This window comes from Nomascus leucogenys, chromosome 22a (genome assembly GCF_006542625.1).
Source record: "Nomascus leucogenys isolate Asia chromosome 22a, Asia_NLE_v1, whole genome shotgun sequence".
NCBI classification, from domain to species: domain Eukaryota; kingdom Metazoa; phylum Chordata; class Mammalia; order Primates; family Hylobatidae; genus Nomascus; species Nomascus leucogenys.
The window spans coordinates 2,097,226-2,369,244 of NC_044402.1; the positions used below are offsets into that span (position 1 = coordinate 2,097,226).

The 272,019-nt window shown below is 48.3% G+C and overlaps 5 protein-coding genes and 1 non-coding gene across 36 annotated transcripts; 3 read left to right on the forward strand and 3 right to left on the reverse strand.

The window, feature by feature from the left end:
- Positions 1-10,072: 10,072 nt before the first annotated feature.
- LOC100582782 (40S ribosomal protein S20) lies at positions 10,073-10,653 on the reverse strand. Its single transcript, XM_012497968.2, has one exon. It carries the CDS (start codon positions 10,472-10,474, stop codon positions 10,115-10,117), a length of 360 nt encoding a protein of 119 aa, XP_012353422.1. The 5' UTR covers positions 10,475-10,653; the 3' UTR covers positions 10,073-10,114.
- A 9,263-nt stretch (positions 10,654-19,916) lies between these two features.
- On the forward strand, positions 19,917-143,080 carry PPP1R13B (protein phosphatase 1 regulatory subunit 13B). Of its 2 annotated transcripts, none has more exons than XM_030803748.1 (17): positions 19,917-20,201; positions 74,862-75,009; positions 92,483-92,602; positions 98,574-98,650; positions 120,175-120,276; positions 123,645-123,819; positions 124,691-124,887; positions 127,965-128,105; positions 131,408-131,588; positions 135,157-135,326; positions 135,690-136,191; positions 137,393-138,162; positions 138,963-139,100; positions 139,174-139,307; positions 140,120-140,286; positions 141,783-141,982; positions 142,775-143,080. In XM_030803748.1, exons 1-17 carry the CDS (start codon positions 19,989-19,991, stop codon positions 142,814-142,816), a joined length of 3,477 nt encoding a protein of 1,158 aa, XP_030659608.1. In that variant the 5' UTR covers positions 19,917-19,988; the 3' UTR covers positions 142,817-143,080. The 2 variants fall into 2 exon arrangements, with proteins under 2 accessions (XP_030659608.1, XP_030659609.1); XM_030803749.1 differs by lacking the exon at positions 19,917-20,201 and adding an exon at positions 20,845-21,165.
- LOC115832659 lies at positions 75,029-75,108 on the forward strand. Its single transcript, XR_004028177.1, has one exon. It is a non-coding gene; the product is annotated as a small nucleolar RNA SNORD51 (small nucleolar RNA).
- A 1,125-nt stretch (positions 143,081-144,205) lies between the features above and the next one.
- On the reverse strand, positions 144,206-162,522 carry ZFYVE21 (zinc finger FYVE-type containing 21). Of its 4 annotated transcripts, XM_003276143.4 has the most exons (8): positions 162,267-162,522; positions 151,345-151,395; positions 150,271-150,439; positions 149,194-149,269; positions 148,995-149,086; positions 148,331-148,384; positions 145,421-145,563; positions 144,206-145,201 (listed from the first exon to the last, which is right to left on the reverse strand). In XM_003276143.4, exons 1-8 carry the CDS (start codon positions 162,402-162,404, stop codon positions 145,166-145,168), a joined length of 759 nt encoding a protein of 252 aa, XP_003276191.3. In that variant the 5' UTR covers positions 162,405-162,522; the 3' UTR covers positions 144,206-145,165. The 4 variants fall into 4 exon arrangements, with proteins under 4 accessions (XP_003276191.3, XP_030659641.1, XP_030659640.1 ...); XM_030803781.1 differs by lacking the exon at positions 148,331-148,384; XM_030803780.1 differs by lacking the exon at positions 145,421-145,563.
- A 239-nt stretch (positions 162,523-162,761) lies between these two features.
- On the forward strand, positions 162,762-180,547 carry XRCC3 (X-ray repair cross complementing 3). Of its 12 annotated transcripts, none has more exons than XM_030803769.1 (10): positions 162,813-162,833; positions 164,063-164,199; positions 166,700-166,801; positions 167,147-167,233; positions 169,567-169,704; positions 171,000-171,212; positions 174,864-175,018; positions 178,638-178,850; positions 179,001-179,047; positions 179,165-180,547. In XM_030803769.1, the coding sequence occupies exons 2-10, from the start codon at positions 164,112-164,114 to the stop codon at positions 179,382-179,384; spliced, it is 1,263 nt and encodes a 420-aa protein (XP_030659629.1). In that variant the 5' UTR covers positions 162,813-162,833; positions 164,063-164,111; the 3' UTR covers positions 179,385-180,547. The 12 variants fall into 12 exon arrangements, with proteins under 12 accessions (XP_030659630.1, XP_030659636.1, XP_030659629.1 ...); XM_030803766.1 differs by lacking the exon at positions 162,813-162,833 and adding an exon at positions 162,871-162,909; XM_030803767.1 differs by lacking the exon at positions 162,813-162,833 and adding an exon at positions 163,156-163,214.
- Positions 176,641-241,193, reverse strand: KLC1 (kinesin light chain 1). 16 transcript variants are annotated; one of them, XR_004027997.1, is made up of 18 exons: positions 240,871-241,193; positions 223,190-223,451; positions 220,230-220,460; positions 215,540-215,618; positions 214,798-215,023; positions 208,941-209,028; positions 208,249-208,350; positions 205,329-205,502; positions 205,084-205,183; positions 202,895-202,944; positions 202,740-202,807; positions 200,972-201,080; positions 198,978-199,112; positions 191,145-191,275; positions 185,708-185,774; positions 184,430-184,511; positions 177,472-177,544; positions 176,648-176,991 (listed from the first exon to the last, which is right to left on the reverse strand). XR_004027997.1 is itself a non-coding variant. In XM_030803752.1 (17 exons), exons 2-16 carry the CDS (start codon positions 223,448-223,450, stop codon positions 177,473-177,475), a joined length of 1,896 nt encoding a protein of 631 aa, XP_030659612.1. In that variant the 5' UTR covers position 223,451; positions 240,871-241,193; the 3' UTR covers positions 176,648-176,991; position 177,472. The 16 variants fall into 16 exon arrangements, 14 of the variants coding, with proteins under 14 accessions (XP_030659615.1, XP_030659617.1, XP_030659612.1 ...); XR_004027996.1 differs by having other exon boundaries at positions 198,951-199,112; XM_030803752.1 differs by lacking the exon at positions 184,430-184,511 and having other exon boundaries at positions 198,951-199,088.
- Positions 241,194-272,019: the final 30,826 nt, after the last annotated feature.

Below are 272,019 nucleotides of genomic sequence, written 5' to 3' on the forward strand. Positions count from 1 at the left end.
GACCTGTAACTGCAGCTCTCGGAGCCTTCCGGAACCCAGATCCCCACCTGAGATCAAACCAAAGACCTGGTTTAAGGTCCCTGGTTTGGCTTGTTGCCTCCCAATGCTGCCCCAGTTCGCTGTCTTTTTTTTTTTTTTTTTTTTGAGACGGAGTCTCACTCTGTTGCCCAGTCTGCAGTGGCGCAATCTCGGCTCACTGCAAGCTCCACCTCCCGGGTTCACGCCATTCTCCTGCCTCAGCCTCCAGAGTAGCTGGGACTACAGGCACCTGCCACCACACCTGGCTAATTGTTCTGTATTTTTAGTAGAGATGGGGTTTCATCATATTAGCCAGGATGGTCTCGATCTCCTGACCTCGTGATCCACCCGCCTCGGCCTCCCAGAGTGCTGGGATTACAGGCACGAGCCACCACACCTGGCCAACTTCGCTATGTCTTTAGGCCAACCCTGACTGCCCTGAGCCTCAGCTTGCCCAGGCCCTTGCAGAGTGATGGGGTCACAGAGAGGTACAGACACACAGTAGAACAATAGACATGTACATGGGGGGTGGCACATGTGACCATGGGAGAAGAGGGAGAGGGAGGAGGTCAGGGTAGGGACATCACAGTTGGTGCTTGAAGGTGGGATGAGGCAGAGCCAGGGGTTACCGTCACCTCCCTCTCCCCCAGGCACCAGTACCCAGCACTGGCTCTTGCCCATGGGCAGGAATGAGGAACGGATGTCATTAGTAGCAGCTCCCAGTGACTACCAATAGGTGTGAAGCCCGGCAGCGTTACAGAGGGTCTGACATGCTGCAACCTGCACTTTGGCAGCACATACCTGGCTTTGAAGTAAGTTTCATCATCTCCAATTCACAAATGAAGAGACTGAGGGCCAGGATGGTGTAAGTCACTATCGGTGAGTAGCCATCCTTGTGGGGTGGGAGTGCAGGCCCTGGGGGCCCAGAGTGGGCAGGGTGCTGACGTCCCCTCCCTGTATCCCTGCGCAGCCAGGTGTGCCCTGCCAGAGCCTTGGAGCATCTCCAGTCTTGGGGCAGGAGATCCCTTAAAGTGAAGCCAAGGGTGAGCCCCTAGGAGAGGGGGTCCGAGGGCCCAGGTCCAAGGGCCCAGCCTATCTCCTTCCCTCCGGTCTGCCCTGAGTTTCTGAGCTGGGTGATGGGGGCCCAGGAGAGCAGGAATTGTGGGCGAGGCTGGCCTCCCTGAGCCTAGGTAGATCAGGGACAGTTTCTTGGAGGAGGAAGTGCCTGAGCTGAACCTTGAAGGCCATGTCCAATTTTCACTAGCGAGGATGGAAGCAGGGACGTGTTGGGATCAACCAACAGCACAAGCAAGGATGGGGCCGGAGGGCAGGCATGGGAGTGATGAACGGGAGGTGAAGCCAGAGGAGCTAGAATGGAGGGCCGAGGGGAGCAGGAGCCAGGGCAGGCCTCCTTCAGCATTTGGGGCCCTGCAGACACCAGCAGGTCACTTCTGTGTCAAGCTCTGAAGCAGCACCAGGGAGGCCTGGGGAACCACCTCGCAGACACACACCCTACACTGTTTGCCTGCAAGATCAGCCCTCCTGGGGCAGCACCACTGCCCAGTTACAGTCAGGTCTGGTCAGTGCCCAAGACCAGGAGGGCACAGGGGCACGGAAGTCAGGGGATTGGAGACCAGGGGCCCTGCTCCAAGAGAGGCCTCAGAGGAGCCAGCTCCACTGAGCTCTCCCCACGGCCAGCCAGTGGCACGCGCCCCTCTGAGGAGGTAAGAAATCTGAGCCTGACAACGAGCCAGATGGATTGTTTCTCCTGGGACAGCAGGCCCGGAGCCAGTGCCTGCAGGCCCAGGCGTGACTGCCAGCCCCCAGCCCCACCTCCCTCCTGGCACTGCCTGGCACTCTACTCAGCTGGGCCCGGCGCAAGGCTGCTTTGATGGTGGAAATGCACAGTCACGGCCGCCCATAGGTCTGGGAGCACCTGGAGCTGAGTCTGAGGTTGCAGGGGCTCCAGGCCCCATCTCGCCCGTGTGACCTAAGGTCTGGTTCATTCACCTCTCTGGGCCTTGGTTTCCTCATCTGTCAAGTAGGAATGACAGCAGTGCTTACTTCCTGGAGGCTGTTCGAGGATGAAAGGACAGTGTGTGTGAAAGGCCCCAGGGAGCTCCAGCCAGGGCGCAGGGGAGGAAGGATTAGGCAGCACCCCACAAAGCAAAGTCAGAGCTACCTGACAAGTCCACACACCTTCGAGGGGGTCAGGAGGTGGCGGAAGGTGCCCGGGAAGGCTTCCAGCAGGAAGGTTCTGGAACATCCGCCCATGTTTGAACCCCTCTCAGCGTCCTTCCAGCAATGGAGCGCCTCGCTGCTCCTCCAGGCTTAGCTGCAGGTCTTCCTCTCTTCTACGGAACATCCTGTGAGTCCCCTGCCCCCCTCACCTCCCCCAGCCCTGTAGTGTGTCCCTGGGCTTTCAAGTGGCTCACGCCTGTAATCCCAGCATTTTGGGAGGCCGAGGCAGGCGGATCAGGAGTTTGAGAGCAGACCAACCTGGCCAACATGGGGTAATGCTGTCTCTACTAAAATACAAAAATTGGCTGGACATGGTGGTGGGCGTCTGTAGTCCCAGCTACTCAGGAGGCTGAGGCAGAAGAATTGCTTGAACCCGGGAGACAGAGGTTGCAATGAGCCGAGATCCTGGGTGACAGAGAGACACTCTGTCTAAAAAAAAAAAAAAAGGCTGGCCTCAGTGACTCACACCTGTAATCCCAGCACTTTGGGAGGCCGGGGCGGGCGGCGGATCACGAGGCCAATAGATTGAGACCATCCTGGCCAACATGGTGAAACCCCATCTGTACTAAAAATACAAAAATCAGCTGGGCATGGTGGCATGGGCCTGTAATCCCAGCTACTTGGGAGGCTGAGGCAGGAGAATCACTTGAACCCAGGAGACAGAGGTTGCAGTGAGCAAAGATGGTGCCACCGCCCTCCAGCCTGGGCAACAGAGCGAGACTCCATCTCAACAAAAAAAAAAAAGCGGGGGCGGGGGGCGGGCGTAGTGGCTCATGCCTGTAATCCCAGCACTTTGGGAGGCTGAGGCGGGCAGATCACGAGGTCAAGAGATCGAGACCATCCTGGCCAACATGTTGAAACCCCGTATCTACTAAAAAAATACAAAAAATTAGCTGGGTGTGGTGGTGTGTGCCTGTAGTCCTAGCTACTCAGGAGGATGAGGCTGGAGAATGGCTTGAACCCGGGAGGCGGAGCTTGCAGTGAGCCGAGATCGCGCCACTGCACTCCAGCCTGGGTGACAGAGTGAGACTCTATCTCAAAAAAAAAAAAATCTGTACACAGATGGCCATGGCAGCTTTGTTCATAATTGCCAAACTTGGAAGCAACCAAGATGTCCTTCAGTAGGTCAATGGATAAATAAACTGTGGTACATCCAGAGAATGAAATATTTTTCAGTACTAAAAATAAATGAGCTATCAAACATAAAAAGACATGGCTGGGCACAGTGGCTCATGGCCTGTAATCCCAGCAATTTGGGAAGCTGAGGCAGAAGGATCACTTGAACCCAGGAGTTTAAGACCAGCCTGGGCAACATAGGAAGACCCCCATCTCTACAAAAAATAAACAGAATTAGCCAGTGTGATGGTGTGCACCTTGTGGTCCCAGTTGCTTGGGAGGCTGAGGTGGGAGGATGGCCTGAGCACAGGAGGTTGAGGCTGTAGTAAGTCAAGACTGCACCATTGCCCTCCAGCCCGGGTGACAGAGTGAGACCCTATTTGTGTTTTTTTTTGTTTTTTTTTTTCTGAGATGGAGTCTCGCTCTGTCGCCCAGGCTGGAGTGCAGTGGCGTGATCTTGGCTCACTGCAAGCTCCACCTCCCAGGTTCACGCCATTCTCCTGCCTCAGCCTCTCAAGTAGCCCGGACCACAGGCGCCCACCCTCACGCCCGGCTAATTTTTTTTTGTATTTTTAGTAGAGACAGGGTTTCACCGTGTTAGCCAGGATGGTCTCAATCTCCTGACTTCGTGATCCTCCCGACCTCGTGATCCTCCCACTTTGACCTCCCAAAGTGCTGGGATTACAGGCGTGAGCCACTGCGCCCGGCCGAGTGAAACCTTATTTGAAAAAAAAAAAAAAAAACCAAAATACGAAAAAATGAAAAGCCTACATACTGTATGATTTCAGTACAGGACATTCTGTAACAAGCAAAACTACGGAGACAGCAGAAGATCAGTGGTTGCCCGAAGATGGGGAGGGAGGGGTGAATAGTGGAGCACAGGGGAATTTTAGGACAGAGAAACTACTCTGCATGACACTAGAGTGGCAGATACATATGGTTATGCATTTGTCCAAACCCATAGAATGTATGAGAGCAAGCGTGGGCCCAAACATAAACTATGGACTCTGGAGATCATGATGTGTCAATGCAGGTTCATTGATTGTAAACAAACATGCCGCTGTCGGGGTAGATGTTGGCAGTGGAGGAGGCTGCGTGGGGTGGAGGGACAGCGGTCTATGGGAGAGCTCTGTGTCTTCCACTCCATTTGGCTGTGAACCTAAAACTTCTCTAAAAAATAAAGCCTATCATAATATTTTTAAAAAATCAAGCCAGGCAGGAGAGCAGGGTCTGGAGGCAGGGAATCTAAGGCCATTTCACACCAACTTCCTAGAACTAAATTGAAAAGAAAACCCTGACTTTCCAAGCCCAAGTAACAAAATGACCTGAGGCTACTCCTTTTGCAAACCTCCACTTTTTTTATTTTTATTTTTTTTGGAGACAGGGTCTCTGTTGCCGAGGCTGGAGTGCCAGTGGCACGATCTTGGCTCACTGCAACCTCTGGCTCCCAAGTCCAAGCGATTCTCCTGCCGCAGCCTCCTGAGTAGCTGGGACCACAGGCACGTGCCACCACCACGCCCAACTAATTTTTTTGTATTTTTAGTAGAGACGGGGTTTCGCCATGTTGGCCAGGCTGGTCCTGAACTTCTGACCTCAAGTGATCCGCTCTCCTCAGTTTCCTAAAGTGCTGGGATTACAGGCGTGAGCCACTGCACCTGGCTCAAACCCACACCTTTTCTTCATGGCAGATGGGAAATTGGCTGTTGGCAACCAATCAGACTGAATGGTGGCCGAGTCTTCATTTGCACAGGAGTATAACTTTGTAACTTTAGCCTCTGATTCGTCACTTTCTATAGCCAATCACACAGGAGTGTGACCTCTGTAACTTCACTTCAGCCTCTGATTGACTGCTTTCTGCAACCGACTGTGGGCCACCACTTCATTTACATAAGGTGACTACCAAGTGGCAATGGGAAACCCGTAGTGGATATTTGAACCCAAGAAGATTCCATATCCGGGATCTTGAGCCGCTGCTCGGGCCACTCCCACACTGTGGAGTGTACTTTCATTTTCAGTAAATCCCTGCTTTCATTCTTTCGTTGCTTCATTCTTTCTTTGCTTTGCTGGGCATTTTGTCCAATTCTTTGTTCAAAACGCCAAGAACCTGGAAAACTTGCAGTCAAGACCCTCTACTGGTGACACAAGTACATGGATTATTATGATGACGATTTTTTTTGGAGACAGAGTCTCGTTCTGTTGCCCAGGCTGGAGTGCAGTGGCATGATCTAGGCTCACTTCAACCTCCACCTCCCAGGTTCAAGCAATTCTTGTGCCCCAGCCTCCCGAGTAGCTGGGATTACAGGTGTGTGCCACCGCTAATTTTTCTATTTTTAGCAGGGATGGGGTTTCACCATGTTGGCCAGCGTGATCTCAAACTACTGGCCTCAAGACATCCGCTGGTATGTGCATGTATGTGGGTGCGTGTGTATGTAAATTCCCCCCGGCCCCAAATGGACCCGTCTTTCAAGACCAACATCCTCCAGCAAAGCCTCTCCTGGCCTCGCCTGTGCTCTTCAGACCTCGCTCAGCTGAGCAGCCCCCTGACTCCGGGCAGACTGAAGGGCCAGCAACTTCCTTTCAGCGTCTCTGGGAGGTATGTACCATGTCCTCCTACTTCACTTCAGAGGTGTTTCCTGAACTTTTCAGAACCATCTCAGGCACCCCAGCACCAATTGCAGCAGTCAGCCGCCTTATCTCCAAATACCACTGCCAGCTGCCTTCTCTGGTGTTGGCAAAAAAGGACAGATCACCCTGTTCCCCTTTGTACTCATGTCTATGTGGGGGAGGCTGGTGTGGGTGAGCCAGTGAGAGCAGATGCCGCTGTTGGGCTGGTGGGGGCGTTTCAAGGTCAGGTAGGCAGCCTTCGCACTCAAGGCAGATCAGCAGATGAGCTGGCTGGCCGTGAGATGGGGGCCCTCCCCAGCAGGCAGCAGCGTCTCACCCAGTGCAGGGACACAGCAAATACCTATGTGGTGTTCACCATGTGACGCACGCATTGTTTTATGTAACTGACAGAAATCCTTGAAGGAGGCTGGGCACTGTGGCTCATGCTTGTAATCTCAGCACTTTGGGAGGCCAAGGCAGGCGCATCACCTAAGGTCAGGTGTTTGAGACCAGCCTGGCCAACACGGTGAAACCTCGTCTCTACTAAAAATACAAAAATTAGCCGGGCATGGTGGTGCACGCTTGTAGTCCCAGCTACTCGGGAGGCTGAAGCAGGAGAATTGCTTGAACTCGAGAGGTGGAGGTTGCAGTGAGCCGAGATCTTACCACTGCACTCCAGCCTAGGTGACAGAGCAAGACTCTATCTCAAAAAAAATAATAATAATAGTAATAATAATCCTTGAGGGAGGCACTGTTATTATCCCCATCTACGGGTGAGCAAACTAAGGCACAGAAACTAGCCCAAAATTACACAGCCAAAACTAAGTGGCAGATGTTCTCTAGTTCCACAGTCCAAGCTCATAGGTACTGTGTGAAAGAAAGCACATTTTGGGCCGGGCGTGGTGGCTCACGCCTGTAATCCCAGCACTTTGGGAGGCCGAGGCGGGCGGATCACGAGGTCAGGAGATTGAGACCATCCTGGCTAACATGGTGAAACCCCATCTCTACTAAAAATACAAAAAATTAGCTGGGCGAGGTGGCGGGCGCCTGTACTCCCAGCTGCTCAGGAGGCTGAGGCAGGAGAATGGCGTGAACCCTGGAGAGCAGAGCCTGCAGTGAGCTGAGATCCAGCCGAGATTGCGCCACTGCACTCCAGCCTGGGCGGCAGCGAGACTCCATCTCCAAAAAAGAAAAGAAAAGAAAAAAAAAGAAAAGAAAAGAAAAGAAAAGAAAAGAAAAGAAAAGAAAAGAGAGCACATTTTGCTAACTTCTTGCTACAAAATATCCAAGTAGTTACTGCCAAATGGATCCTGAGCTCATAAAACAATGCAAAGTGTATACATTGTAGAGAGTGTAGGATTTAGAGTCAGAAGAACTGGATTTGAATCTTGGCTCTCCCACTCAGTGGCTGAAAGACCCGGAAAGCCTCTATATCCTCATCTGTAATGAAGGGGAAATGGTATTTCCTTCACAGGATTATAGCGACGGCAAGTGAGATAAAATCCTTTGAAACACTTGGGAATGATGCAATGACAATTTTGAAAATCAAGATTAAATTTCAACATAAAAATAATTTATTAAGGAGCACTCAGAAGTGGCCTTGATTCGGCCCTCTAGAAAGACCACAGCAGATGGACTAGGGGAGAAACCCCAGGCCAGGAAAGGCAGGTGCATCTGAGAAGCTTCAAGAAGGGGTTTTTGTACATGACAGATGATGGAATCAGTGCTCCTGCTTGGGACAGTGAAGGGACATTGTCCTCAGGAGTGGGACCCAAGGTTGACCTGGAAGCAGCTGGCCGGCGGGAAGGACAGGGCAGGGCTGGAAGCCAGCGTGCCAGCCGAGTCGCTTCTCCCCAGGTTCAACTTCCTCCCACCAGGAGCCCCTGTGACAGGGAGCACAGATGGTCAGAGAGTTCCAGGTGGGCCAGGGAACAGGGAATTCGGACCGAGAGTTGGACGGAGGCAGGCCGTTGGGTGCCCACCCAGTGGACTGCAGGGAGGTGGGTGCCGAGGGAGCACAGAGCCTAGAAACTGGCAAGGGAGCGAGCAGGGATGGCCTGAGCTGGGAACGGTTTGCCAGCAGCTTCACTGGGCAGAGCTGGCAACACTCTCCACCCCTTAGTTACCTGTGAGGGAGCCAAAGAGTGGTCCTCCAAGGAGGTGGTCAGCCAATTTCAGAGGTCAACCAAGAAGAGGCACCCCTTCTTCTCGGGCCTCCTTCCCTTTCCCTTCCCCACCCTCAACATTCACTAAACACCTGCAGAGGTTTATGGGACCAGGTGCTAGGAAGGCCCCCCATCTGTCCCTACCCGGCCAGTTCATGTGGGCCTTCCTTTCCTTCCTTCCCTCCCTCCCTCCCTGGCTCCTTCCCTCCACTCCCTCCCTCCCTCCCCCCTTCCTTCCTTAGTGGTTACTTACTGAGTGTCAGGCACTGTTCTAAGTGCTTGGGACACATATACAGATCCCTGCCCTCCTGGAACTTACATTTTACTAGGAGCAAGACAATAAACAATAAATATAATAAGACCAGGCGCGGTGGCTCATGCCTGTAATCCCAGCACTTTGGGAGGCCGAGGCAGGCGGATCACCTGAGGTCGGGGGTTCGAGACCAGCCTGACCAACATGGAGAAACCCTGTCTCTACTAAAAATACAAAATTAGCCAGGCGTGGTGGCACATGCCTGTAATCCCAGCTACTGGGGAGGCCGAGGCAGGAGAATCGCTTGAACCCGGGAGGCGGAGGTTGCGGTGAGCCAAGATCACGCCATTGCACTCCAGCCTGGGTGACAAGAGTGAAACTCCATCTCAAAAAAATATATATATATTTATATATATATATAAAATAAATATGTGAATAAAATGTTATATTAGAAGGCAATATATGTTAGGGGAAAGAGAAAAAGTAGAACAGAGTGTCCTGGGTTGGGTGTCCAGAGGGCAAGCCCAGAAACTGGGATTCCAGGGCCAGCTGTGGGTCTGGAAAGTGATCCTAGGAAGCGAGATGAGGAGGGAAGGAGAGACGACAGGGTGCATACCTAAACAGGGTACCCCGTGCTTGGCTGGGCTCAGTGGCCTCTGGGCAGCTGTGTGGAATGTGCATCCAAGCGGGGCCGGCCTGTCAGGGGAGGGGGCCAGGGACCCCCCCAGCCCCGCAGTCTTTGTGAGGACTGCTCCTGTGCAACAGCCAGGATGGTGGAGTGGCCTCCCACAGCCTCAGGGGCTGCCAGATGGGTCCGGTGGTGACAGCCTGGGGCAGTGGCTCTCAAAGTGTGGTCCCTGGACCAGCAGCATCAGCACCACAGGGGAACTTGTTAGAAATGCGAATACTTGGGCCCATCCCAGACCTACTGGAGCAGTCGCTCTGGGGATGGACCCAGCCCTCCAGGCGATTCTCAGGTGCTGAAGGTGGAGAAGCATCGGCTTTAGCGATGTGGCTAGGCACCACCAAGGTCTGCACAGGGTTTGGGGACTCGGGAGTGAGTGGGGTAGTGTAGGGGTGGTGTCTTAGTTCCGGCTGCTGTAACAAAGTATCATTAACTGGGTGCTTGTCAACAACAAAAATGTATTTCTCACAGTTCTGGAGACTGGAAAGTCCAAAGTCAGGGCAGCAGCAGGTGCAGGGTCTAAGGAGGGCCTGCTTTCTGCTTCATAGACAGCACTTCTTTTTTTGAGATGCAGTCTTGCTCTGTCGCTAGGCTGGAGTGCAGCAGCACGACCTTGGCTCACTGCAACCTTCGCTTCCGGGTTCAAGTCATTCTCCTGCCTCAGCCTCCCGAGTAGCTGGGATTATAGGTGCCCACCACGTCCAGCTAATTTTTGTGTTTTTAGTAGAGATGGGGTTTTGTCATGTTGGCCAGGCTGGTCTTGAACTCCTGACCTCAGGTGATCCGCCCACCTCAGCCTCCCAAAGTGCTGCGATTACAGGCGTGAGCCACCGCGCCCAGTCGACAGCACCTTTTGACAGTGTCCACACACGCCAGAAGGGGTGAGGGGTCTCTCCAAGGTCCCTTTTATAAGGGCATTAGTCCCATTCACGAGGCTCTGCTTGTTATGGACTGAATGTGCCCTCCCCAAATTCATGTGTTGAAATTCTATTTTTTTTTAACAACTGGTAATCAATTTATTAAAATAGTGACTTAAGCATCTGCAATGGTGACTTCCACCTCAACTCCTGGCTCAATACTGATGGACGTAATCTGCTTAACAATCTCAGAAGGACTGTGCAAGTCAATGAGTCGCTTGTGAATTCTCATCTGGAAACGATCCCACGTCTTAGAACCTTCACCACAAGGAGTTTTTCTTGTAGTGATTCTCAAGGTCTTGGTAGGCATTCGAACTGGTCCTTTCACTTTGAGATTCTTTTCTTTTGCGCCTCTGATCAAGTCAGCACACACCTTTTCCAGGGATTTTACGTTGCGGCTTGTTAGGGTGATTCGAATTCGGTGAATTGCCACTTCCGGCTCCACGGGTGTTTTTCCGGTATCCTTAAAAGCCATGGCTGCTGTGCGGCTTCCTGACCGACTTGTTCCTCTGCGAGAGCGAACAGCGGTGAGTCAGGAGCAGGAGCGTGCGGACCAGATATCCTCAGCACCTACGACCCCGTCTTCCTCAAAAAAAAAAAAGCCATGTGTTGAAATTCTAACCCTTAAGGTGGTGGTATTTGGAAATACATTTGCACTATCGGAGGAGGCCTTGAAGGATAGACCAAGTGTCAGCAGATCCACCTAGAATGGAAGAGAGGGACCTTGGAGAGCCACAGCCCGGACCACAGGGGCTGTGGAGAACACGGCAGTCTGGCTTGCTGGGAGCAGAGTTGGGGCACTGCAGGCGAGGCCACCAGGTGTGGCTGTTACATGACAGCCATTGATGGTGCTACGGAAGGGCCTTCAGTGGGGGTAGTGACATATGTATTTTGGGGTCCTGTTAAAATGCAGTTGTTCTTACAAACCAGGAAGGCTCTGGCTCAGGAATTCACTTGATGTCTCATACTACAGAAAACCCCTACAAAGAAGAAAGGTGTTTGCGCAGAAGTTTCCTGCACACCTGTGCTGGGTGTCCGGCTTTCGTCCTCCCAGATCGACGCTCCATCCTTCACCCTGCTTTTGCATTTTTGGGCCACCTCCATGGGCTGCAGCCACATGTGGAGGTGCCCCATGGGAGGTCAAAGGCAGGAGCGGGAGCGATGCGGGAATGGTTCCCCTCCCTCTTTGGGCCTGCCTCTGACCAATGCCACTGCCCTCCAGGCCGGCCTCCTCTGGACTTTCTTCTTTGCTGGAGAGCTCCCCTTTCTCTTCCTTCCAGCCCTGAGGGTGGAAAGAGCCCCCCAATGCTGGTCCCAGAGTCCTGCCCTCCCCTAGTGGTCCCCCCTCCCTTCTGTAAGCATCCCCCTTTGTAAATCGCCCTCCTGGAATTTCCCTAATTTGCGGAAGCCATCTGTTTCCCCATGGGACCCTGACTGATGTGACAGTGTTGTGAGTAATGGCGGGAACTGGAAGCAGCCAAGAGGCAGAGAGCTGGGGACAAGCAGTGGGTTAGGTGGAAGAATGTCAGGGAAAACCCGAAATAAAGGCAGGAGTGAGTGGGCGCTTAGGGTAGGATACTTGGTGAAGAAGAAAAGACGGAAGACTAAAGCGTGTGGCCTCACATGATCTCCAGAGGGAAAGCTGTGTGCAGGGACCAAGACTCCTACCCTCCTTCGGGCCTAGCACGGAGGAAGGAAGAAAGGTCAGGAATGAATGAATGAATGAATGAATGAAGTGTCCTGGCCCAGCAGCCTTTTCTTCCTCACAGGGGCCCCAGACAGATTCCAGAAGGAGGGGAGAAAGAGAGGTTTAGACCCTGAAAGACCAGTACTGTGTGCGTAGGACACCAGGCAAACCCTGCCAAGGCAGAGGGCGGGACTTGCGGAGCCGGGAGTTTTTGGAGGCAGCGGCCACCAGGCAGAGGCCATACACTTGGTTCCAGGTTCCAGTCACAGACTCTGTAGCTCTGTGGCCCTGGGCAAGTGGCAAAGCCTCTCTGGGCTTCAGAGAACGCCTGCCCCGCTCTGATTCCTTGCAGGAAGATGAGGCTGCAGTCAGCTGAACACTTGCTGAGTTTTGGGCATGGCGACCCCTACCCTGGACAGTGACCCTGTGACAGAGGCCTGTTGCAGGAATGAAAACAGGTGGGTTGGCTCCAGAGACCCCGTCCCTAAGTTCCAAGACTCCTGGGTGGGAACTCCTGGCAGGGACACTCTTTTCTGTGGCCTGGGGTGGATGTCGCTGGGTTTCCAGCTGTATTTTCTTTGGTGGAGGCAGCAGTGGAGTCTGCCCTCCATGCACATTTATTAGGTGTCTACTGTGTGCTGGGGACTGGGGATCTGGTGGGGGACACAAGTGTGGCCTCACAGGCCACGGGGGCCACCTGCGGCCAAACAAAAGACCAAAAACAAGCAGATAGCTGGGTGTTTTCCCACCAACTTATTTTCTAACCTGGATAACAAAAAATATTACTTAATGCCCCAGAGGAGCGAATGGAACCACAACTGGTTCACAGCCAACACTTGCGAAAACAGGTTTCCCCGGGCAGCTGTGGGGGCGGAACAGGAGCTGCACGTCCCATTGTCCCAGAGTCCCCACCCCCACACTGGGGAGGGGCTGCCAGCGGGGCCTAGGGTGGGGTGGGAGTCGGCCTGAGGCGGGGGATGGTGAGGGCAGGAGGCTGGAGAGCCACAGACCCAAGCCCTCAGGGGTTTAACTACCCTTGACCGTCAGGGCAGAGGGGAGGCCCCGAGGGGTCCCAGTGGGGAGTGGTTGGGTTGGATTTTCCAGCGGGAGGGAGGCTAACTTGGAGTAGAGGTGAGGGCAGCTCAGGTTGGGGTGGGGCCAGAGAAGAAACGAGGTGTGTGTGTTGTGGGGGAAGGACTGAGGGGGTGAGGGGCACGGGTAACACCTGGCATTTGGCTGCAGTGCCAGATGGATCCTAGAGTGGGCCGCAGGCCCAGGCTGGACAGGAAGGGGAGTCATGAAATGTGGCCTTCCTGGGAACACTGTGGCCAAGCAGATGTCAGCACAGAGCCTACGGCACCCTCTCTTAGGCCTGGATAAGGCATTGTGGGCACCAGGTCGCAGGCCTTCAAATCCTACCCCAGATAGAAGCCCTTCCCCACATCCACTTCCTCTACCTTCCTCATCCTAAGGGCCCGCCCTCCTCCACTGCTGCGGAAGGCCAGCCAGCTTCCACCGGAAGCTTAAGACTGTAAATCAGCTGTCAGAGTTTCCCCTGGAAACACCAGAGGGAAGGCCCTCTGCCCTCAGGGCCAACAAAATCCAGACCCACCACAGCCCACAAACTGAAGCCTGACCCTACCTCCCTCCACAGCCTCCAGCACTTTCCCTTACCTGCTCCTCCCCCTCCCTGCTCCCTGCAGCCCACAACTCAAATTCACCTTCTCCTGGCAGAGGCAGCTGACTCTGTCACATTATCTGGCTTTATTATTATTGTTGTTATTATTATTTTGAGACAGGGTCTCCCTCTTTTGCCCAGGCTGGAGGGTAGTGGTGCGATCTCAGCTCACTGCAGCCTCAAGACTCCTGGGCTCAAGCAATCCTCCCACCTCAGTCTCCCAAGTAACTGGGACTACAGGAGCACTCCACCACGTCTGGCTACTTTTTGTATTTTTGCTGTACGGACAGGCTCTCCTTATGTTTCCCAGGCTGGTCTTTTTTTTTTTTTTTTTTTTTTGAGATGGAGTCTCGCTCTGTCGCCCAGGCTGAAGTGCAGTGCCGCAATCTCGGCTCACTGCAAGCTCCACCTCCCGGGTTCACGCCGTTCTCCTGCCTCAGCCTCTCCGAGTAGTTGGGACTACAGGCGCCCGCCACCACGCCCGGCTAGTTTTTTGTGTGTTTTTTTTAGTAGAGACGGGGTTTCACCGTGGTCTCGATCTCCTGACCTCGTGATCCGCCCGCCTCGGCCTCCCAAAGTGCTGGGATTACAAGCGTGAGCCACCGCGCCCGGCCTCCCGGCTGGTCTTTAACCCCTATCCTCAAGTGATCCTCCCGCTCCAGCCTCCCAAAGTGCTGGGATTACAGATGTGAGCCACCGTGCCCGGCCTGGCCTTATTGTTAAAAATACACTTAGCAGCGTTTGTGTTCTTGTCTATCATCTTCTACCCTGGCCGGAATACAAACTCTGTGAGGACAGGGACCTCACTGTTTTGCTCAAGGCTCTGTCACCAGGGCCTGGACCTGGGTGGGTACATGGAAGAAACCAGGGGACACCTGTTAACGGAGCCTGCTGGCCCCTGGGGCAACAGGTACATGGACAGCTCCAAGGTGGCAGATTGTGATGCATGACCCAGGTCTGGGCAGTCTGGAGGAATGTGGTGAGATGTGTCATCCCTGGGCGATCTGGGGAAACGCTGCAGAAGAAGGCTTTGATTTTCAACAGGAACAGGTAGCACTCCTTTCTGAGGGACACGCAGAGTGCTTTCTCATACACAGGGAGGTGGGTGGACAAGGGCCTGGAGGTAGGGTCTTCAGACAGGTAATTAGGCGAAATGAAGTCCTACGGCTGGGCCCTAATGCAATGTGACTATGACCTATGAAAAGAGAGACACCAGGCAGGTGCACACACAGCAAAAGATCACCTGAGGAGCCCGCAAGAGGGTGGTCATCTGCCAGCCAAGGCAAGAGGTCTTGGAAGAGTCCGGCCCTGCAGCACCTGGAGCTTGGACTTCCAGAAAATTACCACGAAATTGTGAGAAAATAAATCTCTGTTTTTTAAGCCACCCAGTCTGTGGTATTTTGTTATGGCAGGCCTAGCAAACCAATACGGGTCTTAGGCGTGTTTTTTGTTGTTGTTGCTGTTGTTTTATTTTGTTTTTGAGACAGGGTCTCTCTCATCTGTTACCCAGGTGGGAGTACAGTGGTGTTATCTCGGCTCACTGCAGCCTTGACCCCCAGGCTCAAGCAGATCCTCCCACCTCAGCCTCCTGAGAAGCTGGGACCGAAGGCGCCTGCCACTGTGCCCAGCTAATTTTTAAACTTTTTGTAGAGGCCAGGCGGCGGTGGCTCATGCCTGTAATCCCAGCACTTTGGGAGGCTGAGGTGGGTGGATCACCTGAGGTCAGGAGTTCAAGACCAGCCTGGCCAACATGGTGAAACCCTGTCTCTACTAAAAATACAAAAATTAGCTGGGCATGGTGGCTCATGCCTATAATCCCATCTACTCGGGAGGCTGAGGCAGGAGAATCACTTGAGCCCAAGAGGTGGAGGTTGCAGTGAGCCAAGATCGTGCTACGGCACTCCAGCCTGGGTGGCAAGAGTGAAACTCCGTCTCAAAAAACAAAAAAACAAAAAACAAAAAATTTTTTTGTAGAGATGGGGTCTCACCATGTTGCCCAGGCTGGTCTCAAACTTTTGGGCTCAGGCAATCCTCCCACCTGAGCTTCCCAAGTAGCTGGAACCACAGGCACATGCCACCACACCTGGCTGATTTTTGTATTTTTTGTAGAAATGGGATTTTGCCGTGTTGCCCAGGCTGGTCTCCAACTCCTGAGCTCAAGCAAGGCACCCATCCCAGCCTCTGAAAGTGCTAGGATTATAGGCATGAGGCACCATGCCCAGTCAAGTTTTAAAAAATGTTATTGTAATTTAGTAATATAGTCACCTGATTCAAAAATCAAACATGAAATGCAACAGCAGCCGAGAGATGAAGGTCAGCATCAATGGCACTGTCATGCTGATCATATGCATCCTTGATACAATCGGATGAGAATGGTCCCGTACCTCTGTGGTCTTCCTCCTCCAAACTCATAACCTCGGTGTAATCATGAGAAAAACATCACATACATTTCAACTGAGGGACAGTCTACAAAATACCTAACAAGCACTCAGAACTGTCCAAGCCATAAAAAACAAGGAAAGCTGGCAGGGCACGGTGGCTCACACCTGTAATCCCAGCACTTTGGGAGGCCGAGGCAGACGGATCACCTGAGGTCAGAAGTTCGAGACCAACCTGACCAACATGGAGAAACTCCGTCTCTACTAAAAATGCAAAAGTTAGCCAGGAGTGGTGGCGCATGCCTGTAATCCCAGCTACTCGGGAGGCTGAGGCAGGAGAATCACTTGAACCCCGAAGGCAGAGGTTGCGGTGAGCCGAGATCGCGCCATTGCGCTCCAGTCTGGGCGGTGAGAATGAAACTCTGTCTCAAAAAAAAAAAACAAGGAAAGCCGAGACTGTCACAGCCACAGCCAAGAGGAGTCTAAAGTCTAAGGAGACAAGGAGACACGACGACTAAACGCCACGTGATGTTCTGAAACAAAGGCACTGGCTAAAAACTAAGGAAATCTGGGAAAAGTACAGACCTGAGTTGATACTAATGTATAGATACTGGTTCATTTGTTGTAACAGATGTACTGTACTGATGTAAGATGTTAAAAAATCGGGAAAACTGGATGGAGAAAGGTGTATCTGGGAACTCTCTGTATTTCAAACTCTTTGCAATTTTTCTATTAAACTGTTCTAAAAATAAAGTGTATTTATTTATTTATTTATTTATTTTGAGATGGAGTCTCACTCTGTCATCCAGGCTGGAGTGCAGTGGCACAATCTCGGCTCACTGCAAGCTCCACCTCCCGGGTTCAAGCCATTCTCCTGCCTCAGCCTCCCGCGTAGCTGGGACTACAGGCGCCCGCCATCACGTCCAGCTAATTTTTTGTATTTTTAGTAGAGATGGGGTTTCACCGTGTTAGCCAGGATGGTCTCGATCTCCTGACCGTGATCCACCCGCCTCGGCCTCCCAAAGTGCTGGGATTACAGGCGTGAGTCACCGTGCCCGGCCCTAAAGTTTATTTTTCAAAAACTAATAGTGAAAAGCCTCACTCTGATTTCTGCCCCTTATCTACCCAGTTCCCATTCCCACGTGCAGTCATCACTTTATTAGTGTTCCCTGGATTCTTCCAGAATTTATTTATGCCAACATGAATATATACTAATCTCCTCCCTAAAGGGACTTTTTATCTGTTTTAAGAGTATTTAATCATTTTTAATTTTTTTAAATTAAAATAGAGATGGGGGGGTCTTGCTATGTTGCCCAGGTTGGTCTCAAACTCCTGGGCTCAAGCGATCCTCCTGTCTTGGCCTCCCAAAATGCTGGGATTACAAGCGTGAGCCACAGTGCCCGGCCTAATTTTTTTTTTTTTTTCCCCTGAGGCAGGGTCTCTCTATGTTGCCCAGGCTAGAGTGCAGTGGCGTGATCTTGGCTCACTGCAGCTTCCATCTCCCGGGCTCAAGTGAACCTGTTGCCTCAGCCTCCTGAGGAGCCGGGACTACAAGTGAGCACCACCATGCCTTGCTTTTATTTATTTATTTTGAGATGGAGTCTTGCTCTGTCTCCCAGGCTGGAGTGCAGTGCCGCAATCTCGGCTCACTGTAACCTCTGCCTCCTGGGTTAAGCGATTTGGACCAGCCTCAGCCTCCCGAGTAGCTGGGATTACAGGCATATGCCACCACGCCTAGTTCATTTTGTATTTTAGTAGAGATGGGGTTTCACCGTGTTGGCAAGGTTGGTCTTGAACTCTTGACCTCAAGTGATCCACCCACCTTGGCCTCCCAAAGTGCTGGGATTACAAGCAGAGCCACCATGCCCAGCCCCTTTAATCATTTTTTTTTTTTTTTTTTTTTTTGAGACGGAGTCTCCCTTTGTTGCCGGGCTGGAGTGCAGTGGCACAATCTCGGCTCACTGCAATCTCTGCCTGCCGGGTTCAAGTGATTCTCCTGCCTCAGCCTCCCAAGTAGCTGGGACTACAGGTGCTCGCCACCACGCCCAGTTGATTTTTGTATTTTTAGTAGAGACAGGGTTTCACCATGTTGGCCAGGATGGTCTTGATCTCTTGACCTCATGATCCATCCGCCTCGGCCTCCCAAAGTGCTGGGATTACAGGTGTGAGGCACCACGCCTGGCCCCTTTATTCATTTTTAACATAAAATATTTCAAACATAGAGTATAAAGTACAATGCACCCCAACATACCCACCATCCGGGTTCAAATGTTATCAAGAATTTGCCACGTATGTTTCAGCTATTCCTAACTGCTTGGCTCTCTTTCCCTCTGGCTGAATTGTTTTTAAATGAATTGCAGACCCCTGACATATGCTAGCATGCATCTCTAAAAAATATGGACATCTTCTTCCATAACCTTAATGCCTATATCCCATCATTAGTGGTGATTCCTTTTTTTTTTTTTTTAGAGATGGGAGGATCTCATTGTGTTGACCAGGCTGGTCTCGAACTCCTGGCCTCAAGCAATCCTCCCATCTTGGCCTCCCAAAGTGGTAGAATTACAGGCGTGAGCCACTGCACCCCAACATTTTTTATTTTTTTGAGACGGAGTCTCGCTGTCGCACAGGCTAGAGTGCAGTGGCGCGATCTCGGCTCACTGCAGGCTCCGCCCCCTGGGGTTCACGCCATTCTCCTGCCTCAGCCTCCAGAGTAGCTGGGACTACAGGCGCCCACCACCTCGCCCGGCTAATTTTTTGTATTTTTAGTAGAGACGCGGTTTCACCATGTTAGCCAGGATGGTCTCGATCTCCTGACCTTGTGATCCGCACGCCTCGGCCTCCCAAAGTGCTGGGATTACAGGCGTGAGCCACCGCGCCCGGCCTGCACCCCAACATTAATGGCGATTCCTGATGGGCCGCTTGTGAACTTTGGTCTGTATAATGGAGAGACACAGAAGGGCTTTACAGGGTTGGGCCGTGTGTGCTCCAGGAAGATGGAGGGCAGGGGCTTGTGGGGAATGGTGGGGGCGTGGAGACTAGAGCAGTGGGCTTATAATGAATCAGCTTGGTCCAGGTGGGAGGTGATGGGCCGATGCCTGGAGGTGGCAGGCTGGGTGGAGATGAGGACGGGGACCAGCGAGAAGGACTTGACGGGGAGCTGACCAGCCTGCCTCAAATGGACCCTTGCCTGGAGGATATAGGAGGCTTTGGTGTGAGGTACAGTAGCTGCCACTGTCTGTGCCCACAGGTCCTGCAGGCAAGAGGGGGGCCCTTGTGCCAATGTTCCCCTTCCTGGGAGAGCAGGCTCATTTGGATCACCTTACCCCGGGGGCACCTCTCTGAATAGCCTTGGCAAAACCTGTCGTTTGTCAGGCTTCGTGGGCCAGAAGTACTCCTTCCTGACTCAGGGATATCAGCTGTCAAAGCTGGGGAAACCAAGGCCCAGAGAAGGAGTGCAAGTTGCCTTAAGGCCCCACAGGAGGTCAGAAGCAGAGCAGCTAGAATTAGAACTTAAGTATGTCTCTGACTTTCAGCCTAGGATCACTCATTATCTAGAGCCTCCTCTTCTCTCCAAACCCTGCGCCCAGAAGAGGGGTGTAATTAGCCATTCATGCCCAGGTGTGGATAAGTTTAAACGTCCCAAGGACGTCTGTAGACTAAGCCTCCTTGCTAATCACGGCCCAACTACAGAATGCTATTTATGGAACAGCTACCACGTGCCACAAATTGTGCTGGGAGCTTTCCATCCCTCGCATCCGAAAAAGCCCCCCCACACGAGGCAGGCACTATTATCCCTACACTCTCCCATCACAGAGACAAGCACACTACGATGCAGAGAAGATGCAGCTTCTTTAGGATCCCAGGCGAGGGTGTGGCGGAGGCGGTGCTGAACCAAGTCTGTCTAACTGGAAAGTCCACACTCTCAAACATGAGCCCCCGTGGCCTCTGAGGGACAGGGGTGGCTCCCCGGGAATGGGCTGGTGGAAGCTCCCTGGCCTCCTCCCTTGCTCTGCCCCCACTCTGCAGCAGCCAGAAGCCTCTCCGAGAACCAGACAGGCTCCAGACTGACCCTGACCTCGCGGCGGCCTTCTCCACCGGGCCGGCGCTTCCCAGGGCGGCTTACGCCTTCTGTGTCTGGGGCCATCCGCAGGCCTTGCCTTCTGATGCCCGTGGGAGTTCGGTGCTGCCGCGGGGAGCACCTCAGTCCCCCTGCCTGCTCTCCGCCGCGGTCCGGGCGAATGGCACGATGTGGGGGGCCCCGAGCGGGTGCCTGCCCCCCTGGCAGCCTTTACTGAGGGTCTGCTCAGGGCCCTGCCCGGGGCTCTGTCACTCAGGCGCTCAGGCCCGAGGCGGCGGCGCCTCTGGAGACTGGGCTGCAGGGAGAGACCCAGGCCCTGGAGACTGGGACCGGACCCTCCCCGGGGACGCTGGAGCTGGACCTCGAGGGATGCTGGCGCAGGTGGGCACAGGTGGCACAGGTGGGCGCGGGGTTCTAGGCGGCAGCTCGCTCGGGCGAAGGCCAAGGCTCGCGAGCCAGTGTGGGGGGCGCGGCCCCGAGAGCCGCGGAAGACGCCGGTGGGGGAGAAGCAGGTGCCGGCCAAGGGCGTCGGGCCGGGGCTGGTTCCGAGCGCGCGGCGTCGGGTCACGTGCTCGCTCTGGGGGGGCCCCCCGCGCCCCTCCCACCGGCCTCTGGGCCGCAGCCCCACGGCGCGCCGGCAGCCGGGGGTCAGGCCGCGGTCAGAGCGCGGGCGCGCGCCGTCGCCGCAGGGACGCTCCCGGCCCACAGTCGGCCCCCGGGATCCCGGGTTCGAGTCCCGGCCTTGCCGTGATCCGCTGGGGGACCCGGGCCGGCCCTTCCCTGTCGGGCCTCCGTCCTCCCACCGTCCGCGGTCTCCCCTAGTCGGGGCTCACGTAAGGGCGGGGGTGGCCACCGGTGCCCACTGCGCGTCCGCCCCTCCCCCGCGGCCGAGAGCGCGGACGCGCACGCACCTGGCCGCCGTTGAGAGCGAGGGTAGCGGGCGGAGCCGGGAAGCCCCGCCCCCTCTCGCCGCCCCCGCTCCCACCGGGCCAATCAGAGGGGGCGACGAGACCCGTGCGGGGCGTCGCGCTGGGGGCGGGGCCTGCGGGGGCTGAAGAGCGAGCCGGGCGGGCGGGCCGGAGGCGGTCGGGCTGGGGCTGAGGGTGAGGCGGCGGCGGCGGCGGTCGGGTGCCCGGGACGGCGACGCAGCGCGCCGGCGGCCGCGACAGGGCCGGCGAGAGCCCCGCAGCCCGCCGCAGCCGCCGCCTCGCCGCGGCCGGGCCGGAGAGCACGGCGGCGGGAGCGCGGCCTTAGAAGGCGGCCGGAGCGGCAGGCACAGCTCGGCGCGGAGCGTCCTGTCAGGCGGCGGCCGAGGGAGCCGCGGACTCTCCCCGCGATGATGCCGGTGGGTGAGGGCGGGCGGGAGGTGGCGGCGGCTTCCTCCGCGGGCCGCTGGCCAAACCTCCTTCCTCCCGCGGCTCCCAGCCCCCGCGGGCCGGTGCGAGGCCGGGCGGGCGGGGAAGGAAGTGGCTGGGCGGGCGCGCCCGGCCGCGGCGCCCCCCGGGCGGGCAGGTGGGGGCGGCGCCGGGCTGTCAGCGCGGGGCCGGGGCCGCCTGCGGGCCCTTCCTGCTCGGCCTCCGCGGCCGCGGGGAGAAGCAGATGCATCTGGGGCCGGTCATCTCCTCGGTCCTCTGCGGTGCGCGGTCGGACGCTGGGGCACAGGTCTCGTGGGTGGCACAGCTGTGACCCGCCTGAAACGAACGTCCCGGGGTCGCCCTGGGAGTCGGCGGGGTGGGCACTCGCGCCCGGAGTTCCCACACTCGGCACCCGCATTCCCGTAGCCTTCGCGGTTGTACTGAGGAGGGTGCCGAGTGCACGAATTTGGAGAGCCATCTTAGGAATTCCCTTTTCCCGTGTCTGCAATATTGGTTCGTTTTGCTTTAACTGGTTTGTTCTCCGTGTTCTGAAGGTTGAAGGAGGTTCGTTTGTAGTGGTGGTGCCTTTGTCCTGCCCTTAAGGATGCTTCCTCCTAGAAAGACATTGGCCATTAGATTTGCCATCGTCCTACCTACCCTTCCCTTTACCTGTAATCTAGGAGGGGATGCTGAATTCTGATTTTTAAAAATTGGCTTTTTAGGAGGTAAGCATCATGACTTATGAAAAAATGTGGGACTGGTCGTACCCAGTTAGAGAGGTATTGGTTTTCTGAGCGCCTATATAGTAAGTAAAATTCTCAAACACATTTATAGTAAAGTAACACAGTCATTTTTTTAACCTACAATACTACGTTGAAAATCACATTTCACAGGAAAGTGCAGTTTCTCTGCATTCTCTACTTGAATATTGCCATTCTGCTATGCTGCACCCAAGGACATTTAGATTAGATCCCCCTTCTTCCTCTTTGATTTCCTTTCTCTTGATGATCTCTTCTCCCCGTTTTTAACGGATTCCAGCATGTTTTATAGCCGGCTTTCAGTGTTTTCCAAGTCTTAAGGTTTGATCTACTTGATCCTTAGGTCTTTCTTTAGTATCAGACTTGTTGGGTTTCTAAACATTTGGTTTTAAATGGATAATTGTCTTGTAATGGAAAGAGAATTGGATGAGCATCAGAAGATCTGGGGTGAAACGCTGGTTCTTCCACTTTTTAGCTATGTGACCTTGAAGAAGTCAAGGTCTTTGAGCCTGGAATTACCTCTAAAGTAGGGATAAAAATATACCAATATCTGAGCGCTGTCCTGAGGATCAAATAGGATAATGTGTCCAAAAGTGATTGTTGAACAGAATGTCATACAAATATTTATTATTCTTAATATGGCTTTGAATTTTCAATTTCTAACTTTAATCTCTGTAAGATAAGGCATTTGGAAACTTCCCTCCCTAATTCTCACTAGCTAGATTTTGATGAAAGGCATTATGGTGTTTCAGAATTTTGAAAGTAGTTTTAGTTAAATCCTGTAATAGTTGATTGATGCATTCATACTATGGTGGCATTGAAGGATATCTAGAAAAATTTTGGCTGGCTTCATCATTGTATAATGTTTAATTATAAATATCCTGCTAAGAAACTTGGCTTACATTTTCCATATGATTCATTCAGACATTTTACCTCTGTTCCACGTGATGAGAGTTTTGAGTTCCTACCTTAACAGGTTTCCTTTTTAAGAAGTTTGTTTAGCTGGGAATTGGGACATTTCTTCAAATTTCTCAAAACAATAAAATACTGTTTTTTTAAAAAACAGGTCTGTTATCTGTTTAAAACACCGCTTTTGTTTAAAAATGCCTTTTAGAAACAGATGGTATTTCTCTTAGACTCTCATTTATGGCTTTTACTTTTGTATTTCCTTTTTGATCTCTAAAAATACTACTTGAAGGACTGAGTCCTTCTTCTATTAACACAGTTGGAGTTGGTTGTAAATTTAGTAGGAGTTTTCAGAAATGCCATTCTTACTTGGTAATATTTTAAACTATGTATCCAAAAATGTAAATAAGATTTTTCTCGATTTATTGTATATTTGGTATTCATCATGATGATGATGAATCAAAGGAACGTTGGATCATATTTTGCAGTTCGCGTAGAGCAGCACTGTCCAATAAAAATGTAAAGCAAGCCACAAACGCAATTTTAAATTTTGTGGTAACTACATGAAACAAGTTGAAAAAGTATTAATTTTAACAGTATCCTTTTATTAACTTAGCATATCCAAAATGTTATTATTTTAACATGTAATCAATATGAAAAAATCACTAAGGAGATATTTTACATTTTTTCTGGTACTAAGTGTTTGAAATCTGGCGTCAATCTGGTGACAGTTTGCATTTTACAGCACACCTCAGTTCAGACTAGCACATTTCCAGTGCTCAGTAGCTACTTGTGGTTAGTGGCTACCATATTGGACGACATAGGCTTAGAGTATATTTTATTTTATTTGAAAATTGGCAATTAGTATATAATGTCTGTGGTAACTTTTTTTTTTTCTTATTCTGTGACAGAATCTTACTCTGTTGCCCAGGCTGGAGTGCAGTGGCATGATCTTGACTCACTGCAACCTCCGCCTCCCAGGTTCAAGAGATTCTTCTGCCCCAGCCTCCTGAGTAGCTGGGACCAGGTGTGCGCCACCACACCCGGCTAATTTTTGTATTTTTGTAGGGAGTGGGTTTCACCATGTTGGCCAGGCTGGTCTTGAACTCCTGACCTCAAGTGATCCGCCCACTTTGTCCTCCCAAGAGTGCTGGGATTACAAGTATGAGCCACTGTGCCCGGCCTGTGATAACTTTTTTTTTTTTTTTTTTTTTTTTGAGACGGAGTCTCGCTCTCTCGCCCAGGCTGGAGTGCGGTGGCGCAATCTCGGCTCACTGCAAGCTTCGCCTCCCGGGTTCACGCCATTCTCCTGCCTCAGCCTCTCCAAGTAGCTGGGACTACAGGCGCCCGCCACCACGCCCGACTAATTTTTTGTATTTTCAGTAGAGACGGGGTTTCACCGTGGTCTCGATCTCCTGACCTCGTGATCCGCCCGCCTCGGCCTCCCAAAGTGCTGGGATTACAAGCGTGAGCCACTGCGCCCGGCCTGAGAGTCTTGCTCTTGCCTAGGCTGGAGTGCAGTGGCCCGATCTTGGCTCACTACAGCCTGCACCTCCCGAGTTCAAGCGATTCTCCTGCCTCAGCCTCATGAGTAGCTGGGATTACAGGCACCCTCCATCCTGCCTGGCTAATTTTTGTATTTTTGTAGAAACAGGGTTTCACTATGTTGGGCAGGCTGGCCTTGAACTCATGACCTCAGGTGATCTGCCCTCCTTGGCCTCCCAAAGTGCTGGGATTACAGGCATGAGCCACTGTGCCTGGCCATGTGGTAACTTTTAATTAATCACATGGTGTAGTACAGTGCCCAGTCTCTCAGCTGTTGGGAATAAATGAGAGTGTCTGGCCAAATTCTCATCTGACACAATCAAATCTGTAGAAGTCTTCTATTTGCTGTCGTACAAAGTGCCGTGACTTTCCACTTTTTTTTTTATTTTTCAAGACAGGGTTTCACTCCTGTTGCCAAGGCTGGAGTGCAATGGTACGATCTCAGCTTACTGCAACCTCCGCCTCCTAGGCTCAAGTGATTCTTCATGCCACAGCCTCCCAAGTAGCTGGGACCACAGACATACGCCACGGCAAATGGCTAATTTTTGTATTTTTAGTAGAGACGGGGTTTCACCGTGTTGCTCAAGCTGGTCTTGAATTTCTGAGCTTGAGTGATCTGCCCACCTCAGCCTCCCAAAGTGGTGGGATTACAGGTGTGAGCCACCCCTCTGCCCCTGCACCTGGCCTTTCCACTTTTTTTTTTTTTTTTGAGACGCAGTCTCACTCTTGCCACGCTGGAGTGCAGTGGCATGACCTCGGCTCTTTGCAACCTCCGCCTCCTGGGTTCAAGTGATTCCTCTGCCTCAGCCTACCAAGTAGCTCGGACTATGGGCGCGCACCACCACGCCCAGCTAATTTTTGTATTTTTGGTAGAGATGGGGTTTCACCATGTTGGCCAGGATTGTCTTGATCTCTTGACCTTGTGATCTGCCTGCCTCAGGCTCCCAAAATGCTGGGATAACAGGCATGAGCTATTGCGCTCTGCCGGCCTTTCTACTTTTAAACTAAATTATATTTTGGAATTTTCCCTTATGAAAATAGTATTTTGTTTTTGTTATTGGTAGTCACTCACCTTTTTATCAATGGATGACATTTTAAAAATGTTTTCCCAGGAAAAAATGGTACCATTTAAATAATACTTTTCAGTTAGTCCCTAAGATCTGGCCCTGAAAGCATTTACAAATTTGATAGAAGTAAGAATTTTAGTAAAAATGGAAAGCCCAATTTAGATTACAGAAAGGATGAAAACTGCCTTGATTCAGCATAATTTTTTTATTTTTTTTGAGACAGAGTCTCGCTCTGTCGCCCAGGCTGGAGTGCAGTGGCAGGATCGCAGCTCACTGCAACCTCTGCCTCCTGGGTTCAAGTGATTCTTGTGCCCCAGCCTCCAGAGTAGCTGGGACTACATATGCACACCACCATGCCTGGCTAATTTTTTCTAATTCTTGGTAGAGACAGGGTTTCGCCATGTTGGCCAGGCTGGTCTGGAACTCCTGGCCTCCAGTGATCTGCCCACCTCAACTTCCCAAAGTGCTGGGATTACAGGTGTGGGCCACCTCACCCGGCTCAGCATCATTTCTTTTTGAAAGAGCGTGGATGTTTTGTAGTTAGTAAAACTTCTCATACATAGATGGGATATATCTGGGGAATGTTGCTAAAGATACTTTTGTTTGTTTTCAGATAAGATCTCGCTCTGTTGCCCAGGCTGGAGTGCAGTGGCGCGATCTTGGCTCACTGCAACCTCCGCCTCCTGGATTCAAGCAATTCTCCCACCACAGCCGCCCACGGAGCTGGGATTACAGGGGCATGCCACCACGCCTGGCTAATTTTAGTGTGTTTAGTAGAGGTGGGATTTCCCCATGTTTGGCCAGGCTGATCTTGAACTCCTGACTTCAGGTGATCCACCTGCCTCAGCCTCCCAAACTGCTGGGATTACAGGTGTGAGCCACCGTGCCCAGCCAGGATACTTTTTCTTTTCCTAAAGAGTATCGACGAGTCAATAAGTGTTCTGTAACTCTGAAGTGTTTTCCCTTCATAAAGAAGGTACTCTGGGCTTGGTGTGGTAGCTCACGCCTGTAATCCCAGCACATTGGGAAGCTGAGATGGGCAGATCACCTGAGGTCAGGAGTTCAAGACCAGCCTGGTCAACATGGTAAAACCCCATCTCTACTAAAAATACAAAAATTAGCCAGGTGTGTTGGAGGGTGCCTGTAGTTCCAGCTACTCAGGAGACTGAGGCAGAAGAAACGCCTGAACCTGGGAGGCAGAGGTTGCAGTGAGCCGAGATAGTGCTACTGCACTCCAGCCTGGGTGACAGTGCAAGACTCCATCTCAAAAAAAAAAAAAAAAAAAAAAGGCACTCTGGTGGTGGTGTTTGGTGATGTTAGCAATGGAGCATCTAACTTTTTTTTTTTTTTTTTTTGAGACGGAGTCTCGCTCTGTTGCCCAGGCTGAAGTGCAGTGGTGCAATCTCGGCTCACTGCAAGCTCCGCCTCCCGGGTTCACACCATTCTCCTGCCTCCGCCTCCCTAGTAGCTGAGACTACAGGCGCCCACCACCACGCCCGGCTAATTTTTTGTATTTATAGTAGAGACGGGGTTTCACCGTGTTAGCCAGGATGGTCTTGGTCTCCTGACCTCGTGATCCGCCCACCTCGGCCTCCCAAAGTGCTGGGATTACAGGCGTGAGCCACCACACCCAGCTGGGGCACCTAACTCCTATTAGACGCTGTGAAGTGTGGCTATGATTCTGCTTATTTCTGTCCTAGGAGCCCTTTCAGCATGTTTACTGCAGGGTATGGATGACATTAATTTGTTTTTAATATTTAGCTTTCATTAAATATTTACTTATTCTAGGTATTCATTTTCTTCTAACTATGTAGAAACATTTTGAGATATGAGAATAGGTTTTTCTCTTTTTTAAATAAACAAATAACACGTAATTGACAACAAAACCCTGAACTGGAAATAGGGTTCTTGTTCCTACTTGTTAGTGAAGACCTTTGGACTTAATCTCTTCGTGCCTCAGTTTCTCATCTGTAAAATGAGTTGGATGTGGTAATTTTCAGGCATTTATGGTTGGTCCAGTAGCCGATTTATAGCAGATACTTGCATGAAGTTCTCTAATATTCGTATTCACTTCATCAAAGGTTGAGGCAACTTGACACTTGTTTTGGCAGGCTTCTAGTAAACTCTTATTTCCGAAGCATCTTTTATGACACAGCAGATAGTAAGAGCTCAGTAAATGTTTGCTATTATTTTTTAATTAAGAATTAAGTGACTTGATAAGCTTGATTTTACAGCCTAATTCAGTAAACAAACACCAAAGACAATATTAAAAAACCAAAAGACAATATTAAAAAAAATTTTTTTTTCTTTTTTTTTCTTTTTGAGATGGAGTCCTGATCTGTCGCCCAGGCTGGAGTGCAGTGGTGTGATCTCGGCTCACTGCAATCTCTGCCTGCAGGGCTCAGGCGATTCTCCCACCTCAGCGGCATCCTGAGTAGCTGGGATTACAGGCGCCCGCCACCATGCCTGGCTAATTTTTTTGTATTTTTAGTAGAGATGGAGTTTCACCGTGTTGGTCACAAACTCCTGACTTCAAGTGATCTGCCTGCCTCGGCCTCTCAGAGTGCTGGGATTACAGGCTTGAGCCACCGCGCCCAGCCTAAAAGAAAGTTTTTTTTTTGAGACAGAGTTTTTGCTCTCGTTGTCCAGGCTGGACTGCAATGGCACCATCTCGGCCCACTGCAACCTCCGCCTCCTGGGTTAAAGTGATTCTTCTGCCTCAGCCTCCCGAGTAGCTGGGGTTACAGGCATGTACCACCATGCCTGGCTAATTTTGTATTTTTAGTAGAGACGGGGTTTATCCGTGTTGGTCAGGCAGGTCTTGAACTCCCAACCTCAGGTGATATGCCCGCCTCAGCTTCCCAAAGTGTTGGGATTACAGGCGTGAGCCACTGCTCCTGGCAAAAAAATTTTTTAATTGATATGTTTATATATGTTTCTGAGGCATATGTGATATTTTGTTATGTGCATAGAATGTGTAATGATCAAGTCAGGGTATTTGGGATATCCATTGCTTCTAGCACTTACCATTTCTATGTGTTGGGAACATTTCAGTGGCTCTCCTAGCTGTTTCAAAATATACAATAATGTTCTTTTCTTTTTTTTTTTTTTTTTTTTTTTAAGAGGAAGTTTCCTTCTGTTGCCCAGGCTGGGGTGCAGTGGTACCATCTCGGCTTACTGCAACCTCCACCTCCCGGGTTCAAGCAATTCTCCTGCCTCGTCCTCCCAAGCAGCTGGGTTTACAGGCGTGTGCTTCCACACCCAGCTAATATTTTTGTATTTTTAGGAGAGACAGGGTTTCACCATGTTGGCCAAGCTGGTCTCAAACTCCTGACCTCAAATGATCTGCCCACCTCGGCCTCCCAAAGTGCTGGAATTACAGGCGTGAGCCACCACGCCCTGCCAAAAAGAGGTAGTTTTTTCCACCTGGAGTTTAGGGACAACTCAGTTTTAAATGTAAATGTGTTAAATGTATTTTCTTCATTCCTTTCTCAGCATCCTACTCTGAACAGTTTTAGGATTAACAGTTTCTTAGGATTTTTAGCAAAATAGGAACTTAAAATATCACTGGGTTATTGTATTGAAGTTATGTAACTGGTTGTCAACATGCATTTGTATGTGTTTGCACAGATGGAGAATACTTTCTCAGCAAAAGTGTGGTGGGATTTTGGTGCCTTGAAATGCTGTTGTCATAGTTATTTCACAAACTGTGGTTCTAGGGCTAAACAGGAATGGTGGTAATCAGATTCTATTGTGACACTTTCTTGGCTTGATTGCTTTGCTTTATTTCACTGCAAAGATAGCTATATGACTGTTGTTCAGACTAATTGGTAAGCAAAAGCTGCTGTTACTGGATTTTGTAAAATAAAAATCTTTGGTGGTATCATATAGAACAATATAAAAACTGGAAAAATTAGGTAGTTTTTATTAAAATTAATGACATCTGAAATATTAGCGTACAGTTCAGTACGAGATCTTGTTAGTGGCATTATTGATGTGTTTAGAGAAAATGTTAATGAGGTTTTAGCAGAATCATGATTTATGCCACATGTTGTGATTATAATTATCATAACTCAAGAGAATGCAAAGGCCATGTGGTAGGAGCATGCCCAGCATGCTGGAGAAAAAAAGTAGGCCTGTGTGGCTGGAGCAGAGTGTGTAAGGGGGAAAGTGGAGGAGGTGAAGTCAGGTGATGGAGAGAGTAGTGTAAGATTGATCTTGTAGGGCCTTAGAGGCTATTGTAATGACAAAAGGGATACAAAGATTTTTTTTTTTTTTTTTTTTTTTTTTTTTTTTTGAGGCAGAGTTTTGCTCCTGTTGCCCAGGTTGGAGTGCATGGCATGATCTCGGGTCACCACAGCCTCCACCTCCCAGGTTCAAGGGGTTCTTCTGACTCAGCCTCTCGAGTAGCTGGCATTACAGGCGTGCGCCACCACACCCGGCTAATTTTGTATTTTTAGTGGAGACAGGGTTTCTCCATGTTGGTCAGGCTGGTCTCAAATTCCCAACCTCAGGTGATCTGCCCGCCTCGACCTCCCAAAGTGCTGGGATTACAGGCGTGAGCCACTGTGCCCGGCGAGAGATTTCTTTTATCAGAAATGAAACACAGTGGGCTGGGTGCTGTGACTCACGCCAGTAATCCCAGCACTTTGGGAGGCTGAGGTGGGCAGATCACAAGGTTAGGAGATCAAGACCATCCTGGCTAACACGGTGAAATCCCGTCTCTACTAAAAATACAAAAAATTAGCTGGGTATGGTAGCACGTGCCTGTAGTCACAGCTACTTGGGAGGCTGAGGCAGGAGAATCGCTTGAACCTGGGAGGCAGAGGTGGCGGTGAGCTGAGATTGCGCCACTGCACTCCAGCCTGGGTGACAAAGCGAGACTCCGTCTCAAAGAAAAAAAGAAAAAGAAACGAAACACAGTGGTCTGTGTTTGTTGCATCATAAGTAGTTCTGAGTAATAGGCATTGCCTAGGTGACTTTACTGTAGCAGGTAAGAGTGCAGACCCTCACTTTATTCTGCTTAAATATGGATGCTGGCATTGCCACTTATGGGCTTTGACCTTAAAGTTACTTGACCCCTCACTTACCTCTTAGTTGAGCATGAATAGTAACCTTCATTGTTGGTAGGAGGATCAGATGCATTAGTACAGTGAAAAGTTGCCTGGCATGTAGTAAATGCTTAGTAAATATGTTATTTGTAAACTCTTATTTCATCTGGAAAGCTTTCACTGTCTCTACCTTGGCCAACTCCACCATCAGAGGTGCTCACCCTGCCGTGTCTTTTTCTGGGGAGTGGGATATGGTATAATTCATGTGCTACAAAATTCACCTTTTAATGTGTACAGTTCATTGGTTTTCAGTATATGCACGAGACAACTATTGCCACTGTCTAATTTCAGATTATTTTACTTGGAGTGTCTTTGCAGTAATTGTCTTAGTTGTAATCTTAAACATTTGTTTGTGTGACTGGTTGATTTCTGTTTCTTGTCCTAGACTGTGAGCTTCATGAGAGCAGGAGCTCTCTCTTTTTGTTTCCCATTGTACCGCTGCCGTTTAGCCCAGTGACTGACACATAGTAGGTGCTAAATAAATATTTGTTGAATGAAGAAAGATATGATGTGGAAGGTCATGTTGGACGCCATTGTGAAGAGCTGTGTGTGTGTGTGTGTGTGTGTGTGTGTGTGTGTGTGTGTGTTCCGTAACAGAGTTAGACTTGATCCCGTAGAGATGATCAGAAACCACCAAATGTTTTTATTGTGGTTATTTACTTTATTTATTTATTTATTTTGAGATGGAGTCTCACTCTGTTGCCCAGGCTGGAGTGCAGTGGTGCGATCTCGGCTCACTGCAACCTTTGCCTCCTAGGTTCAAGCGATTCTTCTTTTTTTTTTTTTTTTTGAGACGGAGTCTGGCTGTGTCGCCCAGGCTGGAGTGCAGTGGCACGATCTCGGCTCACTGCAAGCTCCGCCTCCTGGGTTCACGCCATTCTCCTGCCTCAGCCTCTCCAAGTAGCTGGGACTACAGGCGCCCGCCACCACGCCCGGCTATTTTTTTTTGTATTTTTAGTAGAGACACGGGGTTTCACCGTGGTCTCGATCTCCTGACCTCGTGATCCGCCCGCCTCGGCCTCCCAAAGTGCTGGGATTACAAGCGTGAGCCACCGCGCCCGGCCTCAAGCGATTCTTCTGCCTCAGCCTCCCGAGTAGCTGGGACTACAGGTGTGTGCCACCATGCCTGGCTAATTTTTGTATTTTTAGTAGAGATGGGGTTTCACCATGTTGGCCAGGCTGGTCTTGAACTCCTGATCTCAGGTGATCTGTCTGCCTTGGCCTCCCAAAGTGCTGGGATTACAGGTGTGAGCCACCATGCCCAGCCAGAAACCACCAAATGTTTTTAAAAAGTGGAGGGATAGAGTCAGGTTTGTATGATAGAAAGATAATTCTAGAGCCAGAATTATTGGAGGAGAGATAGTTGGTGCAGTAAGGGAGATTAAAAATAAACAGGAAGAGCAGTTAGGAAACAAATTGTTGTAGGCTTGACTTGAGGACCTGAAGAAGAGAAAAAGATCCAGTTGAAAAGCAGTAAATAGATCGGATGGAGAGTGTGTGTATGTGTGCGTGTGAGTGTGTGCATGTGAGGGAGTGAGTGCTTGCGTGCATGCACATGTAAGTGTGTGTGAGAGAGAGAGGAAGGAAGGAGGGTGGGAGGGAGATAGCTGGAATTGAGGATAACAGGTTTATTGCTTCAGCAGCCAGGCTTGCCTTTCCTTTAAGATAGAAGATACTGCTTGAGAAAGGAGTAAGTTTAAAGGGTTGTGAGAATAATGAGTTTTATTTTGGCTGTGTGGAGGTTGAGATAGATCCCTGCCATGTCCAGAAAGATGTTATCCTTAAATCTTTAGGTAAAATAGATATGTTAAATAAAAATTTTTTGCCTATGTTCAGTGGCTTTAGTGTTGTGGGTTCTGGATTGCTGCCTGGGCATCTGCAGTACCCACACACGTCCTCGCTGTGTTGCCGGTTTGCCTGATGAGCGTCACCCTGAGCCCACTGGACCAAGGTTCTCAGGGCAGGGACTGGACTCGCTTTGTCCGTCTTTGTGCTCCAGGCACCTGGCAGAGTTTATATGTACACTTTTTATAGAGGTGTAATTTCTGTCTGTGTTGATTTCTTGTGTCCTGCTTTTTACTCAGTTGCACATTGTATTTCTATCTAATGACATTCTTGAAAATAGTATCAGTAAATAATAGTCAACATCATAAATTACCAAAGTATAAACGGAGATGTTTGTGGTAGAGCTAGTATTTGTGATGGGAAACACAGATGTGAAAGTGTAGAGCATATTGGTTATCAGCAAGTCCAGACCCGAGACTGTATATTCTGGCTTTGCCTCTTACTCTGTGACTTTGGACAATTTTTTTTTTTTTTTTTTCTGAGATAGACTCTTGCTCTGTTGCCCAGGCTGGAGTGCAGTGGCGCTATCTTGGCTCACGGCAACCTCTGCCTCCCGGGTTTGAGTGATTCTCCTGCCTCAGCCTCCCGAGTAGCTGAGATTACAGGTGCGTGCCACCATGCCCAGCTAATTTTTTTTATCTTTAATAGAGGTGGGATTTCACCATGTTGGCTAGGCTGGTCTCAAACTCCTGACCTCATGATCCGCCTGCCTCTCCCTCCCAAAGTGCTGGGATTACAGGCATGAGCCACAGCGTCCAGCCAACTTTGGACAAATTATTTAACCCCTTTGTGCCTTATTTTCCTATTTGTAAAAATGGGTTTAATAACACTATATTTCATGATACTGTTAGGATTGTCAGGTGCTTAGAGCATTGTCTGTTACTGTATGTAATAAGTACTTAGGGGCTGGGCATGGTGGTTCACGCCTGTAATCTCAGCACTTTGGGAGGCCAAGGCAGTCGGATCACTTGAGGTCAGGAATTCGAGACCAGCCTCGCCAACATACTGAAACCCCTTCTCTACTAAAAATATAAAAATTAGCCAGGCGTGGTGGTGGGCGCCTGTAATCCCAGCTATCTGGGAGGGTGAGGCAGGAGAATTGCTTGAGCCTGGGAGGTAGAAGTTGCAGTGAGCTAAGATCGTGCCACTGCACTCCAGCCTGGGCAACAAAATGAGACCGTGTGTCTTAAAAAAAAAAAAAAAAAAAAAAAAAAAAAGTCAGTAGGCCAGGCGCCATGGCTTACATCTGCAATCCCAGCACTTCAGGAGGCCAAGGTGGAAGGATTGCTTGAGGCTAGGAGTTTGAGACTAGACCGGGCAACATAGTGAGACCCTGTCTATATTAAAAAAAATTAAAGGCCAGGCACAGTGACTCACGCCTGTAATCCCAGCACTTTGGGAGGCCGAGGTGGGCGGATCACGAGGTCAGGAGATCGAGACCATCCTGGCTAACACGGTGAAACCCCATCTCTACTAAAAATACAAAAAATTAGCCGGGCGTGGTGGCGGGTGCCTGTAGTCCCAGCTACTCGGGAGGCTGAGGCAGGAGAATGGTGTGAACCCGGGAGGCGGAGCTTGCAGTGAGCCGAGATGGTGCCACTGTACTCCAGCCTGGGCAACAAAATGAGACTCCGTCTCAAAAAAAAAAAAAAAAAAAAAAAAATTAAAAATTAGCAAGACATAGTGGCATGCCTTTGTAGACCCAGCAACTCAGGAGGCTAAGGCACTAGGATCGCTTGAACCCAGAAGTTGAGGCTGCAGTGAGGTATGATCACACCACTGTACTTCAGCCTGGCAACAGAGCGAGACCTGGTCTCTTAAAAAAAAAAAAAAAAAAAAAAAAAGTGCTGGGCGCAGTGGCTCATGCCTGTAATCCCAGCACTTTGGGAGGCTGAGGTAGGAGGATTGCTTGAGCCCAGGAGTTTGACACCAGCCTGGCCATCATGGCAAAACTCCATCTCTACCAAAATAATACAAAAATTAGCTGGACATGGTGGCTGACACCTGTGGTCCCAGCTACTCAGGAGGCCAAGGTAGGAGCATCCCTTGAGCCTGGGAGGTGGAGGTTGCAGTGAGCCGTCTTCATGCCATTGTACTCCAGTCTGGCCGACAGATCCTGTCTAAAAAAAAAAAAAAGAGCAAATGTTTATTGAGTACTTTAAGTTTTCTCCAGCAACCATGAGGCTTCTTAGCAAACAAGATTCAGTCAGGAAAGGATCACAATTACCTTATTACTCTGAGGCAGAATGCTTGTGCCCTTCATGCTGAGAGTAGCTAGGTGGTTAATTGCAAAATCTATTAAGTTAATATGGACAGAGAGAGAATAGTTTGCTTTTCTTAGAAATCAAAGTTTAGCCGGTGCGGTGGCTCACGCCTGTAATCCCAGCACTTTGGGAGTCCGAGGCGGGTGGATCACCTGAGGTCAGGAGTTCGAGATCAGCCTGACCAACATGGTGAAACCTCGTCTCCACTAAGAATACAAAAAAATTAGCCAGGCATGGTGACGGGTACCTGTAATCCCAGCTACTCAGGAGGCTGAGGGAGGAGAATCACTTGAACCCGGAAGGCGGAGGTTGCGGTGAGTCGAGATTGCTCCATTGCACTCCAGCCTGGGCAAGAAGAGCGAAACTTGGTCTCAAAAAAAAAAAAAGACATTAAAGTTTACCTTCCCTGTGCAGTGCTTTCTGTTTTCCAGACCTGACTCAGAACCAGAATAAGGTTCACTTCATGCAGTGTCCTGTCAGTCAGCTGAAAAGCGCTTCTTGTCTCTCCCTCGATGGCACCTTCCATCTTGTCTGAAATGCCCCTCCCCTTCTTGTGCTTTATTCCTTTTTGTAGTACTTACTAGTTTTTGAGACAGTCTCGCTCTGTCACGGAGGCTGGATGGAGTGCACTGGCGTGATCTTGGCTCACTGCAACCTCCGCCTCCTGGTTTCAAGCGATTCTCGTGCCTCAGCCTCCCAAGCAGCTGGGACCACAGGCGTGTGCCACCATGCCCAGCTAGTTTTTTGTATTTTTAGTAGAGACGGGGTTTCGCCACGTTGGTCAGGCTGATCTTGAACGCCTGGCCTCAAGTGATCCACGTGCCTCAGCCTCCCAAAGTGCTGGGATTACAGGTGTGAGCCACCACGCCCAGCCAGTTCCTCTTTGTAGTACTTATATCAGCCTGGTGTTTATTTGTGGAAGCACCATGAAAGCAGAGTTTTGTTTTCTTTTCCCACTGCAGTATCCTTGGCACTTAGGACATTGTTGGTCTCTGGCAGGCATTTAACATGTACTTGCTTACTGAAGGAACTCAGCACGCCTTTAGGATTCGTCATTTACGTGCTGGGTCAGCCGTTGCTTTTGGGGAGCTCACATTGTTGAGAACAGTCACGTAACTAAAACATGACATTCCAAAAGATAAAAGTCAGGATACAAGGTGCAGCAGAGTACAGTGGCAGAGAAGTCTTCTCAACCTCAGGATGTTGGGAAGTTTCACACAGGAGGCAACATTTGAGTGGGGTTTGGAAGATGGAGGAAGAGGGAGTGAAGGTGATGGGGAAGGACTTTTAGATAGAAGGATTTTATTTTTATCTTTTATTTTTTTATTTTTTTGAGATGGAGTCTTGCTCTGTCATCCAGGCTGGAGTGCAGTGCGATCTTGTCTCACTGTAACCTCTGCCTCCTGGATTCAAGTGATTCTCATGCCTCAGCCTCCCCAGGAGCTGGGATTACAGGTGTGCACAACAACACCCAGCTAATTTTTGTATTCTGGTAGAAACAGGGTTTCACCATGTTGGCCAGGCTGGTCTCAAACTCCTGACCTCAGGTGATCCACTCGCCTCGGCCTCCCAAAGTGCTGGGATTACAGGCATGAGCTGCCGCGCCTGGCCAGGTAGAAGGACTGACATGCAGAATGTTGAGGTCTGAATCAGTATGGTATGAGGGAAGTTGCCTAGGATATGAGGCCAAAGGAGGTAAGAGGAAGGGGATGAGGCTGGAAAGGTGGTAGAAGCCAGATGTGAGGGAAATGTATTACCTACGTAAGAATTTGAACCTGGTCCTGAGAAAGATATGAAAATATTGAAGGATTATTTTATGTTAAAATATGAGTTACCATTTTAGCCATTTTCAAGTGTACAGTTCTGTGGCATTAAGTATATTCACATTGTTTAGCAACCATTATCACCATCTACCTCCAGAATGTTTTCATCTGCATCTTCTCAAACTGAAACAACTGTTGATGGATCTTTTTTTTTTTTTTCTTTTTGGAGATAAAATCTCGCTCTGTCACCTGGGCTGGAGTGCAGTGGCATGATCTCGGCCCACTCCAGCCGCTGCCTCCCAGGTTCAAGCGATTCTCGTGCCTCATCCTCCCAGGTAGCTGGGGTTACAGGCGCCCATCACCACGCCCAGCTAGTTTTTGTATTTTTAGTAGAGACAAAGTTTCGCCATGTTGGCCAGGCTGGTCTCGAACTCTGACCTCAGGTGATTCCCCCCCCCCCCCCCCCCACAACCGCCCTTTGGCCTCCCAAAGTGCTGGGATGCTGGGATTATAGGCATGGGCCACCATGCCCAGCTGATGGATCTTAAGCTGAGATGTAAAGTGCTCCAATTTAAGTTGAAATTGATACCTTTAAGTGTCTGGAGTTAAAGAGAGTAGTCCCTTACAATAGTCAAGGGAGAGAAGGGTCTCTGAGTGATCAAAATAGTTGTCAAGGAACTTGGTGTTGAAACTGAATTCAGTTTGTAGACTTCCTCAATCCTTCACTTAACCTTTATTCTTACATGTTACACAGTTCTAATTTACCAGGCTTCTAAGTCATTAGAAGCTGCATCTGAGATTACTAGAGGGGTAGTCGTTGGCAGACAGACTGGCTGGAGAGTGTGGTCTCAGCCTGGAAATCATACAGAGGTAAAGCTTCAAGCACAACCTGAGGTTGAGGTCTGAAGTTGGGCAGCCTGACCTTAGTCATCCCAACAATTGTCACAATTACAGGTGACAGATTACACATAGGGTAGTAAAGTTCCTTATGATGACTGAGTCATCAAGAAAACAGTAAATAATATCAGTGATGTAGACAGCGACTGGATACATTTTAGATGAGCTGTGTGCAATAGAAACATAACTTTTTTTTTTTTAAGAGATAGGGTCTTGCTTTGCTGCCCAGGCTGGAATGCAGTGACAGACTTATTGTAACTTTGAACTCCTGGACTCAAACAATCCTCCTGCCTCAGCCTCCTGAGTAGCTGGGACTACAGGTGCACACCACCATCCCTGGCTAATTTTTGTTGTTGTTTTCTTTTTGTGATAGATTCTTGCTCTATCACCCAGGCTGGAGTACAGTGGCATGGTCTGAGGCTCACTGCAACCTCTGCCTCCCAGGTTCAAGCGATTCTCCTGCCTCAGCCTCCCAAGTAGCTGGGACTACAGCCATGTGTCACCATGCCTGGCTAATTTTTGTACTTTTAGTAGAGACGAGGTTTCACCATGTTGGCCAGGTTGGTCTTGAACTCCTGTCCTCAAGTGATCCATTCGCCTTGGCCTCCCAAAGTGCTGGGATTATAGGCATGAGCCACTGCGCCTGGCCACAATTTAAAATTTTCTAGGACCCACTTTAAAAAGGCAAAAGAGGCTGAGCATGGTGGCTCACGCCTATAATCCCAGCACTTTGGGAGGCCGAGGTGGGTGGATCACTTGAGGTCAGGAGTTGGAGACTAGCCTGGCCAACATGGGGAAACCCTGTCTGTACTAATAATAGAAAAATTAGCTGGGTGTGGTGACAGACGCCTGTAATGCCAGCTACTGGGGAGGCTGAGGCACGAGAATCACTTGAACCTGGGAGGCAGAGATTGCAGTGAGCTGAGATCGCACCACTGCACTCCAACCTGGGTGACAGAGTGAGACTCTGCCTCAAAAAAAAAAAAAAAAAAGTAAAAGAATGAAGTTGAAATTAATTTTAATATATTTTATTTAACTCATTATATAAAAAATATTATTTGAGGCTGAGCATAGTGGCTCATGCCTGTAATCCCAGCATTTTGGGAGGTCAAAGTGGGCAGATCATGAGGTCAGGGAATCGAGACCATCCTGGCTAACATGGTGAAACCCCGTCTCTACTAAAAATACAAAACATCAGCTGGGTGTGGTGGCACGCGCCTGTAGTCACAGCTACTCAGCAGGGCCGAGGCAGAAGAATCACTTGAACTCGGGAGGCGGAGGTTGCAGTGAGCCAAGATCGTGCCGTTGCACTCCAGCCTGGGCGACAGAGTGAGACTTCATTTCAAAAAAAAAAAGTTACTTGAGTATGTAGTTAATATTAAAACATCATTAGTGGGGTAGTTTACATTCTTTTTTTTTATACTGAGTCTCTCAAATTTTAAAACATATTTTACATATATGGCACAACTCATTTGGCTTAACCACACCCCAGGTTCTCAGTAGCCATGTGTGCCAGTCATCATATGCACAACACAATTTCAGATGTTGCCTGAGATGGAAGGGTTAAATCCCCAGCCATTCAGAGAATGCTGCCGTTCATAAGAATTCCTTAAGGATTATGGATGGCTGGGGTTTTATTATAGTAGTTTTCAGTTATGAATACTTGGTTTGTATGTTTGGAAAACTATTGGGAGGCAGTAAAGAGTACAGATTTTGGAACAGACTATCTGGGTTTGAATCTCAACACTGTCTTTTCTTAGCCCTGTAATCTTGGGTCAGTTACTTAATTTCTCTGTGTCTCAGTTTCCTCATCTATAAAATGGAGGTCATAGTAGTACCTTCCTCATTAGGTTTTACGAGTTTTAAATGAGTTGTTACATAAAAACCTATAAGAGGCTGTGCACAATGGCTCACGCCTGTAATCCTAGCACTTTGGGAGGCTGAGGTGGGGAGGTCACCTGAGGTCAGGAGTTCGAGGCCAGCCTGGCCAACTTGGTGAAACCCCATCTGTACTAAAAATATAAAAATTAGCCAGGCATGGTGATGTGTGCCTGTAATCCCAGCTACTTGGGAGGCTAAGGCAAGAGAATCACTTGAACTCGGGAGGCAGAGGTTGCAGTGAGCTGAGATTGCACCACAGCACTCCAGCCTGGGCGACAGAGTGAGACTTCATTTCAAAAAAATAAATAAATAAAATAAAAATAAAAATAAAAATACGGGCCAGGCGTGGTGGCTCATACCTATAATCCCAGCACTTTGGGAGGCCAAGGTGGGTGGATCATGATGTCAGGAGATGGAGACCATCCTGGCCAACACGGTGAAACCCTGTCTCTACTAAAAATACAAAAATTAGCTGGGCATGGTGGCGTGCATCTGTAGTCCCAGCTACTTGGGAGGCTGACTCAGGAGAATCGCTTGAACCCGGGAGGTGGAGGTTGCAGTGAGCTGAGATTGTGCCACTGCACTCCAGCCTGGTGACAGAGGGAGACTCCATTTAAAAAAAATAAAAATAGTAAAATATTTAGCCAGGTATGGTGGTGCTTACCTGTAGTCCCCAGCTACTTTAGAGGCTGAGGTGGGAGGAATGCCTGAGCCCAGGAGTTTGAGGCTGCATTGAGCTGTGATGGTATCACTGAACTCCAGCCTAGGTGGCATAGTGAGACCCTTGTGTATAGTAACTGTACACTATAGATGTGTATTTTTATCCTCAAAATATTTATTATCTTTAAAATGTTAGGCTGGATATGGGTGGCTCACTCTTGTAATCCCATCATTTTGGGAGGCCAAGGCAGGAGGGTTGCTCGAGGCCAGGAGTCTTGAGACCAGCCTGGACAACAACATAGAAAGACCTTGTCTGTATTAAAAATTTATTTTTTAAAAAAGATTAAATTATTTTGATTCACTATAGTTCAAAGACATTCTTGCTTTAGAGATTGCTTAATTTCACGTAGGCATTTAGCAAGTTTTCACAGGTGAAGAAGAAAATGCTGAAGTGTCATTTTGTGAGGATGCTTTCTAATTGATGTCTTTAGGTAACTAGTTGCCTTGTTTGCTGCAACATTAACAACCACAGCAGTAGTGTGATTAATTAAAGGATTTAGATTTATAATTAAAATTAGAAAAATTTTGAGAGGATGATTTTTATCAGCATTTAATTAACGCTGTTAAAATTAAGCCACTCTTTCTCTCTGAAACACTTTAGAATCCTCCTATGTCTGGGGAGACTTCATAGTTTTATCTTTTTTTGCAGTCAGTATATTTAACACACTGGATTATTTTGAGAGTTTCCACTTCTTTGTTAATAGAGTAGAAAAGAGTAGCAAAAGTAAAATAAAAACATAAAATGATTACTATTTAGTACCTGGAAGACAGGTAAGAGGAGGACCTTTATCACCTTATAGAGTGAAGACACATGGCTGGAATCAACCAAATCTTCATATGGTTATTTGAATGTCAAGTTTTTGGCACAGAAGAAAGCAGCTTCTAATGGGGGATTCTTCATCTGCTTTCATCTGCCGTTGATTAGCAGTCCAGCCCTGCTGTTTCCAGTCTACCCTGTCTTCTTGGGACATAATCTGCCCACCCTCTCCTTCCATCTGTGGCTTACTCCTTTCTGTCTTAGCCTTCCGTGGCGTCCTTTGGGAAGTCTTTCCTGTTGGAGCAGGCAGCCCTTCTGTGGGATCTCGTGGCACTCTGCAGTTCTGTACTGTAGTTTTCTGCTGTCCTTTCTCTGTGTCTGTTCCAAGTTTAGTGAGGGCAGAAGTTGGCTCAGAGCCTGGCCCAGGGCCAAGCTGGGCTGAGTAAAATTTTCCTAAATGAATGAATGAGTGATCCTGTAAATGTAACCAATTTATGTTACATAAAAGGTAACACTGCCTTACACTATGGGTTTTGGCTTGCACTTTTTTTTTTTTTGGAGACAGAGTTTCGCTCTTGTTGCCCAGGCTGGAGTGTAGTGGTGTGATCTAGGCTCACTGCAATCTCCGCCTCCCGGGTTCAAGTGATTCTCCTGCCTCTGCCTCCCAAGTAGCTGGGATTACAGGCGCCCGCCACCATGTCCGGCTAATTTTTTTGTATTTTTAGTAGAGACGGGGTTTCACCATGTTGGCCAGGCTGGTCTCGAACTCCTGACCTTGGGTGATTCACCCGCCTCAGCCTCCTACAGTGCTGGGATTACAGGCATGAGCCACCACACCCGGCCATGCTTTTTATACTGCCATGTCTTGCCATAAAACAAAAGCCTAGCCCAATTTTAGTCTCTTTATGGGGTTGGTTATTTGCCTCTGGAATTGAACAAACTCTTAAAAATCACTCTTAATAGAGAATACGTTATGGTCCAATTGCTTTCTTGTCCTTTTTGAGAGTTGCTAGTAATTAGATACTAAGGCTTCTGTGGGGTAACTAGGAGAGGAAAATGCTGTTTTTATAATAGCAATGGTAGCTGCTTATACTTTTGGTAATAAAGTCACAGTAGCCAAGTTCCATGATTAAATGTAATGGAAAAATGAACCTCAGTGTTTTGTTAGCTTTTTTTGTTAGGTGACAACCAATTGTTATTGAAGTCTCTTAAGCTGAAGCTTTATGGTTAATGATATACTATGTCATATCTATATATCTGTAGTATATGTACTATATCGTACTATATATCTATAGTGTGATATAACTATATACATATATATCATATATGTTTCTAGCAGTTTATGATGTATTGGCTAATATTCAGAGGAGAAGTCTGGTGCTAGGAATTACTGAAACCAAAATTTTACACTACCATGAGATAAGAAATGGGTTTCTCAATGTTTTTGGAGGCTCTACTACACATTTAGATTTTTGCAAAATCTCATTGCCTTCACATTCCACTCTCCACCCCAAAAAATACCTAGTATAATCTTTTTTTTGGAGTCTTGCTGTGTTGCTTGGGTTGGAGTGCAGTGGCGCAATTTCCACTCACTGCAAGCTCCACCTGCCGGGTTCACACCATTCTCCTGCCTCAGCCTCCTGAGTAGCTGGGACTACAGGCGCGTGCCACCACACCTGCCACCACACCTGGCTAATTTTTTGTATTTTTAATAGAGACAGGGTTTCACCATGTTAGCCAGGATGGTCTCGATCTCCTGACCTCATGATCCACCCGCCTCGGCCTCCCAAAGTGCTGGGATTACTGGCGTGAGCTACCGCGCCCAGCCTTAATCTATTTTTTTTTTTGCCTTTTTTTTTTTTTTTCTGAGACGGAGTTTCGCTCTGTCACCCAGGCTGGAGTGCAGTGGCGCGATCTTCGCTCACTGCAAGCTCTGCTTCCCATGTTCATGCCATTCTCCTGCCTCAGCCTCCCCGGTAGCTGGGACTACAGGCGTGTGCCACCATGCCCAGCTAATTTTTTTTTGTATTTTTAGCAGAGATGGGGTTTCACCTTGTTAGCCAGGATGGTCTCGATCTCCTGACCTCGTGATCTGCCCATCTTGGTCTCCCAAAGTGCTGGGATTACAGGCGTGAGCCACCGCACCCAGCTTTTTTTTTTTTTTTTTTTTTGTAGAGACAGCGTCTAGCTGTGTTGCCCAGGCTGGTCTCAACCTCCTGGCTTCCCCACTGTGCATGGCCTATACCTACCATAATCTAAACTTAACTGCTTTGTACTTTTGTTTTGAAATTTTCAGTGTATTTCTTGTGATTTGAAGCTTTATTAGTCATAAAACCATAATTTATGATCTCTCTTACTATAAAGTGAGGAGAAATCCAGACTAATAACTGCTAAGATCCTTTGTAATGCTGACTTTTCATGGTAATAGCTGAGTAGACCTCTTTATATGAAAGCCCTGTTAGGGAATCTCCTGGTGAAGCAGGTGGGTTTCAAGTTTGAATTGTGTATGCATCCTGAGATCCAGAAAGGCCAAGTGGCCTGGGCTGAGTGGGAAGTAGTTCCATCCTGGGTGTTAAATCCATAAAGGCTTACTTTGGAGATATTGCGAGTTTGGTTCCAGACTACTTTAATAAAGCAAATAATCGCAATAAAGTGAGTCACACAAATTTTTTGGTTTCTCAGTGCATGTAAGTTATGTTTGGCCGAGTGTGGTGGCTCGCACCTGTAATCCCAACACTTTGGGAGGCCGGGGCGGGTGGATCACCTAAGGTCAGGAGTTTGAGACAAGCCTGACCAACATGGTGAAACCTGTTTCTACTAAAAATACAAAAATTAAAAATAATAATAAAAATAAAAATACAAAAATTAGCCAGGCCTGGTGGCGGGCATCTGTAATTTCAGCTACTTTGGAGGCTGAGGCATGAGAATCACTTGAACCCGGGAGGTGGAGGTTGTAGCGAGCCGAGATCGCGCCACTGTACTCCAGCCTTGGCGATAGAGTGAGACTCTGTCTCAAAAAAAAAAAAAGAGGAAAAGAAAAATCATTGTCTACAGTGCTGTCTAGTGTAGCCACCTTCGTCAGTGATTGTGGCTAGATTTCTGGATAACTTGCTGCAGCTTTTCTGTCATTACTTGTTGTTTCACCTTGCACTTTTATGATACAGAGATGACTTCTTTCCTTGAAGCTCATGAACCAACCTCTGCTAGCTTCCAACTTCCTTTTGCAGCTTCCTCACCTTTCTCAGCCTTCATAGAATTGAAGAGAGGGCCTTGCTCTGGATTAGGCTTTGGCAATAAGGGAATGTTGTAGCTGGTTTTATTGATCCAGACTACTAAAACTTTCTCCATATCAATACTAAGGCTGTTTCAGGCTCTTATCATTTGTGTGTTCACTGGAGTAGCACTTTTAATTTATTTTAGGAAGTTTTCCTTTGTATTCACAGCTTTCAGCCTATCTCAGCTTTTGACATTCCTTCCTCCTAAGCTTAATCATTTCTAGTGACTTAGCTTTTGATTTAAAGTGACAGACATGGTCACTTTCCTTTCACTTGAGCACTTTCAGGCCATTGTAGGGTTATTAATTGGCCTGATTTCAATAATGTTGTGTCTCAGAGAAATAGGGAGGCTTGAGAAAGGGAGAGAAATGGGGGAATGGCCAGTTGGTGGAACAGTCAGAACACACACAACACTTACCAATTAAGTTTGCTGTTCTACGTGGGTGCTATTTGTGGTGCCCCAAAGCAATTACAGTAGTAACATTAAAGACCACTGATCACAGATCACCATAAGAAATATAATAATGAAAAAGTTTGAAATATTGAGAGAATTGTGACACATGGGTGAGCACAAGCTGTTGGAAAAATGGCACCAGTAGACTTGCTTGACACAGGGTTGCCACAGCCCGTCAATTTGTAAAAAAAAAAAAAATGCAATATCTGCAGAACTCAATAAAGCAAAGCACAATAAAACAAGATATGCCTGTACTTTCAACACATATATTTGTGTTCTGACTAAATGCCAGGGCATTGTGAAAGATGTGATGGCCCAGTAGGGAAGATAAATGTAGTACAAAGAAAGTGACATACAACAAATATTTATTACCTTTTATTATATACCCACATGATCATAGGCACTGTGGACTTAAAGACACTAATTTTCTGTCTCCTTTTTTTATTTTTGAGACGGAGTCTCGCTCTGTTGCCCATGCTGGAGTGCAATGGCGTGATCTCGGCTCACTGTAGCCTCTACCTCCCGGTTCAAGTGATTCTCGTGCCTCAGCCTCCCGAGTAGCTGGGACTACAGGTGTGCGCCACCACGTCCAGCTAATTTTTGTATTTTTTTAGTAGAGATGGGATTTCTTTTTTTTTTTTTTTTTGAGACGGAGTCTCGCTCTGTCGCCCAGGCTGGAGTGCAGTGGCGCAATCTCGGCTCACTGCAAGCTCCGCCTCCTGGGTTCACGCCATTCATTCTCCTGCCTCAGCCTCTCTGAGTAACTGGGACTACAGGTGCCCGCCACCATGCCCGGCTAATTTTTTTGTATTTTTAGTAGAGACGGGGTTTCACCGTGGTCTCGATCTCCTGACCTTGTGATCCGCCCGCCTCGGCCTCCCAAAGTGCTGGGATTACAAGCGTGAGCCACCGCGCCCAGCCAGAGACGGGATTTCACCATATTGGCCAGGCTAGTCTCGAACTCCCACCTTGTGATCTGCCCACCTCAGCCTCCCAAAGTGCTGGGATTACAGGCGTGAGCCACCACGCCCAGCCTAATAATGCCTGTCTCTAAATAAATTAGATGTGATCATATAGAGAAATAGCCTTAAAAAAGAGAATCAGGGCTGGGCACAGTGGCTCACGCCTGTAATCCCAGCACTTTGGGAGGCGGAGGCGGGCGGATCACAAGGTCAGGAGATTGAGACCACCCTGGCCAACTTGGTGAAATCCCGTCTCTACTAAAAACACAGAAATTAGCTGGGTGTGGTTGCACATGTCTGTAGTCCCAGCTACTCAGGAGGCTGAGGCAGGAGAATTGCTTGAACCTGGGAGGTGGAGGTCGCAATGAGCTGAGATCACGCCACTGCACTCCAGTCTGGCGACAGAGCGAGACTGCATCTCAAAAAAAAAAAATGAGGTAGAATGTTTTTTAGCTGACAAAACATATTGTTGCTGGAAAACTAACATTCTACTTCATGTGGCCTCATTGTGAAAAGGAAGGAAAGTGTTTTGTGGTGTAGAAAGGGTTTGAGGCCGGGCGCGGTGGCTCACGCTTGTAATCCCAGCACTTTGGGAGGCCGAGGCGGGCGGATCACGAGGTCAGGAGATCGAGACCATGGTGAAACCCTGTCTCTACTAACAATACAAAAAAAATTAGCCGGGCGTGGTGGCGGGCGCCTGTAGTCCCAGCTACTCGGAGAGGCTGAGGCAGGAGAATGGCGTGAACCCGGGAGGCGGAGCTTGCAGTGAGCCGAGATTGCGCCACTGCACTCCAGCCTGGGCGACAGAGTGAGACTCCGTCTCCAAAAAAAAAAAAAAAAAGGGGGGGTTTGAAAGGATATGTATGTACCTGCTGTTTCAAGTGTGGGTCATTACGGGGCTATTTTTATTTCCTCTATTGGTTGACTTTTTGTTTTTAAGTGTATGTATATTAATTTGTAAAAATAAGAAAGATACTTTAAAAAACAGGATTTCTGGCAGGCTCGAAAGTTGTTACACATGGAAAGTGATCAGCGCAAAGTCTAGCGTATAGTAAATGTCAATAAGTGGGTGCTACTACTGTTATCGTTGGAGGTGGCAGCCAAGGAGGAGGAAGACTGCTAGAGTAAATAATTTTGATGCTTGAAATTTGGTTCTGGGGTTTAGAATTTCCAAGGTCAGTTGATTCCCCAGGTATAAGATCCTGGTGACAAGGTGGGGTCCAGAGCCCATGAGTTTTGGCTGGCTTTGTGTGAAGGAAGCAAAATGTAGACCAAAGCTGGGTCCAGTGTGCAAGTTGTACGTGAACACTGCCCTCCCTTCTTCTCCATCCTACCCCTTCTCCTTTGAGAATAACACTGTCCAGATCACCTTGATGGAGGGAGAGCAGTGGCCTGCCAAATTGTCCCTGTTTTTTGTTTTTTGTTTTTTCTTGAGACAGAGTCTCTCTGTGTCACCCAGGCTGGAGTGCAGTGGCGTGATCTCAGCTCACTGCAACCTCCGCCTCCTGGGTTCAAGCGATTCTCCTGCCTCGGCCTCCCAAGTAGCTGGGACTACGGGCGCCCGCCACCACGCCCAGCTAATTTTTTGTATTTTTAGTAGAGATGGGGTTTCACTGTGTTATCCAGGCTGGTCTCGATCTCCTGACCTCATGATCCGCCTGCCTCAGCCTCCCAAAGTGCTGGGATTATAGGTGTGAGCCACTGTGCCCGGCCAAATTGTCCCTGTTCTGAGAGACTTGGGGATCCTTATGGGCAATGTGATATAGTAGGCTTTTGGGATCATCCCTGGGTTTAGATTCTGATCCCCAGCAAGGTGTCAAGCATCTCTTGAGTCTGCTTCTCCATCTGTAATGTGGGGATGATATGACCTACCTCATTCATTTGCGTGTCATAAACGGTTCTTTTCCTTGTCCTGTTCAATGCAGGAAGGATTAGGAAATACTTTTTTTTTTTTTTTTTTTCTCGAGACGGAGTCTTGCTCTGTCTCCCAGACTGGAGTGCAATGGCATGATCTCAGCTCACTGCAACCTCTGCCTCCCAGGTTCAAGTGATGCTCTTGCTTCAGCCTCCCCAGTAGCTGGGATTACAGGCGTGCGCCACCACGCCTGGTTAATTTTTTGTATTTTTAGTAGAGATGGGGTTTCACCATGTTGGCCAGGTTGGTCTTGAACTCCTGACCTTGTGATCCACCTGCGTTGGCCTCCCAAAGTGCTAGGATTACTACAGGCGTGAGCCACCGGTGAAATAGGTAGTTAGGGTGAATTTTTATGAACAAGGAAATGTATTCTGTGGGGTTTTGGTGTTTTCTTTTTAGACTTGATTTTATAGAAGTTTGTGGCTTTGGCTGGGTGCGGTGGCTCATGCTTCTTCTAATCCCAGCACTTTGGGAGGCCCAGAAGGGAAGATCACCTGAGGTCAGGAGTTGGACACCAGCCTGGTCAACACGGCGAAACCCCGTGTCTACTAAAAATATAAAAATTAGCCGGGTGTGGTGGTGGGTGCCTGTAGTCCCAGCTATTTGGGAGGCTGAGGTAGGAGAATTGCTTGAATCCAGGAGGCAGAGGTTGCAGTGAGCTGAGACTGTGCCACTGCGCCCCAGCCTGGGCAACAAGAGCAAAACTCCGTCTCAAAAAAAAAAAGTGGCTTTTTGATTCTCATCTCTTGGGATTGTCTTGTGGATGAAGCAATGTAGTTTTTCATAGGCATGATTTGTATTGGGTGACCATATATCCAGATGTGCATGGGAAGGTCTTAGTTTTACCTGTTGTCCTAGCAATCTGTCCTGTTAGCTTATTTTTTTCACTCAAAAGTGGCATATTTAGTTCTTAATTTTATGATACCTCAGTTATATCCCAACTACATGCCTTGGACTTACTTTTTTTTTTTTAACAAATATTGTCACTTAGCTTACGTTTTCCAGGGTCTTGTTGGTATTTATGGAGCCCTCTTATGTTTTCAAATCATATTATAGATCTATTCTGTGGTCAGCTCCTCTTTATTTATTTATTTTATTTATTTTTTTTTTTGAGATGGAATTTTGCGCTTGTTGCCCAGGCTGGAGTGCAATGGTGCAATCTCGGCTCACCGCAACTTCTGCCTCCTGGGTTCAAGCAATTCTCCTGCCTCAGCCTCCCGAGTATCTGGGATTATAGGCAGGCATCACCATGCCCGGCTAATTTTGTATTTTTAGTAGAGATGGGGTTTCTCCATGTTGGTTAGGCTGGTCTGGAACTCCCAACCTCAGGTGATCCGCCCACCTCAGCCTCCCAAAGTGCTGGGATTATAGGTGTGAGCCACTATGCCTGGTGCTCCTCTGTATTTATAATTCGCACTTGATATATTCCTGTGTCAATTTTGGGTCTCTTTTGTGACTTAATTTCAGTTCATTTCTACAATTTTAAAAGTTGCGGGGAGGCTTCCCAACTTTTTTCAGTGCCCATTATTATCAGGTACTGAAATTAAAAAGAGGAAGAGGAAATTAGATTTGAGAGAATGGTATGTCGTGTTTTTGCTAGACATTTTACAGACCTCCTTTTTTTTTATTTTTTATTATTATTATTTTGAGACAGAGTCTCACTTTGTCACCCAGGCTGGAGTGCAGTGGCGCGATCTCTGCTCACTGCAAGCTCCGCCTCCCGGGTTCACGCCATTCTCCTGCCTCAGCCTCTCCGAGTAGCTGGGACTACAGGTGCCCGCCACCACGCCTGGCTAATTTTTTTTTTTTGTATTTTTAGTAGAGACGGGGTTTCACCGTGGTCTCGATCTCCTGACCTCGTGATCCGCCCGCCTCGGCCTCCCAAAGTGCTGGGATTACAAGCATGAGCCACTGCGCCCGGCCTATGACTGATCTTTTTGATAGTTTAAATTTGAAATCTCAACATAACCCTTTTAATTGAATGCTTTCAAAAGGACTAAGAAGCAATCGCTTTCTTGCTTACTAACTCAAATTACAAGAAAAACAAAAAGTTATCCCTTTTTTCCCCTGCAAACAACTTTAGTGACTATAGAAAAAAATTGAGGCAGCTATGTAGTGTCGTCTTAAGTTTGCAGCTTCGAATGTAAGCTTTTCTTCTAAAAGGACTAGGGCCGGGTGCAGTGGCTCACACTTGTAATACTAGAACTTTGGGAAGCTGAGGTGGGAGGATCACTTGGGACTAGGAGTTGGAGACCAGCCTGGGCATCGTAGTGAGGCCACCCTGTCTCTACAAAAAAAAAAAAAAAGAAAATTCCTGGGCATGGTGGTATGTGTGCCAGTCCCAACTACTGGTGAGGCTGAGGTGGGAGGATAGTTTGAGTCTAGGAAGTTGAGGTGCAGTGAACCATAATTGCACCATTACACTCTAGCTTGGGTAACAGAATGAGACCCTGTCTATTAAAAAAAAAAAGGACTAATGTGAATGTTTATTGAATGTTTGTTTTCGTGTCAAAATATGGGTCCTTGTGAGAACATCCTGAGTGCTAAGCCAATAACAACACTATTTTGAGAAGAGAGAGAAAATGATTTTGCAGCAGTGTAGAAAGATGATAAAACAAAAGGAAAGGTGATCTGCCAATTTGGCCCCATTTTCTCTCCTCTTCTGTAGCCAGAGCTTTCAACTCCATGGAGCTGGGGCTTTCCCGTGTTTGCTGAGCAGAGGAGCGGAGGCTCTTGACCTGGTGGGGTGGTGAGAAAGGAGGGGCATTGTCCGTAATAGGGTGATTCCTGCTTCTCACGCGTCCCTCCCTAGGGAAGTTGCTGGGACTGAAGCCTGATTGCTGCTGGCCTTTTTTCCCTGCCCCTCCCCCTTGTTTTTGTTTTAAGCTGTCTGTACCCGTTGGCAGGTAGAGGACTACTCAAGGCCTTGGAAGCAGTGTGCTTTAATGGAATAAGTGCAGGCTTAGGAGCCAGTCAGACTGGTGTTCATATCTGAACTCTACTACAAGTAACTGTGGGTCTGGGATAAGTACTGAGCCTTTTTTACACCTCAGGTTTCTCTTTGTAAAATGGTAATAATTGTAGCGGTTAAGTTCCTTTTGGTCTCATGTGGCAGAAACCAACTGTTGTTTTCTAACCTCTCAAAAGGGGAAGGACTCTGGAGGGATAGCCTAACAACCAGATCTTCAGATGGGGCAGAAACAGGGAAGCTCTGGGGACCTTGGCAGCAGGTGTGGTAGGCTTTCTCTCTAGGGCATGACCTCTTTCTCACAGTCCACATCCACTCCATCAGCAAATCTTGTCAGAGCTACCTTTACAGTGTACCCAGGTTCTATTTTGCATTATCTCTAGGGTTCTCATTCTCTCCTGGATTTTTATATTAGCCTCCTGAGACTCCTTCCTGTTTCGTTCCTTTTTGTTGTTGTTGTTGTTTTGTTTGATTGGTTGTTTTGTTTTGTTATATAGACAGATTTGTCATTCTCTTGCCCAGGCTGGAGTACAGTAGCAGGATCATAGTTCACTGCAGCCTCAAACTCCCGGGCTCAAGGGATCCTACCACCTCAGCCTCCCAAGTAGCTGGGACTACAGGCCTGTGCCACCATGTCTAGGTCTTGCTAATTCTGCACTTGTTCCCCGCCTCAGTCTGTTCTCAACAAAGCAGCCACAGTGAACCTGTAAATCTTTATGGCAAAATTTGCCACTTCTTACTTAAAACCCTCCAAGGGCTTCTAATATCCTTCTGAGAAAAAGCGTAATTAGTAGCTTATCTCTCATTTCCTACTCCTCTCCCTTTGATTTCCCTGCTTCAGTCAAGCTGGACTCTTTATTGATTCTCAGTCTCTTCAGGCATTCATTCTGCCTCAGGGCCTTTGCACTTGTTCCCTTTGCCTGAATGCTCTTCCTTCAGGCTGTCATTATGGCTCATCCTTTCTCCTCCTTCAGTGAGGCTTTTGTTCCCCTTCCAACTTAGAATTATCCTTCAGCAGTAAGGCTTTTTCTGACCACCTGTGGAAAACTAAAATTGCCCCATTCCCAGTCTCCTTTGTCTGCTTAATTTTTTTCCATACTATATGGTACCACCTACTATACTATATGTTTTGCCTATTTATTTAGTCTCTTTTTCCCAACTGTATAGTAAGAATTCCATAAGGGCAGAACCCTCTCCATTTTGTCAGTGCTGAATCTCCCGTGCCTGGCAGGTAGTAGGTGCTCAATAAATATTTGTATAATGAAGAACATTTTTCATCAAGTGTTTTTCTTAGTTGAGTCAGCATGGCAAGAGGGATGGGCCATGTAAAATAACTGTGACCCCTGGGAACTTGCCCAAATGTGAAGCCCAGAGAAGAGGAGAAAGAATTGTCATCTGAAGGCCATCCCAGTTGATGTTTCAGGTTGCCATGAGGATGAAATCTACTGGCGTATGATTGTCTAGTAGCTGCCAAGAAAATATTCGTTCTTCTCCCTTTGTGAAAACAGGTACCGACAATATTAACATTGAGAAATTCGGTCATTCTCCATAATATAGGTGGTTGTTTGGAAGAGTAGAAATTATAGTCATAGAAATATGAAAACTCATATGCAGCCTAATGTTTTAATCAGTAGTGTCTTCAAAAGGAATGGTATTGAAATTCTACAAATTGTAAACGGGTTTTATAAAGGCTCTTCTGGTATCTGAGCAGACCCAAATCTCAGGACGCAAACCGCATTCATAAAAGAGTGGGAACTCATAGAGTGGGAAGGAAGGCATTAAAGTTTTCATTTTTAATTTCCTTTCTTTAGTAGGAAATGTTTTGCGCGGTGGCAGGCTAGGCTGTGAGTACATTTATCTTTGGATTTTATGATGAATATCTACTAATTTGTCCTTTTATGTCACACTTACAATGTTTTATTTTTCAAAGGTATGTATATATTATATGTATGAAGTGAGTTCTTTCATTATAAAAAAAAAGTTTGATTTACTCATCTGATAATTTTTGGGTAAAGATTATTTCCTGTAGTTTCATCAAGATGAAGAACTTGAATAGTTGGGGTTTTTTTTTTTTTAAATGTTCATAGACTTTAGCACTGTTTTGTTCCTGAACTATCTGAGTAGAAACTTAAGCTTTGGAGTCAGACACACTTGGGTTAAGTTGTCATGTCTGAAGCATCTCAGTCACATGGCCTTGGACACGCCAGTCTGTCTGCAGTGACAGGATCATCATCCTAGCACCTAGCATAGGCCTGTTGAGAGTTAAAAAAAGGAGAGGGGCTTATCCTCAAACATAGCAAGCAAAAATAATTAGCTATTCTTATTATTAATAAACGGTAAAAGTCCTTTAATGTTGTGTCTTATTATAAATTTCATTCTGATTTTAAGTATCTAAAATGTCAATACTAACAAAATTAAAAAAAAATTTTAGCTCTGTACGTACCCTACTTTGAACAAGCAAATAGTTTTCAGAAGCATAAAACATGAACGAGGCATTTATTGTGAAAACATTTTTAAACCTTTAGGTTTCACTTTTTGAAGTTGATAACCAAGCTTAGACAAGTCTTTTTTTTTTGATATAACAAGTTTTATATGGAGATTAGTAAATTTATGTTTAGTCTTCATTTTGATAGTGATTTCTAGATCTTGGTTACAGTTGTTATTGAACAATGCTACCACTGAATTTTTTCTTCGCTGGAGCTCACCTAATTAGGTGAAACTTTATCCACCATGTCACTGTGCAGTAACAACGGTGGTCTGTCTTGTTTCATTAGGACATCTTATCATGGCTCGTGTCATTAGTGCCCAAATTTAGATTCCACAAGGCTTGAGGGACATCTATCTAAGTATTTTCCCTTTGTAAATGACATAGATAATCTCCAGGCATTTGCAATTTTGTTTTCCACACTTCGCTTTTGCTTAATTGTCTGAAGATGAAAAATATTTTAAGAACAGTAACTCTGAGCATTATAAGCAAATTCAAAGCAGCATCATGGTTTTCAAGAGCTGGCTCAGATCTGAAAGAGAAAATGGATAGAGTCATTTGTAAAAAGATGGAGTGCTTTTCGATTTACTTTTCCTTTGTAAATTGTATTCATCAGATGAATAGTATTTACTAAGCTATATTGATATACATGATTATATAAAAGTGTTCTTCAGGAACATTATTTCTCTAATTATCTTTGTTGTTTTAAGCCCCAGTTGCTACTGGCAAATGGATTAATACTGAAATTTTGGTATTTGCAGACATTAAGATTTGTACAGCTATAAATGTTTATTGCCTGAGAAAAGGAAAAATATATGCAAGGAAATAATTTTTTCTTTTTTTGGAGACTGAGTTTTGCTCTTGTTGCCCAGGCTGGAGTGCAGTGGTGCAACCTCCGCCTCCCAGGTACAAGCGATTCTCCTGCCTCAGCCTCCCGAGTACTGGGATTACAGGCATGTGCCACCACCCCCAGCTAATTTTTATATTTTTAGCGGAGACGGGGTTTCACCGTGTTGGTCAGGCTGGTTTCAAACTCCCGACCTCAGGTGATCCGCCCGCCTTGGCCTCCCAAAGTGCTGTGATTACAGGCGTGAGCCACTGTGCCGGGCCGGAAACCTGGCCTGAGTTCTGGAGTTCAAGACCAGCCTGGTCAACATGGTGAAACCCCGTTTCTACTAAAAATACAAAAATTAGCCGGGGGTGGTGGCACGCACCTGTATTCCCAGCTACTTGGGAGGCTGAGGCAGGAGAATCGCTTGAACCTGGGAGGCAGAGGTTGCAGTGAGCCAAGATCATCTGCACTCCAGCTTGGGCAACAGAGTGAGACTCTTGTCTCAAAAAAAAAAAAAGTTGTTTTCATTGAGAAAAATATTTTACTGATTGTATAGGTTGAATACTTGGCATAGCTAGGTTTTTTGTTTGTTTGTTTTGAGATGGAGTCTCACTCTGTCGCCCAGGCTGGAGTGCAGTGGTGCCATCTCGGCTCACTGCAAGTTCTGCCTCCCGGGTTCATACCATTCTCCTGCCTCAGCCTCCTGAGTAGCTGGGACTACAGGTGCCCGTCACCACACCTGGCTAATGTTTTCGTATTTTTAGTAGAGACGGGGTTTTACTGTGTTAGCCAGGATGGTCTCGATCTCCTGACCTCGTGATCCACCCGCCTCGGCCTCCCAAAGTGCTGCAATTACAGGCGTGAGCCACCACGCCTGGCCGTACTTTTTTTATTATTTTAAAATTATTTTATTTTATTTTGAGATGGAGTTTCAATCTTGTTGCACACGCTGGAGTGCAGTGGCGCGATCTTGGCTCACTGCAACCTCCACCTTCCAGTTTCAAGCGATTCTCCTGCCTCACCCTCCTGAGTAGCTGGGATTACAGGCACCCGCCACCATGCAGGATAATTTTTGTATTTTTAGTAGAGACAGGGTTTCACCATGTTGGCCGGGCTGGTCTTGGAACTACTGACCTCATGATCCACCCGCCTCGGCTTCCCAAAGTGCTGGGATTACAGGCGTGAGTCACCATGCCTAGCCTGTGTTTGTGTTTTTTAAATAACAGCTTTATTGGTACATAATTCAAATACAATAACATTCACCTTTTGAAAATGTACAATTCATTGGTTCTTAGTATATTCACAAATTGTGCAACCATCACTACTATCTAGTTTTATATTTTCATCCCAAAAAGAAATCTTGTACCCATTTTTCAGTCACTCCCGCTCTCTCCTTCCTCCCAGCTCCTACCAACGACTAATCTACTTTATCTCTCTGTGGATTTGCCTGTTTTGGACATTTTATAAAAACTGAATCATATAATATGTGATCATTTTGTATCTGGCTTCTTTCACTTGGCATATTGTTTCCAAAATTCATCCATGTTTAGCATTCATTTCATTCCTTTTTATGGTCAAATAATATCCCAGTGTATGGGTATACCACATTTTGTTCAGGCATTCATCAGTTTGAGTTGTTTCCACTTTTTGGCTATTGTGAATAATACCATAAATATTTGCAAGTTTTTACATAAACATATATTTTTTTCTTTCCTTTTTTTTTTTTTTTGAGATGGAGTCTCGCTCTGTCGCCCAGGCCTGCAGTGCAGTGGGGTGATCTCAGCTCACTGCAAGCTCCGCCTCCCGGGTTCACGCCTTTCTCCTGCCTCAGCCTCCCGAGTAGCTGGGACTGCAGGCGCCTACCACCACGCCTGGCTAATTTTTTTTGTATTTTTAGTAGAGACGGGGTTTCACCATGTTAGCCAGGATGGTCTCGATCTCCTGACCTTGTGATCCACCTGCCTCGGTCTCCCAAAGTGCTGGGATTACAGGCATGAGCTACTGCGCCTGGCCCATAAACATGTTTTTAATTCTTTTGGACGTATAACTAGGATGGTGTATTAGTCCATTCTCACACTGCTATGAAGAACTACCTGAGACTGGGTAATTTATAAAGAAAAGAGGTTTAACTGATTCACAGTTCCACAGGCTGTACAGGAGGTATGGTTAAGGAGGTCTCAGGAAACTCACAATTATGGTGGAAGGGTGAAGGGGAAAGCAAGCACATCTTCACATGGTGGCAGGAGAGAGTGAGCAAAACAACCAGATCTTTTAAACAACCAGATCTTGGCCAGGTGTGTTGGCCCACGCCTGTAATCCCAGCACTTTGGGAGGCCAAGGCGGGCAGATCACCTGAGGTTGGGAGTTCAAGACCAGCCTGACCAGCATGGAGAAACCCCATCTCTACTAAAAATACAAAAAAATTAGCTGGGCGCTTATAATCCCAGCTACTCAGGAGGCTGAGGCAGGTGAATCGATTGAATCCGGGAGGCGGAGGTTGCAGTAAACGGGGATCGTGCTATTGCACTCTAGCCTGGCCAACAAGAGTGAAACTCTGTCTCAAAAAAAAAAAAAAAAAAAAAAAAAGAAAAACAACAACAACAACCAGATCTTGTGAGAACTCACTGTCACGAGAACAGCAAGGGGGAAATCCACCCCCATGATCCAGTCGTCTTCCACCAGGTCCCTCCTCCACCTCCACCACTGGGGATTACAGTTCAACCTGAGATTTGGGGACACAGCCAAACCGTATCAGACAGTATTTTGTTTTCGTTTTTGTTTTTGTTTTGAGATGGAGTCTCGCTCTGTTGCCCAGGCTGGACTGCAGTGGCGCGATCTCGGCTCACCTCAAGCTCCGCCTCGTGGGTTCACGCCATCCTCCTGCCTCAGCCTCCTGAGTAGCTGGGACTACAGGCGCCCGCCACCATGTCCGGCTAATTTTTTATTTTTATTTTTTAGTAGAGACGGGGTTTCACCATGTTAGCCAGGATGGTCTTGATCTCCTGACCTCGTGATCCACCCACTTTGGCCTCCCAAAGTGCTGGGATTACAGGTGTGAGCCACTGCGCCCGGCCCAGATGGTTTTAAAAAACATATACAGGAATATATTTTCTTAAATTATATAAAGCAGTATGTAGAAAGAGGAAGTCTTATTCTGAGAATTGTTAGTACACCTAATTTAAATTTTTGAAAAGTCAAGAAAATTTGATTAGAACATTTGTATAGTTTGAGTCAAATAATCTTTATAGTTGATTAATAATTAAAAATGCCACAATTCTTTTTTCTGGTTCTCCTGTATAATGATTAGAAGAAAAAAATTCTCACTTTGCATTTGACAGTTTTATCAAGCATTTATGTTTAAAACTTGGTAAATTGGGAAGTTATTAAATAATGGGGGTTATGTTATAATGGAGGAGATATTTGTTAAAACTTTTTTTAAGACAGGTTCTCACTGTGTTGCCCAGGATGGATTGCAGTGGCATGATCATATGTCACTGTAATCTTTAACTCCTGGACTCAAGGGATCCTCCTACCTCAGCCTCCCAAGTAGCTTCCTGTCTTGCCCAGGCTTGTCTCAAGTCCTGGCCTCAAGCAATCCTCCCACCTCAGCCTCCCCAAATGTTGGTATTACAGGCATAAGCCACCTCGCCTGGCCATTTTTGTTTTTTTGAGACGAAGTCTTGCTCTGTCACCCAGGCTGGAGTGCAGTGGCGCGATCTCTGCTCACTGCAAGCTCTGCCTCCCGGGTTCACGCTGTTCTCCTGCCTCAGCCTCCCGAGTAGCTGGGACTACAGGCACTCGCCACTACACCCGGCTAATTTTTTGTATTGTTAGTAGAGACAGGGTTTCACTGTGTTAGCCAGGATGGTCTCGATCTCCTGACCTCATGATCCGCCTGCCTCGGCTTCCCAAAGTGCTGGGATTACAGGCGTGAGCCACTGCGCCCCGCCAGCTTTTGTTCTTTTTTTTAAATAGTGATGTGGTCTTGTCAAGTTGCTTAGGCTCATCTCTTAACTCCTAGCCTCAAGTGATCCTTTTGCCTCAGCCTCCTAAAGTCTTGGGATTATAAGTGTGAGCCACTGGGCTCAGCCCATTAAAACTTTTACTGCCTTTTCTTTTTTATTTTGAAGCATTTTAGAGTAGTGGTTTAAAGCTTAAGCTTTGGAGTCACACAGGCCAGGGTTAAATCCTGACTCTGGTATTAGTTCAGCAGACTTGGGACAAATTATTATTTATTTATTTATTTTATTTATTTTGAGACGGAGTCTCGCTCTGTCGCCCAGGCTGGAGTGCAGTGGCGCGATCTTGGCTCACTGCAAGCTCCGCCTCCCAGGTTCATGCCATTCTCCTGCCTCAGCCTCCCAAGTAGCTGGGATTATAGGCATGTGCCACCATGCCCGGCTAATATTTGCATTTTTAGTAGAGACGAGGTTTCACCATGTTTGCAAGGCTGGTCATGAGCTCCTGACCTCAGGTGATCCATCCGCCTTGGCCTCCCAAAGTGCTGGGATTACAGGTATGAGCCACCACACCCGTCTGGGACAAATTATTTAACCTCTCTGACCCTCTTTTTCCTAATCTGTAAAGTGAAGAGTAGTACCTATATCACAAAGATGGTATGACAGTTGAGAATGTGTAAAGTCCATACTATAGTGTGTAATAACAAGCACCAATAAATGATAATGGAAATGTTTTTTGCCTAGTGCAATGACTTTTCATTTAGTTTTATGGAAGTCCTGGTAGGTTTCATGAGGCCCTCCGAGTGGTATCTTTCAAACTTTTCTGACCATGAACCCACACTAAGAAATACCTTTTATGAGGTGACTCAGTTCTTACATAAATACTCAGACACGTATCTATACATGTCAAAATGTCAGGAGAAAACACCCTATGTTACTCTTTTCTTACCCTGCTATAAAGAACTACCGGAGACTGGTTAATTTATAAAGGAAAGAGATTTAATGTACTCACAGTTCTGCGTGCCTGGGAGGCCTCAGGAAACTTACAATCATGGTGGAAGGCACCTCTTCACAGGGTGACAGGAGAGAGAATGAGTGCCAGCAGGGGAAATTCCAGATGCTTATAAAACCATCAGATCTCGTGAGACTCACACATTATCACGAGAACAAAATGGGAGAAACCGCCCCATGATCCAATTATGTTCACCTGGTCCTCCCCTTGACACATGCGGATTACAATTCAAGATGAGCTTTTGGGTGGGGCACAGCCAAACCATATCTTACCCTTTCCATGGGCAGTGTACTGTCTTATTTTTTAGAGAAGTTTTAGATATACAGAAAGATGGAGCAGAAAGTACAGTGTTCCATATACCTTTTACCACCACTGCCACTTGCTCCTTCCTGCCAGTTTCCCTATTATTAACATCATACATTAGTGTGGTACTTTGTTATTTATTTGAGCGCAGAAGGTTGAGGCTGCAGTGACCTGTGACTGTGCTACTGCACTCCAGCCTGGGCGCAAGAGTGAGACCCTGTTCATGGACCAAGGTTGATTGATTAATTCATTCATTCATTCCCAGGACCAGCTTTGACTTTAATTGACACATTTTGTTGACTAAAGTTTATAGTTTGCATGGGAGTTTACACTTCCTGTTGTATACTTTGGTAGGTTTGGACAAATGTGTAATGACATGTATCTTTTTTTTTTTCTTTGAGGTAGAGTTTCCCTCTTGTTGCCCAGGCTGAAGTGCAATGGCACGATCTTGGCTCACTGCAGTCTCCGCCTCCTGGGTTCAAGCGATTCTCCTGCCTCAGCCTCCTGAGTATCTGGGATTACAGGCGCATACCACCACTCCTGGCTAGTGTTTATACTTTTAGTAGAGACAGGGTTTCACCATCCTGACCTCAGTTGATCCATCCGCCTTGGCCTCTCAAAGTACTGGGATTACAGGCATAAGCCAATGACATATATCTTCTATCACAGTATCATATAGAATAGTTTCACTGCCCTAAAAATTGCCATCCTCCAACTATTCAGATCTCCCTCCCCTCCTGCCCTCTGGCAGCCACTGATCCTTTTACTCTCTATTGCTTTTCTTGTCCAGAATCTCTGTATATAGTATATAGCATACTCTACATACTGCACCTAGTATATAGTAGATAGCCTTTTTATGCTGGTTTCTTTCACTTAGCAATGTGCATTTAATACGGTTCCCTCATGTCTTTGTGGCTTGATAGCTCATTTCTTTCTTTTTTAACTCTCTTCTGGATTTGTGCTTTTTTTTAACATTGCTGAGTAACTGAATAATACTCCAGCAGTATTACGTACCACAGTTTGTTTATCCATTCATCTACTGAAGGACATCTTGGTTGCTTCCAAGTTTTGGCAATTATGAACAAAGCTGCCATAAACATTCACATGCAGGTTTTTGTCTGGACACATTTTCAACTCCTTTGGGTAAAGAGCAAGCAGTGGGATTGCTGGATCACATGGTGAAAGTATGCTTAGTATTTTAAGAAGCCACCAAACTGTCTTCCAACGTGGCTGTACCATTTTGTATTCCCAACAGCAAGTTCCTTTTGCTCCACATCCTCACCAGTGTTAGGTGTTGTCGATGCTTTGGATTTGGGCCATTCTAGTAGGTGTGTATTAGTATTTTTTTTTTTTTTTTTTTTTTGAGACGGAGTCTCACTCTGTCGCCCAGGCTGGGGTGCAGTGGCGCAATCTCGGCTCACTGCAAGCTCCGCCTCCCGGGTTCACGCCATTCTCCTGCCTCAGCCTCTCCGAGTAGCTGGGACTACAGGTGCCCGCCACCACGCCCGGCTAGTTTTTTTTTTTTGTATTTTCAGTAGAGACGGGGTTTCACCGTGGTCTCGATCTCCTGACCTCGTGATCCGCCCGCCTCGGCCTCCCAAAGTGCTGGGATTACAAGTGTGAGCCACCGCGCCCGGCCTGGTGTGTAGTAGTATTTCATTGTTGTTTTATTAATAATTTGCAATTCCCAAATGACCTATGATACGAAACATGTTTTTCATATGTTTATTTTGCCATTTGTATGTCATCTTTGGTGAAGTGTCTGTTCAGATCATTTGCCCATTAAAAAATAAGGTTGTTTTGGCCAGGTGCAGTGGCTCACGCATGTAATCCTAGCACCTTGGCTGAGGCGGGTGGATCATTTGATGTCAGGAGTTCGAGACCAGCCTGGCCAACATGGTGAAACACCGTCTCTACTAATGATACAAAAATTAGCTGGGCCTGATGGCAGGCACCCCAGTCCCAGCTACTCGGGAGGCTGAGTCACGAGAATTGCTCGAACCCAGGAGGCAGAGGTTGCAGTGAGCTGAGCTTGTGCCACGGCACTCCAGACTAGGCGACAGAGTGAAACTGTGTCTCAAAAACACAGAAACAGCTGCACGCGGTGGCTCCCAGCACTTTGGGAGGCCGAGGTGGGCGGATCACAAGGTAAGGAGTTCGAGACCAGCCTGGCCAATATGGTGAAACCCCATCTCTACTAAAAATACAAAAATTAGCTGAGTGTGGTGGCAGGCACCTGTAGTCCCAGCTGCTCGGGAGGCTGAGGCAGGAGAATCGCTTGAACCCAGGAGGCAGAGGTCGCAGTGAGCCGAGATTGCGCCACTGCATTCCAGCCTGGGTGACAGAGACTGTCTAAAAAACACAACAACAAAATGAAAAACACACAGAAACAAAAACATTAGCTTGTTTTATGATTATTGAGGGTTTTTTTTTTTTTTTTTTTGAGGGGGAGTCTGGCTCTGTTGCCCAGGCTGGAGTGCAGTGGCGCAATCTCGGCTCACTGCAAGCTCCGCCTCCCAGGTTCACGCCATTCTCCCGCTGCAGCCTCCCGAGTAGCTGGGACTACAGGTGCCCACCACCACACCCGGCTAATACTGTTTTTGTATTTTTAGTAGTGACGGGATTTCACCGTGTTAGCCAGGTTGGTCTTGATCTCCTGACCTCGTGATCCGCCAGCCTTGGCCTCCCAAAGTGCTGGGATTACAGGTGTGAGCCACTGCGCCTGGCCTGGGTGACAGAGTGAGACTCCATCTCAAAAAAGAAAAAAGTTCTTTATGTATTTAGGATACAAGTCCTTTATGTATGTATTTATTTAGAGACAGGGTCTCACTCTTGCGCCCAGGCTGGAGTGCAGTGGCACAGTCATAGCTCACTGCAGCCTCAACCTTCTGGGCTCAAGCAATCCTCCTACCTCAGCCTCCCAAGAAGCTGGGACTACAGGCCTGCAGTACTACGCCTGGCTACTTTTTGTCATTTTTGTAGAGATGGGGTTTCACTATGTTGTTCAGACTGTTCTTGAACTCTTGGGCTCAAGTGATCTACCCACCTTAGCCTCCCAAAATGCTGGGATTACAGACATCCCGAAGTGCTGGGATTATAGGCGTGAACCACCACACCTGGCCAAGTCCTTTATCAAATATGTACTTTGCAGATATTTTCTCCCAGTCTGTGGCTTGTCTTTTCATTCTCTTAATAACTGTTATGTATTGTCCTGTTCTAGTTCATTAAAAAACAAAACTAGTCCTGAGGCAGTAATTGATTTTAGAGCCCACTAAGAGGTCATAGTCTGTGGTTTGAAATTCAGTGTTTGTTCTGCTTCTGTAATATTCACGTGATCAACATTAGTAAAGCAACCATTATTTCAAGCAGTAATTTTTTTTGTCTGTTTTTTTTTTTTTTTTTTTTTTTTTTTTTTTGAGAAGGAGTCGCACTCTGTCCTCCAGGCTGGAGTGCAGTGGCGTAATCTTAGCTTACTGCAACCTCTGCCTCCCGGGTTTAAGCAATTCTCCTGCTTCAGCCTCCTGAGTAGGTGGAATTACAGGCACGCACTGCCATGCCTGGCAATTTTTTTTTTTTTTTTTAGTAGAGACGGGGCTTCACCATGTTGCCGAGTCTGGTCTTGAACTCCTGACCTCAAGTGATCCACCCAGCTCAGCCTCCCAAAGTGCTGGGAATACAAGCACGAGCCATCTCACCTGGCCTCAAGCAGTAATTTTCAATTTTTTTTTTTTTTTTTTGAGACGGAGTCTCGCTCTGTCATCCAGGTTGGAGTGCAGTGGCGTGCTCTCGGCTCACTGCAAGCTCCACATCCCGGGTCACACCATTCTCCTGCCTCAGCCTCGTGAGTAGCCGGGACTACAGGCACCCACCACCACACCCAGCTAATGTTTTGTATTTTTTAGTAGAGACAGAGTTTCACCGTGTTAGCCAGGATGGTCTTAATCTCCTGACCTCATGATCTGCCTGCCTTGGCCTCCCAAAGTGCTGGGATTATAGGCATGAGCCACCACGCTCAGCCAAATTTTCAATATTGATGAACAGTGGTGTCAGGATTGATACTGTTCTTTATTCTAGAGTATTATTTTCTAATTTTAATTTTTTATTTTATTATTTTTGAGAGGAAGGCTCACTCTGTCACTTGGCTCACTGCAACCTCTGCCTCCTTGTTCTGTTCTAGTTCATTAATTAATTAATGAATTAATTAATTCTAGTTCAAGCAATTCTCCTGTCTCAGCCTCCTGAGTAGCTGGGATTACAGGCATGTGCCACCACGTCGGGCTAATTTTTGTGTTTTAGGTAGAGATGGGGTTTCACCATGTTGGCCAGGCTGTTTTCGAACTTCTGATCTCATGATCCACCTGCCTCAGCCGCCGAAAGTGCTGGGATTAGAGGCATGAGCCACCACGCCCGGCCTTTTTAAAATTTTGAGACAGCTGGGCGCGGTGGCTCAACACTTGTAATCTCAGCACTTTGGGAGGCCTAGACGGGCGGATCACAAGGTCAAGAGATCAAGACCATTTGGCCAACACGGTGAAACCCCGTCTCTACTAAAAATACAAAAACTAGCCGGGCATGGTGGTGCGTGCCTGTAGTCCCAGCTACTAGGGAGGCTGAGGCAGGAGAATCGCTTGAACCCGGGAGGCAGAGGTTGCAGTGAGCCGAGATCGCGCCACTGCACTCCAGCCTGGGCAACAGAGCGAGACTCCGTCTCAAAAAAAATAATAATAATAATTTTGAGACACAGTTTCACTTTGTCACCCAGGCTGGAGTGCAGTGGTTCAATCATAGCTCACTGCAGCCTTGACCTCCTGGGCTCAAGTGATCCTGCCTGCCTCAGCCCCCCACGTATCTGGGACTGCTGGCATATACTACCATGCCTGGCGAATTTTTTGTGCTTTTTGTAGAGATAGGGTTTCGCCGTTGTTGCCCAGGCTGATCTGGAACTCCTGAGCTCAAGCAGCCTGCCCACCTCAACCTCCCAAGGTGCTGGCATACAGGTGTGAGTCACCACACCCAACCTATCCTAGAGTATTCTTTAAGTTCTAGTGGATAGAATAAGTGTGGTCAGCTGTATCACTGAGCTCTATATCCTGTAGTCATGACACATGTTGGTATTATGGAAAGCTGTATGAATTTTGCATTTCCACAAGGTTTAAGACAGGTTCTCTCAAAATGCGTTATGCTTTTAAATACTGAAGGGACTCTGTATACTAAGTAAATAATGTATATAGAAGCTAAGGTGCCTATTTTGTATTCCCAGGAATACTATATAATTTAAAATGTGGAATTATTAAGGCAAGTAAAACAGTGATTAGAACTAAACAGAATTGATAAGGTTATTGAGAATCTATTGTAGTGGCTTTTTAACTTTGAGTAGATGCTACTCAGGTATTTGAATATGTCTAGGCTGGGCATAGTGGCTCATGCCTGTAATCCCAGCACTTTGGGAGGCCAAGGCGGGAGGATAATTGAGCCCAGGAGTTAGAGACCAGCCTGGGCATAGACCCCATCTCTACAAAAAATAAAAAAAATTTGCTGTGGTGCACTTTTATAGTCTCAGCTACTTGAGAGGTTGAGGCAGGGGAGGATCACTTGAGCCTAGGAGTTCGAGGCTGCAGTGAGCTAGGATTGGTGCTGCTGCACTCAGCCTGGGCAGCAGAGCAAGATCCTGTCTCTAAAAAAAAGAAACATATAAAAAAAAAAAGGTATATATCTGTCTCTGCCTTCATAAGAGGGTTAAATATGTACTTCTACAGTCCTATTTATTTAGAAAAAATTTTTCATTGCTCTAAGGTTAATTTTATTTCTTTTCCAAAATAGTACAAGCTCTAATTATGGAAATTGAACTTAATATGATCTTACTAAACTGTACCTTTATTTTCCTTGGAGTTAATTCTTCATCCCTAAAATTTGTGTCAGGGGAAGGGGGTGGTGCTGAACTCACCCCCATTACCCTGCAGTGCCATCTTGTGGAAAGAAAGGCTTTAGCTCAAGTTTGTCCAACCCATGGCCCCGGGCCACAGGAGGCCCAGGACAGCTTTGAATGCACCCCAACACAAAGTAGTAAACTTTCTTAAAACATTATGAGATATATATATTTTTTAACGATCTTTTTTTCTAGCTCATCGGCTATCATTAGTGTTAGTATATTTTATGTGTGGCCCAAGACAATTCTCCAGTGTGGCCCAGGGAAGCCCAAAGTTGGGACACCTCTGCTTTAGAGCAAGGGACATCCATTGTATCTCTAGGTTTGAGTGAAATCTGCCAAATACCACATACTTTTGTTCAAGGCTCCTGACCTTCACACTAATTTTTTTTCTTTTTTTTTGAGATGGAGTCACTGTTGCCCAGGCTGGCATGCAGTGGCGTGATCTTGGCTCACTGCAACCTCTGCCTCTTGGGTTCAAGGGATTCCACTGTCTCAGCCTCTGAGTAGCTGGGTTTACAGGCACGTGCCACCACGCCCAGCTAATTTTTTTTTTTTGTATTTTTAGTAGAGATGGGGTTTCGCCATGTTGGCCAGGCTGGTCTCGAACTCCTGACCTCAAATGATCCGTCCACCTTGGTCTCCCAAAGTGCTGGGATTATAGGTGTGAGCCACTGTGCCCGACCTCACCCTAACTTTTTTAAAGAATATTTTTCTTCTCTTTGATGTGGACTAATTCAGTGATTAGAGGGGTAAAATATTGGCTGTTTTTCTACAGAGAACTTGAAGATGAGAAAACAGGCAAACACCTACCTGTCGTGATTCAAGAAACCTAGTATAAAAAGACATTTCATGGCCAGGTGTGGTGGCTCATGCCTGTAATCCCAGCACTTTGGGAGGCCAAGGTGGGTGGGTCACGTGGTCAGGAGATCGAGACCATCCTGGCTAACACGGTGAAACCTTGTCTCTTCTAAAAATACAAAAAATTAGCCAGGCGTGGTGGCAGGCACTTTTTGTCCCAGCTACTTGGGAGGCTGAGGCAGGAGAATGGCGTGAACCTGGAAGGCGGAGCTTGCAGTGAGCTGAGATTGTGCCACTGCAGTCCAGCCTGGGCGACAGTGCGAGACTGTATCAAAAAAAAAAAAAAAAAAAAAAAAAAAAAAAAAAAAAAAAAAAAAAAAAATTTACATATAATTGGGGGAGTTTATTGAGTGCCTCTTATGTGTCAGGCACTGCTTCAGGCACTACTGACATAGCAGTTAATTAACTGAAACTCTGCTCTCAAGAAGCTTATGTGTTCTAGTGACAACAGACAGAGGATAAACAAATATATACATAGATCCAGGTGGTGGTTGAGTGCTAAGCAGAAATACATAAACCAGGGTAGGAGGACAGAGGGATGGAGTAGTGCTATTTTAGGTAGATTCTAGGTTAAGGAAAGCTTCCTTGCTAAGACGCCATTCCAGCAGAGCCCTCAAAGAAGAGGGTAATACAATGTCAGTAGCTGAGTGAAGTGGTCTAGGCAGAGAATAGCAAATGCAAAGCCCCTGAGGCAGAAGTTGGCTTGCCCTGTTGGGGGAGGGAGAAGGGATGAAGAGTGTGGTGAGCATTGAGATCAGAGTGGTGTGCATGTGTGTGTTGCAGGTCTTGCAGGGCCTCTTAGACAACAGTTAGGACTTTGAAATTTATTCTCAGAGAGGAAACCATGGGAAGGTTTTGAATGTAGTGATGTATCTGAAGGGCGAGAGTGGAAACAGATGAATGAGGTTGCTCTTGCAGACATCCTTTCTGAGAGGTGGTGGTGGCTCGGGCTTGGGTAGTAGCCAGGGAGACGAGTTATCAGATTCTGGGTAGGAGGTTGACAGTCTTGCTAATGGATTCTTTGTGGAGTATGAGAGAGAAGGGAGTTGAGCCAATCCTTTATTTTATTCTCCCTTCTCTGTGTGGATGACAGTGACTCCCAGGTGTGTTTTTCAGTCTTTGAGAGGCTGATTGAGGAAAGTGGGATGAAGCATTGAAGGTGATGGCTTAGACTTAGTTTTCCTTACAGCTCTAATGTTTCTGAGATTTTAAATTGGTGAACTGAGTTGCAGTCAGGGCCAGAAGGGACCTTAGCATCAATTCTTATTTTGAGTTGCGTGGCCTGCTGGAAAGCTACAGGGGTCTTCCTGGTGTTCACCCACCCCCACCCCAACTGATCCTTTCTGTGGCTTTTATGAGCTATTTACTCACAACCTACTAAGTGAGTTATTGCAAGTTACTAAAATTTAGTATAGCTTTTATCACCTTATTTCTCTTCGGTTATTTTTTGTTATCACTGAGCTCCTTTTCCACTAGAAAGAAGAAGTAGATGGTATAGGTGAGCTGGGGAATCTAATACTTTACCTGATTGGGTTGGGCCAGAAAAGCCTGAGAGCCATTTTCCTGCAAATATGTGTTTCATATTATCTGCTGAGTTCTTGCCAAGAAACCAAGACCCAGAGATAGACCAAGGAGCAGCTTCCCCAGCCAGTTGCAGCAGTCAATGGCATAGCTAAGGATAGAACTTGAGTTTCTTATTCCAGGGTTCTTTGTACCATGTAAGGCAAGTTTCTGAATTCCTTTTCTAAAAGTTTTATATATCCTACTTTTTAAAAACAGCTTCATTGTGGTATAATTTATGTGCCATAAAGTTTACCTATTTTAAGTGAACATTCAGTGATCTTTAGTAAATTTACATAGTTTTACAACCATCACCACAATCTAATTTTAGAACATTACTGTCATCCCAAAACAAAGTTTGTACCTATTTGCCGTCACTCCTCATTCCCATCCCCAGTCCTAGGCAACCACACATCTTTCTTTCTCTATGGATTTGACTGTTTTGGGCATTTCACGTAAATGGAATCATATAACATGTGGCCTTTTGTGTCTGGCCTCTTTCACTTAGCTTAGTATTTTCAAAGTTCATCCATGTTGTAGCATGTGTCAATACTTTGTTACTTTTATTGCTGAATAATATTCCATTGTATGATATTCCATAACTATCTGTTAATGGAGATTTTGGTTTTATCTTGTCTTTCCTTTTCTCTCTCCTTCCTTCCTTCGTTCCTTCCTTTTTTTTTTTTTTTTTTTGAGACAGCATCTTGCTCTGTCACTCAAGCTGGAGTGCAGTGGCATGATCACAGTTCACTGCAGCCTTGACCTCCTGAGCTCAAGCAATCCTCACACCTAGGCTTCCTGAGTAGCTGGGACTATAGGCGTGTGCCACCACGCCCAGCTACTTTTTAAATTTTTTGTAGAGGTGGGGTTTTGTTATGTTGCCCAGGCTGGTCTTGAACTCTTGAGCTCAAGCAATCTGCCACCCTTGGCCTCCCAGAGTGCTGGGATTACAGGCATGAGCCCCCGTTCCTGGCCTTGTTTCTTCTTTTTGGCTACTATGAACAGGGCAGCTATGAACATTTGCATACAAGACTTTGCGTGGACATTTATTTTTATTTCCCCAGGGTAGGTACCTAGGACTGGAATTGCTGGGCTGTATGGGAAATCTGTGTTTAAAAATTTTTAGGCCGGGCATGGTGGCTCACGCCTGTAATCCCAACACTTTGGGAGGCCGAGGCTGGCGGATCACGTGAGCTCAGGAGTTTGAGACCAGCCTGGCCAACGTGGTGAAACCCTGTCTCTATTAAAAATATAAAAATTAGCGGGGCGTGGTAGCATGCGCCTATTATCCCAGCTACTTGGGAGGCTGAAGCAGGAGAATCACTTGAACCTGGGAGGTGGAGGTTGCAGTGAGCTGAGATTAAGCCACTGCACTCCAGCTGAACTGTTATACAAAATAGCTGTACCATTTTATATTTTCACCACCAATATATGAAGGTTTCAGTTTCTCTACATCCTTGTCAATGCTCGTGATTGTCTGTCTCTTTGATTATAGGATAATTCCTGTTTAGATTTTTTTTTCCGTAGAGATCGGATCTCACTCCATCACCCAGGCTCTAGTATAGTGATGTGCTCATAGCTCACTGCAGCACTGAACTCCTGGGCTCATGTGATCTTCCACCTCAGTGTCCTGAGTAGGTGGGACTACAGACACATACCACCATGCCCAGCTAGTTGTTTATTCATTTATTTAGTTTTTAGTAGAGATGGGGTCTCACTATGTTGCCCATGCTGGTCTCAAATTCCTGGGCCTAAGCGATCCTCCTGCCTCAGCCTCCCACAGTGTTGAGATTACAGGCTTGAGTCACCATGCCCAGCTAGTTCCTGCTTTTTAATAGCTTGTACATCCTTAATTTGTGTTTTGCTTTGGTTTCCTTGGACTGCCAAGAAAATAGTTTAAATACTAAGTTTGTAAAAATGTTAAAATATCTGTGTGGATTACTTAAATTAGTGATTATTTGATTTCAGTTGATTTTCTTAGTTCAGATGTTCCTGAAAGCAAGGGTAGGATGACCTCTTAAGCTACTTAATAATGGTTGTCAGTTTTATGCCTGCCTCATCCTGCATTTTTTGAGTACCACTGTGTGTCCAGGCACTGAGCTGGAGAACACAAGTATTGTCCTTATGGTCTAGTATGGTCTTTTCCAACTTTTCTGAATGAAAAAAAAAAATGGAGCAAGTTAAGACACACTTAGATGATTTCAAGACCAGGTAGAGGATGTAGTCAAGAAAACTATTGATAATTTAATGTAAGGAAGTTGTACTGTAAATAGCCAGTCTGTTACAGCAGGGGAGAAGAGGAGGCTCTATCTGAGGTTGGGTTGAGATGAGCAGACATTGGTTCCAGTCTTTCTCAGGTCAGATCAGGATGGGTAGAGAGTATTGTCAGTGAGCAGAAAGGGGCAGGATTTGTTGTGTGATTCATCAGGGCAGAGAAACAGTTTGAGGAAAGGCATAAGTAGGACATCTTGTCATTACATGCTATATTTGTTACAGCACACAATTAGAAATTTTTGTTTTCCTAACTGTAGCTAACCAAATCTTTTATTTATTTATTTATTTATTTATTTATTTATTTTTGAGACGGAGTCTCACTGTTGCCTAGGCTGGAGTGCAGTGGTGCTATCTCGGCTCACTGCAAGCTCCGCCTCCCGGGTTCACACCATTCTCCTGCCTCAGCCTCCCGAGTAGCTGGGACTACAGGTGCCCGCCACCACATCTGGCTAATTTTTTGTAGTTTTAGTAGAGACAGGGTTTCACTGTGTTAGCCAAGATGGTCTTGATCTCCTGTCTTCATGATCCGCCTGCCTCAGCCTCCCAAAGTGCTGGGATTACAGGTGTGAGCCACCGCTCCCGGCCCCAAATCTTTTATTTTTGACATATTAATCCTTCAGGAAGGATAACCATATTAACTTGTTTTCTTTTTTCCTTTAGTTTCCTTAATCCTACTGAATTTCATCTGTTTTGTACATAGTATTAAAGAAAAAAAAATGCTACCCATTGTGTCGTGCCATCAATTCTGAGATATACTGTGATTTCAAAGATGTTATTAAAATATAAACAAGTGCATCTAGAATCAATACAATATATTTGTATTGGAGCTTCTTTAGTTATTTTTAAGCTAAAGAAATCTTACTAGAATAACATTAGCAGTCACATGGCTTTTCAGCTTCAATTTTCCATGATGGTTTAGGGAAATGTGTACCATCCAGGTAAAAACCAGCTTAATTTCTCTGGAAAGCTTTAAAATATGCCATGATTATAATGAAATTAGCTTTGAATAATAGAGATTAGGGAAAATGAATTTTGCTAAAATTAGGAAAGATAGGGTTATTGCGAGTGATAAAATGGAACGTAAGAAATTGAAATAATGTTTAGTGACTTTTGGATAAGTTATTTGGGTGTTCTTCGCTTTTAAAAATAAATATCCACATTTACAACCTGCCATCGTGCCTCTCCCCCTCCCTTGTCACATTGAACTTATTCATGAGCTGAAGAGTCTTGGTAATTCAGAAAGTACCCCAAAATACTGCCATACCATCCTTCATTCTGACAATGCGTTCATAAAGAATTCTGCTTTTCAGAGCAAGTAAGCACCAGCTGTGCCTCTGTGAGTGCCTAAGGGTACTGCTTTACGCATGCTGTATTCATGAGGCAATGATTGTGCGAATGTTTTGCTAGCTCAGAGTGTTGAGAGCAAACCGTGGGATGCCTTAGTAGGTAGAAGGGTAAGGAACAAGGAAGAAAAACCGATTCTGAAGTACTGAGTGAAACAGGGCATTCTGCTGGTTGCTAGTGAACTGTAGGAATAGCATTTAAGGGAAGGTAGTAAAAAATTTTTTTTTTACTCATTTGAAACTTCAATTTATAAAGCATGATTTGGGAAGATTTATTATTAGATTTTTTTTTTTGGAGACGGAGTCTCGCTTTTTCGCCCAGGCCGGACTGCAGTGGCACTATCTCGGCTCACTGCAAGCTTCTGCCTCCCGGGTTCACGCCATTCTCCTGCCTCAGCCTCCCGATATTATTAGATCTTTAAGAGCATAGATTATGAAGTCACACTGGAAAATATTTACCGTTACAACTGTAGAATAAATGTGTATAAGTAAGAATAAAACTATATTCCAGTTGTTTCTGATGAAACTGTTAAAGTATTAGTCTTGGCCTTGTTTGAGCTGGATACAGTAATTACCTATTTTATTCCAAATTCTATAGATTCCAGGCTACTTATTTCAGTATACAAAAACCCCCAGTTTTTATAAATTCTTATACTTTAGTGAGCAGAGGTAACTGTTACTTAATTTTTAAAAAATTTATTGTAAAATAGAAATGTGTTCAGGGAAGAGGGATGATGCTTGTTTGTTGAACAGACTGGATATATCTTACTTCGATTGTGTGTGTATTTATTTTTTCTCAACTTTGGGCATGGTGGGGGGTTCTATATTTTGTGTGTCATTCATAGAGTTGACCAGATTTTAGTGTGCCTCCTATGCGTCAGATCCTGACTCAGCAATGGGAAATTAAAGACTCAAAAGTGAAGTGCTCGGAAGAGTGCAGAGTCTATGAGGGGAGGGAGTCATCGAGGTGATGCAATAGAGATCTGTGTGAAGAGCCACTGGATCACAAAGGAAGGAGCATGTGGCCTGCCTGGTGAGCAGAGACGGTAAAGGGATGTTTTTGCAAAGATGGTAGTTAGGAGCTGAGTTTTGAATTGTGAATAGGAATTTACAGGCAAACAGAAAGGGTACTTGGGCAGAGGGACGGCTGCCAGAGAGAACTCCATTGACGCTGATGGAGGGAGGTTTAGTGCTTGGAGAGACTTAGAACCTGGAAGGTTTTCTCAGAGTATATTTTATAGAAATCCAAGCCTCATGAGATTCCCTGGAGGGAAAAAAGAAATATACATGATCATTACATTAGACTCTTAAGGAGTGCTCAGTTAAGAAACCTATCTCCTGCTTATATACCAGAGAAGATGTTTTGGGAAGGGCTGGGGTTGGGCAGTGGGGAGCTTTTAAATATTTTAAGCAAGGGAATAACTTTATTTGACTTTTAGAAAATGAAATGGTAGGCCAGACATGTTGGCTCACGTCTGTAATCCCAGCACTTTGGGAGGCCGAGGTGGGTAGATCACCTGAGATTGGGAGTTCGAGACCACCTGATCAACATGGAGAAACACCATCTCTGCTAAAAATACAAAATTAGCTGGGTGTGGTGTTGCACACTTGTAATCCCAGCTACTCGGGAGGTTGAGGCAGGAGAATCGCTTGAACCCAGGAGGCGGAGGTTGCAGTGAGCCGAGATCACGCCATTGCATTCCAACCTGGGCAACAAGAGTGAAACTCCGTCTCAAAAAAAAGGAAAAAAAAAAAAAAGAAAGGAAATGGTAATGGTGAGGAGTTAGAGTCGGTGGAGATTAGTGGCAAGGAAACCAGTTTAAAGCTGTTATCAATTTTGGTTACATAAAATCTGATCATAGGTGTAAAGATGCTTAATTTCAGAATGTAGGAATTTAGGGCACTTGTAAGAAAAAAATATCTTTTTTTTTTTTTTTTTTTGAGACAGAGTCTTGCTGTGTTGCCCAGGCTGGAGTGCAATGGTGCGATCTTGGCTCATTGCAACCTCCGCCCCACTGGGTTCAAGTAATTCTCATGCCTCAGCCTCCTGAGTAGCTGAGACTAGAGGTGCGGGCCACCACGCCTGGCTAATTTTTTGTATTTTTAGTAGAGACAGTGTTTTGCCATGTTGGCCAGGCTGATCTCAAACTCCTGATCTCAAGTGGTCTGCCCACCTTGGCCTCCCAGAGTGCTGGGATTACAGGCGTGAGCCACTCTGCCTGGATGAAAAAAAAATCTTAACAACAAACTAAAATTATATACTGACTCGAATGCAGAGGTTTTAAGGTCTGGCTCTGTTGCCCAGGCTAGAGTGCAGTGGCGCGATTGTAAGCCGCACTGCAGCTTCAAGTTCCTGGGATCAAGTGATCCTCCCACCTCAGCCTCCAGCTGAGACCACTGTCCTGAGCCACCATTCCTGGCCTGTTTCTGACCTTTTATCAAAGATTAGATAGAAATGTTTTATAGTACCTTCTGATTAAAGAATATCTTTGGTTTAAATTTTACTTTATTCATTTGTTTTTATTTATTTATTTATTTTTGAGATGGAGTCTTGCTCTGTCACCCAGGCTGGAGTGCAGTGGTGCGATCTTGGCTCACTGCAACCTCACCTCCCAGGTTCAAGTGAACCTCCTGCCTCAGCCTCTTGAGTAGCTGGGACTACAGGTGCGTCCACCACGCCCAGCTAATTTTTGTATTTCTTTTTTATCAGAGTTGGGGTTTCACCATGTTGGCCAGGCTGGTCTTGGACTCCTGACCTCAGGTGATCCATCCACCTTGGCCTCCCAAATCTGAGATTACAGATTCGAGCCACCATGCCCGGCCTAATTTTTACTTTAGGTGTATTGTTTTTAAAGTATCTCTTTTATTGTTCCACTGAGGAAAAGGAAAAAAAACAATTTCCTTCCAATATGATGTCTTAAGATGCTAGATCAAAGTGTTAGTATTTTTTTGAAATTAGAAAAACAAAAAAAAAAGACCTGGCACAGTGGCTCACACCTGTAATCCCAGCACTTTGGGAGGCCAAGGCAGGCTGATTACTTGAGGTCAGGAGTTCCAGATCAGCCTGGTCAACATGGCGAACCCCGTCTCTACTAAAAATACAAAATAAGGCTCAGTGCAATAGCTCACGCTTGTAATCCCAACACTTTGGGAGGCTGAGACGGGCGGATCACGAGGTCAGGAGATTGAGACCATTCTGGCGAACACAGTGAAACCCCGTCTCTACTAAAAATACAAAAAATTAGCCGGGCGTGGTGGCAGGCGCCTGTAGTCCCAGCTACTCAGGAGGCTGAGGCAGGAGAATGGTGTGAACCCCGGGAGGCGGAGCTTGCAGTGAGCCGAGATCACGCCACTGCACTCCAGCCTGGGCGACAGAGCGAGACTCCGTCTCAAAAAAAAAAAAAAAAAAAAATTCTTATATTTAATGTACTTGAATATCAATCTTTTAAAAAATAGTGTCTGGTTTTTGAGTCATAGTTAGAAAAAACACCTATACTCCAAAGCTATAAAAGAGAATTTACCCAGGTTTTATTCTGGACTTTTTATGGTTTTAGGGTTTGTATCTAAATATTTGATCTATTAGGAACTTATGCTAGTGTACGATATATGGTGTGAAACCATTTTTTTCCAGATGGATATATTTTGCTCAGACATCACTCATTGTATAGTCATTTTCCCTCCTTGATTTTTGAGATACCTACCTCATCGTTTGCCATTTTTTTCATAGATAAAATTGGGTCTATTTCTGGGGTATGACTTTGCCCCATTGATCTATATATCTACTGCTGTCTTGTTGTTTTGAGGCTTTATAATGATCTGGTATTGCTCTTTCTTTTCTATTACTCTCCTCATTTGGAATTTTCCTGACTTGTCTTTTTCATCTTTCTGCATGAACTTTAGAATCAGCTTATCTATTATTTCCAGAAAATAATCCTGTAGGCATTTTGGGGGCGGGGGGTGGGTAGAGAGAACACTTTAAATTTACAGATTAATCTCTTTGTGATAAGAAATCTAAATTATAGCTTTACTCTTTTCTCTTACAGATGATATTAACCGTTTTCTTGAGCAACAATGAACAGATTTTAACAGAAGTTCCTATAACACCAGAAACAACCTGTCGAGATGTTGTAGAATTTTGCAAGGAACCTGGAGAAGGCAGCTGCCATTTAGCTGAAGTGTGGAGGGGAAATGGTATGTATTAGGTCCTGTAAAGGTTGTTACATGAATAGAGTCAAATCACCATCTTTCAGCTAAACTTGTGATGGATTTGCTTTTTTTCTGCTAAAGCTGGGGAAAAAAGGTAACTAAGTACATATAATTTAGTATTTATCAAATGGAAGATATTGCTTCTAGTTCTTAGTTATCTGTGGTAATAAAGAATTGAGTAACTAAAATAAATGTAATTATATTGCACAGGACTGAGTTTTACAAAATGCTTTTTTGTATACTTTTTTTTTTTTTTTTTTGAGACAGGATCTCATTCTGTCTCCCAGGCCACAGTGATAGATGTTTGGGCTGTCTCTTTTTTTTTTTTTTGGCTATTAGGAATAATGCTTCTATGAACTTTCATGTACAAACTGTTTTTGTTTTTGTTTTTGTTTTCCTACATGGAGTCTTGCTCTCTCCCACAGGCTGGAGTGCAGTGGCATGCTCTTGGTTCACTGCCTCCTGGGTTCAAACGATTTTGTGCCTCCGCCTCCCAGTAGCTGGGGCTATAGGCACGCACCACCACGCCTGGCTAACTTTTTGTGTTTTTAGTAGAGTCGGGGTTTCGCCATATTGCCCAGGCTGGTCTTGAACTCCTGAGCTCAGGCAATCCGCCCACAATGGCCTCCCAAAGTGCTTGGATTACAGGCATGAGCCACCGCGCCTGGCAATGCACAAGTTTTTGTGTGGACATATATTTTCATATATCTTAGGTATAAACCTGGGAATCTCTGGGTCATATAGTAATTCTGTGTTTAACCTTTTCATGAACCACTAGACTATTTTCTAATGCAATTGCTGCATTTTACATTCTCTGCAGCAGTATACGATGTGGAGAATTTCTGCACATTCTCATCAACACTTCGTACTGTCTGCTTGAGTTTAGCCATCCTAGTAGTTGTGAAGATATGTCTTATTGTGGTTTTGATTTGCATTTCCCTAATGACTGATGATGGTGAAAATCTTTTCATGTGCATATTGGCCATTTGTATTTCTTCTTTGGAGAAATGTCTATTCAGTTCCTTTGCCTATTTTTTTTTTTTTTTTTTTTTTGAGACAGTGTCTTTCTCTGTTGCCCAGGCTGGAGAACACTGGCACAATCCTGGCTCACTGCAACCTCCACCTTCTGGGTTCAAGCAGTGCGCCCACCTCAGCCTCTCTTGTAGCTGGGACTACAGGCGTGCGCCACCATGCCCGGCTAATTTTTGTAGAAACAGGGTTTTGCCATGTTGCCCAGGGTGGTCTCAAACTCCTGGGCTCAAGTGATCCACCTGCCTGGACCTCCCAAAGTGCTGGGATTACAGGTGTGAACCACCGTGCCCCACCCCATTGCCCATTTTAAAAATGGGTTATTTGTCTTTTTGTTACTGAATTGTAAAAGTTCTTTATGTATTCTAGATACAAGTCCCTTATAGGTATATAAATTACAATTTTTTTTTGCAAGGTCTTGTGCTTTTTACTTAGAATTCAGAGTAAAGAATTTTAAGGATACATGGAGAGAAATTTGATAAACATTGGACTATTACTAAATTAGAAGTAAAAGGACAGGCCCTCAATTGTTAGCCCAATGACAGCTACAGGAAGCAGGCAGTTAAGTAATTGTAATTAACGTTTTTTTTTTTTTTTTTTTTTGAGATGGAGTCTCCATCTGTTGCCCAGGCTGGAGTGCAGTGGCCCGATCTTGGCTCACTGCAAGCTCCGCCTCCCAGGTTCATGCTATTCTCCTGCCTCAGCCTCCTGAGTAGCTGGGACTACAGGCGCCCGCTACCACGCCCGGCTAATTTTCTGTATTTTTTGTAGAGACGGGGTTTCACCTTGTTAGCCAGGATGGTCTCGATCTCCTGACCTCGTGATCCGCCCACCTCGGCCTCCCAAAGTGCTGGGATTACAGGCGTGAGCCACCGCGCCCAGCCTGTAATTAACGTTTTTAAGGGGAGCAATGTTAGAGCCTGACCATTCATTCCACTGTTTTTTTTCTTCTCTAGCGTCTTAGCACTTTTGTTCTCTTTTACTTGTTATCACTTCTAATTCCTCATCTGCCTTCCCATTGTAAGGGAATAAAATTTTTACACAAGTATTATAGCCCTAAATGGTCTATGGCCTCTTGAGAATGCTTCTCTCCCTCATATGAGTCACTCAGTTGGTGCCATCCTTGTCTCCTAGCCCATCTCAAATCATAACTTAGTTTTACCTCCTCAAGGATGAGTACTACCACCCTGGAGCACAGAGTCACAGCACAGTACATTTACCATGGCTTTTGTACATGCTCCTTCATTGTCTAGAGCAATCCCTAGGAGCTTGGCTAACATCTATTTATTCTTTGCCTCTCATCCCTTCTGTGAATCTCAAAGGTTGTTAGTGTCCCTGTGCTCTAATACTGTGCTCTAATACTGTTGTAGTATTTATCAAAACATGATACAGGTTGGGCACGGTGGCTCATGCCTCTAATCGCAGCCCTTTAGGAGGCCAAGGTGGGTGGATCACTTGAGGCCAGGAGTTGGAGACCAGCCTGGCCAGCACGGCAAAACCCCATCTCTACTAAAAATACAAAAATTAGCCAGGCATGGTGGCACACACCTATAGTCCCAGCTTCTTGGGAGGCAGGAGAATCCCTTGAAACCTGGAGGCGGAGGTTGCAATGAGCCGAGAGTGTGCCACTGCACTCCAGCCTGGGCAACAGAGCGAGACTGTCTCAAAAAAAAAAAAAAACAAACATAATGTAGTAGTAGTTTTCATCTCTATCTTGTTGGACTAAAATTCCTGAAGGCAGGAACTTGTCTGTTGTTCACCATTATATCCCCAGTGCCCAGCCTAGTGTTCATAGAAGGCACTTAGTAAACACAGATTAGTAAGTAAAATGGCCAACAAAGCTGGATCTAGGAAGAAGAGAAGGTAACTTCCAGTGGATGCCATCAAAGTGAGTGGGAAAGCACTGTAACAGACTTTCTCAGTCCTTTTACCTAGAGGAACCCTTACAGAGATACATTTTTTTTAGGTTTCAGAGAATCCTCACGTAAAACTTACTGCACCTGGCCGGGCACTGTGGTTCACTCTTGTAATCTCCACACTTTGGGAGGCCGAGGCGGGTGGATCACCTGACGTCAGGAGTTTGAGACCAGCCTGGCCAACATGGTGAAACCCCGTCTCTACTAAAAAACCAAAAAATTAGCTGGGCATGGTGGTGGGCACCTGTAATCCCTGCTACTCGGGAGGCTGAGGCAGGAGAATCGCTTGAACCTGGGAGGCGGAGGTTGCAGTGAGCCAAGATTGTGCCACTGCACTCCAGCCTAGGCAACAAAAGTGAAACTTCATCTCAAAAAAAAAAGAAAAGAAAATTACTGCACCCGTAACTGCTGACATTAGTATGATCAGTATGTCATAGATACAATCCTTCAATAGTAATTATCAGTGCTTTCCAGTAGAGCTATTTCACTGTGGATCTGTGCATTATTTTGCTAAGGCTGCCGTAACAAAGTGCCACAGACTGGGTGGCTTCAACAACAATGATTTATTTTCTCACAGTGATGGAGGCTAGAAGTCTGAGATGAAGGTGTCAGCAGGCTTGGTTTATTCTGAAGACTCTCTCTCTTTGACTTGTAGATGGTTTTCTTCTCTTCCCTGTGTCTTCCTTCCATGCCTGTCTGTGGACAAACCACCTCCTCTTGTAAGGACACTAGTCATACTGGATTAGGGGCCACTTTGATGACTTCATTTTGACTTCTTGCCTCTTTAAAAATCTTATCTCCAAATACAGTTAAATTTCGAGGTACTTGAGGTCAGGACTACAACAGATGAATTTAGCGGGGACACAGTTCAGCCTGTAACAGTCTGTTAATTTGGCCAGGTCATTAGCTACTCTGTGTGGGTCCCTTCCCCACACAGGTGTCAGTTCTAATGCCAGTCAGTAAGATAGATAGAACCTTCCATTGTTATCTTTTGTTAAGTTTCCTACTTGAGCTTTTTTAACCTTATTTAAGTTCCTAAAAGTCTTATAATAGATTTCCATTATACAAGATGCTAATTAGGTATATTTTATATTACATGATATGTATAGGGTAGTTAGTCCATTTTCATACTTTATAAAGAACTGCCAGAGATGGGATAATTTATAAAGGAAAAAGGTTTAATTTACTCACAGTTCTGCAAGGCTGGGGAGGCCTCAGGAAACTTACAATCATGGCAGAAGGCGAAGGGAAAGCAAGGCACCTCCTCCACAAGGTGGCAGGAAGGAGAAATGTCAAGTGAAGGGGGAAGAGCCCCTTCTAAAACCATCAGTTTTCATAAGAACTCACTCACTATGATGAGAAACCACCTCCATGATTCAGTGACCTCCATCTGGTCTCTCCCTTGACATGTGGGGATTGTGGGGGTTACAATTGAAGATGAGATTTGGGTGGGGACATAAAACCTAACCAGATCAGTAGTGTTTTTTCCTTTCCTTTTCTCCCTTCTCCTCCTTTCCCCCTCCCCTCCCCTCCCTTCCCCTTTTCTTTTTTTTTTTTTTTGAGATGGAGTCTCGCTCTTTCACCCAGGCTGGAGTGCAGTGGTGTGATCTCGGCCCACTGCAAGCTCCACCTCCCGGGTTCACGCCATTCTCCTGCCTCAGCCTCTCCGAGTAGCTGGGACTACAGGCACCCGCCACCATGCCCAGCTAATTTTTTGTATTTTTAGTAGAGACAGGGTTTCACCGTGGTCTCGATCTCCTGACCTCGTGATCCGCCTGCCTCGGCCTCCCAAAGTGCTGGGATTACAAGCGTGAGCCACCGCACCCGGCCTCCCTTCCCCTTTTCTATGACAGAGTCTCACCGTGTCGCCCAGGCTAGAGTGCAGTGGCGCATTCTCAGCTGACTGCAACCTCTGCCTCCCAGGTTCCAGTGATTCTCCTGCCTCAGCCTCCCCTAGTAGCTGGGACTACAGGCATGCGCCACCATGCCCGGCTAATTTTTTGCATTTTTTAGTAGAGACGAGGTTTCACCATATTGGCCAGGCTGGTCTTGAACTCCTGACCTCATGATCCACCTGTCGCGGCCTCCCAAAGTGCTGGGATTACAGGCGTGAGCCACTGCACCCAGCCTCTTTTTCTTTTTTTTGAGACAGAGTCTTGCTCAGTTGCCCAGGTGGGAGTGAAGTGGTGTGATCATAGCTCACTGCAGCCTTAAACTCCTGGGCTCAAGGGATCCTTCCATCTCAGCTTCCCAAGTAGCTGGGAGCACAGGCAAACTGCATAGTGCCCGGACAGTCCTTTTATTTATTTATTTTTTGTAGAGACAGGGTCTTGTCGTGTTGATCGGGTTGTGTTTTTTCTGCTTTAAAACAAAAATTATGTTCGGTTAAACTTTCTTATAATTAAAAAAATATAGCGAAGCTTTCTTGAAATTAATCTTCTCAAAATTTTGCCAGATGCAGTAGCTCACACCTGTCATCCCAGCACTTGAGGCCAAGGCAGGCAGATTGCTTGAACCCAGAAGTTCGAGACCAACCTGGGCAATATGGCCAAACCCCATCTCTACAAAAAATACAGAAATTAGCTGGGCATGGTGGCACATGCTTGTAGTCCCAACTACTTGAGAGGTTGAGATGGGATGATCGCTTGATCACACCACTGCACTTCAGTGCTCCAGCCTGGGTGACAGAGGACAGAGTGCGACCCTGTCTTTAAAAAAAATAATAAATAAATAAATATGTATCTACCTATCTATACATACACACACACACACACACACACATGAATAGAGGGAAACAAATTTCTGTTAAATAACTGGCTTAAGACAGAATGGGTCTTAACTTATTAGGTTATATTCAGACTTGGTATATTTAAATATAGGTTGTAAATTGATTTTAATACATGTAAAAGTTTAAAAGTTGATTTTAATATAAAATGAAAATTTATTGACAATGTTGATTAGTAAAACAACTAAAAGCTACTAAATGATAAGCCAAAGCAATATGAATAAAAATGTGGCCTAAGACACAATTTTATGCAAAACTGAGAAACATGATTTAGCTAAATATAGGCCTTGCAGTTAGAAAAGGCCAGTATACATGCTTTTAAAAATCTTTTTATAGGCATATGTGTATATAAAAAAATGCTGCTTTCAAAACTAAAAATATGGAACGAAATTTACTTCTATATATATATATATATATATTTTGTATTTATTTACTTTTTTTTTTTGAGACGGAGTCTTGCTCTGTCCCAGACTGGAGTGCAGTGGCAGGGTCTCGGCTCACTACAAGCTCCGCCTTGTGGGTTCAAGCTATTCTCCTACCTCAGCCTCCCAAGTAGCTGGGATTATAGGCGTGCGCCACCACGCCTAGCTAATTTTTGTATTTTTAGTAGAGACGGGATTTCACCACGTTGGCCAGGCTGGTCTCGAATTCCTGACCCCATGATCTGCCCACCTTGGCCTCCCAAAGTGCTGGGATTGTAGGCGTGAGCCACTGCTCCCGGCTGAAATTTACTTCTTTAATGTTTAACTTGTCATTGTTTTTTGCTCTACAAATACTTAGTTCTGATACGAACTTGAGCTAAGCACACAGATTTCATTTTCAACTAAGATGAGACCATTTCTGTTTTTGCCTTTGATGTTTGTTAAGTAAGACAAAGCTAGAGCCAGGCGTGATTGTGTGCGCCTGTAGTCCCAGCTACAGTACGCTGAGGCAGGAGGATCCCTTGAGCCCAGAAGTTCAAGGCTACAGTGAGCTATGATCATATCACTGCACTTTAGTCTGGGTGGCAGAGTGAGACCCCATCTCTTTAAAAAAAAAAAGAAAAAAGTCAGCAGCATAATGTGCGTTATATTTCTACGAATGGCAGGATTTTCTTTATGCAAATCTAGAACTTACCTAGGAATAGAACAGTAAATTACAATCACTTATACCTTGAATCTGTGCTTAGATTGTGTAGCTCACAAAGTTTTATCTCTTGTCTTGACATCAAGTTCTTTGGTTGCACTGAAGATTTAGTTATAAATCTTAAGTATAAATACAAGTTTACGCCCGGCTTCGAACCGGGGACCTTTCGCGTGTTAGGCGGAAGTCAGTGTGGCGATTCCTCAGGGATCTCGAACTAGAAATACCATTTGACCCAGCCATCCCATTACTGGGTATATACCCAAAGGACTATAAATCATGCTATAAAGACACATGCACACGTATGTTTATTGCGGCACTATTCACAATAGCAAAGATTGGAACCAACCCAAATGTCCAACAACGATAGACTGGATTAAGAAAATGTGGCACATATACACATGGAATACTATGCAGCATAAAAAATGATGAGTTCGTGTCCTTTGTAGGGACATGGATGAAACTGGAAAACATCATTCTCAGTAAACTATCGCAAGGACAAAAACAAACACCGCATGTTCTCACTCATAGGTGGAATTGAACAATGAGAACTCATGGACACAGGAAGGGAACATCACACTCCGGGGACTGTTGTGGGTGGGGGAGGGGGAGGGACAGCATTAGGAGATACACCTAATGCTAAATGAGAGTTAATGGGTGCAGGAAATCAACACATGATACATATGTAACAAACTGCACATGTGCACATGTACCTAAAACCTAAAGTAAAAAAAAAAAAAAAAAAAAAAAAAAAAAAAAAAAAAAAAAAAAATACAAGTTTATAGCTGTATTACAGGTACACCATCACGCCCGGCTAATTTTTGTGTATTTCTTGTAGAGATGGGGTTTCACCATGTTTACCAGGCTGGTCTCCAACTCCTGACCTCAAGTGATCCGCTTGCCTTGGCTTCCCAAAGTGTTGGGATCACAGGCGTGAGCCACCCACGCCCAGCCTGTTTACTTTTGAGACAAGGTCTCATTCTGTCACGCAGGCTGGAGTGCAGTGGCACCATCTTGGCTTACTGCAGCCTCCGCCTCCCAGGCTAGTTTTCTGTAGTTTCAGTAAAGATGGGGTTTTGCCATGTTGCCCAGGCTGCCCTCAAACTCCTGAGCTCAAGCGATCCACCTGCCTCGCCCTCCCAAAGTGCTGGGATTACAGCCGTGGGCCACCATGTCTTGGGCCTCTTTTATAGGGGCACTAAACCCATTTATGAAGACAGAGCTCTCATGACCTAATCACTTCTCAAAGACGCCACCTCCTACTATTACTACATTGGGGATTCAGTTTCAACATATGAATTTTAGGGAACACAAACATTCAGACCATAGCAGATTGTTTACGTTTTTGGTTCTTATGAATAAATCTGCTGTGAACATTCATGGACAAAAGTTTGTGTGGACATGTTTTAATTTTTTTTTTTTTTTTTTTTTTTTTTTGAGACAGGGTCTCGCTCTGTATCCCAGGCTGGAGTGTAGTGGTGCCATCCTGGCTCACTGCAACCTCTGCCTTCCTGATTCAAGCAATTCTCCTGCCTCAGCCTCCCAAGTAGCTGGGATTGTAGGCGCCCGCCACCATGCCCAGCTAATTTTTTTATTTTTTGTAGAGACAGGGTTTTACCATGTTGGCCAGGCTGGTCTCGAACTCTTGACCTCAAGTGATATGCCTGCCTTGGCCTCCCAAAGTGCTGGGATTATGGACGTGAGCCACTGGGCCTGGCCTTCATTTCTTTTGAATGTGGGTATAAGTCTAGAGTTCTCTTCTTTATCTTACACCTCATCTTCAAAAACTGTCAGACATGTTTGTTAAGACTTAAACACTAATAAAATATAAAGCAGGAAGACGTAATTAATAACTAAGCAAGAATTGCAGGCTGGGTGCAGTGGCCCACACCTGTAATCCCAGCACTTTGGGAGGCCGAGGTGGGTGGATTATTTGAGGTCAGGGGTTTGAGACCAGCCTGGCCGACATGGCGAAACTCTGTCTCTACTAAAAACACAAAAGTTAGCTGGCCATGGTGGTGCACACCTGTAATCCCAGCTACTCAGGAGGCTGAGGCAGGAGAATCGCTTGAACCCGGGAGACAGAGGTTGCATGAGCCAAGATTGCGCCACTGTAGTCTGAGCACGACACAGTAAGACTCCATCTCAAAAAATAAAAAATTGGCCAGACACGGTGGTTCACACCTATAATTTCAGCACTTTGGGGGGCTGAGGTGGGGAGATCACTTGAGGTCAGGAGTTTGAGACCAGCCTGGTCAACGTGGTGAAACCCCATCTCTACTAAAAATACAAAAACTAGCTGGGTGTGGTGGCGCATGCCTGTAATCCCAGCTACTCGGGAGGCTGAGGCAGGAGAATCGCTTGAACCCGGGAGGCGGAGGTTGCAGTGAGCCGAGATCATGCCAGTGCACTCCAGTCTGGGCAACAGAGTGAGACTCTGTCTCAAAAAAAAAAAAAAAAAATTGCAAAAATAACAGTACAGTTCACTTTTAACCTACCCAATGTATATTTGTAAGTGTTAACAATAGCAGAGCCAGGGAGTCAGCTCATGAGGTATAAATATTCTCTCAGTAAAATGAAAAATGCCAAGATTCCCATTTCAGAGCTAGAGCTTGTTTGTTCATATAAATCAGTCATTAGCATATAAAGAGGTGTCGGGGAAGATGTTTCTGGAGGGAGAAGCTAATGCCATCAGCCCACCATCCTCTCCTCCCTGCAATACTCACCGTCTACCGACTCCTGATTGAGAATGAACTTTATCAAAGGAACATGGTCCTGCGCACAGCCATTCAGGGCTGAGAGACCACTGTTGACGTTGCTAACAGGGCTGCTTGGCCATTGTCTATCGCTGTAAATGCTAATATCATGTTCTGTATGAAGTTCAAAAATGCTAATTTTTTTCAGTTATAGTATCTCATGAAGCCCTTAGTGACATCTTATAGAATTCTAGGTTTCTGTAGACTCAGAGGAGAAACTTTTTTTTTTTTTTTTTTGCTTTGATTTTTTTGAGACAGGGTCTTGCTCTGTCATCCAGGCTTGAGTGCAATGGCAGTCATAGCTTAGTGTAGCCTCGAACTCCTGGGCTAAAGGGATCCTCCCATCTCAGCTTCCTGAGTAGCTGCAATTACAGATGTGCACTGCCATGCCTGGCTAATGAGAAATGCTATTTTATAGACTAAAAATATCATGGACTTCTGCTTAAGTAGTATGAATAAACCATACATGCATCCGTATCAATCTCTGTTCTTTCCTGAAATTACACTAAAATTACAATGAAAAGGGATAAAATAGCTTAAAGCTACAAGGTTGGAGAACAGGATGTGATAGCATTGTAATATTTTGGAATGTTCAACGCAGATGGACGGGTGGTTAATGACTTAGCAGACCCCAAAAAGCTAAAATCTAAGGTAACAGTAAGTCTGACTCATGCCAAAGAAGCTAGGGAAGTTTAAGAAATTGCAGGTGTTAATACTTCTGAAAATGGTGAGACTTAAAAACAGAACTGGCTGAAATCTGTTAACCAATCTATCCCCCAGATCATTCTAGCATTTTTAATCTTTTTTTTCATTTTTCTCTTTGAGACAGGGTCTTGCTCTGTCACCCAGGCTGGAGTGCATTGTGCAGTCATGGCTCACTGCAGCTTCAACCTCCTGAGCTCAAGCAATCCTCCTGCCTCAGCCTCTCTTTTAGCTGGGACTATGGATGTGTGCCACCACACCTGGCTAATTAAAAAAAAAAAGGAGGCCGGGTGCGGTGGCTCACGCCTGTAATCCCAGCACTTTGGGAGGCCAAGGTGGGTGGGTCACGAGGTCAGGAAATCGAGACCATCCTGGCTAACACAGTGAAACCCCGTCTCTACTAAAAATAAAATTAGCCAGGCATAGGTGGTGCATGCCTGTAGTCCCAGCTATTTGGGAGGCTGAGGCAGGAGAATGGCATAAAACCCGGGAGGTGGAGCTTGCAGTGAGCCGAGATCGCGCCACTGCACTCCAGCCTGGGCGACAGAGCAAGACTCTGTCTCAAAAAAAAAAAAAAAAAAGGCAATTAAGTCTCACTGTGTTTCCCAGACTGGTCTTGAACTCCTAGGCTCAAGTGATACTCTTGCCTCCCAAAGTGCTGGGATTCAGATGTAAGCCACCACGCCCAGTCCCTAGGTTTTTTTTTTTTTTTTTTTATGCCAGCTTTTTAGTGCTTCTTGATAGAGCATGTGAGCTGGTATGAACTTTTTTTTTTTGAGACAGAGTCTCACTCTGTCACCCAGGATGGAGTGCATGGAGTGAAGTAGCACGATCTCAGCTCTCCACAACCTCCACCTCCTGGGTTCAGGCAGTTCTCTGCCTCAGCCTCCTGAGTAGCTGGAACCACAGGCATGCGCCACCACGCCCGGCTAATTTTTGTATTTTTAGTAGAGATGGGGTTTCACCATGTTGTTCAGGCTGGTCTTGAACTCCTAACCTCAAGTGGTCCACCTGCCTTAGCCTCCCAAAGTGCTCGGATTACAGGCATGAACCACCACCACGCCCAGCCTGATACAAACATCTTGATTGTGTAAAAGATTAGTTTTGCAATCCCAGCACTTTGGGCAGCCGAGGTAGGTGGATCACTTGAGTTCAGGAATTCAAGACCAGCCTGGCCAACATGGTGAACCCTGTCTCTACAAAAAATTAGCTGGGTGTAGGCCAGGCGCGGTGGCTCACGCCTGTAATCCCAGCACTTTGGGAGGCCAAGGTGGGTGGATCACCTGAGGTCGGGAGTTCAAGACCAACCTGACCAACATGGTGAAACCCCGTCTTTACTAAAAATACAAAAAATTAGCCAGGTGTGTTGGCTCATGCCTGTAATTCCAGCTACTCGGGAGGCTGAGGCAGGAGAATCACTTGAACCCAGGAGGTGGAGTTTGCAGTGAGCCAAGATCACACCATTACACTCCAGCCTGGGCAACAAGAGCAAAAACTCTGTCTCAAAAAAAAATGCCGGGCGCAGTGGCTCACGCCTGTAATCCCAGCACTTTGGGAGGCCGAGGCAGGTGGATCACGAGGTCAGGAGAGCGAGACCACAGTGAAACCCCGTCTCTACTAAAAATACAAAAAATTAGCTGGGCGCGGTGGCGGGCGCCTGTAGTCCCAGCTACTCCGGAGGCTGAGGCAGGAGAATGGCGTGAACCCGGGAGGCGGAGCTTGCAGTGAGCCAAGATTGCGCCGCTGCACTCCAGCCTGGGCGACAGAGCGAGACTCCGTCTCAAAAAAAGAAAAAAACAAAAAAAAACAAAAGCCGGTCATGGTGGTACATGCCTGTGGTCCCAGCTACTCAGGAGGCTGAGGTGGGAGGATCGCTTGAGCCAGGAGGTGGAGGTTGCAGTGAGCTGAGATCGTGCCACTGCACTCCAGCCTGGGCGACAGAGCGAGACTCTGTCTCAAAAAAAAAAAAAAAAAAAAAAAATTAATGGAATAACGTAGCTTGATAACCATTTAAAGGTTCAAGTCTGTGTGAAATTGAGGGGAATCATGAGAATCTTTCTTGTTTAAATAACCAAAATAAACTAAAAAATTAAGGGCAATGAATGTACAAGATTCAAACCAACCTCAAGAATTAAGACTGACCGAATTGGTGCATAAGGTGTGTGCTTTGAAGCACTCCTTCCCCTCCAAATTCATAAAAAACTACAGAGAAAATATATAAAAACTAAAGACATTCTCACATTAAAAAAATAAATAGATGACATGAAGATTAGCCTCGCTGTGGAGCAAAAGTGCAAGCCAGTGAGCAGGACCAAAGCTGTGTTCCTGGGCCTCCACTGGACAGAGGCCACAGGGCCGGGAGCTGGGTTCCTGTGGAGCAGCAGGGCTAAAGGTGTGTTCCACCTGAGTTAAGCCAAGACCAGGCTTCACCACTTGATGCTGGAGTTGCTCCTGGTAAGAATGAATATTAAATGATACAGTGCCTGTAAAGTGCTTACAGCTGTGCCTCAAGTGGGCCGGAGTGGGAAAAGGGGAACACAGAGAACTCCATCAATCCAAGAGAAATCAGAAAAGGGGGAAGAAAAAGGACAAGAGACTAAAAACCTAAAATGAGGCAGGAGAACTAAATATAAAAATATCCATTACCATGTTAACTGCAACAGATTAAATTTACCTATTAAGACAGAGATACAGGCTGGGCGCGGTGGCTCACGCCTGTAATCCTAGCACTTTGGGAGGCCGAGGCGGGTGGATCACGAGGTCAGGAGATCGAGACCATCCCGGCTAACATGGTGAAACCCCGTCTCTACTAAAAATACAAAAAATTAAGGCCAGGTGCGGTGGCTCACGCTTGTAATCCCAGCACTTTGGGAGGCCGAGGCGGGTGGATCATGAGGTCAGGAGATCGAGACCATCCTGGCTAACATGGTGAAACCCCGTCTCTACTAAAAATACAAAAAAAAAATTAGCTGGCCGTGGTGGCGGACGCCTGTAGTCCCAGCTCCTCGGGAGGCTGAGGCAGGAGAATGGCATGAACCCGGGAGGTGGAGCTTGCAGTGAGCGAGATAGCGCCACTGCACTCCAGCCTGGGCGACAGAGCGAGACTCTGTCTCAAAAAAAAAAAAAACAAAAAAACAAAAACAGAGGTACAGATTGGGTAAAAAATAAAATCCAGCTCTATGCTGCTTGCAAGAGACAGACATACAAGCATAATACCTTCAGAAATGTTGAAGAGAAAGGTGAAAAGATAGCTTTTCTGGCAACATTAATATCAGGCAAAATAAAATTTAAAGTTAAACCGTTAGGATAAAGATAGACATAATAAAAGGAGTGATATATCAAGAAGCTTAAACAGTCATGAGTAGATGTACATTTAACAATGTAAACTGAAAAATATAAAGTCAAAATTTATAAAATTAGGAATTTAGTAAATCCACAATCAAAATGGGAGATTTGTAGGCATATATCTATTAGTCAAGATTAGGGAAGAATTGAGCAACACTATTAACAAGGTTTATTTATTAAGTACAGTTGAACCTTGAACAGCATGGAGACTGGGGGCACTGACCCCCTGCACAGTGGAAAAACAAGTATAACTTTTGATTCCTCCAAAACTTAACTACTAGTAGCCTTTTGTTGACCAGAAGCTTTACTTAGAACATAAGTCACCAATTAACACATTTTATATGTCATATGTATTATATGCTTTATTATTACAATAAAATAAACTAGAGAAAAGAACATGTTATTAAGAAAACCAAGGAAAAGAAAACATATTTATAATTCATTAAGTGGAAGTGGATCATCATAAAGATCTTCATCCTTCATGGTTTTTTGTTTTGTTTTGTTTTGAGACAGAGTGTGCTCTGTCGCCCAGGCTGGAGTGCAGTGGTGCAATCTCAGCTCACTGCAACGTCCACCTCCCGGGTTCAAGTGATTCTCCTGCCTCAGCCTCCCAAGTAGCTGGGATTACAGGTGTGCACCACCATGCCCAGCCAATTTTTTGTATTTTTAGTAGAGATGGGGTTTTGCCATGTTGGCCAGGCTGGTCTCGAATTCCTGGCCTCAAGTGATCCACCTACCTTGGCCTCCCAAAGTGCTGGATTACAGGTGTGAGCCACCACACCTGGCCCTTATCTTCATGTGAAGTAGGCTGAGGGAGGAGGAAGAGGAAAGGTCAGTCTTGCCATCTCAGGTGGCAGAGGTGGAAGAAAATTCACATGTGAATGGACCTCTGCAGTTCAGACCTGTGTTCAAGGATGAAGTGTATACAGTATGCCATAGCTGTGTAAGATGTTTGTATTAGGGGAAAGTGGATGAAGGATATACAGGAACTCTTTGTACTATCTTGGTAACTTTTCTATAAATCTCAAATTACTCCAAAATAAAACAATTATATTTAAATGATAATATGCACATGTAAAACAGAAAATCAAGTTCAGAGGATAAATTAAGATGAGCAAAACCTCCATGGTGAGACATTTTAAGACATCATTGAAGAACACAAGATGCATGAAAAAAATGGAGGCACACAATCATGTTCAAGGCCCAGAAAACTTGGTATTACAAAGATGTTAGGTCTCCTCATGTTTATTTATAAATCAATTAATATGGTTCCAGTCAAAATTCTACCTTTTTAAAAAAGATCTTGACAAGCTGCTCCTAAAACATATATGAATGCAAAGGGATGAGAAATACTAAGACAGTTTTGAAACTAAGCCATATGAGGGAAATTGACCTACCAGGTAGCAAGACTCACTACAAAATGATAGTAATTAAGGTTGTGGTATTGGCACAGTGATAGGTGGATAGCCAATAAAATAGAAGAGACAGCTCAGAAAGATCCCATGTACATATGACATCCTGCTACATATTAGAGGTGACAATTACTTGTCTAGGGGGAATGGATAGACTATTCAGTAAATGATGCTGGGACCACTGATTATTCAAGTAGGGAAAAAATAAAATCAGATCTTTATGCCAAATGCAGAAATAAGTTCCATAAAGTCAGTGAAAACCTGTACTTTAAAATTTGTAGAAAGAACATAAGAGAGTATCTTTTTTACCTTGGAGTAGAAGAGGACTTATTGTACCAAAAACTCAAACTGAAATTGGAAAAGACTGATAACTGCTTACATTTAAATTTTTTAAACTTCTATACAAAAAATGATACCAACAAAATTAATAGGCAAGTTTATTTTCAGTATATGTAAACAACCTAGGATTAGTATCCAGAGTATAAAGAACTCCTTTAGATCACTAAGAAAGAAGCAATCCAGATTCCCCCCACCCTCGAGACGGAGTCTTGCTCTGTCGCCCAGGCCGGAGTGCAGTGACTTGATCTCGGCTCACTGCAACCTCCACCCCTTGGGTTCAAGTGATTCTTCTGCCTCAGCCTCCTGAGTAGCTGGGACTACAGGTGCCTGCCACGACACCCGGCTAATTTTTGTATTTTTGGTAGAGACAGGGTTTCACCAAGTTGGCCAGGCTGGTGTCGAACTCCTGACCTTAGGCGATCTGCCCACCTTGGCCTCCCAAAGTGCTAGAATTACAGGCGTGAGTCACCCCACCCAGCCACAACCCAGATTTTTGAAAAATAGGCATAATACCTGAGACAGTTCACAGAGAAGGAAAACGGAATTCATTATACATATAAAAGTGGTTCTTTTAAATTCAACAACTGGGTTAGTGCTCTTCTCAAGTAATTGGTTAGATATTGGCCAGGCACAGTGGCTCACACCTGTAATCCCAGCACTTTGGGAGGCTGAGGCAGTCAGATCGCTTGAGCCCAGCAGTTCAAGACTAGCCCAGGCAACATGGCAAAAACCCCATCTCTACAAAAAATACAAAAATTGTCCAGGCATGGTGCCATGTGCCTATAGTTTCAGCTAACTTGGGAGGCTGAGGTGGGAGGATCACATGAGCCCAGGTGGTGGAGGTTGCAGTGAACTGAGATCATACCACTGCACTCCAGCCTGGGTGGCAGAACAAAGACTTTGTCTCAAAAAAAGTAAAGGAGTGAGAGATTGTGAGTAAGCTTTGATTTTTTAAAAAAATATTTGAAATACATTTAGTTCTATAGGATTTAATTTTTATTAACTTGGTACTGACAAATATTCACAATAATGTTGCCTGAGTTGCCAGGAAGTGCCCTGTGCAGCCTTCGTACCTCTGATTGCCACTCCTGACATTTTAAGAAATAACATGGCCAGGTCAGTTTATGTTTCTTTCAAGAGTGGGAGGCCGAGCATAGTGGCTCACACCTGTAATCCCAGCACTTTTGGAGGCCAAAGCGGGTGGATCACCTGAGGCCAGGAGGCCAAGAGGCCGAGACCAGCCTGGCCAACATGGTAAAACCCCGTCTCTCCTAAAAACACAAAAATTAGCTGGGCGTGGTAGTGGGCACCTGCAATCCCAGCTACTCAGGAGGCTGAGGCAGGACAATCTCTCGAACCCTGGAGGCAGAGGTTGTAGTGAGCCGAGATTGCACTCCAGCCTAAGTGATAAGAGCAAAACTCTGTCTCAAAAAAAAAAAAAAAAAAAAGGCTGGGTGCAATGGCTCCCGCCTATAATCCCAGCGTTTTAGGAGGCCAAGGCGGGTGGATCACCTGGGGTCAGGAGTTTGAGACCAGCCTGACTAACATGGTGAAACCCTCTCTCTACTAAACACAAAAAATTAGCTGGGCGTGGTGGTGGATGCCTGTGATTTCAGCTACTTGGGAGGCTGAGGCAGGAGCATCTCTTGAACCCAGAGGTGGAGGTTGCAGTGAGCCAAGATGGTGCCACTGCACTCCAGCCTTGGCAACAAGAGCAAAACCCCATTTCAAAACAAACAAACAAACGAATGGGAGACACAATGCTTTGTGATAAATAAGTTTTGTAAAGGGCATGTTTCAGTGTTCCCTATTTAATATTGCAAAATTGCTGTCATGGATACTTTTTGTGTTTATCTGTTGCCTAAATTATTTCTCATTCATATTCTTGCTTTTACTCATTAATGTTGAAATTCAGTGCTTGTAATATCTTTGAATTGTAACATGTAGACATATATGTGTGCATATATACATTCATTTAAGTTTTTTTAAAAATTTACTTTTGGTTGGAGTCATTTTAATTCTGGAGTAAAAAAGATGTGGTCTTTTTCCTAGAACGTCCCATACCCTTTGATCATATGATGTATGAACATCTTCAGAAATGGGGTCCACGGAAGGAAGAAGTGAAATTTTTCCTTCGACACGAGGACTCCCCAGCTGAGAACAGTGAACAAGGTAGATAAATGCTTTCTTCCTCATTTGTTAATTTTTGCTAGAAAAGTTAATTTAAGAAAAATAGGAATAAATATTAAATTATTCACACACACCCGGCCCTGCACTTACAAGTGGCTAGAGAGAAAGTTGGTATCTCATGTTTCTTTGGCTTCTGTTAGTGTTGTTTACCATTACGGCACTTTTTTTTTTTTTTTTTTTGAGACAGAGTCTCACTCTGTTGCCCAGATTGAAGTGCAGTGGCGCAATCTTGGCTCACTGCAACCTCCACCTCCAGGGTTCAAGGGATTCTCCTGCCTTAGCCTCCCAAGTAGCTGGGACTACGGGTGCGCACCACCACACCCGGCTAATTTTTGTATTTTTAATAGAGATGGGGTTTCACCATGTTGGCCAGGCTGGTCTTGAACTCTTGACCTCAAGTGATTTGCCCACCTCAGCCTCCCAGAGTGCTGGGATTATAGGTGTCAGCCACTGTGCCCAGCCAATTACATCACACTTTTTAGGCACCAACCCTTCTTTCCTTCTCAGGACTCTAAGTTAATTAATCAGCGTACTCAGTCATGTAAAGGGACTTGGTGTTTAAAGGGATTTTTGTTTTGTTTTGTTTTGAGATGGAGTCTCACTCTGCCACCCAGGCTGGAGTGCAGTGGCACAATCTCGGCTCACTGCAACCTCCGCCTCCTGGGTGCAAGCAATTCTCCTGCTTCAGCCTCCCGAGTAGTTGGGATTACAGGCACCCACCGCCACGCTAAAGGGATTGTTTTTGGTAAATTTCAGATTGGTCAAACATCTAGATTTTAAAAATATATAAAACCATGAAAAGACTAGAAGAAAGTTCTGGGAGATCTTTTTATTTTTGAAGTGAACAAGGCCTTTGTAAGTGTAACACTAAAACATAAAAGACAAGACTGATAAATGAATTATTTAAAACAAAGCCTGGGTGCAGTGGCTCAGGCTTGTAATTTCAGCACTTTGAAAGGCTGAGGCAGGCAGATCACTTGAGCCAAGTAGTTCCAGACCATCCTGGGAAGCATGCCAAAACCCCATCTCTACAGAAAATACAAAATAGCTGGTTGTGGTGGTGGATGCCTGTAGTCTTAGCTACTTGGGAGGCTGAGGTGGGAGGATCGATTGAGCCCAGGAGGTGAAGGCTGCAGTGAGCCATGATTGTGCCACTGCACTCCAGCCAGCGAGAGCAACAGAGAGAGACCTTGTCTCAAAAAATAAAAATAGGCTGGGTGTGGTGGCTCACGCCTATAATCCCAGCACTTTGGGAGGCTGAGGCGGGTGGATCACTTGAGGTCAAGAGTTTGTGACCAGCCTGGCCAACATGGGTAAAACCCCATCTCTGCTAAAAATTAGCCCGATGTGGTGGTGTGTGCCTATAATCCCAGCTACTCAGGAGGCTGAGGCAGAAGAATCGCTTGAACCTGGGAGGCAGAGGTTGTAGTGAGCCAAGATGACGCCACTGCACTCCAGCCTGGGCAACAGAGCAAGACTCCATCTCAGAAAATACATATAAATAAAACAAAACTAAAAATAACTGCATGGCAATAACATCTAAAAAAAGTCAAAAGATAAATTATAAACTGGGAAGTAGCATTTATAGCTCATATTGCAAAGGGCTAATTCTCTTTACATGTAAAGAGTTCCTAAAATTTGATAAGAAAAAAACTTGGCTAGGTGTGGTGGTTCACACCTATAATCCCAGCACTTTGGGAGGCCAAGTGGGGTGGATTACCTGATGTCAAGAGTTTGAGACCAGCCTGGCCAACATGGTGAAACCCTGTCTCTACTAAAAATACAAAAATTAGCCAGGCTTGGTGGCATGTACCTGTTATCCCAGCTACTCGGGGGGCCAAGACAGGAGAATCGCTTGAACCTGGGAGGCAGAGGTTGCAGTGAGCCTGAGATCGTGCCATTGCACTCCAGCCTGGGCAACAAGAGCGAAACTCCATCTCAAAAAAAAAAAAAAAAAAAAAAAAATCTTAGTAGAATAATAGAAAAAATATATACACACACAGTTCACAGAAAAGGAATATACATGGCCCTAGGATATATGAAGATACTCACCTTATTCCTAATAAAAGACATGCAGAGAAAACTATCTTGAAATACTATATTTTACCTGTCACATTGGCAAAGATTAAAACAGTTAATAGCACAATGTTGACAAGGATTCTGAGAAACAGGCAGTCTTCTGCATTGCTGTGGGAGGCAGTTGGCACCTTCTATAGAAGGAAATTTGGCAATAGCTGTTAAACTTACAAAACATAAAACCTTTTACCCAGCAGTTTCATTTCTGAGAATTTATCCTAAAGCTGTGCCCTGGCACCTACAAAATGATATATAAACAGTGTTATTCACTGAGCATTGCTGGTAGGAACAACCTAAATGCCCACCAGGAGAGTTGAGCTAAATAAATTAGGGTCCATCTACACAGCAGAATGCTCTGCAGCCGTAAATAATGAAGAACCTCTGTGCCCTGACCCAGACAGACCATCTCCTAAACATGTTACATGAATTAAGCATGGTGCAAAAGAATGTGCACACTTAGCTGCCTTTTGTGGAAAGATGAGCAAAGAGTAATGTGCATATCTATCTTTTTGTATGTGTATATGTATAAAGCAGTTTTGGAAAGATATCTACGCAACTGGGGATATTGTTGCCCTGGGGGGAAGGGAAAAGTGGCTGTAGAACAGAGGAGGGAGGGTTGTTGATTGTATACCTTTTTGTTCTTTTTGATTTTTGAACCATGGGAATATACTATATATTTTTGAATTAAAATTTAAAGAAAATAAGGAAATTTTTTTTGAACACATATACACTGTACAGTTAAAAGACCTTTGGCCGGGCGCGGTGGCTCATGCCTGTAATCCCAGCACTTTGGGAGGCCAAGGCGGTTGGATCACGAGGTCAGGAGATCGAGACCATCCTGGCTAACATGGTGAAATCCCATCTCTACTAAAAATACCAAAAAATTAGCCGGACGTGGTGGTGGGCGCCTGTAGTCCCAGCTACTTGGGAGGCTGAGGCAGGAGGATGGTGTGAGCCCGGGAGGCGGAGCTTGCAGTGAGCTGAGATCGCGCCACTGCACTTCAGCCTGGGTGACAGAGTGAGACTCTGTTTCAAAAACAAAAACAACAAAAACAAAACAAACAAACCTTTAACTTATTAATTAGCAGTGATTATGGATTACTTCTGATATTTAAAAAAATGAACTCAAGCAAATAAAAGGACCATCCTTTGTAAAAATAATATTTCTTTATTGCAAGTTATCCGCTTTATTTGTATTTATAGTAAAGGAAAATTTGCCCTTGGATGAGCTACTATCTACTTTAAAATCATCTTTCTGTAGCATAAGGCTGTCTTTTAGAATACACCATTACATCTGGAGCCAGGACACCAAGGCTCTGGGCTCAACTCTTCATCTGCTTTTACCTTAGACCAGGGTCCGTCCTCTCTGGGAACATCCACCTGAAGAGGAGGATTAGACTGGCTGACAGTTGAAGTGCTGCTTTAGTGCTAAGGATTTATTTTAACTCTCTACCTGAGTTCTTCAGATACCTATACCCTCCCTCACTTAGCTATACTTAAGTAAAAAGTCTTGCCTTTTACTTATTAATATGTACATAATCCTTAATGTCCTGAGGAGAGTGGTTATTTTTTTCTCACTTTATAAAGTTTGGAAACGGGCTGAGTATGGTGGCTCATGCCTGTAATCCCAGCACTTTGGGAGGCTCAGGTGAGAGGATTGCACGAGCCCAGGAGCTGTACATTCACTCTCTCTTTCATGCCCCGACTCAGAATTCCATCTTCCCCACCTGTAACACTACCCTCTGCCCCTTTACCTCTGCCTAAAAGGGTGGCATAAAGAGTAGCTTATTGGGTGCTGTCTCATGTTTTGTTTTGCTTTTGCTCACTAAACTTCTCCCTTCAACTTACTAATACTCTTTTTTTGTTTTCCTTTCTTTTTTTTTGGAGACAGAGTCTCACTCTGTCGCCAGGCTGGAGTGCAGTGGCGCAGTCTTGGCTGCAACCTCCGCCTCCCGGGTTCAAGCAATTCCCCTGTCTCAGCCTCCCAAGTAGCTGGGACTACAGGTGTGCACCACCATGCTGGGCTAATTTTTTGTATTTTTAGTAGAGATGGGGTTTCACCATGTTGGCCAGGATGGTCTCAATCTCCTGACCTCATGATCTGCCCGCCTTGGCCTCCCAAAGTGCTGGGATTACAGGCGTGAGCCATGACGTCCAGCCCCCATCTCAGTGAATGTCTTTTTTTTTTTTTTTTTTTTTTTTTTTTTGAGACAGGGTTTCACTTGTTACCCAGGCTGGAGTGCAGTGGCATGATCTTGGCTCACTGCAACCTCTGCCTCCTGGGCTCAAGTGATCCTCCCACTTCAGCCTTCCAAGTAGCTGGGACCACAGATGTGTGCCACCATGCCCGGCTAATTTTTTGTATTTTTGGTAAAGATAGGGTTTCACGCTGTTGCCCAGGCTGGTCTTGAACTCCTGGTCTCAAGTGATCCTCCTGCCTTGGCCTCTGAAAGTGCAGGGATTGCAGGCATGAGCCACCATGCCTGGCCCTAAAATGCAAATGCCTTTTGGATTTTTTTTTTGCTTTTAGTTTTGTTTTTTTTTTTTTGAGACAGAGTCTCACTCTGTCACCCAGGCTGGTGTGCAGTGGTGCTATCTCAGCTCACTGCAACCCCCACCTCCCGGGTTCAAGTGATTCTCCTGCCTCAGCCTCCTAGTTAGCTGGGATTACAGGTGTGCGCCACCACGCCTGGGTAATTTTTGTAATTTTACTAGAGACAGGGTTTTGCCATTTGGGCAGGCTGGTCTCAAACTCCTGGCTTCAAGCAGCCTGTCCACCTCAGCCTTCCAAAGTGCTGGGATTACAGGCATGAGCCACCACGCCTGGCTGCAAATGCCTTTTTGAAAAAATTTTTCTTTTTTTTCCCCTCTTGGTAATATGAATGCCAAATTTTTATCTTTATTTTATTTTTGAGACAGAGTCTCACTGTCACCTGGGCTGGAGTGCAATGGCGCAATCATGGTTCACTGCAGTCTCTACCTCCTAGGCTCAAGCTATTCTCCTCAGCCTCGTGAGTGGCTGGGACTACAGGCACATGAGGCATATGTCACCATGCCTTGCTACTTTCTGTATTTTTTTTTTTTTTTCGTAGAGACACATTTTCGCCACATTGCCCAGGCTGGTCTTGAATTCCTGAGCTCAAGTGATCCTCCCACCTTGGGAGAATCCCAGCACCTCCCAAAGTGCTGGGAATACAGATGTGAGCCACCTCGCCCAGCCCCAAATTTTTATTTTAAATTGAGATAAAATACACATAAAATTTACCATCTTCTCCATTTTTAAGTGTTAAAAGCCTTTTGATAACAAGTCAATTTCAAGATTCTGAGATAGAATGTAAAAAGAAAAGATTTCATTTAAACACTTTATTTCATTTATTTTTAATTTATTTTTTTTAAACAGGGTCTTGCTCTGTTGCCCAGGCTGGAGTGCAGCAGAGCAAGATTGTGCAGTAGCCCAATCCTGGCTTACTGCAGCCTCGACCCCTCTCGCTCAAGTCATTCTCCCACCTCAGCCCCTCAAGTAGCTGAGACTACAGGGTGCACCACCATACCTGGCTAATTTTAAAAAATTTGTTGTGGAGACAAATTCTCCCCATGTTGCTGAGGCTGGTCTAGAACTCATGGGCTCAAGCTATCTTCCTGCTTTGGCCTCCCAAAGTGCTGGGATTATAGGTGTGAGCCACTGAGCGCAGCCTAAACAACTTTATATATTAAAGATTAATGGTAAGACCATTTTTTCAACTGTACTAAAGTCTTGAATTTCTCAGCCTGGTATTTTACACTTTTGTTCAATAAATATTTGAATACATGAAGAAATGGGAGAATATTGTTTTTTCTAATATGCCTTTTGGTGAGTTTGGTTCTTTTATTTCTTTAGGTGTCCGTCAGACCCAAGAGCAACGAACTCAGAGAAATGTAATAAATGTACCTGGAGAAAAACGTACTGAAAATGGGGTAAGTGATAGTGAATTAAATTGAATTTTAAAAACTGATGGCTAGGTGCAGTGGGTTACGCCTGTAATCTCAGCACTTTGGGAGGCCAAGGTGGGAGGATCACATGAGGCCAGGAGTTTGAGATCAGCCAGAGCAAGATGGTGAGACCCTCTGTCTATAAAAGGTTTTAAAAAATTAATCAGCAGATGAGACCAGGTGTGGTGGCTCACACCTGTAATCCCAGCACTTTGGGAGGCCGAGGCGCACAAATCACGAGGTCAGGAGTTCAAGACCAGCTTGGCCAATCTGGTGAAACCCCGTCTTTACAAAAAAATACAAAAATTAGCCAGGCATGGTGGCATGCGCCTGTAGTCCCAGCTGCTCGGGAGGCTGAGGCAGGAGAATTGCTGGAACCCGGGAGGCAGAGGTTGCAGTGAGCCAAGATCGCGCCACTGTACTCCAGCTTGGGCAATAGACGGAGACTCCGTGTCAAAAAAAAAAAAAAGAAAAAGTCAGATATGGCCAGGTGTGGTGGCTTATGCCTGTAATCCCAGCACCTTGGGAAGCCGAGGCGGGCAGGTCCCCTGAGGTCAGGAGTTCAAGACCAGGCTGGCCAACATGGTGAAACCCTGTTTCTACTAAAAATACAAAAAAAATTAGCTGGGTATGGTGGCGGGCACCTGTAATCCCAGCTACTCGGGAGGCTGAGGCAGGAGAATCGCTTGAACCCAGGAGGCGGAGGTTGGAGTGAGCCAAGATCGCAGCATTGCACTCCAGCCTGGGCAACGAGCAAAATTCCATCTCAAAAAAAAAAAAGTCAGATGTGGTGGCATCCACCTGTAGTCCCAGCTACTCAGGAGGCTGAGGTGGGATGATGACTTGAGCCCGGGAGTTTGAGGCTGCCGTGAGTCATGATGGTACCACTGCACTTCAGCCTTGTCAACAGAGTAAGACCCGTTTTTTGTTTTTTTTTAATTGCTTTTTACCAGTACTAATGAGTTTGGGTTATAACTTATTTTTAAATAATTATTTTGGGGGTAGATATTGTCATTTCTATTGAATATTTCAAAATATTATATGAAGTTATAAAGCAGCGGTCACTGAGTGGTGTTACCTAGTCACATGATGGTCCATGAATCAGATCACGTCTCCTTTGGAGCAGCCCTCCACCTGCCCTTCACATGCTGCTGCCATGTCCTCTCCTGGAGCAGGCAGTGGGTGCCTCTGTGCACGTAAACACAGCATCTCTGTGGCGGCAGATGGGCTATGGGCTTAGCTTGTAGACTAAGAGTTGAGTAGGCTGACTTGCTTTGCATCTTCAATGTTGGTTCTGGATCCTCTGTCAGGTTTTGACAGACAAAGTGGATGGTGGGCTGCAGTGTCTTCCTCCATCATTGTGGTATAGACTTGGAGAATAGATGGAATGCTGATCATAGGTGAGGGGAGCTGTGGAGGAGCTCTTTGTAAGAAATGCTGGTGTTGGCTGGGCGTGGTGGCTCACACCTGTAATCCCAGCACTTTGGGAGGCCGAGGTCGGTCGATCACCTGAGGTCAGGAGTTCGAGACCAGTCTGACCAATATGGTGAAACCCTATCTCTACTAAAAATACAAAAATTAGCTGGGTGTGTTGGCATGCGCCTGTAGTCCCAGCTACTCAGGAGGCTGAGACAGGAGAATCACATGAACCCAGGAGGCAGAGGTTGCAGTGAGCCGAGATCGTGCCGCTGCACTCAAGTCTGGGCAAGAGAGTGAGACTCCATCTCAAAAAAAAAAAAAGAAATGTTGGTGTGTTTTGAAAGAATGAACCAATAGGGACATTTTTAATGTGGTCTTTTCTGAGAATTTTAAAGATAACTTTAACAAGTAATTTTAAGACTAGAGATTGAGTTTCTTTTCTTTTTTTTTTTTTTTTTTTGAGACAGAGTCTCACTCTGTCGCCCAGGCTGGAGTGCAGTGGCCTGATCTGGGCTCGCTGCAAGCTCCGCCTCCCGGATTCAAGCCATTCTCCTGCCTCAGCCGCCCCAGCAGCTGGGACTACAGGCGCACACTGCCACGCCTGGCTAATTTTTTGTATTTTAAGTAGAGATGGGGTTTCACCGTGTTAGCCAGAATGGTCTCAATCTCCTGACCTTGTGATCCACTCGCCTCAGCCTCCCAAAGTGCTGGGATTACAGGCATGAGCCATCGCGCCCAGCCTGATTGAGTTTCTTTTTCTGGCTGTGACACTAACTAGGCATCTAAGCTTAGGCAAGTTCCTTCCTCACACAGGGCTGGGCATGGTGAGACACTGGTAAAGTGCATGGAGTCTAGAGTGTGACTGGCCCATGTTCAGCCCACTGGCCTCGGAGCTTTCTAATGAGTTGAATTTGAGCAAGTTATTTCACCTCTCTACTTCCCAACTTATTATTGAATTGCCAGTTCTTTTATTGGCTATATTTGTGACCCTACCTCATATACTTAAATCTCTGTTTATTTGTACTATCAACTTTAAACAGTATCTCTGGACCTTGCTCTTTGTAAAATGATAATGATAATATTAGGCCCCTGCCATCTCCCTCCCTCCCTCCCTCCCTCCCTTCCTCCCTCCCTCCCTCCCTCCCTTCCTTCCAGCTCTTGCAGCTGTACCAGACTTTTATGTTGTAAAGGTTGACAATATTTGCATATTGTTATCTAACTATAAACTTTTGTGCTTTGTAGATTGGTTATAAAGTTGAAAACCATTTAGTAGTTTTATTATTTTAGATTTTGCAGGTATAATCCACTGCAGAGCCATGTGGTGTACTAGATTATATTTTCTTCTCTTTGGTTTCAATATCATAATCCTTCTGCCACTCAGGGAGAAATATTCCTGTTGTTAAGATTATAGATTCTCCCTCTTCACATTCCTGCCTTCTGTCATTGGAGTAGAGATTTGTCCACTGCAAATCAAGAGCCTCTACAGAGTTCTTCCAGGCAGATCTGCTTCAGGACGTCTTAAGAAATAAAGGCACACACGCCACTGGTAGAAATTTTCATTCAGTAAATCTGGAGTGGGGCCTAGAAAACTCCCCACGTGACTATGTTGCCATGCCAAGCTTGGGAACATCCAGGTTACACTTTAGCAAGCATTTATAGTTTGTTTGTCCAACAGAATGTTGAAGATCTTTTTGAGTTCTAAGATTTACCATGGGACGGGCATGGTGGCTCGCTCCTGTAATCCCAGCACTTTGGGATGCCAAGGTAGGTGGATCACCTGAGTCAGGAGTTCTAGACCAATCTAGCCAACATGGTGAAACCCTCTCTCTACTAAAGATACAAAAATTAGCTGAGCATGATGGCAGGTGCCTGTAATCCCAGCTGTTCGGGAGGCTGAGGCAGGAGAATCGCTTGAACCCAGGAGACAGAGGTTGCAGTGAGCTGAGATTGCACCACTGCATTCCAGCCTGGGTGACAGAGCGAGACTCTGTCTCCAAAAATAATAATAATAATGAAGAAAGAAAGGAAGAAAGAATTACCATGACCTGAACTTCAGGGAAGATTAAATAGATATATTGAGTAGGCCATGTGTTGAAGAAGTGAGATGTGTTATATATGATACAGTATATGGAAGAGACTCAAAAGGAAAGCATTCCAAAGGTATGATAAATTGGGTAGACCAGTTTTGATGTGATGAGACCTTTTCCTTGATGAAGTTGTTTCTTGTTAATAAGGAGAAAATGTGTATATTTCAAAATCAACAAAATTGAAACCTGAAACCAAAGTTAAAAATGTGTTTTTATCCTTTGTGTGGCTTGTAATTAGAGGAAGGTATGAGATCTCCTCTAGAGGAATAACTTAGGATTGGAAGCATCACATCAAAGATGTTACTGTATTTTATGGCTTACACATCTACCTTTTAAGCTTAATAATATGTTACCTTGTAAAACACTTTATTGTCTACACAGCAGTTTTACGTGCATTTCAAGATATGAAAAACATCTTCCCCCAAAATGTTTCTGTGTATACCTTGGTTATAGAATAATGACATGCTAAGCCTTCTAACTTCTGGACTGAGACATCTAAGGACAGATTAAGGAGAGCTGTGAGGAAAGGAGGGAGTATGGGTTGGAAGAGAAGGGCAGGATGCTGAGTTGGTGTGATTGATGTCCATCAGCAGCTGCTGAACTAAGAAGCCGGGGAAGTTCTGCTCTCTGAAAATTGTAGGCCAGCAAGTCAGGTTAATACTACTGTGCTGGTTTGTCATTATGCTATAAAGGCAAATTGATTTGGTCTCATTATATATGCCTGTGTTGAAGCTTCCAAGACGTCCCCAGGTTCCGTGATTTGCTAAGACCACTCAGGACTAAGCATAGAGTTCTCTTGAGTTGCTACAATGAAAGGATTCAGAGCCAGATCAGCAAAGAGGAAAGACACATTCGACTTAGGTATCCTGGAAGAACTTTTTCCTGTCTTCTCAGCCAAGCAGGTTTAAAATCTGAGTCAGTTTTTACTTTATTCTAGGATATCCAGTAAGTTGCCAAGACCAACTGATCCTACCCTCCTGTGTTTTCTTCTAAGAGCTTTATAGTTTTAACTCTTACATTTAGTTTTATGATCAATTTTGAGTTAATTTTTGTGTATAGTGTGAGTTAAAGGATTCAAGTTAATTCTTTTCCATGTAAATATCCAGTTATCCCAGCACCATTTGTTGAAAAGACTATTGTGTCTCCCACTGAATTGCCTGACACCTTTGTCAGATCAACTGACCATAAATGTGATGTTTATTTCCAGAAGCATTCATTGCTAATATAGTCACCCAGGCACCGTTTTCCATATGGTGCCCAAGACTCAACTGTGCCTATCATCTCCTAGGCTAGATAAAATTTCAGCTGTCTAGAGAAAAACTTTTAGACTTATGCCAGGAGAGGATAGAAGCAGTCACCTAGGAGCATGGAGTTGGGGAGGAGATAGGGAGTTAACTGCCTCTTAAATATCGTTCGCTCAGTCTGCCTTATCTTCAGTCCCTACATTTTATTCGCCTTTCCGGAGGTACATGGTGTTGTCAGTTCCTGAAACTTTGAAGATTCTGTGCTGTAACTGGAGTGTTTATCCAGTTTTACTCCTCCTGGCTTGAGGTTTGTCTCAGATGTACTAGGTCAGTTATTTCTCATCTGTTCTTTTGCCAAATTCCAAACATCTGTGTTGTGTGCACTCCTGTTAGTCCCTCTTTTGTGGTTTTATATTATTTGATGTCAAAAATCCCTTTACTGTCAATTAGTGGAGTTTTGGGATTTAATGAAATTAGGATTAATCCTCCCTTGTGAGCAGAGCCAGGTGTGAATTTCTTTTAATTTCCCTATTGGGCTTTCTTGAATTTACTGATTCTGAGGATTGGCATCTGTCAACAGTTCCGGAATATTCTCTGTTATCTTGACAAGTATTTTATCTTCTGCATTCTTTCTGTTTTCTTTTGGAACTCTTATTAGACCTTCATCTTTCATTTTATTCTCCTTGTCTCTTAATTTCTTTTTTTTTTTTGAGATGGAGTTTCACTCTTGTTGCCCAGGCTGGAGTGCAATGTCATGATCTCGGCTCACCGCAACCTCCGCCTCCCAGGTTCAAGCGATTCTCCTACCTCAGCCTCCCTAGTAGCTGGGATTATAGGCATGTGCCACCACGCCCGGCTAACTTTTTGTATTTTTCGGTGTTTCTCCATGTTGGTCAGGCTGGTCTCGAACTCCCTACCTCAGGTGATCCACCCGCCTCGGCCTCCCAAAGTACTAGGATTACAGGCGTGAGCCACCGCGCCCAGCTTAATTTCTTTTTTATATATTCTCTTTTTTGGTCTCTTTGTACTATATTCTGGATACTGTCCTAAGATTCATCTTTCAGTTAGTGAATTCTGTCTTCAGCTGTGTCTGTCTATTTAATACATAAAAGGTGCTTTTATTATTATTATTTTGAAAGGTATGACATAGTCTAGGAAAAATACTAGCAAATTATGTACCTGACAAAGGATTCAGATGCAGAATATATAAAGAACTCCCAAAGCTTAATAATAAGAAAACAAACAACCCAATTCAAAAAAGAAATAGGCCGAGCTCGATGGCTCATGCCTGTAATCCCAGCACTTTGGGAGGCTGAGGCGGATGGATCACTTGAGGTCAGGAGTTTGAGACCAGCCTGGCCAACATGGCGAAACCCTGTCTCTACTAAAAATACAAAAATTAGCCCAGCATGGTTGTGCATGCCTGTAATCCCAACTACTTGGGAGGCAGGAGAATCACTTGAACTCGGGAGGCAGAGGTTGCAGTGAGCTGAGATCACGCCACTGCACTCTAGCCTGGGCAACAGAGTGAGACTCTGTCTCAAAAAAAAAAAAAAGAAAAAGAAAGAAACAGGTGAAAGATTGAACAGGTGCTTCCCCAAATAAAATATATGAATGTCAAGTAAGCACATGGAAAAGTGTTCACCATCATTAGTCTTTAGGAAAATACAAATTAAAACCACCATGAAGTGGCATTACACACCTATTAGAATGTCTGATGTTAAAAAGACTGATCATAACAAGTGTTGGTGAGGAAAGGGAGAAATTGGAACTCTTACGTACTGCTCGTGGGAATGTAAAATGGTATAATCTGGAAAATAATTTGGTAGTTTGAAACTTAAACATAAATCTACTGTATGACCCGAGAACTCTACTCTTAAATATTTACCTTAGAGAAATGGAAGCAAATGTCTGTGCAGACTTGTACATGGATGTCCATAGCAGTTTGATTTGGCTTGAAGCCAAAATCTGGAAACAACCCAAATGTTCGTTAACAGGTAAATGCACAAATAGACTATGGTATATCCTCACAGTGGAATATTCCTGAACAATCAAAGGAAATGAACTACTAATACATGCTACAACATGGATGAATCTCAAAATCATTGTGCTGAAAGAAGCCAGCCAAAGGATTACATACTGAATACTGTTACGGGTTCATTCATATACAATTCTAGAAAACATAAACTAATCTCTAGTAACAGGGAAGGTCAATGTTTGCCTGTGGACATGAGAACCAGGAGATGGGGGGCAAAGAGATATGAGGAAGGGATTACAAAAGGGCACAAGGAAATTTGGGGAGAGGATGGATTTATTTTCTTGCTTGTGATGATTTCATAGTTATACATTTGTCAAAACATCAAATTATATACTTTAGGTATGTGCAGTTTATTATATGTGAATTATACCTCAGTAAAGCTGTTGTAAAATTCATTAAAATTTTCAGTTCTAGAAGTTTTAGGCCGGGCGCAGTGGCTCACGCCTGTAATCCCAGTACTTTGGGAGGCCAAGGCAGGTGGGTCACCTGAGGTCAGGAGTTCTGGACTAGCCTGGTCAACATGGTGAAACCCATCTCTACTAAAAATTCAAAAATTAGCCTGGCATCGTGGCAGGCGCCTGTAATCCCAACTACTCAGGGGGATGAGGCAGGAGAATCGCTTGAACCCAGGGGGCGGAGGTTGCAGTGAGCTGAGATCACGCCATCGCACTCCAGCCTGGGGGACAAGAAGAGGGAGACTTTGTCTCAAAAAAAAAAAAAAAAAGAAGTGTTCTTAAATCTTCTTAGTTGCTTTTTGCTTATATTTTAAACACTAAACATTTTATATTCAGCAGCGAATAATTTCTCTATCTGAATGTTACTTCTGCTGACTGTTGAGTCATGGCTCCTTGATTGCTCTGTTTTGGTTTTTGACAATGAGCTGCTCGTTTTCCTTGGAACTTTACCTCTGGGCATTTTTTGAGACCTGGATAAAGTCATGATTTTCCTGAAAGGCTTCCATTTGCTTTGTCAGTAACTAGGCACAAGCTAGGCTCAATTTCTACTGTCCTTTGTGGATCATGAAGCTTTCATGAGAGCTGTCTAGTGCTTACAGATAGTTAGGGGGCTGTCTCTCCTTCCACTCAGTGATGGGGAAAGGTGTAGGTTCCCTACTGCCCCCTTCTGTGTGGGGGGTTCATTTCATAGTTAGCTTTACATTGAGGTTGTAGGTCTTTGCATCCTGGACGTTTGTGGGCATCTCCTCTTGGACTCTCCACACTGGAACGAGCCTAAGTCTTTACCTCCTAATGCCAGACTTCACCAGCTGCCAGGGAGCAAGTATGCAGGTGGGCAAAAACCTTCAGGACAAAAGCTAGCTGTGGTGTTCTTTTATTATTGCCCAAGGTTTCTGGTTTCTCTTTATTTTTGGTCCCTGTAGTTTCCTTACTGTTGTGCCAACTCAGTGATGCTTTTAAAAACATGTTTTGTGTTTTATCTTGCCTTTTAGGTGTTGTTACCAGGAGTGTGATACAGGGTGTCCTGTCAGCCATGCGGTTGGAAGCAGAGCGCTTCCAGGGTGTTCTCATAGTTCTCATGTGGCATGGGATGCGTTTTCTTTTGTTATCTGTGCACTTTGATAGCCCATTTTCCTGCCAGTCTCTTTCTAGCCCTAATTATTCCCAGCATCTTGCCTTGGGTATAAATGTGTATTGAATTGAATTGATAGGGATGAAATTTTTTTTTTTTTAAGACAGGGTCTCGCTGTGTCGCTCAGGCTGGAGTGCAGTGGCACAATCTCAGCTCACTGCAACCTCTGCCTCCCGGGTTCAAGTAATTCTCCTGCCTCAGCCTCCCGTGTAGCTGGGACTATAGGCATGCGCCACCACTCCTGGCTAATTTTTGTATTTTTAGTGGAGAATGGGGTTTCACCATGTTGGCCAGGCTGGTCTGGAACTCCTGAGCTCAAGTGATCCTCCTGCCTCAGCCTCTCAAAGTTCTGGTATTACAGGCATGAGCTACTACCTGAGCCTTATGTGAATAAGTTTTACGATTAAAATTTATTCATATTGGGCCGGGCGTGGTGGCTCACACCTGTAAACCCAGCACTTTGGGAGACCGAGGTAGGTGGATCACTTGAGATCAGGAGTTTGAGACCAGTCTGGACAACAGAGTAGACCTCATTTCTGTTAAAAAAAAAAAAAAAAAAAAAAAAAAGTTATTCACATTTATAGACTAAAATAGCATGTTGAAGTACTATTGCAGGGGGTAGGGAGTCAGTATGCATTTTAGATATCTAATTGGCTCTTATTAATTTGTGAGACTTAGTAATTGTTGAAATATGAAATATTCTGGCTTCAGAATTTAATGAGATGTTAGACTTGATTTTATTAAACATTTTATATTTTTGCCACCTTTGTGACTGGGAATACTGAGCATATAATTTATGTGATAAAAATGAGCATCCGTGTTTATAAGGTATCTTGGTATCATTATCACCTATTTTTTGTTTGCTAAATAGGCAAGTAAAACCTACTCTTCAAACCTGAAGATATATAACCTTGAAGAGATAGGAATAAAGAGGAATGATTTCATATTGATGAATATTACGTGAGCATAAGTAGGTTTTATTCTAATTATTTTGCTAGAGTTTTGCATTAGGGATGTTTGTCATTTTTGAAATGACATTTTACTTGAGAAACTGCTTATACTTTTAAAAAAACTAGTTATACAGCATGCGTTGTGGCTCACGCCTGTGATCCCAGCACTTTGAGAGGCCAAGGCAAGAGAATAACTTGAGACTAGGAGTTTGAGACCAGCCTGGGCAACATAGTGAGACACTGTCTCTACAGAAAAAAATTTAAAAATACATCAGTGTAGGCCAAGCACAGTGGCCCACACCTGTAATCCCAGCACTTTGGGAGGCCGAGGCGGACAGATCACTTGAGGCCAGGAGTTCGAGACGAGCCTGGCCAACATGGTAAAACCCCGTCTCTACCAAAAAAAAATACAAATATTAGCCTGGCATGGTGGCACACACCTGTAATCCCAGCTACTTGGGAGGTTTAAGCAGGAGAATTGCTTGAACCCAGGAGGCACAGGTTGCGGTGAGCCAAGATCACACCACTGCATTCCAGCCTGGGCGACAGAGCGAGACTCTATCTCAAAAAACAGAAAGAAAAAAAATCAGTGCAGTGTGGAAGTAAAACAAAGACAAATTTAAAAACATTTTCTGTAAACTGCTAAAAATATTTATAGTCTTTTTAAATCTTGTGATGATTAAATTACAAGTAAAATACTAGACATTTGGTCTAATTTTTTTCTATTGTTTATTGTGAAATATATACACGGAAGTATATGAACATGTATAAAACATGTACAGTTTAAAGAGATACTGAGAGCTGGGTGGGGTGGCTCACACCTGTAATCCAGCACTTTGGGAGGCCAAGGCGGGTGGATCAGTGAAGTCAGGAGCTTGAGACCAGCCTGGCCAACATGGTGAAACCCCGTCTCTACTAAAAATACAAAAATTAGGCTTGGTGCAGTGGCTCATGCCAGTAATCCCAGCACTTTGGGAGGCTGAGGCAGTCAGGCAGATCACAAGGTCAGGAGATTGAGACCATCCTGGCCAATATGGTGAAATCCTGTCTCTACTAAAAATACAAAAATTAGGCCTGGTGCAGTGGCTCACGCCTGTAATCCCAGCACTTTGGGAGGCTGAGGCAGGCGGATCACAAGGTCAGGAGATTGAGACCATCCTGGCCAATATGGTGAAACCCCGTCTCTACTAAAATACAAAAAAATTAGATGGACGTGGTGGCGCACGCCTGTAGTTCCAGCTACTCGAGAGGCTGAGGCAAGGGAATTGCTTGAACCTGGGAGGTGGAGGTTGCAGTGAGCCAAGATGGCGCCACTTGCACTCCACTGGTGACAGAGCAAGACTCCGCCTCAAAAAATAATAATAATAATAATAATAAAAATACAAAAATTAGCTGGGCATGGTGGTGGGCGCCTGTAATCCCAGCTATCCGGGAGGCTGAGGCAGGAGAATCACTTGAACCCTGAGGGGCGGAGGTTGCAGTGAACCGAGATTGCGCCACTGCACTCCAGCCCGGGTGACAGAGTGAGACTCCATCTCAAAAAAAAAAAAAAAACAAAAAAAAGACAGACACTCAGGTGACTACCACGGAGGCTTAGAATTTCTCTCTTTATTATTTTTAAAACAATTCTATGCAACTTATTTTAATTGTAGACAGAATAAAGACATAAAAGCAAGATGGTTAGTGGAGGCCACCTAAAGTATCCTCTCAGATTTCATAGAGAAAGAAAGGGTATTTTTGGAGACAGATGTGTGAACAAATCATGCTAGTATGAAAAGTGTAGTAAAAGTGGAATAAGGCACCAAAATAAAGGGGTATGATTAACTTTATCAAGATTGATGTTGGGCAATACTTCCCAAAAGAAAGAATCAGAGGATTCTACAAAGATACAGAGGAATAGACATGAAACTGTATGGTGACAGAGTTATAAACAGGACTGTGCAGCATGAAGTGAGGGACAGGCAAGGGGGAAGGGACACTGAGAGGGGACACGGAGAGGGAGGAGAGCAAGAGGACCAGCCCAGGAGAGGCCAGGTCTTCACCATGCTAAGAGTTCAGATTAATCTTGTGGGATTTTAAGCAAGCTGTGTTTTAGAAAGATCTCTGTGGTGCTGGCCTGCAAGAATTATGTATCAGCAGTGGGAGATAAAGAGCAGGGCGGGAATGAGACTGGAGACAAGAGCCTTGTGAGGTCATTGTTTGCTGTGCTTTGCAATGGTGTCACAACTCCTGGAATCTCAGAGACTTTCAAAGGAAGTATTTGAAAATACAGTTTCAAGGGTATGGTGATAAAAGCAGAAAAGGCATCCAGTTATCTATAAATTACCACTTAGAAGAAATTTCACTTCTTACTTATTTTAAAGAGACAGGGTTTCGCTCTGTTGCGTAGGCTGGAGTGCAGTGGTACAATCATAGTTCACTGCAGCTTGGAACCTTGGGCTCAAGCAGTCCTCTCACCTCAGCCTCCAAAGTAGCTGGGACTAGAGGTGTGCGCCATCATGCCCAGCAATTTTTAAATTTTTTTGTAGAGATGGTGTGTCACACGTTGCCCAGGCTGGCTTTGAACTTTTGGTCTCAAGTGATCCTTCCACTCCAAAGCCCTTCGGGGTTACTGGGCAGGTGACATTAAGTCTATTTTATTTGGTCACTTCTCATAATCTTCCAAAAAAAAAGTTGCCTATAGAGTTCTCATTATTGCATTTATCTTATTTTTAAAATTGTTTTATTCTTGACTCAAGTAACTTTTATGTTTTGCAAGGGGGAGAAATTAATCCTTTCCCATTAGTTCCACCTATGTGAAATTGTTGATGTTTGATCATTTTTTGATCTGGCGGATCATGAGGTCGAGAGATCAAGACCATCCTGGCCAACATGGTGAAACCCATCTCTACTAAAAATACAAAAATTAGCTGGGCATGGTGGCACGTGCTTCTAGTGCCAGCTACTTGGGAGGCTGAGGCAGGAGAATCGCTTGAACCCAGGAGGCGGAAGTTGCAGTGAGCCGAGATAGCGCCACTGCACTCCAGCTGGTGACAGAGCGAGACTCTGTCTCAAAAAAACAAACAAAAAAGTAGTATTTTCATATGATTTAGATTATTAAGATATCTTCATGGTGTCTGGTTTACCCTTTGACATAATAAATGGCTGTTGATTAGGAGCAACCACGTATACCAAGCTGCAGCCAGGTAGCAAGGGCATCACCTCCCATGTGATGGAAAGAGTGCCTGCTTGCTGTCAGGAGATGTGGCTAGGATCCTGGCACTGCTTCTGACCTGACACATAAGCGTGGGAAAGCCAGTCAACCAGCTGCCCAGAGCCTTAGCTTTCTCACCTGTAAAATAAGCTTAAGAATTTTCCTCCTAGGGGCCAGGCACGGTGGCTCACGCCTGTAATCCCAGCACCTTGGGAAGCCAAGGTGGGCGGATCATGAGGTCAGGAGATCAAGACCATCCTGGATAACAGGGTGAAACCCCATCTCTACTAAAAATACAAAAAATTAGCTGGGCATGGTGGCATACTTCTGTGGTCCCAGCTATTCGGGAGGCTGAGGCAGGAGAATCGCTTGAACCCGGGAGGTGGAGGTTGCAGTGAGCTGAGATCTTGCCACTGCGCTCAAGCCTGGGCGACAGAGCTAGACTCCGTCTCAAAAAAATAATAATAATAAAAAAATAAAAATTTCCTCCTAGGATTTTTGTAAGCATCATCTAAGACAGCTATAAACTTGGGTATATATAAATGTCTGATATGCAGCAGGCATTCATTACATGTTAATTGTTGAATCTCTAGAATGAATTCAAGAATTCATTTTAAAAAATACTGAGTTCTTCCCATCTCTGAAAGTGAATAAACATCCTGAATATCAAAACAATGGTATGAGAGAGTCCTTAAAGAATCAGGAAGAACTTCAGGAAGCAGATGGCATTGCCTCCTAGGTCTTAAGTGATAGGCAGAGTTGAGGAAGCAGTGGGGGAAGGGCACTGTGGGCAGCATGAAGAGCATGAGTGAGATATGCTCGCAGGAAAGTGTTGGTTCTAGAACGCAGTGGCAAGCACAGATGTGGGAGGTCATGAAGAGCACTTTCGAGCAGCAGCTTTTATTTAGGACAAGGATGGTTCAGTCAAAGATGTTGCTGCTGAGGCTTCTGGAAAAAGGCTAGAGCCATTCATAGAAATAGGGAATTTAGGGAGGAAGCCAGGCTTGGAAGGAGAGAGAGGAGTTCGGTGGAGAGAGGCCAGAGGTGGATGTTTTGACAAGGTGTGTTCTCATATAAACTAAGTGCAAAAAGGAATGAGCATGAAACTGTTAACTATTTCATGTCACCTCACTGGAGCTTGAAAGCTTAGGGAATTTTTTATTCCAAATAATATATATTTTTTTGATTCTAGGTTACAGTTTACTTCAAATAATCTGAATACAATGACCAGTATACAATTTTTAAAAATCAGGTACACAAGGAAATAAGACATCACGAACAAAATATGACAAACACCTCAGATACTGGTATGACCTGACACAGGCTATAAAACAGCTGTGTTGGCCGGGCGCGGTGTCTCGCGCCCGTAATCCCAGCACTTTGGGAGGCTGAGGTGGGCGGATCACAAGGTCAGGAGATCGAGACCATCCTGGCTAACACGGTGAAACCCCATCTCTACTAAAAATCCAAAAAATTAGCCGGGCGTGGTGGCGGGTGCCTGTAGTCCCAGCTACTCGGGAGATTGAGGCAGGAGAATGGCATGAACCCGGGAGGCAGAGCTTGCAGTGAGCCGAGATCCACCACTGCAGTCCAGCCTGGGCGACAGAGCGAAACTCTGTCTCTAACAACAACAAAAAAAACAGCTGTGTTTACTTTATTTAAAGAAATGACAAGTTTTGATGGTATGTTCAAGAGAATAGGAAAATATTTTAAAATGGCACTGCAGACTGAAAAAAGAACCCAACAGAACTTTCACAAATGAAAAAAACCCTGAAATTAAAAGCTCAAAAGAAAGGTTTGACACATATAGACAAATCTGAAGATTTACAATGAATAACAGAAATTGAGAATAAGCATTTTGAAACTTTCATATCAACTTAACAGGGTAATCTTATGTCTACTGACAACAATAATTAACATTGTGGATGTATTTTGTACTTCTATAATAATTTATTTTCATTGTATTTTCTGATAAAATAAAGGACTCATTTCTGGGATAACATACTGTTACAATTCAACAACAAGAAGACAACCAACTTAAAAATAGACATCTCATCAAAGAAGAGAGACAAGTGGCTAACAGGCACATGCAAAGATGCTTAACATTTCCAGTCATTGGGGAAATGCAAATGGAAACCACAGTGAGACACCATCACACAGCCACAAGAATTCAGCTATAAGCAAAAAGACAAATATTGGCAAGAATGTGGACACACTGATGTCCATTGCTGGTGGAAATGTAAAATAGTGCAATCACTTTGGAAGACAGTTTGGCAGTTTCTTAAAAAGCTAAACATAAACTTACCATACAAGCCAGGAATTCCACTCCTAGGTATCTACTCCAGAGAAATGAAATATCTGCTCACACAGACTTTTATGCAAATGTGCACAGCAGCACTGTTACTCGTACCAGCTAAGAAATAGCCCAAATGTCCATTAACTGGTGAACGGATAAACAAAATGTGGTATATCCATCTGACTGAATATGATGCAGCATTAAAAAGAAACTACTCAACTCAGATGAACCTCAAAAACCTTACAGCAGATGTAAAAGACTACCTATGGTATGACTTCGCTTATATGAAGTATCTGGAAGAAAGTAAGTCTAGAGACAGAAAGCAGATCAGTGGGTGCCTGCAGTTGGGGTCCAGAGTGGAAATTAATGGTGAATGGCACGAGGTAACTTTTGGAGGCAGATGGAAACGTTCTAAAACAGAATTGTGGTGATGGTTGCACAATTCTGTGTATTTGCTAAAATAACTAAATTTTCCAGTTACAATGGGTGAATTTTAGGATATGTAAATTATGCCTCAATTAACTCTAAAAAAGAAAAGCCTGTGACTTGAAAAGTTAAGGAAAAAATAAAATCTAGGGATAGGGCTGAAAGTTACACTCAGAATGAATACGTGGCTTTAAATTCTTCTATTATTAAAAAGCAAACTAAAAATAAGTGAACTCTCTATTCAACTTAATAAATGAAGAAAAGGTTAAAATAAAAGACATAGGATAATTAAAGATAAAAGTGCCGATGAATAATATTGAACACAAACAGAACAGTCAAAAGAATAAATGAACTTACAAGGAGACATAACCGCCGCAGATGGGAAAGAGGTTAAAAGGTCCATTAAACAATGACCAGTGCTAGTTAACAGACCCCCCCTTTCTAAACGGACCCACTATGGTTAGAAGCCACAGATGTTTCATAGAGAAAAGCAACAGGCCCACTGAGTTCCAAGTCAACCTTTCAACCCTATTTCATGGACACATTCCACATTTTATTGTTTCTGAAATCCGGGTCCATCTCATCATCCCTGTTGCGGGCTGGCAGTGTGAGGGAGCTGCAGGAAAAGCTGCTGCAGGCCACCCCAGGAACCATCACGAAGTGCTGGTGACAACGAATCTTTTAAGGATGGTAGTTTTTGAAGTCCTCTATTATTGCTTGCACTAAACCTTGAAGAATTTTGCCGTTTGTCTTTCTTCACTATGGGCTGAGAGACTGGTACTTTTATTTTAGCAGATACTGTAGACGGGACAGCAACAAGGCTGTTTTTCCTGACGGAAATTTGGTCTGATTCTACTGTGTCTTGTCCTTCTTTTGAACTTTTTCCACTCTTCCCTGCTTTTGGTGATTCTTTCTTCTTCTTGTTTTTATTCAGCATGGCTGGAGCTGGCGGCCGCTGCCACCGCCTGCCCCTGCAGCAGCAGCGCCCCCACCCCCAGCCGTCTCACCTCCACGGCCACTGCTGCCACCCAGGGACTGAGTCGTTCGCTTGCTCTTGCTTCCCGTTTTTCAGGCTTTCAGAGGCTGCGGCAGCTGCAGCAGTGGCTGCCTATTCCAAATAATATTGTAGTGACATTCTTTTTTTTTTTTTTGTACTTTAAGTTTTAGGGTACATGTGCACAATGTGCAGGTTTGTTACAATGTATACATGTGCCATGTTGGTGTGCTGCACTCATTAACTCGTCATTTAACATTAGGTATATCTCCTAATGCCATCCCTCTCCCCTCCCCCCACCCCACAACAGGCCCCGGTGTGAGATGTTCTTGTCTGTTATAACCATAATGAAGTAATTTGGCTGAATATTAAAATCAGCATATCAAGATTAAGGACATCTGAAATGACCCATTTGCTAGTAGATGTTTAATTGCTGGCAAAATCCACTAGTCTTTTCTATTAACTGATTTTGTAATCACAAAGGAATGTATGTTAGGCATTGAAGGAAAAAGCACCATTCATAGTTAAACCTCCATCGTTTACACTGTAGCTTAGCTCCTTTAAACATATACATGTTCTCTCTCGTCTCTGGGTTATGATGATGCTGTTTGGGGAGATTGCACTGTGACTGAACTTATAATAAAAATAGTTATAGGACGGGAAAGCAACTTTAGGGTAACAAAAGCTAAACAAGAGAGCACTTCAGAGCGGGTAGAGCCAGCACACGTGCACAACAAAACAGGCATCAGAGATGCTCTCCTGCCTCTGAGGCACTTGGCATGTGTATGCCAAGCAAAAGCAGAATATTTGGGGTTTATCCAAGCATGACACAAAATTCAAATCTGTACCAGAGTCTGTTCGTCTGTTCTCTGACCAGGAACAATTGGGTTGACTAAATTAGTATGTATATTTGCCTGAAATTGTAATGTCAAAATACCACTCCTTATAGAGCATTATTTAGTGTTTCTTTTTCTTTCTTTCTTTCTTTTTTGAGATGGAGTCTTGCTCTGTTGCCCAGGCTGGAGTGCAGTGGCATGGTCTTGGCTCACTGCAACCTCCGCCTCCTGGGTTCAAGCGATTATCCTGCCTCAACCTCCCAGGTAGCTGGGATTACAGGCACCCGCCACCAAGCCCGGCTAATTTTTTGTATTTTTAGTAGAGACAGCGTTTCACCATGTTGGCCAGGCTGGTCTTGAACTCCTGACCTCGTGATCCGCCCACCTTGGCCTCCCAAAGCGCTGGGATTACAGGTGTGAGCCACTGCGCCCGGCCTATGTAGTGTTTCTAGGTGAAAGATTATACAAAAAAAAAGGCATAGTTTTTCAAGAACTGCAATAATGAAGAGTCAGTAACTGGACAGATATTGGATGAGGTATGTAATATGATGAATTCCTCTGTTCATAGGTAGAATTGTAGTCTTTACTACTTTTTGGCACATAGCAAAATTCTTTTTTTTTTTTTTTGATATAGTGTCTTGCTCTGTTCCCTAGGCTGGAGTGCAGTGGTGCAGTCACAGCTCACTGCAATCTCAACCTCCCAGGCTCAAGCATTCCTTCCACCTCATCCTCCCGAGTAACTGGGGCTACAGGTGCCCGCCACCATGCCTGGCTAATTTTTGTGTATTTTGTAGAGATGAGGTTTCACTGTGTTGTCCAGGCTGGTCTGAAACTCATGAACTGGGATTATAGCCGTGAGCCATCATGCCTGGCCACATATTAGCAAAATATTTCAATAGTACATTAAATAGAATTGTAAAACTAGCCTTCTTACTAATATTTGGAGAGGCAAAGGCAAATATTTTGTTTATAAAAATTTTGTAAGCTAACTAATGAAGTCTCTTACTTCCGCAAGTAGATTTGTGGAAGTTTGGAGAAAGAAGGCAGTGATATGATCAGATAAGTGATAATAAAAACTATTTCCGTCTGCTCATGCTGGGGTCGGGATGGGAAGCTAGCTAGACCTGAGGCGGGGTGGGCTGTGTTTATTGTGGAAAACAAGTGATGTTGGTGTGAGGCTGGAGAGTGAGCTGGGTTCATGAGGAGCAGGAACAGTGTTCCTGGAATCCAGAGTTCAGGTAGTGAACATCGGTGTTAGAGGAGATCTGGATCCCTGCGGCCACAGGTGGTAGTCCCTGCCGAAGGGATCATTGGAGCAGGTTTAAGGCTGGTGGGATGTTTCCTTTTTGGGGGTCCCGTATTTGTAGGCACCTGCCTGACTGTTGCTGAGAAAACTTTGCTGCTAATTTAACTTAGTTGTTGGAAGTGGCTTGTGCTCTGTGTGACCTGGAGCTGAACTCATCCGACAACTCTACCATAATTAGGGACCTTGAATTGCCTGAGGGAACAGGCAATTTGACTTCTTCTTCTTAGATGCAGTCAATGAAGAGAAATAGGGAAGAATTAGGTAATAGGTTTGTTTGAATAAATTGAGTTTGTATGAAAAATTTAAAATTGTAAATAGGGATTAGTTTGTGTGTAATACAGTGATAGGCCTATTATTAAAAAATCCAGTTTGCATTGAAGGGTTTTCATTTTTTTTTAAATTGCAGAAAAAGTGCTTCTTTTTTCCCAAATTTTCACATTGCACAGTTACTAAAATGTAAATTGTTACATACGTGTTGACTTACAGGTTTATGGTAGCTTATGTTTTTATAACCCGTTTAAATACAATTAAATCACACAGGCATATTCACTTTGAAATAACTCATTCAGCTGTACATTATGATTTATTACACTTTTCTATATGGAAGATCTTCAATAAAATTTCATTATAAGTTGATATGTAAGATACAATGAATTACTTAGGACAACATGGCGTATCTTAATTTTGTACTTAGAAAAACACATGCAACATGAAGAGAGTATAAATGTATGATTGGCAAATAAAATACTTTTTGGTTTAGGTAAGTAAAATGTTTTAATAAGCTCTATCTTATTCATAGATATAAACATCAGAACACCAGACAGTTAAATTTCTCTTCTATCCTCTTTTCATTGTTTTGTGAAGCCTTTGGTGGGGGAGATCAGAAAGGTAGTTTTTGATTTTTTTTTTTTCTTCAAGTTGTGAAATTATAAAATTAATCTTAATTGAAAGATTTGTTGAATAGACATAGTTTTCCTCTAGTCAAAAAGTGTTTAAGTCTGGGCACAGTGGCTTACACCTGTAATCCCAGCGCTTTGGGAGGCCCAGGTGGGAGGATCATTTGAGCCCAGGAGATGGAGGCCAGCACAGGCAACATGGTGAGACCCCTGCCTCTACAAAAAATTTTAAAAATCAGCCAGGCATGGCGGCGTGTGCCTGTAGTCCTAGCTAGGCAAGAGGATAGCTTAAGGCTACAGTGATTGCACCACTGTACCCCAGCCTGGGTGACAGAGCAAGATTCTGTCTCTAAATTAGAAAAAAAAAATCTTGTACCATATTGCTTTTTCAGGATTTTTAGATAAACAGAATGGTAGTTCCAGTTAAGACTGTTAAATCCAGCCGGGCGCGGTGGCTCATGCCTGTAATCCCAGCACTTTGGGAGGCCAAGGCAGGCAGATCACGAGGTCAGGAGTTCAAGACCAGCCTGGCCAATATGGTGAAACCCTGTCCCTACTAAAAATACAAAAATTAGCCGGGTGTGGTGGTGGGCATCTGTAGTCCCAGCTATTCGGGAGGCTGAGGCAGGAGAATTGCTTGAGCCCAGGAGGCAGAGGTTGCAGTGAGCCAAGATCGCGCCACTGCACTCCAGCCTGGGTGACAGAGCGAGACTCCGTCTCAAGAAAAAAAAAAAAAGACTGTTAAATCCTGATCCCATGTTTCAAGAGTCAAGAATGTGCTCAAACATCATAGAAGTTAGGGAAGACATGGAGCTGGAGGAACAGGAACTGTAACTGACTATTAAGAATTATAAGAGGTTTAGGCCAGGCGCGGTGGCTCACGCTTGTAATCCCAGCACTTTGGGAGGCCGAGGCGGGCGGATCACGAGGTCAGGAGATCGAGACCATGGTGAAACCCCGTCTCTACTAAAAATAACAAAAAAATTAGCCGGGCATGGTGGCGGGCGCCTGTAGTCCCAGCTACTCGGAGAGGCTGAGGCAGGAGAATGGCATGAACCCGGGAGGCGGAGCTTGCAGTGAGCCAAGATCACGCCACTGCACTCCAGCCTGGGTCTCAAAAAAAAAAAAAAAAAAAAAAAAGAGAATTATAAGAGGTTTAAGGGTGGCGGAAGGTGAAGGTATCCTAAGAGTATATATGAACCTAGAAGTAGAACGTGGGAGCTTGAGGAGGAACTGCGTGGCCTCCCTGCTCAGAACTGAAGGGTTTGGAGATGGGCTTGTGAGAATGGAGCTCTAGGGCTTTAATGAGCTGCATGCCTCTAGGCATGCTCCTTCCCTTCACCCTCATAGCCCCTCACCCAGAATGGGGGCTCATATAACCCCCACAACCCCATGCAGATTTGTTTTGAAGAGCATATGGCACAGTGCTCATAGCATGTCTGTCACAGTACACAGTGCACATGGTGTGGGCTTAGTAAGTAATGAACTGTGAGTAACAGTCGAGAACATGGACTCTGCATCTCTGCTCTGCCTCACAAGCTGACTGCCCTGTGCTTGTCTTCTTATCTGTAAAATGGGGATATAACAGTACCTACCTCATTGGTCATTCTGAGGCCGAAGTGGGTCCATATATGTAAAGTGTTTAGTTCAGGGCATCACTGACAGAGAATGGAGAATGGAGAAACAGCCAACTGCATTCCTCTAGATGTTACTTTGCATGTTGATTTCACATATGTAATTCTCTCAGATGATGTGTTCTTCATGTAAGTCATGCATATGGTGTTTTTAGTGAGTTATTCATATATTAGAATCTGTTACATATTTTCATTTCCTGAGGTCAGGTGATAGTGAGATGACATTTGTTCTTAGGTGTTACCCGCATATTTATATTTTTGGTTGTGTATCCTTAAACATTTGACAGCCCCATTTGCTCAAATATACCTACTAAATTGTCATTCCAGAAGGAGGAATGTCACTTATAATACACATTTGCAAATGTTTGCTTAAACTTGAGCCCTTACTAAATACAGTATCTGATGTTTATGCATTAGAAAAACAGTTATATTTAATAAAAGCAGTCAACGATTAGGAAAAGTTCTTACAAGAAAATAAACTAGTTGGTGATCTCCTAACTTCTAGGGATCCTATCTAAAGTCCTGATATGTGTGAGTTTTAACACTAGAGAAAGACAATTATGCAGATAAACTTGTGTTCCAAAATAAGTGCTTTTTGTTTAGGTTGGGAATCCACGTGTTGAACTTACCCTCTCAGAGCTCCAAGATATGGCAGCTAGGCAACAGCAGCAGATTGAAAATCAGCAGCAGATGTTGGTTGCCAAGGTAAGTTATAAAGAGGTATTGAAACATTGTTCAAAAAGTACCTTCTTTAACCATCATTTTAGACTGGGGTTAATATGTTCTTGGGTAACGCTTGTAAAATAGGACCATGCCATGAGAGTGCTAAATGCAGTCTTTCTCTGTTATCACTTCCATAATAATATATGCATGCTGTAGTTTCTGGAAGTTGGGAAGCTATCAGAACAAGAGCATCTCACCTTTGACACATACAATAGACACCCCAAACAGGAAACTGATGGCCTTATTAAAATCATAGATAAAATTTGGAAAGGGGCCAGGCACAGTGGCTCCTGCCTGTAATCCCAGCACTCTGGGAGGCCAAGGCAGGAGGATTGCTTGAGCCCAGGAGTTCAGGACCAGCCTGGGAAACATAGTGAGACCCTGCCTCTACAAAAAATAAAAAAAACTAGCCAGGCATGGTGGCATGTGGCTGTGGTCCCAGCTATGTGGGAGGTTAAGGCAGGAGGATCACTTGAGCCCAGGAGTTGGTTGCAGTGAGCCAAGATCATGCCACTGCACTCCAGCCTGGGTGACAGAGTAAGTGAGACCCTGTGTTAAGAAAGAAGGCTGGGTGCGGTGGCTCACTCCTGTAATCCCAGCACTTTGGGAGGCCAAGGTGGGCGGCTCACAAGGTCAGGAGATCAAGACCATCCTGGCTAACATGGTGAAACTCCATCTCTACTAAAAATATAAAACAAAATTAGCCAGGCGTGGTGGCATGTGCCTGTAGTCCCAGCTACTCGGGAGGCTGAGGCGGGCGAATGGTGTGAACCTGGGAGGCGGAGCTTGCAGTGAGCCGAGATTGTGCCACTGCACTCCAGCCTCGGCGACAGAGCAAGACTCCATCTCAAAAAAAAAAAAAATCAGAAGAAAGGGTGCTTTTGGTATCTCCTTTTGCCTCTGGGTATGTTCTTGGCTATGTCATTGGTATTAATGTTCAAGAAGAAGGCAGCAATCCGTGATGAAAACACTGATCAGGGCCAGCAAGACAATGACAGGTGGTTAACGGGGCTTCCCAATGTGCTGCTCTAGGCTGGACTTGTTTATTACAGTGCAGGGCATAGATAACGCTTATTATCTATACTGAGTTCTACGCTGGTTACTGAAACTCGAATCTTTCTAAGTAATGTTTTAGTCATACTTAACTGAAACATCAGATCTGTCACACATGCCTGCTGGAAATGATTCATGTTGTAAATGATCTTAAAATATTCCACAACTGGCCGGGCGTGGTCGCTCACACCTGTAATCCCAGCACTTTGGGAGGCCGAGGCAGTTGGATCATCTGAGGTCAGGAGTTCGAGACCAGCCTGGCCAACATGGCGAAACCCTGTCTCTACTAAAAATACAAAAATTAGCCAGATGTGGTGGCCAACGCCTGTAATCCCAGCAACTCAGGCTGAGCAGGAGAATCGATTGAAGCCGGGCGGTGGAGGTTGCAGTGAGCTGAGATCGCGCCATTGCACTGCAGCCTGGGCGACAGAGCGAGACTCTGTCTCAAAATGAAAAAAAAAAAAAAAAAAGAAAAATTCCAAACTGCTTTAAAGATAACGTTTAAACATTAACAACTAGGTTCTTATTGCTTTCTTCCGTCGAGAGATTTTCTTTATGACTAAAATGTCCAATCTGATTTTTTAAAATTTATTGAATGACTGTATACTTCATTGTACTATCCACTTTTATGTAAATAATAATTTGGGTTGGACTTGTTTTAAAAAGTTTTCTCAATGTTTATTGGATTTATGAGAAAATGATTAAAAGTTAAGTTCAATTGGAAAATACTTTATCCCATTAATAAGATTTCTGAGATAAAATATACATAGTATTATGTTATTGTAAAAATTTTCTAATTCTGCTTTTTTTTCCAAATATTGATCCAAGAGTATTGCTGTTCAAAATAGTTGTAGATATTTTCAGTAATGTAAATCACAAGTTAATGCTACATCTTAAATATTTAAGCACATATTGTTTTACCTTAGAGTGTAGTATGTAGCGCCTTCATAATCACACCTTAAACCGCTCCCTATGTAGGTATATTTTATGCATACATATGGGATCATGAATACTTAATGTTGACTCTTATCTTTAAGGTATGTTTTCACATTAATAGGAAAACCCTATTGAAGAATATTGCATATATTGTTATTTTTAGATTGTTCTGGTATTGTTTGACTCCAAAATGTTTCATTATTGAAGAAAATAATCCTGAAGAAAGCAGACACTTCCTTGATTGTTCAGTAGCATAACAAATTGAAGATTTATCTCCTTACTGATCACCTTATCTCTTTTCAGTGTAAAATTCTCTGCTGGTCAGTGTTCATTTCCTTTAGGAAATGAATTAGATTCTTGAAAGCCACTTTGTAGCAGCAGGAAATGTATTACTTGCACCAGGAAAGTAAGGCTCACTGGGACATCACAGATGTGATAGAGTGAAGAGGAGACTGTGTTAGTGCATGTTCTCCTGCTGGAAGGTTTTCTGCAGAAGCGCTTATATTAACTGGTGTAGATGAGTGTGCATAAGAAAACCCTCTCTCGCCGGGCGCGGTGGCTCATGCCTGTAATCCCAGCACTTTGGGAGGCCGAAGCAGGTGGATCACGAGGTCAGGAGATCGAGACCATCCTGGCTAACACGGTGAAACCCCGTCTCTACTAAAAAAAATACAAAAAAATTAGCCAGGCGTGGTGGTGGGTGCCTGTAGTCCCAGCTACTTGGTAGGCTGAGTCAGGAGAATGGTGTGAACCCGGGAGGCAGAGCTTGCAGTGAGCCAAGATCATGCCATTGCACTCCAGCCTGGGCAACAGAGCGAGACTCCGTCTCAAAAGAAAAGAAAAAGGAAACCCTCTCTCTTAAAAATCCCCCAGCTCTTACTATTTCATACTTAGGTATGCCCAATAATTGCAGTTTTGTATGGTCTGATAGAAGATTCCTCTAGTGTTTTAGTATTCTTTAAGATGAGTGATACTGTAGAATACTCTTACATTTTTGAATATATAAAAGTAATCGTAAGTTTCAATTTTCTTTTTTTTTTTTTGAGACTGAGTCTCACTCTGGCACCCATGCTGGAGTGCAGTGGCACGATCTCAGCTCACTGCAACCTCCATCTTCCAGTTTCAAGCGATTCTTCTGCCTCAGCCTCCCAAGTAGCTGAGACTACAGGCGCGCGCCACCATGCCCAGTTACTTTTTGTATTTTTAGTAGAGACGGTTTCACCATGTTGGCCAGACTGGTCTCGAACTCTTGACCTCAGGTGATCCACCTACCTCAGCTTCTCAAAATGCTGGGATTACAGGTGTGAGCCACGGCGCCCGGCCTTCAATTTTCAAAGCTACATTTTTCTTTCTTTTGTTAGGAACAACGTTTACATTTTCTAAAGCAACAGGAACGCCGTCAGCAGCAGTCTATTTCTGAAAATGAAAAGCTTCAGAAATTGAAAGAACGAGTTGAAGCCCAGGAGAACAAGCTGAAGAAAATTCGTGCCATGAGAGGACAAGTCGACTACAGCAAAATCATGAACGGCAATCTGTGTATGTGCCTGCAACACCCCCTCCACACCACTCTCACCAGGCCCAGATCCAGTGAAACATAGTCTAACTGCCTGACAATTCAGTCACAAATTCACAGGACTAAATAGCAAGTGTGCTAAAGTTTTGCTCTGTTATTTGCATCTAAAAGGATGGGTGGGTTAGGTTAAGTGATCTTAAAATTGTGTAGTCCCAGCTACTTGAGAGGCTGAGGTGGGAGGATTGCCTGAGCCTGGGAGGTCAGGGTTGCAGTAAGCCATGATCCGGCCAGTGCTCCCCAGCCTGAATGACAGTGAGACCCTGTCTCAAAAAAAATAAAAAGATCTCTTGCGGCCTCAGACGCAGTAGAAAGATCCTGTTGTTACATTGGTACCAGCGGCCCTTTGGATTAGGGTGGGGTGCTCCAAGACTTACTCATTCAGGGGGTCTGTTTTTCTTGAATAACTTAACTGGTATCCATGCATTAAGATAAGTTACGCTGATGCTCACTTTTTTTCTGTATGAACTCTTATTTTATTCATTGGTTCAGTCTGTGCCTACTTTAAGTCACAGTGATGCATGAGAGAGGCTTGGATGGCCCTGCCTTCACAAAACCTTTGGTCTCAGAGATTTCTAAGTCACTTGAACAAACTAGCTTATGGACTGCTTACCCTAAAGAATGTCAGGAATTAATGCAAATATAATTGTTTGCTTTATGAGTAATCAGATACATGTGTCCCAAAGGCTTTTTGAAATGTGTTGTGGATTCTGCATATCACAGCTTTCTCCAAGGTCTGGCACTAGATGATACGAGAATTAAGTTCAATGTATAGAAATGAAAAAAAAAAAAGGATCAACTAAATGTTTTATTCTTTTCTTGTGTGGGCAATTATAGCTGCTGAAATAGAAAGGTTCAGTGCCATGTTCCAGGAAAAGAAACAGGAAGTACAGACTGCAATTTTAAGGGTTGATCAGCTTAGTCAGCAATTGGAAGATTTAAAGAAAGGAAAACTGAATGGGTTCCAGTCTTACAATGGCAAATTGACAGGACCAGCAGCGGTGGAGTTAAAACGACTGTACCAAGAACTACAGGTAACTCCTGGGTCTGGCAATGGTTGTATTAAAACATTCTCATCTTTCTATCTTTCGTTAGCATGGGTTGGAAACCTTAGGAAGTGGAAACAAATTAGTAGATTCTAATTTAATAGTAGGCACAAAATATATTCAGTACAAAATAATTTTTAAAATGACTTGGAATAGGCCGGGTGCAGTAGCTCACGCCTGTAATACCAGCACTTTGGGAAGCCAAGGCGGGCAGATCACAAGGTCAGGAGTTTGTGACCAGCCTGGCCAATATGGTGAAACCCCGTCTCTACTGAAAATACAAAAATTAGCTGGGCGTGGTGGTGCGTGCCTGTAGTCCCAGCCACTCGGGAGGCTGAGGCAGAAGAATCGCTTGAACCCAGGAGGCAGAGGCTGCAGTGAGCCGAGATTGCGCCACTGCACTCCAGCCTGGGCGACAGAGTGAGACTGTCTCAAAAAACAAAAAGGGGGATATAATTCACACAGCATACAATTCATCCATTTATCCATTTCAAGGATACAGTTCGGTGGCTTCAGTACCTTCACCGACTTGTCAGTTACATCCACCACCACAGTTAATTTTAGAACATTTTTATCACCCAAAAAAAGGCCTGCACCTCTTAGCCATCACCCCACAACCTCCATACTCTCCAGAGCCTGGCAGCCACAAATCTACTTCCTGTCTCTGTAGATTTGCCTATTCTGGACGTTTCATATGAATGGAATCATGCAGTACAGGTTGAGCATCCTTAATCCAATAATCTAAAATGCTTCAAATCTGAAACTTTCTGAGCTCCAACGTGGCATGCAAAGGAAATACATGCTCATTGGAGCATTTTGGATTTTGGATTTCAGATTTCCAGATTAGGAAGGATGCTAAACAGTTAAATATAACGTAAATATTTAAAAATCTGAATGAATCCAACATCTGAAATGCTCTGGGTCCCCAGCATTTTGGTTAAAGGATATTAACCAAAACACACCCTGTATGTGGTCCTTTGTGACCGGCTTCTTTCACTTAGGATGTTTTCAGCACAAAATAATTTAATTAGCAGGTAATAATCCAGTAAAGAATTAAACTTAGGGTGATATTTTAAGGCCTTTGTGTAAACTCTTTTGATGAGCTAGGTGCCTATTGTTAAATCCTTGTCTTAGCTCAGACTGCTATAACAAAATATCATAGGCCGGATGGCTTAAACTATAGATATTTATTTCCCACCGTTCTGGAGGCTGGAAGTCTACGATCAAGGTGCCAGCAAATTCAGTTCCCAGTGAGTGTTCACTCCCTGGCTTGCAGAGAGCCGCCTTCTCTCTCTGTCCCCACATAGTGGAGAGAGAGTTTTAGTCTCTCTCCGTTAACTTCATCGTGGGGGGCCCCACCCTCATGACCTTGCCTAAACCTAATTACCTCCTAAAGACCCTGCCTCCAGACACCATTACAATGGGGTTAGGGCTTCAACATAGAGATTTTGGGGGACACATTCAGTCCTTAACAATCCTTAAGATTTTCATGTCTCAGAAGTTGTCATTCAGCAGGCAATTTTTCAAGCCAGAAATAGGTCTTCCTGCTTTATTAGCACTTGCTAGAAAAAGTATTATATCATTTTATGAAATGAGGGTATTTAACTAGAGTAAAATCACTTGTGGTTGCTGTTAAGTTCTTTAACATAAATGCATAGAAGTACTACAGTATTACAAGGTTTCATGACTTCTACATTTTAAGCTATTGTTAAAAGTGCAGGGTTTTAAGGATTTTTTGGTGAAATGTGATGAGTGTAATATAAGGATGTCATTTATTTCCAACTTTTTGGACTGCAATCCAGTTTTTTTGGTTTTTTTTGTTGTTTTGTTTTGTTTTTTTTTTTTTTTTTGAGACGGAGTCCAAGGCTGGAGTGCAGTGGCACGATCTCGGCTCACTGCAACCTCTGCCTCCCGGGTTCAAGCGATTCTCCTGCCTCAGCCTCCCCAGTAGCTGGGATTACAGGCACCCGCCACCATGCCTGGCTAATTTTTGTATTTTTTATAGAGACAGAGTTTCACCATGTTGGCCAGGCTGCTCCCGAACTCCTGACCTCGTGATCTGCCTACCTTGGCCTCCCAAAGTATTGGGATTACAGGCGTGAGCCTCCCGTGCCCAGCCTGCAACCCGGTTTTTATTGTTGTTTTTTGTTTGTTTGTTTGTTTTTTGAGACAGAGTCTGGCTCTGTTGCCCAGGCTGGAGTGCAGTGGGGCAATCTCAGCTCACTGCAACCACCGCCTCCTGGTTTCAAGCAATTCTCCTGCCTCAGCCTCCCGAGTAGCTGGGATTATAGGCGCATGCCACCACACCCGGCTAATTTTTGTATTTTTAGTAGAGACAGGGTTTTACCATGTTGGCCAGGCTGGTCTTGAACTCCTGACCTCAGGTGATCCACCCACCTCGGCCTCCCAAAGTTCTGGGATTACAGGCGTGAGCCACCGCACTCGGCCTGCAATCCAGTTTTTAAAAGTACATTTTACGTCCTGTTGAGTATACACATGGAAGTGTGTATGCACTAGTGCTGTGGGCATCCAAAAGTTTAAGACAACTCTTACTATGCGAAGCACACTCTGATATTTTCTGTTCTGTCCTAGTTCATTTCTTAAAAATGCTGGTTGCAAGCCTCTAAAATGACGTAAAGGTGCTTCACTTGGTGACTCAGGCCATCCTTTTTGGTTCTTTTTGAATTTCCTGCTGCCTCCACAGTAAGGTGCATCATGCGGTGGACTCCGGCCTGAAGCAGCTCCATGGGGTGGAGCAGAGCATCCTTTAGTTTCTGAGAGTCCCAAACACCGCACTCAGTCTCCTGTCATCATCATTGGCATTAGTCATTTCATGTGCTTTGAAGAAGATGCGTTACAGATGTTTGCTCTTTCTTTGTTCCATAAGAACGCTGTCCTGGCTTCATCTCTGCTATACCTGTGAAATATTCCACACAAGGTGGCAGTGCATGCATGTAAATATACATCAGAACTTAATGCTACTTTTCCTTTTTTAATCTCCCTGGCAATGAGAATTTGACTTCTAATTAACACAAATCATAAAAGTTGTATTTTGTGGTTTGTAGATTCGTAACCAGCTTAACCAGGAACAAAATTCAAAACTTCAGCAGCAGAAGGAACTCTTAAATAAGCGCAACATGGAGGTGGCCATGATGGACAAGCGAATCAGTGAACTGCGTGAACGTCTCTACGGGAAAAAAATTCAGGCATGTGAAAAAGTTTTTGTGAGATAAACTACTAAAGATAGTTTATCCAAGCATTGCTCATCTTCTGTTAGTAGCAGTATGCTCCTCCATCCACCATAGCTGATAAAACATAAATAGGCCATAAACCATCAAAGATGACAGAACAAAGTTCCTTCTCCCAGTGACTCATTTATTTCCTGGTGTGTGGAGGCAAAACCATCCTCAGCCTGCAGCCTTGCTCTCAGTGTCCTGGCCTTCCTTCCTCCCCATGTGTTTCTGTCTCCTCTTCACTGGGGGATGCTGTTGGCTTTGGAGTCACAGCATCTGTCACGGTCCGCACTCTGCCATTTTAAGCTGTGCCACTTTGAGCAAATTCCTTGACTTGCGTAGCCTCATGTTCTTGCTGTAAAGTGATTTGTCCTACCTGCCCTGTGAGTTGTTGTAAGATTCTTATAAATAAGCCATGTAGAAGGATTTTGTAAACTCTTGACCAAAATGCTATATAAGGGGTTATACTTCTAAAAAATCCTTATTTGATACTGAATTTCAAAGGTAGTAAATACTCATTGAAAAATTAATACAATAAAATACTCATTGAATAAATACTCATTGAAAAAATAATACAATAAAATACTCATTGAATAAATGCTCATTGAGAAAATGAGATTTATTAACCTTTGAAATTCAGTATCAAAGATTTTGGACTTGTCAGAGTCCACAATCACATGAGTCGATTCCTTAAGATAAATCTCTTAAGATAAGTACAGAAATATGTAAGGGAAAATGTGAAAGTCCTTTCCACCCTGTTCTCTAGAGGTGATAGTTGCTAATGGTTCCAGTCTTTTCCCTAATAAAGACACAAAGGTACAGAACTTTAACTGAAAATGGGATTGCAGGAATTACACTAGCCTCACTGCTCACCTAGTCTTTTTTTTAACTGCAACATGGGTGTCTTTCCAAGTCGTTACCTCATTCTGGTTGCACCATCTGAAAGCTATTCCCTGGTCCTAGAGCCTATAACCCCTTTACCACCCTCTGTAGTCAGGCAGGGAGTCCTGAGTCTTGCTGCCACTCACAGTGCATTGGTGAGCACGTGTACCACTGACCCACCTGCATGGAGGAGGGGCACCTGCACTCTGTGTCTTCGGCTGGATGTAGCACTTGACTTTTCTCGCACCTGCGGCACTCAGTGATTAGGGTAGCAGTGCCTGAATGCAGAGCTGAGTACACTCTGCCCTCATGGTAGGAGAGTGGAGCACCCACTCCTGACCCACCAGCAAGGACTCCATTCCCACATCTCCCTTCTGCATATAGTTTGGTGACAGAAGAGTGTCCTCTTGTTAGCATCTGCTGCTCTGAAAGATGCTCTGAGGAGGCAGCATGGGCTTGAGGGCCACCGCCTAGGGGGGGTGGGTGTAGAGGGTGGTAGACGAAGAAAGGAGCTTCCAGTTCTGTGGGTGTCACAGTCTCTCATTTACAAATCTGCCCTTCTTTTAAAAAAACAACACAATGAGTTTAAAGATCAGTAGTTTATTTGTACAACTTTATGATTTCAGATGTTGGTTTTCCTTTTTCTCAATATTAACAACAAAGAGTCCATGTGAGAGAGAGGCTGCAAGCACTTTCTGTGTGCTTACATATGCTCCTCAGTAATGGCATAGTAGTCAGGGCTCCCCAGAGAAAGAGAACCAGTAACGTACGTGCGCACACTTGCGTGTGTGTGTGTGTGTGTGTGTGTGTGTGTAGAGAGATTTATCTTAAGGAATTGGCTCACGTGATTGTGGACTTGTGTGTGTGTGTGTGTGTGTGTGTGTGTGTGTGTGTGTGTGTGATTTAAGGAATTGGCTCACGTGATTGTGGACATTGGCAAGTCCAAAATCTGTGAGGCCGGCCGGCAGCCTGGAGGTCCAGGGGAGATGGTGCAGCTGGAGTCTGAAGGCCGACTCTAGGCAGGATCCCACTTTCTCAGGGCATCCCTCTGTTTCTCTTAGGGCATTCCACTGATTGGATGGGGCTCACCCACCTTCTAGAGGGTCATCTGCTTTACTCAAATCTACCAATTTAAAAGTTAATCTCATCCAGATTGGAGACTATTATTCTAAGTGAAGTAACTCAGGAATGGAAAACCAAACATCGTATGTTCTCACTCATAAGTGGAAGCTAAGCTATGAGGATGCAAAGGCATAAGAATGACACAGTGGACTTTGGGGACTCGGGGAAAGGGTGGGAAGGGGGTGAGGGATAAAAGACTACAAATTGTGTGCAGTGTACACTGCTTGGGTGCACCAAATCTCTCAAATCACCACTAAATAACTTACTCATGTAACCAAACACCACCTGTTTCCCAATAACCTACGGAAATTTAAAAAAAAAAAAGTTAATCTCATCTAGAAAATACCTTTTCAGCAACATGTAGTCTGGTGTTTGGTCAAATATCCAGTTACTGTGACCTAGCCAAGGTGATGTGTAAAGTTATCCATCACAAACAGCTAGATTCATTCCACCTACACTTCAAGGGATCGCCTTGAAGAAGTCAGTATTTTTGCAGAGATGCATCTCCACCCAAAGGTCCTAGGTACCTTTGAGCAATTGTGAAAGCCATGACCCCTCACCCCAAAGTGACCTGTGCTCATGCATATAGAATCTTACACACAATCACAGGGGTTATGGATTCTATTTAGAGCCTATATTGAGATCTTGAGGAGTCAGTAGTTCTCTAGAATCCCTGTTCCAGGCCCCTTTGTTCCTGAGCAGTGTCCTCTGTCTGTGGCTCTGTGTCCTGGCTGAGAAAGGCAGCACTGCCTTCAGGGAGCTGGGCTCATGGCTGGGAGTGAGAGCCTGGTCTGCTCACTGTGCCTCACGTGGCTTAGACAGTACCGGCCACAGCCCTTATCCCGACTTGACAGGTGTGAGCACAGAAGCTGAGTCACCTGCCCAAAGCGGCGCAGTGAGTAAATCACAGAGGGGGTTTGAAGCCAGGCTCAGAGCCCAGGGTTTGACCAGTGTCTCTGTGCCCACTCAAGGGGGGAAGAGTATCCTAAGAGGGAGGCTACGTGTGGATCACGGGGAAGTTGCTCTGCCCTCACATCAGCTCCTCATGTGTACGGCTCCAGATGGGTGGGTGTTGTTAGAGAATTGCTCATAGGAAGCTACAGTTCCTTCTCCACAGTCTCCCCTTCTAGATGCTGATCTTTCCAGACAGGCTTCCTAAAAACAAACCACTGAGTGAGTGGTTTCTGTCCGAGCTGGCAGTCTCTTGCACTAGGCTTAGGACTTCTTTTAATTTAGGAGAATCTTGACTCTCATTTCTTCCCAATTTGTAGTTGAACCGTGTGAACGGCACGTCATCACCACAGTCACCCCTGAGCACATCTGGCAGGGTCGCTGCTGTGGGGCCTTATATCCAGGTTCCCAGTGCCGGAAGCTTTCCTGTCCTGGGGGACCCCATAAAGCCCCAGTCTCTCAGTATTGCCGCAAATGCTGCTCATGGAAGATCCAAATCCGGTGAGTGGTCCTGGCCCTCTTCCTGGGGGAGAGTTTGTGAGCAGGGAATGGGGCCTGCGGTGGAGGGGCAGGGGGTGGGGCAGGCTCCTGAGACTCTGCCCCACACATCATCAGACTCCAGGCTCAGTCTCCCCGTGAGGCGCTTGGAGAGCTGTGTTCCCCCGTGGTAACAATCCTAAAAAGAAAACAAGTTATTTTTACTGAACTAGAGGTCTCTACTGTGTGGCTTTTCAAAACACAAATGATTAATTAAAACTCTGATCCATGGGCCGGGTGCGGTGGCTCACGCCTGTAATCCCAGCACTTTGGGAGGCCGAGGCAGGTGGATCACCTGAGGTCAGGAGTTCAAGACCAGCCTGGCCAACATGGTGAAACCCTGTCTTTACTAAAACTACAAAAATTAGCCGGGCGTGGTGGCATGCACCTGTAATCCCAGCTACTCTGGAGGCTGAGGCAGGAGTATCACTTGAACCTGGGAGGCGGAGGTTGCAGTGAGCCAAGATCGTGCCACTGTACTCCAGCCTGGGCAACAAGAGTGAAACTTCATCTCAAAAAAAAAAAAAAAAAAAAACCCCATGAGTGTCCTCTCCTACTGCAGGTTTATTTACTCTGAGGACACTGAGGCCCGGCATGGATGCCTCACCCCAACTCGGCTGCAGCCAGCCAGGTGGAGGGGCTGCCCCTCCAGACAGCGCTCTGTCCTCACTGATCAGAGTGCACCATCGTTGGTTTGGTCGTGACCTCACAGTGGTGCTGTGTGATGGACTTGGGCCTCCAGCTCCGTCCTCCAGTGTAGTCCACGGTGGCGTCCCTGCCAAGCAGGGGGCAGGCTGTTCGTGGACAGTCTGTTTCTCAACCAACGCATTAAAAGTGTTGGGGCTTCCTTGCAATAAGACTTTCTTTATGACTGGGGTTGACACATTTCCCTGAAACACAGCATCAGGAATCCCTGTCCTGATGTATTGAAACATTCCTTTCATGAAAACAGTACTGTTACTCTCTGGCCAGCAGGCCTGTGTTTCGAGCCCCTTTTTCGGGATTGTGGTGGATTCGTGCTCATCTTTGTTTGCTTCATTTTCTTTTGCTTGGCCCCCAGGAGGGACAGCAACACACCTGTTGCCCCCACTGGGGAGCTTGGGGCTTGTTCTGAACTCCGAAAGAGAAGAGCGTCACCAGCCCTTGTGAGCCACAAGCCCCTACTCATCCCTTACGGCTGTGTCTCAGCAGCCACATAAAGTGTGGGGTTGGCATGAACCCCTAACTTTAGGTTGCTCTGCTGAGCTGTTATTTATAGTTTGAACCACCCTGTAGTAGGCGTAGATACTTGTCTGTTTCCAGTGGGAGGTAATTAGCACAGCCAGCTACTTGTCTGCTGACTTCCTTTGAGAAACTCCCCAAGCTGAGAATGTCTCCTGTTTCCCGTCCCTGTTGGTGTCTGCTGTGCTGCCTCAAGGGGTTGCAGCAAGGAGATGCCTTCACGAAGCCCTGGTCCTAGTCTCTGCTGTGGTTTAAAGTCATGGACACGGGAAACCTGTGCTCACCTTCAGACTGGGGGCAGAAGCTCAGCCCAGAGGTGGAGCTAGGGTGTGAAACCTCCTGGCAGGGACTCTCATCCCTCGCTGTTGGCTGTCCTGGTTCTGTGTCACACAGATGGCCACAGTAAACCCAGAGTGACCAGCTCATGGACAGTGTCAGACCTCGACGTCGGGCCTAATTATGGCTCCTCGCGGCCCTCTGCAAGCCCATTTGTAAACCGTATGTTGGCTGACAAGCTTAGTGGGAAGTTGCGTCCTCTTTAATATGTGCAAAATCACCTGTCACTTGTTTTTCCAAACTGGCAAAGGTCTGCTCCATCACATCTAGACTTGAAAAAGATGCCACACAAACATAATTTGTCCCTTTCTTCAACAGACAGGTATGGAGTTTGGGTGGGGCCACACGTACCCTCCCATCCTCAGAAAAGGTGTGACAGCAAGGGACAGATGCTGGCATAGCATGGGTTTTGTTTTGGAGGGTTTTTTGTTTGTTTTTACAAAATTAAGATAATTTTCTGAGTTTATTACGAGGCTTTTAGTTTTACAATCATGCTAAAAGATAATTGTTCCTCTATAAAATGATTTTCCTTCTATGCCTCTTGCCTTCTTCTGAAGAAAGGAGAAGATTGCTTTTTAGTCCCCACTGTGGCTGATTTCCATAAAACTTCCTGTTGTTGCTGGGTGGTTTCTGAAGCAGCTGGACAGCCACATTCCCTGTGACCCTGAGACCACAGGCCCTGTCCTTGGGGAGGCTGCAGGTTTCTGGCCACACATCCTCCAGGCCACATGGAGCAAGATGGCAGTTGGTCCAGGGGCCTTGGAATGCCTCGTCAGGACCCACGGGGCTTGACGAGAGCTGTCTCAGAAGCCGCTGCCCGGAGCCTGCAGTGATGTTTAGTAGCATCATAACCTAACAGCCCAGCAGTGTATGCAGCTGGGGTTGCAGTGTGGCCGCATTGGGTCAGTTTGGCTTAGGAGCAAGCCGTGTGAGGCTGCGGCTGATGGGGCCCTGTGTTGCCCAGGTGCTCAGAGCGCAGCTGGGAAGCTTCCTCGTCATGTGCTATGCGTCCAGAGTTCTGGCTCAGACGTTGTTGTGAGGACCACTGATTTTCCTGCTGCTCCTTAGTTATCCTCTCCTGCCTGTGCTGGCAGATGGGATAAGGGAAGGGGATGTGCTGTTCCTGCCAGGAGGGCCCAAAACAGTCCCTCTGATTTCTGTCTGTCCCATCTTGCTGATGGTGCTGGAAGCGTTGAACACTTTAGTTCAGTTCAGCACCTGTTCCTGTAAAAGAAAACCAGGAGCCTGTGTTGTAATGGACTTTAGGCCACTGTGAGGGGTCCCGTGTTACCAGGGGATACTTCTGCACCCTTTTTCAGTTTGGAAAATACTCTATAAAGAACGTATCATTTCAGTGGCTTTCCTGAAAACTTGGGGTTGATGACTGGCTTCCTAATCACTGCAACAGAATGATAGCCTGCTCCTCCTGCTACACAAATCAGTGGGAACTTGCATGGGCCTCCTGTGATCCTAAGTTACCTTGGAGGGCAGAAATTTTTATCTCAATAATGAAAGTACTACTACAGGTCAAACCTATTATGAAGTCAAAAGATAAATCTTTTTTATTGCTCTATGTAATTGTACTTATAAATAGTGTTTCAAAAGTAAGGGCCAGTGCTTATTTTATTTGGTGGTGCTGATGTAATGGATTTGACCTGTGTTGAAATAGGACGCAGCCCCAGGCCCGCAGCAGTGGAGCCTTGGTTTGGCGTGAGTCTCTGGTAACACTTGAGGCGATTTGGGCATTGGCAGTGAACTGCCAGCAGAGCCCGTCCCTTGGTCTTGTGCACGGGTCTGTGGGTGCTGGAGGAGATCAGCAGTTGTGCGTGTGGCTGGTGGTCGACCACTTGGTTAATGGATCTGCCATCAGAATGGGATGTCCCAGTGCTGTTTTTGTTTCTGGCAGAGTGTTATTCTTAGGTTGGTTCAACTAACGTCGAGAAAAGTTTTACTTAAGTTCTGTGTTCTTTTCAAGCTAATGATGGAAACTGGCCAACATTAAAACAGAATTCTAGCTCTTCAGTGAAACCAGTGCAGGTGGCCGGTGCAGACTGGAAGGATCCGAGCGTGGAGGGGTCTGTCAAGCAGGGCACTGTCTCCAGCCAGCCTGTGCCCTTCTCAGCACTGGGAGCCACGGAGAAGCCGGTAGGCCTGTGTCTTTATCACAAAACACAAGCAGGCTCTTCAACAGGGCTCTCTTCTGCCTTAGTACTAAGCTAAAGGGTATGACTTGTCAGGGGGCAAGTTAATCCTGTTATTGTCCAGACAACACCCAAAGTCCTGAGAGGGTTACTGGGTCCTAAGAGCCTGAGCAGCCCACGAGTACACGCACCTTTCGATCAGAACTTTTGCAGACAGGCAGTGAGCTCAACAGTGCGCCCCAAGTCCTGGTCACAGCCGATTGGATGGATTACAAATCCTACTGTGTATTCTCTCGGGGATGTGGGTGGAAATATTCTTCACTGTTCAAAGGATGACTTTGTTTTTCTTCTTAACACCTAAACTTAGGGCGTCGAGATTGGTAAAGTGCCACCTCCCACCCCGGGTGTAGGCAAGCAGCTGCCTCCAAGCTATGGGACATACCCAAGTCCTACGCCTCTGGGTCCTGGGTCGACAAGCTCCCTGGAAAGGAGGAAGGAAGGCAGCTTGCCCAGGCCCAGTGCAGGCCTGCCAAGTCGACAGAGGCCCCCCCTGCTGCCCACCACAGGCAGCACCCCCCAGCCAGGCTCCTCACAGCAGATTCAGCAGAGGATTTCCGTACCGCCAAGTCCCACATACCCGCCAGCGGGACCACCTGCATTTCCAGCTGGGGACAGCAAGCCTGAACTCCCACTGACAGTGGCCATTAGGCCCTTCCTGGCTGATAAAGGGTCAAGGCCACAGTCTCCCAGGAAAGGACCCCAGACAGTGAATTCAAGTTCCATATACTCCATGTACCTCCAGCAAGCCACACCACCTAAGAATTACCAGCCGGCAGCACACAGCGCCTTAAATAAGTCAGTTAAAGCAGGTAGAGTGGGTTTATACTCTCCTTTTCTTGGGGCTAGGAAATCATGCTTTTAATTAAGAAAATACTAATGCATATCTTTACGATTGGGCCACATGCTATTTAGGATTAAACTTAATTCTTACATAAAAGTACAGCCTTGGGTGTCAGTGTGAGAAGGGAATGGAAGCTGGAGTGCATGGAGGAGGCCGTTTTGCAGATGGCTCACAGTTCTCTGACTTCCTGTCTGAGCAGCCACCTCCCTGTGCTACTTAGGAAATCCAGCTCCGGGAAGGGTGAGATGTCGAGAATTTCCTCTTTTCCTTCTGTTTCATGGTAACTTGTGCCAGGAGCTGTCTAGTGAGTAGAGGGTGGCCTTGACCACTGGCCCTCCTGGCAGTGGCTGAGCCCAACCCCTGGGCATGGGCAGTTTCAGGAGGGCATCTGCTGCGTAGGAGCCTCCCCCATAGCCCAGAGGGGAGGAAAGCCTTGGTTCCGATTATGGAGCTCAGATGTTCGAAGAAGGCAGCTGAGAGAAGGTAGCTTAGTTCCACACCTACCACCGAGGCCGATGGTGTTTCCGACTCTTATGGGAGGAAGCCGCGGGTCAGGTCTAGGCTAGGGCCTTCTTAGACATTCCTGGGCGTTGGCTGCAGCTTCTAGACTCATAGTTGAGGGATTTCTGGACGTGCCTAGTCACTTCTTGCACAGGGACCTCCCAGGTGGTGGTGCAGTGTTCCCTTGTGGGGAGGGTTCTGGCCATGGTGGGAAAGGCTTAGACCATTCTCAAGAGCTCCTGGACCTCCAGGTTAAACCTTCCTGCTCTGAGGAGGAGCGTGTTTCTCCATCATGTGAGTTAGTCCAAGGATCAGATGCATGTTTAGTGGATTTTGTCTTATTCCTTGGCCAGAAAACAGGCAGGCTTGTCTGCAGCAGGGAAGGTCGGGTTAGCAACCTATTTTTTTCTTCTGAAAAAGCTCCAGTACTGGAAACCCAAATGTAAAAACCGACACATTAGAGAGGCACTGCACGTTTCAGAAGGAGTCAGTGGAGGCTCTAGGAGGAGGAGGAGGTTTCCTCAGAGATTTGAAATGAGAATTGAAGAACAGCAGCAGATGTATATGTGTGTCTTTGCAGGAGCCTGTCTCTGGTGTAATCGTAGGTGTGTATGACTAGATCTCTGTAGTGAGGTCGCAATTGCCTCTGTCCTTCGTGTCTTCCCCAGTGTATGGTAAGCCCGTTTTACCTTCGGGTTCAACATCTCCGTCGCCGCTGCCGTTTCTTCATGGGTCACTGTCCACGGGCGCACCACAGCCTCAGCCACCTTCAGAAAGTGCTGAGAAAGAGCCCGAGCAGGACGGCCCCGCCGCCCCCGCAGATGGCAGCACCGTGGAGAGCCTGCCACGGCCACTCAGCCCCACCAAGCTCACACCCATCGTGCATTCACCACTGCGCTACCAGAGTGACACGGACCTGGAGGCCCTCCGCAGGAAGCTGGCCAACGCGCCCCGGCCCCTGAAGAAGCGCAGCTCCATCACAGAGCCCGAGGGCCCCGGCGGGCCCAACATCCAGAAGCTGCTGTACCAGCGCTTCAACACCCTGGCCGGTGGCATGGAGGGCACCCCTTTCTACCAGCCCAGCCCCTCCCAGGACTATATGGGCACCTTGGCCGACGTGGACAATGGAAACACCAATGCCAACGGAAACCTGGAAGAACTGCCCCCTGCCCAGCCCACAGCCCCCCTCCCCGCCGAGCCTGCCCCGTCGTCAGATGCCAATGATAATGAGCTACCTTCCCCGGAACCAGAGGAGCTCATCTGTCCCCAAACCACCCACCAAACTGCCGAGCCGGCGGAGGACGATAACAACAACGTGGCCACGGTCCCCACCACGGAGCAGATCCCGAGTCCTGTGGCTGAGGCCCCGTCTCCAGGGGAAGAGCAGGTCCCTCCAGCACCTCTTCCCCCTGCCAGCCACCCTCCTGCCACCTCCACGGTGGGTGTCATTGCTAGACCAAAGCCTGGCCTTCCTGGTCATTCATGCAACCAGGACCTCTGGGGTCCTTCCCTTGGTCAGGCTGTGCTGGGAGCAGTGGGAACCAGGGATGTCCCTGAGTTACGTCTTGTGGGGAGGACGGACAGTCACAGAGACAAATGGGGCATGAAAAAGCATGACAGATGGGGCTCGGCCACACAAATGCACATTGTGGCCAAGCCTTTCCCAGACAGCTGGTCAGGGAGCTCCAGAGTCTTTCCTGAGGAAGGGGAGCTGTCGCTGGCACCTGAAGGTCCTATAGAGAGATGAGGGAAGAAGCATCTAGACGAAGGCCCTGGGTGGGAGGTCAGTGTTGATGGAGCAGAGAGGGAGCCAGGTGCCATCTCAGGGAACCCTCAGCGGGGTTCTCTCCGCTAGGATCTGGTGCCGTAGCAGGAAGAACCCTGTCGCATGTGGGCAGGAACAAGCTGCTGGCTCCCATCAGCTACTTGGCAGTCACACGCCACCCTCCCTCCCACAGAGTGTTCCGAGGAGTGGCCAGAAGCTCAGACACGGCTGTGTCCCTCTGTGCGTGAGCCGGGGACTCGGGCCCCACACAGTGCTCTCCCTCGTAGTGAGCAGAGTGGCCCTGGCCCTTATTTGAGGTGGTCACCTGGGTGCTGCTACTGCTGCCACTCCAGGGCTGCTTCATGGAGCCACTGTCTGTGGGCTTTAGCTCTCACCACTCTTTCCCAGCAGGCGTGGGTTCTTAGACTTTAGTGGACCACCTTTAACTGGAAAGCGTGCTTCCTTCCCAACAGAACAAGCGGACCAACTTGAAGAAGCCCAACTCGGAGCGGACAGGGCACGGGCTGAGAGTCCGGTTTAACCCCCTGGCACTGCTCCTAGACGCGTCTCTGGAAGGAGAGTTCGATCTGGTGCAGAGGATCATCTATGAGGTGAGCTGCAGCCGGGGACCAGCGCACGCTGCTGGGGGCGAGGGGGCGGGTGCTCACAGGTCGTGTGTCCTAGGTGGAAGATCCCAGTAAGCCCAACGACGAAGGGATCACCCCACTGCACAACGCCGTCTGCGCCGGCCACCATCACATCGTGAAGTTCCTGCTGGACTTTGGTGTCAACGTGAATGCTGCTGATAGTGATGGATGGTGAGGCCCATAGGAGTGTGGGGTGGACAGATTTACTTTTCCCTACTTTGCATAAGGGAAACATGCGTGTTCTAGACAATCAGGAAGCACGGAAGAGAGAATTAGAGCAAGAACACCCATCATTTCATCCTTTGAAAGACAGCTGTTGCCAGGGCTTCCTTGCCTTTTTTTCCAGTCTTTTCTCTTGATGATTTTGTTAAAAACATGGCTGTGGTTATGCTCTTCTATGCCTCATCATTAACATTGCAATCTGAGCATTCTGTGAATCATTCCGTTTTCCCCTTTTCATATGTTCATATGAACTATTCACACTCTGTGCTCTGTGTGAAAAGCAGCCTCAGCATCCCCCTGGGTCAGGCATGTAGGTTGTTGCATTGTTCATTTCCATTTGCGTTCGGGAGCTCTGCTGCTGGCGAGACGTGTTGGTCTCCTGTGGGGGTTATTTTGAACTTTCAGACAGCTGTCATTGTGCTGTATTTGAATCGTGGCAAAATACACATAACAGAAAATTTCACAGCTATTTTAAATGTGCGTTTCAGTGTATTATGTACATTCATATCACCATGCAGTGTAGCGTGAACATCTGTGGATTGGCCATTTCTTAACCCATTCCCTGTGTCCCCTTTTCAAAATGTATGTATGGTCTGAAACAATTGGCTCGTGGAAATCCTGCCTTTAAAGAAACAACACTGAGACTTGATGGCACAAAGGCGAACGCCTTCTGCGAGATTCCTTAGAGGGAAATCTCTGAGGGCCACGTCCTACAGGACAGGCAGTGCCAGGCCTGCACCTTCACCCACGCTCTATTCCAGGACGCCGCTGCACTGCGCTGCCTCTTGTAACAGCGTTCACCTCTGCAAACAGCTGGTGGAGAGTGGTGCCGCCATTTTTGCCTCAACCATAAGCGACATTGAAACTGCTGCAGACAAGTGTGAGGAGATGGAGGAAGGCTACATCCAGTGCTCCCAGTTTCTATACGGTACGCAGGGGAGGCCTGGGGCCACAGTGGTGCTGTCTGCTGTGGTACTGCTGTGGCAACAGTTGGCCGGTGCCAGAGAAGCTTCAGCACAGCTGTTTGTTTTTTTAAAGACAGGAGACAAGGTCTCATTCTGTCACCCAGGCTGGAGTGCAATGTCGCAATCATGGCTCACTGCAGCCTTGACCTCCCGGGCTCAATTGATCCTCCCACTTCAGCCTCCCAAGTAGCTGGGACTACAGGCTTGTCCCACCACAGCCAGCTAATTTTTTGTACCTTTTTTTTTTTTTTTTTTTTTTTTTTTGTAGAGACAGTGTTTCGCCATGTTGCCCAGGGTGGTCTCGAACTCCTGGGCTTAAGCGATCTGCCCACTTTCAGCCTCCTAAAGTGCTGGGATCACAGGTGTGAGCCACCGTGCCTGGCAGCACAGCATTCTCTAGCTGTTCCACCTTCTTCAGGGGCAGCCAGGATGTCTCACTCGAGTGAAGGTCACACTGCCCCTTGTTTTCATTCCTGAAAACATGTTTGAAAGTCCATGTTGTTAGAAGGATTCTGTGCCAGATTCCCAAGAAAACAAAATGACTTGGCTGTGCTTTGCGTAGATGTTCTGTACCCTTGCTTCTGGAAGCAGGGCCAGCTCCTTTCCTGGGGTGGCCTGGGGCCCTGGCCATTCCCCGGAAACATTTGATGAAAGGCTCGTGTCCTAATTAAGCTGCTTTAGCCAGGGCCGCATTTTCCAAGAGCTGGAACATCTTCTCTGTTCTGAGTGTTAAACAGTCACAAGTCATTTATTCCACACATTACTTGAGAACATACTGTGTGCCCTACACTGGACCCTAGGGTTGAAATTACCCATGAAAACAGCCAGGTGATGCCCTCCTTGGCCCAAGCTCCCACAACAGAGCCAAGCAACAAACTCTCAGGCTGTGTGGCAGGGCTGGGGAGGCACAGCAGCCCCCAGGTGAGTCCCGCCAGTGTGAGGAGGAGGCTGCAGTCACAGTGGCACCACCAGAGGGAGGGGAAGCTCCCCACGGTCACCACAACTGGGCCTCGGAAGCAGAGTGTCCTGCAGAAGGGCCCTTTCTCGGGGACCCACAAGTAGCTGCTCAGTCAGGGCTCAGTGGTGTGTAGTTTGTTCATTACCATCCAAGGGCAGTCACAGCTGCTCTAGCTAGTGACTTTAGAAATCCGTTCTCACTGTGATTGCTCAGTGTCACCTTAAGAACAGCACACTTTTGCCCTGGGACTCAGGAGCCCGTTTGTCCTGTCTGTCCTGCAGGACTTAGGAAGGGCCGGCAGCAGGAGCAGCAGCTGGGCCGGGCAGGGGCGGCATCAGGTGGGGCCCTAGTCTCCAATAGTCTCTCATCTCCCCTGCTGGCCTCCGTGGGGCCTGCCGAGAGCAGCCTCAGCAGCAGCATGACCATGTTCTATTCCTCGAGCAGGGTGCCTCACTGCAGGCCACCCTCTGCTGAGGCCTGACCATTGCTCTCTGGTTCCAGGGGTGCAGGAAAAGCTGGGTGTGATGAACAAAGGTGTGGTGTATGCTCTGTGGGACTACGAGGCCCAGAACAGTGACGAGCTGTCCTTCCACGAAGGGGACGCCCTCACCATCCTGAGGCGCAAGGACGAAAGCGAGACTGAGTGGTGGTGGGCTCGCCTTGGAGACCGGGAGGGCTACGTGCCCAAAAACCTGCTGGGGGTGAGCACTCAGGTTACTTACTGGGAAACTAGCTGTCCATGTCTCTGTACAGCATGCGGTCCTATCCTGCTGTGGGGCTGGGGAGGGAGGCTTCGCTTCTCTGAGCCTCAGCAGCCCCCTCTGTATAGGGGGAGGTGCCTACTTGGCAGAGCTGGCATGAGGCTCAGGCAGGGCCCCAGGAGGTTCCCCTGGCCATGCTTACGCCATGGAGGCCGAGTGCCCCAGTGAGGGGCCGCTCAATGAGCTCGGTTCATGATGAACTTCAACAAGTGGCCCAGCTCACCCCACCCACACTTTCCCCAATCTAGAAATCTCTGCAGCCTAGAAATTTCTCCAGTGGAGGGAGAGGTGGGAACGTGCAGGCTGCTAGCTCTGTGTTGGACTTGTGACTCCCTCAGTCCTCTGGCAGAGGGAGCTGCCTCTGCTCTCTTTGTGCCCTGCAGAGCTGCCAGGGGCTTCCTGCTGAGCCAATGTTCTTGGCCAGGCAAACACAGCAGGGAGCCAGGCAGAGACCCTTGCCCGGGGAGCTTCTGACCTTGAGAGCCACAGGCAGTCACAAGTCTAGGTGGCATGAAGTGTTGTGAGAAAAACAGGATATTCTGGGAGTATGAGGCACATTTTAAAGAGGGCTGGGTGGGTCTCAGCGTAGAGGTGCAGCTGAGTGTAGGCCTGAGGGACAAGGGTGCTGCACGGCTGTCCAGGGTGGCTGAGCTGAGGAGCAGGGTTCGGGTCTGGCTGGCCCTGCTCCGTGTGTGTGGCTTCCTGTCCTGACGCGGCTCCATTGCTTCCCAGCTGTATCCACGGATCAAACCCCGACAGCGAACGCTCGCCTGAACTTCCTTTTGGAGCACCGCATGGTCTTGCCAGCTACCAGGAGCCACTGAAGAGATTATTGTGCTGTTTTCCCAGGAAAGCTGCAGCTAGAAAATGGTCTTAATGGTGCTCACTTTAGCAGACAGCGTCCACAATGTGAATCCTACAGTTTCCAGGTGAGGCCCTTTCTCCAGTTTGCCCGTAACCTGGGAGAGGTACTTTTGCCTCCAAGGACTGAATTTTGCCAATTACTGTAAATTCAAGTAAATACCCGCTTTCAAAACACCCACCCCTCTTGCCATTAAGAAGTCCCATAACCGGCCGGGCGCGGTGGCTCACGCTTGTAATCCCAGCACTTTGGGAGGCCGAGGCGGGCGGATCACGAGGTCAGGAGATCGAGACCACGGTGAAACCCTGTCTCTACTAAAAATACAAAAAATTAGCCGGGCCTGGTGGCGGGCGCCTGTAGTCCCAGCTACTCGGAGAGGCTGAGGCAGGAGAATGGCGTGAACCCGGGAGGCGGAGCTTGCAGTGAGCCGAAATCGCGCACTCCAGCCTGGGTGACGGAGCGAGACTCCGTCTCAAAAAAAAAAAAAACAGTCCCATAACCCCTGGTTGTTTGCCAGTGAAGGCAGAAGCTCTGACTGACTTGGCCCCGAGGCCATCACCCCTCCAGCAGTGAGCACTGTCCGCCGCTGTGAGCCCTGCCTCCTGTCACCGAATCAGACGTTCATCCTCTCACACTCCCCACACATGATCCTTCTTCCCTTCATCACCAAAGGAGCCTCTGTATGGAAACATGTCAGTGTTGCTGCCCAGTGTGTATGCCTCCCAGCAACCACTCTGCTCGGCCGCCTTGGGGGTTCCGCTTCCTGTTCCAGTTCACCTAAAGGCTGATTGTGCAGGCCCAGCACTGTGGCTGGACTGCCACGCTATGGGCACCAGGACCCCTAAGACCAAGTGACAATTGGGAGAGCCTCAGCATATACTCTTCTCCTCCGATCTCACAGCCTGTCATGCTGCTCAGTGTGGTTCTCACCCCTGCAAGCTCGAATTCAGTTCTCTGAATAGAGTCAGGTGCTGGAGGCCGTGGCAGCAGAGGGGGGGTGGAGGTTGGGGTTGGAGCTGGGGGTGGACTGGTGTGAGGGCAGACCAGGGCCAGGTAGACGGGGCTGTTTGGTGCCTGAAGGATGGCAGACGCCCGGTGTCAGGAGGGGCCACCCCTCTCTGCTGATCTCCCTGCCTGGGCTGGCTGTGAGGCCACCACCTTTGTCCCAGGCCCAGCTTCAAGGCAAGGAGGGCGCTTCGCTGAGGTGTGAATTGTACGTACAGGCTTTTTATATACCAAAAGTATTTTTTGACTAGACCATTCAAAGCTACCTGAACTATGTTGGAAATTTTTTTTTCTCGTTAAAATACAGGCCCTTAGGCTCTATTTTTCATGTATGAGTCTTGTGTGTAATTTATGTAAAAATGTGTGTATAGAGTCACTGATGCAGCATTGTAGCCCATCACCTTGGAGCATTGACTGTACATAGTGTGGTGAAGCAAAGTGAACGCCATTGTAGAGCAGCGTGGCCACTGCCAGCCCCGACGCTGCTGATGCTGTGTAAATGTGCACAATAAACTCGTCTCACCCCGGCGGCTGTGAGTCTTCTTTCTGGAGCCAGACTGTGCTGTGGCACGAGGGTTCAAGTGATCTGGACACAGGAAGGCGAGGCCTTGTCCGTATGTTCAAAATAGGTTTTAATCATAAGCTTTATATACAAATTGCTGTACAGTCATCTTAATAAAGTGAAATAGTGAGTGAAAAGTACAAAACACAAAGCCCCCACATTCCCCTTGGTGAAGTATCAAAGGATCACTCACAGCCCAGAGGCCCCAGATTAGTGACAAGGTAAGTGGACAGTCTGTAAAACAGGCTAAGGCAAGTGCTGTAAACTGGCTATTAGAGGCGAGCAGGCTCCACTGCATACCAGAAGCCTGAGTTCCTACTACCCAAACTGGTTCTGTGGAAGAATTAAATGAAATGAATATTGATGGGCCAGAACCTTCTAGTAAACCTGGGAACTCATAAAAACAGTATATATTATGCTAAAAATAGTTTAGCAGTAGTGTAGCTCAGTCTCTCCCACCCCCAATTAAGTATTGACAATACACAAATTCTAAAACATGAAGCTGTTTAAAGCATTAATAAACTGTGAACATATTGCACTAGATAAGTGAACACTTGTTTCTCCAAACACATGAGTTGCATTTCCCAGCACAAGCAGGATTAATCCCTGGGGTACGCAAGGAGCAGGCTCTGCTGTTCCAAGCGACTCAGTCCTGGTGACCACATGCACTCCAAGCTCAGCCCCACGTAGAGTTTTACTGGTCCCGAGATTCGTAGAGGAGCTTGGCAGCCTGCGGATCAGACAAGATCAACACAGTGAGGCCTGCTTGGTCCTGTGCCTGGTGGAGCCAAGCCTGTGTGCATTTCAGGGGAGATGGCGTGGGCACCCCAGCTGAGGGGAACAGGTTGTGGGGATAGGGGGCAAATGGCAGGACACAGAGCTTCCTCTGGGAAAGGCAAGCTTTTGTCTAAGCCAAAAGGCCCAGCCTCCCTGGCCTGGGCTCAGGTACCTTGTGCATGGCCACTAGCCACGCCACCGCCTGCCTCCTGCCCACATTCGCGTCCTCCACCGCTGTCAGCTTCAGCTGGGTCACACCCTCCGTCCCCGGCACTGTATACTGCAGGAACATGCCTGTGGCCCGTGCGTTGCCTCCTGGAGGAGGGAGACGAGGTAAGATGGCCCAAAGGAGACCCTGAGTGCCCAGGTGGCCACCAGCCCCAAGGCGGTGGCCAGGACACCTTCCTAACCTTGTGCTGCTCCAAGCATAGCCTGGCAGTGAGGGCTGGTGCTCAGGAGCACCCAGGGAACACCATCTCCTCAGGCCTCTGAGGGGAGACCCCAAGCTCACGGGGGTGGGAGAGGGACCAAGACACTCAGCCGGGTGCCCCAGGGCCCGGGACAAACAACAAGAGCCACATCACCACAAGAGGCCTCCTTTTTGGCTAATTGAGGCGCTGCTGTGCCCTGGGGTCTGTGGGGGTTCCTGCCTTCAGAGAACCCCCAGACAGGACTAGCTCCTGCAGAGGTGCCCACCTGCACCCAGGGCTGGGGGAAGAGTGGAGGCCACCTTGAGAGCACCCTGGCCACCGACAGGCCAAACAGATGGTCAGGGTCACAGCTGGCCTCATACCCAGGAGTCAGAGGCCTCAGCCATCCCACTGTTGAGAAGCAGGGCCAGCACAGAGGGGATTGTCAGTACAAAGGCCCAGTGCCAGGGAAATGCCACCCCGGCCTGGTCACGGGCCACCTCCCCAGACCCAGCACCCATGTTGGGGACTGGTCTCTGGGACCCAGGCTCCCCGTCTGGGCAGTGACCAGCTGTTCCAGTGACAATGACTCAATTCTAGCACTTGCTCCAACAAACTGCTGAAGAGAGCGGCTCTTCAGTCAGGGCTGGTGTTGAAAGAGACCCATGGGATGCAGCCTCCCATGAACTTGATGACTTGGGAGGGAAGCCCCATCCTGAGCTATCACTGACCTCTCAGGAGACACCCTCCATCAGACACACATCTCCCTATCAGCACTCAGGGCCGGCTCTTCTGCCGGTTGGTGGAGTGGGCGCCAAGGCTGCAGTTAGAGGCGCACCAACCACGCTTGGAGGCCTGAGCAACCTATGACATGCTGTCCCCTGGGAGGCCCCGGAACCACACTTTTTTTTTTCCAGGACAGAGTTTTTGCTCTTGTTGCCCAGGCTGGAGAGCAGTGGCGCGATCTCGGCTCACTGCACCCTCCGCCTCCCGGGTTCAAGCAATTCTCCTGCCTCAGCCTCCTGAGTAGCTGGGATTACACCCAGCTATTTTTTTTGTCTTTTTAGTAGAGACGGGGTTTCTCCATGTTGGTCAGGCTGGTTTCGAACTCCCGACCTCAGGTGATCTGCCCGCCTTAGCCTCCCAAAGTGCTAGGATTACAGGCATGAGCCACCATGCCTGGCTTATTATTATTATTTTTTGAGTCTCTGTTGCCCAGGCTGGAGTGCAGTGGTGCCATCTTGGCTCACTGCAACGTCCGCCTCCTGGGTTCAAGTGATTCTCCTGCCTCAGCCTCCCGAGTAGCTGGGAGGCTACAGGCACCCGCCACCACACTCGGCTAATTTTTGTATTTTTAGTACAGACAGGGTTTCACCATGTTGCCCAGGCTGGTCTCGAACTCCTGACCTCAGGTCATCTGCCCGCCTCAGCCTCCCAAAGTGCTGGGGTTACAGGCGTGAGCCACCATGCCCGGCCTCTGGAACCATACTTAAATAAGCCTGGATCTATGGTTAGGGCACGCCCCCCCAGCCCCGACACTGGGGAACCTTGCCTGTCAGTGTAACGTCCTGCCTGGGCTCTAGAGCAGGGCGACCATGGCTCTGCTCACCGCCTGCATTTGCTTGATAAAGCACCACTGGATCATAGCCATAGCCATCTGTCACCCTGTCTTCTGCAGCCGCCTCCGCCTTCACCACAGCACATGTGACCGGCAAAGGTTTACTATCTGGCCTTGAAAGAATGAGTGTGTGGCCTGCCCTGCAGGGCCCAGGCTGGCAGGCGGCCCCTTGGCTGCCTTCAGGTCAGGGGACTGTTCCTACTGTCCCCACCCCCACCGGAAGACAGGGTGCTGGGGTCTGAGGGGCTCTACTGAGACTGGGCAGAGCGGGGCTCACTGCACCCCACAAACCACAAGGGGGACACAGTGCCAGAAGCCCTGGGGAGGGTCTGCCCAGGAGAGCAGTCCAGGAGGCTGTGTTGCCCTGACCTCCTGAGGCACTGGCCTTCATCTGATGCCCCTAAACACTGGCCTTCATCTGATGCCCATAAACACTGGCCTTCATCTGAGCCTCAGGCTCCCCAGGAGGAGGCAGCCAGAGAGGGGTGCCTGTGGTGACCCCCGCTTCTCCAGACCCTACCCTTTGCACCTGGGCGTCTATACCTTGCAGCCTGCTCAAGGCAACCAGCTTGATGCCATCCCGGCTCCACACACATCCCTGAGCTCAGGACAGAACACTGGCCTGGGCGTCTCACCTCATCATTCAGGAGGCTGACAGTAGTGCCAGGAGAGTCAGGGGTCCCAGGAGGCCACATTGAGCTGGGGAGCAATAGGCTTCGGTGGGAAGGGCAATGTTGGGAGAGGCCCCGAGGGCAGGTGAGCACCCATGCCCCCTGGCCTCAGCCTGTTCAGGGCTGGCAGGTACTGACAGCTGTCAATTGCTGGGTAACCCTCCCCCGAGACAGAACTGGGAAAGTACATCTGCTGCGGTATCTTCATTTATGCTTTATAAACCCACGTATCAGACCCAACATCTCTCTTAAGTCAACCAAAATAAGTGAATTCAGGTTTCACAAAGAACCTTGGCATGGACCACCCCGTGGACAGAAGCCAGGTGGCGAGGGGAACGGACCCGCTGCATGCAGGGAGCCCCGGAGAGGAGGAAGAGGCTGACCTTCAGAGGCAGGCTGGCTCCCTAGGAGGCTGGTGTAAGCGTGAATGTCTTTTTCTATGGCAAGAAGGTGGGCAGGCAGTGGCGAGAAGGAGCAACCAAGAGCCGGTGAGAGAACGGAAGGAAAGCAACATGAGTTACGGCACACGCATCTGTCAGCACAGTTTGCAGATAACGGGATGCGAGCTCCCTGTCAGCAGAGTTTAGTGGAGAGGCCCAGGCTGGGCCAAAGCTCACCAGGAAATGCATCAGGGGTTTAGTCTGCACAGACGCCTGCAGGAGGAGGGCTGAAGTGCTGGCTCCCGATGAGCCACCACTCGGACCTTTTTGGGGATCTCAGTTATTGCATTTGGGGCTTTATCCTTGGTTTGAGTCCAACAATAAATGGAATGATACCTTAGAGCATTTAGAGCAGAGGAAAGCATGATGATATGCTAAGGCAAATTTCCCTTTGCTGTCTTACAGTTTAAGTCTCCACTCACCTGGCGAGTTCTAAAGCCTCTGAGTAAATACACGCCCCGCAAAAGAGGAAAGGCAGGTTGTCCTGGAAACCCAGCAGACCCCGCGCCTCAGGGCGGCTGTCTGATCCCAAAAGTGCACGCCCCTCTTGTCACCCACACATGGCACCAAACCCTCCTGGCTTAGGAAAGGACGTGCTGGCATTTACCTCCAGGAGGGAAGCCTTCTGTGAGGATCTGCACGGTGGAAATGTGTACAATTTCGATTTCATAGTGGCTGTCTCCATCCAGAAACAAGTATCTACAACAAATAAAAGTGTCCAAATCGGGTCACTCTCAGGCTCAGTGCCACCGAGGCTCCCGGTCTGTGACAACGCTGCCCCGTGCCAAGCTGGATCCGGTTCTTACCTCTGGTTATTGGAAAGACGACAAATCATAGTTTCAGGTTTCTCTGAGTTTCCAAACGTGACAAGGAAGGTGGCTCCTTGGGAACACAAAAGCAAACGTGAGAACAGGGCCTGCTTCTTTTCCACCTAACCCTTCCCACGAGTACCAGTAGGAGACACACGCACAGAGGACAGAGTGAAAACAGCAAGAAACAAACCACAGCTTTGTTCTAAGGACCCCTTCAGCTGAGCAAAAAAGCAGTCATGGATCAAGGGTTTAAGAGGTAAACCAAAAGGCGCGGCTCTAGACAGGTTCTGCTTGCTTACAAAGCTCCTAGAAATTCTTTTACATCCTTCAAAGGATGCAGGGAATTCATCACCAAAGTCCAGATCTAAGAACAATAAACCCCTCTCTGCTCACACGTCCTAAGAGCTGGCAGGACAGGACCAAGACAGCAGAAAGGAGGCACAACAAAGCCCACCGTCCAGCCAGGGACCATGCCCGTTTCACACAGGACGGAGCTGTGGGCAGGAAGGCAGGTGGTCCCAGACCCCATGGCGGGCAGGCAGGGGACAGGAGGCTGGGAAGGCAGTGGCCAGAGGTGGGCGGGCAGTGGGGAGAAGGCGCTGCTCGTTGCTCAGAGATTCCACGGAGGCACACCCTAAGCCCCTGGAGAATGCCCTTCTCCCACACCAGGTCCCCAGAGATGGCTCAAAACCGGGTCTGCATCGTGCTACTGGGCAAAGGTCTCCGGACTCTCATCGAGGAGCCGCAGTGGTCGCAAACACCCGAGCGCCGGCGCCGGGTTCCACCTGGGAGAAGGGGGAAGGCGCTGCCTGGGCCCAGGGCCTCCCCTCCCACCCGATGGACGTGCCCAGCGGAGTCAGCACCAACATTTTAGACGACATTCCATCTCTGAAAAGAAGGGAAGCCTCTATAACTGCTTCTAAACGAATCCAGAAGAAAACGGGGAAGGGAGGGAAGGCGAGAGAACGTCAAGAAGAAGCAGAACGCCCCGTGCACAGCCCGCAGCATCGCCACAGACACGATGGGCCGGCTGGCGGAGCGCGCAGGACTGTGCAGGACACCCGTCCTTACCGCTCAGGAGCACTTTGAGCTGCTTGTCGTAGAACTCCGCCTCCTTGTGGGACACCAGGGCGCACTCCGCGCACTGCCGCACGGGGTCCACAAAGCACATGCGCCGCAGCGGCACCTTCTGGCTGCAGCACCTATCGCAGAAGCACTTCCCGCAGCGGCGACAGTGGTGCTGGGCAGATGCGGGAGGATTGGCAGTGAGGAGGGGCAGGGCACAAGCGGCCCCGGGTGTGGCCCCTGCTGGCCTGGCACTCCCCGGGCCACGCCTAAACGCGAGGCCCCAGTGCCGGCCGCTGCACACGCGCACCTCCTGACGCCAGCCCCTGGGCTCCCCACCACACAGCAGGGCTCCGCCTCACCTGGGAAATGAGGCCCTTTTTTCAAAATCATGGATCAAAATGGCTGTTTTTTCAGCTTTCTTTCAACTACCCAAGTCCCACTGCTTAGGACGCCCTCGGGCCTCGGGGCGCCATGAGCTGGTCACACATTAGGGGCAAGACACTTCGCGAGGGCAAAGCGGCACGGGGACAGGGCGGAGGGGGCGGGGGAGGCGGGGACAGGTGGGTGCACAGGCCTCGCAAGCTGCACCCCCACCCCATGGCGTCTGGCAGAATCAGCACAGTCACTTTCCACGGAAACAGGGCATGGCTGACACTCAAAACAAGCCATAATGGCTGGGCGCGGTGGCTCACACCTGTAATCCCAGCACTTTGGGAGGCCGAGGTGGGAGGATCATTTGAGGTCAGGAGTTCGAGACCAGCCTGGCCAACATGGTGAAACCCCATCTCTACTAAAAATATAAATATTAGCCAGGCGTGGTGGCAAGCCTCTGTAATCCCAGCTACTCAGGAGGCTGAGGCAGGAGAATCACTTGAACCCGAGAGGCAGAGGTTGCAGTGAGCCGAGATGGAGCCACTACACTCCAGCCTGGGCACCAAGAGCGAAACTCTGTCTCAAAAAAAAAAAAAAAAAAAAAACGAGCCATAAGATGACATCCGTCCCCTGCCAGAAGGGGCAGCTGTCCTGTTGGGGGCCCTCCCCTCTTCCCACCACTCCCACTCAGCAGCCTCAGCTCACCTTTCTGGTGAGAAAGTCAAACTTGGCATCACACTGCATACATCTCCGACACTGGGAAAGAGACGACAAAGCGTTAAAACCCAGCTTGGTCACTCGCCACGTCGCTGGGGCACGACCACGGGCTGCTGAGAAAGCTGGGCCCTGCCACTTCCCCACGCACCCAAGCAGCCTGAGGCAGGCAGGGTTGTGACGCAGGACGGTGGACTGGCCGCCTGTGCCCAGGCTCCGGAGCCAATGCGGTGGGGTGCAGGCTGGTCCGAGGCCTGCAGGAGATGCACCCAGCGTACCCATGGGGCCTGAGGTCGGCTTGGGGTTTGACTGTCTCAAAGCAGAGCGTGCATCCTGGCACTTCAGGTCCCTCCACACAGGACCCAACAGCAGTTCACCTTAACAACGCCTTTTTGGCCCTGGTCCTGTTACTGGAACCAAAGGGCAACGCCACAAAGCGACTAGGAAACCCACAGCAGGAGCCAACCTAAACCCCTAAACCAGGGAAGGCTGTGCGAGCACCCACTTCACAAACGAGGCGAGCATGGGGAGCTGCTGATTCTGGGGTTGTGCACCAGCCAGCAAAAGCCCAGGTATCTGAGACATAAAGCTTATTATTCTGGTCCTTTACTTGGAGTCCTGGCGTGCGTGCCCTGACCCCCGCCTGTGAGGGAACCCCTGGAAGCAGCTGAAGCACACACAGGCCGGTGTGTGTCACGGGGGTGGGCGCCAGGTCTGGGGACGCCCTGAAGATGCTTCCTCAGCTGGAGGACTCAGATGCAGAGAAGCTCGAAGACTCACAAGCCAGGGCTCACAAGGCTGGACTTTGTTGGCAAAGAGAGTTCTATGCACACAGAATGTACAAAGGCGGACAGAAACAGGAAGGTGACTGGGCTCAGGGCCCACCAGGAATTCTGACAGCACAAGACCTGAGAACTGGGCAGGTGGCCATGGGGCTCACTTTCCCCAAGGGGTCACAGCAGGCCTGAAACCCCATGGCAAGGTGGTGCTGTGCCGGCACCTCAGATGCTTGGTCGGTCTAAGGGTGAAGGTGGAATTGAAATCAATCAGTTAGAAATAAAACAGATTTAAGATGCTCCCTGCATTTCCACTGCTTCACTTGGCTAGACAAAAAAAACTTGTCACCAAAGCACAGGGTACGTTTACCAAGCACCCAGAGACACACACGTGGTGGTCTATGCTGAAGCCCCCACTGACGCTGGGCTCTCAGCCCCTGCCAGGAGGCCCTCACTGAGGAGGCCACAAGCCCAAGGTCATGCCCCACTGTGGGCAGCCATGGCCACCTGGCCAACTCCTTAGAAAAACCAGCCAGGCCTCCAAGCTCCATGGCTCAGCTTCTCGCAGCAGCCCCAGAGGGAGTGCGGCCCGGCAAGGTGCCTGCTGGCGCACGACCACCACGGACGGTGTGGTCTGAGGGGCGTGGGTCCCAGCTGTGCCTGCCGCCTCCACTTAGAACAGCAAGCCGGATGCATTTACCACTTGCAGGGGGTTCCTAGCTCGAACCTCCTCATGACCACGGGACGAAGTCACCGTGAACTCGCTCACCCTCCGCACCAAAGGCACGGAACTCCAAACCTCCGCTGGGAAGGCTCCGTCCTGGCCTGGCCGCCTCCTGCGCATTCCAGATGGCAGGGGGACCCTGAGGCCGGCATGAGTGCAGCATGAGGACGCCGCCATCGCCGCCAGCTCCCCCGCTCTGACAGCAGGGACTCCAATCCAAGGGGAAGACGTTCAGACCTGGCTCTGAAGGAAATCTGTCACCGTGCATTCTTTTAACAGAGTGAAGGACACTTTCGCCATGAAAATGGCCCCCGGATTTGGTGAGGCAGAACAGCCTTTTTCAAAGCTGGGCGTCGGTGCTGCCCACCGGCTCCCCAACAGGCCCTTCAGCAGCACATGGGGGCTGCGGGACCCAGGACGCCTCGCCTCCCTCAGCTTCATGAGAACAAGACCCTTGTGCTCTGGGGTCCTTGGTAAGGATGAAACAAGAAGGTCCCAGCGAGGCTGCCGCCTGGTGTGACAAGCACACCCCGCTTTGGTCCTCGGTGTCAGAGACCTCGGTGGCGGGTGGTGAACTAGAAACAGGTGTGGGTTAAATGAACCAGTGACTGAACAGTGTGAATCAAAGGGGGTCCTCTTGGGAGAGATGGAGGGTCTTTTGGCTTCTGATGATTAAGGACTCTGCCGAATACTGACCAAGAATCATCCATGTTCAAAGCACAATAATCCTCAAAAGAGATGTAAGAGAAGACCTTCGCTCCACAAAGAGCCCCCTTTTCCCTTCCAGGGGAAGGAGGGGGCCCCCAAACGAGACCAGGAATTACCTGGCGAGCATACACTGAGGGCCTGAAGTCTCGAAAAGGAGGCAGACTGGAGGTGGCCACAGCATTACCAAGCCACACAAGAGCTCAGACGTCTTATCTAACGCGAGAGCCGCCTCAGAGCTCCATCAAGGACAGACGGGCTGTGCTGGCACCGACAAGCAGCTGACGGGGCTCAGCCCCTCCGTGGGAAAGCTGCTCCCACACGCATGGCACTGTTCCAGCCCAACTCTGGGCCGGCGAACACTGCTGGGGCTGATTCCACAACGAGGCAGGCAAGGCCTGTGGGGTCACCAGGGCTGAGCACCTTCTGGAACACAGGCCCCTGGGTCTGAGCCAGGGTGGGGACTGCGCGGCCGCCCAATCCCCCAGTGCCTCTGACATGGCTGCACAGCCTCCCTGTGGTCTGGGGGCCCAGCCGTGGACCCTCCACCACCCTGCCCTGATCCTCTCCCTCACAGGCATGGGGACTCTTCCCTGCCCTGCACCCCTCCTCTGGGAAGTCCAACCCCTTCTCTGAGCCCCAGAAGACGCTGGTGCGGAGGAGCTGCTCCGACGCGGCGCCATCACACCCGCCACCCTCACCGTGTCCCCGCCACCTGCGCTGTGCAAAGGCAGGGGCCTCCCTCCAGCCTGCGGGACCCACACACGCAGCACAGGAAGCCTGCAGCCCCTCCACAGGGGGCTCGGAGACAGTCCACATCAGGTGCCAAGTGCCCACTGTGCTTAGTTGGCAGAACAGAGTCTGGTGGTCCTGGGACTCTGCAGATGCTTCTGGAAGGAGTCCACTGGGGTCCACAGCCACATGTGTACCCTCACTGTAGGAGGACAGAGGTCCCAGTTGTGGCGCACATCAGGGGCCCTTCAGACGCCATTCTGCAGCGAGGACTGGCCCGTCGTGACCCGCACGAGGGACTCATCCCTGCTGAGTTCCATGTCGCCACTGCCCCAACTCAGGCAGGCAGGTCCTGAGCTTTGTGAGATCCCACAACCAGCCTTTTTTTGTTTCCCTTTGCTTTTAAGCTGCTTCCTGGACTTGGAAACCAGGCCTGGCCCATCCCAGCCTTCTGGAAGCATCTACAAAGTCCAGCTGGCAGCTCTGCCAGGGGCTCCCTGCCCACGGGCTGTGGGCGCTGGCTGGCTGTTCCCCGCCCTGATTGTGCTTTAGCCCAGTCCTGCCATTGCCCTCGAATGGGCCTGTTGGTTCCGGAACGTTCTGCCTGCTGTGCGGTGGCACAGTCCCTGCCTCTGTGTGGTGGCCCTTTCCCTGACCCCAGACATCCACTAGCCACAGAATCCACTAGAATCTGCTAGAGAAAGCTTCTCGGGGGTTTTAACTCTGAGCTTAAGCAAACACGAAGCCACATTATCACCAGGTCCCAGTGAGAATAACTGTTGATGGTCTCTCTGTGGTGACCCTGGCCCACAGTGCCCGATAGAAGGGGAGAGCGCTCTCAATATTCTCAGCAGACAGTGGTGAAAGAGGACTGCTTTTCACATTTACTGTGCAGTTTGTGTATGGGCAAGCTGAAAGGCCAATTTCTAAATATAACACCACACTGCTGGAGCAGTGGCTCATGCCTGTAATCCCAGCACTTTGGGAGGCTGAAGCAGGAGGATCACTTGAGCCCAGGAGTTTAAGACTAGCCTGGGCAACACAGCAAGGCCCTGTCTCTACAAACATTTTTTTTTTTTTTTTTGAGACGGAGTCTCACTCTGTCACCCAGGCTGGAGTGCAGTGGCGCCATCTCGGCTCGCTGCAAGCTCCACCTCCCGAGTTCACACCATCCTCCTGCCTCAGCCTCCCGAGTAGCTGGGACTACAGGTGCTCGCCACCACGCCCGGCTAATTTTTTGTATTCTTAGTAGAGACGGGGTTTCACTGTGTTAGCCAGGATGGTCTCAATCTCCTAACCTCGTGGATCTGCCCACCTTGGCCTCCCAAAGTGCTGGGATTACAGGCATGAGCCACTGCACCTGGTCCGAACATTTTTTTTAATGAGCCGGGCTCATTTAATGATGGTGCACACCTGTAGTCCCAGCTACTTGGGAGGCACAGCTGGGAGGACAGCTTGAGCCCCGGAGGTCAAGGCTGTAGTGAGCCATGTTCATGCCACTGCACTCTAGCCTGGGAAGCAGAGTGAGACTCTGTCTCAAAAAAAAAAAAAAAAGACCACACCTAGGATTTACTCCCTTAAAAAATATAAGTGATCCAGAAGTTTATTACTCTAAATAATTTGACCTCAGATGTATAGATTTTTAAATAAGGTAATTTCCTATTGATATTAGTGAAAGAAATTTTAAAAATTATCAATAGAGCAATTTAATATGAAATAAAGCAATGGATGAGGACATAAGGTAAAACTACTGCCAAATACCTACCCCGCCAGTAAGCACGCCCCGCAAAGGAAGTGCAGGCACAGCAAGCCGGGCACCAGACCAGGCTCCCACCAGCGCCTCCTTTAATTGGACCCAGCAGCTCTGATGTTCAGTGAAACAGCTATTTTAGGAGCTAGGGAGAATACACCAAAGCCCAGAAACCAAGTGTGATTCATCCGTTTTCACCGTAGGTGGCCAGCGGTGTCTGGAATGCCAGCCTCTGTCTGCATCACATCCCAGGTACACGTGTCACCACCAGGGTGGGCTGGAGCAGACTTTCAAACCAGCACATTCGCCAGGGAAACCAAAACCTCCAAGAATAACCCAATGAAACAGGCCTCAAGACGTTTAGTGAGGAAAATGAATAAATAAATAATAAAGGTGTTTAGTGAGGGCCACGAGGCCAGAGGTGCAGGCTGTGACAAACACACAGAGACGAAGAGGGAGAGTGAGGCAGGGTCAGCTTGGGCAGTGCCCCTAATAACACCCATCTGCTGCCCGACCCTCTTGCCCAAGCCAAGCAGATAAGCCTGCTAACGACAGACACTGCCCCTGGGATGGACGGCGGGGCCCAAGTGCTCTCCAGGAGCCCTCGTGCTCTGTGCAGTGGCGTCATGGAGGCAGCCTCGGCCCAGGCCTCTCTGGGGCGCCTGGCACTCACTTCCACAGGAGGCCTCCGCGGCCACCTTGCAGGGCCCAGCACAGGCTTGGCGGGAAGCTGAATGGACACAGAAGGAGCTGTCTCGAGGGAAGCGGGGCTAAGAGGGAGCGAGGACCAGGGCAGGCGCAAGCAGACGGCTCCCAGTGAAATTTCAGAACACACTTCCCCTGGCTGCCTACAGGAGTCAGAGCCCTGGGCACTCGTCCCCTCCCTGCTAGTTCAGTAAACCACAGCTGACTTGCACCCACCCTGCCAGATGACATGCTCGGAGGCCGTCAAGGCAGATGCCGTAAACTCGGCTTCCCAGTGGGTAAGCAAGATGGCCGCGAGCAATGAAAGAAGAAACCAGGTCAGGTGTGGTGGCCACACCTGTAATCCCGGCACTTCGGGAGGCTGAGGTGGGAGGACTGCTTGAGCTCAGGAGTTTCAGACCAGCCTGAGCAACACAGCACGACCCTGTCTCTATAAAATAAAACCTAAAAATTAGCTGGGCGTGGTGGCGGGTGCCTATGGTCCCAGCTACTCGGGAGGCTGAGGCAGGAGAATCGCTTGAACCCGGGAGGCGAAGGTTGAAGTGAGCCGAGATTGCGCCACTGCGCTCCAGCCTGGGCGACAGTGAGACTCCGTCTCAAACAAAACAAAAAAGAGAAATCGTGAAACCCGCCGTTCCTCCACAGTAGAGCAGACACCAGCACGGAGCTCCTTAGAGACCTGCAGGTCGAGACCCGCTCCCCCACTCTAAAGCAACAGGAACAGCCCCTCGAGGGTCACAGGGCAGCTCCTCAGAACCAGCACCTGGCCTGCCCCAAAGAGTGGGGTTTGGCAGCACGCAAGAAACCAAAAGCGCCTCCACCCTCAAGGTCAATATAATCTGAAAGTATAGTTTAGGGAGTTTAAATGGATGTTCAAAAAAAGTTACCATAAAAAAACGAAGTCTCAGGACATAGGCCGGCCATGGACATGGGCCTGCCCTCCCTTTGAGGCGGGGGTGACAAAGGACATCAGGCCCCACCACGCACTCTGAGCTCCCACACTACAGTGAGAAGCGTCACCCACTGGCTGGTGGGGCTCCCACAGTCAACTAATTCTCAGCCCCCCAAGAACTCGCCAATCAAAAAACAATTTAAATGCATGTATCAATGCACCTTTATTGGAAGACAATCAGGTTTAACTGGTAGAGCGTAACTCCTACAAACAGAAAACGAACCCACGTCAAAGATTTAACTCATTAGTTAATGAGAGAACCAGTAAGACTAAAAACCCAGTTCAAAGGAGAATCCAAAGAGCAGACATGGATACAGGCCGTGAGGAAGGAAGATATGAGTTGTAAACTGGCTCCTCTCGCAGGGACCCTGCGGTGGGGCGTGTGAGAGAGGACGTCAACTTCACCTCTGAGGGACAAAATCTACTTGCATCTCAGGGACTAGAAACACGTGCGTTACTATCAGTTTTCTACAATTTGAAGCTGTCAGACAGTTTGAAGATGGTGACAGGTGCAAACACTATGATCGCATCCTGGGAGGGCTATGCTGAGGGCGGCCTGGCCTCCCACAGGGAGTTTAAATGGAAATTTAAACTCAGCCCAGGAATCCTTTTTTGTGGCTTGAAAGTCTCAGTTTTACCTAACATCAGTAAAAGCTCTCCAGCCTGGGTAACACAGCAACACCTTGTCTCAAAAAAGAAAAAGCTCTTAGCCAGCCACAGGGACCCTTGAGAAGCTCGCCGGTGTCCCTGGCAGTATCTCATGAGGCTGCTGGTTCCCAGAACACCTGCGGAGGCTCTGGCAGTCCCTTGCACCTCACAGGGGTGAGCTTTGCCCAAGCGCTGAGATCCTGGAAATAATTCTGAAACCCCCCACCCTGCAGTGCCCTGGGAAAGCCTTCCACCGAGAACCACCCTCCCCATTCGAGCCAGAGAGCACAGATGCCGCCCTTGTCCACCTGCAGCAAGGCCCTGCACATTCCCATTCTCTGCCTCAGAAAACACTGGCCATTTCTCCTCATGATCAACTGGAACACAATTCCCTTACCTGGTTTTTTTTTTTTTTTTTTTGAGACAGTCTTGCTCTGTCACCCCGGCTGAAGTGCAGTGGCACAATCTTGGCTCACTGCAACCTCCTCTTCCCGGTTCAAGTGATTCTCCTGCCTCAGCCTCCTGAGTAGCTGGGATACAGGCACACACCGCCATGCCCGACTAATTTTTGTATTTTTATCATCTATTTATTTTTTTGAGACGGAGTCTCACTTGGTCACCCAGGCTGGAGTGCAGCTGCACAATCTCAGCTCACTGCAACCTCCGCTTCCTGGGTTCAAGTGATTCTCCTGTCTCAGCCTCCCGAGTAGCTGGAATTACAGGCACACACACCACGCCCAGCTAATTTTTGTATTCTGGCCTCAGCTCTCTGATCTGCTGGAGGTCCTCACCCTCCACTGGCCCATCCCACCTCCCCAGCTTGATTCTTTCTAGCCTTGGCCACTCCTCCCTGCAAAAGAAAAGCCCTGTCCGGCCTGGCCTGTGAGACCCTCACAGAACTCAGGGTCCCTTGTTCTCCCCGCTGCACAGCCCCAGACGCCTCTAGCAACAGTCCTCACTTCAGATCTCTCCTCATCCGAGTCCAGGCTCGTGATCAGACACCCACGTGCTCTCTCCTCCCTGGTTCTGAATCTAGAGTATCCATCAAAGTGTCAACCCGCCAGCATGGAGCTGCGGTCATTGCTTCTGCCAGCACCACGGATGGGAGGTGGGAGGGGTGCACAGTGGCAAGGATTTTAAGGATAAAACTCAGGATCTCAGCTGCTTGTGACAAGCCCAGATGGCTGCACGCCCGGACCGCCCACCCCCAAGCCCACTGCCTTGCGTCAGTGTCGGATATTTGATGGCAGAGTCAGACAAGCCCCAGAGATCATCCGAGGCTTCCTTCACACCCCCAAAGCACCTCTATCCAAAGTGGTGTCGCACGAAGCTTTACACACCGCCTCCGCCTCCCCTGCCCCACAGGTTCTTGAGGAGGCACAGACTGGAGAAACGATTCTCAACGGGTTCTGCATCAGAGCGCCTTGAGAATCTGAGAGCTGCAGGCCACCTCTCTGAGAAAGGTGCACGTGTGCACACACTCTCCAGGGGTTTTTGCAGCACTTTAAAGGGATAACCCTCATGGGCCCAAACTGATAAACCAGCCTGGTCAGGCACCTGGTATTCCGGAGATGTGCAGTGGGCTGGATTCAGACTCCCCTGGCTAAGGACAGCGCCGGAATGAAAATGGACCAACACGTTTACACATATGATGATGATGCCGATCGGCACACGGCCACCAAGCCAAGGACAATGTTACCCACCTGCCAAGTTCTACCAAATTCTCCTCTCCCCATTCCAAACCACCTCAAATAAACCTGTTTCCCACAACTGGTTATCTGCACATTTGAGTCACCTCCCGACAATCACCTTAGCGGCCCCAAGCACGCAGCCAGCACAGCGTAGCTCAGCGTCCCCTTCAGCATCGCCACGTCAGGCGACTGTTACCGGACGTGTCCCCTCGAGCTATTGCGACTAAAGCTGGACTTTATTCCAAATCTTCCAGCCCTTACTGCCCCGTTGTGAGTTCCTCCAGAACACTGTCTTTGGTCATTTCTGGCCTGTAAGACCATGCTCCAATAAAATTCACAACACAAAACTCAGAGACCACGTCCATCTTCATTAGAATGGTTTCTCTGTCCCCCAAGCCCACGCAGTGCTAGGACCTCCCTCAGCTGCTCAGATCCCAATTAGTCATCCAAACATGGTGGGGGGCTCTGGAGGGGTATCTTGCCACCACGCCAGCGTGGGAATGAATCTTCTCTTCCACCAGGGACGCCACCATGACTCAAAGGTTTCAACTCCACTCCGCCGGAAGTCACCGCGGGACTTCCACACAGTGCCTCAGCAGAGGCCACAAAGAAAGGCGGGGAAAAATCCTAAACAATTCAGCTGACACCAGAAGGGCTGTGGAAGAGAGAATGAAGGAGGGGAACACAGTGGTTAACTAAAAAACAGAACCGTAAGATCAGTGCATGTGTACAGTAGGGAGAAAGAAATTGTGCTTTGGTGGAAACCTCTGCCTCATCTTGGCCACACTTTCTCACGTGCTCCATACGGTTCATACAGACGTGGAGTGTTTCTGTGCTATTAAGAGTTCATTACACCATAAATACAATTTTCACTTGTCAACTTAAATGTAAATTTTTAAAAAGATGTCGTAGGAAGATGATTGGGGGAGTGTCTAAAAAGACTCCTTAGGGTGGCGATACTGGGGACAGGTGAGCAGCACTGGTCTCGACTCTCCAGGACACGCTCAGTGACCGGTGACGGCTCCGTACACTGTAAATGCCTGAGACACTTCCCCAGAGTCACTCGAATTCCGTCCTGTCCCCGAGGCTCTGTGGCCGCCCACCCCCGCACCAGGCCTCCGACCAAGCTTCAATGAACCCAGTCAATTAGTGCTACTTTGACTTCTTGAACCTGGTTCCAACGTCTGCTTAGTTCTCTCACCTGAGGGAATTAAACGAATCTGTAACATGCGTTAGGCATGAAAGTCATATTACAAAAATTCTTTTTCTCCCCCAACTTTTTTTTTATCCTGGTAAAATCCACAGAACAGAAACTGGACACACCTGTTAGCGCACAGCCAGTGGGATTAAACGCACTCGGGGCCTTCCTAGTTGGCCAAGGGGCTGGTGTGAGGCAAAGGCACCTCCAATCAGGTCACAGGGAACCCCGCGGGAGGCCCAGCGGATGGCCTGGCTCAGGGACCCCACGCCCACGCCCCAATGTCTGCAGGAGTGGCCTGGGCAACTCCCGCCGTGTCTGGGCCTATGGGAAACGGATGCAGCACCCGCACTCCTTCAGACTGTCCAGTGGGCGACTGCGCTCTCGCTTCCGAGGTGGAGGGTGGTGTAGACGAAGGGAAAGTGGGGGCAGCCTGGCCCGCAGAGTGGGTCCTGGCCCTCCTCCCGGCCCGGCTTCTGAGCAGGAGGTGGCTTCGGAACCGGCCAGCCGCCCGCGGCACCGACGCCTCCCCTGGTTCCCGGGAGGGACCCCTGCGGGGCCGCCAGCTCCAGCGTTTCCGCGGACAGCACGCGCCCTCCCCACCGAGCCTGCGAGGAACGCGCTCCGCCTTCCACTTTCTCGGGAGCGAGCCCCAGCTCTCGGGACACAGTCCATACGCGTTAGCCCAGCACGAACCGGCCTCGGACAGGGCCGCACCCACCCCTGGGACCAGCCTGCGCCCCCGTCCCGCCTCCCGGCGCCCGCCCTGGACAGGTGCAGGGCCTCCTGCCCTGCCAGGACCCCCGCACCGGGACCCCGCGCGCCTCCCGCCCTCCCCGCGGGCGCAGGAGCCTGAGGCGGCGGCCCGGGGATGCGGCCAACTTGGGAGAGAGCGGGGCGGGGGCCGGCTGGGGAAGGGACCGCCCGGAGGCGGAGGGGGCGTCGCGGGAGCCTGGAAGCCCGCGGGGCCGGGCCGGGACGGTGGGGCGGCGGGGCGGGTCGGAGGCGCGGGACGGGGCGACGGCCACCCACCTCCTTGTCCGGGACCCACTGCGGCTCCTCCAGGCCGAACGGGCTTCCGAAGGCGCGGTGCTCGGGCACCATGCGCAGGCCGCTGGGGGAGCGCACCAGCTTCTTGGCGTCGCGGCGCGCGGACACTTCGGAAGACATGACGCCGCCTCAGCCTCCCGGCCAGCGGCCCCGCACCCGGCCCCTCGCCCAGCCCGGGGCACCGCCCCGCCCCGCCCCGCCCCGCCCCGGTCCGCGCACGGCTGACAGCGCCAGCGTCCAATCGCCAAGCCCGCCACGGAGCGAGGACTAATCGGAGCTTGAACTCCGCCCCATCGCTGCCCTCTCCAATCCGCGTAAGGGCACCTCCCCTGCCACCCTGCGGTCGGTCACCAATCGGCGGCGAGGGCTCGCTCGGGTACGCTCCGCCCCTTTCAGAGAGATTGAGACTTTGGATTGGTTAGCTAGTCAGTCACGTCAGCGTCGCTTCGTCTCTGATTGGTGTAGCCCACTCAGGGTGCTCGGCGCCTATTGGAGGAGAAGGCCGAGAGGGGCAGGACGGCGCGAAGAGGAGTGCGGAACCCGCGGGAGGTGAGGCCCGCCGAGCCGGGCTGCGGGGTCGGGCGGCGGCGGGGTTGGAGGTCGTGGGCGGCAGCGGGCGTGAGGGGTGAGGCAGGGTCAAGGGGCGGGGGCGGCCGCGGGTCTCCATTGCCCGAGCCTGTGGGAGCAGGCGGGCCTGGGGCTGCAGCACTCACCCCGGGGGCCCGCCGCGGCTCGGGTAGCGTTCAGGCACCTCCCCGGGGCAGGGCCGCGTGCGCTCGGAGCGGGGAAGGCGGTCTCCGGGGCCCCCGGTGTGCGCGGGGAGGCGTCCGCTCGGGGGAGGCCGAGGTGGGCCCGCGGCTGCGCCCCCGGCCTTCGATGCCTTCACTCTTCCGCCTGGGACCACGCTGGCCTCGCATCGAAGTGGGAGAGGTCTGAACAGTTATTTTAATGCTTTGATTTGGAAAGAAAATCTTTTAGGCCAGGCGCGGTGGCTCACGCCTGTAATCCCAGCACTTTGGGAGGCCGAGGCGGGCGGATCACGAGGTCAGGAGTTCAAGACCAGCCTGGCCAACATGGTGAAACCCCGTCTCTACTAAAAATACAAAAATTAGCTGGGCATGGTGGCACGTGCCTGTAATCCCAGCTGCTTGGGAGGCTGAGGCAGGAGAATTGTTTGAACCAGGACCCGGGAGGCGGAGGTTGCAGTGAGCCGAGATCACATTACTGCACTCCAGCCTGGGCTACAGAAAAAGACTCGGTCTCAAAAAGCAAAAAAAAAAAAAAAAGAAGAAGAAGAAAATGTTTGTTCATCCTGCCTTTAATTCCTTATTACAAGGCGTGAATTTTTATTGTTTTTTTTTTGAGACAGTCTGGCTCTGTCGCCCGGGCTGGAGTGCAGTGGCGCCATCACAGCTCGGTGCAACCTCGACCTCCCGGGCTCTCAAGTAGCTGGGACTGCAAGCGCCACCACGGCGCCCGGCTTTTTTTTTTTTTTTTTTCTTTGGTAGAGAATAGGTCTTGCAGTGTTGCCCATGCTGGTCTTGAACTCCTCCTGGGCTCAAGCGACCCACCGCCTTGGCCTCCCACGGTGCTGGGATGACAGGCATCAGCAGCATTGAAGCCTGTGAGGTGGGGTCCCTGTGGCTGACTCTGCCCTCTGCTGTGACCACTGGCAGTGCAGGGGTCCTTGTGTGTGGAGGAAATAAGGAGATGATCAAAGTATGATTCCACGAATCACACGGTTTATTGTCAAAGACAATTTGTTCTCGGGTTCACAGTGCTCAGAGGGGAGGAGGTGAAGACACCTGGCAGGGAAGCAGGGCCTCCATGGATGGGGTGCATTCACCGCAGGGAGGCGAGTGCCAGAATGGCCAGAGTCCAGTTGCTCTGCTGGGATGGAGCGGGCCCCTGGAAGGTGAGATCTGGTTAGAGTTCGAGGTGTGCCTTAGTAGCAGTGGAGAGCATGAGAGCGGGAGCTCTCTGAGAAGCTGGGACCGAGGACCAGCTCCCAGGCCAGCAGGGTATAGCTTGCCTCAAAGCATCTGCCCAGCCTTCAAGTTGATTTGTATTTTTGCAGTCCAGCAGTCAGGGTCAGTAACTCACATAAGGGAGTGTCTGATAAGGTTTAAGTGGCATTCCCAAGGTTGCAGAGTTCACTTGAGTCCTCACATATGTGGTCTGATAAAACATCACACTTTCGCAGGGGGCTCAGGTCACCCCAAAACATGAGACTATGTGAGTGCTCTGAATCACTTCAAAGCTACACAGCAGGTCCCAGGGCCCGAGGCAGAGGAGTGAGTCCACCTGGGAAGGCTCAGAGTAGCTCCAGGCAGTAACCACGGCATTTCCAGGGTCTGAATTTCCGGAGTCTGGCGTGTGAGCCTAACAGCTCTGGTGTGACCATCCGTACTCACCTAGCAGCATGTGACATCAGCTGTCCCCCTGAAGTCATTGCTCAGCTCGGGTGCTGCAGGAAGACACACAATGTCTTGGACCAGCCCCTTGCCTGCTGTGGGCTGCTCCCTGTGTGTGGCCTTCACCCCGGTGTAGAGCGATGGGCTAGTCACACCCTTGCCCCTCACAGCAGTGAGGGGACAGAGAGGCATGTGCTGGGCTGTCTGTGGAGCTCCCGGGCCAGTGTCGGATGTGGCAGGTGCTTGGTGTTAAAGGGAAAATATTCCAGGATACTTGTGAAAGCACGTTAGGCAGACCATGATTTCATTCAGAAACTTTGAGAGGTGTTGGAACCACCACAGCGGGGTCTTGGAGTGGGAGAGAGGCTGGGCTCAGCTCTGAACAGGCCATGGGCTGGCGGCGGCTTATAGCTCCAGAGCTGGGCGAGGGCAGAGGGTGGAAGGTTGCTAAGAGGAACCCCCAGGGGTGAAGGGGATGCGGGTTAAACTGACCTGCCAGGAGATCGGGCCGCCCTGGGGACAGTGGAAGATGAGGAGCCTCATCAGCTGTCAAGGGTGATGGGACACGGGAGGAGGTCCTCGCTAAACCGACTTTGAGCCGGGCCTGTTAAACCAAGTTCTCACCAGGATGTGCACAGAGGGCCCCAGAGGAGCCTCAGGAGCCGGACTGCCATTGGCCAGGCAGTGAGTCTGTTATCCGTCAGTGGGCACTCTGCTTCCAGGTGCCTTGGCCCGCCTCCTGAAGGCGGGAGACGTTGCAGCCACGTGCTGGCCTTGCGGGTGCTCCTGCCAGTGTCCCGCTGCTTGACACAGTCCAAGTTTTGTATCCAGACCCAGCCCGGGGCACAGCCTCCTGACAGCCCCCAGGCCCAGCCTGTCTGTGACAGTCACACCTGCTCAGGGAGCCATCCCTCCGGTGCAGATCTGGGCTGTGTTTTGGGTGGTGCCTCGGGTGTGGGGTCCCCTACCAGGCGCGAGGTTCATACTCCCCAGGCTGCCTCCTGTCCTCAGGGCTTGGAGAGTCCCATGTTCTGAAAATGACCTCTTTTCGAGCCAGGCGAGGCCACATCTCCTTTGGCAGTGTGGTGCCTTCCCTGGAGGTGGCATTCCTTTTTGATTTGCCTTCCGTGCTTGGGAACCTCACTTCCTCACTCTGGCCAGCTCTGCCAGCAGTTTGGAGCTGGTTCAGCGCCCCACCGCCCTGCCTTGGCCTGCGCCCAGCCCTCCAGGGTGGCTTCTCGCCAGTTCCTGTCAGGCCTGCCTGGGCAACCAGGCCTGGGCACCTCCCTGTCCCTTGCTCAGAAAACCCACAGGCCGTGGGGCCCCAGGAGCCTGGTGCGTGGGCAGGAAACGCATCCTGGAGCACCAGCTTCCCTGCCCTGCCCGCATCACGAGGTCCCTGGGGGCGTGCCTCAGCCTGTGGCTCCTGCAGTCTGTTCTCCACGCCGGGCCTGTCTCCCTGAGCAGGCTGAGCATGGGCATACGAGTGACCAGCGTGATCGTGTCCAGACCAGTGCCACATTCTGCATGGTCCAAGGGAAAACCTTCTCCAAGTCCGTGGCCCGCCCTTTCCTCTGCTGGGTTACAGCCAAGGGCGCCGGGCCTCACTGGAGGACATGGACCCTGGGCCCGGCCCTCGAGGCTGCTCCTTCCGGTTTCCCGGTGCCCTGGACACTCTTGGTCTCGCCATTTGGGAAGTCAACAGGGGATGCCGAGTGGCCTGTTGGAAAGGCCTTATGTGACCCCAGGCTGAGTCCCTGAGCAGCCCGCCGAGGCCGGAGGGGAGAAGAGCTGAGCTTCTCCCTCGCTGGGCCAGGCTCGGGCTGTCGAAGGGCTGCCAGCTCCCTTCCTGGGAGAGGCTGGGTGGGGTCCACAGTGCCTTCCTCCCGTCCCACAGGAAGCTGTCTTCTGCTGTTGGCTGCTGAGACAGCTGGGGGCCACCGATGTTCGGATTCCCTGAGCACCCTGCCAATCCCAGACTCACCTTCCCACTCTTTCCAGAGTCCCCAGGGAGACACTTAAGGGAAATTAAACTGCAGAGTGCAAGAGATGCCTCAGTCAAGTCAGCCAAAAACACGCGGGTCATCCCCGAGCCCCAGAGAGGTGAGTCGGGCAGGGCACTCACCTGCCACGGGAGGATGGTCTTATTTCTAGCACTTTCCACAGGGGGTAAATGTGGTGGGTTTGGGGGATTTTTCAAATGCATCAGTGTCTGGAATGGGTTCTAAGCTGCTAAATAATTCTTAGAGGTAAATTACAGACATGTTGCCCTAGATGTAGCTAGACAGCCTTCCCTCTACAGTGAAGTCAACTCCACCCTCAGTGACAGAGCCCGATGACACGGACACCTCGGCTGCTGTCACTTCCCTGGTTCAGGCCTCCCACAGGCTTTGAATTGAAGGCGAGTGCCTCAGAATTTGCATCCATTGTTCTGTCTTTCCTGGGAAGTTATTCATCCTGGTGGCCAGCCCACCAACAAAATGGATTTGGAGCTACTGGACCTGAATCCCAGAATTATTGCTGCAATTAAGAAAGGTACATTTATTTCTATTTACATAAAGGGTGTGGGTGGGTGTGTGCACTTTATATAAGGCAGGTTAACAAAATGCTGGCTGGCTAAGCCTTCCTCCCTTTGCCTACCCTGATTATTAAACCGAGGGCGGGATGTACTGTGGGATTTTCAGCTGTGTGTGTGTGTGTTCTTAACTGCATGGATTTCAGTTACTTTTATTTTTATCCAAGTAATACATGTATATTGCCTAAAAGGTAAAATGGAGCTACATAAAGTCTTTTAGTTTTTTGTTTTTTTGTTTTTTTTTTGTTTGTTTTTTGTTTTGAGCTGGGTCTCGCTCTGTTGCCCAGGCTGGAGTGCAGTGGCGTGATCTCGGCTCACTGCAAGCTCCGCCTCCCAGGTTCACACCATTCTCCTGCCTCAGCCTCCCGAGTAGCTGGGACTACAGGCGCCCACCACCACGCCCAGCTAATTTTTTGTATTTTTAGTAGAGACGGGGTTTCACTGTGTTAGCCAGGATGGTCTTGATCTCCTGACCTCGTGATCCGCCCGCCTTGGCCTCCCAAAGTGCTGGGATTACAGGCGTGAGCCACCGCGCCCTGCCATCTTTTAGTTATTTTTTAAAAAAATATTTACATCTGGGCTCCTAAATGTGTTGATGTGTAATGTTTGATTTGTCAGTGTTATTGATTATCCATGGACTTCTGTTGGGGGCTGTGAGGACTGAGCGTGCCTACACCTGTGTACCCCAACCTCCTCTCCCCCCAGCTCACTGCCCGTGCTTAGAACCTAGTTTGGGTGACATCAGCCGTCAGGGTTGTGACTGGGTGCATGCTGGCCATTGTTGAACCTGCTGTGGTGTTGCAGGGGATCCTTTTCTTTCTTACAGCATCTTTTATCCCCCGAGTTAGTAAATGCTCAAAGCTCAGGCCCCACGTGCAGCCCCTGCCCCCTGCTCCCCATGCCAGCCGCCTGGCTGTCATCCGGGGACCCTCCTGCCATCTTCCATCCTCCCCCGTCTCCCAGGGCCTCAGCTACGTGAACCTCAGCACGCTGTCTGCGGCGAGAAGCCGGAGCGCTCATGGAGCTGCTGCAGCGGCCTGGTGACAGGGCAGGGCCTCGCTGTCCTGACCCTCCATCCTTGGCTGTTGGTGGCCTTGTGATCACAGCTGCTGCCACAGCTGCAGACACGACGCTTGCAGAGCAGGGACAGAGAAGGGCTCAGCCAGGGAGTTCCTTTCTTACCTGTGTCTCTTATCCAAAAACCAATGTTTCCAGAAGTCCCTGCAGACTTCGTAGCTGTGAAGGGTGCTGGGGCTGTGAGGCTTACCAGGGGGAGCGCCCCGCCATAGCCCCGATCCCGGCGAGTCCTCAGGGCCCACAGAGCCTTCTGGAGCAGCCTGTCTGCGGGAAGCCCTCTCCGCTGGATCTGGTGAAACCCAGGGGCGCTTTCTTCATTCCCACCTGTCCATCTCCTTGTGTTTTCTGTGTGGCTTTTCTGAAGATCACACCAGTGCTTACTGTTTTCCAGCCTGACAATGGTTGTCTTTTCACTGCAGCGTTCAGCACACCCGTGTTGAGGGGGGTTCTGATGTGGCGAGTGTAAGTCTCCGTGGCCAGGCAGGGCCCTTCATCCACCACTGCTCCCTCTCGTGTGCGCTTCCTCGCACTTCCCTGATCAGCTGATCAGTCTGCAGCATTTGTCGTCTTTCTACGAGTTTGAAATTAGAAAGTGATGCACTTATCCGAGTCCAAAATTAACTTCCTTGCCCTCCTTCCCAAATGGCAGGTCCTGGGGATCTGCACCTCTGTAACTGCTGCCACCACCGTTCTGATTTGCACGTGCTCTGCCCCCTGCCCTGACTGCCCTGCACAGCTGGCGTTTGGACTTGGGCTCTGCTTCCCTCCCAGCACTCCCCTCCCCAGGGCACGTGTCCTCACCCGCGGCTCAGCCCGGATCCGTGCCTGGTGGGCGGGTGGTGGAAAGCTCGGTGCTGGTTTTTTCCTGCCCCTTTCTGGAGCACTGTCTCCAGCTGGCATGGAATTGGGTGCCTGTCGTTTCTTCTCAGCGCTGGGACCTGCTGTCAGCACCGGGACCTGCCCGGCCCCGTCTTCTGGCTTCTGCCCCAGCTCACGAGGCTGGCGTCCGTCCGAGTGCCAGGACCCAGGGCTGCTGGACGCCACGCCACACTGTCCAGGGTTTCCAGGGAGCAGGGGATCCGGTCCCTACCTACCTTGTCCCCAGAATCGGAAGCACGGTGCTCTCACAGCGCTCTTACAAAGCACCTTTTATCACTGTGTTGCCCTGCATTATGACAGTCTGACATTTTCCTGTAATTTATCTGTGTTATTTCAGCCAAACTGAAATCGGTAAAGGAGGTTTTACGCTTTTCTGGACCAGACTTGAAGAGACTGACCAACCTCTCCAGCCCCGAGGTCTGGCACTTGCTGAGAACGGCCTCCTTACACCTGCGGGGAAGCAGCATCGTTACAGGTAGGTGGGTCCTGGCATCTCTGCCAGGGGTGACATGTGGCTCCAGCATCATGGTCCCAGTGGTGCAGGGCGTGGGGCTGTGCAGACTCCACCCAGGGACCAGCCTCAGGGCGTGTGGCAGCTGCTCCAGCCCCAGAGTTCCCATCTTGCTTGTCCTACACCCATGGGGCTGTGGTCACAGCATCGGGTCAGAAGATGCATGAGGTGGACACAGAGGGGCTGTGGGGCCTCCTGGGGACCTTGCTCCATGGGCCAGAGGAGGGGGGTGCAGGAAGCAGGGGTGGATTTGGCAGTCAGCACCCAGAGCCCTTCAGGCTCTGGCAGTGCGGGCACGGTGTGAGATGGGGCCCTGGCCGCGGTCCCACCACCACGTGTGGGAAACCAGGTCTCTGCAGGGGAAGGAGGTACCCAGGGAACCCCATGTGCCTGGACTGACAAGGTTTCCATCCCTGCATCTGAGCAGGCCCTAGTGGGCAGCGGAGTCCTGGCATGAGCAGGGTCCTCCCTCCCCTGCAGGTGGCTCAGTGGCCCGGGCCCCAAGGAACACACTGAACTTGGGGCTGCCATGGTGGGCAGGTGCCACGGCCGCACACATGGTGCTGTGGGCAGGGCTCTGGGCAGGCCTCACAGTCAGGGTGGCCTGCTCCACCTGGACGGGGTGCCCAAGGCAGTGTGCAGACTCCGAGGGAGGGGCTCCCCCTCCCGGCCCAGGCCCCAGGCCAAGAGCGCAGCCTGCACCACGTGTCCCACCTTGAGCCTCGCCCTGAGGGGCTTCGGTGTCATGGAGGAGGCTGTGTTGAATGGCTCATCCAAGGCCCTTTAGCCAAGAGGCTGTGACCAGCATTGCTCTAGAATGGTGTCTGTCACAGAGCACTGACAGCACGCGGGGGGGAGCCCGTTAAAGCCACTTGAGAACGGTTCAGCACCCCAGGGCATCCCAGCTGGATGGAGTTGGGCCTTTTTCTTCACATGGAGGCAGTTAGGGAGTGCTTCGGGGCTCTCTGGAAGCTTTGGCTGAAGGCGTCTGGTGCTGCAGTTGCCCCATAGGGGGATCCCTGGGGGCATGTGATGGTGGCCCTGGGGCTCCCCCTGACTCTGCATCTCAGGTACACCCGTCCTTCCCGGCCGGGCCACACCTCCCTGCCCTCAGCACCTTGCTCACCCCTCGTGACCGCAGGCACCTGTGCTCCGGTCGTACTGCACCTGGCACAGGCAGGCTGGCCGTGCCTCCCGCAGTCCCCAGCCCTGCCCGCAGGCCCAGGAGAGTCAGGCCTGACGCCATCCCTGCCCTTTAGCACTGCAGCTGCACCAGCAGAAGCAGCGGTTCCCCGCGCAGCACCAGCGCCTGAGCCTCGGCTGCCCGGTGCTGGACGCGCTCCTCCGCGGCGGCCTGCCCCTGGACGGCATCACTGAGCTGGCCGGACGCAGCTCGGCAGGGAAGACCCAGCTGGCGCTGCAGCTCTGCCTGGCTGTGCAGTTCCCGCGGCAGCACGGAGGCCTGGAGGCTGGTGAGTGGCCACCCCTTCCGTGGGGTCTGGGCAGGTGGGCGGCCCCTGCTGTATGCGGGACAGCTTTCCGTTGAGGCGGGGGAATGGCCGCCTCTTGCGCTGTTCCTACCGTTGCGTCTCCCTCCTTCTCGCCCTGACTGCCCTCGCTCCTTCCAGAACAGGGAGGGGGAAGTGAGGCTGGGCTCAGCTGACAGCAGGAGGGGTGGGAGGGTACGAACTCCACCACCAGGCAGCCGGCCCTCAGCAGAGCTAGGCCCCCAGGGGTCGCTGGCTGAGCACAGCGATGCTGGCCCACGTTCAGCACAACTGCCAAGCACAGAGTCCACAGAGCTGGCAGCACGGCCTTTCTCCCGGGTGCCCCGCCGCCAGGCCGGGTATGCTCGTGGCACGGCCCCTTGAGCCTGTACGGCTGTCTGTGAAACGAGGGTTCCCTGCATTGGACTGAAGCTTTCAGAGCGTGCCTGCTTGGGTCTCTCAGGTGTTAAAAGTTCACGTAGTTTTAAACTGTGAGCTGTGAGTAGGAGAGATGTTTCTTAGCAGCTCCTTAACTTTTAAACCAATTCCCTGGTGTCAACATGCGATTCCCACGTTGTCTTAAACTCCACGTGAACACAGAGTGGCAGCATTTTTCATCAGTGGCGCCTTCGAGCGCATCTGCTAGGCTCACTTCCCACACAGGGCGGGACCCCAGGCCCTGGACCCACAGGCCCAGCCAGCCACCTCCTCACGGGCCTGACCTGCCAGCTGCAGTGTGGCTGGGAACCTCACCTCTGCCACCCTCAGGTCAGTGTCATCCCCGGGACTCAGGGTGTGCTGTGCCTGCCCGGGCTTCAGTGCTGGGTGGAGGGTGAGGGTCTCCTGAGAGTCCAGCTGGGGTCTGCTCACGCCACAGGCATTTTTGTCCCTGCAGCCCAGGGGAGGGTGCCCTCCTGTCAGGTGCCTGAGTCCCTGCGGCTGGTCTCAGGGATGAGCCTGGAGACAGCCAGAAGCCGGGAGGATAGGAGTTGGCCTTGAAAACGGGAGTCTCCCACCTGCCCCACGGAAGAGCTGCTGTGAGGTGGAGGCGGGACTGGAGCGTGCTCAGGGACGGGACGGGAGCCGCCCTCATTCTCCAGCGTCCTCCGCGCCAGGCTTCATGCAAATCTGATTTGTGCAATGACTCCCCCTGAGCTTCCACCCCGTTGGCCTTTTCAGTGAAGCCCATACTCCCCACTACCCAGGGACACGGAAGCCTGAGGACACCCTTCCTGAATGCCCCAGCTGTGCCCAGCCCAGTGACTGCTGTGGATGAGAGCACAGTTCAGCCTTGCAGGCCAGGGGCAGGGAGGAGGCCCCACGGCCACCATGACCACATGCAAGGCTAGGGATCAGATGTGCTTTCCTGGGGAAATGACTTCTTTTCCTGGATCCAATCTAAAGGCCCGAATTTTGAAAAGAAAGTGGCAGGCGGGCTCTGGAGTGATTCCGAGTCCCATGCTTAAGCCGCGTGAGGCTCTCCCAGGCCTGCTGGGGCCCCGCCCACCGCTGGGCTGCCCACAGCCACCCTCCTGCCAGCTTCACGATGTCCCCATGACTGTGCAGCCCCTACATACGTCACCCCAACAAAAACACGCTGCTTGACCGGTTTCACCTGCTTCCGAGCCTTCAAGCCCAGCCTCTCTCCAGCCAACAGGACGGAGAAAGCCCAGGGCCCCGATCTTCCTGTGGCCTCCTGACTAGGGGCACAGTCACGGCTGGGGACACTGGTGGGGAAGGGAACCAGCCACAAAAGGGATGTGGCCTCCCAAGGCAGTATTTGTACGTCCCTGGCCTCAAGTGGGCCAGATGCTTCTCAGAAGCTTAGTTCTGAACAGAATGGGGCAGGGGGTTCCTGACCCATTTTTGCAACTCTTCTTTATGTTTGAAATTCTGTCAAAACAAAATCAGGTCAGAAATAAAGGTTATGCGGACACTCACAAACAGGCTGCATGACCCAGCGTGGGGGTGCTGGCTCTCCCACAACTGCATGCGCTACTGCAGGAACAGGACGACCTCCATGGGCCACGGGCTCCTGGCTGGGCAGCCTTCCTGGCATAGTCAATGCTTAAGAGAGCTCGCCGGCCTTTTTTTTGTTTTAGTTTTTGTTTTTGCAGGAAACTGGAGTTTTATTATTACTCAAATCAGTCCCCCTAAGCATTCCTGTTTTTTAAATTGAGATGTAATTTACGTGCCATAAAATTCCCTCTAAAAGTGTACAGTTCGGCCTGATAGGTGCAGTGCCTCACGCCTGTAATCCCAGCACTTTGGGAGGCCGAGGCTAAGGCAGGCGGATCATGAAGTCAAGAGTTCCAGAGCAGCCTGACCAACATGGTGAAACCCAGTCTCTACTAAAAATACAAAAATTAGCTGGGCATAGTAGCGCATGCCTTGTAATCCCAGCTACTCAGAAGGCTGAGGCAGGAGAATCACTTGAACCTGGGAGGCAGAGGTTGCAGTGAGCTGAGATCGCGCCATTGCACTCCAGCCTGGGAGACAGAGTGAGTCTCTGTCTCTCAAAAATAAAAAATAAAAAATAAATTCAGTGGCTTTTAATAGAAGCACAAAGTTCTGTGCCCGTCACCACTATCCAATTCCAGAACAGTTCCCTCACCCCAAAAGGACACCCCACCCATGAGCAGTCAGCCCCACCCCCAGCAGCCTGCCTCCCCTTTCTCTACCTGTGGCTCTTCCTGTCCTGGGAGCTCCACGCGAGTGAAACCGGACAGCACATGGTCTCGTGACGGGCTTCCTTCATTGGCATTGCGTTTTCGAGGTTCATCCATGCTGGAGCAGGTGTCAAAACTGCCTTCCCTTTTAAGACTGAATCATCCCACTGTAAGGATGGGCCGCATTCCATTCGTCCACTCCTCAGTTGGTGGCCTTTGGGCCGTCTCCCCCAGGGCTGTCATGAAACGTGCTACGGTGGACATTGGTATTTGTCTCCAGGCGGACGTGTTTTCTCTTGGGTATCTACCTAGGAGTGGGGCTGCTGGGTCATGTGATTTGTGTTTAACTTTTTAAGGAAGTACCAATTGTTTTCCGAGCTGCACCATTTTACATTCCTAGCGGCAGCACGCAGGGGTCAGGGGTCCGCCTTCTCCACATCCTCACCAACACGTGTCTTTTCAAGCTGGCTTTTTGAATTGCACCATGGAGTCCAGATTGCAAGAGCTTTGAAGAGAGGAAACACTTGCTCAGTGGGGGCCTTGAGGGTGGCCGTGTGTCGGGGCTCAGGGGCCATTTCCAGAAGGCGTTGCCCTGATGCTGCCACTTGCTCCCTGCCCTGCAGTGGGGAACAGAGGGGCACAGGGGGAAGGAGGGGCAGGGTGGAGCAGGAGAGACCTCCCATCTGTGGCCATTCCAGCCCAGGGCCCAGGACAGGGGAAGTCCTTGCCTGGGTGTCAGAAGTAGAGGCCCAGCCCGTATTCCTCCTGAGGGGTCACCTGGCCCCGAAGGTGGCTGCCAGTGGGAGGGTGAGAACCAGCACCAGCCTCCTCCCTCCCCGGGCCAGGGGCAAAGAACCTATGAGGGGCAGAGAGTTAGAAATGGCGGGAGACATCTGCGCTTGATTTGTGTGGCAGTCACAGGCCCGTCTGGAGTCCCTTGGGCACATCAGGCACTCTCACTTCCCAGGAGCCGTCTACATCTGCACGGAAGACGCCTTCCCGCACAAGCGCCTGCAGCAGCTCATGGCCCAGCAGCCACGGCTGCGCACTGACGTTCCAGGAGAGCTGCTTCAGAAGCTCCGATTTGGCAGCCAGATCTTCATCGAGCACGTGGCTGATGTGGTGAGTGTGGGAGAAGCCCCATGACACCCCTAAGGCAAGCTATTCAGGACCACTGGGGCAGGTGTAGCCACCACGGCAATGGGGTCTCGCAGCAGGGCAGGGAGAGATGGGGCTCAGCTCTGAACACAGCATGGGTCGTGGGGGTTTACGCCCAAGGAACAGGTGGGGTCAGAGGATGGAGAGTGACTGAGAGGAACTGGCAGGGGAGGGGGTTCTGACTGAAGCATCCTGCCAGGACCCTTGCTGAAGGTGGGCCTTGGGGATCAGACTGCCCCTGGGGACTGTGGAGGATGGACCAGTCAGCTACTGAGGGTGACTGGATACGGAGGGCAGGGGTCCTGCTACAATCTCAGCAGGGATTGCCAAAACTGGATTTCACGAGGACATGCACAGATGGGCCTAGGAGGAGGCTCAGGAGCCTGACAGCAGTTTGGCCAAACAGAATCCTGGCCAGGAGTGGCTGTGGGTCATGCAGGCAGGGCGGCAGGCTGCGACACCCAGTTACATCTGAATCTCAGGCAGCTTCGAAGCGTGTTCTAGAATGAGGATGCCCATATTCAGATCAACTTTCTTCATGATCTGAAACTCAGATGTAACTGGGCGCCTGTATACCATCTGTCAACCCTGCCTATGAAGACGGAGTGGGGAAGAGAAGCCCCAGGCGGGTGGCAAGGGCCTCCTCTGGGCTGTGGGCCCCTGACCAGCTGCCCCAGGAGACCACCGCCCTGAGAAGGATGGGACCTGCTCTCCAGGCTGCTGTCCTGGTGAGATAGCTGTGTTGGTTTCACCCTTGCCTCTGAGGGGAAGAGGCCCTCACTAGGGGCACAGGGACTCCACCTAGCCAAGGCCTGCCGGGCACCCAGCTCAGACAGGCGACCTCAGATCCTTGATCACTGCCTGGCTGCTGGCTTCCCTGCAGACACTGGCTGGGCTTGGAGGAGGGACCCATGGCAGGGCCTTGCAGAGAGCAGGGACCACTCACCGGGGGCCAGTGGAGTCCATCCTGTAGCCAAGAAGCAGGCAAGAGAGGCTGGGACCCATCCCTGCAGCTGGGGCAGCAGTGCTGTGAGCTGTCAGTGCTTAGTTTATAGAGATCATCCTGGGAGGGAGAAGTGATGAAGTAGAAAAGATGCAGAATAAAAGATGGGAAGTTTGGGAGTAAACCCCTGACCAAAGGCAAATAAGGAAATTCCGCCCTGTGCAGGGGGAGCAGCTGCCATGTCTAGCCCACCCTAGACGTGGCTGTGGCCTGGCAGAGCAGCTCCTGGGTGGGCCTTCCCCAACTTTTTTTTTTTTTTTTTAAGACGGAGTCTCGCTGCCGCCCAGGCGGGAGTGCAGTGGCGCAATCTCAGCTCACTGCAAACTCCGCCTCCCGGGTTCACGCCATTCTCCTGCCTTAGCCTCCCAAGTAGCTGGGACTACAGGCACCCGCCACCACGCCTGGCTAATTCTTTGTATCTTTAATAGAGACGGGGTTTCACCATGTTAGCCAGGATGGTCTCGATCTCCTGACCTGGTGATCCACCCGCCTCAGCCTCCCAAAGTGCTGGGATTGCAGGCGTGAGCCACCGCGCCCAGCCAGCCTTCCCCCACTTCTAAGAGGTCTTATAAAAACTTTCAAGTAAAGCATAAGGCATATAAACTTTTAATTTAAAAAAATGTACAATAGAATACATTATCGCACACAACGTGAGGAGGTTACACATGGGAAGGGAGCCGTGGGCCCAGCTCATGCCCCAGGTCTCCTGGGAGAGGCCACGCCGCACCAGGGCACCAGCTTAGGCCCAGCTCCAGCCCCAAGGTCACGCCAGCCTTGTGGTCATTAGTATCATGCCCCCCACACACAGACGCAGGAGAAATGAGTGGGCGCCGCAGCTCCCGGCCAGGGGCCCTCCCTGCCGCCCTGGCTGTCCCGGGCCAGCTCCGGGCCACACTCGGCAGTCCCATCCTGGAGCGGGGCCAGGTCGGGGTCACTGCAAGAGAAGATAGCAGGTCAGGGCTGGGCCGCCAAAACCTGACAGTGTTACTAAGTTCTGTTCTGGAAACAGCTCTCTGGGGAGCCCCCACCCCAAGTCTGCCTAGAGAAGAGGGTGTTGCTGGTTGTGAGCCTCCCTGGGGCCGAGGGGTCATGGGGGACCGGTGTGTCTTTGGTCTCTGCTCTCTGGAGCACCAAAGGCCTGCATCTAGCACGGGGGAGGCCAGGGGTGTGGACACAGAGCCTTCTCTTGCATAAGCAGAGCCTGGTGCCGTTCCCACCCCCACCCCGACTCCTCTGTGGCCCTTGGGCGTGGATGAGGATGGGGACCTCTGAGCCAAGCCCCTGTTGGAGGCCCAGCCCGGCAGCTAGCAGCAGTCACCACTTGCCCATCCCCAGCCTCCCCAGTCCCTGCACGTGCAGAGTCCCTCCCTGGCCCAGCTGCCTGCTTCCTGGGGCTGCAGGCCGTGGGACTCACGTTAGCGGTGGCGTCTTCCAGGCCACTGCTGCTGCTGTCGTTTTCCACAAAAAGAGGCTCGGCCAGAGACGCCCTGGAGACGAAGCACAGACGAGTTTCACTCAGGGCGTGCAGGCGGGCCCTCAGGCGTCTTCAGAGCTCCGGGCGTGACACTATGTGTGTGGCTGCAGACCTTGGACTTGAGGGGCAGCCTAAGGACCCCTTAGCAGCCTCCATCTGGCCAGAGCTGCTGGCAAGGCCCATGGGGCCTGAACTACCCTGCTTGGTGCCAGGAGCAGCTGTGCCACCCTCCCCCATCACCACGGCTCACCAAGCTCTGCTGTCAGAGGCCAGGCCAGCCATGCCAATGGCCCTGGCACCCACAGGCCACGGCAGCACCCAGAGGGAGGCCGAGGACACCTGCCTTCCCTGGAGGCCCCACCCCTGGAAGCTCTCCTGGGAGCCGCTGGGCACAGGGCCGTTTCCACCCCTTGGCCAGGCCAGGCCAGCTCAGAGCACAGGGCTGGGTGCACGGGAGGCACTGGCCTTGAGGGTGTCTCAACCTACAGCCCCATCCTGACCCCCAGGTGGTCTCCCAGAGTGCCCCATGGCTTGGCAGAGGGAGGCCAGGCCTGACTCGCCTGAGTAACGCCTGAAGGGCATCAGGCCCCTGCCTTGCTGAGCATCTGAAGAGGTCATGGCCCAGGTGGTCATGGCCACCATGGGCTGGCTTTGGTGGCACTGTGGCCAGGTTCGGGTGGTCTGAGTACCTGGTGTGGGGCCACTGAAGGAGGGGGCTGGTTGCTGCTGACCTGTGAGGGGGAGAGGGTGAAACCATGGCAGAAGGAGAGCAGACCCCTCCAAGGACTCACTCAGGAGCCTGCGCAAAGGACGCCTCTACAGAGGACAGTGTTGGCACAGCCAAGGGGTGACTGCCTGGGAGGGCCAGAGGAAGGACATGGGGCCCAGGGAACCAGTTGTGTGACCCTGAAGCTTCTATAGTTGGAGCCTTTTTGAGAAAAATACAGAATTGGGCTCAGAGTATGGGGACTACAGAGTATGGGCACTGTGAGCCCGATGGGCAGGAACGTTTTGAGTCAGACGGTCGAGTGACAGTCCAAACGGGGTCTGGTCACCTGGGGCGGGGGCTTGCTGACCAGCATAGACAATGACAGCTGTCCCCACAGGACACCTTGTTGGAGTGTGTGAATAAGAAGGTCCCCGTACTGCTGTCTCGGGGCATGGCTCGCCTGGTGATCATCGACTCGGTGGCAGCCCCATTCCGCTGTGAATTTGACAGCCAGGCCTCCGCCCCCAGGGCCAGGCGTCTGCAGTCCCTGGGGGCCGCGCTGCGTGAGCTGAGCAGTGCCTTCCAGAGCCCTGTGCTGTGCATCAACCAGGTGGGCACCAAGGCAGGGGTGCACCCATGAGCTCGTATTTTTAGCCAGGATGTGGAAGCAGAGAGAGCCGGTCTGGAGGTGGGGCGGGTGGCAGTGAGGTGGCCTCCAGCTCCTGCGGGTTGCAGCTGACCTGGACTGTGCTCTTTCCAGGTGACAGAGGCCATGGAGGAGCAGGGCGCAGCACACGGGCCGCTGGGGTGAGTGCAGCCATGTGGTGTGTGTACCTCTCTGCACAGGTGCCAGGGGCACAGCCGGGCCAAAGTGGGCGGGGCCACCAAGCCTGAGCACCAGCTTGCCTGCTTCCTGTTTCTCAGGTTCTGGGATGAGCGTGTTTCCCCAGCCCTTGGCATAACCTGGGCTAACCAGCTCCTGGTGAGACTGCTGGCTGACCGGCTCCGTGAGGAAGAGGCAGCCCTCGGCTGCCCAGCCCGGACCCTGCGGGTGCTCTCTGCCCCCCACCTGCCCCCCTCCTCCTGTTCCTACACGATCAGTGCAGAAGGGGTGCGAGGGACACCTGGGACCCAGTCCCACTGACACGGTGGCGGCTGCACAACAGCCCTGCCTGAAAAGCCCTGACACACGGGGCTCCAGCCTTTAAAACGCTGTCTGCCTTGGCCGTGGTACAGCTGGGAGCCTGGTTCAGACACAGCTCTTCCAGGGCAGCAGCTCCACTTCCTCATCCGAAGATGGTGGCTACAGACTGACCCCCACCTGCGCTGGGGGGCTGTTCCGCCTCTCCCTAGGTTTGGGGACAGACCCCCTTGCTGGGTACCTGGTCCCCACTGCTGAGCTGGTCCTTGGGGACAGGAGATTCTCAGGGCTGGAGCCTGGCGTGTCCTACAGTGACTCCCTGGGAGCCCCCTGCTTCTTCTCTCCACATGGAAGCCCACCTGGGGTCGCATCTGAGGCCTGCCCCCTAGGCTGGGGCCTCAGACCCCCTCAGCCTTGGGACCGTGCCCACGAGAGTCTCCCCTCCTGCACACAGGGCAGTCCTTACTCCCCCCCCCACTCAGGCCACAGCGGGGCTGCAGGCAGGCGGTTCCTCCTCACCCACCTCTGGGTCCTTGGCTCCCGGGAGCCCCACCCCGGCACACACTGTGCCCCACAAAACTTCAGTGTGGTACAAGGTGGAGAAAGCATATCCCACCGACCTCCAGTTTCAGGGTCCAGGAGAACCTGGGGGTGGGGGGGCTGCCTTGTCTCTAGTAGTGTGGCCTGTGCCACCACCACAGCCGGTCAGAGGAGCGCAGGCAGCGCAGGGCTGGCACATGACAGGCTCGTCAGCCACCTGGGAACACAGTTCTGGGCAAAGAGGATCCGAGGTTGAGAGGAAAGAGAGTCCTGGTGTATCCTGGCCCTGGGGCTCTGGGCGCCCAGCTCAGCCCTGGCCTGGCTGCGTGGCACTCTGGTAGGGACATGGCAGGACTCCTGGCAGGGCCACCTGCAGACCCAGTCCCACACTATGGCCAGGCCTTACATCTGGCCAGAAAGCAGAGCCTCCTGGGAACACATCTGGCTGCAGATGCTGAAATACCCACCCAGCAGTCAAAGTGGCGTGGCCTCCCCATGGGCAGAGTGGTGACCCCCTTGATTCCCATTGTACAACCCCCTCCACCCCCCCACCCAGTGCTTCCACGCGCTGCCTGGCACAGACCAGGCCTTTGACAAATAAATGTTCAATGGATGCAGTTCCAGGACCTGCTTCTTGCTGTCTGCCAGGCACTGCTCTAAGTAATTTATGCACATTGAAGTATGTTCTCCTCACAACTCCTAGGGATAGGTACTGTTACATCTCCACTTGCAGGTAGGGAAATTGAGGCCCAGAACTGTTAAGTGGCTTGACTCCTCCCACAACCCAGAGGCAGAAATTGTCACCCCCCCCCCACCTCATGTGCCCAGGGTGAGCCTGTGGGTGCTCCTACAGTTGGGAGGAAGGGGGGCTGGCACTGGTTAGGGGGAAGATAAGGGGTGGGGCCATACTGTGCAGAATTTTTCTGTTTGCCATTTTCTAGGGTGGGACAATCCATTTAAAACCTTCATCACATTATCAAGGCACTCTATGACCCTAAAGTTAAGAATCACTGGCATGACCATCGGAAAAAGTTATTTTGGGGTTGGATTTTTACAAAACAGCCTTTCTGCAAAAGTGCAGGGATTCTACAACAGCAAGTAAGACATTTTATTTCTGTAATTGAACATAAGCAATTCCAAATGCTTTTCTAGGCAAGACATGCCAGCGATTAGAAAATGAGACAGCTTAAAGACAGAGGTACATTTAACAGAGAAAACACGCCTGGAAGCTCGGCCGGCCCAGTTCCTGCCCCCGGAGGGAAGGGGCTGAGGGGCTTCCCGTCCCAGGGAACTCCCACCACAGGAGTCTGCAGAAGGGCTGGCCTGGCAGTCCCAGGAGCACTGACCATCCCCTTAGGGAGGCACCACGCCCTGGGGAGCACAGCCCCGGGCCAGGGCCACGGGTCTTGCCCTGAAGACCCTCCCTCAGGGACCACACGCCCTGACCCTCATTGCCTCACCATATTATAAAACACTAAAACCACTTAAATTCTTCCCCACAATGTTGGGGAACTAATTGTAAACAGAATACAGGTCTACCTACCAGCCCTAAGACAGCTGGCCCCGCTGCACACGCAGCCTGCCGGCCCTAGCAAGACATGGTCAGAGCTGGTAAGTGTGCTACAGCATTCAGAAATCTGACCACAGCTCGCAAGTCAGTGCAAACAGAAGCTAATGACACCCTCCAGGAAAATTCCATACAGTTAGGACAATGGAAAACCTGTTACAGACTGTAACCATACCTCATTAGCAATGTTTAATACATCTTACTATAAACACTGAATTTCTAATTACATGATATGCCTAGCAGCTTAATCCAGAAAATAACGATGTGAATCCCTCCAATACTGTAAACACAAGACCAGGTGCTGCCCATGAGAGTGCCCCGTGCCACCCGCGGGCACCACCGGCCTCTGAGGACCCCTGAGCCGCACACTGCTGCTGCTTCAGGGAAGCATTCATGTCACAGGACCTCCCCAGGGGCCTGGTTTCTGCCACAGCTGCACTGACTACCCAGAGATAGGCTGTCCGCCCGCAGACCCAGACGCTCCCATGCCATGGTTGCTGGGGCCGGGGGCTGCACACGTGGCTGCCGTGGGGGGTGCAGTGATTATTTTGACAGCAACTCTGAAGAAACAGGTGTGACTCTCACACGGGGTTCCTCTCACCAGAAAGAACACAGAGAAGGAGGGATGGCTGGGCCCACCACTTCTCTCCTCTGAAGGGAAAAATTCAGACCGCCATATGGGAAATGGCTTAAATCACTGCACTTCTATTGGGTGGGGGGGGTTCAAACATCGGGGACTCAGGTACTCAGATTCCCTTGCTACCTCCCTCTCTGAAACACGAACCTTCCTTTACGAGCTGGCTTCAGGGAGGCCCCCTGGCTTCTCTTACCCCAACACACAATGCTCCCACAGCCACAGTGCTGCAGAGGCCACCTCGGCCCTAAAGTCCCATGGCTGGAAGCCAGAGCAGGCTCCACAGAGGCCCCACACAACCTCGTCTGCACCCATCAGACTGAAGAGGTTAAAATTCAACTCCACATTCAGCCCTATATTTATTCCTTCTAAATGCCCTTTTTCCTTTACAGATAACTGTCACTAAGGGAAGCTGTCTGGGTTCCAAACTCTGCTCACATCCTCACAGGGACAAGGCACCCCCACCACAAGGGAAGCTCCGGAGCCCTCCTGCCTGTGGCACAGACGTAGCCCACTACAGGGGCAGCCACAGCACCTGTCAAGGGAAGCAGCTGTACAACCCCCTTTATTTTGGGGGGGTGGCTTCCCACAACCCGCCAAATTATATATATATGGGGGTTTTTTTGGTAGACACAGGGACTCGCTATGTTGCCCAAGCTATTCTTGAACTGGGCTCAAGTGATCCTCCCGCCTCAGCCTCCCAAAGTGCTAAGATTATAGGATTACTGGTATGAACCACCGCACCCAGCCATATATATATATATATATAATCTAACATTTTTTATTTTAATCCCATCCACTATTACAGAACCTATCAAATTTTCTTTAACACCTCTATGTAGCATTTAGAAAGTAAGCTCCTGATCCATCAGAATCTCCAAGAATGGAGTCAGGAGCCTCAGAAAAGGAGCCACGGCCACAGGTGAGCAGCTCGGGGACAACGCTGGCTCCACAGGGCAGCTCCTGTGCCAGGCACTCGCTGGTGACTACACGGAGCTTGTCTTGTGGAACCACGTGTTTTCACAAACACAGCAGTCCTGCGACGTGAGATGGGATGAAATGAAACTTTTAAAGGTATTTTAAAGTCTAGCCTTGTAACAAAACCCCGGGACACTCTGTCCCCAGCCTTTGTGCCCCACAGGGAGCTTCTAGGGGCTGAAGGCGACAAGTGTGAGCCTCTGCTGTGCCGCCACCCGCCCTGTTACATGACAGCGGCAAGCTGACCTTTCACGCGATGGCCGGTGTTTCACAGACCGCCCCTCCATCCCGCAGCCTAGTTGGCTGGCATGGAGGTGGCGCTTCTGAGCTTCAGCCTTTAGAATCACTGATCACCTCAGCATCTGTTTTGTATGCTCTTTACCTATGGACTAGTCTGTGGACGGCTAAGAAATACGGCCTCAGCATTGATTTGCAAAGGTTCCTGTCAGAGTCCACCATGCTCCCTCATTCTATAAAGCTTAAGCTTTTAAAAAGTGAAACGCCGTGTTAGCCAGGATGGTCTCGATCTCCTGACCTCGTGATCCGCCTGGGGGGTGCCTGTAGTCCCAGCTACTCGGGAGGCTGAGGCAGGAGAATGGCGTGAACATGGGAGGTGGAGCTTGCAGTGAGCCGAGATCGGGCCACTGCACTCCAGCCTGGGCGACAGAGTGAGACTCTGTCTCAAAAAAAAAAAAAAAATGAAATGCACGTCTCTATGGGCTTCGTGTGCAGGGGCATCTGGGAGACAGAACACTGCTCAAAAGAGGTGGGCATGGGGCCCCAGGCACCCAGGGCCACAGGCATGGGGACCTCAGAAACAGAGACCCGGAAGATGCTCCTGCTGGGAAGGAATTCACTTCCCACTGACCAGTGTCTGCTGAGCTTCAGGCTTTACTGCCATAGATCACTAAATGCCTATCATTCTGAAAGGGGTACTTTATGTTTCCAGATTCTTAATTTACAGCCTTATTACAATATTACAATTTAAAAGAGAGTTTGGTGTCATGGCAAAAAGGTGGCAGGCAGGAAATGCAACAGCATCGGTGAGCAGGAACCAATCCCCAGCATGCTGAAGCCACCTCAGTGCCGCCTCGGCCTCCCTGAGCCAGCCTGGCCAGCTCACGGTTGGGGCGGCTCCTGGCACTGGGGCTGCAGGCCAGGTAACAGAATGCTGGGGCACAGCCGCCCGGGTGTTTTGAAAAGGCACCTCCAAGGTTGGTGGACGTCACTATCTAGGAAAGGAAGCCAAGGAGTGCGGCTGGCGCCTCCGGGCAGGGCGGTGAGGGGCGTGGCAGGGCGGGGCGGTCTCACACTCCCAAGGCAGGTTACCTAGCCCTGCCGGCCCTCAGAGGGCCAGGTCAGTGTGGCTGGCACTCAGAGCTCGCGAGTCGGCCAGACAATTATTTCGTTCCTGCATGAAAAAACAAATAGAAAAATTACACTTAACCAGGACTTCAAATGATGCCAGCTTCAAATGGCCTCAGGCCTAACAGTACCAGCTGCACAGCTAAATCTAGGTTGGCACTCGAGAGGCCCAGGGGTCAATGTGCATGTGGAAACTCCAAGAAACCAGAGGGCAAAACACTGGGTCAGCCACAGAACCCTGTAAAATGAAGAGACTTTCTTTCCTCTCGTCATTACGGGTGCTTCAAGCAGTATGTCCAGCACCCTACAAGCCTCTTTAGCAGCCACCGAGAAGGGGGCTGGGGAAAAGCTTTCCCGAGGTGGCTGCCTCCCAAGAGTGCTGGGGGATAGGTCGGGGCACTGGCCTGTCTGCGAGGATTAGTGGATCTGGACAACTGGGAGGGCAGTGCCTGGCCACTGTCGCGAGCTCTCAGCACCAGCACAGGGGCAGGGACTGCCGAGTCCCAACAGCTCGAGCTGCCGGGCGGGCTCCAGGCACCTGGCCACCCACTGACAGCCACAGCAAAGGTCGGAGTGAATGAAAATTCAAACAGCCTCCGTGATGGGGAAGGGAGCCAGTACTTTCAGGCACCTGGCCAGCCGCTGACAGCCACACAAAGGGCGAATGAATGAAGACTCGAAAGGGCCTCCGTGATGGGGAAGGGAGGCAGTACTTTCAGATGTAAACCTGATGTGTCTGCGTGAGACCTGAACAGCTTCACCAAGTGCTTAAGATTTTAGTGTCAAATTGACAACACGTTAGTCATCATGTTAATAGAGTTTTGAATAGTTTTGAACACTGAACAGCAGCTTAAGTAGAGAATTATTAATAGTTATAAACTTAGTAGAGGCTAAAATCAAACAAACTAATCATACAAACTAGTAATTGGTCAAGCTTTGATAGTACTTTAACAGAATAAATTAATTAGGTTAAACTATTTTTAAAGACCATTTGAGATCATTAATATTCTGAGAATGTTCACAGTGTGAACATGGCCATAATTCACATAATCGGTGGTTAAGCAGAATATTAAAAATACTACTGTCACAACTGTCTGTCTAGGAACAGACGTGGCAGCGGCCCCAGCCCTCTGCAGGAGCAGGGGCCGAGCAGGGGCCAAGCAGGGGCTGGGCACGGGTCTGCAGCAGACCTGCCAGCATGGTCTGGGCAGCCTAGGACACAACTCGGGGTAGGCTCCTTACTTGAAAGCGATCTTCAGCAGCCTTGCCACCCACGTTAAGGACATTCAGAGAGCTGGCACGCTTCATGCTGCAACCCGGACACGGACATGCAAGGACAAACGATCAGCACATCGGTCAACCAGCAACAGGAAGCACAGGCAAAGCCCCCTCCAAGGCCTCTGTGACAATGGGGGCTCTCGGGACCTTGTCTTCATCTTGCTTGGGTAACAGGGGAGTCCTATGTCTCACTCTATTTAGTGCCCAGGAGAAAAGACCACAGCTTCTCTGCATCTTTCACAGCAAAATGCTTCTTTCGAAGTACCATATGCAAACTCAAAATGTCCTTAGACTTGCACTTTTAAAAAGTGGCTCATCTAGACTGGGTACAGTGGCTCAAGCCTGTAATCCCAACGCTTTGGAAGGCCAAGGCAGGAGGATCACTTAAGCCCAGGAGTTCAAGACCATCCCGGGTAACATGGGGAAACCCCATCTCTACAAAAATAAAAATAAAAAAATTAGCCCGGTGTGGTGGCACACATCTGTCGTCCCAGCTGCTCGTCAGGCAGAGGTGGAGGATCACTTGAGCCCAGGAGGTCAAGGCTGCAGTGAGCCATGATCGCACCACTGCACTCCAGCCTGGGAGACAGAGCAAGACCCTGTCTCTCTTTAAAACAAAACAAAACAAAACAAAACAAAAGACCAGCTGTGGTGGCTCACACCTGTAATCCTAGCAATTTGGGAGGCAATCTGAGCTCAGGAGTTTGAGACCAGCCTGAGCAACACGGTGAAACCCCATCTCTACCAAAATACAAAAAATTAGCAGGGCATGGTGGCATGTGCCTGTAATTCCAGCTACTTGGGAGGCTGAGGCGGGAAAATCATTTGAACCCAGGAGGCGGAGGTTGCAGTGAGCTGAGATCATGCCACTGCACTCCAGCCTGCGCAAGAGGGAGACTCCAAAAAAAAAAGCCAGGCGTGGTGGCTCATGCTTATGATCCCAGCACTTTGGGAGACGAGACTGAGGCGGGTGGATCACTTGAAGCCCAGAGTTCACAACCAGCCTGGGCAACATGGTGAAACCCTGTCTCTACTAAAAATGCAAAAAATTAGCCAGGCATGGTGGTACACACCTGTAATCCCAGCTACTCTGGAGGCTGAGGCACAAGATTCACTTGAGCCCAGGAGGCAGAGGTTGCAGTGAGCTGAGATCACTCCACTGTACTCCAGCCTGGGTGACAGAGCAAGACTCTGTCTCAGAAAAAAAATAAATAAATAAAATAAAAGGTGAACCATCTGGGAGCAGAGAGGCTCTGCCTTCAGTCTGATGATTTTCAGGGAGGGCGCTCAAGGGCTCATGTCAGACTCATCACCATTAAGGGATCATGAAGAGACACTCAAAACTCATTGCTAAGAGAAGATGCATAAATATACTGTCTTTTATCTTTCTATATTAAAAGCTGGGAAATCAACTTTATTGTTAGTAAAATAAACTCTAAAGCCAGTATTTCTCTACTTAGAAAGCAAAATTTAAAATAAAGTCATGGCTCTCCATTTAAAGAAATACAGGGATTTATACATATATTTACTTTTCCTTCCATCTGATGTATTTAAAATACTTGATGAAATAGCCTATAAATAATCTATAACTTAAATGATGGATAGTCATAAAATGACTATCATTGTTAACCACCATGGATGCCTTTGAACATAAACTCACCTGAAGTTTTAAAGCTAAAGCAGCCGATACTGAGGGTTACTTAAATTCTGAACGTGAACTGCATGCAACATGGACGGCGAACGTGAGCACAGCAGTTCCTGGGCAAGCCAAGGACGGCGGCTGTGAGGCTGAGGCACAGGCTTGAGGGGTGACAGGGACAGCCTCACACAGGATACCGGGATGAGGCTGAAAGCCCAGGGCACCCGCCCGTGTGTCAGCAGTGCTGTGAGCACAGCGCCTGGCACATGGCAGATACTCAGCCAGCCCCTGCCGAACAACTGCACCAAAAGCAAGACCTGAGTTTCCTTATCCCCAAGCAAAACTCACCCCTAAAATGTCCCAACCAGGACAAAACAAAAACACCCCAGTGAAGCCCACAGCAGACACTGCTGGAGCCTCAACAGGTTTTCCTCCACCCAGAACCACTCAAGAACAAACGATAAAATCAAACCAAATCACAAGTAAATTATCATCTGACATACTCAATTATTCTTGCCATAAAGTGGCCATTAACTCTTTTTTTTTTTTTTGAGACGAAGTTTCACTTCATCGCCCAGGCTGGAGTACAGTGGTGTGATCTTGGCTCACTGCAACCTCTGCCCCACTGGGTTCCAGTGATTCTCCTGCCTCAGCCTCCTGAGTAGCTGGGACCACAGGCATGCACCACCTGGCCCAGCTAATTTTTGTATTTTTAGTAGAGACGGGGTTTTGCCATGTTGGCCGGGCTGGTTTCAAACTCCTGATCTCAAGTGATCCACCTGCCTAGGCCTCCCAAAGTGCTGGGATTGCAGGCATCGGCCACTGCACCTGGCCGCCATTAACTCTTTTTAAAAGAGCTACACAACCTTCCCTCAAACCCCCTTTTACGAAACGAAAGAACAATTCGAATCCTCAACGTCTCTTCCTGTTTGAACACGTTGCATTCAAAACCTTTCAGTACAGTAACTGTTAGGAGTCAGCCAATCAGCAAGCTGCAAACACCCTGGTCCTTCAGCGATTCTCAAAAAGTGGCCCCGGGCCGGCAGCCCCAGCACCGTGGGAACTTGTGTGAAATGCAAATTCTGAGATCAGGGACTCAGGAATTGGAAACTCAGGGGTGGGGCCTTACAGTCTCTGTCTGAACAAACCCTCCAAAAGATGTCTGAGACTACTGTCTAGTTAATAAAAACAGTCACTCTCATTTGGAAAGATTATTCAGTTGTATGCATTTTACGGGATGCAATTTCCAAAGTCATGTAGAAAACGTTAGTCCGTGCAAGTGTGTGCATCTATGTCACATGGGTCAGGCTGGCAGTGCTATAGCCCCATGAACACTGACCACAGTTCTAACACTGGGAACTGGTCACACATTGCTACATTTTTATCACGGCAAAGACACAAAACACGAAAAAACAGAACAATTCTGAGAGCTGTCATGTGGGAGTGTGGACCAAGTTACAACACTCAGCACCAGAACTGGACTCTGCACTTAACAGGCTTCAAAACTTAAGAACCTCAAACAATCCGTGTGTTCCCCTCCAGGAATTAAATAATGTCCAGAATGCTCTCTCTGGGGCATCATGTAATTCCTGAAGGGGATCTGAGAGCTACTGCGTGACTCATCACATCATTCCAAGGGAGGGACACCAAGCAGTCACGCAGCACTGCTCAGACCCTCTCAACGCTGTAAGAAGAAATGTGCAATCTCAAAATTCATCAAGAGGCAGATAGGAATCTATCATTTTGGTTCTGGAAATCTGTAAACATTTTAAAATAAGATCACTATTCCAAAGGCAATTTAAAATCTCTTTCCCCCAAATAAGAGTTCATTTGTTTCATTGTAAGCAATTTGCTGCCAAGTCCCCATAAACTTCCAGAAGTCCAGTCTTCAAACCCTGGGATCTTCCAGGGAGTTTTCTGAATGAACATTCGTGGGGCTCCTAAAACTCCCTCTCTAGAAATGGGCTGGAAAACAGTTGTGAGAAGCTCCTTACAAAAGCCACGTCACTCCTCTTGCCTCAGGCCTGCACCTCTCTCACAGCCACGAAGAGAAGTCTCCATCCTCAACAGAGACTCCCACAGGGACACCAAGCAGACAAGACGATGAGCCCTACTACCAAGGGGCTGGGCCACCTCTGGCCACCCCGCACCCTGGCCGTGTATGGCAGCAGTTCTAAGGGCTTAGGTTATCAGGGATACTGGGAGGGATGAAAAAGTGGACATACTTTTTTTTAAATAGCTTTTAATCCCAGCAATTTGGGAGGCCAAGACAGGAGGATCACCTGAAGTCAGGAGTTCGAGACCAGCCTGGCTAACATGGTGAAACCCCATTTCTACTAAAAATACAAAAAACTAGCAGGCGTGGTGGAGTGTGCCTGTAATCCCAGCTACTCGGGAGGCTGAGGCAGGGGAATCACTTGAACCCAGGAGGCGGAGGTTGCAGTGAGCCAAGATGGTGCCATTGCACTCCAGCTTGGAGAACAAGAACGAAACTCCGTCTCAAAAAAAAAAAAAAAAAAGACAAAGTAACAAAACAACTGATCAGGCAGATAACTTTTTTATTTCCAGTATGTTCTCCAGAAGAACTCGGTTTCACCATCCTGAGGTGATCAGACTTCTTACTCACAGAACTTAAAGTGGGATCACTTGTAAAATAGTTTTACTAGGAATCAATCTCTAAAAAGTCGGTACCATTTAGGAAGTCAGAGTTACACAGAATGGCTGGCAAAAGCCTGCCTCATGAGAAATACGTCCAAGCCAGGAGCAGCTGCCCAGAGGTGACCTTGGACACTGCGGCAGGGACAATCTGTCAACTTTGTGCACCATATTAAAAACAAAGGGGCCAGGCGCAGTGGCTCACGCTTGTAATCCCAGCACTTTGGGAGGCGGAGGTGGGCGGATCACGAGGTCAGGAGATCGAGACCACGGTGAAACCCCGTCTCTACTAAAAAATACAAAAAATTAGCCGGGCGTGGTGGCGGGCGCCTGTAGTCCCAGCTACTCGGAGAGGCTGAGGCAGGAGAATGGCATGAACCCGGGAGGCGGAGCTTGCAGTGAGCCGAGATCGCGCCACTGCACTCCAGCCTGGGTGACAGAGCGAGATTCCGTCTCAAAAAAAAAAAAAAAAAAAGAAAAAAAAAACAAAGGATATCTTAAGAACCAAATTCCTTTGACAACTTAAATGTTATTTTTCAAAAGACTCTAAGACCCTTGACTCAAACCATTTTTTAAACATATGAAAAGCCTGAGGTTTTGAGAATCACCTTATAATAAAGTCTTAAAAGTTCTGATCCTATTTGAAACCATTTTTCTCCCTATTATAATACTGTATGAGATTTAATATAGTCGTAGCTAACATATCTGATTTAAAAGATTAAAAATGTTGAAGAATTTAAACTAATGCTAATTTAAAAAATAACGCATATCTAGAGTAAACAAGTTCAAAATGCTCAATGTTTTAATATAAATTCCCACATTTTGTTGCTAAGGCTTTCTTAGAACATGTGACAGAATCGAAAAATTCCATAAATTTCTTTTAAAGGTATTCGCCCTTTAGCCACTAACAGGAAGTTACCCAATTACTTCTCAACCTATCCTGGGAAAAACCTAGGCGGCAACTATGAAACCCTTCCGTTGTGAGAATACGGGAACCAACTGGAGTGTCCTTCCTGAAGTCTGTGGGTGAGGAAGGCTGCGCTAGGAAGAGAAGCGGCCCAGCGGCCGGCGTGCAGGGGAGTCGGGAGAGCTGGAAGAGATAGTTACCCGGGGTTCTTTGGCTCACTCTCTCGTGAACTTCCTCCCTTCAGCTTCCTAACCAGCTTCTCACTGCTGCGTCTAATGGAAGCCCGGAGTTTGCTAAAGGAACCACTGCGTTTTAAAGATCCAGTGCCATCCTGAAAAAAACGTGAACAAACGTGAAGCTGCAGGTGGTTCTCCCTCCCTCCCACAGGAGCCACACCGGGTGCAAATAAGAGCTCCACCAAGGCCGCCCTGCTTGCCAGCAGCTCACTGCTGACAGAGTCTTGCAGAAACCACCAATTACCATGTACGTGAATATGCTTTAACTAGAAATTATTCTTTTTAAATTTCGTTAAAGATAATCCAATGATCATGAAAACCTTTGGACATAAGGAAGCTCATTCAAACAAGTGATTGCATCCCAAAAGCAATGTGAATCGCGCTATTTTGAGACAAAAGCCAACACGCAAAGTCTCAAGAAAATTAAAGCAGCTTCTAAGAATATCATCAAAATCGACTTCCACATTTAACAGATACGTGAGCATCTGGCCCAAGTAACACAGTACAGGACCCAAAGCATTTGGATCTGACAGAGGCTCTTCAACAGTTTCGTCTAAATGCAATAGTTGGAGGTACTGTTTCCTTCAGTAAATTTTACACAACAGTTTCATTAAATGTTAACTATCAAGGTGGTTGGAAAATTAAATAAAATGCTCATTCTATACAAATAACTAAAAATCCTCAGACAACCTGGTAGGGAGGTGAGAGTGCCCAGCTCTCATCTTAATTGATTCAGGTATTAATAAGTGAAATACTTGGCAGTATCTGAACATGAAAATAAAAAACACAGAGTGAAGAAGATGTGCATACAGCAGCATTTCTTCTTGGAAGGAACTCCTTGGTGAGATGAACTGTCACCCCATGACCCCTAGCAGCTGTGCCATGTGGCGTTTCATGGATAAAGAGTGAGAAGTTCTACCAAGCAGACAGACACCAAGACACAGGTCAGTCGGAGTGAGTTTATTAGAAGTTAGAAAGACACAAATACACAAATCACTGAGCACTTCAAGATTAGTAGAGAAAAGCAGAATGCCCAAATTTCACACACAGACTACACAGCAAATGCTACTGGGGCGTATCCTAGGGAGACCCGGAGTCCGAGCCGGGCCCCCAGGGCTCTAAGTACCACGGAGCACGTGCGGCACATGCCTTGCTCTAAGGCTTAGTTACATCAACAGGTCACTGTCATGCCATTGCAACAACACCTTGTGTGACACTTAACTACCTGTTATCAAAGTGAACAGCTAATCGCTCTTAATTTTTAAACTCGTGTATTACACAGTAAATGGATTTTATTAATACAATTTATATTACTAAGTACATATCTGGCAAAGCTACATGTATACAGAAATCAGGAACCCCCCCAAAAAGGACAGCAGCACCGAAAGGAATGGCCAGTTCACAGAGAGGTGCAGCTCTGACAAGATCCTAGGGGCTGCTAGACACAGCGCGCAGCACTGGAGAGAGAAGGGAAGCTGCGGGAGACGCCACCCGTCATGCAGGAGACAGTGTGAGAGTCACGGGCGGCTAGGCCTGTCAGACAGAAAGGAGAGAGAAAACCCACGTGAAACCGCGGCGAGGAAAGGCAACAGGCTCTGCATAACAGCCTGGCTTACAGTATTTCTAGGTCACAAGTCTCAGCAGCCTTCTGAGTGGCTTTAGGACTGGGATGACCTTCTGCCTGCTTCTACCAGCCCAGCATAAAGCAGGTGCTGGGCCTCGTGGTGCATTTCACAGAATCCAGACTGGTCCATTCCCAATGGTCATCAAAGTAAATTTCAACACTTTAAGCGTAAAGACTGGCAATGTATTAGAAATCTCCTTGACACTTGGTGTAAAAGGCTTTACAAGCAACTGTACATAAGGAGATTATGCAATGAAAAACATAGGGACCAAAATAAAGGCTACAGGTATGACTTTCATTCTCTTAAAAACACATTTTAGACATTTCAGAAACTTTAGGAAACCACGGACTTTAAAAGTCTACAGCCCATTTTAAACATGCAGTTGATAATCCAAAAGAAAGTCAATTTCCACAGGCAGCAATGCGTCCTGGGTCCTGCCAGATTGGAAAGCCGACGTCTCGACAGAAGCACCAGACAGCAGGGCCTGCGCCCCGCCCGCTCGGACTCACCATGGGACGCTGAGCAAGTCATTTAACCAGCCCGAGCTTCATTTTTCTCATCTTTAAAATGGAAAAATAACACTTGTTACCAACACCTCAAAAACGTGGGGAGGACAAGAAAACATAAGTTTTTGCTGCTCTTTAGAAAAAGGATGCTAAAATGCTAACATATCGTCGTTAACAGTGCCGCCCTTGCTGTTCATTTCAAAACTCAGTGCTACACTACAGCAGTATTATAACACACCTGAACTAAATACTTGGCAGAACACAGAAGATTCGTTTCACTCAGATTCAAAAGTATTTCATGTGACACACACACACACACACGCTCACTCACGCTCTCTCTCCCCTCTGCAGCTGCTGGAGTAGCAAGCTGACAGCTGACAGCTGGGCAATGGGCCCAGGAGTCCCAGAATTGGGGTCCGACCCAGCTGCCTCCTCCTCCCTGAGCCTCTGCAGATCCAGACCACACCTGGGGTTGGCAATGGAGCAGGTCTGCCCCACTCTGGGTCAGTCTGCCTGCTTCCCTGAACTTGCCTCCTGAGGACCTTGGCTGTGAGAACCAGGGGGAAGGCCGGTGGCTGCCCTGGCCCAGACAGATTTCCATTCAACTGGACTTCAGGACCTGGGAGGATTCACTGCATTCTAACAGCTTAAGAAACTGTCTACATCTTTATATTACTGGGAAAGAATATTCACATTACAAAGGTGGGTTATCTGAGCAGGATTAATAGGATAATGTGTTCACAGTTTAAAAATATGCAGTCATCGTTATTATCTATATACAGTGGGATCTCAGATAATTTGGCGCTTTTTAAGTTTATTTATTTTTGGCATATTCTAGTTGTCTTACTAGTGTAATTTGAGACAGATTCTGATTCTGTTGCCCAGGCTGGAGTGCAGTGGCATGATCTTGGCTCAATGCAGCTTCCACCTACTGAGTTCAAGCGATTCCCTGCCTCAGCCTCCTGAGTAGCTGGGATTACAGACGCGCGCGACCATGCCTGGCGGATTTTTGTTTTTTTTAGTACAGACGAGTTTTCACCATGTTGGCCAGGCTGGTCTCGAACTCCTGACCTCAAGTGATCCACCTGCCTCGGCCTCCCAAAGTCCTGGGATTACAGCATGAGCCACCTCGCCCAGCCCTTAGTGTAATTTTTTAAAAATAAAAATTCATCTATTTCTAACCATATATTCCATTCCCCAATCATCCTAGGTAAGAATTTGGTGTATTCGAAACGTGTAGAAATCGTAACATGGGAAAAGAATGGCAAGATGGAGAGAGGCTGCTGACCTGCGGACAGACAAAGGTGGCGCAGCTGGGAGGCAGACCTCGGGCTCTACCTAGGATAGAGCATGTGTGATGTGGCTCTGTGTGTCTCGTGCGACCACTGTAAAGACAGCTGCTTAATGATGAGACAGCCCAAGGGGCTCCCACATCCCAACAGGGACCTGGTGCTGGTGGCTGACACATGCACATCACACCATGAACATGAAGCCACACGGACAGCAGTTATAGGAGGCCCAGTTTTAACCAGAAAAGGATTTCTGTGCACAGTGCAGCTGCATTTTCAGAGGCAAGACCATGAGAGAGAGCCAACTGAGACTCACGGTGACAGCGGCTTCCAGATCTGCATGCATCACACGAAAACGAGGTCACAGAAGTGCTGCTGTCAAGTCGTTTAATCATAGTCCCTACAGTGTGTACCTAAAAGAAGAGAACTGTCCTTCCCTGGACAAACCACCCACCAGGTCGAGACTCCGATCCAGACACTCCCTGCACATTACCAGCATCTGTCACCGCCTGATTTCCTTCTCAGTTCTGTGTGACACCAACGCTCAGGGCCCACAGGGGACGATTATCATTAACCAGTTTGTCCTTTCTTTGACCACATAACTCTTTGTTTTAAATGTTACTTATGAATATTGAGAAAAACTGAGTCCAATATCTGGTGTATGTGGTTATTATAACTTAATCAAAAGCTGTCACATTCATTCCTGGCAGTCACTTCTGCTGAAGCTGTAACTTCCCAACAGGGAGCACAATGTTTTTCCCTATGGTAGTAGTTTTCAACCTTTTAAAAAGCATTAAAATGCCTTTTAGGCTGAGGCAGGAGAATCGCTGGAACCTGGAAGGCAAAGGTTGCAGCGAGTGGAGATTGGGCCACCTAACTCCAGCCTGGGCAACCTCCGTCTCAAAAAAAAAAAAAAAAAAAAAATTTTATATATATATATATATATATATGTATGTATGTATATAAATATGTATATAAATGTATACAAATATATATGTATATAAACATATATGTATATAAATAAAATCGAAATCACATTTTCTCAATATAAATACATAACAAGTTATTCTAATAAACAAAACAAGAACAATAAAGCTGCCTTTATAAAAACCCAAAATTTGAAATCTGAAGTTATAGATAACAGGTATAGTTGTTTTCTTTTCTTTTTTTTTTTTTGAGACAGTCTTGCTCTGTCACCCAGGCTGGAGTGCGGTGGCGCCATCTCGGCTCACTGCAACCTCTGCCTCCAGGGTTCAAGGGATTCCCTTGCCTTGGCCTCCCAAGTAGCTGGGATTACAGGCGCCTGCTACCATGCCCGGCTAATTTTTGTATTTTTAGTAGAGACAGAGTTTCCCCATGTTGGCCAGGCTGGTCTCAAACTACTAACCTCAAATGATCCACCCGCCTCAGCCTCCCAAAGTGGTGGGATTACAGGCATGAGCTACGGCACCCAGCCACAGGTATAGTCTTTTTTTTTTTTTTTTTTTTTTTTTTTTGAGACAGAGTCTTGCTCTGTCGCCCAGGCTGGAGTGCAGTGGCGTGATCTTGGCTCACAGCAAGCTCCGCCTCCCGGGTTCACGTCATTCTCCTGCCTCAGCCTTCTGAGTAGCTGGGAATACAGGTGCCCACCACCATGCACAGCTAATCTTTTATATTTTTAGTAGAGAGGGGGTTTCACCGTGTTGGCCAGGATGGTCTCGATCTCCTGACCTCGTGATCCACCCGCCTCAGCCTCACAAAGTGCTGGGATTACAGGTGTGAGACACCATGCCCGGCAAGGTATAGTCTTAACATTTACCTCAACACCTAATTTATTTCTCTGTTTTAACTTAATTGCATAATAATACTGAAAAAAATCTTGATGCACACAAATAAGTGGCTACAGTGGTAACAGTTTGCTTTGCAATCTCAGGGAAATTTTCATTTAAACAGAAACAGCATGAGAAACTCTGTTCTAACATCTGTATAAAGACAAACTAATGTGCTGACCTGCACTGTGTTAATATTTAAATCAGACAACATTTAAAATGGGCTCCTTTTATTGTCTCTAATTATCCCTCAATAAAGTTGATTAAAAATTAATACCTATGTGCATACTGCCCTACCTTTTAAAAAACAAGTCGGTGGTTTATGCCTGTAATCCTAGCACTTTGGGAGGCCGAGGCGGGCAGATCAAGAGGTCAGGAGTTAGAGACCAGCCTGGCCAACATGGTGAAACCCCGTCTCTACTAAATATAAAAAAATTAGCCGGGCGTGGTGGTACACGCCTGTAATCCCAGCTACTCAGGAAGCTGAGGCAGGAGAATTGCTTGAACCAGGAGGCAGAGGTTGCAGTGAGCCAAGATAGCGCGACTGCACTCCAGCCTGGGCGACAGAGCAAGACTCTTGTCTAAGGGGGAAAAAAAGTGTACTTTGGAAAAGAAAATCAAAAGTCGGTCGAGTTTAGCATTCTGCCTCCTCAGAACCTTAGAGCTATGGGGAGATCGGGTTGGAGGCCAAGGCCTTCCTGTGAAGGCTCTGAGGCAGCCTCAGCTGCCCGCCTAGTGAATTCACTCACTTTATCTAAGACTCCATCTAAAGAGGGGCTGCCTCCACGCACAAAGTGAGTTTAGGAACCACTGCACTGGACAATTTAAAACTCAAACTGTTTTGGTAGATCACCCGTGGCCAACGCACCCCGGGATGAATTCCATCAAACCTGCAGAGCTACCAAGTATACTGCTCAGGAAAGGGACACACCAGAAACACAGCCTGCGCATGGCCTACAGAATCAGGTGTCCAAAGTGAGAAAGGAAGCGTGGAAGGAGGAAACCAGCAGGCGCGCAGAGGAGCAGCTGCTTTCATCCACAGCAGCGACACTTCCAGCCCGCGGGCCTGACGGGGACACCTGCCCACGAACCCCCTGCAGTGGACACGAGCAGTTCTCCCTCCTCTCTGAGTCCATCTTTAAGATGGTAACAGAGCTCTGAATCGTCACAATTTTATCATCAGATGATTTCATGTCAACATGGACCTAGAAATACTGTCTCGAGAAACTTCCTCCAGAACTTCATCCGAGAGGATCACAATCTGCACCCTGGCTCCTAGAGCCTAGATAAAGGACTTGTCCTTCTATACAAAGCATTCAGGTACGACAGCAACCAAGAGAAGAGTACAGTACACAGTTCTGACAGAATGCGGGCGACAGGGAGGCCTGCGGGCCAGGATTTCAGTTTTAGACTACTGCCCAACTGGGGTTGAGTGGGCAAAGCAGATGCTGATTGGTTGTCTTGGCACAGAGAAAAACCAAAGCAAGAAAGCTGCCAGATAAAGACAGTCAAAGAGAATGTTCTCCCTCAAATTTTACTACTAACATTTTTTATAAAATATTTATTTAGAATGCTAGCTCCTACCAAATTGCTATAGCTATAGAAAATCCTAAAGAATAAAAGGATTTACATTATAAGAAAGCCCAAAACTACAATTTGGCAGAACATCTGTAGAATTATAACTAATCAAACTGCACTACGGCAACTTCAAAAAACCAACTGTGCCCCTAGATGAGTCAAATGTTGCCTTCAACTCTCCCTGACAAAAGCAAAATACCAAAGACACCAGCTTCATGTATCAAAAAAAAAAAAAAATATCCATGTGCTAAAAAATTCACCGGAGAAAAAATGTCCAGAAGGCCACATGGTCTTTGGCAACCACTGGATAAACAGCAGTGGTTAGGAATTTCCAGGGGCAAACCAGTAAACCCAGAGGGGGCCCTGTGCAGCCTCTCAGGCACATGGCGGGCTGGCAACCAGGAAGAGCCAGCCCCAAAGATCTGGACGCCCTCTCAGGGGAAATGCAGGACGCTCAGGACTGAGGCAGGACATCAAGAGAGCAGCCACCTAAGCTCTTGTTTCTGACCTGTTTTCTAAAAACAAATTCCACTTAAACAGCATCTCCCTTTAAAGCATTTCAACTCATTCTAACAAAATCTAGAGCGGCCTGGTCAGTGAAGTTAGGAGCACTGGAGTTAGCAATGAAATGGGTGAGTTAAAGAAGCAAGTTAGTTATCTGCCACACTGATCCCGATATTAAAATGAAACCAGATAGGGATCATGCTTTAAATAGCCAGGACACTCAATCAGCATTTAAGTGCTCAAAGTTAAGCCAAACAGCTTTCATGGATTCCTGAGAAAATTACCACTTTAAACAAATAACAGACTTCAGTATTAGCAGAAGTGAAGAACTTACAGAAAGCTTAATTGGCACTTAATTTGAGAAAAGCAGAAGGTCTAGCACATGAGACAGGAGGAAGGCCTGGCAAGCGCCACTTGGGGGCGCCTCCCGGAGCACGTGCCCGCTGTGTACTGTACTTACCCCGTTCCACTCTACGCTCATACTCACTTCCTCCCCTCCGTCAGGGCCACTCTCGTACTTGACCACGTCCACGTTGAGGCTCTCACGGCTCCTGCGCTTCTCCATGTTCTCAGGGTCATTGAGCACTTCCGCCACCCTCTGTTTGTGAACATTGTCAAGACCCTGTGAGCCAGGCAGGGGAAAATGGTTTGACCCATTAGCACTTAAGATTTTCTTAAGTATTTCTGAGATACTTCGCTAGAAAAAAAAAAAAAAAGAAAAAAAAAACAGTTCTTAATCACTGGAGGGAAAAAAATTGGAACAGTGGTTCCTTGGAGGTGGTGAGGGTGGAGGCAGGGAACTGGAAACACAAAGGACCCCTTAGGGGAACAGTGATGTGTGCCCGTGTTCAGTTATTCTGGGTCTATACCTAGGACTGCAACTGCTGAGTCATGTGGTTTTCTAAGTTTAACTTTTAGACAAGCCATCAAACTTCTCCAGTGCCTGCACCATTTTACATTCCCACCAGCAAGAAGACATGAGGCTCCAGCCTCTCCACATCCTCACCAAAATGTTATTTTCCATTTGTTCGCTTATTATAGCCAGTCTAGTGGGGATGAGGTAGTATCTCACTGTGATTTCAGTTAATATTTCTATAATGACTAAAGATGTTGAGTATCTTTTCACGTGATTGTTGGCTATCTGTATATCATCTTCAGTAAAATGTCTATTCAGGTCCTTTGCTCATTTTTTAATTGGGTTGTCTTTTTGTCTGGATACCAAAACCTTATGAGATACATCATTTGCAAATATCTTCCCCCATTGCATGGGTGTCCCTTCACTTTTTCTTTTTTCTTTTTTTCTTTTTTCTTTTAGACAGGGTCTCGCTCTGCTGCCCAGACTGGAGTGCAGTGGTACCATCTAAGCTCACTGCAACCTCCACCTCCCGGGTTCAAGCGATCCTCCCACCTCAGACTCCCAAATAGCTGGAACCACAGGCTTGGGCCAACACACCTGGCTAATTAAAAAAAAAAAAATTTTATAGAGACAAAGTATCACTATGTTGCCCAGGCTGGTTTCGAACTCCTGAGCTCAAGGGATCCTCCCGCCTCAGCCTCCCAAAGCACAGGAATTACAGGTGCTCACCACCACACTCAATACCCTTTCACTTTCTTGATGATGTCCTTAGATGCACAAGAGCTTTTAACTTTGGTGAATCCAAACATATCCAGTTTTTATTTTGCTGTTCATGCTTTTGGGGTCATATTCATGCTATTTTATTTTATTTTATTTTATTTTATTTTAATTTTTGAGACGGAGTCTCGCTCTGTTGCCCAGGCTGGAGTGCAATGGCGCTATCTCGGCTCACTGCAACCTCTGCCTCCTAAGTTCAAGCGACTCTCCTGCCTTACTCTCCCGAGTAGCTGGGACTACAGGCTTGTGCCACTGCACTGTGTTTTTAGTAGAGATGGGGTTTTGCCATGCTAGCCAGGCTGGTCTCGAACTCCTGACCTCAGGCAATCCACCTACCTCGGCCTCCCAAAGTGCTGGGATTCAGGTGTGAGCCACTGTGCCCAGCCTCATGCTTTTTTTTAAATTGAGACGGAGTCTCATTCTGTCACCCAGGCTGGAGTGCAGTGGCATGATCTCAGCTCACTGCAGCCTCCACCTCCCAGGTTCAAGCGATTCTCCTGTCTCAGCCTTCCGAGTAGCTGGGATTACAGGATTACAGGCGTGTGCCACCACGCCCAGCTAATTTTTGTATTTTTAGTAGAGACGGGGTTTCACCATGTTGGCCAGGCTGGTCTCGAACTCCTGACCTCAGGTGATCTGCCCACGCTGGCCTCCCAAAGTGCTGGGATTAAAGGTGTGAATCACCACGCCCGGCCTCATGCTCTTTTAAACAATATAGCTTTATTTGTTCAAACTAAAATAATCAACATTTTCTATTTCTAAACCAAGCTTTCAATAAAAGTCATGTAAAAGAGAACCATTCAATTCAAAGTTCCCATGGGCCGGTTAAGGACAGAAGTATGACTAACCTGTTTACGAGACCGCATAGCAGCTTCTTCTAATGTATCTGCAGCTTCAAATTTGCCTTGACGTCTGTAAAGTGCCCCAAGGTTTTTTAGAGTGGTTGTAACAGTTGGACTGTAAGAAAGCACATGACATCCAGAACTATGACATAGAAGCTCTGAACAACCACTATCAACAGCACATAATCTAAAGAACTAACAGACTTATGTTTTGCCTTGAATATATTTCAACTTTCTCTTGTACTTTTTTGAAACTGTAAAATTCTAAAGCGTTCTTCCCTCTCAAGTAGCTCTGCCTCCCATGACCCTGGCCCTTCCTGTGGACAGCCCCTGTAGGCCAGGCTAACACCACACTCCATCCAGGCTGAGGCGGCTCTCACAGACCACTGGCCACTCTGTCGACAGAAACATCTGGGCCAGGTCTGTGTGGTGATCAGCATGCTTTCCCTGGAGACAGCTAGGTCTGCGCCGGCAGTAATGACCAACAGTGCTCTGAATGTCACTGCTCACGTGCTCCCGTCTCCCGTCAAGTACCCGGGAGAAGACAGCAAAGCAGAACCTCCCTATCAGTGGGGTGTGAGGGCAGAGGATAAATGCTTCATGTACCAGGGAAGCAATAAGCAGATGGCTGAGAGGGCAGCTGTGTTTCTGTATTCTTTCTTTTTTATTTGCAAACTGTATCATTGGGCTTGATGTTTCTGCATTCTTGATAGAGCAGACTTACTAAAAAAAATTATAAATAAACCTAGATTCATTTCAGCATAGATAAGTACTTCGAGAGATTCCTGTTCACTTTCTTACAATAGGCATTTTGGGTACAGAAATAAAGAAGCTATTTTCTATGTCTCTGAAACAATTAATCTATGGTAAGTGCTATGGGAGCCCTAGAGAGAGTTCAGAGAGTTTTCTGAAAATAGATGAATGGTGGGCTGAGTCTTAAAGGATGAGGAAAGTTAAGAGTGGAAAGACACAGTGGCTCATGCCTGTAATCCCAGCACTTTGGGAGGCCAAGGCGGGTGGATCACCTGAGGTCAGGAGTTCAAAACCAGCCTGGCCAACATGGTGAAACTCCGTCTCTACTAAAAATACAAAAATTAGCCGGGCATGGTGACAGGCTGTAGTCCCAGCTATTCGGGAGGCTGAGGCAGGAGAATCGCTTGAACCTGGGAGGTAGAGGTTGTAGCGAGCCAAGATCGCGCCATTGCACTCCAGCCTGGGTGACAAGAGTGAAACTCTGTCTCAAAAAAATAAATAAAGAGTGGAAAGACAGCAAAACAGGTGGGCCACCTGGACCCAGGGACGGCAGCCATCACAGAGGGCAGTCTGCACAGGCTCGGGCTCAAGAGGCAAGGCTCTCGGGCCGGCCACGGAGGGGCCTACACTTCCCTCTGCAGAGGACAAGGTCCCATGGGCTGTGAGGAAAAGGAGTGTGTGTGTGTATTTGTGTCTCCAGTGCTGCGTGTGAGGAGCTGGCTTTCCCAGGCCTGCTGGCACGCTTGTCATGAATTTACTGTATGGTTTCTGCCATTAAAAGTAAAAGTAATGGCAAAATCGCAATTACCTTTGCACCAACCTAATATGATGGTGGGTTTTATACATGTAAATGATCTCATTTACAAAGTTAGTGGGGTTTTTTAAATTGGAATTCGGGAAAAACATGGGACTGTGCACTTAAGGAACACTACACATTGGTCATTTATAAGCTGCCCTGTAGAACACAATTACCTTCCCCCTGCTTTTTGGTTTTTCCAGCCAAACGCAATTCCAGACGTACCTATCAACTTTGCAGGCTTTGTACCAGCCGCCATACTCTCCAAAAGATGTCCCATCCTTTTGCTTTCCCTAAATTATAACAAATAATTTCAAATGAATAATTATCTTGAATGCAGTATACACAATTTAGAAAATCTCAAAATAATAAATTCTCACTTTGCATTCTTCTCTTTCTTCAGCATGCATCCAGATGGGCTTATTTTCATCTAGGGAAGAAAACACAGCATACAGGTTGAGCATCCTTAATCCAAAACTCCAAAATCTGAACTGCTCTAAGGGGAATTTCCTTTGAGTGTCAAGTCAGCACCCAAAAAGTTTCAAATTTTGGAGCACTTTCAATAATGGGATACTTAACCTGTACTATAAATGAAGGATAACAGAGCCTGCTAAGTAAAATAGAAATCATTAAGCCTTGGTGGTTGCTTTTTTATTTTTTTGAGATGGAGTCTCACTGTGTTGCCCAGGCTGGAGTGCAGTGGTGTGATCTCGCCTCACTGCAACCTCCACCTCCTGGGTTCAAGTGACTCTCCTGCCTCAGCCTCTCAAGTAGCTGGGATTATAGGCAGCTGCCACCACACCCAGCTGATTTTTTTTGTATTTTTAGTAGAGATGGGGTTTCGTCATGTTGGCCCAGCTGGTCACTCCTGACTTCAAGTGATCCACCTGCCTCAGCTTCCCAAAGCGTTAGCATTACAGGTGTGAGCCACTGCGCCCAGCCTGTTTTCTTTTTTATATGATCCTTGTTAGATAGTATTTCTTACAGCAGGGACAGATTAGGTTCACACTGGAGGAAAAAGTCTGTGGAAGACAGAGCTGGACACCAAGCAACAGGTAAGACACAGGGCACAGAATCAATGTCCTGAGACAGGTGGGCAACTGTCAAGACACCCCAACAAATGCTAGGGCCCTGTAATGTAACTTCTAAAATGCTAGCTGCTCAAGTAGCATAATGGAGTATTCAGAATGTGAGCACTAAACAAAAACATTAAACAATAGTCTAAGAAAAAGTAGTAAGATGTTGGTAGCAAAAGTAGAAAAGATACAAATCAAGGCCGGGTGCGGTGGCTCACACCTGTAATCCCAGCACTTTGGGGGACTTAGGCAGGAGGATCACCTGAGGTCAGGAGTTCGAGACCAGCCTGGCCAACATGGTGAAAACCTGTCTCTACTACAAATACAAAAATTAGCCGGGCGTGGTGGTGTGCGCCTGTAATCCCAGCTACTCGGGAGGCTGAGGTAGGAGAATCACTTGAATCCAGGAGGCAGAGGTTGCAGTGAGCCAAGATCATGCCATTGCACTCCAGCCTGGGCAACGAGAAAGAAATTCTGCCTCAAAAAAAAAAAGCAAGCAAACAAATCAATATTCGTTTTAAGTCATCTCCTCGGAACACTCACTCAAGTTTCTAGACAACCAACAGACCCATGCCATGGAGGAAAAAGCCATCTTAAAAATAATGTTTATGGAAATATTTTTGTGACTGAAAAGGTACTCACACTAAAAATGTAAAGAAAATAAGCAGAGTATACATGATGATATGGACGGTATGGTTTGAAATCTGTAAACCAAAGGCACAGAAGGAAGGAAACACACTAAAAATGTGAAAAGATGAATATGGGTGATTCTCCTGTTTGCATTTCTGTGTGAATTGGATAGGTCTCTGCAGTGAGGACATGAAGATGGACTGGGTGATGCTCCTGTCTCCATCTCTGCGTGAACTGTGTAGGTCTCTGCAGTGAGGACATGTTATGGGCTCTGGGCACTGCAATCCCAGTCTAACTGCTTCTCAGCCTCGGGGCCTCATGCAAGTCACTTAGTCTGTGGTGTCCCTTTTTTTTTTTTTTTTTTTGAGACGGAGTCTCACTCTGTCACCCAGGCCCCAGGCTGAAGTGCAGTGGCACGATCTCGGCTCACTGCAAGCTCCGCCTCCCGGGTTCACGCCATTCTCCTGCCTCAGCCTCCCAAGTAGCTGGGACTATAGGTGCCTGCCACCATGCCCGGCTAATTTTTTGTATTTTTAGTAGAGACGGGGTTTCACTGTGTTAGCCAGGATGGTCTCGATCTCCTGACCTCGTGATCCACCTGTCTTGGCCTCCCAAAGTGCTGGGATTACAGGTGTGAGCCACCACGCCCGGCCTGTGGTATCCTTGCTTTTAAAATGGGGTAATGTTTGACCCGCTGCACAGGACTGCTGTGAAAGTGAAGTGAAATCACACATTTAAACTATTTAGCTTAATGATATACACAGTTAAGTGCTTAATAAACAGTAAGTAATACTATTAGTATATTACTATTAGTCAAGTCATTACACAATTAAATTCACTTGAAACGGGAGTATATTTCTTACCATCTACAGAACCAAACTCCCTTTCATGTGCACGAGTGAGAATCTCTTTGTACAGTGTTTCTGCTTGCTTGAACTTTCCTTGTTTCAAATAGCAGGATGCCTTAAAATAAAATAAAATAAAATATTTCATATCTTTCAGATGTAAATAAAGCATATATTTTAATCTCCACTTAAATGAGAAAGTGTTTGGACTTGGGAAGAAAGCACTCCTGGCCCCCTCCCTAGTGCTGTGCCAGTCAACACACCAGGTTATTTTTCGTCTTAGCCACGTTGGGGTCATCAGGTCCCAGTTTTGTCTGGTAGATCTCGAGGGCTCTTTGATAATAATATTCTACTTCTTCATACTTGCCCTGGTTCTGGCACAGTAAGGCCAAGTTATTTAACTGCTTGGCAACATCGGGGTGATCCTTCCCCAAAACCTGAAAATAAAAAACAGCATATTAGACACACTTATTCTGCTCCCATCCAATCCATTCTCCACCCTACTGTCACATTAGGATCTTCCTCAACATAAGCACAACTGTGCTACACTTTCAGATTTAAATCCTTAACTGGCTCCCCACACCATGTAATAATAAAATAACCAGCATTTATCAAATTCTTATACATGAGGGGAGGGAGGGAACTGTGCTAATTTTCTTTAGCTGTGTTAATTATTGTAGTAATCCTTCATGGTAGGTACATTTTTGTACATTTATTATACTATGTACAAATGTACACATTAGGCACATTTTGAAGATAAGGAAATGGGCTTTGTAAAGGCTATGTGAGTTTTACTGCCAGGTTCTGGAAGAGCCCACAGCTGTCCCAGTTGCCCAGGACGCTCTTCTCCTAGCCCTCCCCACTAGCAATGACTTATCCTTCAGGGTTCTCCTTAGTTCCCCTCAAAAGAGACTTCCCTCGGCCACCCCACCTCACCTAGTGAACTCACAGGCACATCACCTGTTTGTTCTTTCTTTGTAAGAATCACTTCTCTAAACTACCTTGAATATTCTTTATTACAATGTAAGCCCCAAGAGTGCAAATTCTTTGTCTCTCTTCTTCACCAATGTAATCTCCGCATCGAAAAAGGGGCCTGGCACAGAGATGGATGAATGAACACTAACCTCCTCCCTCAGTACCTTGAACAAGTGATGAGTTCTCTCTGCTTTGTGCCTTTACACATGTGGTCCTCAGGGAGGTAAGCTGCCTCTCTACTCCTTTCTGCATTCCCCACCTCCCTATGCCTAGGACACTTTTAACTCAATTATTCAAGATGCAGTTCCAACACCGACCTTCCCTGAGAAACCATCCCCAACACCCCCTGGCTCTGGCCCGCAGGAGCCCACACTCCATATCCTCCCAGAGCTCTCTATTCTAGATGCTGATGTGCCCTCTGCGGTCCTCAGTCTGTCCAATGGACTGTGTCCTAGTGGAAGGAACTACATCTCTGATCTGTAAATCACCAACTCTAAGCAGGGGGCTCTAAATGCGTGAAAGGGTAAATACATGAATGAATTTGGCAGGTCATCTTATATGGTTCCTAATCCTTAATTTGATACTTTTGTGCTCTCCCTGACTTTAACTCCAGCCCACCCCAAATTCGACCATTCTATTTCAGAAATATCAAGCAGATTGACAGCATGATAAAATATTACCTGTATAACTTGATAAGGAGCCTCTTTTTATTTTCACTCCCCCAATTCCTTGCCATGTGGCTCAAAATTAACTATAAGAATCACTGATAAATAATCACAAAAAATACCAGGTTAAAATACCATTTGTGCGGCTGGGCGCAGTGGCTCACGCCTGTAATCCTAGCACTGTGAGAGGCTGAGGCAGGTGGATCACCTGAGGTCAGGAGTTCGAGACCAGCCTGGCCAACATGGTGAAACCCGATCTCTACTAAAAAATACAAAAATTAGCCGGGTGTGGTGGCACATGCCTGTAATCCCAGCTACCCAGGAGGCTAAGGCAGGAGAATCCCTGGAATCCAGGAGGCAAAGGCTGCAGTGAGCCGAGATCATGCCACTGCACTCCAGCCTGGGCGACACAGCAAGACTCCGTCTCAGAAAAAAAAAAACAACAAAAAAAACACAATTTGTGGTCATTCATCGGATAGACCCAATACCTGAATCTTCATAACATCTAAAGAGACTGTCATACAGAGCACTGCTGAAATGAACAAGTTGTTATTTTTTTAATACCTAATTACCATAAACTGTAGCAGCTGGTATTAAATATACATGACATTGACTTAATCTATAGCTCTGAGTTAATCTTGTTATAATAATTAGTTCATTTTTCAGCTTCATAAAGCATATTTGGTGAATTTATCTTTAAACTATCATGTTTTTCTTATTGACAAGCACATGTTCCACTGCCAAATGCAATGCTCCTAGGCTTTCCATCTCTAGTCCTCAGACATGTCTTCTTCAATCAGAGTCACTTCTAGGCCATATCAGGCTTGGACGGCACCAGACTCAGGACTGCACCTTTCTAAATGCACATGCCTCATAACTGGACCTTCTTTTCTTTTTTTTTTCTTTAGAGACGAGGTCTCACTATGTTACCCAGGCTGGTCTTAAACTTCCTAGGCTCAAGTGATCCTCCCACCTTGGCCTCCCAAAGTGCTGGGATTACAGGCATGAGCCACTGCGCCCAGCCTGTAATTGAATCTTAAACACTGATTTGTATGGGCCAATCTGGCTTTGTTTTGTGGGCTATTTCCTAATTAAATGAGTTGTTTTCAGCTAATAGTCAGTTAAAAACACAACACAGTGGTTATTTCTCAAAACCTAAAACCGAAAAATTTTTAAAAACACAAAAAACAGGGCCGGGCACAGTGGCTCAGCCTGTAATCCCAGTACTTTGGGAGGCCAAGGCGGGTGGATCAGGAGGTCAAGAGATCGAGAACATCCTGGCCAACATGGTGAAACCCCATCTCTACTACAAATAACAAAAATTAGCTGGACGTGGTGGTGCATGCCTGTAGTCCCAGCTACTTGGAATGCTGAGGCAGGAGAATCACCTGAACCATGGAGGTGGGGGTTGCAGTAAGCTGAGATCACGCCACCGCACTCCAGCCTGGTGACAGAACGAGACTCCGTCTCAAAAAAAAAACAAAAAACCACACACACACAAAACAAAAATCTCAAAGAAGACGACTGCCCCCTTCTTTTGTACCTTTTCTCGGATTTCCAGAGCTCTTTTACACAATGGCTCTGCTTCTTTGTACTTCCCTCTTTTACCATAAAGGACTGCAAGGTTATTCAAAGTCGCCGCCACCTGTAAACACAGACAGAACCACTAAGAATGGTAAAAGATAACCAAATAGAGTACATTTATACACCACATATTCATTTATACTCAATCTACACAGTAAAGCATTCTTAGTCGGATAGAACAATATGACTTCAGTTAAAACGAAAAGCGCAATTCACTAGAGTATAGATTATACAAAGTAACACTGCAGAATACTAAAATTAAACAAATCAACATCAACAACGTAATATTGACTCTTTAAAAATTTCCCCAGAAGCCACAAAGCCAACCAAAACAGATTCATATGCAAATCTGACCAGATTTTAATGAAGACAATATAATTATTCAGAAAAAAATTTCTAGAAGGACATGCAATTTGATTTACAATCAAAAACTACAGTTGGTGATCCATCTGAGGGGGGGTCATAAACAAATGAAGTGTGCTCTGGCCTGTTGCTAGCACTGAGTTAAGTGAAGACCTCCTACCTGCACCATCTAGGGAGAAGGCAGCGCTTAAACTTTCCCTGTTGAGTTTAATGGTAAAATGAGTTGGATAAAAGAAATGTATGGGGAAAATAAAACATAAAAAGAATGAAAGAACTGGATATACAAACCGCAGGATGATCTTTGCCCAAAGTTTTCTCACGAATAGCCAAGGCATCATTCAGTAGGTTAGCTGCATCTTTGTATTTATTCTGATCCCTAAATGGAAAAACACAAATTAAGTGTTTTAGATAAGTGTTTCAGATGTAGATCACGACAGCTTTTCTTTTCTTTTTTTTTTTTTTAGACAGAGTCTCACTCTGTTGCACAGGCTGGAGTGCAGTGGTGCCATCTTGGCTCACTGCAACCTCCGCCTCCCGGGTTCAAGCAATTCTTTGCCTCAGCCTCCTGAGTAGCTGGGATTACAGGCATCTGTCACCACGCCCGGCTAATATTTGTATTTTTAGTATACTAACGGGATTTCACCATGTTGGCCAGGCTGGTCTCAAACTCCTGACCTCATGATCCACCCGCCTAGGCCTCCCAAAGTGCTGGGGTTACAGGAACGAGCCACCGTGCCCGGCCTCACTACAGCTTTTTTAAATGTAATTTTCAACTACAGAAATAAAAGTTAAGCTTAAATTATTTAAGAAAAACCACAGGGCCGGGCGCGGTGGCTCACGCCTGTAATCTCAGCACTTTGGGAGGCTGAGGCGGGCGGATCACGAGGTCAGGAGATCGAGACCATCCTTGCTAACACAGTGAAACCCTGTCTCTACTAAAAATAAAAAAAAAATAGCCGGGCATGGCAGCGTGCGCCTGTTGTCCCAGCTGCTGGGGATGCTAAGGCATGAGAATGACGTGAACCCGGGAGGCGGAGCTTGCAGTGAGCATAGATTGCGCCACTGCACTCCAGCCTGGGTGACAAAGCAAGACTCCGTCTCAAAAGAAAAAAAAAAAAAAAGAAAAACCACAAGCTTATGGATGGGGAAAAAAACACTGGAAGGAAATCCATCAATAAATGGACTGGCAAGGTGAACTCTGGAGTCAGACCCAACTAGCTTCTGAACTTGACCTTCCCATCTAGGCCATTGGGAAGATAATGTCCCCGTACTACAGTGTTGTCCTGTGTATGCCAGCTGGCCAGCACAGAATAAGTGCAACAGTCCAGAACAATGGACCAAGCTTGCATTTGGTATCAGACAGAATTAATTCTAGTGTCTGAGCTTGGGCTCTACCAGTTAATAGCTACACGGCTCTGGGTACATTAAGTGACCTCACGCAGTCCCAGCCTTCCCATCTACAAAGCAAGTATATGATCCATTGCACAGTCTTGCTGTAAGAAGATATGCTACATGTATACTGAAAAAGTCTTTTAAAAAACAACAAACAAGAGTAAATATATTGTTGTGTCTGAACTTGGTACCCAATCTGCCTCCATTTTGTTGAGTATGGAGGAACAAAGAATCTTTCTTGATTGGAGTAAAACAGAAACACCCCAGAACCAGAAACTCTCAGTTTAAGTGTGCTACTCACTACTGATGTGACTGAGAACAAGTACTTGCTTTTGAGACTTAGCACACATCTTTCTCAAATGAGTAGTAGTAACTGCCTGGCAAGGCTTTCCCCTGAAAAACGTGAGAAAGGTTAATAAGGCTTCTAGAACCTCTGAAGCACACCAATTCTGGCCAAGTATTAATATATTGTTGTTTCTTCTTTCATCCTATTACACCCTATTGTAAGCTGCCTCAAACTTTTTGTGAAAGTCAGCAAGTACAAAATAGAGTTCCAAAAAGTAGTGGCCAGGTGCGGTGGCTCACACCTGCAATCCTAGCACTTTGAGAGGCTGAGGCGGGCAGACTGCCAGAGCTCAGGAGTTCAAGACAAGCCTGGACAACACAGTGAAACCCCATCTCTACTAAAATACAAAAAATTAGCCAGGCGTGGTGACATGCACCTGTAGTCCCAGCTACTCGGGAGGCTGAGGCCAGAGAATTGCAGCAAATGCAATTTAAAAATAAGCTACCAAGGCTGGGCACAGTGGTTCACGCCTGTAATCCCAGCACTCTGGGAGGCCGAGGCGGGTGGATCACCCGAGGTCAGGAGTTCAAGATCAACCAACATGACAAGACCCTGTCTCTACTAAAAATACAAAAATTAGCTGGGTGTGGTGGCAGGCACCTGTAATCCCAGCTACTCAGGAGTCTAAGGCAGAAGAATTGCTTGCACCCAGGAGGCGGAGGTTGCAGTGAGCTGAGATTGTGCCATTGCACTCCAGCCTGGCCAACAAGAGTGAAACTCCATGTAAAAAAAATAAAATAAAATAAGCTACCTAAAGTGTTATGAGAATTAAATGAGGCCGGACATGGAGGCTCATGCCTGTAATCCCAACACTTTGCGAGGCCAAGGCGGGTGGGTCACCTGAGGTCAGGAGTTTGAGACCAGCCTGACCAAGATGATAAGACCCTGTCTCTACTAAAAATAAAAAAAATCAGCTGGGCATGCTGGCGGGCGCCTGTAATCCCAGCTACTCGGGAGGCTGAGGCAGGAGAATCGCTTGAACCTGGGAGGCAGAGGTTGCAATGAGCCAAGATGGTGCCACTGCACTCCAGCCTGGGCGACAGAGCAAGACTCCGTATCAAAAAAAAAAGAAAAGAAAAAGAAAAAAAATGGCCAGGCACGGTGGCTCACGCCTGTAATCCCAGCACTTTGGGAGGCCAGGGTGGGTGGAATCACCTGAACCCGGGACACAGAGGTTGCAGTGAGCTGAGATCACGCCATTGCACTCCAGCCAGGGGTACAAGAGCGAGACTTTGTCTCAAAAAAAAAAAAAAAAAAAGAATTAAATGAGATTAGGTATACTAAGCACTTCTGTAAACGATGACATATTATAAAATGTCTGGGACTATTAGTTAGCAGTGGTTCTCAGATGTGGTCCCAAACCAACAGCAGTCAGCCTCGACTGGAACTTATTAGAAACCCAGACCTACCCTAGCCCTGCTGAACCAGAAACTCTGGGAGTGGGACCAGCACACTGTGACTTGTTAAATCAAGTGGGCTTAAGAAGCCCACGAAGAACTCAAATTCAAAAGAAAACAAAAATAGAATACTAAAGCATTAAAATCCTAACAGAAAAATGTGCAAGGTAACAGGAAATTCACAGAAGGATACAAATGACTAAAAATACATAATCAAAGAAATACAAATTAAAACACAATGCATACTCTTATCTCCACCAACGGAACAGAGCCCCCCACCTCCAGGGTGGCGCCTGTGCGGCAGGAGCATGGGCAGACACAGCCTTTCTGAGTGGCAGTTTGGCAGCAGGTACCAAGGACTATAAAATGTTTATACTCTAACCCATCTTAGGAATTTATCCTAAAAAAAGAAATACATGGCTGGGCACAGTGGCTCACACCTGTAATCCTAGCACTTTGGGAGGCCGAGGAGGGTGGATCACCTGAGGTCAGGAGTTTTGAGACCAGCCTGGCCAACATGACAAAACACTGTCTCTACTAAAAAATACAAAAAATTAGCGGGGCTTGGTGGCAGCTGCCTGTAATCCCAGCTACTTGGGAGGCTGAGGCAGGAGAACTGGTTGAACTCGAGAGGCTGAGGTTGCAGTGAGCCAAGATCACTCCACTGCACTCTAGCCTGGGTGACAAGAGCAAAACTCCATCAAGACACAAGAAAGGACAGGACAGGACAGGACAAGACAGAAAGAAAAGAAAAGAAAGAAAAGAAAAGAAAAGAAGAAAAGAGAAAGAAAGAGAGAGAGAGAGAGAAAGAAAGAAAGGAAGGAAGGAAGGAAGGAAGGAAGGAAGGAAGGAAGGAAGGAAGGAAGGAAGGAAGGAAGGAAAGAAATCCATCCATCCATCCAGGCCAGGCATGGTACCTCGCAGCTCACACCTATAATCCCAACACTTTGGGAAGCCAAGGTGGAGGATCATTCGGAGCCCAGGAGTTTGAGACCAGCCTGGGCAACACGGTGAGACTCCATCTCTACAATCAATCAATCAATCAATCAATCCAAAATCTTGAACAAACCTTATAAAGATCAGTAAAAAATTAAAGGCAAAAAAAAGCTTAAAATTATGTGTCCCTTAATACAAGAATGATGAAATAACAAGCTGAAAGGTAGAATACTGAATATGAATACATATGCAGCTACTATTTTTTTTCCAAACATCTACACACGTGGGTCAACTCTCACACTATAATGCTAGGGAAAAACACAAGACTGACAGAGGCCACGGCATCCCTGGCACCCAGCAGTGATGTGTGTGCCCATGCACACTGTGCACAACAAAAACCTAGTTATGCTTAACTCATTTATATTAATAATATCCAGTGCTGTCCAGAAACTTCCATAGGTTTTAATGGGCATATAAGTTTAAAAAAAAAAAACCTTGGCCAAGTGCAGTGGTTCACACCTGTAATCCTAGCACTGTGGGGTACCGAGCTGAGCAGATCACTTAAGCCCAGGAGTTCGAGACCAGCCTGGACAACATGGCAAAACGCTGTCTCTGCAAAATATATAAAATTTAGCTGGGTGTAGTGGTGCATGCCTGTGGTCCCAGCTACTCAGGAAGGTGAGGCAGGAAGACTGCTCGAGGCCAGGAGTCGGAGGTTGCAATGACCCATGATGGCGTCACTGAGCGAGACCCTATCTCAAAAACAATTTTTTTGGAATGAAATGTCTCAATCTATTAAGAGCTAAATGCAAATATCTCTAAGAATTTCCTGCAGTGAAATATGCAAACAATTGGCCAGGCACAGTGGCTCATGCCTGTAATCCCAGCACTCTGGGAGGCCAAGGCAGAAGGATCACTTGAGGTCAGGAGTTTGAGACCAACCTGGCCAACATGGTGAAACCCCATCTCTACTAAAAATACAGAAGTTAGCCAGGCATGGTGGCGTGCGCCTGTAATCCCAGCTACTCAGGAGGCTGAAGCAGGAGAATCACTTGAACTCAGGAAGCAGAGGTTGCAGTGAGCTGAGATCACACCACTGCACTCCAGCCTGGGTGACAGAGCCAGATTCTGTCTCAAAAAAAAAAAAAAAAAAGAAAATATGCAAACAATCTCAACATTCACCAGCAGGAAAACAGTCAAAAAATGTCTGGAATGTCCACGAAACCCTGCTGCATAGTCATGGGGCAGACCAAGCTGCTGACAAACTACAGAGCCAAAGGCAAAGGGCACGGCCTCATTTTAAATAGTGTTGTTATAACAGGGGGCTTACTTTCTTATTTGTGTGTTTTTATTTTATCAACTTTCAAAACTTATTTTTAAAGAAATCACTTATGCGTGTGGGCAGTCATATCACTGCATTTCTCTTCAAGCGTCATTAGGCCCTGTACTCTCTTCTTCCTCCACACATCCTCCTCCTTGCTCAGGTTCCCCTCGCCCCACCCCAACAACCTCAACCCTGTCCCAACAGCACACCCTGCCTCCGGCTCCAGCCCCCAACTGCATCATAGGCACTGAGCCAAAGGAACTCTTCTAGCACACAACTCAGAGCCCACCACTCCCCTGGGGCATCCTTCAGCAGGGGTGAAAGGGTTAGGGGAGCACACAGGGACAAAGGGCAAGTTGAATCCTGGATTCCAAAAGGAGGTACAGAGTACCAGGCCTCACAAGGCAGGAAGACACTGCCAGGCCAAGTGGGAAGGCTATTTAGACAAAAGAAGCCGCCTGCACAGGGTCTTGTGGAAAAGGTCGAAACAGCTTGGTTTGGCTGGTGTGAGGGGTACACCATGGGCTATTCTAAACAAGCTGAACTGAGTGGTCACGGGCAGCGTCTGTTCTGATTCAGTGACACCCTTCCACAAAGCTTGCTAAATATTTTTAATTTAACCCGTTTAAAGAGAAGTGGATATGGTTGAAAAGTAGTTTATACAGATACATAAAAATATATTTTAAGGGGCAAGATGGTTAAAAACATTGTCTCTAGGTAAAATTCAGTAGGTAAACAAAAGTGACTAGCCTGTACACCAAGGCCAGGATGTTGAGCATGGTGGCCACGTCCGGGTGGTCGTGTCCTGAAGTCTTCTCCAGGTCCTCCAGGGCCTGCTTGCAGAGGGGCACAGCTACCTCGTAGCGCCCCTGCGAGGCGTACTGGATCACCAGGTTGTGGAGCGTCCGCAGCCGCGCAGGGATCTCGTAGCCGCCCTGCTGGGCAGCCGCGGCTGCGCTGCTGTGCTGCTGCTGGACTGCACCGAGAAAGTTCACTTCAGATGGGTTTTTAAAGACAATTATCCAGATGAGTCAGTTTCTTTAAAATTATCTTTACTAGCTTTGGTTCAAGTTAGTATTTGGCCCCCAGTGCTACTTAAATCTTTTCGTAGTACTGCCTGGGCAGGCAGGATAAGAGTAGTGACTGTAGTGTCAGGGATGGCACCATGGCCGCTCAGTGCCATGAGACTCCTCTTGGCGCCATGAAACAAGCAGAATAAGTAATTCTGACCTCTTCACCCCATAAGAATCTGCAGCTCACGTCTGAACTGCACATGCATGCCGCTGTATCCTAGGGTCTGCTCTAGCATATTCCTGTATCCCAACACACAACACAAATTATTTTGGAAAACCAAAGGCAACCCTGCTCTGGTGGTGCTTCCTCCAGGCAGGCCGCATGCACTAAGGCTGCCACTGATTGCTATGACCGTGTTCCAGGGGGAAAACGCCTCTCTCCTGCACTCGGTAACATTCCCGCATCACCCATCACTCACTTCCTTGCCCTGGCTCGTCTTCGTCATTGGGGAAAAGGTCATCCAGAGGCTCTTTGGTAGAATCAGTGTCTTTGTCCTCCTATAAAACAGACCCAGGACATCACTTCATCTTGCAAGTACTATACACATCCTGTCCTGAAAATCTTTAATATTAAATACATTTTAACTAAGAATCTTAGAAAAGATGATCAGTTTTTAACATCAAATGTAGGATTGCTGATGATCTGGCTTATCCATCAGTTGAACAGGAGTAATGAAAAGTTTGCTAGACTAAGAACACAAATACTTAAGTGCAGACCAGAGTTTGACGAAATGGGCCATGGCTGCATTTCCATGCCTCAGATCCTTCTCCTGCGCTCTGAGGGAGGTCTAGGAGAGCAGGGAAAACCCTGACTCAAAATAAAATCTTATTTGGGAACCAAACATGTAGCAACAGATGAAAATGGTACATCTCTGATCCCCAGAGAAGTGGAGGGGCTAGATTCCTCACCACCACAGTCAGCTCTGGGGCAGGATCCCTGGGAGCAGTTTGAAACCTCCCAGCTTTTAAAAGGCCTGTGACCCATGTTTCCCCACATATTGCTGATTAGTCAAAGAAATAAAATCAGAAACTACATAATGGAAAAGACAGGTAACAGCCTGACCAGTAAGAAATTAGCTTCGTCATGGGGCAGATGAACACTGCTTGGCTCCGGAAGGGAAAATGTGATAAAGACATACTGCTTTTAGAATATTCCTGTCTGGGATGCATAATCCAGGCATTAGATGAACCCCAACTGAGGAATGATGGACGAAATAACTGGCCTGCATTTCTCAAAAGCACCAATGTCACGAAAGACAACCACAGACGGAGACCCCATTCCATGTGAAAGGCTACTCAAGAGATATGACAGCCACATGCAGGATGCGCCCCTGAACCGGACCCTGGGACACAGTGAAACAATGCCATGAAGGATGCTGTTGGCAGTTAACAAAATGAGAGTATGAGCTGCAGAGGACAGCATATACTGGGTCTGTGTGCCCTTGGCCCTGGACTGCCACAGAAGAACCCCTCACCCTAGGGAAAGATGCCCAGCAGCAGTGAGCAGCCGTGGCACGTGCTATGCCACTATGTGAACAAGGTTCAGAAGAAACAGGCACTCGTAAGTACTCTGGAAAGGGTAAGGAGAGTCAGCTCATTGGATGTTTTCTCCAAGTTTAACACTTTTTCAAAATAATAAATTTTTAAAATCTCTGATCCTACGAAACCAGCTTTCCTCTTCTCAACATCCTCCAGTGTCCCAGGTCAATCACTGCTGGCATCGACATCTGCAAAGTACTTGCATTTCCACAGCACTCTGGAGCAAGCACATCATTTATTTATTGCTTGTTTGTTTTTTTGAGACAGGGTCTCCCTCTGCCACCCAAGCTGGAGTACAGTGGCATGATCTTGGCTCACTGCAACCTCCGCCTCCCAGGTTCATATGATTCCATGCCTCAGCCTCCCGAGTAGCTGGGACCACAGGTGCACTCCACCACACCCAGCTAATTTTTTTGTATTTTTTAATAGAGATGCGGTTTTGCCATGTTGGCCAGGCTGATCTTGAACTCCTGGCTTCAGGTGATCCGCCCGCTTCAGCCTCCCAAAATGTTGGGATTACAGGCATGAGCCACCGCATCGGCCTTAATTTTTTTTTTTTTTTTTTTTTTGAGACAGAGCTTTATTCTGTCATCTAGACTGGAGTGCAATGGCGTGATCTTGGCTCACTGCAACCTCCATCTCCTGGGTTCAAGCGATTCTCCTGCCTCAGCCTCCTGAGTAGCTGGGATTACAGGTATGTGCCACCACACTTGGCTAATTTTTGTATTTTTAGTAGAGATAGGGTTTCACTATATTGGCCAGGCTGTCCTCCAACTCCTGACCTCAGGTGATCTGCCTGCCTCGGCCTCCCTAAGGGCTGGGATTACAGGCATGAGCCACCGTGCCCAGCCACATCTTTTAAATCAAAACATTCAGTTGGACCCTAACCTAGAGGAGATGTGAGGGAGCAATATGGTATAAGCCTTTTGAAATAGCATGCTGTCAACTAAACTGTGTTCTCCCCAAATTCCTATGTTAAAGCCCTAACCCCCAGTGTAATGGTATTTAGAGACGAAACCTTTGGGAGGTGATTAGGATAAGATGAGCTCGAAAGTGTGGGGCCTTCATGATGGGATTAGTGCCCTTATAAAAAGAGATACCAGAGAGCTTACTCCCTCTCTCTCTGTACCATATGAGAACACAACGAGATGGCAGCAGTCTGCAAGCCAGAAAGAAGGCCCTCACCAGAACCAGACCCTGCTGGTACCCTGATCTTGGACCTCCAGAACTATGAGAAAATAAATGTTAAGCCATCCAGCCCGTGGTATTTGTTACAGTAGCCCAAGCAGATGAAGACAGAGGGGAAATGCAGGTTTGCTGGTGCTATGCAAAAAACTGTTTCAGTAGTCTAAGATGGGGATTTGAACCAGAGACACAAATGTGCACCTCTCTAGTATTCTCATTATGTACATGAACATGTCTGGCATCATACAGGTATTTAAAAAACATTAGTTCCAAATGCAATGTGGAACACTGGACTAGGTCCTAGCACAGAAAAGAGATACTAGTGGAAGGCCTGGTGACATCCAACCAAGTCTGTGTTTCAGTTAACAGTAAAGTATCGATGTTAATATCTTAGTTCTGACCACTGTTCTATGATTATGTAAGATTAGGGGAAACTGGGTTATGGGCATATGAATTTTCTTCTCTAACTTTTCAACTTTTCAATCAATTTAAAATTATTCCATTGGAAACTTGAGAGAAGGGTAAAATTTTAAAAATTAAAAATAAGTAAAATAAAATAATTCCAAAATTTAGAAATTTTCTTTAAAAAGAAGTTAACTGAGGCCGGACGTGGTGGCTCACGCCTGTAATCCCAGCACTTTGGGAAGCTGAGGCGGGTGGATCACCTGAGGTCAGGAGTGGCCAATATGGTGAAACCCCATCTCTACTTAAAATACAAAAATAGCCAGGCATGGTGGTGCACACCTGTAATCCCAGCTACTTGGAAGGCTGAAGCAGGAGAATCGCTTGAACCCAGGAGGTGGAGGTTGCAGTAAGCCAAGATTGCGCCATTGCACTCCAGCCTGGCGTACAAGAGTGAGACTTTGTCTCAAAAAAAAGTAAAAACAAAAAAAAAATAAAAAGTTAACTGGGCTGGGCGCAGTGGCTCACGCCTGTAATTCCAGCACTTTGGGAGGCCGAGGCAGGCGGATCATGAGGTCAGGAGATTGAGACCATCCTGGCTAAAAGGGTGAAACCCCATCTCTACTAAAAACGCAAAAAATTAGCCGGACGCAGTGGCAGGCGCCTGTAGTCCCAGCTACTCGGGAGGCTGAGGCAGGAGAATGGCGTGAACCCGGGAGGTGGAGCTTGCAGTGAGCCGACATAGCGCCACTGAACTCCGGCCTGGGAGGGAGACTCCATCTCAAAAAAAAAAAAAGAAGTTAACTGGCCGGGCGCAGTGGCTCACTCCTGTAATCCCAGCACTTTGGGAGGCCGAGGCAGGCAGATCACAAGGTCAGGAGATCAAGACCATCCTGGCTAACACAATGAAACCCTGTCTCTACTAAAAATACAAAAAATTAGCCAGGCGTGGTGGCACATGCCTGTAGTTCCAGCTACTCGGGAGGCTGAGGCAGGAGAATCGCTTGAACCTGGGAGGCAGAGGTTGCAGTGAGCCAAGATCGTGCCACTGCACTCCAGCCTGGGCAACAGAGTGAGACTCCATCTCAAAAAAAAAAAAAAAAAGTTAACTGAATCAGAAATAAATGTTGAATGAAAAATAACTGAGACTAGGATAAACATCCAAACAGAGCCAACAGAGAAAGAAGGCTGGGCATGGTGGCTCCCACCTGGAATCCCAGCACTTTGGAAGGCTGAGGTGGGCAGATCACTTGAGGCCAGGAGTTCAAGACCAGCCTGGCCAAAATAGTGAAACCTCATCTCTACTAAAAAAAAAAAAAAAAAAAAAAAAAAAAAAAACAACAAACAAAAAAAAACTTAGCTGGGCGTGGTGTCACGCACCTGTAATCCCAGCTACTCCGGAGGCTGAGGCAGGAGAATCCCATGAACCCGGGAGGCGGAGGTTGCAGTGAGCCAAGATTGTGCCATTGCACTCCAGCCTGAGTGACAGAGCGAGACTCCTTGTAAAAAAAAAAAAAAGAAAAAGAAGAAAACCAAGATCCTTTCTTCCACTGCAGATATAGGAAGATAAGCTGGCAAGGGAAGCCAAGGGAAGGATGAGAGAGGTGGCAAGAGAGCCAGGTGGTGTCCAAAGGGCCAGGGGAGTTTCAAAGAGAATGGCAATGCCAAGAGCACCCACCAAAAGGGGCAGAGAGCTTGCCCAGAGTCCAGATTCAGAGGGCCGGATTGGACCACTGCTACACCAGCAGCTGATGGCATGGAAGCCAAGATACAGAGGGGCAAGGAAGCTCCGGAGCCTAAGCTGGGGCAGACCTCGTTGAAGGTAATGGTGTCTCTCTGGATTGTGGCTTATATTTACAAAACATTTTTGCATGTTCTGGTCAATGTTCTAATATGAAAAGAATATGGCAAACAGAACTTCTATGACTTTCCCAGGGACTCCATTTTAAACATTAGCACCACATTTGCTACAGAGCCACTCACGGATGGGGAAATGTCGTCATCATATTTTTTTAGCTGATTCATAAACTCCAGATGCTTCTTCTCCTCCTCCAGTTGAGCCACAGACTGCTCACTCTTCTGCAGTTTCTGCTGTGTGTTGGCCAGTTCATCCCGTAGCCACTGATTCTCTTGGCATAGACGACGAACCTGCGCACGCAGTTTCTGCTTCTCGGACTCCACAGCATTCAGATGATTTGACAAAGCCATCATAACCTGAGCAGACAGAAATGTGTGCAGCACTGTGGCACGTTGTCCAGCAAGAGTCCCTCCCACCTGTGCGAACATTCTGTGGCTGGGGCTGTAGCCTACACTCGCAGATATTTTCTCCAAAGTACATATAAGTACAATCTGCCATTTATTTCTCTTTTCCCCTTCAGCCACAGACTACATAGCAGATAAAGAATATCACACGCTCAGAATTCCTATAAAAAAATACTTATTTTTTTGAAGAGCATGTCAAATGGACTAGCCATGAAAACACAGCTACCCTTCTGATGAAACTGTATTAGTTTACTTTCTATCAAGATGGCCCCAACATAATTTTTCATAGACCCTTTCCCGTGTGTGAGACCTTGTGTACACACATGCATGTCTGCACACAGAGTGCAGGTTGGTGAAGGGCTGGAAGTGGGGGTCAGAGAACAGTGCACATACAAATTTTCCTTGATGTTCCAAGGTGAGAGAAGACATCTCTGTAGCTACCAAGAGTAAGAATGCACTGGTGCACTCATAAGCTTATGTTTATGTCATAAAATCCAGGGGCCACTCCAGGGCTCTGCCTACAGAGTGCTCACCAGTTTCTGGAACAGACCAGCATGAGGCTGTGGCAAATTCCCAGGAGCATAAGAGCAGAAAGAGCTAGGAGAAGCTGGCTGGCTGCAATCTGTTCTCTCTTTAGAACATACATCTGCCCGTCCCTCTCATAACGTAATAACCAGGTTATTATCCTCCAAGGTTTAAAACCTGAAACTCCAGAAGGTGGGACCTTTCCTTCCTTCTATTTTTAAAACTCTTATCTGCGACACTAAAAAAGCAAGTTTAAATTCATGTCACCTGTTCTCAAGATAACAGAACTTGAGAAATAATAGGTTCACAATATCCAAACAAGGCTACAGTTCTGCAACTCAAGAGTCTGTAACATGGTTAGGATGAAGACTCTAAAATCAGGGTGTGGACAGTCACTTCCTCTATGAAAGCAGAAACCGCTGGCCAGCAGCCCCTCTTCTGTTCTATTCACTCACTAAACTAGAGAAAGCTAAGAAAGAAGCCAAGCTTTAGTATATTTAATTTTACCTAAGATATGCTGACAAAGCCAGAAGTTATCAGGAGAGAGAATTTAAAAACCTGGATGTTTCCAGTGTTTTCATCTCTATGTCAAGCATGATATTATAGAAACAAAGGTTAGTCAAACATATGACACAGTCTGGCCCTGGGATTGCAGAGACCACCACCCACTGGCCAGTGTCCATTCTCCTTTTCTTCCTTAGGCTTAAGAACCTGCCACTGTAAGTGGGAAGACAACATTCCCCAGTCTCCCACTCACCCAGGTACAGCCATAAGGTCTGGCCAATGAAATGTAAGCACTGCTGTACACAGCATCAAAGTAGTAGCCTTCAAGGAAGGAGGCACGTCCTTCCTTTCCCCTCCCCTATGCTAGAACACGGCCACGTGGAGCTCACTCTCAGTCCCCAAGACAGGCTGCCAAGGTGTAGTGTGGCAGATGTTAGGAGCCTGAATATCCCTGATGACTGTGTAGCTACAGAACCCATCCAGGATAGTGTACCTCGGTACTTATTTGACAAATGTCTTGTGGTTTAAGCCACTGTTTTTGTTTTTTTGATACTGGTAGCCAAATCAAATCCTAAATGATACACAGCAGTATCCACTATTTTGGCTCTGCTTTTCAAAATTCAGAGAGGCCCTGAGGTCAGGAGTTCAAGACCAGCCTGGCCAACATGGTGAAACCCCGTTTCTACTAAAAATACAAAAAATTAGCCAGGAATGGTGGTACGTGCCTGTAATCCAGCTACTTGGGAGGTTGAGGCAGGAGAATCACTTGAACCCTGGGGGCAGAGGTTGCAGTGATCCGAGATTGAGCCATTGCACTCCAGCCTGGGTGACGAGAGCAAACACCGTCTCAAAAAAATAAAAATAAAAATAAAATTCAGAGGCTGGGCATGGTAGTTCGCGCCTGTAATCCCAACACTTTGCTGAGGCAGGCAGATCACGTGAGGTCGGGAGTTCAAGACCAGCCTAACCAACATGGAGAAACCCCGTCTCTACTAAAAATACAAAATCATCCAGGTGTGATGAAGGCACATGCCTATAATCCCAGCTACCTGGGAGGCTGAGGCAGGAGAATCACTTGAGCCCGGGAGGCAGAGGTTGCAGTGAGCCGAGATTGCATCACTGCACTCCAGCCTGGGCAGCAAGAGCAAAACTCCATCTCAATCAATCAATCAATCAATACAATTATGATAGGCCCAAATCAACAGTAATTTATTAACATACAGAACACACGATCTGTTTTTTTTTTCTTTGAGACAAAGTCTCGCTCTGTCACCCAGGCTGGAGTGCAGTGGTGCAATTTTGGCCCCCTGCAACCTCTGCCTCCCAGGTTCAAGTGATTCTCCTCCCTCAAGCCTGCCTAGTAGTTGGATTACACACGCCAGCCACCAGGCCCGGTTAATTTTTGTATTTTTAGTAGAGTCAGGGTTTCGCCATGTTGGCCAGGCTGGTCTCAAACTCCTGACCTCAAGTGATCCACCTGCCTCGGCCTCCCAAAGTGCTTGGATTACAGGCCTGAGCCATACCGCACTTGGCCTGGATCTGTTGTTCTATAACCATCTTTCCTCTTCTTTAGTGAAACTGCTTATTTCAAACAAAGTCTCCATTTTACCATCAAAAGTTCCTGATAATGTAGGAGTCATTCTCACTCGTACCTGTGCCTCACTCAGGCCGAGCTCCAACATCTCCAGTGACTTCCGGATCATGTTTGATTTCTCCTCCACCAAGTTACTTTCATCATCTTTCTTCAAACATTTCAGTGTCTCCAGCAAACTTTGTAAAATGGAATTGTGCTCATTCTTCAAAGCTTCCAGCCCCTGAATTACTTGCTTTGTCTTAGAAATAATTTCATCCTGTGTAAGTTTCTCCAACTTGTCTTCCTTTATGTACACCATTGTGGACATGTTGTCATACATTCTGGAATGAAAAAAGAAAAATTAGACCCCTCATTACAGGTTTCATTTCTGTTACATCAAGTAAATATGAAAAATTTTTAATTAACATTTTATAGGGGAATAATAAATATGCACATTTGTAATTTATGACCTTGAAATACCATATTCTGCACTGTTTCTGTTTTTCCTTTGCAGACACATTTAATTACTTTTCTGGTTTATGTCTCAATTCTTTTTTATGACAGCAACTGAAATTAATGCCAAAGATTAAAAGCAGCAAAACATCTAAATGGCATTTCCAAAACACATATCCTCAGTGAACATTTTTTCTTGAATGTTTGCAAGCCTTTTTCTCTTCCTAATGAAATGCAGAAAGAACACTACATTCTTGAGGCCGGGCGTGGTGGCTCAAGCCTGTAATCCCAGCACTTTGGGAGGCCGAGGCGGGCGGATCACGTGGTCAGGAGATCAAGACCATCCTGGCTAACACAGTGAAACCCCGTCTCTACTAAATATACAAAAAAATCAGCCGGGTGTGGTGGCCGGGGCCTGTAGTCCCAGCTACTCGGGAGGCTGAGGCAGGAGAATGGTGTGAACCCGGGAGGCGGAGCTTGCAGTGAGCCAAGATCATGCCACTGCACTCCAGCCTGGGTGACAGAGCAAGACTCCGTCTCAAAAAAAAAAAAAGAACATTATATTTTTGGTAACATGTTTAACTGGACAAAGGCTTGAAAAGGAGTCACGTAGCTGCAAGAAGAAAGAAAAATCAGCCAAAGAACATGGAACAGGAAGAGCAGCAGGGGAGGAGCAGACCTGGAAGACACAGGGCATCAAGGACAGGTGCAGCACGGTCACCAGGCAGGCTCACAGACGAGGAGGGCACAGTGAAGCACCGCTGGGGCCAGGCCCAGGGTGATGTGATGCAATGTCTGGAAGGGGCTTTCAAACACCAAAGCGAGAAAGAAAAGGGGGAGGCAAGGGGAATATAAAACAGCATCATTTGTGCTGTTGTGCCTGAGAGCTGCTGCCACTGAGCAATGGTTCCCTCTGCTAGCCTCTCTCCTTTTTTCTAAGTCTTAAAACCCCATAGTTAAGTTTAAAAAACAAAAAGATAATGAGCAGTGATCTTTTCGGCAGAGTGACAGGGATGAAGGCGAGATTACACGTCAGAGTTATTTCCTTCATAGCACTGCCAACTGTCTGAAATCTCACGTTTCATGAAGTGTCTAATATCACCTTGAATATAAGCTCTTATTTAAAAAGGCAGGACAGCCAGGCATGGTGGCTCATTCCTGTAATCCCAGCACTTTGGGAGGCCAAGGCAGGCGGATCACTTGATGCCAGGAGTTCAAAACCAACCTGGCCAACACGGCGAAACCCTGTCTTAACTAAAAATACAAAAATTAGCTGGGTGTGGTGGCACACACCTGTGGTCCCAGCTACTCAGGGGGCTGAGGCACAAGAATCACTTGAGCCTGGGAGGCAGAGGTTGCAGTGAGCCAAGATCTCACTACTGCACTCCAGCCTGGGTCACAGAGCGAGACACTGCCTAAATAAATAAATAAAAATAAACAAAATAAAATTAGCTGAGTGTGGTGGTATGTGCAGATATTCCTTGCTACCCAGGAGGCTCAGTGAGGCACAAGGATCGCTTGAGTCCAGGAATTTGAGATGACAGTCAGCTATGATGGTACCACTGCACTCTAGCCTGGGTGACGGAGCAAGACCCTCTTTAAAAAATTCCAAAAAAAAAAAAAAAGGCAGAGACTTGAACTTATAGGACTCCACAGCATCTAGGGGCAGCTCCTGGCCCAGAGAGTGGTGAATAGATGGACTGACAGATGCTGGATGAAGGGAAGAAAAGCTGAATCAGCAGATACAGACCATATATTCCAGGATTTTGGGGTGAAGCTATGAGTGCTTGAGAATAGGGTCACGTTAGTCTCTGCATCACCGATTTCACACTGGAAAAATGATTTTTTTTTCATAAATATGAAGACTAAATTCCTTTTAAAATTTGGAAGTTGTCTGTAAGACTATTCAGAAATCCACCTCCATTCCACTAACAAAGAGCCCAGAAAACAACAAAAGAACAAATGCCAGCCGGGCACGGTGGCTCATGCCTGTAATCCCAGCACTTTGGGAGGCCAAGGCAGGCAGATCACAAGGTCAAGAGTTCGAGACCAGCCTGGCCAATATGGTGAAACCCCCGTCTCTACTAAAAATACAAAAATTAGCCGAGCCTGATGGCGCTCGCCTGTACTCCCAGCTTCTCAGGAGGCTGAGGCAGGAGAATCGCTTGAAGCCAGGAGGCAGGAGTTGCAGTGAGCCAAGATCACGCCACTGCACTCCAGCCTGGGCAACAGAGGAAGATTCTGTCTCAAAAAAAAAAAAAAAGAACAAAGGCCACTCCTCTACCTGACAGTATGTTAACTGTATTTATTTAACACAGGGATCTCCAGCTTCACTGTAGCAAATCCATGGTATGCCAGGCTGGGAATAGATTGCTGAACAATACTGCTGCTCCATTAGGGACCTCATCCATACTGTTCCATGATATATCCCCAGCCTGGCACTCAATACACATTTGTAAAACGAGTGAAAGAAAACACTTAAGGACCAGTTTTCAACAAACAAGATTAAAATGTACTATGTTAAAGTGTTGATCTGAACATCTTTGAGGTTCCTATGAGTGAAGGGAAGGGTCTTCAGGAGGAGGAAAATAAAACTTAAGGCCTGTTTTTCCACCCTGACAGCAAAGTATTCATGTATTATATCCAAATGATACAACATATATTCTTTTATGTTTCCCAAACTAGCAGATGCAAGTGTTTTACTAAAACTTACTCTGAGCTAAGCCCTGGAATGTACAGATTAATAAGGGCCTCGCCCTCGGGGACATGCGAGCTAGTAGAAGACAAGCTATACAAGCAGGTGAACAAAGCCCTGAAGGCTCAGGGACAGTGGCTGTGCGGCGGAACACGGTGGTGGGGGGCAATGGCCAACTGAGAGACGAAGGCCAGACAGAAGAAACCACTCCCAAGGGAAGCCAGTGTTATCAAGTAGCACCTCTCAAGGCTAGCAAGGGCTACTAAGATTGCTAAGGGCACTGCCAGCCTGGCACGAAAGGGGAGCTAAAGGCAGAGGTGTGACGGCACCCACTGCTGGCGAGCAGCTGCTCATCACTGGGGAGCCAGACCCAGTACCAAGGCTAGAGGAGCAGCACGGAGCGACAGCACAAGAAACCTGCCCCCCAAGTGACCGTGGTATAGACGTTAAGTACACGCGCCACTTCTTCAGAGGGAAACAGAGAGCGGCATGTATATTTAGACTCGATACCTCTCACCATTTCTAGGCTAAGCCATTATAACCAAAGACAGCTTATATAATAAATGGTGCTAAGGCAACTGGCTATTCAGGAAAAATAAAATAAAGTTAAACTCCTACACTCACTATATACTAACATGAATTCCAGATTAATAACTAAATTTAAAAAAAAAAAAAACAAGAAACTAGAAGGAAATATAGGCAAAGGTCTACATGCACGTAGGTCAAACTAAAGATCATTCTATGAATAAAAGTAATGGCAAGCTGGGCATGGTGGCCCACGCCTGTAATCCCAGCACTTCGGGAGGCCGAGGCTGGCGGATCACAAGGTCAAGAGTTCAAGACCAGCCTGGCCAACATGGCGAAACCCGTTTCTACTAAAAATACAAAAAATTAGCTGGGTGTGGTGGTGCACACCTGTAATCCCAGCTATTATGGAGGCTGAGGCAGGAGAATTGCTTGAACTCAGAAGGCGGAGGTTGCAGTGAGCGGAGATCCCACCATTGCACTCCAGCCTGGGCGACAGAGCAAGACTCCATCGCTAAATAAATAAATAAATAAATAAGGTATAAAACTGTAAACCACTGACAAGTCTACTTAGGACATTTTTCAAGTTTGATGCAGAAACAAAATTCGTTTCTGGGGAACACTATTTTGCAGCTCATCAAGATGAAGAATTCAAAAGTATACAGGCGGCCGGGTGTGGTGGCTCACGCCTGTAATCCCAGCACTTTGGGAGGCCCAGGTGAGCAGATCACTTAGGTCAGGAGTTCCAAACAAGCCTGGCCAACATGGTGAAACCCCTTCTCTACTAAAAATACAAAAAATTAGCTGGGCGTGGTGGCAGGTGCCTGCAATCCCAGTTACTCGGGAGGCTGAGGCAGGAGAATCACTTGAACCTGGTAGGCAGAGGTTGCAGTGAGCAGAGATCGCACCACTGTACTCCAGCCTGGGCAAGAGTGAGACTCCATCTCAAAAAAAAAAAAAAAAAAAAAAAGTATACAGACTACCACTAAGCAATAGGTTACACTGATTTCTGCAAGGTAAAAATTACTCAGAATCTAAGTTGACTCAAACATTTTGCCAGCCTATAAATCACATCATCACTGGACCATCTTCCAACTCTCATGCTGTGTATGCCTGGAGATGATTCAATGGAACCAGGAATCAGCCAAAACAATGCCTAGCAACCCACGGGCATGCAATAAAAATGCATGCAATGAATGAATGAAGCAGCTTTGGAGCTACTGCATCTTCTTCTCACCTACCCTGGGGGGTGGTGGAGGCTCAATCTCCCTGTACGTCAAGTGAAATTGATACACACCTGACCTGGAACATAGGACAGGCTCAGAAATACTCCCTTCCCTCTTTCCCTCTGACTGACACACAAGCTATCTGGCCCCAGGTTATTCTAACTACGAACCTTTTTTATTATGCTTTTATTTCTTAAAAAAAAAAAAAGTCCTATTTAAAGTTCCATTATTTACTCTGTGAGACCAAAAGAACTCAATGCAAAATCTCCAGTGTAAAACCTGATAAATCTAACATCTGAATTAAGCTCCCAAAACACAAGAAGCGGCCGGGCGCGGTGGCTCACGCCTGTAATCCCAGCACTTTGGGAGGCCGAGGCGGGCGGATCACGAGGTCAGGAGATCGAGACCATCCTGGCTAACACAGTGAAACCACGTCTCTACTAAAAACACAAAAAATTAGCCGGGCGTGGTGGCGGGCACCTGTAGTCCCAGCTACTCGGGAGGCTGAGGCAGGAGAATGGCATGAACCCGGGAGACGGAGCTTGCAGTGAGCCGAGATGGTGCCACTGCGCTCCAGCCTGGGTGACAGAGCGAGACTCCGTCTAAAAAAAAAAAACAAACAAAAAAACACACACAGGAAGCCCTTTTCAGGGTCAAACCTCTTTAAGGCTATTGTTCAGCAGGCAAAGCTATTACAGTCTACTGAATTTAAAGTCTCGGAATTCAAGTAAACCTAACAAATTCTTTTTTTTTTTTTTTTTTTTGAGATGAGGTCTCACCATATTGCCCAGCCAGGCTGGTCTAAAACTCTCGGGCTCCAGTGATCCTCCCACCTTGGCCTCCCAAAGTGCTGGAGGTACGGGTATGAGCTATCACACCAGGCCCCTAACAAATTATGTACTGTGTCTACAGACTGTAAGTCACTACCTAACATAATGAAGACCAAAAAAACCCTATAATTGTTATTTTTATTTTAGAACTTATTTTGTGTCCATTATTTTAGTGACTCAACTTTTGCAATTATATAGTATCGTGGTTTTCATGTTTTTCGTTTTCTTTTAGAGATGGGGTCTTGCTATGTTGCCCAGGCTGGACTTGCACTCCTAGACTCAAGCAATTCTCCACCTTTGGTCTCCCAAGGAGCTAGGAGTATAGGCAATTGTCACTGTACTGTTGTTTTTTTTTTTTAAGACAGACTCTCATTCTATCACCCAGGGTGGTGTGCAATGGCACTATTTTGGCTCACTGAAACTTCCACATCCTGGGCTCAAGTGATCCTCCCACCTCAGCCTCCCAAGTAGCTGGGACTACAGGCCTGTGCCACCATGCCCAGCAAACTTTTGTATTTTTAGTAGAGACACAGTTTCGCCATGTTGCCCAGGTTGGTCTCAAACTCCTGAGCTCAGGTGATCCGCCCACCTCGGCCTCCCAAAGTACTGGGATTACAGGCATGAGCCACTGCACCCGGCCCACTGTGCCGTTTTGACATGTATTTTTAACATACATGATTCTCCTTTTTTTCTGAGACAGGGTCTCACTCTGTCACCCAGGCTGAAGTGCAGTGGCATGATCTTGGCTCATTGCAACCTCCACCTCCTGGGCTCAAGTGATCCTCCCACCTCAGCCTCCCATGTAGTTGGGACTACAGGTGCACACCACCAAGCCTGGCTAATTTTTCTTTCTTTTTTATTTTAATGTTTTTTTTCTGTAGAGACGGTCTTGCCATGTTGCCAAGGCTGGCCTTCAACTCCTAGACTCAAGTGACCTGTCCACCTCAGCCTCCGAAAGTGCTGGGATTACAGGCATGAGCCACCATGCCTGGCCACAAGTCTCATGTCCAAAGATTTACTTCAATCATTCTTTCGTACTACCACATTGCGAGGACATAAACTGAGACTGTGAAGAACCTATCCTGTCAGGCTCCACACTGGGACCTCTGATTAAACGCCTGTATCGCAACTTGCCAGGAGTAAAAAATAAATCAAAATAAATTTTAAAATCCTGTCTGTAGCATTTTGTAACCTAGAAATAAAACAGTTTTTACTCTTTTTTAAATGTCATTTGAAAAACAATACAGGCCAGGGGCGGTGGCTCACGCCTGTAATCCCAGCACTCTGGGAGGCCAAGGCAGGCAGATCACGAGGTCAAGAGATTGAGACCATGCTGGCCAACATGGTGAAACCCCGTCTCTAATAAAAACACAAAAATTAGCCGGGCGTGGTGGCGCGCACCTGTAGTCCCAGCTACTCGGGAGCCTGAGGCAGAAGAATTGCTTGAATCCGGGAGGCAGAGGTTGCAGTGAGCCAAGATCGCGCCACTGCACTCCAGCCTGCCAAAAGAGCGAGACTCTGTCTCAAAAGAAAAAAAAATCCAATACAAATAGACATGGTCTTTTACAAACTACCCATTGGGACAGAAATTAGGAAATGCTATTCTTTTTTTTTTTTTTTTGAGATGGAGTCTTGCTCTGTCGCCATGCTGGAGTGCAGTGGCACGATCTCGGCTCACTGCAACCTCCGCCTCCCAGGTTCAAGCGATTTTCCTGCCTCACCCTCCGAAGTAGCTAGAACTACAGGCACACACCACCATGCTCAGCTAATTTTTGTATTTTTGGTAGAAATGGGGTTTCACCACGTATGCCAGGATGGTCTTGATCTCTTGACCTTGGGATCCGCCCACCTTGGCTTCCCAAAGTGTTGGGATTACAGGCGTGAGCCACCATGCCCAGCCATGCTATCCTTTCAAAAGGCTTACTTGCCTTTTGGAAATATAAGAAACAGTAACAAAAAAGTTTCTGGGTAAGGCACGGTGGCTCTCCCTATAATCCCACCACTTTGGGAGGCCCAGGCAGGCAGATTACTTGAGGTCAGGAGTTCAAGACCAGCCTGGTCAACATGGCGAAACCCCATCTCTAGTAAAAAAAAAATACAAAAATTAGCCGGTGTGGTGGCACACACCTGTAGTCTCAGCTACTCAGGTGGCTGAGGCAGGAGAATCGCTTGAACCTGGAAAGTGGAGGTTGCAGTAAGCCGAGATCCCGCCACTGCACTCCAGCCTGGGCAACAGAGCAAGACTCCATCTCAAAAAAAAAAAAAAAACATTTCTGGATAAAGAAAGTAATTAAAAAACCCATGCTCAAACTTGAAAGAAGGCTTAACAGTTCGGATAGACAAGGTAACTGTAGCATGTTTGTATTATTCCACATCCTACTTGACAGGTAAGGATTTGTACCTGTGTAACTGAAAACAGATGGCATGCAGTAAAACCTAATATACAGACTACAAGGAACGTTCTATCACTCAGCTCTGACAGAACACCAGACATAAATACGAATTTGCATATTCAGTTGCTTTATCTCTAAAGTAATCCAAGCAGAGGTAATATGAAAAACAGAAATAGTTCTTATGCTGCACACTGTGGCTGATGTGTGTAACCCCAGCACTTTGGGAGGATGAGGTGGGAGGATCCCTTGAATCCAGGAATTCAAGACCAGCCTAGGCAAGACAGCAAGACCCCATCTCTACAAAAAAACAAAAAAAATTAGCTAGGCATGGTGGCACATGCTTGTAGTCCCAGCTACTTGGGAGGCTGAAGCAGAAAGATTGTTTGAGCCCAGGAGTTCAAGACCAGACTGGGCAACATAGACGGGTCCCATCTCTTCAAAAAAGAAAGAAAAAAAATTAGCTAGGCATAAAGATGCATGTCTGCAGTTCACGGCTGCAGTGAGCCATGACTGTGCCACTGCACTTCAGCCTGGGTGACAGAGACCTTGTCTGAAATACGTATATATACACATATATATGCATACATATATTTTAATTAAAAAATTAAAAATTAGATGGGCATGGTAGTATGTGCCTGTACTCCCAACTACTTGGGAGGCTGAAGTGGGAGGATGGCTTAAGCCCAGGAGTTCAAGGCTGCGTGAGCTATGATCATGCCACTGCACTCCAGCCTAGGTGACAGAGCAAGCAAGACTGTCTCAGAAAATAGTTATTACACACTAAAACTGTCCTTTTAATTTGTCCTTTATGACAGGAGTGATACTTTACTTACTCTATCACACTAATGACTAAAAGAGAAGGCCTTGGGAATTTTAACTAACTCCCTGATAGATGTGACGCAAACGAACAAATTTAGAATAGACAATTCTGTACAATACAGTCATGCGCAGTATAATGACATTTTGGTCAGTGAGGGACCTCATATTTGACAGTGGTGCCATAAGAGTATAACACCAGGCCGGGCACGGTGGCTCACGCCCGTAATCCCAGCACTTTGGGAGGCCGAGGCTGGTGGATCACTATGTCAGGAGATCAAGACCATCCTGGCTAACACGATGAAACCCCGTCTCCACTAAAAATACAAAAAAATTAGCCGGGCGTGGTGGTGGGTGCCTGTAGTCCCAGCTACTCGGGAGGCTGAGGCAGGAGAATGGCGTGAACCCGGGAGGCGGAGCTTGCAGTGAGCCGAGATCGTGCCACTGCACTCCAGCCTGGGCAACAGAGCGAGACTCTGTCTCAAAATAAATAAACAAATTAATTAATTAATTAATTAATTCAGGCTGGGCGTGGTGGCTCACGCTTGTAATCCCAGCACTTTGGGAGGCCAAGGTGGGCAGATCACCTGAGGTCAGGAGTTCGAGACCAACCTGGACAAAACAGTGAAACCCCGTCTCTACTAAAAATACAGAAAAAATTAGTGGGGTGTGGTGGTGCGTCTGTAATCCCAGCTACTTGAGAGGCTGAGGCAGGAGAATTGCTTGAACCTGTGAAGTGGAAGTTGCAGTGAGCTGAGGTCGCACCACAGCACTCCAGCCTGGGCGACAGAGCAAGATTCCATCTCAAAAAAAAAGAAAAGTGCAAAGTACATGCTGAGGTACAAGCAGACTCAGAAGATGATCAGACAAGGCAAAGGGAAATTGGTCATCCTCGCCAACAACTGCCCAGCTTTGAGGAAATCTGAAATAAATTACTGTGCAATGTTGGCCAAAATTGGTGTCCATCACTACGGTGGTAATAATATTGAACTGGGCAGGGCATGTGGATACTACTACGGAGTAGGCACACTGGCTAGCGCTGATCCAGGTGATTCTGATACCATTAGAAGTATGACAGAACTGACTGGCAAAAAGTAAACCCTGCGGCCGGGCGCGCGGCTCACACCTGTAATCCCAGCACTATGGGAGGCCAAGGTGGGCAGATTACCTGAGGTCAGGAGTTCAAGACCAGCCCAGCCAACATGGTGAAACCTCATCTCTACTAAAAATACAAAAAAGTAGCCAAGGGTGGTGGTGCACACCTGTAATCCCAGCTACTTAGGTGGCTGAGGCAGGAGAATCACTCGAACCCAGGAGGCAGAGGTTGCAGTGAGCCGAAATCGTGCCATTGCACTCCAGCTTAGGCAACAAAAAAAAATAAAAGATAAAAATAAACCCTGCGAAAATTTCTTTTTTTTTTTTTGAAACAGAGTCTCACTCTGTTGCCCAGGCTGGAGTACAGTGGCACAATCTCAGCTCACTGCAACCTCTGCCTCCCGGGATCAAGCAATTCTTCTGCCTCAGCCTCCCAAATAGCTGGGACTACAGGCGCGCACCACCACGCCCGGCGAATTTTTGTAATTTTAGTAGAGATGGGGTTTCACCATATTGGCCAGGGTAGTCTCAAACTCCTGACCTCGTGATCCACCCGCCTCAGCCTCCCAAAGTGCTGAGATTACAGGTGTGAGCCACCGTGCCCAGCCGAAAATTTCTTTAATAAAACTTGCCAGAGCATGGTTAAGAAAAATTAAAAGTATTGATTTATTAAAAGGCACTACCAAAAAATAAAGTTAAGCCATAGATTAGGAAAAAATATTTGCAACACATATATATCTGGCAAATGGCTTGTATAAAAAATATGTCAGCCTGGGAAACAGAACAAGAGCAAGACTCCATCTCAAAAAAAAACAAAATATGTAAGGAACTGCTGGGCGTGGTGGCTCACGCCTGTAATCCCAGCACTTTGGGAGGCCAAGCTGGGTGGATCACGAGGTCAGGAGATCAAGACCATCCTGGCTAACATGGTGAAACCCGTACCTACTAAAAATACAAAAAAAAAAAAAAATTAGGTGGGCGCGGTGGCAGGCGCCTGTAGTCCCAGCTACTCCAGAGGCTGAGGTAGGGGAATGGCGTGAACCCGGGAGATGGAGCTTGCAGTGAGCCGAGATCGCGCCACTGCACTCAAGCCTGGGCAACAGAGGAGACTCCGTCTCAAAAATAAATAAATAAATAAATATGTAACGAACTTAAAAATACAAACAATCCAACTTTTTAAATGGGCAAAAATCTTGAACAGACACTTTACAAATCCAGGTATACAAAAGACCAACAAGCACGTAAGCACTCACCATTATGAGTCATCAGGGAAATGCACATTCAAACTAACAAGATGTCACTATACATCCACTAGAATGGCTCAGATGAAAAAGACAGGCAAGGCCGGGCACGGTGGCTCACTCCCAGCACTTTGGGAGGCCAATTGGGGGGGGGGGGGGGGGCGGTGATCATCTGAGGTCAGGAGTTCGAGACCAGCCTGACCAACATGGAGAAACCCATCTCTACTAAAAATACAAAATTAGCCCGGCGTGGTGGCCCATGCCTGTAATCCCAGATACTCAGGAGGTTAAAGCAGGAGAATTGCTTGAACCCAGGAGGCAGAGGTTGTAGTGAGCCGAGATCGTGCCACTGCACCCCAGCCTGGGCAACAAGAGTGAAACTCCATCTCAAAAAAAATAAAAAATAAAGTATTGAAAGTAGTCAAAATCATAGAACCAAAGTAGAAAAGATGGTTACCGGGGGAGGGCGAGGGAGAAGGAGATATCGGTATCTGGGGGCTACAGTCTCAGTGCTGCCAGATGAAAGAGTTCCAGAAATATGAAACAACGATGTGCCTATCACTACTGAATTGTGAACTTTTAAATGGTTGAAATGGTACATCTTTGAAAAAAATTGAAGTGGCGCAAGGTTTTCCCAAGGAAAAGTAATGATAGGATTAAACAGCATTATGATGATTCACCTGAAGCTGCAGCTTTTAGTACTGCAAGGTGATTCGAAGCTTATACTGCAAAGCAAAAAAACAGAGTTAGAATCCTGACTTCACAGCTGTGTAACTTTGGTTTCAGAAACTTCCCCTCTCTCACCCTCAAATTCCTCAACAGTAGAATCTCAGTAACAGTACCTATTTTACATTTTTTTTTTTTTTTTTTTGAGATGGGAGTCTCACTCTGTCGCCCAGGCCGGAGTGCAGTGGCACGATCTGGCTCACTGCAACCTCTGCCTCCCGGGTTCAAGTGATTCTCCTACCTCAGCCTCCCAAATAGCTGGGACTACAGAAGCATGCTACCACACGCAGCTAATTTTGTATTTTTAGTAGAAACAAGGTTTCACCCATGTTGGCCAGGCTGATCTCAAACTCCTGACCTCAGGTGATCTGCCCTCCTCAGCCTCCCAAAGTGCTGAGATTACAGACATCAGCCACCAAGCGCAGCCTTTTATTTTTTTAAGAAACAAGGTCTCACTATATTGCCCAGGCTAGTTTGCACTCCTGGGCTCAAGTGATTCTCCCACCTCAGCCTTCGGAGTAACTGAAACTACAGACACATATGACATCCCCGGGGTTTACAGTACCTATTTTCTCTGGAACAGTGCAAACATCACTCTGATCAGTTTTAGCAGCAGTATAGTGAACTTCAGAGAAGCCTGAACATAAATTTATGTTATGCAACTGAAGTCAGGGAACAATCCATGGTTTAAGTGAAGGTAACTGAGATATTTTAGAACCAAGGAAGTAACTTAGTTCACGTATGCACGTAACTCAGCTTAACATGTTTGCTCCATATCCGCTGCTTTAAGTTCAGATAGCACTTTTCAGATTCAAAAAGCATAGATGCAAACTGCTTTCATCTGCCTCCAAAAACTAGTTAAAACTAAAAAAATCATAATTCATTTCTGATCCATGAGTATACTAACTAGGAGGCTACAGAGTACAATGCCACAAAGGATGCCTTGGGAGAACGAATGAAGATATCTCGAAATAGCCTCCATCCTGAAGAGGTAATATTCTCAGGAAACAGGCAACAGGCGGGGTGCGGTGGCTCACACCTCTAATCCTGACACTTTGGGAGGCCATGGCAGGCGGATGGCTTGAGCCCAGGAATTCGAGACCAGCCTGGGAAACACAGCGAGACCCCTGTCTCTATATAAACTATATTTAAAAAAAAAAAAAAAAAAGTTAAAGGTCATTAGTAACCTCCTAGAAACAAAATCCATAGAGACTTCTCAGTCCAACCCATCACTGACTTCTTGGCCAATTTGATACTGATCTCCCTCCTCTTTTCTTGGTTTCCCAGGGCCCTCTCCTCTTAGACCCACTCACCATCTCTACCAGATGGACATCACACCTGACTGGCTCAACGCTATGATGCAGTCTCTGGAATCTTTACCTCCAGCCTCAGCCTCTGTCTTGAGCTCCAAAGATGTATCTCTAACTGCCCACTAGTCCACTTGGCTGCCCCACAAGCACTTCAGATTTAACATATCCAAAAACAAACTTGTAATCTCATCCTTCTCCCATTTTCCCTCCTTGGATGAGTGACACCAGCCAGTGAGTCACCCAAGTTAGAGATGAGGAAGTCATTCTAGATGCATTCCTTCAACACACATTTACTAAGTTCCTATTACGTGCCAAGCACTGACACTGAATACAAGAGACAAAACTCCCCGCCCTTGTGGAGGTTATGAACGTAAGTGGAGACAGACAATAAAAATTTAAAAATGATTAAAATAATACAGTATTGGCCGGGCACGGTGGCTCAGGCCTGTAATCCCAGCACTTTGGGAGGCTGAGGTAGGTGGATCACTTAAGGTCAGGAGTTCGAGACCAGCCTGGCCAACATGGTGAAATCCTGTCTCTACTAAAAATACAAAAATTAGCTGGGCGTGGGCACATGCCTGTAGTCCCAACTACTTGGGAGGCTGAGGCAGGAGAATGGCTTGAACCCGGGAGGCAGAGGATGCAGTGAGCTGAGATCATGCCCCTGCACTCCATCCTGGGTGACAGAGCGAGACTCCGTCTCAAAAAGTAATAAAAAAAAATAATAATAATACAGCATTTAAGATAGTGAGGTGTGCTAAGGAGAAAAATCAGGGCAGAGGCTAAAAAGTATGTGGGGAAGTGAGGAAATGCTAATCACTATAAGAGTGGGTTTGGTTCAGAACTCCAGATGCACCTGGAAGTGCTTGAGTAGGGCCAGAGCAGGAAGATGAAAATAGACAGGGTGGGGTGCTCAGAGGACACTGACAAAAGCTTTAACAGAGGAGTGACTCAGGTTTTCACAGGATCATTCTGGGGAGTCCTCCTTGCAGCTCCTCATTTACCCCAATCAGCCCCAAATCAGGTCCACTATAACCCTTACAGCCCAGCCCCCACCCCCATCTAGCTTCTCTGTTCCTTCTGTCACTGCCCTAATCCTGAGGCTTGCTGATTAATCTCATCCCAGTTCATAGCACCTGCCCCACCACTGCCTATGCTCTTTCTAAAGTGGCACCTGGCTCCTTAGAATCTTCCAACCCTCCGGCCAGGCCTGGTGGCTCACACCTGTAACCCCAGCACTTTGGGAGGCCAAGGCGGGCGGATCACGAGGTCAGGAGATGGAGACCATCCTGGCTAACATGGTGAAACCCTGACTCCACTAAAAATACAAAAAATTAGCTGGGTGTGGTGGCACGCACCTCTAGTCCCAGCTACTCGGGAGGCTGAGGAAGGAGAATCACTTGAACCTGGGAGGTGGAGGCTGCAGTGAGCAGAGGCCACGCCACTGCATTCCAGCCTGGGTGACAGAGCGAGACTCCATCTCAAAAAAAAAAAAAAAAAAATCTTCCAACCCTCCCTTGTAAACCTCAGAACGAAAGTAGACTTCTAAGAAGTCATTCAAGGCCTTTCCTAACCTCGTCTTTCCACTCTCACTCCCATGTCCCCTTCCCAACACGCCCCTTTATAGCAGCACAACCTCAGGATTTATTTCCTCCAAACAGGAACCCCAATCCCAACCCCACCCCTGACCCCCTGACACTGGCTGATTTGTACTTTTCTTTTGTGAAGAATCGCCTCCTCAGTGCACTCCACAGCCTTTAACCTGGTCTGTGGTATCTGTCCATGCCAGCCTGTGAGCTCCTAGAGGACAGAGGTTTTTTGTTTTTTGGTTTTATTTTGAGGCGGAGTTTCGCTCATTGCTCAGGCTGGAGTGCAATGGCGTGATCTCGGCTCACTGCAACCTCTGCCTCCCCGGTTCAAGCGATTCTCCAGCCTCAGCCTTCTGAGTAGCTGGGATTAGAGGCACCTGCCACCACACCCGGTTTTTTTTTGTTTTTGTTTTTGTTTTGTAATTTTAGTAGAGACAGGGTTTCACCATGTTGGCCAGGCGGGTCTCAAACTCCTGACCTCAGGTGATCAGTCCATCTTGGCCTCTCAAAGTGCTGGGATTACAGGAGTGAGCCACTGCACGGCTGACAGCGGCTCTTTTTGTTTGTTTTGAGATGGGGTCTGGCTGGAGTGCAGTGACGTGATCTCGGCTCACTACAACCTCCACTTCCCGGTTCAAGCGATTCTCCTTCCTCAGCCTCACAAGTAGCTGGGATTACAGGTGTGCACCACTACACCTGGCTAATTTTTTGTATTTTTAGTAGGGACGGGGTTTCACCATGTTGGCCAGGCTGGTCTTCAACTCCTGACCTCAGGTGATCCACCCGCCTCGGCCTCCCAAAGAGCTAGGGGTGATCCGCAGCCTCGGCTTCCCAAAGAGCTAGGATTACAGGCGTGACCATGCCCGGCCAACAGTGGCTCTTTTATCAATGTATCGCTGACTACTTAGCACAGTACCTGCCATTCAGTTGGTTCCCAACAGACATTTAAGACCAGTATTTGCAAGGCCGGGCACGGTGGCTCACGCCTGTAATCCTAGCACTTTGGGAGGCCGAGGCGGGCGGATCACCTGAGGTCAGGAGATCGAGACCATCCTGGCTAACACAGTGAAACCCCGTCTCTACTAAAAATACAAAAAATTAGCCGGGCATGGTGGCAGGCGCCTGTGGTCCCAGCTACTCAGGAGGCTGAGGCAGGAGAATGGCGTGAACCCGGCAGGCGGAGCTTGCAGTGAGCCGACATAGCGCTACTGCACTCCAGCCCGGGTGACACAGCGACACTCCATCTCAAAAAAAAAAATGTATACATTTAAACAACTGCAGTTATTTGCTATGAAATATTTAAGATACTGTGTGCCTCTCCCCAGTGTCATTCCCTCCTCCCTTGCTGGAGATAAACGCTGTCCAGAGTCCTGTGCACGTCTGGATGCTTTTCTAAGACAATGCTAGATGAGGTGCGCCAAGGCTGCAGTAGGGTTAGAGGTTAGCACCTGGGTCCTCCACAGTACTCAGTGCCAGATAGGGCTGCCAGGCTCAACTGCAACATGATGTTGCATTCTTTGATGACTTGGAGAGACACTGGCTCTTTAGAGTGCCTACCCTCCCACACAGAATTCCATACAAGTTGAAATATACTTCATACTTAGTATCATTGTATTCCTACAAATATTTAGGAAACAGAGCAATAGGTCAAATTTCTCACCATAACAGGCTTGCTGACAATCCCTGAAAGAAGCAAGGCCATGTCTGTAATATAACTTAAGGAGGTCCTTCCAGTTTTCTAAAGTGTTTTTCACTAAACTAGTGCAATGTATTCCGAGCTGATTCTTATCAATGGCTTAGTCACGCCGTACCAAAAAAAAAGGCCTTGGAATTTAACTAACGCAAAGAATCAAAGCTCTAATTGCCCTTTTACAGAACACCTGAAATAGTGTATCTCAAATTTTTTGTTCTCACATTTTTAAAAAACATCATTTTTCTAAGTATTCCTTTTCAAACGCTTAATATGTAAATTCTTAATTCATTTAAATAATAAAACAGTAACAGGCAGCAACAATTCTAATACAAATATACCTAGAAATGACCTACAAATGTTAAGTTATAAAACCATCCACTCCATCACGCATTAATTTCACTATTTTAACGCTTTATTTTAATTTTCTTAAGGAAAAGGGTGCACCCAATTTTACATGGGAAAAGCATTCCAGGACGGGGGCTGCTTCAAGTTTAGTTGGAGCAACGCCAGCCTAGGTGAACAGGGTAGCCTGAAACGTTTCGCATCTGGTTACTGAAAAAAAGGGGGTCGCCAAGGAGGCAAAGCGGAGCCAGCTCTCGGGAGGGACCCGACCCCCCGCCGCCCGCGAGGATGACAGGCGCGTCCGCTCAGGGCGGTGCCGGGAGAGGCGGGGGTGGAAGAAAGAGGAGGAATCGGACAAAGCCAGCCCCGCCGGGCCTCCGGCCTCCCCGCCCGCCGCGATCCCGGGGTCGGCCACCTCCCCTGTCGCGGGCTCCCAGGGCCCACAGCTGTCCCTGGGAACGGCCGCCGCCGCCCGCAGCAGGGCCAAGCCGGGGATGCGGGGCCAGGGCGGGGCCCTGGGCAGGGCCGGGGACCGGAACCTGCAGTGGGACGCGGATGGGGAGGACGCGCGGCGCCGGGAGCCGGGGCTGGCAAAAGGGCCGGGGACAAGAACCCGACCTGAACCTGGAAGGAGTCGCGGACCAGCCGGGGTGGTGAACTAGGGCGGGTACCGGGGTGGGAACCGAGAGGGGCCGGGACCCAAACCGGGAAGGGGACCTGGATGGGGACAGAGTTGCGGCTGGGGCGGGTCCGAAGAGGAGCGGGACAGGGATGGGGCGGAGGATGAGGAGGGGGCCGCGGTCCGGGGCGCACGCCGGGGACTCACCGTCTTGCTCCTGAGGGCCGCGCTCTCTCGCGCTGTCAGCACCTGGAGCGCCGCCGGGCGCGCGCGCGGAGCAGCGACTGCGCGCCGAGCCCACCTCGGCTGTTTGAGGCGCGGCGCAGCAGTCACCAGCGAGGGGCGCCGGCGCGGCCGCCCCGCAGCATCCTCGGCCGCCCACGCGCTGTCCCCTTGGCCGCCGAGCACAGCCCCGCGGCTCCTCGCAGCAGCCGCCCAGCCGACCCAGCCAGTTCCGCTCGGCCGCCTGCGCCGCTCCCGCCGCCGAAAATGGCGTCTCACTGTTGCTCCCCCGGCGCCCCGCCTCGCCCCGCCCCACAATGCCGCGCGCCGGCATGACGTCATCGCCCCTCGCACCGCCTGGGGCTGGGGAAACTGAGGCTGAGTGGCTCCCCGCAAGCGCTCGGCGAGCTGGGGACTGGAGGGACGAGAAAGTTGTTTGGGTATCAGGTGGGCGGTCACAGGGAGGAGGGTGACGGTGCAGGACTCAGCGGGCCTCCCGGCTGCAACGCGGACGGGGGCGGGGCGCTCGGGGCAGGGCGCGGCTCGCGGGGTGGGCGGCCAGGCCCTGGCCTCTCCGACGCCGCAGCCACGATGACCGAGCGCTTCGGCAGCTTCCCTTCCAGCCGGGCTGTAGGCCCTACCGGAATGCGGCCGGGGAAGGTGCAGGCCCGGCCGCAGCCGCCACCACTAGGCTCCCGCCCCGCTCCACCTCCAGGCCCGCGAGCTTCATGCGCTCACTTCGGTCCCCCCAAAACCCCGCTAGGAGGCCTTCGGGAGGCCCCGGAATCACAGGATCCCGGCCAGGCCTTTCTCCCTTCTCCAGGAAAACCGACAGCCTTTGGTCGAGACCCTGACCCCTAACCCTGCGCCTTCCCCTTCTCATTATTCCCTCTCCTCGGGGCTTTTGGACCCTCGTAGCTATACGAGGAAACTTTCCAGGCGCTCCCCCTCGACACAAACTGCGCCTCAGACGGGCAAAGGGGAAGGGCCGGGGTGTAGGCTGTGAGGGTGGGAGACACCCACCCTCTGTCCCCACGCAGCCACCGGCGCATCTCCCTGGCTGCAGGGCCTCGACCTCCAGCCCGGCCTGAAGGGCAGCGGAGCGCCCCTGGGTCAAGTCCTGCGGCTTCGCCGGCTCCGCAGGCCTGACTCAGCAGCCAGCCGGGAGGGCATGCTGATTCAGTGGGCGAGGCTCCGCTCGTTGCTGCCAGCGGCTTGGGAAAAACCTTCCCAGTGCCTGCAGACGTCCGAAATGCGGGGCCCGGAGGCATCATTTAACCTAGAGGGGTTCCTGGGCCAGTCCCCCCGCCCCATCTTGTGAACTGCTGTTCCTTTCCGATGTTATCACCCAGCACCAGCAGCCCTGTGTGAACCCTGCAGTTATGCCCCGCAGTCACCAGAGAAGCAAGTGCTCCTCGGTTTTTCCAGGGAGGTCTGGTTACTTTTATCTCATTTATAAAGACCAAGGTGGGCTACAAAGGGGGAGCTCCTAGGTAACACGTTAGGGTTGGCCCGGGGAGAGGCACCGAGTCAGGGTCAAACAAACCTTCTCCATACCACTTTCAGGTTAATGATTTCAGCCAGACTGCAGCTTGGATGTCACTAAGCTCAGCCACTGGGCTGGGCACCGCCAAGCATCGAGTGCTCATTCTTTCTGTGCCGCTGGGCCCAGTAACTGTCCCCTCTGCTTACCCACAACCCTAGCCAGAAACCCGGGATGCCTGCACGGCTCCCTTATGCCCTACTAAACAGGTGAAAAAGATTCTACTTCCTCAATCTTTCTTTCTTTCTTTGAGTTAGGGTATCTTTGTCAACCCTGACTGGAGGGCAGTGGCAATCATGGCTCACTGTAACCTCGAACTCCTGGGCTCAAGACGTCCTCTTGCCTCAGCCTCCCAAGTAGCTAGGGACTACAGGTGTGCACCACCACTCCCAGCTAATGTTTTTTTAAATTTTTTGCAGAGAGGAGATCTTGCTATGTTGCCCAGACTGATCTTGAACTCCTGGCCACAAGTGATCCTCCCAGCTGGCCTCCCAAAGTGCTGAGATTACAGGTGTGAGCCACCATGCCCGGCCTCTCAGTATTTCTTGAATCCATCCCCACTGCCACCACTTTGTTCTGGCTTTATTACCTTGTTCTTTTATTTCCTCAACAAATATTTGTTGCTCTCCCATGATCATGATAACAGCGAAGGATGCATAGGTGAACAAGATAGATAAGATCTCTGCTTTCTAAGAGTTTACTTTCCAGTGAGAAGTAGGCCATAAACACATAAGGAAATACCGGATCTTGCAGAGATGATGGAGTAAGCAGAGATGGAACAAAGATGATGGAACAGGCAGAGTCTAGGTGGTCAGGGGTGAACTCAGAGGCAGGCGGGTGAGCTGAGACCCAAATGAGAGGAAGGAGGCAGGCGTTCAAAGCCCCAGGAGAGGACGGGCGAGGTGGCTCACGCGTGTAATCCCAACACTTCAGGAGGCCAAGGCAGGTGGATTGCCTTCAGGAGTTCAAGACCAGCCTGGGCAACACAGTGAAACCACATCTCTACTAAAATACAACAAATTAGCCGGGAGTGGTGGTGCACGTCTGTAGTCCCAGCTACTCGGGAGGCTGAGGCAGGAGAATCCCTTGAACCTCGGAGGCAGAGGTTGCAGTGAGCCAAGATCACGCCACTGCACTCAAGCCTGGGCAACAGAGCCAGATTCTGTCTCAAAAAAAAAAAAAAAAAAGCAAAAAAGCCCCAGGAGAGCTCTGTGGGCAGGAGTGTTCAGGCAGGAATGACCCTGGAGTGTTGGGGGAAAGGAGAAAAGGCCAATTCATCCACCAGTGCTGCCACGCATCACTCTCTGCAGCAACTTCAAATTCCTTGGGTTGGTCAACAAGGCCCCCAGGGCCTGGTGCTGCCAACCTCCTGGTCTCCTGTGCTCTGAACACCCTTACCTGTTCCTGAGTTCACTCTGGTCTCTCACATAGCCACGCCCCTGTACATAGTATTCACTCTGCCTAGAATGTTCTCCCTCCCCCATTCCCCCCAGTGCTCCAGGATTCAGCTGATAGTCACTTCCTGGGGGAAGCCTCTTCTGACAGCACCTGCCTGGGTCAAGGCCTCCTCTGACTACCCATCTGTCCCTTCCCCAGTGTGTACTATGTGGTCAGTTGACACAGCTGCCTTCTTGTCGGCCTGTAAGCAGAGAACAGGAGGGGCCGGTGTCCTCGTCCCCACAGCCCGCTCAGCACCTGACGCAGCTGCAAGGGCACCCCTCAAGCAAGCATGAGAGGAGGGCTGGGCTGCTTCTTCTCCAGGCTTCCTTTGCACAGAGATGCTCCTCTTGCTCCCCTTTCAAAGGGAGCAGACTCATCGGGTCCCCTTAAGTCCCTGACTTCTGCCGTGATCCTCAGGAGATCCTGCAGTCCTTGGAGCCGTTAGCAGCTCCTAGGCTGGGCTCCTAAGGTGCTGCCTGGGATTAAAAGGCATGGACAGCCTGGGCAACATAGTAAGACCCTGACTCTACAAAAAAATTTAAAAATTAGCCAGGCATGGTGATGCACCCTTATAGTCTCAGCTACTCAGAAGGCTGAACTGAGGTGGAAGGATCACTTGAGCCCAGGAGGTCAAGGCTGCAGTGAGCTATGACTGTGTCACTGCACTCCAGCCTGGGCAACAGAGTGAGACCCTGTCTCAAAAAAAAAAAAAAAGGAGGGGGGAACTACCCATCTTCTGCCATTTGCCAGTCCCCTGGGACATCAGAGACAAGCATAGAGCCTACAATTTTTCGTATTCATGCCATTCTCAGTATTTATCGAGAACTGCTAGTATCAGGTGCCAGGCTGGGCAACAGAACCAGGTGCCCTGGACAAGTGAGCTGACTGCCAGCAGGAACTGAGATGAGAGGCCTGAAGAAGTGCAGAGGGGAGCCCTGCATCCAGAGGGATCCCTCCTCATCCAGGAGATGAGGGAGAGGGACACTCACGTGGTGGGTGGGAAGGCTGCAGCAGGTGGAGGAGCCACAGGAAGGAACTGCAGTGCCCACATAGAACAAACCATGCAGTCCCGTTTGTCTCAAGTGGAGATTGGAACAAGAAGTTGTTATTTTTTACACTGTTCATTTTTTTACTGTAGATGTTTGTAGATGTCTGTCTTTGCGAACGGCTTTTTGGAAGAGACAAGCAGGCAGGAATTTCTCTTTGGTTCTTGAGGGTCTGCAATCTTGTGGGCAGCCCTGTCTGTGAATGCCTGAAGAAAGGAGGGAGGAATGGGGTGGGGAGGAAAGAGGGAGAGAAGAAGAAGGGCAGGGTGGAGGCAGCCTGAAGCCTGTCCCTGGCTGGCGGCTGTACTCGGGTGCCCATCCTGGGGCTGGGAGGGGTGACCTGGCTGGAGGGGCAGGGGCAGGGGAAGCACAGGCCATGGGAAGAGCAGGCTGGTTGACTCCACACAGCCCTGACCCCTCCCCGCAGCCTGCTCATCTTCCTTGTCAGCATGAGGCTTAGAGACGAGTCACCGAGTCACCAGACGGGTGTGCTGGGCCAGGGAGGGGCTGCCTGGCATCCGGACCTGGCTAATCTGGGATCTGGCCTGCCTTGCTCTCAGCCGCAGGTCACACCCTCTCTGGTCTCAGGCTTCACTTCTAAAAATGGAATTCCTCTGATTTCCAGGGTGTTTTTTCCTTTCTTTTTTTTTTTTTATTGAAACGGAGTCTCACTCTGTTGCCCAGGCTGGAGTGCAGTGGCGCAATCTCGGCTCACTGCAACCTCCACACCGCAGAGTTCAAGCAGTTCTCCTGCCTCAGCCTCCGGAGTAGCTGGGATTACAGGCGCCCACCATCACAGCTGGCTAATTTTTGTATTTTTAATAGAGACGGAGTTTCACCATCTTGGCCAGGCTGGTCTTGAACTCCTGACCTCGTGATCCACCCACCTCGGCCTCCCAAAGTGCTGGGATTACAGGCATGAGCCACCGCACCCGGCCAGGGTGTTTCTTCTTTAAAGAGCTGGGGCCGCTCAGCACAGCGCTCCAGGGACCACTTCCTTCAGAACTGCAGGGAAAGGCACGCTGGAGATCGGAAAGAGGTGGGGTGGACACCCTGCCAGGAAGCCACCCCTCAGTCTGTCTCTCTGTCCTTCACACGCACTCCACTCCCGCAGGATAGCCCAGGGGCCCCTGAGAGAACAGAGCCCGGGGTTCTCCCAGGGCCAGCAGGCCACTGTGACCGCTCAGCAGCACTGTCCCCCACACCTGGGATGCTGTCTCAGCAAACCTCCGTTGTGGTAGCTGGTTTCCTCACATGGCCTGGTGACCCAGACCCCCAGCATTTGTGTCCTGTTTCCTGGTACAGCTGGAGGGAGGCTGCGCCAGCGCCAGCCTAAGCTTTAAGACAGCTGGAGGCGCCAAGCAGCGAAAGAAGCCGTCTGGGTGGTCCCCTGGGACCAGCATTTCTGCAGCTGAGGACTCAGGCTCAAATGGCAGCAGGGAGGAAAACATCACCAACCAAACTCAGCCTGGCTGGGTGCACTGGGTTGATCCTGTGCCGACTGAACCCCACCTGTGTCTCTGGACTTGAGCCAGGTGCCAGGCTGCCAGTACTTCAAGTGACCGGGAGAATATTTACCCCACTTCACTGCCTCTCAAGGAATCACAAGATATCTTGAGGAAAGTGCTGGACTTCCCACAATATGTGGCATGGAGACTGGATGTGTTTTATGTGGTTATCCAAAAGGTTATGCCAGAAACTGGGAGAAGGGAAGACATTTATGTCATCCAGATAATTTCAAAATGGTTTGAAGAACACTGATAGAGGGAAACAGTGGGGCTGTGGTACCTGTGATTAGGGATTTGCCATGGAAAACAGATTCCATATTGGAGATTTTCTCCCAGCATTTTATTATGAAAATACATTTACAGAAGAGTTGGAAAACCGGTACAGTGAAGGCTGGGTGCAGTGGCTTACACCTGTAATCCCAATACTTTGGGAGGCCAAGGGAAGAGGATTGCTTGAGGTCAGGAGTTCGAGACCAGCCTGGGCAACATAGTGAGACACCAACTGTACACAAAATTTAAAGAAAAAAATTAACCACGCCTGGTGGTGTACGCCCGTAGTCTCAGCTACTCTGGAGGCTGAGATGGGAGGCTCCCTTGAGCCCAGAAGTTCAAGGTTACAGTGAACTATGATCATGCCACTGCACTCCTTCCTGGACCACAGAGCAAGACCGTGTGTCTCAAAAAAAAAAAAAAATAACAAACTGTACAGTGAACGTTCACATACCCACCACCAGGATTCTACCATTAATATTTTGCCTGGGCTGGGCGCAGTGGCTCGTGCCTGTAATCTCAGCAATTTGGGAGGCTGAGGCGGGTGGATCACTTGAGGCCAGGAGTTCAAGACCAGCCTGGCCAACATGGCGAAACCCCATCTCTACTAAAAATACAAATAATTAGCTGGGCGTGGTGGTGCGCACCTGTAGTCCCAGCTACTTGGGAGGCTGAGGCAGGAGAATTGCTTGAACCTGGGAGACAGAGGTTGCAGTGAGCCGAGATCACACCACTGCACTCCAGCCTGGGCAACAGAACAAGACCCCGTCTCAAAAAAAAAAAAAAAAAATATATATATATATATAGCCTTATTTCCTTTATCACATCTCTCCTCCCCATTCTTCTATCAATACATTTTTAATGCATTTCGAAGTAAATTGCAAAGATCAGTATATACCACCTCTAAACACTTCAGCATTCATAGCATTAATGGAATCCAATATTCTTTGCTTGTTTGTTTTAGGAAATATTTACACGTGGTAAAATGCATAAATCTTAAGGACAGCATTTGAAGAGTTTTGTTTCACATGATATTGACCTTTATTTCAGAGACTAAGCAGTTTTGTTTTGTTTTGTTTTGAGACAGAGTCTCACTCTGTTGCCCAGACTGGAGTGCAGTGGCGCAGTCTCGGCTCACTGCAACCTCCACCTCCCAGGCTCAAGCAATTCTCATGCCTCAGCCTTCCAAGTAACTGGGATTACAGGCACGCGCCACTACCGCCCAGCTAATTTTTGTATTTTTGGGGTTTCACCATGTTGGCCAGGCTCGTCTCAAACTTCTATCTCAAATGATCCACCTGCCTCGGCCTCCCAAAGTGCTGAGATTACAGGCATGAGCCACCGCGACTGGCCGGTTTTGTTTCGTTTTTAATTGTGTTTCGTTAAAGCAGTTTTAGGCTCACAGAAAATTTGAGCAAAAAGTACAAAGAATTGCCATGTATGTCCTGTACCCAGTTCCCCTACCACTAAAATCCTGCACTAGTGTAGTATATTCATTACAACCAGTGGACCAATATTCATATATTAACTAAGTCTAGAGTTTACATAAGGGCTCACTCTCTGTATCATACACAGTATTGGATATTCTATGGGTTTTGACACATGTAAGTATAATGATATGATGAGTTGTGAGAAAACTTTCACCTGTGTAACTGAAGTCCCTACCAGGAAATGGAACATTTCCATCACATTGCAGGGTTGCCTCATGCCCCTTCCCATCTGACCCCAGGCAACCACTGTTGGGTTTGTTAGTTTGTTTACTTATTTATTCTTGAGACGGAGTCTCACTTTGTTGCTCCGGCTGGAGTGCAGTGGCACAATCTCGGCTCACTGCAACCTCCACCTCCCAGGTTCAAGCAATTCTCCTGCCTTAGCCTCCCAAGTAGCTGGGATTATAGGCGCCCACCACCACGCCTGGCTATTTTTTTGTATTTTTAGTAGAGATGGGGTTTCACCATGTTGGCAGGCTGGTTTTGAACTCCTGACCTCAAGTGATCCGCCCACCTCAGCCTCCCAAAGTGCTAGGATTACAGGCATGAGCCACCACACCCGACTGTTTATTCATTTTTTATTTATTTTGTAACGAGGAGGTCTCACTATGTTGCCCAGGCTGGTCTTGAACTCCTGGCCTCAAGCAATCCTGCCTCAGCCTCCCAAAGTGCTGGGATTACAGGCGTGAGCTACCATGCCTGGGCTGTTTTTTTTTTTTTTGCTTGTTTGTTTGCTTTTTTAGACGGAGTCTCGCTCTGGCACCCAGGCTAGAGTATGATGGCACAATCTCAGTTCACTGCAACCTCTGCCTCCCGGGTTCAAGCAATTCTCCTGCCTTAGCCTCCCAAGTAGCTGGGATTACAGGCACACATTACCACGCCCTACTAATTTTTGTATTTTTGGTAGAGATGGGGTTTCACCATTTTGGCCAGGCTGATCTCGAACTCCTGACCTCAGGTGATCTGCTCACCTCCCAAAGTGCTGGGATTACAGGCAGGAGCCATCGCGCCCCACCCCAGTTTTTATTTTTCTAATGTAGACCTGTTTTGCCTGTTCTAGCATTTTATATGAAGTCACATAGCTTGTACTTCTGTGTCTAGCATCTTTCACTCACCTCCTGTTTTTGACATTCATCCACGTTGTCCCACATTTGTTTGCCATTCTCCTGCTGATAGAAGCTGGGCTGCTTCCATTTTGGTTGATATGAGTAAAGCTAATCTCAGCTTTCTTATACAAGCCTGTTGCTGAACATGTATTTTCATTTCTCTTAGGTAAATACTTAGGAAGGCCATGTACAGTGCCTTATGCCTGTAATCCCAGCACTCTGGGAGGCCAAGGAGGGCAGATCATTTGAGACCAGCCTGGACAACATGTCAAAACCCTGTCCCTACTAAAACTACAAAAAAAATTAGCTGGACGTGGTGGCACATGCCTGTAATCCCAGCTACTCAAGAGGCTGAGGTACGAGAATTGTTTGAACCCACAAGGTGGAGGTTGCAGTGAGCCGAGATGGCATTACTGCATTCCAGCCTGGGCGACAGAGCAAGACTCTATTTCAGAAGATAAAAAACAACAACAACAACAAAACCTAGGAGTGAAATTGCTAGGTCACCAGGTGGGCATATGTTTGTTTGCTTGTTTGCTTTTTTTTTTTTTTTTTTTTGAGATGGAGTCTACCTCTGTGGCCCAGGCTGGAGTGCAGTGGTGTGATCTCAGCTTACTGCAACCTCCGCCTCCCAGGTTCAAGTGATTCTCCTGCCGCAGCCTCCTGAGTACTCCTGAGTAGCTGGGACTACAGGTGCATGCAACCACGCACAGGTAATTTTCTGTATTTTTAGTAGAGACAGGGGTTTCACTGTGTTAGCCAGGACAGTCTCAATCTCCTGCCCTCGTGATCTACCTGCCTCAGCTTTCCAAAGTGCTGGGATTACAGGCGTGAGCCATTGTGCCCGGCCAGGCATATGTTTAGTTCTGTAAGAAACTTCTGGGCTGGACACCGCGGTGGCTCATGCCTGTTAATCCCGGCACTTTGTGGGGCTGAGGTGGGCGGATCACAAGGTCAGGAGTTCAAGACCAGCCTTGCCAATATGGTGAAACCCTGTCTCTACTAAAAATACAAAAATTAGGCCAGGCACGGTGGTTCACGCCTGTAATCCCAGCACTTTGGGAGGCCGAGGTAGGCAGATCATCTGAGGTCAGGAGTTAGAGACCAGCCTGATAAATATGGAGAAACCCCATCTCTACTAAAAACACAAAATTAGCTGGGCATGGTGGCATATACTGGTAATCCCAGCTACTTGGGAGGCTGAAGCAGGAGAATCACTTGAACCCAGGAGGTGGAGGTTGCGGTGAGCCGAGATCATGCCATTGTACTCCAGCCAGGGCAACAAGAGCAAAACTCCATCTCAAAAAAAAAAAAGAAAAGAAAAAAAAAATTAGCCCAGCATGGTGGCACTTGCCTATAATCCCAGCTACTCAGGAGGCTGAGGCAGGAGAATTGCTTGAACCTGGGAGGCAGAAGTTGCAGTGAGCAGAGATCACGCCATTGCACTCCAGCTCTGGGCCACAGAGCAAGACTCCATTTCAGGGGAAAAAAAAAGAAACTTCTGGTTGGGCACAGTGGCTCACACCTGTAATCCCAGCATGTGAGGCTGAGGCAGGAGGATTGCTTGAGCCCAGGAGTTCGAGGCCAGCCTGGGCAACATGGCAAATCCCCGTCTCTACTAAAAATATAACAGTTAAGGCCGGGTGCGGTGGCTCAAGCCTGTAATCCCAGTACTTTGGGAGGCCGAGGCGGGCGGATCACGAGGTCAGGAGATCGAGACCATCCTGGCTAACACGGTGAAACCCCGTCTCTACTAAAAATACAAAAAAAAAAATTAGCCGGGAGTGTTGGCAGGCGCCTGTAGTCCCAGCTACTCAGGAGGCTGAGGCAGGAGAATGGCGTGAACCCGGGAGGCGGAGCTTGCAGTGAGCCGAGATCGCGCCACTGCACTCCAGCCTGGGGGACAGAGAAAGACTCCGTCTCAAAAAAAAAAAAAAAAAAAAAAAATAGTTAGCTGAGTGTGATGGCATGCACCTGTAGTCTCAGCTACTCAGGAGGCTGAGGTGGGAGGATTGCTTGAGCCTGGGAGGCAGAGACTGCACTGAGCCAAGATCATGCTACCACACTCCAGCCTGGGCAACAGAGACTCTATTTCCAAAAAAAAAGAAAGAAAGAAAGAAAGAAACTTCCAGGCCTTTCTCCTAAGTGACTGCCCATCTAACCCTCCCATCAGTGAGCTATGGGCATTCCAGTTGTTCCACGTCTTCCCCAGCATCTGGTGGTATCAGTCTTTTTGAATCTGAGTCGTTCTGGTGAATGTGTAGTTCTCTCTGTGGGTGGTTTTTTTTTTTTTTTTTTTTTTTTGAGACGGAGTCTTGCTCTGTCACCCAGGCTGGAGTGCAGTGGTGTGATCTCGGCTCACTGTAACCTCCGCCTCCCAGGTTCAAGTGATTCTCCTGCCTCAGCCTCCCAAGTAGCTGGGATTACAGGTGCCTGCCACCACTCCCAGCTCAATTTTTTTTTTTTTTTTTTTTGTATTTTTAGTAGAGATGGGATTTTGCCATTTCACTATGTTGGCCAGCTGGTCTCGAACTCCTGACCTCAGGTGATCTACCCGCCTGAGCCTCCCGAAGTGCTGGGATTATGGGCACCCACCACCAAGCCCAGGTAATTGTTTTTTTCTTTTTTTTTTGTATTTTTAGTAGAGATGGGATTTCACCATTTCGCCATGTTGGCCAGCCTGGTCTCAAACTCAGGTGATCTACCCACCTTGGCCTCCCAAAGTGCTGGGATTACAGGCGTGAGCCACCACACCTGGCCCTAAACCAGGTTTTGTTTGTTTGTTTTAGACGGAGTTTTGCTCTTTTTTGCCCAGGCTGGAGTACAATGGCGCAATCTCCTAAGCCAGGTTTTAAAAGGTGATACAGGCCGGGTGCGGTGGCTCATGCCTGTAATTCCAGCAATTTGGGAAGCTGAGGCAGGTGGATTACCTGAGGTCAGGAGTTTAAAGACCAGTCCGGCCAACATGGTAAAACACCAACTCTACCAAAAATACAAAAATTAGCCAGGCGTGGTGGCGGATGCCTGTAATCCCAGCTACTCGGGAGGCCGAGGCAGGAGAATCACTTGAACCCAGGAGGCAGAGGTTTCAGTGAGCCGAGATCGCACCATTGCACTCCAGCCTGGGTGACAGAGCAAGACTCTGTCTCCAAAAAAAAAAAAAAGGTGATACAGCCGCCACCTGGCTCTCTTGGGAAGCTCACACTTGGATCTCAGCTGCCATGCTGTGAGGAAGCCCAAGCATCCACTGGGGGCTGGGGTGGGGGACAGGACAACATCTCATAGAGAAGCCCATTCGTGACAGCCAGCATCACCAGCTGAGCCGTGAGTGAACATGTCCTTGGAGCACTCCAGACCCTAGCCACTGTGTCCGTCTTTAAGACACTGAGGAGCAGACAAGCCATCCTTGATGTGCCTTGTCCAAATCTTTGACCCACAGAATCTGAGCATAATGAAATGGTTATTTATTTATTTATTTTGAACAGGGTCTTGCTCTGTTGCCCAGGCTGGAATGCAGTGGCACAATCATAGCTCACTGCAGCCTCAATCTCCTGAGCTCAAGCAATCCTCCTGCCTCTGCCGCCTGAGTAGCTGGGACTGCAAGTGCATGCCCCCATGCCTGGCTAATTTTTTTTTTTTTTTTTTGAGACAGTCTCACTCTGTCGCCCAGGCTGGAGTGCAGTGGCACGATCTTGGCTCACTGCAACCTCTGCCTCCCAGGTTCAAGTGATTCTCCTGCCTCAGCCTCCCAAGTAGCTGGGATTACAGGTGCTGTGCCACCATGCCCAGGTAATTTTTGTATTTTTAGCAGAGACAGGGTATCGTCATGTTGCCCAGGCTGATCTTGAGCTCCTAACCTCAAGTTATCTGCCCGCCTCGGCCTCCCAAAGTGCTAGGATTACAGGAGTGAGCCACTGTGCCCAGCCACCTGGCTAATTTTTTTTTTTTTTTTTCAGACAGAGTCTCACTCTGTTGCCCAGGCTGGAGTGCAGTGGTGCAATCTCGGCTCACTGTAACCTCCGCCTCCCAGGTTCAAGCAATTCTCCTGCCTTAGCCTCCCAAGTATATGGGACTACAGGCACGCACCACCATGCCCAGCTAATATTTGTATTTTTAGTAGAGACGGGGTTTCACCATGTTGGCCAGGATGGTCTTGATCTCTTGACCTCGTGATCTGCCCACCTCGGCCTCCCAACATGCTGGGATTACAAATAAAATAGTGTTTTAAATGCCGTTACATCTTGGGGTGGTTCATCAAGCCGCAGTGGTGACCTGCACATCCCCTGGGGTCTTCTCAGTTCCCGGCATGATCCTGTTCCTTGGAGCACGCACGGCCCGCCGTGAGCCCTGCTACCTGGGCGTGGAGGGGTGTCGTTATCTCTAGAAGCACTAGCACTTCTGCCTCACGTGCCTGCTTAGGTGAGTGTTGCCTCCTCCCACACAGCCGAGGTGAGGCTCATCTCTGTGGCTCCTGTGATGATACACAGCGTGGCTGGCACTAAAGGAAGGAGGGAGAGAAGGGAAGGAAAAAGGAAGGAACTGAATTCAGTCCTGAGTCATGGCCCATAAGGAGCCACACTGGACTGGGAAACAGGAGCTGACGACTCCAGTCCAGTTCCCCACTCTGTGGTCTCCATCTGTTTCAGCCTCCCAAAGTGCTAGGATTGCAGGCGTGAGCCACTGGGCCTGGCCGCCTCGTGACTTTTAAGAGCTAGGAGGGGCCATTATGATTTGATTGAGCCATTTGGGAATAAGTTGCAAATACAATGACCCTTCACTCCTAAATGCTTCAGCCTACCTGTCCTAAAAACGACGGCGTATCATCAAACCCAGCAGACACAGCACTGAGACCACAGTACTGTCTACAGTCAGTCCTCGATTAAATATCACCAAGTGTCCCAGTAATGTCCTGGAGAACAATTTTCCTTAAGTCTGGATCCAATGGCATTTACTTGTCGTTTTTTTCACTTCTTTTATTGTAGAACAGCGCCCCCAGTGTGTCTACCAGGACATTGATGTTCCTGAGGAGTAGAGACATGATATATACAGATACAAAATCATATGTTTTATTAAATGTTTTCCTTTATTTTTTTTTTTTTTTGAGACGGAGTCTCGCTCTGTCGCCCAGGCTGGAGTGCAGTGGCACGATCTTGGCTCACTGCAAGCTCCGCCTCCCGAGTTCACGCCATTCTCCTGCCTCAGCCTCCGGAGTAGCTGGGACCACAGGCGCCCGCCACCGCGCCCGGCTAATTTTTTGTATTTTTTTAGTAGAGACGGGGTTTCACTGTGGTCTCGATCTCCTGACCTCGTGATCCACCCGCCTCGGCCTCCCAAAGTGCTGGGATTACAGGCGTGAGCCACTGCGCCCGGCCTCCTTTATTTTTTATGTACATTTTTTTTTTTTCTGAGACAGAGTCTCTGTCATCCAGGCTGGAGTGCAGTGGTGCAATCTCGGCTCTGCAACCTCCACCTCCCATGTTCAAGCAATTCTCTTGCCTCAGCCTCCCACGTAGCTGGGACTACAGGCGTGTGCCACCACGCCCAGCTAATGTTTGTCTTTTTAGTGGAGACAGGGTTTCACCATGTTGGCCAGGCTGGTCTCAAACTCCTGACCTCAGATGATCCGCCTGCCTCAGCCTCCCAAAGAGCTGGGATTACAGACGTGAGCCACTACACCCAGCCAAATTTTTTTTTAATGAGACGCAGTCTTGCTATGTTGCTAAGGATGGTCCCCCACTCCTGGGTGCAAGCAATCCTCCCACCTCAGCCTCCCAAAGTGCTGGAATTACAGGCACACGCCACAGCACCCAGCTAACTTTTGTGTCTTTTGTAGAGACGAGGTTTCACCTTGTTGCCCAGGCTGGTCTTGAACTCCTGGGCTTAAGTGATCCTCCTACCTTGGCCTCCCAAAATGCTGGGATTATAGGCATGAATGAGCCACTGCACCCGGCCACATGTTTATCTTATTACACAAATAATATATCTCTATTGTGGAAAAGCCAGAAAACACAGATTTGTACAAAGAAACCATGTTTAGCTGATAGGATCTTAGTTGACAAGTGTCTTGCTTCTTTTCTTTTCTTTTCCTTTTTTTTTTTTCTTTTGAGATTGAGTTTCGCTCTTGTTGCCCAGGCTGGAGTGCAATGGCGCGATCTCAGCTTACTGCAACCTCCCCGCCTCCCAGGTTCAAGCAATTCTCCTGCCTCAGCCTCCCGAGTAGCTGAGATTACAGGCGTGCGCCACCATGCCCGGCTAATTTTGTGTTTTTAATAGAGACGGGTTTCTCCATGTTGGTCAGGCTGGTCTCAACTCCTGACCTCAGGTGATCTGCCCACCTCGGCCTCCCAAACTGCTGGGATTACAGGTGTGAGCCACCGTGCCCAGCCTTCCCTTTTTTTTTTTTAACATTGTGGTAAAATACCCACGACATAGAATGTGCCATCTTAACCACTTTAAAGTGTGCAGTTTAGGCCGAGTGCTGTGGCTCATGCTTATAATCCCAGCACTTTGAGAGGCAAGCAGATCACTTGAGGTCAGAAGTTCAAGACCAGCCTGGACAACATGGCGAAACCCTGCCTCTACTAAAAATTCAACAATTAGCCGGGCGTAGTGTTGGGACCTGTAATCCCAGCTACTTGGGAGGCTGAGGTGGGAGAATCACCTGAACCCGGAAGGTGGAGGTTTCAGTGAGCTGAGATTTCACCACTGCACTCCAGCCTGGGTGACAGAGTGTGACTCTGTCTCAAAAAAATAAAAATAGAGCCAGGCACGGTGGCTCACACCTGTAATCCCAGCACTTTGGGAGGCCGAGGTGGGCGGATCATGAGCTCAGGAGATCAAGACCATCCTGGCTAACACGGTGAAACCCCGTCTCTACTAAAAACACAAAAAAATTAGCCGGGCACAGTGGTGGGCGCCTGTAGTCCCAGCTACTCGGGAGGCTGAGGCAGGAGAATGGCGTGAACCCGAGAGGCAGAGCTTTCAGTGAGCCGAGATCGTGCCACTGCACTCCAGCCTGGGCAACAGAGCAAGGACTTCGTCTCAAAAAAATAAATAAATAAAAATGTAAAAATAAATAATAAATAAATAAGTGTGCAGTTCAGTGGCACCAAGTACATTCATGTTGTTGGGCAGCCCTGCCACCATCCATCTCCAGAAATTTCTCATCTCCCCAAACAAGCCCTGTACCCATTACCCATTAAGCAGGCACTCCTCATCCCCCTCACTCAGTCCCTGGCGCCCACCATTCACTTTCTTTTTCCTTTCTTTCTTTTTCTTTTTTTGAGATAGGGTCTTATTCGATTGCCCAAGCTGGAGTGCAGTGGCACTATCTTGGCTCCCTGCAGCCTCTGCCTCCCCAGGTAGCCAGGACTACGGGCGTGTACTATCACACCTAGCTAATTTTTTAGTTTTTATTTGTTTTAGAGACAACGTCTCACTTTGTTGCCCAGGCTAGTTTCAAACACCTGGGCTCAAGTGATCCTCCCACCTTAGCTACAACCAGCTGTTGTGCTACCCCATGGCCATTTCCCAACTCGGCAGAGTGGGGTCCTTACCGTCTCCCATTTTTACCCCCGTTAGCTCAGACCACTCCATGTTTTAGTCTCTTTACTTGTAACACCCCACTCCTGGTACCAAATTCTGTGTTGAGGTTTGGAGACTTCTGGTTGCAGTCAACGACAACCCACCAAACTGGCATTCTGGCTGTTCTCCTTTTGCCACACCGCCCCTCCTCAATCCCGCTTTTTATGCCTTGGGAGGCCTTCCCTGCAGACTGCTCTCCTAGGCTCCTTCAATGCCTGGTTTCTGATTGGGTTTGCCCCAAGTGGGGGGTATTAATTTGTAGGGTTGCTGTAACAAAGTACCACAAACAGAGTGGCATAAACAATAGAAATGTATTGTTCCACTGTTCTGGAGGCCAGAAGTTCTAGATCAAGGTGTTGGCAGGACCATACACCCCGTGAAGGACCTAGGGAAGGATGGGATCCCCTGGTGTCCCAGCTCCTGTAGTTCCTTGGCTTGTGACAGCATAACTCAAAATTTTCACATGGCATTTTCCCTGTGTTCATGGCTCCGTCCACACTTCCCTCTTATTTTTCTTTCTTTCTTTTTTTTTTTTGAGACAGAGTTTCACTCTTATTGTCCAGGCTGGAGTGCAATTGCCTGGTCTCAGCTCACTGCAACCTCCACCTGCTGGGTTCAAGCAATTCTCCTGTCTCAACCTCCCAAGTAGCTGGGATTACAGGCACCCACCACCATGCCCAGCTAATTTTTGTATTTTTAGTAGAGATGGGGTTTCACCAGTTTGGTCAGGCTGGTCTTGAACTCCTGACCTCAAGTGATCTGCCCGCCTCAGCCTCCCAAAGTGCTGGGATTACAGGCGTGAGACACTGTGCCCGGCCGAGTTTCACTCTTGTCACCCAGGCTGGAGTGCAATGGCACAATCTCCGCTCACTGCAACCTCTACCTCCCAGGTTCAAGAGATTCTCCTGCCTCAGCCTCCCGAATAGCTGGGATTACAGGCGCCTGACACCATGTCCCACTAATTTTTGTATTTTTAATAGAGATGGGGTTTCACCATGTTTGCCAGGTTAGTCTTGAACTCCTGACCTCAAATGATCCACCCGCCTTGGCCTCCCAAAGTGCTGGGATTATAGATGTGAGCCACCATGCCCAGCTCACGTCGCCCCCCCCCCACTCTTTTTTTTTTTGAGATGGAGTCTCGCTCTGTTGCCCAGGCTGGAGTGCAGTGGCGCAATCTTGGCTCACTGCAATTGCTCCCAGGTTGAAGCAATTCTCCTGTCTCAGCCTCCCGAGTAGCTGGGACTAGAGGCGCACGCCACCACACCCAGCTAACTTTTGTATTTTTATTAGAGATGGGGTTTCACCATATTGGTCACATTGGTCTCGAACTCCTGACCTCAGGTGATCCACCCACCTCGGCCTCCCAAACTGCTGGAATTACAGATGTGAGCCACCATGCCCGGCCCACATTTCCCCTTTTATAAGGACACCAGTCATGTTGGATTAGGGGCCTGCCCTACTCTAGTATGACCTCACTTTAATCACATCTGCAACGACCCTAGTTCCAAATAAGGTCCTAACTGGGGTTAGGACTTCAACATATGAATTTTGAGGGCACACATTCAACCCATAACAGGGAAGCCCAAGAGGAGGCCTGGGTGGGAGGAAAGAGCAGTCCATATATTCAGTCCCCTCCCCTCTCCTCATTTCCAGCCGAAGGGGCATCTGTCCTTCCTGACTGTTGCTCTTACCAGGCAGCCCCCATCAGGTGCCGTCCCTTCCCCTTGTCCCTTTGGCTTCTCTCTGTTCCTAGTCTCTGGGCACCCTAACATCCTTGGTTTGTTTCCAAATCCCTATTCACCCATCTTGCCCTTTCATTCAAGTCTCCTTCATTCCCTCTGGGGGGAATCCTATTTCTTTCTTTTTTTTTTTTTTGAGACAAAGTCTCACTCTGTTGCCCAGGCTGGAGTCTAGTGGCACGATCTCAGCTCACTGCAACCTCCGCCTCCCAGGTTCAAGTGATTCTCCTGCCTCAGCCTCTCAAGTAGCTAGGATTACAGACATACGCCTGGCTAATTTTTGTATTTTTAGTAGAGATGGGGTTTCACCTTGTTGGCCAGGCTGGTCTCAAACTCCTGACCTCAGGTGATCCACCCTCACCCTCCTCAGCCTCCCAAAGTGCTGGGATTACAGATGTGAGCCATTGCACCCGGCCTGGGAATCATATTTCTTGCTGTAATCCTAGATGATTCAACTGGTTAAACTACAGAAGGGCTGTTGGCTCATGTAGGCACCCGGATGAGCAGGCTGTGGTTGCCCTTGAGCTCCCAGACCCTACACTGGGGGTCCCTGCAGCTTTCTTGGCTCTGCCTCCCAGTGTCTGTGTGGCTGTGTGGCTGGAGGTCAGTCTGGCTCCTCTGTAGAAGAAGAAATGGCCAGAGCAGTTCCAGACGTTGTATCTGTGGTCCCCACTGTCCAGCAGGAGAAGCTTGTCCCCCAAGGCATCAATAATGCCCCAGGCTTCACTTGGAGTCCACCTTCCAAGGTTACCAGCCCACCTTGGACCCTTGTCTGTGGCCAGGAGAATGCTGGGCACCGCCTGGCTTAGGCCCACAGGCCTCCCCAGGAACAGGCTGCAGCAGGCTGGGGCGGCCCAATCCTCTCTAGTGTTCTTGGAGTGCACAAGCCCTGTTCCTTGGGGTGGCACCTCTACCCCCAGAGGCAGGGGTGGTGTATGGGAGACAGCTCCATGCTCCCACCCTCCTCTCCTATTGTTAAACTTCTCCAGGATGAGTTCTCCTCCAGGGACCCCACCTTCCCCACCCCAACCCCTGCCCGCTTCCCTTTTCCCTCCCCCGGCAGCCCTGCCTCCTGTCTACCGAGGAAGCGCAGCTGTGGGCACTGTTCCCACTGTTTCTTTCTCTCTCAGCAGCTTTCTGGGTCCCCGAGGATGCGCAGTCATCTTTGGGAGAAGAGGGCCACTCACATCCTCCCAACTAAGCTCTGTGTTGACCAACTGGGACCACACACCTCGGGCTTCGTCCAAGCGAAAGGCGATCCGGGGGCAAGAGGAATGGGGTTCCGGCACCTCCAGCAGAGGTGGACTTCCAGTCACGGCCCCCACCTGTGCAGAGGGAACGTCTCCAGACCCGTGGGAACAGGAGGAGGGCAGAGCCGGCCGTTGGGGGAGGGGGTCGCATTCAATTGTCCCAATAGAAAGTCCTGATCATGCCGTTCAGCTCAGCTCTGCAGGGCAGACCCAGACCCTGAATAAGGAAACGTGCGAATGGAGATATCCTGCAAAGGGCTTAGGTCATATTGAAAAGGAAAAGCGCAGCCTTCAGAGAGAAGATGCGGGGGGCGGGGGCGAGCCGACCCTGGTGGTCCGGGGGGTCTATCGCTTTCAGCCCCTGTGGTTCCTGTCTTCACAGAACCTCGGCAGTCACGGCCACCTGGCACACAGCACTGCTCACCATCTCTCCTGAGCAGCAGCCAGGGCAGGTGCAACCCATGTCACAGACAGAGAAGCCGAAAGGGGACTCTGATGCGGGGCCTTGGCTCAGGTCTCACACTGCCCCACCCCTGTCGCCACTGCGGTAAATGAGGAGACTAAGGCTTCTACCAGGTTCCAGCTCTGCAGTCTGGCCTCAAGGAGAGGCTGTCAGCGACGCCTCTAGCAGCTTCCATCTATCGATTCCTTCCAGAAGCTGCTGAACACACAGGCTCCCCGCCACCAGACATAAATCTCCGTCTCCTTTTCCGGGACTGCACATCCACCCAGTCTCACTTCCAAATGCTGATGAGTTCCTGCTGTTCTTGCGGACACCAGCTGTCATTCTGGAAAGCACGTGTTTCCTGTGGCTGCTGCACCACAGCACCACATACTGGGGGCTCAGGACGGCAGGGATTTACTCTCTTTCTCAGTTCTGCGATGGAAGTCCAGAATCAAAGTGTCAGCAGGGCTGGCTCCCTCGCTCCGGTTTCTGTGGTTCCACCGGCCCTCGATGCTCCTGCGCTTGCAGCTGTGTCCCTCCAGCCTCTGCCTCCACCTCATCTGCTCTTCCCTGCTGTGCATCTCTGTGTCTTTCAGGGCCCACCCCTAATCCAGGAGGCTCTCATCCCGAGACTAGCCTGGGCAACATAGTGAGACTTTGTCTCTAAAACAAATGAAAATTTAAAAATTAGCAAGGTGTAGTGGTACACACCTGTAGTCCCAGCTACTTGGGGAGGCTGAGGCTGTGGTGGTGAGCCAAGATAGTGCCACTGCACTCCAGCTTGGGTGACGGAATGAGACCCTATCTAAAAGAAAAAAAAAGAAAGAAAAAGAAGGAAAGAAAGAAAGAAAGAAAGAGAAAGAAAGAAAGAAAAAGAGAAAGAAAAAGAGAGAGAAAAGTAAGTCAGTGGTGGGTGGGGATAGGGAGTGCCTGCCTAATGGGTACAGCACTTGTTTGGGGAGATGACAAAGTTATGGAGATGGATGGTTGCGAGGCTGCCATGAATGTACTTGGTGCCACTGACCTGCACACTTTATTATTTTGAGACAGAGTTGCATTCTGTTGCCCAGGCTGGAGTGCAGTGGTGCGACCTCGGCTCACTGCAATCTCTGCCTCCTGTCACCCAGGTTGGAGCTCAGTGGCGTGATCAGGGATCACTGCAGCCTCGACCTCTTAGGCTCAAGTGATCCTCCCGCCTCAGCCTTCTGAGTAGCTGGGACCACAGGCACGTGCCACCCTGCCCAGCTAATTTTTTTATTTTTTGTAGAGATTGGGTCTCTCTGTGTTGCCCAGGCTAGTTTGTTTGTTGTTGTTTTGTTTTGTTTTGTTTTGAGATGGAGTCTCGCTCTGTCACCCAGGCTGGAGTGCAGTGGCACAATCTCGGCTCACTGCAAGCTCTGCCTCCCGGGTTCACGCCATTCTCCTGCCTCAGCCTCCCCAGCAGCTGGGACTACAGGCGCCCGCCACCATGCCCAGCTAATTTTTTTGTATTTTTAGTAGAGATAGGGTTTCACCATGTTATCCAGGATGGTCTCCATCTCCAGACCTCGTGATCCGCCTGCCTCTGCCTCCCAAAGTGCTGGGATTAGAGGCATGAGCCACCGTGCCCGGCCAATTTTCTAATTTATTGTAGAGATGGGGTCTCCCTGTGTTGCCCAGGCTGGGTTTTTGTTTTGTTTTGTTTTTATTTTTGTTTTGAGATGGATTCTCACTCTGTCACCCAGGTGGGAGTGCAATGGCGCGATCTTGGCTCACTGCAACCTCTGTCTCCCCGGTTCAAGAGATTCTCCTGTCTCAGCCTCCCAAGTAGCTAGGACTACAGGCACGCACCACCACACCCTGACAGGCATCCTGTCATGACCCTATCAGAGAGGTTGCTGGGCCAGACCAGGGCTGCTCTGGATACCCAGACCACCAGGGACAGGGGAGGAGGCACTGAAGATACACTGAGACTCTTTTCAGCATCAGATCCTCTGCCCAGAACTGTGTTCCCAGCACACTGACCAGCCTGTCACATGCCAGCCCATGGCTGCTGGTGTTCCTCAACCCGGGTGTGGCTGGTGGGGAGGGGTCAGGGGGAATAAAACAGAAAGACAGACAGACAGACAGATCTTCGCTAGGCCTCTGTGCCTACCACTCCAGCTTTTTTCATGTTAATCTTTCCACCCCGAACCAAACCCTGGATCTGCTTTGATGGCAAACTCCAGTCTTTGGGTCAAGTGTGTGCTTGGCTGGAGGTGTGATGTTGTCAGCGGGGGTGGGCCCAGAGGAGCTCATAACCCCTAAATACCTGGACAGAAGGCCCCCTGGCCACCTCCTCCTATAGCCTTTCCTGCACTTTGCCACCAAAGGGCTGACTCAGGATAAAGTGAAGACAATTATTCTTCCCAATCAATAGCTGAGGAGCTCAAAATGCAACCTGAAGCACCCTGAACACTTCTGGGATATTGACCAACCCATTTTCAACAGCATAAAAGGAAAGAGATGACTTTCCTGGCAGACCAGTGAGGTGAGCAGAGTGTCTGAGCTGGGGCACTGCTGGGCAGAAGGAAAGCAGGTGGAGGGGGGGGCGGTGGCCCTCTTCTTTACGGCTCTATTCCCAGGGGTACAGCAGGGCCTGGCACGCAGGAGGTACTTGGGAGTATCCACAGAATAAGTCACCAAGGACCCTGCTGTCCTCCCAGGAACGTAATTGGACCCCTCATGTACCTTTTGTGGTGAAGGATCACTATTCCCAGTCTACAGCAGTGTCTGAGGCTCAGAGGGCTCAAGTGGCATAGGCAAGACTGGGACTTGGCTTGTCTGTCTGCAACAGGTGTCTACCTGCTGCACCACGGATGGACCTGGAGGACCTGTGCTGAAATAGGCCAGTGAAATAAGCCAGCCACAAAAAGACAAACACTAGGCTTGAGGTCCCCAAAGCAGGCAAATTCATAGACACAGGAAGTGGAATGGTGGTTGCCAGGGACTGGGAGTGGGAGATGGGGAGTTGTTTAAGGTGGACAGAGTTTCAGTCTGGGAGGATGAAAGATTTCTGGAGATGGACGGTGCTTGTACAACAGTGTGAATGTGCTCAATGACACTGGCCTGTGCACTTGAAAGTGGTTAGAATGGACCGGGAGCGGTAGCTCACGCCTGTAATCCCAGCACTTTGGAAGGCCGAGGTGGGCAGATCACGAGGTCGGGAGATCGAGACCATCCTGGCTAACATGGTGAAACCCCGTCTCTACTAAAAATACAGAAAGTTAGCCGGGAGTGGTGGCAGGTGCCTGTAGTCCCAGCTACTCCAGAGGCTGAGGTGGGAGAATGGTGTGAACCCAGGAGGTGGAGCTTTCAGTGAGCCGAGATTGCGCCACTGCACTCCAGCCTGGGCGACAGAGTAAGACTCCGACTCAAAAAAAAAAAAAAAAAAAAAGTGGTTAGAATGGAAAACTGTACACACAGACTGTCATTTTTATTTATTTATTTATTATTTTCTGAGACAGAGTCTCGCTCTGTCCCCCAGGCTGGATGCACTGGCTCGATCTCGGCTCACTGCCACCTCCACCTCCTGGGCTCAAGCAATTCTTCCACCTCAGCCTCTCATGTAGCTGGAACTACAGGAGTGTGCCACCATGCCTGGCTAATTTTTCTATTTTTAGTATAAAATTTAGTAGGGGTTTTGCCATGTTGGCCAGGCTGGTCTTGAACTCCTGGCCTCAAGTGATCCACCCCCACAGCCTCCCAAAGTGCTGGGATTACAGGTGTGAGCCACTAAACCCAGCCTATTTTATTATTATTATTATTATTATTATTATTTTGAGGCGGAGTTTCACTCATCACCCAGGCTGGAGTGCAGTGGGGTGATCTCAGCTCACTGCAACCTCTGCCTCCTGGGTTCAAGCGATTCTCTTGTTTCAGCCTCCCAAGTAGCTGGGATTACAGGCATGTGCCACCACGCCTGGCTAATTATGTATTTTTAGTAGAGACGGGGTTTCTCCATGTTGGTCAGGCTGGTCTCGAACTCCTGACCTCAGATGATCTGCCCGCCTTGGCCTCCCAAAGTGCTGGGATTACAGGGGTGAGCCACTGCACCTGGCCAGAATATTTTCATTGCCCTAAAAAGCCTCTGTGCTCTGCCTATTCATCCCGCTCCCTCCTAACCCCTGGCAACCACTCATTTTTTCACTGTCTTCATAGTTTTGCCTTTTCCACAATGTTATACAGTTGGAATTGTACAGTATGGAGCCTTTTCAGATTGGCTTCTTTCACTTAGTAATATGCATTTAAGATTCCCCTGGCCAGGTGTGGTGGCTCACGCCTGTAATCCCAGCACTTTGGGAGGCCGAGGCGGGTGGATCATGAGGTCAGGAGTTTTAGACCAGCCTGGCCAGCATGGTGAAACCACATCTCTACTAAAAATACAAAAAATTAGCAGGGCATGGTGGCATGCACCTGTAGTCTCAGCTACTCAGGAGGCTGAGGCAGGAGAATTGCTTGAACCCGGGAGCCGGAGGTTGCAGTGAGCTGAGATTGCACCACTGCACTCCAACCTGCGCGACACAGTGAGACTGTCTCAAAAAAAAAAAAAAAAAAAAATTACTCCATGTCTTGTTTCCTTTTAGTATTGAATAATATTCCATTATCTGGATGTACCACCAACTGAAGGGTGTCTTGATAGCTTCTAAATTTTGGCAATTATGAATTAGTCTGCAATAAACATCTGGGTACAGGATTTCGTGTGGATATGTTTTCTCTTTTTTCTTTTTTTTTTTTTTTTGAGACGGAGTCTTGCTCTGTCCCCCAGGCTGGAGTGCAGTGGCGCGATCTCGGCTCACTGCAAGCTCCGCCTCCCAGGTTCACGCCATTCTCCTGCCTCAGCCTCCCGAGTAGCTGGGACTACAGGCGCCCGCCAACACGTCCGGCTAATTTTTTGTATTTTTAGTAGAGATGGAGTTTCACCGTGTTAGCCAGGATGGTCTCGATCTCCTGACCTCGTGATCCGCCCGCCTCGGCCTCCCAAAGTGCTAGGATTACAGGCTTGAGCCACCGTGCCCGGCCGAAAGTTAAGATGTGTTTTTGTCTCCCATCCAAGTACTAACCAGGCCCGACCCTGCTTAGCTTCCGAGATCAGACAAGATCAGGCACGTTCAGGGTGGTATGGCCATAGATTGATATAAGTTTTCAATTCATTTGCATAAATACCTAGGAGCATGATTGCTAGAATGCATGGTAAGAGTATGTTTAATTTTGTAAGAAACTGCCAAACTCTTCTACAGTGGCTGTGCCATTTTGCATTCCCAGCAGCAATGAATGAGCGTTCCTGTTGCTCCATCCTCACCTGCATTTGGTGTTGTTTGGAGAGCAAAGATCACCTGGTGGTGATCACCAGGAAGGCCATCCAGAAACAAAACTCCTTATCTGAGGAATTCAAAAGTAATTAGGCTTCCCTATTATCTAAAGCAGGGATCTGGTCCTAGATTTCTTTCCCCAGAATTTCTTTTTTAATTTTTTTTTAATTTTTTTGAGACAGGCTGGAGTGCAATGGCACAATCTCGACTCACTGCAACCTCCATCTCCTGGGTCCAAGTGATTGTCCTGCCTCAGCCTCCTGAGTAGCTGGGATTACAGGCACTCACCACCATGCCCAGCTAATTTTTGTATTTTTAGTAGAGATAGGGTTTCATCATGTTGGCCAGGCTGGTCTCAAATTCCTGACCTCAGGTGATCCACCTGCCTAGGCCTCCCAAAGTGCTGGGATTATAGGCATGAGCCACTGTGCCTGGCCCTTTCCCCAAAATTTCTAAGTAACTAGAATTTCTATAGCTCTGCAGAATGCATGCATGTCAAAACTCACTGTGCAACCATTGCTGACATTAAGGCACCAAATGTCTACAAAAGTAATTATTTATCATGACCTACATTGCTAATATGGTTCAAATTACCCTTAAGCCCCCACCTTAAGATCCATAAATGCCCCTAAGGAAAAATCTACCGAGGCTCACTCGGTCCTCTGTTACTGAGGAACCTTGATGCCCTCTTCCTCAGCGTTCTTTCTTTCCAATAAAACGTTCCTTTTTCTTTTTTTTTTTTTTTTTGAGACAGAGTCTTGCTCTCACCCAGGCTGGAGTGCACTGGTGTGATCTCCATTCACTGCAACCTCCACCTCCTGGGTTCAAGCGATTCTCCTGCCTCAGCCCCCTGAGTAGCTGGGATTACAGGTGCCCACCACCACACCTAGCTAATTTTTGTATTTTTAATAGAGACAGAGTTTCGCCACGTTGGCCAGGCTGGTCTGGAACTCCTGACCTCAAGTGATCCACGTGCCTTGGCCTCCCATAATGTTGGAATGACATATGGGCCTGAGCCACCACATCAGGCCAAATGTTCCTTTTCCAAACCTATACTGTCGCCAGTAAATTTTTCTTACCAACCCTCGAGTGGACCACTTTCTGATGCTGGAGCTTTGACACCTCACCCAGCAGTCAATGTTTTGTATGTCAGCAGCCATTCTAACAGGTGTGTAGTGGCATCAGTTTTTTTGTTTTTTTGTTTTTTTTTTTTTGAGACAGGATATCGCTGTCGCCCAGACGGGAGTGCAATGATGAGATCTCGGCTCGCTGCAACCTCCACCTCCTGGATTCAAGTGATTCTCATGCCTCAGCCTCCCCAGGAGCTGGGACCACAGGTGTCCACTACCACGTCTGGCTAATTTTTTGTTTGTCTGTTTTTGTTTTGAGATGGAGTCTCGCTCAGCTGCCCAGGCTAGAGTGGAGTGGCATGATCTCAGCTCACGGAAACCACCGTCTCGGGGTTCAAGAGATTCTCCCATCCCAGCCTCCCAAGTAGCTGGGATTATGGTCACGAGCCACAACACCCAGTTAATTTTTTTGTTTTTTGAAACGGAGTTTCGCTCTTGTCGCCCAGGCTGGAGTGCAATGGCACGATCTCGGCTCACCGCAACCTCCGCCTCCCGGGTTTAAGTGATTCTCCTGCCTCAGCACCCCCGAATAGCTGGGATTACAGGCACCTGCCATCATGCCTGGCTAATTTTTTGTATTATTAGTAGAGACAGGGTTTCACCATGTTGGCCAGGATGGTCTCGAACTCTTGACCTCAGGTGATCCACCTGCCTTGGCCTCCCAAAGTGCTGGGATTACAGGCGTGAGCCACCGCCCCCAGCCATTTTTGTGTAGTTTTAGTAGAGAAGGGGTTTCACCATGTTGGGCAGGATTGTCTGGAACTCCTGACCTCAAGTGATCTGCTTGCCTCGGCCTCCCAAAGTGCTGGGATTACAGGCATGAACCACTGCCCCTGCCTGAGTTCTTTACAATAGCACATTCATTTTCTAGTGACAAGGTTCATTCGCTAAGAATCCCCAAGGGACAGGCCTCTTGCACTGTGCCAGCATCCCAAGCCCCCCAGGTGCTTACTGGGATGACCTCTCCTTCTCACTGTGTAATGATTATCTCATTACAGACTCCTGGCACCCACACTCCCTTCCCAGAGGGTTTCTCAGGCTGTTCGAAATCAACTGGGGATGCCTCTGATGGTCAGGCCCAGAGATGGGCTCATGGCCTCTGCCAGCCTGGCTTGGTTTCAGGTGGACCCCGGGACTCAAAGCCAACTGGATGTTGATTAAAATGTACTCGGATCACACCACCACCTTTACTACCCCCACCCCAAGAACGGAGACCTCAGAGGCCACTCTAGGCATGTGCTATTTGAGGTAATCTGGGTCAGTCAGGCTTCTGGGGTGCAGGTAAAGAAACTTGAATCAAATTTCAAGCAAATACCTCAAAGTTGGAGGGTGATCTGAGGCCCCAGGCATGGCTGGATCCAGGCACTCCACCCTTCCTGTCTGGAATCTTCCTCTTTCCATTTCTCAGCTCTGCTCTGCAGAGTTGACTTCATCCTTGGGCAGGATCACTACCAGACTCACACCCCTGACTTCAGAACCCCCTGGGAAGAAAGCGCTGGGTCTTTTTTCCTCATTGCTCTGGGAAGGCCTGGGCTAGCTTTGGCCAGCTATGCTGGCTAGTGTGCCCAACTCTGTAGAGGAGGTGGTTTTGGCCTTCCTAGAGCCACATGGGCACAGAATGGGGAGGCCTGGGCCCCAGAAATGCCAGGTAAGCAAAAGTCTATCCTCACTACACTTCTCTTCCCATGAGCCTCTGCATTCATTCATTGAGCAAGTGTTCTGAGTGGGAGGCTCCTGGATACCAGAGATGAGTATGACTCACCCCCCACTAGGCAGATGCTGGTGTGTGTGGAGAGGCTGACACATCACCAATGACAGGATGGCCGAGTGGGTTCTGTAAATCTAGAATTTTTTTCTTTTTTCTTTTTTTTTTTTTTGAGATGGAGTTTTGCTCTTGTTGTCCAGGCAAGAATGCAATGGCGTGATCTTGGCTCACCACAACCTCTGCCTCTCGGGTTCAAACAATTCTCCTACCTCAGCCTCTGAGCAGCTGGGATTACAAGCATGCACCACCACACCTGGCTAATTTTTTGTATTTTTAGTAGAGATGGGGTTTCTCCATGTTGGTCAGGCTAGTCTCGAACTCCCGCCCTCAGGTGATCTGACCACCTTGGCCTCCCAAAGTGCTGGGATAACGGGCGTGAGCCACTGCGTCCAGACTCTTTTTTTTTTTTGAGATGGAGTCTTGCTCGTCGCCTGGCTGGAGTGCAGTGGCTTGATCAAGGCTCACTGCAAACTCCGCCTCCCGGATTCAAGCGATTCTTCTGCCTCAGCCTCCCGAGTAGCTGTGACTACAGATGTGCGCCACCACACCCAGCTAATTTTTGTATTTTTAGTAGAGACAGCGTTTCACCACGTTGGCCAGGATGGTCTCAATCTCTTGACCTCGTGATCTGCCTGCATTGGCCTCCCAAAGTATTGGGATTACAGGCATAAGCCACTGCGCCAGGCTTTTTTTTTTTTTTTTTTTTTTTTTTTTTTTTGAGACAGAGTCTCTCTCTGTTTCCCAGGCTGGAGTGCAGTTGCGCAATCTCAGCTCACTACCACCTCCAGCTCCCAGGTTCAAGTGATTCTCCTGCCTCAGCCACCCAAGTAGCTGGGATTACAGGTACCCACCACCATGCCTGGCTAATTTTTGTATTTTTAGTAGAGATGGGGTTTCACCATGTTGGCCAGGCTGGTCTCCAACTCCTGACCTCAGGTGATCAACCTGCCTCAGTCTCCCAAAGTGCTGGAATTACAGGCATGAGCCACCTTGCCCGGCCAGAGTTCTGTAAATCACTGAGGCTTGTCCAGAGCACTGAGGGGCACAGAGCAGGAGCACCTGTCCACCCAGGGGAGACTCTGTGGTTTCATAGGGGAGCCGTGTCCACAGAGTGGGGAGTGGTTGTGAGGGCATTCTAGGCTACACCTGAGGCTTCAGATAGATGAGGCCAGGTAGGGAGTATGACAGGTGACTTGAAGGGCTCCTGTAATTGTATGTACATCCCTACTTGAAATTTCATGTCTTGGCCGGGAGCAGTGGCTCATGCCTGTAATTCCAGCATTTTGAGAGGATGAGGCGGGAAGATCGCTTAAGCCCAGGAATTCGAGACCAGCCTGGGCAACATAGTGAAACCGTCTCTACAAAAAGTATAAAAATTAGCTTGGTGTGGTGGCCAGCGCCTGTACTCCCAGTTAGGAGGCTGAGGCAGGAGGATTGCTTGAACCTGGGAAGCAGAAGTTGCAGTGAGCGGAGAGTGCGCCACTGTACTCCAGCTTGGGGGACAGAGTGAGACCCTGTCTCAAAAAAAAAAAGAAATTTCACGTCTTAAAACTTGGCTATTAATTTCACAGTGCTTTCGTTGTGACATAGCAAGAAATCATTTTTATTAATGAGCACTCAGATGTAATTGCTGGACCTTGTGAGTAGAGAGGCTTCTGCAACTGAAAGTTAAGAATAGGCCGGGCACGGTGGCTCACGCCTGTAATCCCAGCACTTTGGGAGGCCGAGGCAGGCGGATCATGAGGTCAGGAGTTTGAGACCAGCCTGGCCCATATGGTGAAACACTGTCTCTACTAAAAATACAAAAATTAGCTGGTGGTGGTAGTGCGCACCTGTAGTCCCAGCTACTCAGGAGGCTGAGGTAGAAGAATCGCTTGAACCCAGTGGGTGGAGGCTGCAGTGAGCCAAGATCACGCCACTGCACTCCAGCCTGGTGACAGAGCGAGACTCCGTCTCAAAAAAAAAAAAAGAATATAATTAAAACCTATGATTAACTGGGAATGTAAACATGAGTCAGATCAGCTGATTCTGTAAAACATTCTGGTGGGGTCTATGTTATGTGACTGGCTTTTTTCTCTTACTTTAAATCCTGCTAGTCTGTGCAGGGGGAGCAACAATGAACTACCATCGGGGCCCTTGTGCCCAGCAGAGCAGGTGCTCAATATTTCTTGGCTGAATAAACGTTGACAGATTTTAACCATTCCCCACATCTCCTCCCTTCAAATGCTTGCAGCCTATAGTTGAAGGAGCAGCCAGAACAGCTGGTCAGCAGGTGGGACCGGCTGGAAGGGTGCGGCCCACATCCACCAGGAGGCAGGGGTGGCTCAGCCTCGCTCTCAGCCATCCACAACAAAAGCTGACCCACTGCAGAGCATGCACCACGAGAGGAAAATACTCTGGAAAGGAATGAAGGCGCTGTAGCACACCGTTCAGAAGGGATCTATGTTAAAAGGCAAAAAAAAAAAAAAAAAAAAAAAATGCAAGCATGGGGGAGCCTGAGAGGGAATCTAATAAGACTCTGGGAAGGCGAACCCAGTGGGCCACGGGGACGAAAATGCCAGCAGCACCCAGACCCCAAACTCTACTGGCTGCCTCCCAATTAGGGGGCTTTCAGAACAGGAACCTCCAGCCTCACCTTCAGGAAAATTAATTACGGATTTAGAAAGGAAGCCAGCCTATTCCTTTGTCATCTCCTCCTTCCTATGCTGCTCCGATTTCCTAACCAGACACACTGTTACAATTTTAACTTTAAAAATGTCAGCAGAATAGAGCTATTTTTGTTTCTGTTTTTTGTTTGTTTGATTGTGTTTTGAGACAGAGTTTGGAGTCTCGCTCTGACGCCCAGGCAGGAGTGCAGTGGTGCGATCTCGGCTCACTGCAACCTCTGCCTCCTGGGGTCAAGCAATTCTCCTACCTCAGTCTCCTGAGTAGATGGGGTTACAGGTGCGCACCACCATGGCCCAGCTAATTTTTGTATTTTTAGTAGAGACGGGGTTTCACCATGCTGGCCAGGCTGGTCTCGAACTCCTGACCTTGTGCAGAGGTCATGCCAAAGTGCTGGAATTACAGGCGTGAGCCACTGCACCCGGCCTTGTTGCTGGTTTAAAAAAAAAAAAACAAAACAAAAAAAAAAAAAACAGAAAAAACAATGCTGGTAGCAAAAATAAAAATAAAAAAAATCAGCAAACAGAAAACTGTCATACAATCTGCCAGGAGTTGCGTGGTTTCCCCATTAATCAGAAGTCTAAAATACTCCTTGCAAATGTACAGAACAAAGGGCCTTCTGTGGCTCACTCCTCTGCTGGGGGTGGAAGGCTCAGCATGTGCCTGAGGCACAAAGGCTTGGAAACAGCCACGAGGCACAAAGGCTTAGAAACAGCCACGTCCCCGTGCTGGAAGCAGACTAAAGGGCTTGTCAGAAAACAGCTCTCAAGCTTTGTCCTCTTAGGCACAAAAGATCGAAGCAGGGTAGCACTGCTGCCCCAAGG

Coding starts and splice junctions, on each gene's coding strand:
- ZFYVE21 (XM_003276143.4), bottom strand. CDS start 162,404: ATGTCTTCCGAAGTGTCCGCGCGCCGCGACGCCAAGAAGCTGGTGCGC. Junction 149,270..150,270: donor GCTCAAAGTGCTCCTGAGCG/GTAAGGACGGGT, acceptor TGTGTTCCCAAG/GAGCCACCTTCCTTGTCACG. Junction 145,202..145,420: donor GGCTAGTGGCCATGCACAAG/GTACCTGAGCCC, acceptor TCTGATCCGCAG/GCTGCCAAGCTCCTCTACGA.
- KLC1 (XM_030803750.1), bottom strand. CDS start 223,450: ATGTATGACAACATGTCCACAATGGTGTACATAAAGGAAGACAAGTTG. Junction 215,619..220,229: donor ATGACGACATTTCCCCATCC/GTGAGTGGCTCT, acceptor TCTGTTTTATAG/GAGGACAAAGACACTGATTC. Junction 185,775..191,144: donor AGTGAGCCAAAGAACCCCGG/GTAACTATCTCT, acceptor TCCGGGTTGCAG/CATGAAGCGTGCCAGCTCTC.
- XRCC3 (XM_030803764.1), top strand. CDS start 168,946: ATGCACTTATCCGAGTCCAAAATTAACTTCCTTGCCCTCCTTCCCAAA. Junction 178,851..179,000: donor CTGTGCTGTGCATCAACCAG/GTGGGCACCAAG, acceptor TGCTCTTTCCAG/GTGACAGAGGCCATGGAGGA. Junction 179,048..179,164: donor GCAGCACACGGGCCGCTGGG/GTGAGTGCAGCC, acceptor CCTGTTTCTCAG/GTTCTGGGATGAGCGTGTTT.
- PPP1R13B (XM_030803748.1), top strand. CDS start 19,989: ATGTGGGGGGCCCCGAGCGGGTGCCTGCCCCCCTGGCAGCCTTTACTG. Junction 98,651..120,174: donor AAAAACGTACTGAAAATGGG/GTAAGTGATAGT, acceptor CTTTTTGTTTAG/GTTGGGAATCCACGTGTTGA. Junction 136,192..137,392: donor AAATAAGTCAGTTAAAGCAG/GTAGAGTGGGTT, acceptor TGTCTTCCCCAG/TGTATGGTAAGCCCGTTTTA.
- LOC100582782 (XM_012497968.2), bottom strand. CDS start 10,474: ATGGCTTTTAAGGATACCGGAAAAACACCCGTGGAGCCGGAAGTGGCA.